Source organism: Schistocerca serialis, chromosome 3 (genome assembly GCF_023864345.2).
Source record: "Schistocerca serialis cubense isolate TAMUIC-IGC-003099 chromosome 3, iqSchSeri2.2, whole genome shotgun sequence".
Classification (NCBI taxonomy): Eukaryota; Metazoa; Arthropoda; class Insecta; order Orthoptera; family Acrididae; genus Schistocerca; species Schistocerca serialis.
The window spans coordinates 559,005,043-559,293,400 of record NC_064640.1 but is presented as its reverse complement, the minus strand read 5'-3'; the positions used below and the strand labels follow the sequence as shown (position 1 = coordinate 559,293,400).

The following is a 288,358-nucleotide window of genomic DNA, read 5'->3' as shown; positions in this document are numbered from 1 at the left end:
CGCGTGTCGCCACTATCAGTGATTGCAGACCGAGCGCCTCCACACGGCAGGTCTAGAGAGACTTCCTATCACCCGCCCCAGTTGTACAACCGACTTTGCTAGCGATGGTTCACTGACAAAATACGCTCTCATTTGCCGAGACGATAGTTAGCATAGCCTTCAGCTACGTCATTTGCTACGACCTAGCAAGGCGCCATTACCAGTTACTATTGATATTGAATCATGTACCGTCAAGAGCGACGCTCATCATTAATGGATTAAAGTTAAGTATTCCACCAGCTACGTCCGTTTTTCTAAATTCTAATTTCCTTGTCCTGTTCCAGACCTCACGTCAGCCTGCATGAGCTAAAACGCGTGCCTTTCGACTTCCTCTAGTAACACGGTGTTGGCTCTCCTGACAACCACAACAGGGACAATGTAAGAGAATTCAGGTATTGCTTAAGGAGCATTAACAATGACTTGTCTATCCTACACTATGGTAGTAAAGAATCCATATTCGGTATTTTGGAGGAGATTGAAATTTACGTGAGCTAGCAGGAGGATATATAGCTTTTTATAAATGAGCAGGTAGCGTACTGTGTTCAAAGGTGTTTCGATTTCTTCCACGATGTAATAGTGAATAAAAAACGGCTTTCTTAACTATATGTTTACCTTCAACTGCTTTGTTATAAACTGCTTTTTATTAAGACTGCTATCTAAATATTGTGGAATTCCGTATAAGTTAAGTTTAGACTGTGCATTCAAAGCTATAGTCAATCAAGACGTCCTCTAGTGGGAGAAATGTAAGTTTCCACTGACAACTGTGACTGATTTGCTTCAAGAGAAAGTAGAACGTTTCAGAAGTTTCATAATGTTAATGAAAAATAACAAACCATAAAATTTGTTTTTATTGATTTTATTTCTTAAGCTTACGGTGCATCATACGATGTAGACGGCGCTCAGCTGATGTACTCTATGCTTTCATTATGGATCTGTAGTGAGTCAGTCTCACTTCCATATTTTGGTTGCGACGGAACTATGTCACTTACTGTGTTCATCAAAAAATGTTAATTTTCAGTTCTATATCGACGTCACTATGCGTCCACTTTAACTTCTTTTGTAAGAATGGTATGTATTTCCTTACGTTCAGTTGCTCTGCTCGTTTTCAACAAGTTCAAATCCTATGTCACTGTTTGTATTATTATTTGTATTGTTTTTCTTGTGTTCTACAAGGCACTCTGATGATCAGCTTTGCAGGAAACGTGTCGGCGCAATAGGGGATTTACTACCATCTGGACCTCCTTCATTTCAGCAACATGTCAGCCGTTTTAGAGACATATTTATATTAATTGTGATTATGGCTTCATACTTCCATCAAAACTTTAAGTCTTTTCTACGAATTAGGTTTTAGCTTAAAAAGGTTGTAAGGGATCCTAGCTAATATCCGACGCCCAGGTCGATAGTAGACTGGGGTCGATTGTCGAGCGCTGCAGGAGGCAGTGTGACGAGTGTTGAGTGCGAGGTAGTACTAGAAAGTGTCGAGTGAGCTGTAGTGCTGGAGAGACAGGCAAGAATGGTGGTCGAGTGAGTTGTGAACGGTAAAATTCACCGGAGTATGATGAGTGAGCACGTCCCCCTCATCGTTGTGGGGTTGACACTCACTAATACCGATTCGCGAGTGATATGAAACAAAAGTGACAAGTGCCGAATCTCGTGTTTCGCGTCAACCGCGTCGGCCAGCAAGAACCATGGACTGCAGTGAGGATTGTTGTGGATGTTAACCATCATCATTGCGTGTGACGAAATACCTAAAATCAGCAACCAATAAGAGATATAATCGTAATCACATGTGTAAGGCGAAGGTAGCAACTGCCTCAGTATTTGTGTGTTAGTAGGAAATATATATTAGTTTGTACATCGCAACCTTTGTGGTCCTTAATAATAGACAAACTTCCACTATTCCACTATTCAGTTGCAAAACAGCCGCACTCGGTTGAAATATCCCCGAAACCACAGCAGAAAACACGATAGCCTTTCATCCATTAAGCACACGGTGATATAATCGTAATAATTAACTGTTTGGCGGCTACGATAAATTACACAAAATCCAGTGAAAGAATTTAAACGGGGGTATTTCATCTTGGCTCCCGTGAAAAGGACAGTTGCAGTCTTCGGATCCGAGCAATGATTTATTAAGCACCATCTATAGTCTCAGTGGGATGACATTTGCATTTATCGGCCACTTTTAGTGCAAGAGCAATCCAGTATTGTCGTTACCGTGACTAAAATCAGTGTTTCAACTAGAAACATTGTAATATAACATATATGGCGAAATTAGAAATCGCGGGAAAGAAGCACATTATTTAGGCAATTAAGTGCAAAAGTGACTGAGAAACAGTAAACAATTTGTTTTTTATGAGTTCAAATGACAAAAGCAGTGTTAATAAACAATATATTGAAGTATGGACACGAGAACCTCCGTGAATTATTGGAAAATTCATATTCTATGAAAAGGCGCGTTTGTGCGTAACCGCGAATGAACCAGCCAAAATTCCGTTACGAAAGTATCAGGAACATGTTTTCAAGTGACTTTGTATCTGAAATTGTCTTTTGAACGGTGTAAATCACTCAATTTGATGTTGACCCATAAACTGTTACCGCATTTGCGAGTGTTTAGTTGACTGTGGCGCAATTGTTGGATGACGTCACTAAGAGTCTGTGAGTGGCTAGCCAAAGCATCTGAAGCAGTGAAGCAGTTCCACACGCCGTTACATCAAGGATTTAGACAGCGGAGATGTACCACACTGACCAGTGACTACAGCGGAGCCAAATGGCTGAAGTAGAGAGACGACGATGACGCGGAGTTAGACATCTAGTGGCGTACCCCCGAAGTAAGCGACGCCTGCGCCACCTACTCGCCGATCAACGAAATACGTGATGGCAGCTCCATCCCGTCGCCAACCACCGAACTACGAGACTGCGTCAGCGTGAATCGTCACGGACGTGAGCAGTGCACACGGCAGCACACCAGCTACAACGACGCTTTGCCTGACAGCCGCCGCGCCGGAGGAGTCAACGCCAACACGACTAGCAGCGCGACTTCAAACGTCAAAACAACGCGACTTCGACGAGCGTCGAGGGGTGAGTGAAGGCGATTTGCTGGCGCGAGGCTAATTAATATTGCCCTATCTTCACAGTGCGGAAGGAACTTCAAATTAAATTTGTCAAATGCAGAAATTATAAAAACAATATATTTTTTAACATTTCTTTGCGAATTTGCTCTGAAACATAGTATGCTAATTTGCGCGTGTTTTCATGCTGTACAGCACAAAATAGTATCTCATTTGCGTTATTTATTGTAAACTACATGTTTATATGTCTTTTAAGTTGTGTGTTTGTTACTTTGAGATTTTGTGTACAAATGCAGTCATTGATGTTTATTGTGGATAGGCTTCTGTAATTTATGGTGTGCAATGGAGCGGTCTATTTTGCCAGTCTGGGTTAACCGAATACAGTGAAGTATTATTTCGTTATTAGTTAATTAGTGAGTGTTTGGATTACTAGGAGGTTTTCTTTTTCTTGTTTGTGCATAGTGAATAGTTAGAGTGGATCCTGAATTGAAAGAAAAGGTTGTAGAGGAGGTAATTAGAAAAAAAAGAGATAGGGCAGGAGGACAAGGATGAGTCAGGAATTGGTTCTAGTGGAATGTCAGTGGACAGCCCATTGGGTCATTCAACCAGTTACCCTGAGACACTGGTAAAACCAATTGGAAAGGAAATGAGTCTAGAGGATGGAGAATCACAGTCAACAATATTTAAAATACGCCAAGAAATCAACAAGCTTTTTGAAGTGATGTCCAAAGGAAAGAAAGAAATCATCATGCATTTAGAAGAGATGTCCAAAGGAAAGAAAGAAATCAACAAGCATTCAGAAGAGACGTCCGAAGGAAATGAAGAAATCAACAAGTGTGTAGAAGATATGTCGAAAGGAAATAAAGAAATCAAGGAAGAAAACAAAGAAATGCTAGATAGACATCAGATAGAACCAATTGCAGTCTCAAGATATAGACTGGCCTCCAATCCAGCCAAACAGTCAATGAATGAATTAAATCGTTTATATAGGACATACTGTCACAGGAAGCATGCGTCATGGAAGGAGTACCTGGGAGAGTTTGAACGAGTCTCCCACATGACTCGATGGGATTTGCACCATGTGAGATCTTACTTAACCAAGAACCTGATAGTGTGTTTCGTGAGATATTGGATTATCCACCTGGAAATGATGTAACATGGGAGAAAAAATTAGAATTAGTGGAACTGCATATGAAAGAGAAAGCAGTTAGGAGACAGGAGAGACATGATAATTTGGTAAAGCCAATAACGTATCGAGTGGAGGATCAAGTGCTAGTAAAAGTGCACGCCAAATCGAACAAAATAAATTCTGAGGTGCATAAATTTAACCATGGTATTAAAGGAGCATATAATATCACAAGAATTGATCACCCGAACACAGTTGAATTGGAATATGTGCAAACAAAAAGAGCTCATGGTAAAGAACACGTTGAGAATATAAAAAGATACTATCCACATAAAGATAAGGGCAACCCAGGTGATAGAGTAGAGTCAGAGAAGGTGTAGGGAGCCAGCAACTCTTTTGCTGGTATACCAAGTGGCGACTGGTACACTCCCAGCTCGATGAGACTTTATTTCAAGTTTCACTCCTCTACCATCTTTCTCTATCAGTAGGTTAAGAAAGTTAGTGTATAGTAGTTAGAATAGGTAGTGGTTATCCAAATAATTCAATCAGGAACCATGTAGCAAATTTATAACTGACCTAAAATAAGGATAAGTAGTTACACTTGATGTATAATGTGAGAGGTCAAAGAATCAATAAGGTAAAAATCAGTTTAGTGTGAGTACATTACAAAATTATTAGTGCCAGAAGTAATAAAATGAACCACATCAGAAATTTAATGTTTATAAAATGTGGTGGGAAGCTAATTGGTCAAACAAGAGTTTGTGCAATCTTATAGAGTTGTTTTATGAGGCATGTAAACGTCAAGCAATTGTAAGAGAATCGAAGTAATGTATCAGCTTGTAATTAGGATGGCATGTAAAGAAACAAATACATGAGGAGATAGTTGTTTGAATAAATGATGTGAAATATGATGAACTGAGAGGCCAAGGAGCCTGGAGTAGTATTTTTATGTAGTTATTGCAGCGAATATGGGGGATTGATGTAGGTTGAAGATATATATTTATTTGCAGTTGAAGTTGCTGTTAAGTTGAGGGAGTTGTGTGTAATGAAGTGTATTGAGTATGAGATGTTTGAAGTATTGAAGTATATGAAGGATTGATGTAGGTTGAAGATAGATACACATTTATTTGCAGTTGAAGTTGCTGTTAAATTGAGGGACTTATGTGTAGTGAAGTGTATTGAGTATGAGACGTTTTAAGTATTGAAGTATGTTATTTAGCACATGAGCAACATCTGTTGGCAAGTTATTTGTAGGTATACATGTTGATCTAAAGTATGCTGATAAAACAGAAAGTGTGTAATGAGTTATTCATGTATCCAGTTAGCTATCAAAGTCAAGTATGGTTGTACTTACATCAAGCTTTAGAAGCAGAATTCTGGCACTGTGTAATGAATAATAAATATCCATATAGCAGATTTGGATTAATGTCAGTATAATAGGAAATATTATATTTTTCATCTGAGCATTAACGATGGCAGTAAATGTTTGGCAAAATGAAATGGTCAGTACTTTAAAATTTTTCATTGAGTGACCACATTAGTTATGGCGATGCAAATAGTTATGTAAGACATATTTAGTGGTATAATGGAGCATTTAATGTTTTGAATCAGTCTGTAGAGGTATGAGGAATTGTAAAATAATTGCGTAAGTCAAGGTGTAAATGCTATATTTGCTTGTGTTAAAGACTCAAATGAATAAGTTGTGAATTCCTTCCTTAACTTTGATGTGTTTTGGCCAATGAGTTATAAGTTAGAGTGATAGTAGTATGGACAGCAGGAAACCCGCTGAAAGGACGGCATACCAAAGTGGTAGCTGGCATTCAACTGGTTGTTTTCTTGTGTTTGCTGTGGCTAGTTATAAAAGATTAACCAGTAACAAATATGTAGTTAATGACCCAGACAAACCTTTGAAAGTGTAGATTTTTGGTAATTGAATGTAAGATAAGTTTATAAAAATATTTACCGTGATATGTTAATTAATTAACCCCCCCATGAACCATGGACCTTGCCGTTGGTGGGGAGGCTTGCGTGCCTCAGCGATACAGATAGCCGTACCATAGATGCAACCACAACGGAGGGGTATCTGTTGAGAGGCCAGACAAACGTGTGGTTCCTGAAGAGGGGCAGCAGCCTTTTCAGTAGTTGCAAGGGCAACAGTCTGGATGATTGACTGATCTGGCCTTGTATCAATAACCAAAACGGCCTTGCTGTGCTGGTACTGTGAACGGCTGAAAGCAAGGGGAAACTACAGCCGTAATTTTTCCCGAGGGCATGCAGCTTTACTGTATGATTACATGATGATGGCGTCCTCTTGGGTAAAATATTCCGGAGGTAAAATAGTCCCCCATTCGGATCTCCGGGCGGGGACTACTCAAGAGGATGTCATTATCAGGAGAAAGAAAACTGCCGTTCTACGGATCGGAGCGTGGAATGTCAGATCCCTTAATCAGGCAGGTAGGTTAGAAAATTTAAAAAGGGAAATGGATAGGTTGAAGTTAGATATAGTGGGAATTAGTGAAGTTCGGTGGCAGGAGGAACAAGACTTCGGGTCAGGTGACTACAGGGTTATAAACACAAAATCAAATAGGGGTAATGCAGGAGTAGGTTTAATAATGAATAGGAAAATAGGCATGCGGGTAAGCTACTACAAACAGCATAGTGAACGCATTATTGTGGCCAAGATAGATACGAAGCCCACACCTACTACAGTAGTACAAGTTTATATGCCAACTAGCTCTGCAGATGACGAAGAAATTGAAGAAATGTATGATGAAATAAAAGAAATTATTCAGATTGTGAAGGGAGACGAAAATTTAATAGTCATGGGTGACTGGAATTCGAGTGTAGGAAAAGGGAGAGAAGGAAACATAGTAGGTGAATATGGATTGGGGGACAGAAATGAAAGAGGAAGCCGCCTGGTAGAATTTTGCACAGAGCACAACATAATCATAACTAACACCTGGTTTAAGAATCATGAAAGAAGGTTGTATACATGGAAGAACCCTGGAGATACTAAAAGGTATCAGATAGATTATATAATGGTAAGACAGAGATTTAGGAACCAGGTTTTAAATTGTAAGACATTTCCAGGGGCAGATGTGGATTCTGACCACAATCTCTTGGTTATGAGCTGCAGATTGAAACTGAAGAAACTGCAAAAAGGTGGGAATTTAAGGAGATGGGACTTGGATAAACTAAAAGAACCAGAGGTTGTACAGAGATTCAGGGAGAGCATAAGGGAGCAATTGACAGGAATGGGGGAAATAAATACAGTAGAAGAAGAATGGGTAGCTTTGAGGGATGAAGTAGTGAAGACAGCAGAGGATCAAGTAGGTAAAAAGACGAGGGCCAGTAGAAATCCTTGGGTAACAGAAGAAATATTGAATTTAATTGATGAAAGGAGAAAATATCAAAATGCAGTAAGTGAAACAGGCAAAAAGGAATACAAACGTCTCAAAAATGAGATCGACAGGAAGTGCAAAATGGCTAAGCAGGGATGGCTAGAGGACAAATGTAAGGATGTAGAGGCCTATCTCACTAGGGGTAAGATAGATACCGCCTACAGGAAAATTAAAGAGATCTTTGGAGATAAGAGAACGACTTGTATGAATATCAAGAGCTCAGATGGAAACCCAGTTCTAAGCAAAGAAGGGAAAGCAGAAAGGTGGAAGGAGTATACTGTATAGAGGGTCTATACAAGGGCGATGTACTTGAGGACAATATTATGGAAATGGAAGAGGATGTAGATGAAGATGAAATGGGAGATATGATACTGCATGAAGAGTTTGACAGAGCACTGAAAGACCTGAGTCGAAACAAGGCCCCCGGAGTAGACAATATTCCATTGGAACTACTGACGGCCGTGGGAGAGCCAGTCCTGACAAAACTCTACCATCTGGTGAGCAAGATGTATGAAACAGGCGAAATACCCTCAGACTTCAAGAAGAATGTAATAATTCCAATCCCAAAGAAAGCAGGTGTTGACATATGTGAAAATTACCGAACTATCAGCTTAATAAGTCACAGCTGCAAAATACTAACACGAATTCTTTACAGACGAATGGAAAAACTAGTAGAAGCCAAACTCGGGGAAGATCAGTTTGGATTCCGTGGAAACACTGGAACACGTGAGGCAATACTGACCATACGACTTATCTTAGAAGAAAGATTAAGGAAAGGCAAACCTACGTTTCTAGCATTTGTAGACTTGGAGAAAGCTTTTGACAATGTTGACTGGAATACTCTCTTTCAAATTCTAAAGGTGGCAGGGGTAAAATACAGGGAGCGAAAGGCTATTTACAATTTGTACAGAAACCAGATGGCAGTTATAAGAGTCGAGGGACATGAAAGGGAAGCAGTGGTTGGGAAGGGAGTAAGACAGGGTTGTAGCCTCTCCCCAATGTTGTTCAATCTGTATATTGAGCAAGCAGTAAAGGAAACAAAAGAAAAATTCGGAGTAGGTATTAAAATCCATGGAGAAGAAATAAAAACTTTGAGGTTCGCCAATGACATTGTAATTCTGTCAGAGACAGCAAAGGACTTGGAAGAGCAGTTGAATGGAATGGACAGTGTCTTGAAAGGAGGATATAAGATGAACATCAACAAAAGCAAAACAAGGATAATGGAATGTAGTCTAATTAAGTCGGGTGATGCTGAAGGAATTAGATTAGGAAATGAGGCACTTAAAGTAGTAAAGGAGTTTTGCTATTTGGGGAGCAAAATAACTGATGATGGTCGAAGTAGAGAGGATATAAAATGTAGGCTGGCAATGGCAAGGAAAGCGTTTCTCAAGAAGAGAAATTTGTTAACATCCAGTATTGATTTAAGTGTCAGGAAGTCATTTCTGAAAGTATTCGTATGGAGTGTAGCCATGTATGGAAGTGAAACATGGACGATAAATAGTTTGGACAAGAAGAGAATAGAAGCTTTCGAAATGTGGTGCTACAGAAGAATGCTGAAGATTAGATGGGTAGATCACATAACTAATGAGGAAGTATTGAATAGGATTGGGGAGAAGAGAAGTTTGTGGCACAACTTGACCAGAAGAAGGGATCGGTTGGTAGGACATGTTCTGAGGCATCAAGGGATCACCAATTTAGTATTGGAGGGCAGCGTGGAGGGTAAAATTCGTAGAGGGAGACCAAGAGATGAATACACTAAGCAGATTCAGAAGGATGTAGGTTGCAGTAGGTACTGGGAGATGAAAAAGCTTGCACAGGATAGGGTAGCATGGAGAGCTGCATCAAACCAGTCTCAGGACTGAAGACCACAACAACAACAACATGTTAATTAAGATAAATTGATGCTGTATGGTGTTTCTGTAGGGGCAGTTTGCTACCAGAGTCAGTAGGATATTATCTGTGATACGATGTAATTTTCAGTATTTGAACCAGAACTTATGTTCCTCATTTTCATTTATATGCTATGTGATAATTTTTTCCTATTATTCTTTTTCGCCTGTGGCTACAAAGAAGATTTTTAGGACGGGGATGTAAGGGATCCGTGATCCCACGAACATAGATGCTAGTATCCGACACCCAGGTTGATAGTAGACTGGAGTCGATTGTCGAGCGCTACAAGAGGCAGTGACACGAGTGTTGAGTGTGAGGTAGTACTAGAAAGTGTCGAGTGAGCTGTAGTGCTGGAGAGACAGGCAAGAATGGTGGTCGAGTGAGTTGTAAACGGTAAAATTCACCGGAGTATGAAGAGTGAGCACGTCCCCCTGATCGTCGTGTGGTTGACACTCACTAATATCGATTCGCGAGTGATATGAAACAAAAGTGACAAGTGCCGAATCTCGTGATTCGCGTCAACTGCGTCGGCCAGCAACAACCATGGATTGCAGTGAGGATTGTTGTGGATGTTAGCCATCATCATTGCGTGTGACGAAATACCTAAAATCAGCAACCAATAAGAGATATAATCGTAATCAGATGTGTAAGGCGAAGGTAGCAACTGCCTCAGTATTTGTGTGTTACTAGGAAATATATATTAGTTTGTACATCGCAACCTTTGTGGTCCTTAATAATAGACAAACTTCCACTATTCCACTACTCAGTTGCAAAACAGCCGCACTCGGTTGAAATATCCCCAAAACCACAGCAGAAAACCTGATAGCCTTTCGTCCATTAAGCACACGGTGATATAATCCTAATAATTAACTGTTTGGCGGCTACGATAAATTACACAAAATCCAGTGAAGGAACTTAATCGGGGCTGTTTCTAGGTGAGTACTGGGTTGAAATGTGTGGCTCAGAAGTACCTATCATAAGCTTGGGTATCCATCAGAATGTGTATAATCACAGCCACATGCTACACTGACAATATGCGGTAGGCAGATAATGTAAGGGGCCACAAAGAGCAACAAAAAGATCTAATTTCATTGTTTTTTGTCTTCAACGCAAGGAGAGTCAGACCACTGGGTAAACAATACAAAATGACAACGCTAACTGCTTTTTTGATATGTTTAAAAGGAAAAGTTCATCCCATGTGGCAGAACTTTAGGTATTGAACTTGTTGAAAGCGGTCAGAAGGGGAACATTATGCCTCAGTGATTGAACAGTGGAGAGATGAGATAGTGAAGCAGTACTGCCACAAGGGTTCAGCTTGAGTTTCAATGCTTCAGCAGAAGAAGAGACACAGACCAGTGTGTGCCAAAGCAGGACGGTAAGGGATAAAAAGGGGAGGGCAGAAATAATTAGCTAGTATCATCTGACGCCAGTCACCGACTGAGATAAAATTAAAAAAGCATATTTACTGAAGAGATGACTGTAGTCATGCCTCTTCAGCAGCAAAAGAAACTATGTCACCAGAGGACTGTCCAAACTAGTCCCAGCCTGCCATTTGTGCAAGCCATTCCCCTCACAATGCTTAAACAGCAAAAGAACAACACTGAATATGAGTTTGAATGAACCCATAATAAGAATATAAGCTAACCACACCATCTGATAAAATTTCGCTGCCTCAACTTGGGTACATTCACATGGGGGGACAAAATAACCATATCTAAAAAATGGCAAGGTAGCATTCCTTCAAGTTAAATTATAAGCTACTGGCACCCCTTCTGACTACGAAACACACATAACGAATAGTGAATGGTACACCATCAAAGTAAATACAATAATGAAAGTTCCTAGCAGGCATAAACTGTGTGCGGGACCAAGACTCGATCTCGGGACCTTTGCCTTTCTTGGGTATATATTCAACCGACTAAGCTACCCAAGCACGCCTCATGACCCATCCTCACAGCTTTACTTCCGCCAATGCTTCATCTCGTCCCTTCCAAACTTAACAAAAGCATTTCTGCGAGATTCGCAGGAGAGCTTCTCTGACGTTTGGAAGAAAGCAAATGAAGTACTGGATGAAGCAAAAAGCTGTGATGATGGGTCGCTAGTCATGCTTGGGTAGCCCAGTCAGTTGTGATTTGCAGGCCCAGTGGAAGGAAGAGAAAAATCAAATTGCTCTATCCGAGTAAGAGGATGAATCCATTTGACTTCTTTCTCAACACCTGGAATTTACCCGCTGACAGGAAATGATTTTAATCGAAACCAGATGTCAGTCCATGGTTCACAAATTAGTGAATAAACTGTCTCTTACTCTGTTGAGTCATTTTATTCTCATATTAAGATTCATTTTTCTAGTTCACCTCCTTGACCTAGATTTCATGCATATGACTTCTACTATAGCAATAACTTTTAGAAAGATCTTCATATATCTTCTCTTCCTGAACTAACTCTCCCGTTTTCCAACTAATTTCCATCTGTCCTTTGTTGAATCTCAACAGTGATTTTCCTTCTCAAAACCCTTTTACAGAATCGTGTAACATGGTGGAATCATCTGACATCTGTTCCCGTAACTGACTGAAAGCCTCCTGCCTCGGGACAGCATCTAACTTTTCTGACAAATTTATCTTTTTTTACATAATCTTCCCTTAATATTTTAAAATCCACTTGAAATTACTCATGTAGCTAATCCACAACCTCTTTCAATTCAACCTGACCGTCCTGTAGAAAACAAGTTTGTCCTCTGCAACAGAGATCCACCCATCAAAATCAAAATGCAGCTTTCCCCTCAACTGATGATTCAGTGCATCTAGTATAGCTGAAAGTACTTCCCTAATGAATTTAGATCTGTATGTATGTTTTTATTGCACTAATATTATCCTACTGTTCCTTAGAATTATCTTATACTTCTTCCCTCAGTTTATTTGTACCGTCCGTCGGTTCACGGGCATTATTTTTTGTTGCTAGCATCAACTCGCTTTCCCACGGATTTTACCGACTTACTGAACCACCTTTTTTTCAAAAGCAAATTTTGGAACTGAAACAACATTATTGATTTGCAGTGACTTCTCCAATTTGTAATGATTGTTATAAAAACAAAATAGTGATTAAGACCCCTCAAAATGTTACACTGAATCACATGAATGCTATAAACACAAAACAAACGGTGAAAAAATTGAAATAAAAAAATTTTACAGCACTGTAAGATGGACAAGATAAGACGATAGCTATTTCCCGCTCTTCATTTGTCTATGATGTGCCACAGTCTCCTCCTTTTGTAAAGAATAAAAAAAATCAGGGAAGGTGATCAACTCCCTCTGGATAATACATCAAGTGATAGTGATGCAGTGTCGCAGCCCGAACATCTCAGATTGAGGAAATCAAAGAATTCCACTACAAATCGCCAAAATTTCTGTGTATCATGACACGATCAATAACACAAGAGAGCCGTGCTCAAAATATCTCTTGAATAACCAACAGAATACCGAAAATCAAACAACAGTGAATGAGAGTCTGCACACAGTTAAATGTTTAAACTTCCTCATATAGGAAAAAAAGGAACAACACAACTTACTGCTAATATTGATCCCCTATAATCAAGAAACAATTCTCGAACTCGACAGTGCTACACCATACATAAGGAATATATTCACAAAAACTCATCTCAACTCTTCTGTCTTAGACTGGGCAGTAGCGTCACTGTAAATGCTAATAAACGCCCCTCAAATCCCATATTCAGATGTTTCACACTTACATAATTATTCACTGACACTGTGTAAGTATCCTCAAGCAATATTGGACCCAACATGATAAAGGAAATCCAACAAACCCAAAATACGCACTTCACCATGACGCAGGACATGGTGGCAGTATTACGCTATGGGGGACATCCACCATGCTTCCAAGTGACACGCAGCTTTATTCGAAAAAATGACAGCCATTGAATACGTGAATTTTATTGCAAATCCCCTGCGTTCTTTTAGGCTTGATTCTTCTCCGACAGCGATGACATATCCAAGCAAGATACCTGTATGTATTATAATACTAAAACCGCGCTTTGATGAGCATGATGGTAAACTGATATTGACGTCTTGTTCACCAGTTTCGCATGATCTGAACCAAATAGAAAACGCCGGGCGCCAGCGCCGCAACCGAAGATCATCGGCCCATAATTTACGTGATTTGTGCAATCTGTGGGTTGGCATCTGGTGCCGCAAATTACTGGACACCTCCCAAAGCTTTTTCGAATCCATGGCACGCTGATTCGTTGCTGTATTTCTTTCCAAGAGGAGAGCCAACATAATATTAAGCAGGTTTTCATAACGTTTCGGCTCGTCAACGGAAGTTAGGATATGAACAAAGTGCAGAATATACATTTAAAAAAATAAAATATCGTGGTGATTATAACCTGGCACTCGCATGTATGTAGACTGATGTACATGATTAAGGAAAACGGTATTTCTACATTTGCATCTACATTCATACTTCACAAGCCTCAGTGTGATGTATAGCAGAAGATACCTTGTACCTTTCCGGCTGCTCCGCAGATGGAGCGAGCAAAAAACTGTCTACATGCCTCGTTACAAGAGAAGGTTGAGATCTTAAAAATGAGGTAACACACAAAACTATACGCACGAATAAATGGGAGTTTCCTGCGGTGGATACTTCTGGGGTATTAATGCATGAAACCTACGTCACAGAGAACTACAGACATTTCTTTATTTCTTTTTCCCATGTTTAATACTATAAAGTCGATTTGCAAGGGGTAGGAACAGTTTATAATTATTCTTAATACATATGGATATTAATACAAAAATACGAGATACGCAAAGGAGAATCTTTGTCTCACAATTGTTCATGAACATCCACATGACCGTTAAACACAGAGCAGATTTCTCATTTGGTATTTGCCTCCCTAGTCGCTACATGAGGAATTGGCAATTACCCTATTACATTACCCTTATTAATAAGAGAGGTCCATTATTCATTTAAATGAAAAGCTGTTTCCTTCTTGTGCACAGAATTTGAGAAATAATTTCTAGGTCATTTCCTAGTATTTTTTTGCGTGTTGCAGACGTATCTGTGGCTGTATGATTTTCTCTTTCCTCCTCGAAATTTAGCCAAGGTATAATCTCTATCACCTCCATGTGCTTGGTCTGTCATTACAACAGGATTTAGTGTGGATTCTCGAAACGGACCAATGTCATCCATGCTGTATACACTCTTCATAGAGTTTTTTGAATCAGGATCGGTCTCCTCAGCTTCATTTCTCTTTTTGGGTGCTTGCCACGGTTTAGTCAAATGCATAGCTTTTTGTCACTCCTGCTTATGCCCTACTCTCCTTTTCTTTTTCAGTGAGTTAACTGCTGGAGGCGTCGTTTCCATTGGTTTTGTTGCTGGCGTGTGGGAAGGGTATCAACCCAAGGTACACGGCTGTGTGGCTTGCGGCACGGTCTTAGGCAGCAGTGTATCAGTCTTGGTAACTAACTGTCTCATATTTTGGATTAGAGTGTAGCAGAATTAAGGATTATGTTGACTGCTTGTTAATTATCTCCATATAAGTCAGTGTCGTCGTAACTGCCGTCTGCTTCATATCTGCTGTGAAGTGAGCTACTTTAAGTATTAACCGTATTTTCCTTACTTGTCACTTCTTCTTCCGTGTGTTTTTGCTATTAGGAAGATTTAATTTTCGAGTACTAGTAATAGTGTTCCATAGATTTCGTGTCTGTTTTGCATACAGTCAGAGAGAGTCCCTTTAGTCAGCTGTAGTGCCAGTATTGCTAGCGTTTGTTTTGAATACAGTCGAGAGACAGGTAGTGCTTATTTTCATTGTTTTCAACAAGAAGTGTCTAGTAACCACAGTTTAGTCAGCTATCAGCCGCCGTTAGTGAATTAGCAGTCTAGTTAAAAGTTGATTAACTCTGTACAGTAAATTCATTTCTTAGGACGGATAGCATGTGAGACTGCTTTGTACGGACGCAGGAGGAGCTGGCCACTGTTTGCGAACAGCTGAATGTGTTGATGACCATGGTCAGCCGTCTTCAGGCTGCTGCCTCGGAGTGTAGAGGCAGTGGGGAGTCTGGTGCGTCGCATGGTACACCCCAGGTGTTACATGCTTCGCCCACGGTCCCTGCTGTCGAGACATCTTCGCGCGTACCGGGCGTGCTTGGTCCACCCTCTCCCTAAGGGGAATGGCGGGTTCAGCGGCGTTGGCAGCGCACGAGGCAGAGGGTCAATGTGGAGGCTGGCCATGTGGCATCGCCGGCCCAGCTTGTGGGTGGACATGTGGCCGCTCCTTCAGCAACGTCCGAGCAGGCACATGGGGGAGGGGTTTATTAGTGATTGGGAGCTTCAACGTTAGGCGGGTGATGGAGCCCCTTAGGGAGATAGCGGAAAGGTCGGGGAAGAAGGCCAGTGTTCACTCTGTCTGTTTGCCGGGGGATCTCATCCGAGATGTGGAGGAGGCCCTGCCGGCGGCGATAGAGAGAGCACTGAGTGCACCCGACTGCAAATTGTTGCTCTTGTCGGCACCAATGACTCCTGCCATTTGGGTTCAGAGGTCATCTTCAGTTCATACAGGTGGTTGGTGGAGCTGATGAAGGCGGAAGGCCTCGCTCGCGGGGTGGAATCTGAGATAACTATTTGCAGTATCGTTCCCAGAACCGATCGCGGTCCTCTGGTTTGGAGCCGAGTGGAAGGCTTAAACCAGAGCCTCAGACGATTCTGCGGAGATCTGGGGTGCAAATTTCTCGACCTCCGCTATCGGGTGGAGAAATGTAGGGTCCCCCTGAATAGGTCAGGCAAGAACGTTCTCAACAAATCCAAGTCTTCTGTTCACTTTCTCTACAACTGAATTTGCGTCTTTGACCCCTTCCTTAAGGATTCAAACAATGACTGCACTTGATAAATGATTTAAAATGATAACATTAAAGTGTTTGTCACGGTTGTTGGAGACATCCGATGCTACTTTCGTTTCTGTATAAATACGCCATCCATTGTCACTGACTAGGTACTCGTAGTCTCAAATTCATCCAGCTACGGCCAATTTTTTTTTTGTTGTTGTTAGTCAACAATGTGTTACAGTGTCCAATAACATTTCAGTACCTACAAAGACAGACCCTCCCCGTGCACTTACTATGTGTAAGATCTCGAGTGCGAATAAAGCAAACGAACACACTAATGGTTTGTCGTGAGGCCCTGGTGAATACTATTTGACAAAACTTTATTTTCCTCAATTAATGGTGCAAAACTGGAGGTTAAAATATGATTTAGGATCGCGCAGCAAACTGTCATTAGTGTAGTTGATCTGTGATTCTGCATATCTGTTCTTTCATACGATTTATAAGAAGTGATCTGTACTCTTTTGCAATCGTCTGGACAACATGTTTCTAGGTATTCTCGAAAGACGAGTTAAGGAAGGACTAATTCCGCAGGTTACTCAATTTAGAATATAGAAAGTATTCCGACATGTTTTATTGCTTCTTTCGCTTCGAGTGGTCTTAATTCTTGTTCATCATCACAGGTTGCCTTTTCGATATCACTAATTTGTGGTTTTGTTGAACTGTCAGACATTGGTATGATAATATACATAAAGCAATTTTTAATTTTTAAATGATACACTTCGACTGAAAAAAATTTCAGCTAACTACAGAAACTGATATGTGTCTGTTACTGTAAAGTCTACTCCACAGCATGTGAAGTAATGACAGCTTTTGATCAGACAGTTAATGAGTGAGGCCTGGAGCAACTCCCGCTGTACAGTACCTCGTAGAAACTGTATTTAGCAACATTCAATGAAGTAGTCACGAAGAAAAGGGAGAAGAAACGGCAGTAAAATTTTACTACAATCACGAGTGCTTATAAAGTATTTATTCGGGCGCTCTGGAATGTTTTTCCAGGTCGCACTGAACTGGTACAGACAATAGAAGACAGTTAAACTGCAGGTTTGATTGATTCGTTTCAGAGTATAACAGAAAGGTTAAAAATTTTAAACCTATTAACAGTTGAGTAAAGGTGGCTAACATCTTGTGAGAAACTACTTAGAAACTTGTAGGTACTAGTTCTCGCGGTGGAATCAACGATCAGACGAGGGCAGCGGCCGTAAACATTTGAAGTGACAGCTTGCAGAGAGGTTTATAACCTATCATTTTTCCTCCACTTCATCATGAATATATGTGGAAGAAATCGTTGTACTTACGAAAGCGCAATACCCACTGAGAGGTGAAAGATATTACATGAATTTTCTAAATGTAGGTGTGGATTTATATGTACAAAGGTGACGCCGTGGTTATGGCCTCTATTTGTGTTTGGGAATAGAGGCTGTGGTGACCACTGACAGTGCGTCTTGAGGCAGTTTTCCGTGGTTTCTCTAAATGAACCTTGACTAACACGGCGTTCGTTTCTTCAGTAGAGAAACTAGTGATTGTTGAACCATTCTTATCCGTCTGAATTGGTGTCTCGCCTTTAAAAACCACGTTTTGGAGAATATGAGTTCTAATGTCCGGCCGGCCGGGGTGGCCGAGCGGTTCTAGGCGCTACAGTCTGGAACCGCGGGACCGCTACTGTCGCAGGTTCTAATCCTGCCTCGGGAATGGATGTGTGTTATGTCCTTAGGTTTAAGTAGTTTTAAGTTCTAGGGGACTGATGACCTCAAAAGTTAAGTCCCATGGTGCTCACAGCCATTTGAACCATTTCTAACGTCCGTCCGACCATAATGATTTACATTTTAATGACTTCCATAAATCGATCAATCGTATCCCAAGTCGTTTCTATGGAAACCACAGAGTCGGATTCCACTCTCTGACTTGTCCTTTCCGGGCTTGTGCTCTGAAAGGAAGTTAAAACCTAATCTCCCTTTTTTCTAACGTAATTTAAACGATGGCAGTGTGACGACATATTTCCAACACTCAGACTTCATAACATTTTCGTCGTTATTTCTGCTTGCTGTATGCCCCCCATTGAATTTTAAATTTGCTACTGATCTTGAGTAGTAGCTAGATAGCTCAGTTGGTGAAAGCATTCTAGGTGGAAGGCCGGTTTCGAAAATCGATTCCAGTCCGCTCCAGCAGACAGTTTAATTATTCCGGGAAATGTCAAGGAATTATTTGTTGGTCTGTAATAACATCCTTCGCAACCATTACTAAGCATAGTCTCTATTTCACTTTTGCACTTAATGCTGGTACTATTCATCTCTCCACATAGAGATCCTCCAGCGTTATTCGCAAGAATGCCTGCCGTCCACGGAAAAGCGTCACTCCCTGCAGCCAATATTCTTTGATGTCTCGACCTCTGCACGTAGTGCTCCTGCATATGGCCCTCTACGATTCGTTTTGCCGCCAAGCGTTCTTGGAATCTGAAGCACCGGACATTCTCTCCCTGGTGGGATGCTTTCACATAGTGAAAAATCTTTCATGCGGGAATCATGAATCTCGTAGCTCCTATTCCCATGTGGCTTCATGTATTGCAGATTGTCCGCGCTTCTCAGGAACACCTTTTCCATGGTCCTGCGAAGCGACCTTAACCACAGCTCCTTAGCCTTTACCGAAATCTTTGCTATCTAAATAGTTCGTGAATTATTTCGACATGGAAAATAAGTTTTTAGCTATTACCGTTGACTGACTGTCGTACTGCCATACTACTCTTTCATTTCGTCGACAAAAATTAACTTCAACCACAATATCAGTGTCGCTCTTGCTTTGTTTGAAATTCTGCAATAACTTTCACATGGTAAACCTGTCACCCCTCCTCTCCCCGCTCTACAACTAAATGGTTCAGATAACTGTGAGCACTATGGGACTTAACATCTGAGGTCATCAGTCCCCTAGAACTTAGAACTACTTAAACCTAACTAACCTAAGGACATCACACACATCCATGCCCGAGGCAGGATTCGAACCGGCGATCGTAGCAGTCGCGCGGTTCCGGAGTGAAGCGCCTAGAGCTCGCATCTCGTGGTCGTGCGGTAGCGTTCTCGCTTCCCACGCCCGGGTTCCCGGGTTCGATTCCCGGCGGGGTCAGGGATTTTCTCTGCCTCGTGATGGCTGGGTGTTGTGTGCTGTCCTTAGGTTAGTTAGGTTCCAGTAGTTCTAAGTTCTAGGGGACTGATGACCATAGATGTTAAGTCCCATAGTGCTCAGAGCCATTTGAACCATTTTTTGAAGCGCCTAGAACCGTTCGGCCACCGTGGCCGGCTTCTGCAACGAACCATAGACGTTGCCCCAGTAGGGTGGCCTGGGTGTATAGGAAGAGCGCCTACATCCAAGGGGTATTTCTGGAGAGGCCTATTCATTAGTAGCACGGAAAATCGACTGGATGATGACTGATTTGTCATTGTGATACTAACCCTCTTGGGTAAAATATTCTTCAGGTAAAATACTCTCCCCACTCGAATACTAAGGCTGATGATGTCAAGAAAATGAAATTTGGCGCTCAGCTAGTCGAAGTGAGTAATGTTATCCCTCTGACGGCTGTTGACGAGTTTACTAGTCATGCTGCCTGCAGCTCCCTGGGTGCTGATGAGTATAGTCACAGTCGCCGGTTTTCCCACGAGCGCTGTTGACGAGTTAAGTCGCACCCGTTTGCCGGCCCCTGAGCGCTGATGACGAGTATAGACGCGCCGCTACCTGAGTGATGATGACGAGATAACTCACACAGCGGACTTCCCGACCCATGCCTCAGTTGCCCTTTGCAGTTCTGGCCGCTCGCTAGCTTGTCGTCCGGTTCTCTATCTGTTGTGTGCCTAGGCTTCGCACTACAGTTCACTGTTCATCAGAATTTACGTCAGTGTTCTTCGCGTCCTGTATTTTACAAAGGAAATGGCGAGACGTCGTGGTTGCACTGAAGGAGATATCATGGAGATTATTATGAGGAGCGACAGTGAGGATGAACTACTTTCTCTTGACGAAAGTGACAGCTCTTCCACAGAGTCGGAAAGCTGTAGCCATAAAACGCCCAAGTCAGCAGGGGTGTCAATGCAGTCTCGTGTTTCAACAAAAGATGTTAGTTGTTCTGAAGACTCAGGAAGTAATAGTGAAAGGCCTAAGAAGAGATCACGTCTTAGCGATAAATTTGACTTGAAAGAAAATGATTTTCGGACAGTTAATCACGCATTTGATGATATGCTATCGGGTCTTGTGTGTCAAATAGGGAATGAGGGAAGTTTTCTTTCAGTTTTAATTTTATTCTTTACAGAAGAATTGATGAAATATATAGCTGACGAAACGAATCGGTTTTCTTTTAATTCACGAAGGAGAATCAGTGCATTCTCGAATATCAAACTGGAACGATACTGGATTTGAAGAAATGTATTGTTTCATAGCTGTTTGTCTTCTGATGGCTCGAGTGAATAAAATGAAAATTAGCGAACACTGAACGAGAGATGTTCTTCTAAATACTCCTATTTTCAGTGAAGTGATGTCAATAGGACGCTTTTTGTTACTTGTGAGAATGTTACGTTTCAGTGACAACTCTACCAATACTGGAGGAGACAGATTATTCAAAATTAGGAACAGTGTGGATAAAGTTCGTACAGCCTTCCGTTGTGCATTTAATCCACAGCAGAAACTCTGCGTTGATATAAGTTTCTTATTATTCAAAGGACGCTTATCTTTCAGACAGTTCGTTCCATCGAAACGGAGTAGATTCGTAATAAAAATATTTGTTTTATGTGATTGTAAGGTTGGCTATGTCCTACATTTTATTGTTTATAAAGGGGTATCAACAGAAACTGAGTTCTACAATTTGGGGAAAAGTGGAAACGTAGTGGCTACACTAATAAGGTCCTATTTGGAACGTGGATATACCCTCTACCTCGATAATTGGTACTCAAGCCCAGACTTATTTTCCTGGCTTCACAGTTATGGGACCATCGCATGTCGTACTGTCCGTAAGATCAGACGCAACATGCCGAAACTACAGAATAAACTGGAACGAGGAGATATTCAATTTATGTGCAAAAATAGAATGCTTGCTATAAAGTAGTATGACAAAAGGGAAGTGTGGGTGTTGACCACATTTAACACCACGGAAATGGTTGACACAGCAAAGACTGACAGGGATACTGGAGAGGAAATAAAGAAATCACAAAGCGTTGTAGATTATAAATTGAATATGGGAGCAGTTGACCGTTCTGATATGCTACTTAGCTCTGTCGGGTGTATACCAAAAACAATGAAATGGTATAAGATCTTTTTTCACGTTCTAGATCTGTGTGTTTTAAACGCTCATGTCTACACAGGTCACCAACAGGTCGTAAAATGTCGATAGCAGATTTTATTCTGTCGCTGGTAAGGGAACTTACGGAAACGCATGCATCAGAGCGCAGAAAAACTGGCAGGGGAAGGTGTTCTGATGATAATCCTCTAAGTTCTGTGGGAGGGCATTTTCCAAACATTATAACAACGCTAACGCCTAGATGCATTTTTTGCTGGAAGTAAAGAGTGCGTCGAGAAAGCAGGTATGAATGTAAAACTTGCAAGATACCATTGTTTGTCGTACCCTGTTTTGAAAATTACCACACGAAAACGAATTACTAATTGCAGCACAGAACGAATAAAACAGTTGTATCAGGAAAAACTTCTTAAACGAAAAAAATTACAAAAAAGCAAAATAACAAAATAAAAATATATTTTTAACTTCGCCAATGCCAGTTCAAAGCCCGGATAAAAAAGAAGGATGAAAAATATATTCACAAAGTGTAAAAGTAACGCTTAAATTTACAGCTCACGACTTTGAATCTTCTCTATAAGTGAATTTAATGTGCTAACAAAAAAACCGAGATTTCACACATTTAAAATGTTGGAAAATCTGTTGAGTACTTGTGTACAACAATTGAAAGTACAGCACAAGAAAAAAATCTGTGACAGACAACCAGTCATTTCCGGCGATTCCAAATTATAACAGCACTGCTCACCATCTGCAAAGGATGGCTGTATCTGTGCCTGGATGGAACACTTTACACAGTGTAAAGTGACGGCGGATGACTAAGCACTCAGGTTTTTTGTATTCTGAGAAACAAATAGCAGGCTATGTGGAACTTCCAAACACGTCACAAAACAAACTTACCGAAGTGAAGTATAATTGTTCTCACCGCTGCTCGCAGTAAATTACGATCTTGTAGTGCGATATGGATGATGAACTGTATGTCGCTTTCTCCTAGAAACGACGTAATACGACGTTTTGATCTACAAAAACATCATACAGTTATCTGTAATCTATAGCTTATTTTATTCGTTCTTGATTTAGTTCAGTGAGGAATTCAGGTGTTATAAACGGGTATGCAAGACAGAACGGTAAACTATTGAGGTAAATCTAACGAATCACGCCGCTTTCGGCATAAGCTACAAAAATCGTGTAAAGAAACTACAAGCAAGATACAATTTTTAGTGATGGAAAATAGTTTTAACGATTTAGTGTGATTCTGCAGTAACACGTCTGCAGAGAAACTATCTAGTGAGAGCATTTATTCTGCATCAGCCGTGAGAGGGCTCAGTGCTTCGCTTTAAGTCGTAGTCACTCCAGAAATATTCAGCACAGGGGGGGATGAGGCAGCGCGGGCCGCTCCAGCCCCGGCGGTGGCTCGAGGAACAGGCACTTCGTGCAGATTATGCCGCGGGCCGCAGTGTCTCAGTTCGCGAAGCAGGTGGTGCGTCTCCAACAGTCCAATGGTTAGTTCCGTTCATTAGGAAGGTTGGTTAGAGTCTTCAAAAAAGCAAAAAAGATATTCTGAAACCATAGTGGCAATTAGTAACGTGCAGTGACAAGGAAAACAAGACTTCGGGACCGGTGAGTACAAAGTTATCAACACAAAGTCAAATAGGGGCGATGCTGGAGTAAGTCTAATACCGAATACAAACAGAGGAGTGAGAGTTACCTACTGTGAACAGCATAGTGAACACATTTTCGTAGCGAACATAGAAACCTATCAAACTCCCATCACAATATTACTAGTTTACTTGCCTACTAGCTGCGCAGATGACGAATAAACCGAAAGAATGCATGATGTGCTAAGGAATGTGGCTGGTTCAAATGGCTCAGAGCACTATGGGACTTAACATCTATGGTCATCAGTCCCCTAGAACTTAGAACTACTTAAACCTAACTAACCTAAGGACATCACACAACACCCAGCCATCACGAGGCAGAGAAAATCCCTGACCCTGCCGGGAATCGAACCCGGGAACCCGGGTGTGGGAAGCGAGAACGCTACCGCACGACCACGAGATGCGGGCACTAAGGAATGTACTCATTAAATTAAGGAAGACAAAAATTTAATTGTAATTGAGCACTAGAATTCAATAGTACTAGAAGGAAGAGAAGCTAAAGTAGTAGGAGAACATGGACTGCTGGGAACGAATTCGTAGGAAAAACGGCCTTGTAAATTTTTGTGCAGGGCCCGATGTTACCATTACTAACATTGGTTTAAACATCATAAAAGACGAGTGTATAAATGGAAGAGACATTGAGATATCAGAGATTTTAGACTTCAAAACATTTCCAAAAACAGATGTTAGTGATGACCACCATTCTTTGGTTATCATTTACAGACGTAAACTGAAGAAACAACGGAAAGTTATAAATTTAAGGAGCCGGAACAACATAAATTAGAGGACCATCGAATATTGACAGTTTCAAGCGAGGCATTAGGCAATTATTGAAATAGAGGAGAGGTGGTGATATAGTGAAAGCAGAAGGATATCAAACTGGCAAAAAGACGATGCCCAGGGGAATCCATTGGCTAACAAAATGGTATAGAACTAAACTGACGACAGAAAAAAATATAAAACGGCAAATGAATGAGGGAAGAGGGTGTTCATACACCTATAAATGGGATTCACGGGAAGTGCAAAACGATGATGCACAAATAGCTAAAGGATATATATAAATCCATGGAAGCGTACCTGACTACAGGAAAGATAAATGACATGTACAGTAAAATTAAGGCAACCTTTCTAAACAAGAGAAACAATCATATGAATATAAGATTCTCAAATGGTTAACAAGTACTAATCACAGGTGGAAAGGCTGAAAGATGTAAAGAGTATATAGAAGTGCTGTACAACTGAACGAATGTGAAAACAAAATTGTGGGAAAAGAAGAGGAAGTAGACGAAGACGATGTAGGAGATGTGATACTGCGAGAAGAATTTGACAGAGCAACCAAGGACGAAAATCAAAACAAGGGTCTTGGAGTAGAAGATATTCCCTGAGAATTATTAAGACTTTTGGGAGAGCATATCACGCTAAAACAATTAAGTTTAGTATGCAAGATACATGAGTCATCCTGAATACCCTCAGACTCCAAGAAAAAGAAAATACCAATTCCATAGGCAGTTGCCGACAGCTCTGAATATTAGAAACCAATAATTTATTTATTAAGTAATGGAAGCGAAATACTGACAAGCATTATTTACAGAACAATTGAAAGATTGATTGCGGAAAACGTTATTCGGGTTCTGGAGAAACGAGGGGACGTGAGAGGTAAACTGACTCTACAACTTGTCTTAGATGATTAGTAAGAAAGGCACAAACCTACGTATATAGCTTTTATTCATTTAGACCAAACTTTCGACAACGCTGACTCGAGTATTCTCCTTGAAATTTTGATAGCAGCAGGAGTTCAAATGGTTCTGACCACTATGGGACTTAACTGCTGTGGTCATCAGTCCCCTAGAACTTAGAACTACTTGAACCTAACTAACCTAAGGACATCACACACATCCATCCATGCCCGAGGCAGGATTCGAACCTGCGACCGTAGCGGTCACGCGGTTCCAGACTGTAGCGCCTAGAAACGCACGGCCACTCCGGCCGGCAGCAGCAGAAGTAAAACATAGGGTGTGACAGGTTATCCACAACCTGTACAGAAACCAGACTCCAGTTATAAGAGTCCAATGACAGTAAAGTAAACGAGTAGTAGCGAAGCTTGTGATATAGTGTAATAGCCTGTCCCTCATTTCATGCATTCTGTACACTGAGCAAGCAGTAATGGAAACTAAAGAAATATTTCGAAATGGGACTAGTTTCAAGAAGAGACGAAAAGTTAAGGATTTGCCGATGAAATTGTAGTTCATCCACAGTCTCCATGCAAATTGGATGAACAGTACTTTCACTGACGCGTTTGTGTCCATCTAGGGCATTAGACAATCTACACGAAAATGAAAACAATGTTAATCAGGGTAAGGTCCTATCCCTTAGAGCTATTCTGGAGATTAAAGCATTAACTGAAAAACTTACGTTAATATAATGCAAAATTTGCGTTCGTCAAATCATTGGGGATTGCTGGGTTACCTATACTACAAAGCAAAGGATGGCATGATTAAGTTACCGAGATCCAAACTACAAAAAATTTACTCTAGCTGCAAACCTTACCTTAAACACGATGAAATCATTTGAAAAGCAATAGAGGTATATGACTTCACTTACAGGTTTTGAAACCACGCTATAACTCGTTCTAATCAAACTTAGAAGTCCGCACGCAAAACACATACTGCTCGTGCTGTCGGTTGACTATGTAACCTTCTCCTCAAGATTACTTCAAACGTACTGTGATAAACTGATACAATTCCCCATACTTACTGGATTTAAGTAATAAAATTAACGTACATATGGCGCTTTCCGTAAGTATCTACTATTTAGGGCAGGCAATGCTGAACTTCTTTGCTGGACAAACGGGTGGCGCATGTACTAATGTGAATTACGCGCTAAATAGCACCGCTACAAAAACAGATTAAGAGTGTTTACCTGCAATAGTGTTGCCACTAAGCTGATTAAAATAAAACTGTGGAGTACTAAAATCAAATATGTGGTACCTACTTCAACATTAAGGTATTAACGCTACCTTGCGTAAAATTCTTTCAAGGTACAACACGTAAGGCGAGCTGTCACTCAGAAGTAAAAACATTACTAAAACATTTATAAAGATTGGTTGTGCGTGCTTCCTAAGTTGTGTTTATAGTGCTTACTACGTTTACCTCAAATAAGGCGCTACTCAGATTAACATTTAAAAAACAGATAGCATCCCCATGGATATAAGGAACACAAATTTTGCAGTATATTGAAGTAACTTTTTCAGTAGATACCTGAATATCTAGTATGTCTCTACAGAAAAAAACCATACTCAGTTGAATACTGTTTTATTTCTCCTGTAGATTTTGATGATGCTCCAGAAAGGCCAAACGCATCAATAAAAGCATTGTTTCCCCTGCAACAGAAACTGTTTATCTTTCGTTATACTACCGTGAGTCACTCTATGAGATACTCCGTGGAGTGGGAAGAATTGCACAAAATAAGTGTGGCAGGAAGTGTTTCCTGAAGGCATTTCTCTGCAGTGTACCCTTTTACGGAAGTGAAACGCGGATGGCAAATAGTTCAGCAAGAAGACAAAAGAAGCTTCAGAAGTGTGGTAGTACAGAATTTATAGTACTACATGACTAAAAGAAGCCATCGGTTGATAGCACAAATCCCGGGGTATCAAGTAGTCGTCAGCTCTGTTATATAGGCAAGTGCAGGAGTGCAAATTGTAGAGGGACACTAAGATATTACTACAGTATCTAGGTTCAAATGAATGTAGGTTCTGGTATTTATGGAGAGATGATAAGACTCACTCAGAATTTCCATACGTGAAGAGCTACATCAAAACAGTCTTCGGACTAATGATCACACCAACAAAAGTAACTCACATCATTATGTGTCATTTGTTTTGACTGGGTAGAAACCAAAGATTCTATTTGTCGTTGCGCCAGTCAATAATGCGTCTACTCTTGCCATGTGAATAATACCCTGTCTTGCTTTGTTTATTGGGCCCTTATTTTTGTATTTTTTTAAAAAAATTCTTCAGTTTTTGTCATTTTTTGTGTCATTCTTCATAATCGCCAATTCTAGTACATAAAACCCTGCGAGGGCTTATCGGAAAGTGAGGTCCGAGAGGTCACGAAATGGAAATGACACTGAAAATCTGAGAAAGCGTTGCACAGATGTGTTGGACAGTGACTGTAGCGCACCTGCCCATTGCGTCACGCAGCTGTTTTCATTTCTGAGCACGTAAAGGTACCTACAACAGTAGTGTTTCTCGCCACGAATGTATCCCTGCTGAGAAGTTTCGCCTGATTTCATGCAACTCCACATAACGTACCTATCATGCATTTCCTGGCATGACAATTCTCGACCGTACACAGCAGGTTTGTTTGTTTGTTTGTGTGTGGTAAGTTCTTATGGAACGAAACTGCTGAGGTCATCGGTCCCTAGGCTTACACAGTACTGAATATAACTTAAACTAACTTACGCTAAGGACAACGTACACACCCATGCCCGAGGGAGGTTCGAACCTCCGACGGGGAAGCCGCGCGAACCGTGGCAAGTTGCCCATTGACCACGCAGCCGCCCCGCGCTAATACACAGCAGGTGCGTTGTGGGAAGTATTTTATCACCCACCATTCAGTCTGGACTTGGCTCCCTTTGATGTTTATCTCTTGTCTCATGAACTGCTAACTATGAAGATAACATTTTGTCACAGACAACGAACAGCAGACTAGGGTAGAGAAGGAAACCACAGGCGGCTGCCTTCTATGACGAGGGTATTGGAAAGTTGGTACAATGATACGACAAATGTCTAAGTCAGAACGGCGACTATATAGAGAAGTAGCTGGAAGGCATAGAAAACTGTTTCAAATGAAACGCTTTTGATTTTCAATGAGTTTATCATTTCGCTACCGATCGGACGTTAGTTTCCGAATTAGTCTCCCAAGTGCTGTATAGTGGTAACACACATGTCAAATGCGCAGTAACGAATCTCGTGTGTCGTAGTCGCAAGACAACAGACATCCTTGTCTCTGAATGGAGTACAATTTTTGAGGATTTTACAATTTGCAAAATAATCAATACATTGCCTAATATTAAAACTTAATTTAGTACAATGAATAAAATAAAAAATTTTAATACAGCAGGTATTGGCCATTGATTGAATCTACTCGTACAGGTAGGATCGAGAAACACAGACAATATTCGCACTTAGGAATACATGATTGCAATAGACTCTTTGAGAGGTAGGGTAACAATGACTGTAGTTACTGCTGAAATAGTATGAAGCAAAAACATTCAACGTTACTCTGATGCTTTCGGACAGCAGTGATCCGTTTAGAGATGGCAAACGGTGGATATGTTGATGCTGTTCGTCAGTAAGTAGACTGCACTGACTGCACCGTAACACTTGACTCAAGGTGGATGTTGGTCAGACATTTCACCCACCAAGGGAAAATGTGCCGAAAACTAAGAGCAGCTGAAATGACCGATCTCTGTATCAGATGACTTTATACACTCCAAAGAGAATACGTATGCACGACAACGGTTTTGTTTCAACCTATGTACTTGTAGCTACACGCGCGCTATATATCCTGATATCTTTGCAATAATAAGGTTTCGATATGTTTCAGTTGTGCAAATGGACTGTCAAGTGGCTTAGGTCTTCTTATCATTAACTGGTGCTTTCTGACTGATATGTGACGTATTTGAGGTATGGTTTTGTTTCTGATCAATCAGGAAAGCGAAACCCTTGATTGTAGGCTGTCTTAAGTTATTTATTTAGAGCTTTCTATTTAGTCGCTACTATTGCCGTGGCCCCAACTACAGTCGTCATTTGCGAAGAATCGTTACGCTAAAAGTTCTACACAATCGATGGGTTTGCAATTACAACCGTGCATTTCTTGTAGAGTAAGGTGTCCTAAAACTGATACAGGCAAAACTTCCCCCAAAAAATGATACAGCCAGTCCATTAATAGCAAAACCCTACCTATCACAAATGTTCCTACTCTTAGCTATGCTGCCATTGTTTAGGAATAGTTAGTCATAACCTTTATTTCCATTAGGAACATCACTTTGGTGTTAAAAATGATTTTGCGAAACAGGACTAAAAACAACTGTGCATACGGTTGTAGAACATTTACCACACTTCTGTGAGTATTGCCTATGTACCCAGTAAATTTGTAATACACCCATAGAAAACTTTGAGCTATCTGTTGAATTATTCATTATTGTCACATTTTTGATAGGACGATAATTATGAAGCAGTGAATATAATCCTTAAATATGATACACTCCATTACAAAGTATGATACGGTTGGTTCCCAAAAGTGATATACTATCGCCTATGTCTCAGCAACCAGGCAAACAGCGGTGTATCGCGGGTTGCCGCCCTTCCCATACTCCAGCAATGCAGCCACTACAGCGCTGGAGACCACACATTCAGCTGTAAGCTCGTGGCTGAAAAAGAAAAACCTTCAAAGAAAAAATGAGTAGGGCATAAGCAGGAGTGCTGAAAGCTATCCCTCTTACCAAAACTGTGGCAAATACACAAAAAAGAAACAAAACTGATTCTGATCCCGAAATGTCTGAAGAGTGACAACAGAATGGATGATATCAGTAGCTTTGGAGAATCCACAATAGATCCTATCATGACTACATATCCAGCAATACTAGAAAATGACCTAGAAGTTCCGTATTTATGGTTTGTGCACAAGTGCAAAACAGTTTTTCAATTAAATGGGTAAGGCATTTCTCTTACTAAAAGAATGATGTGATAGGAGGAATTTCCAATTCCTCATGGTGCTACAAGGGTGAGAAATATCACACGAGTGATATGATTTGTGTTTAACACTAGATCCGCTGGTATTTTTACATGCCTATAACCGCATCTGGGTCATTAATGACTCGTATATCATCCCCTTTTATTATCCTGTGTCAGTGGGATACTTAGCTACTAATGAATCTGTTGTTTGAAGTGCTGGAAATTTTATTATGAAATCAACAAACATAAAGTAGCTTTCCACAAATTATCACTTATTATTTTTTAAAAATTATATTTACTGGGTGCCTTTACTGGCAACCATCACATAATGGGCACAAATAACGGTCTTTTGATGTAAATTGGTTGCAGACAGTTTTCTTGCACATAAGACACTTTACAAGTAATTTGTTTCCTTCACCGTTAGACTTTACAAGGCAACGTTTTCGCTTTTCTTGTCTCTCAGGCACGTATCGGAGGTACTAGTCTTCCTGGTTGATGCGTACGTCTCAGAAAGCGCCTCTCCCACCTGCAGTATGATGTCTCAGCGTTTCAACTTTTCCTCGTTTAAAGCATTGTGCAATACCCAGGCATTCCTCCCAGCCAAATTCAGCAAGTTGTAAAATATGTGAAAAGGCCAACGCCTCGATGGTGCTTTGACAGAGTATTTGCGAGCCATTGATCGACAACGTCCACTTCGTATCTACAGCCGTTATAAAATGTCTCTGTATCTGGTTTTTTCAAACAATCTTCAGCTTTAACATAAGGATGCATAGTACTGAGCATCACCACATTTTTTGCTCGTTCTCTGGTAAAGTGTCAGTGTGGTATCATTCTTCTTCAAAAATACTGTGATGTATAACATTTATTTTGCCTTCTTGACACAGACTGGAATTTCCATGCGAGATAGAGTTATGGTGCCAACTAGATAGGTAGCATTTGCTTTCAAGGTTTCAGAGAGACCCAAGGAGGTGAAAAAATTGTCACATGTCATATTTCTTCCTGTACTGAGGTGAGGTTGCATCAGCTTTTTACAACAAAATCGCCAAGACGCACATCATTCGGCCTGGTGTCATCCTTTCCTAGACAAGGGAAAGCATTCACAATATATTTGGAGTCTTTATCTACTGGCTTCCAATACTTTTGACAATATTTGTCCGGTTCTGAGACCATGAACTTTGTGAATCTGCAACGGTATTTTAAGGAAAATGCTATTCGTCGATTCTTATAAATAGACCCGGTATGTGGCTACATTATGCGTTCGCAATGAACTCAGATCAGATTTCTCATACCAAAGCAAACTTCTCTTCTTTCAGTCGTTCTGATTTTGTGGATCTAATGTCACATCTGAGATAACGCACTATCTTTCTGATCTGTCACGAGCCATTGTTGACTTCACGAAATTATTTCCCCACTTCATTGACCATAATGTGTGTAGCTCTAACAAGGGGAGCCCACGACATGGGAGTCATTGATTTACTTCAAACTTTGTACAGCTTTAGTAGGCCAACAAAACAACATAATGTGCAAGTACTAAGGTTCACTACTCTGGCAATTCCGAGAAAATTGCAACAGCAGTCTTTCGCGCCTATTGTGTAACTGATGAATCTGTTGGAAGGTGCTGCCTGTAAGCGGACAGTCGGCTCTGAGTCTTGTTGCGAAGCGGACGTGTAGGGCTCTGTACGGTGTTCCACGCGCGGGCCGTTGTTTACTCGTACAAGTAGTCGTAGTGTAGTGTAGTATAGACAGATCACCTCGAACGACGATGACGCTTTCGTACGGAAGGTTCACGATTACATACGTTGTGGCACCGGGGAACAAGACGGACGGGGACATTGTTCCGTTCCAGTTGCCGACACCCGCGGGCCCAGTTTCCGAACCCATGCCGATGCGGTCTGCTTCGGAACCGTCGGCGTGCTCGACAGCAGCGACCACGTCTGCACTCCAGCCGTCTGAGGAAGGTGAGCACCAGAAGATCGATTCCAGTTCGGAAACGGAGATGCGGGAGGGGCTAAATGTTTGTCGTGATCCACAGGTCGCGGAGGCGCGTACCCGCAAGCAGAAGTTCCCGAAACGCCGAAAGAAGAGGAGGCTGTCCGCAGGAAATGCTTCGCTAGATGGTGACACGTTGCACGAGGATGAGAAAAATCCTTCTGCGGCCCGAGCTGTGGAACTCACTCCTGGTTCGCTGCCGCCCCTCAGGCTCCACTACACTTCTTCCTTCCTGATATGGTTTTATCATGTGTCATGTTTGCCTTCTTAGTTTTTTCAGCACTTCAATCAGTACCCACCGACCAGCCCCCTGGCGATTTTGCGGCTAAGACACCAGATGAACGTCATCCGTCGCCTAACGTAACACACCTCCAGCTTGGTAATTGTGCGCCCGAGATGGAAATGGAAAGACCTTCAATCTTCGTGGCACATACCAATGTCATATGTGTATCATATTCTGAATGAGCCATGTCATAATTAAAAAATTCGGTCCAAAATATGATACACTGTTTTCATGTTTTATCATTTACGTGTGTAACTTTAATAAAATAGTTATAGTGTCATTTTAAAGCATCTTGTACTCTGTAGCTGTTGCAATTCTTTCGCAACAATTAACCTTTTTCTTTCAGAAATGAAGACTAATTCTGTGATTTTGTATCTTATTCAGGTCGCTTTTCCCTGGTGGGAAACTTTGTTCAATATTATACTTTTTTCTGTTCCCTGTTGACAGTTCATTTACATTCCCCATTGCTAAGAGATTCTTTGTAAAAATTTTCGCTGGTTTACTGTTTCACTTGAAGTAAATGTCATTTCGTTTTTGTATTTTTTACTTTTCCCTCACCAGTATTTCCAGTGTCGCCCCTCAGGCTCCACTACACTTGTTCCTTCCTGACATGGTTTTATCATGTGTCATGTTTGCCTTCTTAGTTTTTTCAGCACTTCAATCAGTACTTCTCGTCAACACTGACAGTTCAACAACGAAAGTAAGAGAGTGACTGCTACAGTGTCTCCGTCTGTCAAAGTGGTTAACTAAGTGTATGATCGATTTCTGAAGTTTGTTGGCTTGGTGTGCGTGTAGGGGATACCTACAAACCTCTCGCATTACCCTGTCAGTTTTCTGTTAACTTCCTATAATTTGATTAAATTTCAGGAAGAAGTAAGGTTGTTGAAATGGACAAATTTCCTTAACACAAGTTGGATACCGTATTCTAATGAAAATGTTTATTCTGTGAGTGCAACCACAGATTAATTCGTGAAATCGATCAAGAATGCACTACATGTGGCACACCACGTTGCTTCCAAAGTTGTATGACTTTTCAAAGTCCAAAAGCCTATTCTGAAATTTCTTAAGCCTCTAAACACGAGGCTGAAGTTCAGAGTAAAACTCCTGCGGAAGGTCTAAAAGGCCCTAAACACGTCACCCGAAATATTTTATACACCGCTGTCACGAATGACATGCCGCTCACCAGCGCACGTCCTTATGTTCTGACCTGTCAAAGTGAACTGTCCTGGTCACATAGGAGCTGCCCTTACATAGACTCGATCTGTCGTTGCAAAACCTAAAACATTTACATATACTGTAAATGTTACTACGAAAACTATACATTTAAACAGTCTACACGACTTGCACTTCAGCACTGATCTATTAAAAGTACTAGTTTCATTGATTTTTATCGAAAAATCTCGCATAACGTCTCTCGTTGGGTGCACATGTGTATTCTAACAAATAAAATCCATAATTAATTTATTGCTACCACAGGTACTACATATGAATTAAGGCTAGAATTCTACCGGGTTTTCGATGGTGACATTAGTTTTATGCTGGTGTCCCTGATTTTTGCGTTATTTATATGTTATACAGTGTAATGGTTAGCTTCAGCATTATTTACTGTTATCTGTACTAAACGTAATGAGAATCAATCGTCTACAGATAATTATTCTAGCTTATTATCCGATACTGACTCTACATTCTTTGTTGTGCAATTTCATTTTCACTAAAATATGATTTTAGCACTAGGAATCAAATTCCGTCTCACAGCTCGAAGTTTATTGACGTAATATAAATTCTGGATCTGTTTCCAGATAACACTGTTCAAACGTTTTGAGTTGACGCATATTTCGTTAATATCACTTATGGCATTTTGACGTTATGAATTTTCAAAGGTAATAGAAACATTCATATTTTCATTGTCAATATTTAAAGTACAGTGGGCGGAATGAAAAGTGTAAACGCCGAAAATACAATACATATCCATTCCTAAAACTACGTAGGAAAACTATTGGCATTTAAAACAGTTTCCGGTCGTCTCAGAATAGATAATTACAGGACGTGCTTGATTTTCACCGGGGCCCTACACCAATCTTCCTGCAAAATAGTAGCAATTCAGGTAACGAAGATGGTTGGTAGCAATCAAGTACCCTTCTCTCCAAAGTAGATCTGGAAGGCTGAATAATATTGAGATCTGGTGACGGTCGTAGTTAGGGGAGATGCGACAATCCATTTTCGTGCTCAAAAAACCAGCCCTGGACGTTGCAAGCTGTGTGAACAGGGGCTCTATCGTCACGGAACACAGTATCATCACTAGGGAACAAATACTGTGCCATAGGATGTACCTGTATGTAAATAAATGTCGTGTGACTAGGGCCTCCCGTCGGGCAGACCGGTCGTCGGGTGCAAGTCTTTCCGTTTGAAGCCACTTCGGCGACTTGCGTGTCGATGGGGATGAAATGATGATGATTAGGACAACACAACACCCACTTCCTGAGCGAAGAAAATCTCCGACCCAGCCGGGAGTCGAGCCCGGGCCCTAAGGATTGACATTCTGTCACGCTGATAATTTTTTTTCTTTTTTCTTTTCATTTTCTTCATTTTTATTTTTTTCTTCATTTTGTTCGGTATTATTCTTTGCGTTTGGTCTGGGCAGACGTCACAAGACATCCGTTCAGGTTGATCGTTGATTTCCTTACTCAGTTTTTTATTACAGAGTGTGAGCAGCCCTCTGGCCGAACACGCTGAGCTACCGTGCCGGCTAAATAATCTCATTTTGTTCGTTTCGTTCCCTGTATTTGTTCGAGGCGGACTCCCATGACATCCGTTCAAGTTCATCGTTGATCCATTTACTCAGTTTTTTTATTACAGAAGGTAGCTAACCCTCTGACCGAACACGCTGAGCTACCGTGCCGTCTATATTTTTCCAAATAAGGTCACTGACAAACAGAATAAACCGTCGTCATCAGTATCCCCTAATACAATGTGTGGTTTTGGAAGCCGTCAACATCTCTTCGGATTTTGGTAGCACTGATAAACTATCATTAATGATAAGCTGTTTGATTCAGCAGTTTGTTAATCGCGGTAGATATCTGCATCACTGCAATGCGACTTAAAATGGATTCAGAAACTTCTCCATTGATATTCTGGGGACTCACTGGCCACCGATTCCAGTAATATATTTTAGCGTATCGTATACCGACGAAATACAGCGGGAACGAGGATTGTATCCATAGAAAGACTACGGTTAATTTTTGTTTCTCCTCGTCTTAGTGATTCGTCTGGCAGGATCGCAATAATATTCTGAGATGGTAAGTGTAAAAACAAAAAAACGAAAAAATGGTAAGGCGATCGTTGGCGATAAGAGGGAAATCCCGATTCGAGTGCCGGTAAGGCATGAATTTCCATTCTAATTTCATTATGCAGCTGATTGTTCTTCATATTCGCAACTGTGAATACATTTCATGCAACACAAACAATAGAGATTGCGCTTTATACTTTTAAAGTACTTTAAGTCTGGAAAAGATACCAACAGGCCATTTTCTGACATTTTTACATCTCGTCTCCTTTCATCCCACCCCATCTTTACGGTTAGTAGCAGTATCTCTCTACCACACCATATATAAATTGCTCCAGGTATTTCTGTGTTATGGTTTTACACCAGCCTTTCTGTTCCCAACCCTCACCCATAGAGGTGTATTACTAGCACAGTAACTTTTTTCATGCAACAAGCGGTAAGTGTGTCGAATTTCGCAGAAAATTCTTGAGGCACTACAGAGATTCGTTGATAAGTCAGTGTCTAGCGACCTCGAAAAAATGGATTCGATAAATCTAATGAGTTGTCACAGATGCTTTCTGCAGCACGTAATGTTCACGCATTGCTGCTGCAGAGAATGTACAGAGGCAGATGTAAGAAATAAATGTTAAATAATCGCCGTAGCTGTTAATACATCTAGCCCAATGAGACAAGACACTCAACGCCTATATGGAAAAATGTTTTCGGTTGCCTGCAGAAGCATGAATGCAACCAGATAGGCACCTCCTCTCCCGAATCCAATCGACGGCCAGGAATGACTTTCTTTACGGCTTCAAAAACATTAACCTCATAAGGAGTGCTCGGGACCCTATGGAGGATGTGTAAGGGCTTCCCAGTGAAACTTTTGCAGCATAGTAGATAGAACCTTGGCAACATATGAGTGGAATGATGCCGTCTGTCAACATTCCTGGGCGTTTGGATTACACTGCAAAATATATTTTGAGTTTACGCATATAATTTGCAATTAAGCTGAACCAGTATTTTCGTTGTGACAAAGAACATTTGATAGACGTGAATACATATTTTCTTTAGGAGAAAAATGCGTCACACCTGCCCGCATAACAGGTGGTAGCCAGCAGTTATTTCCCATTTGTGGCACTCCTTACAATTCTTTTTTACATAATACGAAATCTGTCGAAATAACAGGTAACCGAGTAATACAACTGCTTCTGTAATAAATTCTCTCTGTATTTCTATGAGAATCACTTAGCACTATTTGAAATATGTTTTTGGTACAGGCAAAATTAAAAATGTAGACATGAATTGTCACTGTTTGGTAACATTCCACAAACACAAACACTTGCACAAATTCCAGTTATGCCGATGGAAAAGAAAAATAATTTCTGATAAAACAACTAAGTTGTTGCAAGAATCCAACGAACGTCAATACTTCTATGATTTTGTGATATGTGCGTCGTATTATAGACATCAGTTTTACATGTGTTCTTCTGAGACAAACCAGACAACTCTCTCCTTCATAAACGTGGCACATAGTTCAGAACCGCTTATCTTATTGTCTATGTAAATATCACGAGCTGATTACCGGCGTCCAATTGCATCTCGAAAAGTGGAGACGGCTATAGTCGCAGAGTTCGGGAAATAATTACTGTGAGTACAGTGCAACGACCTTCCCGTAGCACTGCCAGGTAGCTGAGTGCTTAGGAGATTCAGCTTGATTTGTCACTCCCTCCTTAGCATACCTTAAACACAGTTCGTTAGCGGGCCACCAATTTACTGTCACACAATGAATAAAACATCTACTTTTTCTTGGCTTAACGTCCTATCGACAGGGTGGTCACACGCTTAATAAACCGCCCTATTATTCCACGGGAGCTACGTATGCGAATCACAGAAAACTTCACTGGTCTGCGTAGTATGTTGTAAACGCTAACATCCATGACCGCGAGAAGTCAATATACCAGTCATCTCTCTTAACATGAATACTCCTCCATTCACAAAAGTCGCTCATATGTCAAAATACGGATTCGGTATGGATAAGTTGCTAAACGCAAAGCATAATATTTATAACTGAAGTATTGTTGTCGATTATAGGCACCTGAAATGTAATATTCAGCCTCAAAATCATTAAGGAATCATTTATGACATGTCAGTACTGTAACTGCAACCAGTCGTGTTTCTGTGCAAACCGAGTTATTGATCTCAATCTGGGAGTAAAATGTCGTGTACGATTTATAAAAAATATTTTGGTGGTTTCGTTATACCATTCCTGGAAAATGAGAAAGGACGTAGCACTTCGACAACTATAACAATAATTGCTACTAATGCTTACATATTATCGAGTTACTTCCGAATGAGTGATCGTTGGTCATGGGGATCTGTTTTTCTCCGTCTTACTACGTCTGTTTCTGGAAATACACTAATTAAGCTAATTCAGCTTGTTTTACAGACGCATACGTTAATTGAGTGAACACCTGACGTCCCTTCTTTTACATGACCAGCATCCGAACAGGCTGCGTTGATGACTGGCTCTAATGTTCAAAATCATTAAGAGCTGGGCTGAGGAGGTTGTGATTATAGCTTTATTGAGGTCAATGAACCATTACTTACGAGTGTCACCAAATTCTACGATCCTTGGCAGGCTGTTATACCATAGGTAGGATTATCTGAGGATGTACTACCACGGAGAACTATCTGGGACATATTCCTGCTCGCTCGAAGGAACATCAAGACTAGTGTACTTACGGAAATCAACCAACAGCTTTAGACCTTGGGATCATATAAACCCAGATGCTTCTGTTACTTTAAATTCAGGGAAAGTAAATTACAGAACTTTAGGAGCTGATGGCACGATACTAATGTTAGAAAAGGAGGTGAATATATTACAGTAGCAGAAACATTGCAAAAACGAAGTAAATGAAATTAAAATCGAGGCGAACATTTTCTATACAGGAATTGCATTGAGAGTAAATGATTGTACAAATGTAATTATAAACAAGACAATTAAGGACAAAAATTCAGAAACTGATCTCGTCTCCGATATAATGACATGGCTTGTGCTAGAAATAAACAGAATATATTCCTCGAAGTCTGTTTCTGTAACCAAATGATCAGTACAACAGATCATCATGGGAGGGACTGGAGTTCGATTCCCGGTACTGCAGGGGAATTGTCGTCGACCGGAGGAATGGACCGGGGTGCACTCATCTTTGTGATGCCTGCTGAGGAGCTACCTGATTAAGAGATAACGGCACCAAAGTCGAAATTTCGACCGGGATTGCGGTGTGCTGACCCCTTGCCCCTCTCTACCGCATCCGATTATGAATTACTAAGGGTGACACAGCGATCGATTGACTATCGCGCGGTCTTCAGGACCAGATTGTGGGGTTTCCTTTCGTTATATTCTTTGGAAATCATTAAAGTCGATGCACCAACGTGTCCACATTCACGTGACAATGTTAGTGGCTTTCACAAAGATTAACAAAGATTATGAAAGACAAAAATCTTACAACAGGATAACAGTAAAGGATTGTAATCCATCTTTCAGAAGACAACTTACTGCAAATGGTCTTAGCTCGGAAACCGACCGCTGTGGCCGAGCGGTTCTAGGGGCTTCAGTGTGGAATCGCGCGACCTCCAAGGTCGCAGGTTCGAATCCTGCCTCGGGCATGGATGTGTGTGCGTCCTTAGGTTAGTTAGGTTTAAGTAGTTCTAAGTTCTAGGGGACTGATGACCTCAGCAGTTAAGTCCCATAGTGCTCACAGCCATTTGAACCATTTTTTCTTAGCTCGGAGCTAATTAAACTGTTACTATTTATGAAGCAATACAGAAATTACATAGCATGTGGCGGTCCTAATCAACTTTCGAATTCTCTGTGATCATAAACTCATAATATGCAACGTAAAACTTCGTACGAGGCTCAAAGTAAAATACTCATTAGGCAGGAATGTAGAAATTTAAATTATCTGGATTTACTTAAGAATGGGGAGGTAAACAGAATTAAATTAAACAAAAAGTTCTAAATCTAAAAAAATTAATGTTATATAGACATAAACAAAAGGCGTTATTATTTAGAATGAAAACCATGCAATCGGCAACAGAAGTTGTAGTTATGAATTAAGTAAAACAGAAGATAATATCCAATGGACTACGGCTCCTAATGACAGGACACATTAAATCGGGACTGGGCACGTAAGCTACCCGCGGGCACTGTGGGCGTTGTGCGTCGCCGTGTGGGCACGATGCGCGCGCAGCATGCATTCTTTTACTCGCAAACAGGACTGAAGACCGCCGATAATGCACGATCGACAGCTCACGCTCGACTTTGAAATCAAGTTAGTACTGTTAACACTGTCGTAATTATTACGGACGACAATACAATGAATACTTGCGACGCAAAATAACATGTGCATAGTATCTGCGGAAGTGTAGCCATAAAGACCAATCTTGTCTTACACAAAAGTGACATCGAATGAAAAAGTGATACTAGTGAACTTATAATAATTCTGTCGTGAAGAATGGCAAATGAATTTACTCTAGCGTGCATGATTTTATGCGCCATCTCGTCACATAAGGCTGTGCGTATCATTTATTAGACTGAATCTCCCTGGAAGATTAAAACTGCGTGCCGGACGGGAACTCTAACTCGGAACCTTTGCCTTTAGCGGGTAAGTGCTCTACCAACTGAACTACCCAAGCACGACTTACAACCCGTCGTTCCAGGCTTACCTCCGCCAGTACCTCGTCCCCTGCCTTCCAAACTTCGCAGAAGCTCTCCCAGCCGGCGCGATATCTCAGCGTGTTCGGTGAGAGGGTTAGCAGCCCTCTGTAATAAAAAACTGAGTCAACGGGTAAGTGCTCTACCAACTGAACTACCCAAGCACGACTTACAACCCGTCGTTCCAGGCTTACCTCCGCCAGTACCTCGTCCCTTGCCTTCCAAACTTCGCAGAAGCTCTCCCAGCCGGCGCGATATCTCAGCGTGTTCGGTGAGAGGGTTAGCAGCCCTCTGTAATAAAAAACTGAGTCAACGGATCAATGATGAACATGAACAATCGTCATGGGGCGTCCGCACCGAACAAACAGAACGAACAATAACGAACAAAAAGAGAAAAAAGGAAAAGTTGGTAGAGCACTTGCCCGCGATAGGCAAAGGTCCCGAGTTCGAGTCTCAGTCCGCCACGCAGTTTTAATCTACCAGGAAGTTTCATATCGGCGCACACTCCGTTGCAGAGTGCAAGTTTAATTCTGGAAATTACTAGGTTATTGAACAGCCGTGTGTTTCCTATGTTTGTCTGTGAACGAAATTTTGTTTCAAATTTTTTTTTTTTTTTTTCCTGTGCGACCACCTCGTACTTCCTGTCCCACTTTCTTCTGCGTATGAATGAATCGTTCCAGCTTCGTTCGGAAAAAGGACGGGTGGAGAGGCACGTGAATACGTTCCGGCAGCACCAGCAGACGAAAGAAAAGTGGTTGACTGCCTGCTCTCCCATAGAACATAACACAATGGCAAAGAAAGAAATAAAGACTATACTCTATTCACTGCGTTACGCTTTAATGAGTACTGCACCGCCACAAAGCAATACATTGCGTATGTTGACAGCAATTAGAGGCAGCACGAAACGTTCCAAATTCTGTAGTTCAGGTCAGTAGAGAACGGAGAGTGGGGGTATAGGGATCAAAAAAGAGAATAAAACATTACTCTCGTCTACTATGTCCTGGTCACAAATACAACGCAGACAAAGTAATAAGCTAAGAAAGCGTGTTTTTTTTTTTAATTAAACATCTCTTAACGTAATACATGTCATCCAACCGAGATTTGTTACGTTCGGAGGTGGCCTGTTACTAAAAAACAAAGAACCAGCTATTTTCACCACTCTACTGTTGTCCTTAAATATTCTCCACGAGCAACTCGATGCTTGGAGTGAGATGGCTCGTCATCAGAAGCATTGCTCCAGTCAGATGAACGCCAATAAGACTACTCCTGAGACGCGCTTTTGCTAATTTCATTGTTGAAAAAAACTTTCACACAAATATGTGGTCCCCGGTCATACCGCAGACTTCAGCAGTATTTGAAACAACTACGGAAACTGTTGTCGAGGGAAGTTCTTGTAAACACTGCAATATTTTCTTTAGTACGAAACCTCTACGTAAGCACATGAGTGGACTGAAAGTCAGTGAGCTCCGATTGAATTCCAGGAGGCGTACTTTCATCTTCCTCTGCAAAAGAGTTGCAAAAAAATAAACTAAAATGAAGTTCAAATCGATTTCAGTTACTAATTCTACGGTTAAACTTTTGTAACAAAGCCTTAGCACCGTAACAAATTCATCGAAATGTTCGCTCTTTGTCTCCTTTTCAGTATTTATTTCATTCGTAATTGGTGCAACATTCAAATAATACGCAAATAACCTTTCTAGAAGTCGCTTTATCTACAATAGCAAATTTCCTTCAAAGCCCAAAGCCGGTGTCGTAAACATCGGTAATTAGTTTATGTCTACCCTGCAAAGTTGTACTCACAACATGTATGTGGTTTGTAAGGTCAGTTAGAAATGCAAGATGTAATACACACTCCTTGAATTACACTGTCTCTTTACGAAAAAGAAAGTTCTAAAACAACACTTCGACACAGCCACCATAACTCCGCCAGGAAGGATTGAAACTGCCGATGTCCCAAACTGTGAGATGTCAGTTTATTAACTGTTTTTACGAAGAGTTTCATGACGGCAGATATTCTGGCACGTTTTGCCAGCAGATTGACGTTATGTAGGACGCAGTGTATTGCTGGTGTTCCCTGCTGGATAGTAACTTCTTTCACCCTTTTCCTTATCAAAACAGACCTTTGATCAATAATTACAGGAATTAAAGTCAATGAAAGTTTTCCCCAATAAAGGTCATATACGTCAACAATGTTTCCTAAGCAAGAAAATATATCGTCGGCCGTAGCTGTATCGTGCATTGTTTCTTAACCGAAGAGTCCCTCCATCAAGTTCAACTCAGCGTCAACACATCAAAATACAGCAAAAAGCTCAGTAACATTCGTTACATCCTTGCTTTCTTCAAACGCCAAAGAGACAATAACCAAATCTTTACCCTTATCCTTCAGTTGTGTTTCCACGTCGTTTGCCATTTCTGCAATGCAACTCCAAACTGTTCTCCGCGAAAGAAGAACTGTTTCGAAAATTAGATAGATCCACTGGACACAAGATTGTTACGGCAGCAAAACAAATCTTCCGCCGCAGAAGGAACGAGCCGTTTTGGCTATTTTAAGAGCTATGTGATAGGTCACTCTCAGTGCACCACCATTGCGGATGGCATGGTTCTCCTACTATAAATACATTACAAAGGAGAAGTAAAATATAGTGCAGAACCATATAATGCGTTCTAAATAGTAGTAACATATTCAAGATATCACTGACCTCACTCTTCTATTTTAGCTCGAGGAGTTTGCCGTTTTTTCCCTCAGTATCCAAAGTAAACACGAATTTCTCTTGAAGGATCCGAAAATGTCTCTTCGTAACTTACTTCTTCCACGCCGATAAAATAGCATATAGGGCCGGTTTGTGTTTTAATAAAAAAGGTATTCTTCTTCCCACTGTGGGTTAAAGCGTAGGGATTCGATAGATTTTCCTTTTGCGCATCTTCGTCAGCCATTTCCCTCTCACTAATTTTGTCCTACCACGAATGCCACTTAGAATATCAACGACACGAAATGAAAGAGGCCCGCCTTGCAGCGCGATCACGCGCACCCGAAAAAAATCGCTTGATGTTAGGAGGGAGGTGGAGGCATGTGGCTGCTGGCTGAGAGCGCCCGAGGGCAAACTGTGTGGGCACTCACAGGCGCCCGCGCCCCCGAGAGTGCATTTCCCAACCCCTACTCCAAACTGAACAAAACCATTTGGAATTGCCTCCGAGAGAATATAATGTCTAATGAAACTCTGCTATGAGAAACGACTGAAAACAATTATTACAGTATGATGGAAGCTAAATAGAAATACTAGTTTCTCAGACATCACGTTTTATAAGTTAAGACAGCAGACGGTACAGGAACTACCAACAAAGATAAAATTTTTTAAGCATTTCACGATCTCTATAAATTTTAGTATCCCTCAAGGGATGACAGGGAACACAGATAGTTCATAATTATACAAGGAACTAAATAAAGTTACGACCTACCAAACAGAAAAGTATAGGATTTTAATCACAAAGTAAGAAGATGGATTTAGAAGATAATGTGCATAGCAAAACTGATCATTTTATGGGAAATTTTACAAAGAAGATTCATAGAGAAAGCTTATGATTCAATTATCGGGTGCAGAAAATATGTGATGACAGCTCTTGAGAAACAAGGCACTGATGTGACCAGTGTTAGTACACTGAAGAATATGTCTGTGCTATAGCATCTATTAGACAATATCGAGGAAGTGAGAAATACAAAATTTAAAGGTAAGTCATAAAAGAAGAGTCCATGCCCGAAAAACTATACTGATAAGCCACGAAAGAAGTTCCGAGGCTCTTAAACGGCGAAAAATGAAAAGTAACTAGAGTTAACGGAACGTCTCTGGAAAACATCCGTTTTGTTGTGCTTCAGACAGTCATGTCGATTAAATATCTAGTTGTGACAACGCAGAGAGAAATGAAATATAACGGACATTTAAGGTCGGTTGTAGAGAAGGTGTTTCTTCTGTTTCTTCAAAGAGACTCCGTACAGAACATTTGCACAACCCATTCTCGAGTACTGCTCGAATGTTTGGGATCCCCACTAAGTCAGATTAAAGAAAGAGATTGAAGTAATTCAGAGGCGTGCTGCTAGATTTGTTACCAGTAGATTTGATGATGACACGAATACTTAGGAAATTCTTAGCGAGCTCAAATGGGTGTCCCTGGAGATCAGAAGGCGTTCTTTTCGGGAAGCACTGTTGAGAAAGTTAAGACATTTGCGACAGACTACAGCAAGATCCTACAGCCAACAACGCGCATCTCATGTAAGGTCTGCGATAACAAGAGAAATCAGGGTCTGTAGCGAACATATAGACAGATGTTCATCCCTCACTTCATACACTAGTGGAACACGATCGTGAATGACTAGCAGTAGTACAAAATGCCCTGTGCCATGTACCAAATGGTAGCTTCTGGACCATATATGTAGATGCACATGTAGATAAAAGGTTATACTCATACTCCTTGCTTCTAGTGCAGATAAAATGCTATAGTGAAAAGAAACAACAATTTTGGAAAAAGATCTGAAATACGGTTACTGTGAGATTAAAGTTATTTATTAACAATAAACCTACAAATTTCAGGATTTATTTTTGGTAAATCAAATAGGTTTATCACAAGAACAGTTGCAATCACGGCGCGTTGTCATTTCTGGCTTGTGGCACCGAGACATCGACTTTTAATGAGAAAACCATTCAAAAGGTGAGAGTTCTGCAACAAGTATTGCTGAGATGCATATTGGGAATTACCGGTAGATGTAGGAACTCAAACAAGCAGACCATGTGACTTATGTGAACGACGTAATTATGGTACGAAATAAAAATTAGGTTGCATTGGGCGGGACTTCAAGCAAGGCGAAGAGACAGTAGTTAGACTATTCGCAAAAGTGTTATGAAAATAACTGGAAACATCAGTTTACAGGCAACGTGTACGTGATTTGTTTTTGAGTGTGGTTGCATGCTGGCAATTTACATGTGACTAAAGTACACGCTGCCTATAAAATAATTAAATACATTAGTCTTTAATATCAATCATGTAACTAACTATACAGTTAAATATAGTTTTTTCCAGCTCTACATGTGTTAGTTTTTAATTAAAAATTCGTCTGAGATTGAAGAAGTTGTCCTGAAGGAATGATTTTAAGCTTAATTTAATATATCTTTTACTACCTGTGAGACATTTCATGTTATTGAGCATATTATCAAAATTTTGTGGCTCCATAGAATTTACTGTTTCCTTGTCAGTCTCGGTCTGAAATGACGTCGGTATTAATGAAATTTCTTTTTTTGTCCTATCACGTTCAGCAGCAATGTCAGTCACTTGGGAACTACCTCTTCAAAACTGCATACTATTTATATTTTTAAAATAGCGCTATTCGCGTTTCGTTCAAATGACTCGAATGGCGTACTGTTCAGTAACAAAATTATTATAGGATCGTTACTGCCAACGAAAATTCACCCAACATTGATTTCGGTTTATAAAGAGTCTGTTCTTCATTTCCAATAGATAAGAAACGAGTGACGTATCTCACTTGAAGATGTTGCATTCGAAGGATATAAGATCAAAGATTAAAGATGTATGGAACCAGGACATCAGAAGCGAGAGTGCGGCCCAATTCATGAGAAGAATTAACTAGGATAGTGTTTAATGCAAAACTGGTGCCACATTTGTTCAGTACATGCGAACACAAAGGTTTACTCACTGCTAGAGAGAGTTCAAATAACTTTATATATATAACTGCGCATGCGACGTTGGGTTCGGACTTCACGCAGAAACGAAGAAGCATTCAAATCAACGCGAAGTTGATATTATCTCCCGACTATAATGGCCATCATTTTCTGGGACTCAAACAGAATTCTTATTGATCGCCGTGCAGAGTATAACATGATAGTTCCCGAATACTATGGAATGTTCTGAAACATTCTGAATCGAAAAATTCTCTGAACATGGCTAAACTGCAAAAGAAAAATAATACTTTGAAAATGCAATTGGAAGTACTATTTCTTTGAACATTCACAGTGGCAAAACCGGAACCAGTCATTTGCACCTGCTACGAACAATGTCATTTTGATGGCGTGCGGCGACTAGAACCACAGAGCAAGGGCTGGTGATAAATGGTACACGATATGACGTATGAGTATCTACATTCTGGTTACCCCACACCATCACTAGAACGAGAATGCTAAACATAACCTACTCGTTCATCTAACTACTGGATATACCCTTTAAGATCCTGACCGCGGATAAACTAACTTAGTTAAATGACACGCTAGACGCATCCCTTCTTGCCTCCCGGGATCAGATTAAAGTCTCACAAAATGAACAGCTAACTATGGAACACCTGCACGACCATGTGACAAAATATCAGACGGAACATTGTCACCAACGTACCACCATAGGGAAAACCAATTCATCTGCCAGTGTAATTCTGGTACCGCGCGCCGCGGAATTTGAATCCCCGCCAGACGTCATGGACGTCGAAGACCCCTACAGGTCTCTGCACCATCACGCCGTAAGCTGTGGCGGCGCGCACGTCCTGACCCGCATTTAGTGTGGAACCCGTGGTTCCAGCGGCCAATAGCCCGATAGAGTATTTAAGAGCCTGCCTCTCGCTCAGCCAGCGAGTCTAATCGCTGCGTGAGTCTCGACACATCGTTCTTTGTTTTCATTATTAGTGGACGTCTTGGATTCGTTTGGTTGTCTCTGTCACTCCGTTGCTTATTGCGTGGCGCTTTCTCGACCACCCTGCAGGCGTTCCGGTCGCGGTCACAACAGGTTACAACAGTAATACTGATGATGAGAAATATTGTATACTTTCATCTTACCGCTGAATTGCCCACATCCTATCCTTACCATTCTCTAACTTGCAGGTCCATTGGATAGTCGAGCATACACCAGAGAGGGATAGGGGGGAGAGAGAGGGGCGGGGAGAGAGATAGGCGGGGAGAGGGGGAGAATCGCAAGAATTACACAGGATGTTTCACATTTCAAGTTAAACACTTCTAGAGGTAGTTGCGTGGACTCAGTAGATCAAGGCAGATGGAGAAGACGACAATGAAGGCAGCCAATTTTTGTGTGTTTGCAATTGGCAAAAGGCGGGCGGCGAGTGATAAACCTCGGATCCGAATGTGCGGGCACCGACGCGCCAGAGCAGACGATCCTCATGAATAGTAGCGCACAGTGTTGCTACCTCAACTTAAGCGTGAGAAGTTGTTGCTAAAGCAAGATGGCGCTGGAGCGGCGCGTTGTCCAGTAGCTGGGACTAGGCTGGCTCGCCCTAAGCGACTGCTATCGTGATGGACGTAGAACTGCAGGCTGTAGAGTGGAAGCGAGTTGCTGGCTGCCACGGGCCTGGGAGATTTCTATGTTTTTGTTTTCGGGCGCAGAAACAACTAGGGTCATACGCCCGCATGTCAATACTGTAGAACAGGAAGACAAAGAGAGGAGTTATAAACGACTACACGTCAATTCCACTCGACGAAAGATAACACAGCTAAAACCAGGGACGTGGAGAAAGGTCTACAAAATACGCCACAGAGAAATGGAGATCCAGAACTAAGAATTAAATGGCCTTCGCTATATTGCTACGACGGATAAAAAGTAAAAAGTGGTCGACTGCCTGCTCGTCGTTAGCTAAAACGGTCGATACCTCTGGCGGCAAATACAAACGGGAACGTAAGCTGTTAAAAACAATGGGCATTCCGTCAGGCAATGGTAGACAGTTAAAAGTTGGGCGCAATGTGCACATAGTGTTGGAGGAATAAGCCTCAACAAATTGTGATGGCTAAAAGGGCAGTGCCCAGTACGCAACCTAGTTAAAACGACCTTCTCGCGTCGACAGGGCCGAGAGGATGTCGTCCAAGCCGTTGGGAGAGGCGTCGTCGACGCTACAGAGCATCAAAGTTATGAGTTCCACTGTCTGTAAATGTATCAATCTGAAGTAAGCTTCCCTCTACTGGAAACGAACAAGTCGAAAGTTATAACCGAAAACCTTTCTGATAACTCACAGTGGGATACTTGTGCATCGTATTGGTACTGTTATTGCTTGGACGGTACTGAACGCAGCTTTCAGAGGTGGTAGTATGTATCAACATAAGAAAAAAATGTCCATTAAACATGGGCTCTAAAATGCATACCTTAAGAGCGATGAGCACTTTTCCAGTAGAGGAGATGTGTTCCACAGTAGCGAAGATGAAGTGCTCATAGCTCCTCAGGTTTGCATTTTAGAACCTAGGTTTACTGGAAATTTTTTTTCTATGGACTGGTCCATACTGCCAACTCTGAAAGTTCCCCTCCCCCCTCCCCCTACAACCTTAGCAAATACAGTATCAGTAGATGTATTCCACTGTTTTTCAGAGGCTGAATCTCCTTATTTGGCGGGAAAATCTCACATCCAGTAATTACATGTCCTAGTTACGTAATTACACTATTACAGGTTGGAAGTGTTGCCTTGTTGGAAAATTTCTCGGTCTGTGTGCACATCTTAGACATGCAGGGACCGACTGACCTAGTGAACAATGCTAACAATGCAACTACCAGAGAACGCCACAGCCAGGACTTGTCCCCACTGCCACAAACAAGAGCCAACAGGTCGGTGAATTCTTAGTAACTACGCTGAGACTTCTGGTCGAAAAGTGGGGGAGAGGGAGAGCGGAGAGAGTTTGGGGGGGGGGGATGTGGAGGAAAGGGAGAAAGGGACATGTGGAGAGGGGGAAGGGGTTGGAAAGGGGTAAGAGGGGGGAAATAATGTAAGAAGGGACGGGGGAGGAAGGGGAGGTGGTAACAGGAAGAGGGGGAGGGGAGTGGGGAGCTCGGGGAGAGAGAGGGGGAGGGGGAGAGGGCAGACTGTGCTGTCAACGAATGCTCTGACACCACTGAGCTGCTGTATTTCTAATGTAGTAGTCATAGGAATACATTAAAGGAGATCATGACATGTATATGCTGATATTTATAGACCGTCCTTGGATTCTGATGAACTGTAGGTGTTATGCTTCTTAATTTCTCTGTACAGTCCTCCAGTACGTTAATGTGTTATTTTTCTCGTTATGATACCTCTCTGTCTAGTCAGGACGGGTAGAGGGCTGTACAGCCTTCTAAATAATGGAACAGTGCTGTCAGAACGTGGTTGGATTTCGAGAGAATTAGCAGGGGTCTGTGACTTCGCGGGGGACATTTCTTACTCGTGAAAATCGTGTACATTCAAATGCTATATATCGAAGACTGGAAGATTCATGAGAATGCGGCAGGTAAACGATACTGTGACGAAAGAGGAGTTGACGGTTGAGTTCTATGTCGCTTCTTCTAAGTACTGTGGGCAAACATTACTACCTCTCACATACGTCTCGTGAAGTGACAGCACTAACAAAATTAGAAGCCAATACGAAGATTTTTTACCGAGAGACAGTTAGCAGTTTTTTCTCGATAAATAAGAGACAACAGTCTTCCTTGAGTTTTGTGTGCCTATAAATGGATGGAGTGACATCTTAATAGGTAGATTAAATTTACGTCCAAACCGGTATGCTTCCCTCGCAAGCCATAGTATGGTGTGAGGATGAGAGTACCCTATACCACTACTAGTCATTCCCTTTCCTATTCCGTTCGCAAATAGAGCAAGGGAAAAAGACTGATTATGTTGTAACTGACAATTCGAAGGTTTTTACAATACAACTTTTATTTACGTGTGTCTTCATGGAAATGACTGAATAACAACGTAAAGTCACAATCACAAAGCCAATAAGAATTTCCTACTACAGGCAGCAAAAGATAACTTCTAATTTTCCCACAAGAGTCCGTTGTAACACACATACATTTAATTCCAAGTCGTATTCCGATGGCGAAGACGTAGTCTTCGGTGGAGACGTCCTTGAGGTCGGTATTCGGCGTGAACTGACGTCCGGTGCTGGTTCTAGCCTTTAAATAGTATTGGTCAGCCAATCAGATGCTGGTGTAGTAATACTTCCTGCAAGCCATCTCGAACTCCCTCTGCAGGAAGTAGTACGTGAAATGTCTGTTTCCAAAACAGCCGATGTTTACCATTGCTTACGCCTTTGGGCATAGGCAATCTCGGTCCTGTATCGTTTTCGATGTGTTGCCGGCCCGCATGGGCTACCTTGGCGACGGCGTAACAGATTATATGCCTCCTTATCAGCGCGAATATCTCGTGTCTTACGTTCGTGGTCCTTATGCGAATGTATATTGGCGGCGATAGATTCCTTCTGTGGTCAGCTTCAAATGTCGGTTCGCAATAGTGTCCCTCGAAAGGAAGGTCGCCTTCCTTCCAGGGAGTCCCATTTGAGTTCCTGAACCATCTCCGTAACAGCTGAGTGTTCGAACCTACCGGCAACAAATCTAGCAGCCCACTTCTGAACTGCTTCGACGTCTTCCTTCAATCCGACGTGGTATGGATCTCAAGCACTCGAGCAGTACTCAAGAATACGTACACCAGCGTCCTATATGTGGTCTCCTTTACATATGAGCCACATTTTCCTAAAATTCACCACATAAATCGAAGTCCACTATTTGCCTTACCTACCACGGGTCTCATATGCTCGTTCCATGTCATATCGCTTTGCAAAGTTACGCCCAGATATTTAAACTACTTTACTGCGTCAAGCAGGACACTACCAACAATGTATCCAAACATTACAGACTTGTTCTTCCTTCCCATCCGCATTAACTTACATTTTTCCTCATTTATAGCTAGCTGCCATTCACCACGCTAGTTGGAAGTTTTGTCTAAGTCGTATCTTTCTAAAGTCATTCAATTTCGACACCTTACCGTACACCACAGTATCTTCAGCAAACAATCGCAGATTGCTGCTGACACTGTCCGCCAAATCATTTACATATAAAGAGTACAACAGCGGTCCTATCACACTTCCCTGAGGCAAGCCTGACGATACCCTTGTGTCTGATGAACACTCGCCGTCGAGGACAACATACTGGGTTCCATTATGTAAGAAATCTTCGAGCCACTGTTATATCTGTGAACTTACTCCTTATGTTCGTATCTTCGTTAACAGCCTCCTGTGGGGCTCCGTGTTAAATGCTTTCAGGTAATCTACATATAAGGAATCATCCTACTAATCTTCAACCATGGTTCGTAATATATCATGTGAGACAAGCGTAAACTGAGTTTCGCACGAGCGATGCTTTCTAAAACCGTGATGATTCATAGACATAAGGTTCTAAGACTCAAGAAGGTATATCATATTCGGACTGAGAATACGTTCAAGGATTCCACAGCAAGCCAAGTTAGGGAAATATGTTTGTAATTTTGTGGGTCCGTTCTTATACCCTTCTTATATACAGGAGTCACTTGCGCTTGTTTCTAGTTGCTTGGAACTTTGTGCTGAGAGAGAGAGAGATTCACGATAAATCCGAGAATAGATAAGGGGCCAGTGCCGTAGAGTATTCTTTCAAAAACAGATTTGGGATACCAACCGGACCTGGTGATATATTCGCTTTCAAATCCTTCAGTGTTTCCTCTACGCCAGGGACACTATTACTATGTCGTCCATGCGGGAAACCGTCCGATGGTCAAATGACTGTATGTTTGTATAATTGTCCTGCGTGAACGATTTCTTGAAGATGAAATTTAAAACTTCGGCTTTCCTTTCGCTATCTTCAACTGCCTTGCAGCCTGGTCAACAAGTGACTGCATGGAAGCCATAGACCCGTTCGGCGATTTTCTCGGGTTCTCTCCCACATATTTTGCTAAGGTATGACGGTGTTAGTAGTTGTATGCTTCGCGTGTAGATATTTTCGCAGACGCACGAAACTCTGCTAACCTTTTTCTTGTCGTTTTTCGTGCGTTCTCGTTAGAACCGAGAGTGCAACAGCCTCTGCTTCCTCAGCATGTTGCTATTGTCGTTATTAAATCATGGCCGGTCTTTTCCGTCCTTAATCCTCCTACGAGCCACATAATTTTCCAGAGCACGATTTACAATCTGCTTAAACGTTGCCCACAATTCCTCTATACCCATCTTACTGGTACTAGGTTATGGCAATTCACTGACTAAGCAAGATATTAGTAACTTCTTATCTGTTCTGCCTAGCAGAAACACTCTGATTTATTGACAGCTCTACCTAAATGGGGCAGCCCTGTCTCCAACAACCTTATTAAATAAAGAACTAGCATCAGTAAGTTCCCACAGTCCATGCTTCACTTCCATACAATGCTGTGCTCCAAACGTACATTCTCAGAAATTTCTTCCTGAAATTAAGGTGTTTGTTTGATATTAGTAGACATCTCTTGGCCAGGAATGCCCTTTTGCCACTACTAATCTGATTTTGATGTCCTCCTTGCTCCACCCATCACTGATCATTTTGCTGCTTAGGTATTAGAATTCCTTAACTTCATCTAGTTCGTGACCATCAATCCTGTTGTTACGTTTCTCGCTGTTCCCATTTCTACTACTTCTCATTAGTTTAGTCTTCCTTCGATTTACTCTCAGTCCATATTATGTACTCATTAGACTGTTCATTCCATTATGCAAATCATCTAATTCTTCACTTTCACTGAGGATAGCAATTTCATCAGCAAATCATATCGTTGATATCCTTTCACCATGAATTTGTAATTCCACTCCTGAACCTTTCTTTTGTTTCCATCATTGCTACTTCGATGTATAGATTGAATGCAAGGGGCGAAAGACTACATCTCTGTCTTACACCCTTTTTAATCCGATCACTTCGTTCTTGATCTTCTACTCGTATTACTCCCTCGTGGATCTTGCATATGTTGTATATTACCCGTCTCTCCCCATAGCGTACCCCCATTTTCGTCGAAATTTCAAAATCATAACCTGGAACATAGCTCCAGGCGTAGGTCCTGTGTGTCCGTCAAGCAGGCAGATAGGTTGAAAGTACTCAACTGCCCTCCTAACAAAAAAGCGGCCATCAACTGCACCGAGGCAGAACCAGCTTTCATCAGAAAACACAACAGACCTCAACCCTGTCCTCCAATGAGCTCTCGCTTGACACTACTGAAGTCGTTAACGGCGGTGGTTTGGGGTCAGTGAAATTCACGCTACAGGGCGACTGTCTCGGAGCTGTCCTTCAAGTAACCGATTTGTAACAGTTCGTTGTGTCACTGTGGTGCCAACTACTGCTCAAATTTCTGATGCAGATGCAGTACGATGCGCCAGAACCATACGCCGTACACGATAGTCTACCCTCTCGGTAGTGCCACGTGGCCGTTTGGAGTCCGGTGTTCCTCCGACCATAGATTCCCGTAACCACCCCTGCCAGCAATCATATACAGTGGCAACATTCCTGCCAAGCTTTTCTGCAGTATCGTAGAAGCAATATCCAGCTTCTCGTAGCCCCATTATAGGACCTCGTTCAAACTCAGTGAGGTGTTGATAATGGCGTCTTTGTCACCTAAAAGGTGACTAACATAAACTCACCTCATCCAGTCTAAAAGGTAACTAACGCTCACGCCTGTTACAGCGTATATTTAAAGCAAACCTAATTTCCATCCTCTTAGTGGCGCAACTAGCATCATTTTTATGCGACTGGTAAGAAATGTGAATAGACATCGTCTTTCAGATGTAGAAACAAGTCTCCAAACTTTATTTCTTTCATTTATGTCACACAACTCCTTCTTGACGCTAGTATTTTCTGTTCGTCACTGTATTTTGACACTAGAGACGAATTCCTTAAAATTTAAAGTAATTTTGAAATACTGAAATCAAAATATTACGGAAAAGTCCCGTAACAGTGCAGATAAAGAATTAGTAAAGTTGGAGCTTAAGAAAAATTTTTGTTGGTGGTATGTCACGCACATGCTATATCTCCACCTACATTCATTACACTTTTATTCCTACGTTTTAATAATCACCGTAGGAAGACTGATGTCACTGTAAGATAACGAGAACCGTACACGTCATACGACGCGTTATATGGTCCCAAAGCAAGAGAACGGTGGGGTGGGTGAAAGAATGATGGAACCTTTACTATCGGCAGGCATTCAGTTGCAAAGCTTCCCATGAAGCATCCTCATTCACGCTGAGGTGACAAGTCGTGGTATAGCGGTATGCACATACACTCCTGGAAATTGAAATAAGAACACCGTGAATTCATTGTCCCAGGAAGGGGAAACTTTATTGACACATTCCTGGGGTCAGATACATCACATGATCACACTGACAGAACCACAGGCACATAGACACAGGCAACAGAGCATGCACAATGTCGGCACTAGTACAGTGTATATCCACCTTTCGCAGCAATGCAGGCTGCTATTCTCCCATGGAGACGATCGTAGAGATGCTGGATGTAGTCCTGTGGAACGGCTTGCCATGCCATTTCCACCTGGCGCCTCAGTTGGACCAGCGTTCGTGCTGGATGTGCAGACCGCGTGAGACGACGCTTCATCCAGTCCCAAACATGCTCAATGGGGGACAGATCCGGAGATCTTGCTGGCCAGGGTAGTTGACTTACACCTTCTAGAGCACGTTGGGTGGCACGGGATACATGCGGACGTGCATTGTCCTGTTGGAACAGCAAGTTCCCTTGCCGGTCTAGGAATGGTAGAACGATGGGTTCGATGACGGTTTGGATGTACCGTGCACTATTCAGTGTCCCCTCGACGATCACCAGTGGTGTACGGCCAGTGTAGGAGATCGCTCCCCACACCATGATGCCGGGTGTTGGCCCTGTGTGCCTCGGTCGTATGCAGTCCTGATTGTGGCGCTCACCTGCACGGCGCCAAACACGCATACGACCATCATTGGCACCAAGGCAGAAGCGACTCTCATCGCTGAAGACGACACGTCTCCATTCGTCCCTCCATTCACGCCTGTCGCGACACCACTGGAGGCGGGCTGCACGATGTTGGGGCGTGAGCGGAAGACGGCCTAACAGTGTGCGGGACCGTAGCCCAGCTTCATGGAGACGGTTGCGAATTGTCCTCGCCGATACCCCAGGAGCAACAGTGTCCCTAATTTGCTGGGAAGTGGCGGTGCGGTCCCCTACGGCACTGCGTAGGATCCTACGGTTTGGCGTGCATCCGTGCGTCGCTGCGGTCCGGTCCCAGGTCGACGGGCACGTGCACCTTCCGCCGACCACTGGCGACAACATCGATGTACTGTGGAGACCTGACGCCCCACGTGTTGAGCAATTCGGCGGTACGTCCACCCGGCCTCCCGCATGCCCACTATACGCCCTCGCTCAAAGTCCGTCAACTGCACATACGGTTCACGTCCACGCTGTCGCGGCGTGCTACCAGTGTTAAAGACTGCGATGGAGCTCCGTATGCCACGACAAACTGGCTGACACTGACGGCGGCGGTGCACAAATGCTGCGCAGCTAGCGCCATTCGACGGCCAACACCGCGGTTCCTGGTGTGTCCGCTGTGCCGTGCGTGTGATCATTGCTTGTACAGCCCTCTCGCAGTGTCTGGAGCAAGTATGGTGGGTCTGACACACCGGTGTCAATGTGTTCTTTTTTCCATTTCCAGGAGTGTATAACGATGGCGGCAGTATTGCGTACAACAGACATAAAAGGGCAGTGCATTGGCGGATCTGTCATTTGTACTCATGTGATTTACGTGAAAAGGCTTGTGACTTGATTAGGGCCGCACGACAGGAATTAACAGACTTTGAACATGGAATGATAGTTGGAGATAGACATATGGAACATTCCATTTCGGAAATCGTTAGGGAATTCAATATTCCGAGATCCACAGTGTCAAGAATGTGCCGAAAATACCACGCTTCAGGTAGTAACCCTCCAAGGAAACGCCGTGGTCGACGACCTTCACTTAACAACCGTGAGCAGCGGCCTTTGCGTAGAGATGTCAGTGCTAACAGACAAACAGCATTGCGTGAAGAAACCGCAGAAATCAATGGGAAATGTACTACGAACGTATCCGTTAGGACAGTGCGGCGAAATCTGACGTTAATGAACTATGGCAGCAGACGACCGACGCGAGTGCTTTTGCTAAGAGCACGACGCCGACTGTAGCGCTTCTCCTGGGCTCGTGACCTTATCAGTTGGACCCTAGATTATTGGAAAACCTTGACCTGGTCAGATGAGATCCGATTTCAGCTGCTAAGACCTGATGATACTATTCAATTTTGACGCAGACCCCATGAAGCAACGTTGTAAAGAAGGCAATGTGTAAGTTGATGTGGATCCATAATGGTGTGGGCTGTGTTTACACGGATCATTTGCTGGAAATGGTTATGTTCAGATACTTGAAAACCATTTGCTGCTATTCATGGACTTCATGTTCCCAAAATTGATGAAATTTTGAAGGATGACAATGTGCCATATCATCGGGCCACAATTGGTTGCATTAGGCTCGGCGAACATTCTGGGCAATTTGAGCGAGTGATTTGGCAACCCAGGTCACCCGACGTATATCCCATTTGACATTAATGCTTCATAAGCGAGACATCAGATTGTGCACAAAATCCTGCACTTGCAACACTTTCGCCATTATGGACGGCTATAGAGGCGATATGGCTTAATATTTCTACAGGGAACTTCCAACGACTTGTTCAGACAATGCCACGTCCAGTTGCTGCACTACGCAGGCAAAAGAAGGTCCGACACGATGTAAGGCGTTATCCCATGACTTGTGACTTCAGTGCACATTTACTGTTTAAATATTAATATACATCTCCAGCCGCGCTTATGACGTTGCTTACAATGATAGCTTGTCACTAATAACTTCATAGAGCTTCAACCCACTCACAAAAATCTAAATACAAATCTCAGTTAACGTTGATAGTCATTGGCGTAAACTACGGACCGATAACAGGGGCACCCTGAGAGGACACGTGCCAAACTGTTCTGATAGCACACTACAAATCTGTGATCATTTTCGGCTGAGGCAATACTTGAATTGGTGTGTAAAATGTAATTTCGCTTTAAGACAGAATAATTTACTGAAATTGCCTTGGGCGACTTTCTTCTGAGAGATGTGGATTTTGTGTGATTTTTAAGTTCCTGTGAAGCTGTCTTATTGTTAAGTTTTGGGGTGCTCTAGAAATAGTTAGAATACGGAAACTTTACCATGAATGATGATAGCAGACTAGCTTCTAGAATCGTCCTCTTGATTTTTTGATTCTGTAAAGAGAAATAAAAATCAGGTGGCATCCCAACATTCTGTAATGTAATTTTTAATAGCACTAAATTCTTATCCATCTGCCACTTCGTCATGCGTTCTTTACTGCATGCAGGTTAGAGCCTACAGCCAGTGGAGAAGAAACCAAACGGGATTACGGCTACGAGACATCTTTACAACACGAGGCGCAAGGAACTTTATTTACAGAAATCCACCGTGTTTGCTGATCGTGGCATATCTTTTTGGTGGGAAGTGTTATACTCAGAAACTTACCACGTCGTGGTAATACGGTACATCTACCTGCATTTAAACATTAAACACAGTCGTAACAGCTTTTGCAATATGTGATCATTTTTGGAACATAGTCTGCGACCAGGTTAGAGAAAAAAACTGGCGAATTTCCTGCATGACTCGCTCAATAGTTTGCAGGGCAATACTAGGGCGCATATGACGCATGTTTTGACTAATTGGTCGATGGGACTGGGCAGTGCTGTACCACCCACGGCACTCCCCGGACTTAAGCCCTTGTGACTTGAACTTGATTCCTAAGACGAAATAAGCACATCATGGCAATCGTTTCAGAACTGTTACAGCGATCCGTCGGGCAATAAACTGCTCCACTCAAACTATCAACATAACTGGCGCTGCTAAGGCCCGTTACACACTTAAGGAGATGGTCCGAGCTCCGCGTTCCGCGCACGGCTGGCGGACCTGCGTCAATGGTTGTCCCTGTCGGGCTTGTGCGCGTGATTTTGTGCATACGAGCGAGTGCGCTGTTCTGTGCTCTGTGATCTGTGCTGTAGCACATCGTGCTGTTTGATCGCAAGTACAGAGATGAGCTCGCTGCAATTAAAAGCCAATTCAACTTATCTTATATACAAAAAGAGAAATTCCACATGCGGGGGAAGATTCTCTGTGTATCCTATCGTGAAACAAAGATGCACGAAGGAATCGTTCGTCACACTGTATTCCAAATTGCGTAATAACGAAGATAAATTTTATAACTGTTTTCGTATGTCTATTCCTTCTTTTGATGAGGTTTCTGCTAGAATACAAGACAGTCTGACACCTAAATATCAGTAAAGGATATCTAATACTCCGACTTACCACAACCTGTTTTTAAGGCGTATGGTGAATAAATTTGAACCGACAAAAAAGATTTGTAATTACTGACTTACTCGAGTACAGAAGTTTAGTGATTGCACTTTCAGTTTCTCAGGTCACAGGTGGAAAGTTTTGCACCCACCCCTGAATGTCAATGTTGATCTAGCAATGTTTATTGTCAAATCGTGTTGCATTTGAATAATTTTCTTAGAAAAGAAATGGATAAATATCTGAAGTCACCCAATATGTTATTCTTTTGGTAGATACGGAAGAATCTGCATCTGTCAGTAGGTCGAGTAATACTCTACGAGATAAATTCGCAGAATATTTTGATGGTACAGTAGCTGTGCGCTCACAGATATCACATAGTCACCAAACGTCTCACGGACAGAAATATTCATTAGTGCAAAATTGTTTTGTATTAGTATCCATTCTGCTGTGCAGAGACTGAATTTTGAATTTCTGAAATTCTTTAACTGTACGTAATTATGAATTTCTTAGATAAAGAATATAAAAATACAAAGAAAATCTGAGTTTACCATCCATCTTTCTTTTCATCTGCCTCTTCCAAACTATTAAAACCCAGTATTATATTTTCACTGATCTTCTGTCATGCCTTCAAACGCAATTCCCAGTTCTTATGGTCTTTATGCGATGATCTGCCATACGTGTGTTCTTCTCCCAACATTACTGTTTAAAGCATCAGTATCTAACTTTCCAGACGTTGTAGAAAATTTTTGAAATACTCTGCATAGCAATCTTCTTACGACGTTAGTGAAATACTTTTGCTGAAACAAAGTTTTTCTGCACGCACCAATTTGTTTCTTTTTATTTAAGTGACGCGGACGGTCTGCGGCGCGGAAGAGGCGGGTGGGCTCCAACGCTTGCAGACCGTCCAGACAACTATGCAGTTCCCCGTAATGGCTTTGGCACGCAGGAAGCGGTCTGCCGCGTCCGGCAGCGACTGCTGTTCGCAGCTATCGGGGATATAGTTGTATGATGAAACACACGCCTCAGGTGATACGTTTGTACAAAATCACAAAATTATCGCGTGATCCAGGTAACCCGTATTAGTTCGTTGAGAAAATTTTTTTAGTATGGGAGAAGAAACTGAATTGTTGACATAATACGTGAGAAAGTACGTGTATCTTTACGACACGTCACACCACTTCTACAAAAATGAGGGTAAAAATGGCAGAAACATGGGTCGTGATTGCCGAAGAGCTGAACATTACTAGTAAGAACGAATAAGTTCCTATTTCAGAAGATTATTTTATTAGGTAGTTATTATTTATTATTAGGTAGCTCAAAAAAGTAGTAACGTCAGTTCCAAGGAACATTCAGAGGCTCACTTTGTAAGTCGGTACACCATAATGCAGTAACACTGTAGCTTCGACATATTACAATGATTGTTCAAAATAATTCCCGCAAAAAAATAATCTCAGTTTCAGTTTAACAAAGGTTTCACAGCGTATCAGCAAATGTAACGAGAATTCTCTTTGTTCACCTCGCAAGCGTTTACAAGACACGCACAAACTGCCTGTTTTTCAAGGCTGTGGGTAACTTCAAATGTACTCACTCAGTTACATCCCCCCAAAACCAATGAACTATTGTGATATGGCATACGAGCTCTGAAAATCCGACTGAGGCAGGCGGCAGACATGAAAATAAATCCTCTTACGCAGAACAATTAGTGAGTTATTCTTCCGTTTAGCACTCTTCACCGAGCAAATCAAGTACAAACACAAGGTTACCATATCTTAAATAAATACAAAGGCAAAATATTATTACTCAGGCTATAAGAGAGAACTAAAATTTTATCAAAGAACACTCCGAGGTGTATCTCGGATAGAACAATTTGGGATAATGTTTATACGTTATTCTGAGCCAACAAATGTATCAAGTCAAGAGGCATCGAATAATGTAGTCTCGTTTAACTTGTCTCCGTAAATAAATTAATTACAATACATATGCATCATTTCGGCCAAAGGGAACTTCAGTCATGTCGGTCACATGTGACCACACAAATAATTTGACGTGAACCACTCCCTTTTCTGCGCAACTAGTATTTTCAAGGAATTCGGAAATGAAAATAACCAAACAACTGCTCTAACTATGTAGATACACTTAACTGAAGTTTGTTTTTCTTTTTAAAAAAAAAACATGTGTGTGATTTCCTAAGGGATCAAACTACATAGGTCATCGGTCCCTAGACTCACACTACTTAAACTCGAACCTTCGGCGGGAGATTTCTTTTTAAACACGCACCTAGACGCGCCCAAAAGTCAACAGCGTTTCAAATGGTTTCAAGTACCATAAAGTTAAAGCTACGCTGGATGGCTGTAGGGCGCTTATAAGCAAAAAAATAAGCTCATTAGGCATGTGAGTAAACTAAAGGGCGCTGGCCACCGAGTAATATTAAAGGATAGATAGCATACACAGATATCTTCGTTATGATTTAAACAGAGAGTCAGTGTCGCTGAGGGGGGGGGGGGGGGGGAGCGTTATCTCAATAGTACAATTTTGAACTTAGCCAGACTCCACTTTAGAACAAGTAAACATCTTGATCACTACTACTGGCTTAGATATGCAACGCATATATATATACAGGGTGTTTAGGATGTAACTGCAGATATTTTTATTGATGACTGCGGGCACTGTACTGAACAACATTACATCAGTGTTCACTTCATTTGGTGACCAATAATTAGAGCTAATAGGAGTAGTATGTTTTCTGACTAGGTAGTACCTCCAAATACATGTGGCAGCACCAATCCATTAAAGGTTATTTTTCCCTAGACAGCAGGTGAAATGTTGAAGTGTAGACACTTGAGCACAAAATGGCTAGTCTACATTGACATGTGTAGTCCACTTAACAGCGGAGTTACTATCGTGCAGAAAACATCTGGTAGAAAATTATGTTACGTGTTTTCGGGAAGACTGGTAGATTGGAAGAAAAAACAACCAACACAATGACCTGGAAACATATTAAGGTATCAATGATCAAAATATCTGCACTTGCACCCCTAACACCTGGTATATAAAATTAATTACTCACATTTATAACAGAACTTAATTCACTGGCTGGAATAGTGGAAATTAGTACACAACAACAAACAATAAATAACAACTGACCAAAGCAATACTTTTCTCAGTTATTCACGTACAACGACCCATCGATTGCTCACACTACAACAAGTCAATACATCAGAGCTTATGACTCTAACACAGAAACGGCATATTAGCACATATAAATCACAACTGACCAAATCAGCGGTTTGCACAAAACAGCTATTATCCTAATATCACGGCCCACAGATTGGGCACTTTAAGATGTATTAAAGGAATCACCGTCACGTGCAAGAGGCAACAGTGTGAATACCAATAAGGAAAGAGTTAAAATTTATGCAAGTTCCCCAGGCACAAGCGTCTGCAAAATCACAAAGGATACCTTTGACTTAACAAACATACACACGGAACCAGAATGCGTTGGGTGAGTCTCGTGCGAAACCAGTACTTCACTAGGCATCAGCCTCACCATCAGCTAAAGGAATCACAATATCCGGCAGTCTAAATGAGCGTCTTGCGTTCATTGCCTGACGTGTTAATCAAAGAGCTCCACCGGGCGCCAACAGTCAAAGAGACTTCACAGCGCGTCATCCATGTTCACAATAATGATCAATCCCACTCGATATCGACACGTCACTAGGACCTCGGAGCTCTCCTGTCTGTAGGACAGTAAACAACTTCCACCAGCGTCATGCAAGTGCCTCAACAGGTATATACACTGCTCTCGGATACTCACTGCCCTCTCGCAGGGCCAGGAGTACCCCGGCCCCGCGGGAAGCAGAAAGCACGAGTGAGCTGTCGATACGGACTGGCGCCAAGAAAATAGAACACGCGCACGGCACACTACGGCTCTGAAATATATATGCCAAACGTATTTTCTACCACACGACGTGTTCGTGACAGCTGTGAACTGAAACGTATTTTTCTTGGATCGCAGAACATTCCGGATTTTGGATTCGGTGTCATTAGGTACGTCCTAAGAGCAAAGTCTTCGTCACCAACGATAGCATGAGAGAGGGGGTATGTCTGCCTGGTAGTTGGTTGGTTTGTGGTGGGTTAAAGGGACCAGACTGCGACGGTCATCGGTCCCTGCCTGGTAGTTGCTTTGTAGGTAGAACTGTTTTCCCATCATTGTACTGTCGATAGAAAGCTGAACGCTGAGGAACTGCACCGTCGATATGTTGTTTATGTGTTCCTACACCAACTACCATAAACTTGTAGAGTGGGCCCACCACGGTTAAAAGAACGAATGAGAAAAAAATGGTTCAAATGGCTCTGAGCACTATGGGACTTAACATCTATGGTCATCAGTCCCCTAGAACTTAGAACTACTTAAACCTAACTAACCTAAGGACAGCACACAACACCCAGCCATCACGAGGCAGACAAAATCCCTGACCCCGCCGGGAATCGAACCCGGGAACCCGGGCGTGGGAAGCGAGAACGCTACCGCACGACCACGAGATGCGGGCAAGAACGAATGAGAAATGATTTTTGTAACAACAGCATTCAGATCTTAACAACAGCATTCAGAACTATTACTCGTGGGACATTTTAATTTGATGCATTTCTCATCTATACTTCCAATACACTTAGGAAAACGTCACAGCACTGAAAAGCCTTCATCAGCCTCTTTCCACACCTGTTTCGTGGGATGAGGCAAACAGATTGGCCATAAAACATTCCATATTTCTCGACAAACTGCTCTCACTTTCTTGGAAACAGTTGAACGTCCCAGCCGTAAAGAAAAAGAGATGGTTTGCTGACTATCGGGTATAGCCAAATATCTGGAGATAGGGAAAATTACAATCTATTATAGAAATAAAAGAAAAAGGAAGAAATGCTTGAACAAGAAAGCTACATACGTAGGTACATATCTAAATATAAAACGTCTTTATTTGTGAAACTTCCTGGTAGATTAAAACTTCAACTCAGGACCTTTGCCTTCGCATGCCAGTGCTCTACCAACTGAGCTACCCAAGTACTACTCACGACCGCCACCCCCTTCCTTCACCCCCCCTCCTCGCCGCCCCACACACACCTTAACTTCCCAAACTTCACAGAAGTTCTCCTACGAAACTTGCGGAACCAGCACTCCTGCATGAAAGGATATTTCGGAGACGCAGATTAGCCAAAAAGTACATACGTATATGACTTACATCTCCCTATATTACTTATATTTATCCATATTACTTAACATTATGTTTGTAATGTTGCCTGACACATTCAAATAAATAATTGCGCGTGTAACTTGGGTGCGAGTACACAGAGTGTAAAACGTATAAGCTGCCATAATTATACAGACGACCTCGGTGTGCTTTGCAAAAAATTCTAATGAAATGTCATTGTATCACATTGTTATTTACATTTTCAGGTGACGGCCCATGACCTTACATGTGTATTACCGACATCGACGCGGCGGTCAGAGAAAGGTAACAGACGAACCAGAGCAGTGTAAGCATTGGACGTATACAACGACGCGGAACAAGCAATGTAAACAGCCACTGGGTTGTCAAGAACGTGTAATTCGTTTTACATAAACAACGAATTAAGTATAACCAGACGTTCTCTCTTTTACAACATTACCATAACGAAGGGCGCTGTAGTAAAAAAATGCTGACATTAAATAAAATGTGTTTCCATTAGCACAAAAACAACCATTACCACGTAATTTGTTGTACGTTAATTACCATCAACTGTTTCCTCTTTTTACAACAATTCCATGACAAAAATTAAATTCAGATTGTTTTCCTTTTCTACAGCAGTGTCGTAACGAACATGAAATCCACATTACTTTGTTTCCTGTTGGAGCAGTATTACAATAAGTGTTGAAAATTCCCACCATTCGATTAGACTCACCCTTCATTAAGGCTAACCGAGTTTAGTCGAGCTCGCTCACACACACGCACATTTTCCTTTATAGTATTGGCAGCACTGAAAATCTCTGCGTAAGTTCGTCCACATTTTTTACTTGCATAAATAAGTCCATTCATATAGCCCCAAAAGTAAAAATCCACTTCATTTCAATCAGGACTACGTGCTGGCCATCGACGTGGACCAAAACATCCTGTCCACTGTCCCAGAAATTCTCTATTCATAAAGCTTCTTGCTCTGTGACGAAACTTGAGTGGAACACCATCGTGGAGGAACCACGTGATATGACATACAGCTAACAGAATACTTACTGTATTACTTTCTGTCAGCCATTGTCCCGCTCCAACGCAGGGTCGTCCGTGTTATTACGGGTTTGGCAGTGTTAGTTGCAGAGGGTGGGCGGATGTCCTTCCTGACGCCACCCTGAACCCCTGGAACTTAGGAGGTTTACCCCAGCCGTCTGAGTCTACTGTGAGCCATGAAATAGTGTAAATGTTTTTCAATGTCTGCGTATCGTCTAACTGAGGCGGCACGTGGGAGTCAGCCTGGCATTTACTTAGCGGAATGTGGAAATCCGCCTAAAAACCACATCCAGGCTGGCCAGCTTACCAGCCTTCGTCGGTAATTCGCTGGAGGGATTCGATCCGGGTCTGGCGAGCCTACCCATGTCCAGCAAGCAGCGCATCTAGCGCTCTTGGCCACCCTGGTCGGTATACGGCTAAAAGAATATTTTCTAATAAAGTTGGTAACAATAATTCCTCCTCAAAGGTTCGGTAATTGTCACTGGTCAATCGTGAAGGTAAAATGTAGGGCTTAGTACTGTAATAATAGATTATACCCGCCCACACATTTACAGAAAATCTTCGCTGAAAATGTGTTGCTATACTTGGGGCGGATTGTACATGTTATGGAAATTGGTTATTCCGTCGCGAGTGAAACACGCTTCATCTGTGACGAGTATTTTCTTTACAGAATCGAGCTGCGCACTTTGTAACAAAAACCACTGTGAGAATTCTCGTCACGGAGGGAAATATTGCTCTTCCAACGCATGTACGGATTGAATGTGGTAAGGCTCCCCTTTCAAAGCGCTGTGAACGACAGTGTACGATACAACCACATGGCGGGCGATGCTTCTCGTGCTCTGAGAAGGATCTTCGTAGATGCGGTCCAGAATTTGTTCCTCAGCTTCCAACGTACTTTCTTCGCTGGATAAAATCCTCTCGGTTTTCAAGCCACGTCAGTTCCAATAAAATTCTCGAGATTTCGGTGGCTAACTCACCCATCGTCGTCAGGAGTAAAACTACTGACTGCCATGTCTATTTTTTTCTCTTTGCTGTCGTTTCATTCCCCGTCACCATAGGGGAAGGGGTAGGCTGGCAGCAGCACATTTCGCCGCTCTTCAGCCAAGAGATGACATAAAATACCACAGAAGAGAATTACATATATGAAATACGGGGATAAAAGATGAAAACATGTAGATTGGCGATGCACTTTTACATAAAATCCATACACATTTAAAATGGCACTCCGTAACGACGTAGCACATAAACACTAACAGCACGAATAGCACAATTAAAAACGGCGTTAACCGTATGGGACGACGAAACTGACTGCACACTGCACTGATGTTACACGGCGAGTACCAAACCATGAAAGAGTAGCTGCATTAAAATTTGAAGGGCCTGCCAAGGGAGGAGAGGTTGAAGAGGAGGGAGAGAAGAAAGAGAGATGGGGAAGAGGGGTAGCAGGAAAAGGTGAAGGGGTGTATTCGGTACCACACCAAGGAGCAGGAGATGGGGAGGTAGCGCAAGGACTGGGAAAGGAAAAATGAGAAGGACAGGGGGGAAGGGAGGAAACAGCAGAGGGGGGAGGGGAAGGAGAGAGAGCTCAAGGAAGGAGTGGAGAGGAAGAGGACGGTCAGAGGTGGAAGGAAAGGTAAATATCAGAGCGAAGCACATCATCTGAGATGGGAAGACACTGGAAGTTTCTTTGCGAGAGGGGGGGGAGGGTGTGGAGATGGAAAGAAAGGGAGACACATTGGTAAAGGCGCGGCAGCAGGTGGGGAGTGGAGAAGAATGGAGGCACCAGGCGCTGAGAGGGGTCGAGACAGTGGTCGGTGTAGAAGATACAGATATGTTCAAGGAGAAGGAGTAGATGTCAGAAGGATATGAGGTCATAGAGGATTCTCATGGGGAATGGAAGACAGTTACATTTAAGGAGGGGTGGTGTAACAAAGGAAGTGATGGATCAATAATTTGTACATTTGAAGGACGGTGGAAGGGTCCAGTCACCAGTTCCAGCCAGACAGCAGTTTCAGGAGGCAGAGTCTACTGTGGGCTTTGCATTGGATGGTAAGGAGTGCAGGTGAGGTGACAGCCAGTGGTGAGGCCAAGGTATTTCAAAGTGGGGGTAAGTTGGATAGAGCAGTCATAGATGGTGAGGTAGAAATCATGGAGCCAAAAGGAGGAGGTGGTACATTCTATAATGACTCCACAGGTCTTGGAAGGATTGATTCGAAGGAGCCACTGGTGGCATCAAGAGGTAAACTGGTTTAGGTGGGTTTGGAGGGAGCGCTGGGACTGTTGAAGGGTAGGATACAGGGCATGTCAGGCAATGTCATCAGCATATCCTTCAGGGAGATGGACAGATTGGTGATATCATCAGGGTACAGGAGATATAGTAGAAGAGGAGGGATGCAGCCATGGAGCAAACCTGTGGTATGGTAGAAGGTACAGGAATTGGTATTATGAATGCTGACATAGGTTGGATGGCAGAAGAGGAAGGAGGCAGTGAGACATGAAGGTAATAGGAAGGGTGCAGGTCTGGGGCTTGAAAAGCAGCCAAGAATGCAATATACAGTCATGGGAGTTCTGGATGTCAATGGAAATAAAAATAGAAGAGCAACAGGAGTAAAGTTGGAGGGAGAGGAGATGGTTGAGGTTAAGGAGCTGGTCGTTGATGGAGTAGGAGGGCTGGAAACTACACTGGGTAATAGGGAGGAAGTAGGAGGAAGTGGTGTTGAGTTAGGTGGTGATGGATGTGGCAGGAGAGGATGGACTCAATGACCTTAATGAACACAGGGGTGAGGCAGATGGGGCGATAGGAGGAGGTTTCGGAAGGGGTTTCTTATATTTAAGGAACAACAGGTTGATGGAAGTCTTCCACAGGTTGGGATAGAAGCCAGTGGAGAGGATGGTGTTGCACAGAGTGGCCAGAGCGGCGAGGAAGGAGAGAGGGCATTCCTTGACGTGGCATCAGGTAACGCAATCGTGGCCAGTGGTGGTGTTGCATTTGGAGAGGAGGATGAGTTTAACGTCATGTGCTGCGATAGGAGTGTTCAAGTCTGAGACCAGTAACTGGTCCAAGTACCAGAAGCTGGGAGCAACCAGTGAGACAGTGGTATCGGTGCAATCAAGGTCATCACGAAAGAAGGAGTAATCAAAGTGAGGGTCATCGGGTATGGAGGAGACTTCAGAGAGGTGGGAAGCAAAATGGTTAGCATTACTGAGGTTGTCAGGAAAGGCGTGGTTGTCATGGAAGAGTGGGTAATACGGGGAAGTATTGCTACCAGTAAGGCGGTGGAAAGCAGACCTGTACTTGAAAGAGTTGACATGAGGGGTGGCGTTGAGTCGTGTGCATGTATGTCGCCATTCCGGTCATTTGTTTGCTGTCAGAAGGTCTTGAACGTGTCTTTTTAATTTCCAGTGGCGGAGAAGAGTGTCCTGGCAACAAGTGCAGAGGAAGAGACGGTAGAGCCGGCGGGATTCACGGACAAGGAGTATGGCCTGTGGAGGAACGGGAGGACGGTCGGGGTGGATAAGTTTGGTGGGAATGTGGGCCAACACAGCGTATGAGACGGTCTTTTGGAGGAAGTACGAGGCATGAGCGATGTCATCGGGATTGTAGAAGGGGAGGGGGTGTCATCCTACCTAGATATTGATGGATTACCGGTAGGCATTCTAGTCTGCATGGCGGTAGTCGTGAACAACTTCTGGAGGGCTGACAGGGCTGGGAGCTGGGGAAGGGCGAAGGTCAAAGCAGATGGTGAGAAGGACTGGTAGGCGGTCACTGCAAATGGGATCGAGGACTTCCGCAGTGATACGTCGAAGGAGGTTGGGGGAAGCGAGGACGCCATCTACAGCTACATGGATACTCTTCAAATCACATTTAAGATCCTGGCAGAGGGTTCATCGAACCATCTTCACAATTCTCTATTATTCCAATCTCGTGTAGCGCGCGGGAAGAATGAACACCTATATATTTCCGTACGAGCTCTGATTTCCCTTATTTTATCATGGTGATCGTTCCTCCCTATGTAAGGTGGTGTCAAAAAAATATTTTCGCATTTGGAGGAGAAAGTTGGTGATTGGAATTTCGTGAGAAGATTCCGTCGCAACGAAGAACGCCTTTCTTCTAATGATGTCCATCCCAAATCCTGTATCATTTCTGTGACACTCTCTCCCATATTTCGCGATAATTCAAAACGTGCTGCCTTTCTTCGAACTTTTTCGATGTACCTATCTGGTAAGGATCCCACACCGCGCAACAGTATTCTAAAAGTGGACGGACAAGTGTAGAGTAGGCAGTCTCCTTAGTAGGTCTGTTACATTTTTTAAGTGTCCTGCCAATAAAACGCAGTCTTTGGTCAGCCTTCCCCACAACATTTTCTGCGTGTTCCTTCCAATTTAAATTGTTCGTAATTGTAATATCTAGGTATTTAGTTGAATTTACGGCTTTTAGACTGATTTATCGTGTAACTGAAGTTTAACGCGTTCCTTTTAGCACTCATGTGGATGACCTAACACTTTTCGTTATTTAAGGTTAACTTCCACTTTTCGCACCATTCTGATATTTCTTCTAAATCTTTTTGCGGTTTGTTTTGAGTTTCTGATGACTTTATTAGTCAATACAAGACTTGATTTTATTAAGTGATTTTAGTTGCTTCACTACTCCGAGGATATTTACTTCTACGTTACTCATGTTGGCATTCGAATTCTGGAATATTTACTTCGTCCTCTTTTGTGAAGGCATTTCGGAAGGCTGTGTTTAGTAACTCTGCTTTGGCAACACTGTCTCCGATGGTATCTCCATTGCTATCGTGCAGAGAAGGCATTGATTGTTTCTTGCCGCTAACGTACTTCACATACGACCAGAATCTCTTTGGATTTTCTGCCAGGTTTCGAGACAAAGTTTCGTTGTGGAAACTGTTATAAGAATCTCGCATTGAATCCGAACTAAATTTCGAGCTTCTGTAAAAGATCACCAATCTTGGGGATTTTGTGTCTGTTTAAATTTGGCATGTTTGTTTCGTTGTTTCTGCAACAGTCTTCTAACCCGTTTTGTGTACCAAGGAGGATCAGCTCCGTCGTTTGTTAATTTATTTGGTATAAATCTCTCAATTGCTGCCGATACTATTTCTTTGAATCTAAGCCACATCTGGTCTATACTTATATTAGTAATTTGGAATGAGTGGAGATTGTTTCTTAGGAAGGCGTCAGGTGAATTTTTATCTGCTTTTTTGAATAGGTATATTTTTCGCTTATTTTTCGAGGATTTGGGGATTACAAATTCAGTCTTGCTACGACAGCCCTGTGTTCACTAATCCCTGAATCGGTTTTCATGCTCGTTATTAACTCAGGATTATTTGTTGCTAAGAGGTCAAATGTGTTTTCACAACCGTTTACAATTCGCGTGGGCTCATGAACTAACTGCTCGAAATAATTTTCAGAGAACGCGTTTAGCACAATTCAGGGTGATATTTTATGCGTACCTCCGGAATTAAACATGTATTTTCGTTAACATATCGAGGGTAATTTAAAGACACCACCAACTATTATAGTATAATTCGGGTACGTGTTTGAAATCAAACTCAAGTTTTCTTTGAACCTTTCAGCAACTGTATCATCTGAATTGGGAGGTCGGTAAAAGGATCCAATTATTATTTTATTTCGGTTGCCAGCAATGACCTCTGTCCATACTAACTCACAGGAAGTATCTGCTTCAATTTCGCGACAAGTTAAACTACTTCTGACAGCAACTAACACGCCTCCGCCAACCATGTTTAGCCTATCCTTTCGGAACACCGTTAGGTTCTTCGCAATAATTTCGGCTGAACTTATATCCGGCTTTAGCAAGCTTTCAGTGCCTATAACGATTTGAGCATCAGTGCTTTCTATTAGCGCTTGGAGCTCTGGTACTTTCCCCACACAGCTACAACAATTTACAACTATTATACCAATGGTTCCTGTATCTACGTTTTTCCTGTGTTCAGGCTGCACCCTTTGTGACTGAAGCCCTTCTTATGTTTTCCCGAGACCCTCTAACCTAAAAAACCGCCCAGTCCACGCCACACAGCCCCTGCTACACTTGTAGTCGCCTCCTGCGTATAGCGGACACCTGACCTATTCAGCGGAACCCGAAACCCAACCACCCTTTGGCGCAAGTCGAGGAATCTGCAGCCTATACGGTCGCAGAACCGTCTGAGCCTCTGATTCAGACCCTCCACTCGGCTCTGTACCAGAAGTCCACAATCGGTCCTGTCGACTACGCTGCAAATGGTCAGCTCTGCGTTCATCTTGAAAGCAAGACTGGCAGCCTTTACCACTTCTGTTATCCGCTCGAAACCAGAGAGAATCTCTTCTGATCCAGAGTGACACATATCATTGGTACCGACGTGAGCTACCACCTGCAGTTGGCTGCAAAAAAATGGTTCAAATGGCTCTGAGCACTATGGGACTCAACTGCTGTGGTCATAAGTCCCCTAGAACTTAGAACTACTTAAACCTAACTAACCTAAGGACATCACACAACACCCAGCCATCACGAGGCAGAGAAAATCCCTGACCCCGCCGGGAATCGAACCCGGGAACCCGGGCGTGGGAAGCGAGAACGCTACCGCACGACCACGAGATGCGGGCAGTTGGCTGCACCCTGTGCTCTTCATGGCATCCGGGAGGACCCTTTCCACATCTGGAATGACTCCACCCGGTATGCACACGGAGTGCACATTGGATTTCTTACCCTTCTTGTCAGTCAAGTGCCTAAGGGGCCCCATAACGCGCCTAACGTTGGAGCTCCCAACTACCAATAATTCCACCCTCTGCGATTGCCCGGATCTTGCAGGCTGAGTGGTTTCCTCTGAAACAGGACAGGCGACAGCATCTGGCTCAGCGACAGTGTCAGCCACAGACAGCACCTGGAACCTGTTTCGCAGACAAACTGGGGAGGCCCTACGTGCGGCCGCCTGGGAAGTACACTCCTGGAAATTGAAATAAGAACACCGTGAATTCATTGTCCCAGGAAGGGGAAACTTTATTGACACATTCCTGGGGTCAGATACATCACATGATCACACTGACAGAACCACAGGCACATAGACACAGGCAACAGAGCATGCACAATGTCGGCACTAGTACAGTGTATATCCACCTTTCGCAGCAATGCAGGCTGCTATTCTCCCATGGAGACGATCGTAGAGATGCTGGATGTAGTCCTGTGGAACGGCTTGCCATGCCATTTCCACCTGGCGCCTCAGTTGGACCAGCGTTCGTGCTGGACGTGCAGACCGCGTGAGACGCCGCTTCATCCAGTCCCAAACATGCTCAATGGGGGACAGATCCGGAGATCTTGCTGGCCAGGGTAGTTGACTTACACTTTCTAGAGCACGTCGGGTGGCACGGGATACATGCGGACATGCATTGTCCTGTTGAAACTGCAAGTTCCCTTGCCGGTCTAGGAATGGTAGAACGATGGGTTCGATGACGGTTTGGATGTACCGTGCACTATTCAGTGTCCCCTCGACGATCACCAGTGGTGTACGGCCAGTGTAGGAGATCGCTCCCCACACCATGATGCCGGGTGTTGGCCCTGTGTGCCTCGGTCGTATGCAGTCCTGATTGTGGCGCTCACCTGCACGGCGCCAAACACGCATACGACCATCATTGGCACCAAGGCAGAAGCGACTCTCATCGCTGAAGACGACACGTCTCCATTCGTGCCTCCATTCACGCCTGTCGCGACACCACTGGAGGCGCGCTGCACGATGTTGGGGCGTGAGCGGAAGACGGCCTAACGGTGTGCGGGACCGTAGCCCAGCTTCATGGAGACGGTTGCGAATGGTCCTCGCCGATACCCCAGGAGCAACAGTGTCCCTAATTTGCTGGGAAGTGGCGGTGTGGTCCCCTACGGCACTGCATAGGATCCTACGGTCTTGGCGTGCATCCGTGCGTCGCTGCGGTCCGGTCCCAGGTCGACGGGCACGTGCACCTTCCGCCGACCACTGGCGACAACATCGATGTACTGTGGAGACCTCACGCCCCACGTGTTGAGAAATTCGGCGGTACGTCCACCTGGCCTCCCGCATGCCCACTATACGCCCTCGCTCAAAGTCCGTCAACTGAACATGCGGTTCACGTCCACGCTGTCGCGGCATGCTACCAGTGTTAAAGACTGCGATGGAGCTCCGTATGTCACGGCAAACTGGCTGATACTGATGGTGGCGGTGCACAAATGCTGCGCAGCTAGCGCCATTCGACGGCCAACACCGCGGTTCCTGGTGTGTCCGCTGTGCCGTGCGTGTGATCATTGCTTGTACAGCCCTCTCGCAGTGTCTGGAGCAAGTATGGTGGGTCTGACACACCAGTGTCAATGTGTTCTTTTTTCCATTTCCTGGAGTGTATATCGCCACCTGCTTCGCCCCAGGGCGACCTCCCACTCGACCACAGGTGAGGGGTCAGCCCAAGTGCGAGCAGTAACTGGGTTGGCCACTGGTGAGGACCGATCAGAGGACTCTGACGCGCTGGACGTCCGTTGGATCCCCATGGCCGGCCCACAACAGTGGTGCCCATCCACTGCAGCCTCCAGCTGTGTAACCGAAGCCATCACAGCCTGAAGCTGAGAGCAAAGTATCACCAACTCGGCTCGCATCCGAACACAACAATCGCAGTCCCTGTCGATACTAAAGACCGTGGAAAACTAAACAATGCAGATAAACGGACTATCAGCACCTGCGCAATTCTGCTGTAGAACCTGCCGAAAACGCACAAACTGTGTCTAGTAATACACAGATATTCAAAATCCTAACTACCGAAGCACTCAGGTGAAACTAAATAATTTGACCCTGATTTTGAACTTGTAATATATCACAAAATCGGTTTACCTTTTGACGCAAACGAAAATGGGAGAACTGTGGCTATTAGATGTTATATTTACACGCATAAACTCAAGAAACTAAACTATTAAAGCACACAGACGATATAATAAAATTCGCTCCTGGTTAGGAACTCGTAAATGACAAATGCGGTTACTTATCTGTTCCTACGTCTGTCGCGATCGGCTACTGCTGCCTGACTCAGGGGTTGTGTTACTGGGCTGGCACTATTTCCCGCTTATATACCCCGATCACAGCCACTGGCACCAGTCAGAGAGGGCAGAAACAATGTGCGCGCGGAAGGCGAGCTGGGCAGCTCATAGCAGCTTCTGCCCGCCACGGTACCGAGTGAACTGCACTTTCAAACGTGGCGCCGGCCCCTCGCACCCCCTGACGTAAGTCGGTCCCGCGGCGGGCTGATGCTGCTATGAGCTGCCATACTCGCATTCCCCTCACGCGTCGTTTCGGCCCTCTCTGATTGATGGCAGTGGCCGTAATCGTAGGTATATAAGCGGGAAGTAGTGTCAGCCCCGGCATTCAGTAGTTTTACTCCTGAAGACGATGGCGGAGCTAGCCAATGACAGGTCGAGAAATTTATTGGAATTGACATGACTTGAAAACCGAGAAGATTGTATCCAGTCATGCCCTCGCAACAACTTTCGCCCTCGCCATAAATTAAATGAATGTCGCATAGTTTAGTGATAGTAAATCTCCCTTCCATTGCAACTTTTCTTGGGGTTGCAATAAAGTCTGCACAGGTAACTGCCAACGACCAGCGTACTACAGTGACTCAATCACGCGGGCTGTTGTGGCATGTGTGTTTGCCACTCTCTCCTGCCGTATCGATACTGTAGGGAAGCAGCCTACTCACGCTGTATAAAATTCACATCAGTCTTTACATTGTGTGCCAGCCTAGTCCGCTGTAACTAGCTCTGACGTCATAAATGTTGCGCAATACTTTAAAAATCAAGTAAATAACCTGAAACGTTTCTAGCATGTCAGGAGTAATACTAAATCAATATGTGTTGAATATCAGTTCAATAACTTTAACCAGTTTCGAAATTTGGACGTTTTTCTGTAAAAATCATTGGCGCAACAGAAAAGAGCTAGAGACTTAAAAATTTATATTTAGATTCCTTTTTCATAATAATTTAATAGAAACAGTACTTTGGATCTCACAAATTAAAATTTTAGTGGAAATTCACGATTTTCTGGTTTTTGTCTTAAAAATTAAGAAAGCAAGATAGATTAAGTAGACTAATAAATAAGGCTAGGATATTTATATTTAAGTAGAATGGAGATCCGCTATAACCATAAAGATGTGAGAAGTTTCATTTGAATAACTATAAAACTATAGCGACAGCGTATCTCCAAAGGGCAAGTTCAGAGCTCGTCTACTGCGTGCAGTGTAATTAAATTAATTCTCTCGCCCAAAATATTTTACTTAGCCACGTCAGACTTTTATTATGATTACTTACCTGTGTGCTGATTGCACATTTAAATTGAGAGCTTCATCGGACATCAGCAAAGGAAGCGATGATTTATTCAATAACTTAATGTGGTGCATTACTAGCCCAGCGGCTAGTCGGGAGAGCCGATTTGATTTGGCGTTCCCTTAGCCGTCCGCACCGCGGTTTTATATATAAGAACGCTGCGCGAGGAAGCAAGGCCCCAGTTCTCCTCCAGACGCTGAATAGCACACCATCTGTGTCGGGAGTCGCGTCGCGTCGGTATCATTGCTATAAACAGCCTCGGATGCCGTATTAAGTTACTCGGGATACACGTATCCATGAAGTCATTCTCGAGTGAAGTGTTAATTCTGGGATGACTTTAATGATCTATCTTCAGTTTGCGTATGTCGTAGTTTCACGTGCCGTCGCGGGACAAACATTCTACCATTATTTAGCGTGGCGTTTGATGAACATTATCAGCAAATTATGGCGAGCATTCACTTAAACATTTAATTTGGACAGTTATAGTTGCATCAGCGGATTAGACTCTGAACTGCTCTGTTAGTCAGATTGTGTGGATTCTTTTTTTTCATCAGTGACTTTCAGAATATAGCGAACGTTTCTTCACGATCGTTTTTGATTATGAATCCCAAACAATCTCCTAATTCCTCAGAGCTATAAGCTGTAGCTATAAGTGTATTTCTCAGATGAAGTGGGCACTAGGAATTCTGATTACACGCTTCGCGTTTTGCTAATCACTTTCTGGTTGCCAATATTGTAGTTAGAGAGCCAGTGTTGAGAACGGCAAAAGACAGCATAAATAATAGGAACATTTAAATATAAAACAATTCATTCCACCCCCCGCCCCACATATGCTTAATCTGCCTGGAAATGCATCTTTTCTACATTACAAACCAAACATTAAATAATAAACAGCATAATTCCACACGCCGCCCCACAATACGCACAACGGTAATGTCTACTTTTCCAAAAATATTGTCCCAAGATGAACTGTTTTTGTTTCTGGGATATCTGTACAAAATGGAGAAACATGTTACTAGACGTTTTAAATCGGTACTTGTGATTTTTTTGCCGGCTTATACCATTTACACCATGTATTTCAGATTATCTTACCTCAGACAAACGGCTAATTTTCCCTGGTTTCAATAGGCCTCTCCAGTCCGTATTTATCTTCTCAACGCTCTGTTGCTGTGGATCTTGTCCTTCCTTGAAACTTTATCTTGAGGCCCGGAAATATGCAAAAAATCTATCTTAATGTGACTGCAGTTCCCTAGAGAGACGGAGTTATTCACCAAATTCTTCTCTTTTTGCTTTAAGTGGGTGCACCAGATATCGTCTTTTTCTTCTGCTACACTGTAGTGCTAAAAGAATCAGGAGTTGTTGCTGCACAGAAATACTCATTTTCCAAGAAAAACCCGCAAAACAATTTAACCAGCGCAAAATTTAAGGAAGCTGCTCTGCAGAAAACTATCAAAACACTGGATCGCTAGCACAGATATCGTGACCTAGCCGCATTGCCGACCGTCTGGAAGAAGATTATTCGAAGTCCTGCTCATGGAGTAGCATGATTCCACCCGTTGCTCGGGCTCCGTCGGAGCTCTGCAAACGGTAGAGCCGATCACCGGACTGTTCACTTGACAGTGACAGACAAGCAGCACTGCGCAAACCTGGGTTATTCTCCGTTTGTGGAAGATTGTGGTGTCGTAAACAGAAGACAGCTTTTTAAATTGTTTAGTCACTACCAAATCAGTTCTCTGGTGGGCAGTTGGGGATATTTATACTAAATAAAACATAAAAATGAACCACAATTCTAATTAAACATGCTGAACATCTAATGAAGACGCATATTCCAGCAGTCTTAATGCCAAACAGATTTTCGAATTCAAGAAAACATTTCCAGTAAATAAAGAAGGATAAAATGAATGTAAATATGTACTAAATAAGAAATAGATGATGGCAAGCTGGAAGGCAAAACTAGGAAACTGAACAACAAAGAAAATATACTAAATTAATCCAACTCAGATTTCTATTGCTGCTTTCTACATTTACTTACTTTCCCTTGTGTAAGAGCTTCAATGTTGGGTATGACTGATTCAGTACACCTCATTCTCAAATCACATTTCAGATGATAATATGAAAATGTAGAATCTTAGTCGTGTTTTACACTGTCTCATTAGAAAAAAGAACTGCTCACAATTCTCAGTTGGTCTGAATAAACACAGCATCATTGCTACATGTCTATGAAGTTTCCGGTATCGCTTCTGTGACTAATTCACTAATCCATCTATCATCCGACAGTTAAGGGACACTTTCTCCTTTCATATTCATGAATAACGGTATTTGTTGGCGCAGTTACATTAAGCGCTCCAGAACTTTAGCATTACTGAGCAAGCGAAGCTCACAGTGATAAGGTAAAACTCCTTGTTCATCACCGACATCGTTCAGAAAAGCCTTGCGGAAGCGATGATTGAGTCCTTTTGTTCTAATAGAATTAGTGATTTTCACAGCCAAGCTCATTACATTAATCAATTTTACGCTTCTGGAACACAAGTACTGTTGATGAATCAGACAATGTATGGGGATAACCAGAAGATCATGACTTCATTTTTCTCAGGACGCGCCCTACTAAGCCACTGATTTCGCCAGTCACAGCTGGAACACCGCCTGTTGCTATGGAGGTTAGTAATTCCCCAGAAGACCAAACTTCTCCATCACTGCTTCACGCGCATCGAATATGTCTCGACCTGCTGTTGTGTCCTTCACCAGGAAGAGATCTATCATCTCCTCGCGAACTTCCAGCACTTTGTTTACTGTCCTAACGAAAATTGCTAGCTGTGCTGTGTCTGGCAAGTCAAGAGAGTCATCCAAAGACAAAGAAAATGCAACACGGTCTTTAATATTCATTGTCGGCTGAGCATCCAAATCTTCTGCTAATTCTTCGATTCGGCTATTACAGTGGCTCGAGAAACTGACATGGACTGTAGCTGCGGAACCAGTTGTGGGCACAGCTCTCCCGCCGCTATTACAAGGCATTCGTTAATAAATTCACTTTCAGCAAATGGCTTCAGCTGCACAGCTATCTGACGAGAAATTCTGTAGCTCACTCTCACAGAAGAATCTCTTCCAGAATGATTAACGTCCTGCAAATAATATGAAATATTGTTATCAAATAATATGGGCAACACAAACTCTCAAAACTGTTGTGGTAATTGTTGAAACGATGCAGTTTTGTCTTATTCCTCCCATGGTCACCATATAACTAACAAAACTTATTATTAAGCGGTAACTTACGTTCTTTGAAAAGCAGGCTTTCAGTTCCAGGACTACTGCCTTTCGTTCGTCATCGAGATATTTGTCGTGTTCTACCGCGTGATTTACTGCATAGTGACGTCTTAAATTGAATTTCTTTATATGGTTCAATACTTTGACACACTAAACATGTTACACAACCATCGTGTTCGGTAAAAAGGTATAGACCCTCCTACGCGGCATTAAAAAAGTGGTGCTGAAGGGCTGCAGGTTCGGCCATGTCTAAATGCAGTGACAGCTGTGACTGGGGATCGACCCCGCCCGCGCTCTTTCCGTTGCTCTCGCCTGTCGCTCCGTTCATTTCTCGTGGCTCTTTTTCAAATCTTCTCCAGCCTAATTTTGAGTTTAGATTGTTATTAAAATTTAAAAAAAATTAAAGTAGGGGTTCAGGAATATTGTTCCGTACTATACATTACTGGCCCTGTTCAGGTGTCAATGATTATTTTTGTCGTAATTATACACTCCTGGAAATGGAAAAAAGAACACATTGATACCGGTGTGTCAGACCCACCATACTTGCTCCGGACACTGCGAGAGGGCTGTACAAGCAATGATCACAAGCACGGCACAGCGGACACACCAGGAACCGCGGTGTTGGCCGTCGAATGGCGCTAGCTGCGCAGCATTTGTGCACCGCCGCCGTCAGTGTCAGCCAGTTTGCCGTCGCATACGGAGCTCCATCGCAGTCTTTAGCACTGGTAGCATGCCGCGACAGCGTGGACGTGAACCGTATGTGCAGTTGACGGACTTTGAGCGAGGGCGTATAGTGGGCATGCGGGAGGCCAGGTGGACGTACCGTCGAATTTCTCAACACGTGGGGCGTGAGGTCTCCACAGTACATCGATGTTGTCGCCAGTGGTCGGCGGAAGGTGCACGTGCCCGTCGACCTGGGACCGGACCGCAGCGACGCACGGATGCACGCCAAGACCGTAGGATCCTATGCAGTGCCGTAGGGGACCGCACCGCCACTTCCCAGCAAATTAGGGACACTGTTGCTCCTGGGGTATCGGCGAGGACCATTCGCAACCGTCTCCATGAAGCTGGGCTACGGTCCCGCACACCGTTAGGCCGTCTTCCGCTCACGCCCCAACATCGTGCAGCGCGCCTCCAGTGGTGTCGCGACAGGCGTGAATGGAGGCACGAATGGAGACGTGTCGTCTTCAGCGATGAGAGTCGCTTCTGCCTTGGTGCCAATGATGGTCGTATGCGTGTTTGGCGCCGTGCAGGTGAGCGCCACAATCAGGACTGCATACGACCGAGGCACACAGGGCCAACACCCGGCATCATGGTGTGGGGAGCGATCTCCTACACTGGCCGTACACCACTGGTGATCGTCGAGGGGACACTGAATAGTGCACGGTACATCCAAACCGTCATCGAACCCATCGTTCTACCATTCCTAGACCGGCAAGGGAACTTGCTGTTCCAACAGGACAATGCACGTCCGCATGTATCCCGTGCCACCCAACGTGCTCTAGAAGGTGTAAGTCAACTACCCTGGCCAGCAAGATCTCCGGATCTGTCCCCCATTGAGCATGTTTGGGACTGGATGAAGCGTCGTCTCACGCGGTCTGCACGTCCAGCACGAACGCTGGTCCAACTGAGGCGCCAGGTGGAAATGGCATGGCAAGCCGTTCCACAGGACTACATCCAGCATCTCTACGATCGTCTCCATGGGAGAATAGCAGCCTGCATTGCTGCGAAAGGTGGATATACACTGTACTAGTGCCGACATTGTGCATGCTCTGTTGCCTGTGTCTATGTGCCTGTGGTTCTGTCAGTGTGATCATGTGATGTATCTGACCCCAGGAATGTGTCAATAAAGTTTCCCCTTCCTGGGACAATGAATTCACGGTGTTCTAATTTCAATTTCCAGGAGTGTAATTTCATTGTCGATTCGCTGCCCACATACTTTTTTGTCTCCCCACTCCCCTCCTCAGGCAATTCCTACCGCTTGAGATGTTTAGGGAGCACGAGGGTGTGCCGTTATGGATACAGTACCGCTTCGTTGGTGCCCGCAGGGCATTTGAATTTCGTAGCCGCTGCGTCGAAGGACTCCGCCGAGTCACATAGAAGGCGCGGCTGTGCCTCCTCGACCGAAGGCAGCAGGGCAGGCGCGGCGTTTCTCAGATTCAAAATGGTTCAAATGGCTCTGAGCACTATGGGGATTAACTTCTGAGGTCATCAGTCCCCTAGACTTAGAACTACTTAAACCTAACTAACCTAAGGACATCACACACATCCATGCCCGAGACAGGATTCGAAGCTGCAACCGTAGCGGACACGCGGTTCCAGACTGAAGCGCCTAGAACCGCACGGCCACACAGGCCGGCAAATGTGCTGAGATTTCAGGGCTCTGATAGGGAAGTTTCCCGCGTTCTGATAATCAGACGCCTGACCGCGTGGCTTGTATCTTTTCGTGGATGCGTCAGACAATTACAGTTGCCACAGCGACAGCTCCTCGCTCACAGTGCGCCATTTTCTGCTGCTAACCTGAATCAAGGTGAAAGGGAGAAGTACTGATACACCGACATGTGGTTGTTGAATGATATTCACGGCTGCCTGTTCTCAGTTGAACCATTGTTTCTGGTAATGTTAATCGTAGTTGATTCAGTTTGAATGGAGTTGGGCCTCATAGTGGATTCATGTAAACAAAGACAGACTGCGTTGTAAAAGGCATTAATTCAGGAGAAAATTTGTATAGCTTCTACCCCAATGTTTCTTTGCCTATCTGACACCATTCCTTAACTGATTTGTGTTTGTCATTTTCGTGTAAGGTTTATCAACTGGATCTCCACGAAGCTGTAGCTACTAAAGATTTAATAAAACTTGTCATTTTTTTGTAAACTTCAATACGCTACTGTTCTCATTCATTCTCCCGCTACTATTCACTGTTTTTATTTCATTCTGATTGCATGTGAGTACATTAGCAATTTATGGTTCAGTATCATTAAATTAGATAATCCGTTTATTAATTCGACTTCTTAAAGTGATTACAAGCATAGAGCAACAAAAAGCGCCTTGAATTAATTCGCTAAATCACTCAGAAGATTCATGTGAGTAGCACATGATTTGAAGGTAATTGACAAGAGCCGGCCGCGGTGGCCGAAGTGTTCTAGGCGCTTCAGTTCGGAACCGCGCGACTGCTACGGTCGCAGGTTCGAATCCTGCCCCGGGCCTGGATGTGTGTGTTGTCCTTAGGTTGGTTAGGTTTAAGTAGTTCTAAGTTCTAGGGGACTGATGACCACAGAAGTTAAGTCCCATAGTGCTCACAGCCATTGGAACCATTTTTTTTATTTATGTTTGTCATTTTGTGTAAGATTTATCAGCTGGCTCTCCAGAAATTTGTTATGACAAAAGTGTTAATAAAGCTTGTCATTATGTTGTAGACTTAAATACGCCAATGTTGTCATTCATTCTCCCTCTACTATTCACTGTTTTTATTTTATGGAGGTGGTAGATGCGTGTACCATCCATTTTAGGTTCAATATTCTTAAAGTAGTTTATCTGATTATTAATTTGACTTCTGAAAGGCATAGGGCAACAAAGGCGTCACGAGTGAATTCCCTAATTCGTACAGAAGAATCATGTGAGCAGCGCATGATTTGAAGGTTATTGATAAGATAATATTTTTCTTTATGTTAAGATAATATCCGTTATCTTCACTCAGACATACATTTATGATTAAAGCAAGCAAAGTCTTGCAAGGTTCCATACGCCCCTCGCTAGGCGCCATTTCTGTAGTGTCGGATTTAGTCAAAACCGGATGCTGGGAAGCTAACTATGTTAATTAGATCTATAAATTATAAATTTTATTGCTCATGAATCGGTTATTTACAATTGCAAACTAATAAAAGGATTAGGAGTGCGCATGTAGATGTGTAAATATATTAGGTTACAAGCATTTCGTTCCTACAAAATATATCTGTTATGGAACACAGCTAGATTGATTGCAGTTACAAAATTTTTAACATTTTTATGCAGCAACAGCAACTGATATTGTTTATATAAGAATATACAGCCTACAGTTGCAGGTTAACTTTATCGTTTACCTAGGTTTCAACGTTATTAATAACGTCTTCTTCAGAACCTGCAACATGTTAATATTATAATGCGCTAGTAAATTATATTAGACATGGTCATCCTACAGGATGCAACGTATAGTACTTACATAAATTATTATTTAAATGTTTGCCTAAAACAGACCATGTCCTAAGTCAACTTCATAAAACTTGATGCATAACCACAAGGTTTTGTCACTTGTATTAAACCAACTGTAGAAATTCATTTTAAGCCCGTTGTATGGGCCTCGTCGTGTGACTAGAGACTGCGGACCGCGAGGGCTTCGCGGTCTGGCTCACAGAGGGCGGCGCGCATGCGCGAGACGTATAGAGTCAAACTCTTATTACGCACGCGTCAGATAACCGTTTTGCTATGAATTAATTTTATATTTTACTATTGTAAGTTAATTACAGTATCCAGCATGACTACGTTTTACATTCTACTACAGAGCTTTCTAAACTGACCAACAAATCTCGTATGAACTTCTATAGGAAAGGATCTATTATTACAGAAACTGTGAGGTCACTTGCATTATGAATTATTGTAAACCCAATATGGGTTGTAAGCCTTCGAAGTATGCCCTATTTTTTAAATACAGTTGATAGTTCAGTAAATTGCTTCTATCTGTAATTAGGTGTGCCTAAATTTGTAGTTCCTCAAGCGTGTCGAGACTATATCCCTTCACTCCATGATGTAGTAGCTCTATGTCACGTAAAGGTTTAGGTGTATGAGCCATTTGCACCAGATGTTCCGCAAAAGCTGACCCCCGTGTTCCTAAGCCCTTTATTGGAAGATGTTCTTTAAACCTTACCGCTATAGCTCTGCCTGTTTGACCTATGTAATAACATGGGCAATCATCACACATAATCTTATATACGCCTGATTTCGCTGACTTGTCACAGTCTTTCTCAAGGGAATGAACCAAATTTTGCTTTAAACTATTACTCGTCGAGTAGGAAATTTTAAAACCTGAATTTTTCAACAGGAGCCCTATCTTGGAGGAGACATTACCTATATAAGGAACCGACAACCATTTCTTGGTCTGATCTTCGGTTTGAGTATTTGTGTTTACTAAAGTCGTTGTCCTTTTTCGGGTTTTCTTATGATATAACTGCCACACTATCTTTGGATCATAGCCATTATTCTGTTCAATACTCTCGAGAATTTTTAATTCTTTTTCGAGGTTGACATCTGACAACGGAATAGAAATCGCCCGATGGATACTAGAATAGAAAAACGCCATTTTATGCGCTTGGGGGTGGGTTGAATAAGTTGCCTTCCAGAATATGTTGAACTCTATTTTACCATCTTTAACAGTCAACGTTAAATCAAGATAATTTAGTGATCTGTCAGCTGATTCCAATTCTTGTGTGAATTTTATTTTTTCATGTAGACTGTTAAACGTTGCGAATAATTCTCCAGAAGGAATAGAGCAAATTTTCGCAACGTTTAACAGTCTACATGAAAAAATAAAATTCACACAAGAATTGGAATCAACTGACAGATCACTAAATTATCTCCGAAAGAACAGATACCATCTTAGTATATATATAGTTACGGCTCACCGACCACTTGACCATCTTCTTCTTCTGTGCGAATGCACAAACAGTGCCCGAACTCTTACGGGAATCGGCAACGCGCCGCGAGTAATGAGTATAATGGGCGGGAACAATACGAATGTAGTGCGGGACAATTCGCGGGAGGCATGCCAGAGATAAATCCCTGCAGTGTCCTCGGTGGCTCAGAAGGATAGACCGTGTGCCAAGTAAGCAGGAGATCCCGGGTTCGGGTACCGGTCGGGGCACACATTTTCATCTGCCTGTAAGCAGCTAAGGGTGTTCATTTCGTTGTAAGTTCATTCTAACGAGCTGCTTGGTCACCGATGGTATCTGTACGAAAGAACAGATACCATTTTAGTATATATAAGTAGTGGCAGTGTCGTCGTAACTGCCGTCTGCTTGACATCTACTGTGCAGCGAGCTACGATAATTTAAGTATTAACTGTATTTTTCTTACTTGTCACTTCTTCTTCCGTGTGTTTTTGATTTTAGGAAGCTTTAATTTTCGAGTACTAGTAATAGTGTTCCATAGATTTCGTGTTTGTTTTGAATACAATCTGAGAGAGTCCCTTATATCAGTGGTAGTGCCAGTAGTGCTAGTGTTTGTTTTGAATACAGTCCAGAGACAGGTATTGCTTATTTTCATTGTTTTCAACAAGAAGTGTCCAGTAACCACAGTTTAGTAAGCTATCAGCCGCCTTTAGTGAATTTGCAGTCTAGTTAAAAGTTGATTAACTAAAATTGTTGATTTCTTAGGATGGACAGGATGTGTGACTGCTGTGTACGGACGCAGCAGCTGCTCCTGTTCGCGAACAGCTGAGCTTGTTGATGGCCGCGGTCAGCCGTCTTCAGGCTGCTGCCTCGGAGTGTAGCGGCAGGGGGGAGTCTGTTGCGTCGCATGGTGCACCCCAGGTGTTACATGCTTCACACACGGTCCCTGCTGTCGAGACATCTTCGAGGGTACCGCGCGCGGTTGGGCCACTCTCTCCCCAAGGGAAGTGGCGGGTTCAGCGGCGTTCGCGGCGCACGAGGCGGAGGGTAAATGTGGAGGCTGGCCGTGTGGCATCGCCCGCTCTGCCTGTGAGTGGACATAGCAAGGTCCGAGCAGGCACACGGAGGGAGGGGTTTATTAGTGATTAGGAGCTCCAACGTTAGGAGGGTGATGGAGCTCCTTAGGAAAATAACGGCAAGGTCGGGGAAGAAGGCCAGTGTTCACTCTGTCTGCTTTCCGGAAGGGTCTCATCCGACATGTGGAGGAGGCCCTGCTGGCGGCGATAGAGAACACTGGGTGCACCCAACTGCAAATTGTTGCTCATGTCGGCACCAATGACTCCTGCCGTCTGGGGTCAGAGGTCATCCTCAGTTCATAGAGGCGGTTGGCGAAGTTGGTGAAGGCGGAAAGCCTCGCTCACGGGGTGGAATCTGAGCTAACTATTTGTTGTATCGTTCCCAGGGCAGATCGCGGTCCTCTGGCTTGGAGCCGAGTGGAAGGCTTAAACCAGAGGCTCAGACGATTCTGTGGAGATCTGGGGTGCAAATTTCTCGACCTCCGCTATCGGGTGGAGAAACGTAGTGTCCCCCTGAATAGTTAGGCGCGCACTACACGCAGGAAGCGCCTACAAGGGTAGCTGAGTACGTGTGGAGTGCACATGTGGGACTTTTAGGTTAGAGAATTCCCTCCCTAGTCCCGACAAGACGCCTCCTGAGACACAACAAGGTATTAGTAGGCAAAACGCAACAGGGAATAACAATATTAATGTGGTAATAGTAAACTGCAGGAGCGTCTATAGAAAGGTCCCAGAACTGCTCTCATTAATAAACGGTCACAATGCACACATATTACTAGGGACAGAAACTTGGCTGAAACCAGATGTAAACCGTAATGAAATTCTAAACTCAGATTGGAATGTACACCGCAAAGCCAGGCTGGACAGGAAGCGGGAGGCGTGTTTATAGCGATAAAAGGTGCAATAGTATCGAAGGAAATTGACAGAGATCCGAAATGTGAAATAATTTGGGTGAAGGTCACGGTTAAAGCAGGCTCAAACATGGTAATTGGATGTCTCTATAGGCCCCCTGGCTGAGCAGCTGTTGTGACAGAGCACCTGAAGGACAATTTGGAAAATATTTCGAGTAGATTTCCCGACCATTTTATAGTTCTGGGTGGAGATATTAATTTGCCGGACATAGACTGGGAGACTCAAACATTTATAACGGGTGGCAGGGACAAAGAGTCTAGTGAAGTTTATTTAAGTGAATTATCTCAAAACTACCTTGAGCAGTTAAACAGAGAACCGACTCGTGGCGATAACATATTAGACCTTCTTCTGACAAACAGACCCGAACTATTTGAAACAGTTAACGCAGAACAGGGAATCAGCGATCATAAAGCGGTTACTGCATCGATGATTTCAGCCGTAAATAGAAATATTAAAAAAACGTAAGAAGATTTTTCTGTTTAGCAAAAGTGACAAAAAGCAGATTTCAGAGGACTTGACGGATCAACACAAAAGTTTTGTCTCAAGTACAGATAGTGTTGAGGATGAGTTGACAAAGTTCCAAACCGTCGTACAATATGCATTAGAAGAGTAATGTGCCAAGGAAGATCGTAAGAGATGGAAAAGAGCCACCGTGGTACAACAACCGAGTTAGAAAACTGCTGCGGAAGCAAAGGGAACTTCACAGGAAACATAAAAATAGCCAAAGCCTTGCAGACAAACAAAAATTACAAGAAGCGGAACGTAGTGTGAGGAGGGCTATGTGAGAGGCGTTCAGTGAATTCGAAAGTAAAGTTCTGTGTACTGACTTGGCAGAAAATCTTAAGAAATTTTGGTCTTATGTCAAAGCGGTAGGTGGATCAAAACAAAATGTCCAGACACTCTGTGACCAAAATGGTACTGAAACAGAGGATGACAGACTAAAGGCCGAAATACTAAATGTCTTTTTCCAAAGCTGTTTCACAGAGGAAGACTGCACTGTAGTTCCTTCTCTAGATTGTCGCACAGATGACAAAATGGTAGATATCGAAATAGATGACAGAAGGATACAAAAACAATTAAAATCGCTTAAAATAGGAAAGGCCGCTGGACCTGATGGGATACCAGTTCGATTTTACGCAGAGTACGCGAAGGAACTTGACCCCCTTCTTGCAGCGGTGTACCGTAGGTCTCTAGAAGAGCGTAGCGTTTCAAAAGATTGGAAAAAGGCACAGATCATCCCCGTTTTCAAGAAGGGACGTCGAACAGATGTGCAGAACTATAGACCTATAGCTCTAACGTCGATCAGTTGTAGAATTTTGGAATACGTATTATGTTCGAGTATAATGACTTTTCTGGAGACTAGAAATCTACTCTGTAGGAATCAGCACGGGTTTCGAAAAAGACGATCGTGTGAAACCCAGCTCGCGCTATTCGTCCACGAGACTCAGAGGGCCATTGACACGGGTTCACAGGTAGATGCCGTGTTTCTTGACTTCCGCAAGGCGTTCGATACAGTTCCCCACAGACGTTTAATGAACAAAGTAAGAGCGTATGGACTATCAGACCAATTGCGTGATTGGATTGAAGAGTTCCTAGATAGCAGAAGGCAGCATGTCATTCTCAATGGAGAGGAGTCTTCCGAAGTAAGAGTGATTTCAGGTGAGCCGCAGGGAAGTGTCGTAGGATCGTTGCTATTCACAATATACATAAATGACCTTGTGGAAAAAATCGGAAGTTCACTGAGTCTTTTTGCAGATGATGCTTTGGTATATCGAGAGGCTGTAACAATGGAAAATTGTACTGAAATGCAGGAGGATCTGCAACGAATTGACGCATGGTGCAGGAAATGGCGATTAAATCTCAATATAGACAAGTGTAATGTGCTGCGAATACATATAAAGAAAGATCCGTTATCATTTAGTTACAATATAGCAGGTCAGCAACAGGAGGCAGTTAATTCCATAAATTATCTGGGAGTAGGCATTAGGAGTGATTTAAAATGGAATGATCATATAAAGTTGATCGTCGGTAAAGCAGATGCCAGACTGAGATTCATTGGAAGAATTCTAAGGAAATGCAATCCAAAAACAAAGGAAATAGGTTTCAGCACACTTGTCCGCCCACTGCTTGAATATTGCTCACCATTGTGGGATCCGTACCAGATAGGATTGATAGAAGAGATAGAGAAGATCCAACGGTGAGCAGCGCGCTTCGTTACAGGATCATTTAGCAATCGCGAAAGCGTTACGGAGATGATAGATAAACTCCAGTGGAAGACTCTGCAGGAGAGACGCTCAGTAGCTCGGTAAGGGCTTTTGTTGAAGTTTCGAGAACATACCGTCACCGAGGAGTCAAGCAGTATATTGCTCCCTCCTACGTATATCTCGCGAAGAAACCATGAGGATAAAATCAGAGAGATGAGAGCCCAGACAGAGGCATACCGACAATCTTTCTTTCCACGAACAATACGAGACTGGAATAGAAAGGAGAACCGATAGAGGTACTCAAAGTACCCTCCGCGACACACCTTCATGTGGCTTGCGGAGTATGGATGTAGATGTAGATGTAGAAGTCCTGACCACTTGACCTCGTTTAGATTGTCGTCATAGTGGGATACAAGTTCCTCCTGTACCCATACTTGTACTTTTGTGTGTGAAGCGATACGTTCCCACCTTTCGGTCCATAGGGCGGCCGTGTAATTTTGGTTCATGTTTGATGTGTGGTCGGCCAGTATTCGCCGTTGTTATTCCGTCTTCGCAATTTCCCAGGCTCCGGGGACGAGGTAGTCTGCTGTCGGCCCAGCAGGGCTGCCAAAAGTCCACTTGCAGCAAGAAAAGACACGTGAAAACTGAGATGAGGCGTTCAGCACACCGGTGCCATTTCACGATCGCAGCCAGTCTAACTTTCCGAGTCACCGCACTCTAACTCTCAGCCGGGCGCCATGGCTTCACTGCCCCTGCCGCTGCCTCCACCCACCAGCAACATGTCGCCCACCTGCGTCGCCCACTGACGTCTCCCGTCCGCTGAGTGCAACGTGGTAGGCCACGCTGCTTACCGTCCGAGATGTGCGCGTCGCCGGATATGCTGTTGCTACTGATTACCTGCGCAGACCACCTGCCGCCGTGCCGCACACAGGTGCCGCCCGCGCTCGCTGCCAGACAGACGCCCGCTGCTGTCTTCCTTAGAGCACGGGCCTCAACGCCCGGGGCGCCTACTTTTACCGCTGTGCAGCCAGCCGCCTCCGCAGCTATGCCGCCGCTACGCGGGCACCGAGTGCGTACTGCCATCAACTGCTACTCTGCTGACGCCGTCGTCGCAGCCCCCGCGCTTTCCACGCACCGCGACGCGACGAGTGTACTGTTAAGTTCTACTACGTACTGAGGCACTGCAGGAGAACGTAGAAGGGGAATAGGGATTCTCAGATCAGTAAATTACAGTTTAAAATGAACTGAGATTTTTACAGCTCAGTTTTTGTATCATTCAAATATGCTTAGCAAGAAAATTTTCCTTGATTTTTCGATATTAGGCTATGGTTTTATGCCTCATTAGTGTTGCTGCTCGTATGGGTTCTGCCTCTCAGTACTTAGAAGTACAATGTGTAGGGTTCAATTTTGCTTCTTATGCAGTTACTGCCTGTTGTTTGGAGGCGCCTTTACTTAAAAGAACGATTTGAACTTTGGAATTTTGTAAGTATGATTACTGTGAGTTATATTGAATGTGTAACTGTTCCTAGATAAGCACTTCAGATACTTGCTTGGATAGTTAATGCCTGTGTAATTTAGACACATACTATCGTTGGATCTGTGAACTACAGTGGGTTTCTTATCCTTGATTTAAACTCTTTGATTGTTGCTGCATTTCATTCTTAGTTGTTGCGATGAGAAGTTCTTGCAGGTGTATTTTTGAAATTTACAGGGATTTACAGAGAGCTAAATGTGTCTCACAAGCAGAGAGTCTCCCAGCCGTTCATGCCATTTTCTTCCTTTTCGGTTTCGTGTCATGACCTATTCTTATTTCTTTCAGCTTTCCTATAAGCATCATCTCTGTGTACTCTTGTGAAAACAGGTTCCTACTCCTTGCTCCACAGACTACACGATTAGCATTTGTGTTGCCCAATTCATTGGGTCGCTTTGCCACATGTCGGATTGGGGAACGAAAGGACTTCAGTTTCCCTTTCTTCTCTTTTTCTTCTTTCAGCGTCTCTCTACATTTTATCTCCCCATCATGGTATCTTTCAATGCCCATGCCTCATGTTCTTTAGATAAGTGATAGTTGCTTGTAACTGGTTAACTCAGTGAACGAAGATACGATATATTAAGTGATGTAAAGTTCTAAGAGCTATAGTGGTTGATGAAGGAGAATTGGGCTGTTGTTCCAAAGAATGCATAATGTTTACCTTACTGAAGTTTTTCTGCAATGCTTCTCTTGACAAGTCCGTTCCCTCAGTTCAAATGGCTCTGAACACTATGGGACTTAACAGCTCAGGTCATCAGTCCTCTAGAACTTACAACTACTTAAACCTAACTAACCTAAGGGCATCACACACATCCATGCCCGAGGAAGGATTCGAACCTGCGACCGTAGCGGTCTTGCCGCGCTGTTCCAGACTAAAGCGCCTAGAACCGCTCGGCCACCCCGGCCGGCAGTGTTTAGTTTTCTCATCAGGTACAGAATGTGCAACCTCTTTTTACTATGGCTACTCTGTTTGTGTTTCATTGTTCAATGGATCGTTATACTTCGAATTTCCATCAAATTTTTGTAACTAACATTCCACGAGCAAATTCCATTGTCGGTTTAGAAGCATTTACTTCCGTATTTCTTTTGAGGTACCACTCATAAGAGTTAAAAATTATTGCGCATTTTTAATTCTTATGTCCGCTGAACTGTATGTTTCCCTTCAGCCTCTCTTTATAAAATTTTCCTGACCGGTGTCCATGAACTTAATATGAACTCTTTCCTTAGCGACGTCTACCTTAATTCCGAAATCTAGTACTCTATCTCACTGTGATCCTTGCGTACGGGAATTTTCATCGTCTTCAGGTGACTGTATAGTGGTTTTTATGCGGGCAACAAATTCTTAAAACTACTGCACAGCAATTTTTGAATTTTCTGTTTGTTGACATTCGACACAGAAATGCACTCTGTTTCAAATTTAAAACAAGTACCGTACCAACGATTGTACTAAGCCTTCTTAAACCCTGTTTTTATCGTATAAGGGTTAAGATCCTTTCATGTAAAAATTTTGTGTCTCTCTGTGCTGATTTTTATTGGTGTTTAACCTGTTGTCAGACAGCATTGTCTTACTCTGTTTTTCCGTGTACTTTACGTCACACCACTGGCACCTATCACCAGCTGTGGTTTAAAAACATACGCTTACTTCAAGTTCGCTTTAGCAGCATCGCTGCATTTCCTCTCTTCTCCAGCATTGCCGCGTCTTCACTCCCTTCCACCTGCGCTATGTGGACCCTGCTACCGCTCCGCTTCCCCTTCACAACTTCAGTAACATCACGCCGTTTCTCCTTCTCACCCCGCATAGTCCTCTTCTTAGCGATACCACGTTCTCCCTCCTTTGCCAACCATCACACTTGTGCCGCGCAGTGCTGTGCCATTCCTTTCCCTTACTCGTCTGGGCCACTATCATGTTCAGTGACGTCACATAGGCCTATAGCCTTCCCTGCCTCGCTACCCACGTGGAAGCGACGCGTCTGCCACTCTGAAGTTTGGTTACATGCATGCGCTTCTATCGCGCCGAACCTCATTCTAGCCGTGAATTCTTTTGTATATTGTGAAATGAATGAAGACTCAAAGCATTCTTTGTCTTCTTTTGTGTGAAATTTTATGAATAAGGCGAGGATACTCATAGCAGTTTTGTGGCTGCGGACACTTTTATTTAATTTACCATCTCCAGTGTTTTGCCTTATGGTTTCTCCATGCTAATAACTTTATATTTTGTATATTTGTGTTGTATTTTCACATTTTTATCTCTTTTGGATTAATAGGAATTAGTAATTTTTTTATGTTTTCCTGCCAAGGGACTTAGAGTGGTATTGAATTTGTGGACCATGGTTTTCCCTAATCTTGACAGATAAGGTAATGAGCAGTATTGTTAGATAAGATAATGGGTATTAACGAGCTGGCACAGGTATGTTACATCAAGTACTTCTGCTTCATGTTCTTACCGTAACTATGATGTAATGAGATGGCACATACTGATGATTTTATTTTGTGGTCCTGGGATTCCGATAAGCATTCTAAGGAGTGTGTTTTGTACAATTAATGAGTACTTTAAGTTGAAGTGGTATGATGTGTAGAAAGACCTTACAGTAGGTACATTCGCCCTATAAATATTTAAGAGCAGATTACATCCACATTTTGCAGTTTGATAATATTGTGGTATGTCGAAACTTGACCAGTAATTTATGGGAGATATTGATTACGGTTACCCACTGTATTATTTGTCGTGCCAACCAGTAACAATTCCGACCACAGCTTGGTCACAATTCAACCTTGTTAATTACTGAAAATTCCTGATAGATTAAAACTGTGTGCCATACCGAGATTCGAACTCGGGACATTGCTTTCTGCGGGCAAGTGCTCTATCGAATGAGCTACCGGCCGGCCGAAGTGGCCGTGCGGTTAAAGGCGCTGCAGTCTGGAACCGCAAGACCGCTACGGTCGCAGGTTCGAATCCTGCCTCGGGCATGGATGTTTGTGATGTCCTTAGGTTAGTTAGGTTTAACTAGTTCTAAGTTCTAGGGGACTAATGACCTCAGTAGTTGAGTCCCATAGTGCTCAGAGCCATTTTGAATGAGCTACCCAAGCACGACTCATGACCCGTCCTCATAGCTTTACTTCCACCAGTATCTCATCACCTTCCTTCCAAACTTCACACAAGTCCTCCTGCGAAACGTGCAAGGCTTGCACTTCTGGAAGAAAGAACATTGTGGAAACATGTCTTAACCACAGCCCGGGGCGTTTCCAGAATGAAATTTTCAGTCTCATTTTGGAAATGTCCTCTGGGCTGTGACTAAGCCATGGCGCCGCAATATCTTTTCTTCCAGGAGTGCTAACTGTGCAAGTATCGCAGGAGAACTTGTGTGAAATTTGGAAGATAGGAGATGAGATACTAGCAAAAGTAAGTCTGTGAGTAGAGCTTGTGTAGTTCAGTCGTTGGGATGTTGACCCTGCCTTAACCATCGTCCCGCTCCCGCAGTGGTTCCTTAGATAAAAAAAGAAGGTATGTTAAATGCTGTTGTATGTATAGTGATACAGGTGCTGTGTTCAATCCTACTATCTGATCCTACCGAAAAACTGATGTTCTTTCATTAAGCGAAAATGCCGTGTATACGAGGGTCACTCCAAAAGAAATGCACATTATTTTTTTTAAATTCATCTTTTATTCTACATGTTTGAAAGTTTTACGGTGTGTAGATACATCCTTTAGGAACAATATTTTCATTTCTCCACATAATTTCCATCCCTCTCAACTGCCTTATGCCATCTTGGAACCAGCGCCTGTATACCCGCACGGTAAAATTCTGGACCAACCAGTTTGAGCCACTGTTTGGCAGCGTGCACAAGTAAGTCATAATCTTCAAACCTTGTTCCACGAAGAGAGTCTTTCAGTTACCCAAAGATATGATAGTCTCATGGAGCCAGGTCAGGACTGTAAGGCGGGTGTTCTAGTGTTGTCCATCCGAGTTTTGTGATGGCTTCCATGGTTTTTTGACTGACATGTAGCCGTGAATTGTCGTGCAACAGCAAAACATCCTGCTTTTGCCGATGTGGTCGAACACGACTCAGTCGAGCTTGAAGTTTCTTCAGTGTCACCACATATGCATCAGAATTTATGGTGGTTCCACTTGGCATGATGTCCACAAGCAAGAGACTTCCGGAATCGAAAAACACCGTATCCATAACTTTCCAGCAGAAGGTGTGGTTTTGAATTTAAATTTCTTGGGTGAATTTGCATGATGCCACTCCACTGATTGCCTCTTCGTCTCTGCTGAAAAATGATGGAGCCATGTTTCATCAGCTGTCACAAATCTTCCAAGAAATTCATCTCCACCATTCTCATACTGTTCCAAAAGTTTGCTGCATACCGTTTTTCTTGTTTCTTTGTGAGCCACTGTCAACATCCTGGGAACCCACCTGGGACAGACCTTTTTTAACGCCAACACATTCAGTATTCTGCAAACACTTCCTTCCCCTTCCCCAATGTAGCGTGACAATTCGTTCACTGTGATGTGTCTGTCAGCAGTCACCAATTCGTTAACTCTCTGCACATTGTCTGGAGTGTGTGCAGTACGAGGCCTGCTGCTGCGAGGACAATCCTCAATATTGCCGTGCCCGCTTTCATCACGTAACCTGCTTGCCCACCGACTAACTGTACTGAGATCGACAGCAGCATCTCCATACACCTTTTTCAACCTCTTGTGGATGTTTCCCACTGTCTCGTTTTCACAGCACAGGAATTCTACGACTTCACGTTGCTTCTGACGAACGTTAAGTGTAGCAGCCAGCCTGAAGACATGCTGTGACGGCACCACTCACGGGAACAGGTTGAACTAAGTTTGAAAACAAGCGGGAAGGATTTATTACGCACTGTAAAACTTTCACACATACAGAACGAAAACTGTATTTTTACAAAAATAGTGTGCTTTTCTTTTGGAGTGATCCTCGTATATAAAGGCAAAAGGCAAAACTCCCGAGTTCGAGTCTCGGTCCGGCATACAGTTTTAGTTTGTCAGGAAGTTTTATATCAGCACACACTCCGCTGCAGAGTGAAAATTCCACTCCTGTTAGTTTTCATTTGCCTCAATTATGAATAATTAATTTACATGAAAGGCAAAGTTATGTGCATGAGGCAATTTCAGGTATTTTTATGTGAATGGATGTATCTTTTCTTTTGTCTTTTCTGAGATTTTCACTGTTATTTAGCCGCATTGGCCTTTTCCGAATTATGTACTCAAGTTAAGACAGTGATGGTTTATCAGATGCTCTGTCTAGTTCATGCTATCATTTACCAGCTGAAATTACTGCATAACTTTGATTTAGGTGTATTGTTTCACTGTCTTTCTCACAGTGTATTCCTAAGTGTGATACGTTTTGAAGGGCTGTTATTTTATGGATTAATTTAAGGTGTCTTAAAGGTGAGCAGGTAAAATTTTAATATTAGAAATTTGTGGATTTCTTGTGTAGCCTATGCTATCCCCTAATTGTATCCGTAATTCCAATATTCTGTGAGTATAAGATGAGGTTTTGTATTTTGTGTTTTAAGATGGGTTAATGAAGGTAAGTTTTTCATGTGATTTATAGTACAGCATCTCTTCAGCTTACTAACTGCAGTCTAGATTTTACTGAAACTGTGTTAATATTTTGTAGCCTGTGGAACTTTGTGCAATTATTACCTGTAACTAATACATGGAGGATGTAGCAAGATTTTCCCTTCGTTACTGCTCTTTTCAAACGTTCTTAATCCTGTTCTAATCCAAGCCTAGTATTAATATTTTGCACTTAGCAGGTTTATTATGTCTGTCGCCCAAATTCATTTATTTTAGAGAATTAAGTATTCTGTCATAATTATGATACATTTATATTTTGGTATTAGTTCCATTATGTAGCAACGAGATTAATAATTATCATACAACACAAACAACAACACATTTCTAGGTGTGCCTGTAAATCATTGTGAGATCAGTGCTCATTCCGTTCGGAAAGCATCTACTTTGTATGACACTGAGTATAGTATTGCAACATTAAATTAATAATTGATTTTTCCCCAACCTAACAGAAACCATAATATCTCATTCCACTTTTGGAAAGATCTCTGGCACGATTTTAACTTCGTTTATTTTAAGATCTGATTGTTTGTACAATGATGATTTCAATTATTACAGAAGCTATTGTATTTCTGCACAAAACCTGAATATTTAATGCTTTACTATTTTCTAAACTCATGAAATTTGATAAACGTGACTACATGTCAGTGTCCTCCTCTTACACTAAATGAATTATTGTAACAGATCCCTTCCTTGGCATAAAGACCCCTATTATGGTAAACCATCCTTTTGGAGAGTGACTAATACCCTTTTGTAAGCAATGTGAGTTACCACTCTTCCGGAAAGATGAATGAATATACAGGGTGGCAGCCAGTCGAGGAGTATTTTACGGAATTGGTTCAAAAATTTTATTTCAAAGGTCTCAGTCAAATCTGTATAAGTTTTCTCCCAGTGTAACTTCGGCTGTGCCTACGTGACACAAGTTACCTGCCTTTCAGAACCGAGGCAGTTCTGTCGGGCTAAAGCTGCTGACAAGGGACCCCCTCAGCCCACTGTTGAAATTGTTACTAAATTTAGGTCATCGGTTTTCGCCAATAGCGTGTGTGGGATACAAATGGTTCAAATGGCTCTGAGCACTATGGGACTCAACTGCTGTGGTCATCAGTCTCCTAGAACTTAGAACTACTTAAACCTAACTAACCTAAGGACATCACACACACCCATGCCCGAGGCAGGATTCGAACCTGCGACCGTAGTAGCATCGCGGCTCCGGACTGGAGCGCCTAGAACCGCACGGCCACCGCGGCCGGCTGTGTGGGATACAGATCACGTGTGTGGACCCTGGAGGGTTCTGCAGAGTATAAAACAGTTTCTTCTCTCTCTTGGGATCCAGACCTCGAGCAGGACAGACGTCTTTCATGGAAGGTAAAGCCTGTGGCTCTGCACCAACAGAACTTAACAAGAACCGCCTCCCCTCCCCTCCCGTTGACCATTTTATTTAGTTGTTCGACCTCTTATATTGGCCTACACCTGGTTGCTTCCCCCATATGTGCGCCCTTATATCCAGTACCCTGAAATATATTTTCTTTATTTGACCGTGTTTCCTGTTTTATCATTTAACGTCAACCCTGGACGCCCACTCGTAAGTCTTCACAGCTCAACCTCCTGTACATTGTCGTCATAAGCGGGATACAACAACCTCCTCCTATCCCCACACATGTACATATCATGTTCAGATATGTTTACTGTGTTCTGACGTTGTATTGAATACTTACCGTTTCTTTCACTTACTTAATTACCTATATCAACACGGAATTACTGGTTACAGTCAGAAACAGCACACATCTACCAGTACCGTTCACAGTGCCTTACGTATAGTACACCCTGCAGTCTTCAAGAGATACGCTCCTCAACTCATGCATTGTATAGCGTTAGATAGCAGCTTCAGGAACACCGCTAAAAATGATTCTTTCCGGATCGGCAAGCGGGCGCCCCTGTAAATTACTGTCATTACCTCTGTGCGTATGTTTAGGTGGCAGTCCTTCGTTCTTCGTTGCAATTCTTTGGTGGTTTTAACACTGCCAAAAATGAATATTTCCTGATAGGCCGGCAGTCACCCCTATAAAATATTGTCATTATTCCTTGATACTCTGAGCATATATACACGTTGCAGTTCTTCTTTCTGAGCGAGTTTAGTTAGCATTTCTGCACTCATGAATACGGTACCTAGGTCAGAAACGGAAACAATTAAGGAAATCAGGAATTGCATAGCTGAACAGATGGAAACTGGTGCTTAAGCATTCAGGAAAAAGTAAGTCAGGTGAACATGACATATGGAAGTCGAAGGAAGAGATTTTTGACAGCTAATGATATTGTTACAGAATACCAGAGAGAAGATTACAACAGCTTCTAGCTTCATAGTTTGAAGCACCTGAGGACGACTAATAATTCCGTTTATATTCGTTCTTTCTTACAAAACGACACTGGACGTGAATTTAATTGGTGATTGATTGACTTAAATTGCAAAGGCTCCAATTCACTTCTCATTTCAGGTATTTCCTGTGATGCAAGATCTATTCAGTTCGCAGTGACTTTTTGCTTTTGGGAAATCAGATTATTTCTGGAGCTTATCAGCGCTGAATTTCTTGGGGATGTCGGCTAATTTTCTTGCAAAGAATCCGTTTGCCCCGCAATCATATTGAGCCAGGTGACTGACCTAGCACCCTAGCCCTGGGCAGGAGGTGCACAGTAAATTCGCGTGCCTGTTTTAGCACTGTCTAAGTGATCCAGGCCATCAGTCGTAGCTGGTAGTAGCTGGCGTTGCCTCGTCGCCGAAGCGGAAAGGGCTCAGGCTGCTACACATTTGACTTAACGTACGCACGTCATTACAGTGAATCATAATCTTCATTACAATGTTGAAATTAGAGCAATATGCGGGATTCAAACTTGACGTAGTGTCCAGTAATTCAATGTCTACACGGTGTATTACAGGTAAACTGACGCGGATGACAGTATACGACAACAGAAGGAAAATTTTTCCACTGAACAAGGATCCACAAACAAGCCGTTTGTGAGATTATAGCGAATGTGTGATTATGAGCCACAATTTACTTCAGTATAAAATATTGTACGACTTAGTACAAATGTATTACAAATATAAACGTGTCGCTCAAGTTTCCATTTAATTGGACTCAAATTTCATCCTTGTCCTATGTAAATAAAAAATCACATTCGCCGAACCTTTTAGAGAATCATTTCCGGATCTTCTCGTAAAGACTCAATTCGACGTCAACATTCTTCAACTCTATCAACGGGAGTGCTGTATACTTCACTTCTGTGATGACTTGGGACAGAAAACTCCAGAGGATTTAGGTCAGATCATCGTGAACGTCGGGCCCTACTAGTCCTATGCATCTTGGACAATATTGGCGAATTAAATGTCGTCTTATATCAGCATCTCAATGCGCCAGTGCCCGATAGTGGATCTACTATATTTCACACCGTTGCTAAAGGAAAACGTACACAAGCTATTGTGTAAGACCGCACTGCAAAAGTGAAGATATCCTTGTCCATAAAGTTTTATTGGAAGAATTTTGACTCAGTGAGACGATAACCTCGTAGAAGAATATGAGGGCGAATGATACGATAACCTAGTACCCGTAACCAAACAGTCAGTCAGTAAGGTTCTTGATACGGTGACTCACAGACAGTATGTTCGTTTACGACAAATTTGAGCACACTTATTTCCCGAATTAATCGAAGCGTAAATTTCAAATAAATTTGTACAGACTAGAGCAATATTTCATGGTGAAGTCTGTGGCAGGTAGTAAACACGTATTCGTAATTATCTCGCCTTCGTCGCGTTTGCGGATCCATGTCGACTGGAAAAATTTTGCTTATACTATCATATACTTGAGCCTACAACAGTCTTCGCTATCAGTTTTGATACATTCCGTATCATCACGTGACATCATGGAGAGACACTACAGTAGTGTGCGTTTACGGTGCCAAGCTATCAGTAGCATCCCAAGAATCCTGTCACAGCTCAACAAAATCGTATGCGTTCGCGGTAGCAAATTTCCCATTGTACTTGTAGATACATCGACGAAGTTTTGCAACACAAAAACGTAATTAATGTTGAGTAATTAAATTTAATAAAACATTTGCTAGGCAACATATTTAAGTGATTAGCACTGCAGAACCACAGGCCAATGTAAGCGCGAGATAAGCCATTGCTAAATGTGAAATGCTGCTACATTAATATCTAGTGTAACAGCCAGAATGTTGAATGTAAGCATGCAAGCGTGCATGCATTGTGTTGCACAGGTGCCAGAAGTAAGTTTGTGCGATGAACTTCGATGCCTGTTGCACTTAGTCTGTCAGTATAATGACTGTTAGTGCTGGGTGAGGATGATGTTGGAGTTGGCGTTCGATGATGTCCTATATGTGCTCTATTGGAGACAGATTTGGTGATCGAGCAGGCCAAGCCAACACGTAGATGCTCTGTAGAGCATGTTGAGTTACAACACCGATATGTGGGAGAGCGTTATCCTGTTGGAAAAGATCCCTAGGACACTGTTCATGAATGACACCACAACAAGACAAATCATCAGATTGACATACAGATTTGAAGTCAGGGTGCGTGGGATAACCCTGAGAGTTCTCCTGCTGTCATACGAAATCGCACCCTAGACCATAAGTCCAGGTGTAGGTGCAGTGTGTCTAGCACGAAAACAAGTTGGTTGCAGGTCCTCAACTGTTGAAATGTGCGTAAGTTCCTAAGGGACCAAAGTGCTGGGTCATCGGTCCCTAGACTTACACACTACTTAAACTAACGTATGCTAAGAACAGCATACACACCCATGCCCGAGGGAGAACTCGAACCTCATGCGAGAGGGGCTACGCAATCCGTCACAAGGCGCCCGAGACTGCGCGGCCACTCCGCGCGGCGGTCCTCAACTGGCCTCCTTCTAACCCCGGGACTAATCATTGGCGCTGAGGGAGAACCAACTTTCATCAGAACGCACAGCAGACCTCCACCCTGTCCTCCAATGAGCTCTGACTTGACACCAGTGAAGTCGCAAATGGTGGTGGTTTGAGTTCAATGGAATGCACGCTTCAGGGCGTATGGCTCGAAAATGCTCTTGAAATAAATGATCTGCAACAGTTCGTTGTGTCCCTGTGGTGCCAACTCCTGCTCAAATTGCTGCTGCAGATACAGTACGATGCGCCAGAGCCATACGCTGAACAAGATGGTCTCCCCTCTCGGTAGCACCAGTGGCCGGCCAGAGACCGGTCTTCTTGCGACCGTACATTCTCCTGACCACTGATGCCGACAATCATGTACAGTGGCTACATTCCTGCCAAATCTTTCTGCAGTGTCGCAGAAGGAACAGCCAGCTGCTCGCAGCCCTACTATACGACCTTGTAGAAACTCAGTGAGGTGTTGATAGTGGCATCTTTGTCGCGTTAATGGCATTCTTGACTAAAACCAGTTCACCACGTCCGACCTCAAGGTAACAAACGCTCACGACCATTACAGCTTGTATTTAAAGCAATCCTGATTTGCATCCATATAGTGATGCAACTAGCGTCACACTTAGGCGACTGACGCGAACATTGAACCGACATCCTCTTTCAGATGTGGAAACACGCCTACCAACTTTCGTTTATGTCACACAACTCCTTCTTTATGTTGCGATTATTTTTTCCGTCGGAGTAATTTGAAACCTTAGTTTTAGTGTAGGATACAGCTCCTTTAGAAGGGATACTAAACTGTGCTGACGCTCTGCTTTACAATGACGAAGTTTTGACTCTGAAGTCTTGTAGTAACATACCTGTTTTGATGCAGCTGTCTACGCTATTCTATCTTCTGCAAGAGCCGTCATTTCTACGTAATTGCTGCAGTGCAAATCTATTTGAAACTTTTTGGTCAACATCTACAATTTTTGCTGTCCCCTAGCCCCAACCTCCGTAATACTCTCCATTACTACATTGACGATTCCCTGTTGCCACAAGACGTGCCCTATCAACCGATCCTTTCTTCCTTTCAGGTTAAATCATACATTTCTTTCCTCCTCAGTTAAATTTAGTTCCTCTTCATTAGTTGTCCGATGTATCTTAATAATCATTCAGTAGACTTCTGTAGAACCACAGCTCCAAATGGCTCTATTCTTTTCTTGTCAGAACAGCTTACCGACCATGTGTAATTTCTTGTGAAAGACACACATCTCTAAAATTTGAGAAGTACACGTGTCACACTCTTGCTTTACGAACTATAATGGCAATGGACTCTCAAAATTTTGGTAATTTCGTAATTCACGCACTGTAAAATCGAAGTATGCATTCACTATTACTACTTTACTAAGCACTGGTCTCCAAATTATGACCAAAGGAGTGTGTAAATGATGTTCTTTTGTTTCCGCCCAGTTTCTGGAAATCAGCTACCTTTTCTTTAGTTAAGTGGAGGGTCTTTCCTCTTCTGTTTTACTTTGCTCACCTTCCTGTGGTTTATCGGTTCTATGTCTGTAATCACGAACTGTGTTGGACGTTTAGTTGACAGCAGGTATGCCAGCTTGTACAGATTGGCTGATATCTGCCTAGAACGTTATCGGTCGGACTATATGTCCATCCCTCTGGACTCGCTCTCACCCAAGCAAATGCAATTTATCTGCTACACGTAGCTTGTAAGTCGTAGACACCTTTGCCATTTTTGAGACACTTATTTTTGCTGCTACTTTATTCTCCCAAAATTTGCTGTGAAATTTTGCGATTGATATATGTGACAATATGTATGCTTCTACTACAAATATTTTGGAGGGCAGGTCATGACCCCCTTGACAACCCCTTCCCCCGGCTCTTCTTTGAATCCAAACCTGCATGATACACACCTATTTAATTACCTAAGAGGCACATTACACACGGCGTAGAGGATAGTCGCTACCGTCAGTCATTTGTATGTTACTAATTTTACCAGGTCCACTGTTAACTTCTGCCTTTATTTTCAGACACAGCATTTCAGTTTACTTTTGTTCTTAAACTGTGTAAGTGCATTGAACCTGAGAGTGAAGTTTTTATGTATGCTTATTTTTATACCACATTCAGTGTGATAGATATATTTCCGGTACCATGTAAATCGTATTTGTTGTTTACGTATTAGTTAACATTAACAATATACGACAGTGTTTTTTCCGTGGCAAGACTTTGAGAACTGTAGAAAGCAGAAAAACCCCACAATTCTTATGCAGCCGGCAGCCAACAAATTGGTTGCCGCTTCGGGACCTCTCTGAGATTCAGAAAAGAATCAGCCACAGAAGCGAACTCGTTTAATCAGTTTGTCCGCAGAACTTGTAATTGGACTGCGGTCGCTTACCTGAAGTCGTGGTCTCCAAGGACATCTGTGTGTCTTCAAAGTTTCCTTACCGTTAAACAGCAAACCATTGGAATATTTTTATAGTATGTATCTCAGGAACTGGAACTAATAAATATTTTTCCTTTAATAGTATGATTCATGTACATTTTGAGAACCAAATTCTCTCTCTTCATATATAACTATCACATTCTTTTCCGTTCTAGCTTGCGTACTGTAAATATAATATCATCCATGAAATTAGGTTTTATGCTTTTCTTTTATTTGTTACCAAATGTTGCATCTGTTAGCGTGGGGTACAATTTGCTAATGAATTAACCACAAATTTTCAAAGTGGGGAAGGGGTTTGGAAAATACAGGAATTTCTTAAAATGTTTACAGTTATTGTGAACAACTTTTTTTTACATATTTTCAACATTTACAATTTTTAGATCCGTGAAACAACAACTTTCTCCATTTGTCAATTAACTCATTTTATACTTTAACAGCATAGTATACTGCTTTCTGGGGTTGTATGGTATCTATGAAACGTCATTATATAATTATATCAGTGTAATAATTTGTTAATAAATTATAATTGAATATGTCATTCCAAAAAGGTACCTAAGTCACTTTTGAGGGGGGGGGGGGGAGGGGGGACTGAGATACAGCCATTTTCGGTAACCTCGCACATACACAAATTTAAACAGAAAGATGTCTATGTCATTGACATAGTAAGAGTGACAAATTCTGTACGAAAACAATCTGCACTGCATAAAGGTTCCTAAGTCACTGACTTGGGTATTTTTCTGCTTTCCCACACGTGATCACTAGTATCGCCAAAACATTGCAATTTTCTGCGTTTCAACGCATGAGCGTCAGTACCGCCAAAATATCCACAAAACTGTAAATTGACGGAAAACGAGACTACGCTTTACGTTTCTCCTAAGAAAAGGGAGGCAGTTGTTGATAGAAGTGAGAAATGTAAAAGCAATCCTATTAAGAATGCTCGTGTAAGTGGTGAAGTACATATTTCCTATAGTGGAAAGATAATACCTTACCGATAAATAGGCTGAAAATGCAGGTATATATCAAGGGGTGTATCACTTTCAACTGTAGGCGCAACAATTAGTACATTTCGGAAAGAATATATGTTGTTTGTTATCTCTCAAAGTAAATAATATAAAATTCTGTAATAGATAGTTGCGAGACGCTGTTCAAAGACCGACTTTTCAGATTGTTATAAGGCTAGACATATTTGTATGCCTCCGTTTGTACAACATTGTTTAATTGTCCATATTAGTGTTGGTTGTGGTGGCAGCATTCAGAACTTAAACGAACAATGAGAATAAACAACTTACAATTAGAATCATACTGCATTTGACTTCTTTCCCCCAAGTAATAACATGATGCTACAACTTCTTAGTTTTAGTAGTTTTAGTATGAAAAGCTATATATAACATCAGATTTTATAAGACTGTGTTTAGTTTCTAAACTTACAGCTGCGATAAGAAATGTTTTGAAATTATCACTGAAGAGGAACAGGAAGAAATATTCTTAACTCACTATAGGAGGAACACAAAGGATGAACAGGATCTTCATTAGCAATAGATGATTGAAGTGGTCGCTCCACCACAACATAGACCACACAGAGAAAACCCAACTCTGACAGACAAAGCATTTAAACACAAACATTGCTGCACATGAGAAAAAAAGTGCAGACCTCGCATATTGCTACTTCTGGGAAAGTCAAAACATGACGCAGGGGAGAGAGATCCAGTGGAAACGCTATAAAGGTAAAAAAGCTGAAGCTTATCTGAGCACATATTGAAATGTTTCCGGTGAAGCAAAGTCATTATTTTGGTAAAAATAAATCACTGTTGAGACTCGTCCTTGTCTACAAGTAAGATGTATTCACAACTTAAAGAGGCACATCCAAGTATTAAGATAAACTTCAACGAAAACTTTGCACTGTGCATTGGATGCCCACAAGTACATGTGTGCTATGTTTGTGAGGAATTAAACAATAAAATTAAAAACCTCAATCTGAATGAAACAGCCAAAAGGGTAACAGCAGCTGAACCAATAATTCACTAAAGTAGAAATAATAAATTTTATAGTGCTTTAAAGAAAAGCACAGAAAAATGTATTAATAATGAAAAAACTGTGGCCATAGTGTTTGACTTCATGCAAAACCTATACATGCCAGCAATACTAGTTCAAAATGTCCTCTATTGGAGGCAGTTATCCATTAACATGTTTTCCATTCACAATTTGAAGATGCAGAAAAAAAATACCCATTGCTAAATGTGCAAGGAGGGATAGGAGAGAAAAGGAAGATGAAGTAGTGTCATTTCTTAATGATTATATTGACGAATTTGTAGCAAATGACATATCAGAATTACACTTACTTAGCGACAACGATAGTGGACAAAACAAGAATAACACTATTGTAAAGTTTTACTTAGCTTTAACAGATATCATTCGGTTTGATACTATTATCTACTAAGAGGACATTCATTCTCTCCGTGTGGTCGGAAGTTTCGGATGATATAATGTGCTCTTAAGAAAATAGACAGTAGTTACGCAACCCCATAAATATTGACAGCTTATTGTACCATCTTCAAGAACCATCGCATTTTCTTTGAAAATGGTTGAAACAAGTGAAACTGCTTACAGCCAAATGGTATCCGCAATTTTACAAGAAGATTACAGTGTGCCTAGGAACATTACGTTCTTCTAGAGAGAGGGAACAGCACTTCAATATATCCTAGTTCAGTTGCGTTAAGTATTTGCCGAAATATAAAGGGTGTGTTGTAAAAAGTATCTGGCTTCGTGGATTGATCGAACACGCCTTTCGTCTGTCTCAGTCAGGAAAAGCTGTTCCACACACGTTTCCCACTAATGCATTATATCAAGACGATAAGGTTTATACAATACTGAGTGAGAGAGAAGATGTTCATAAAGACCTACGAGATATCCATGAAGATCGTATGAACTTTCATGAACAGATTTTATCCCGGTCACTTTCTGACACTTAAGCATTTGTAAATGAGAAAGCAGAGCTATTAGATTCAGTATATCCAAAACTTTATCAAGTAAATGCAAAACCAACTTACCTAATGTTTTGATTTTGCCTGTATAGCGAATTGAAATAATATTAATAAGCTGAATACAACATCTTAATGTTCCACAATAATATTTATTAGTTCGTTATGAACTGGCTTTTGGCTTCTTAGGCCATCATTACATAACTTAATTTTTCACAGATACTCCACACAGCTTCAGCGAGAATTCACTGCTGTACAAAGAGTTCTGTACAAAGATATGTGACATTTTATGACTATATCGATACAAAACACAACCATGATCTAATATCTAGAGACACTGAACAAATAAATCTTACATTACAGTACACTCTAATATTAAAATCATGTGAGTATATAAAACAGAAATGTTCTACAAGTGATTAATGGCACGAGGCTACTATCTCATATAGACAAACTGGTGAATGTGATGAACAGACTATATAAAGGAAGGGGAAGAAGGAATTCTATGGAAGGTGGGTGTGGAACAGTTATTACCTAATGGTGACAGGAATACTAACTGGCTGCTACTTTAATAAGGGTGAGTAATGAAATTGTGTTTGTCATTAAGGATCAGTTCAGGATTCTTGGACTGGTGTTTACTAATGGCCAAAATTTTAAGTAATATTAATTGTCTCCCTTTACTCCCTTTATGAAGAATATCACATTTCATATCATATGAATGACATTCATTCAGAGCATGTTCAGCAAAAGTGGGATCCTTCTTTCTCAGTCTCCAACTCCTTTCATGCTCAGTCAGTCTAGCGGTTATAACCCCACCTGATTGACCTACAAAGATACGTCTGAAAAGTTCAGTGAATGGTTTCAGAAAATAAATATAACAAGTTATAAACAAAACACCTTTACTGGCCTTTAAAGTAATCACCATTCGCTACAAGTAACGTCTGGCATTGATGTAAGACTGTTGGAAACCATCAACAAAAGCATCTTGTGGAATTGTTCAAAGCCCACGGTCAGGCATTGTTGGTTACCTGCTCCATTACAGGAGCTGAGGCTTGCTCATACCAGTACGATGCAGAGGCCAAGCGACAGACAGTGGCATGGTGAGTATAGCCTCCCCACCTGCCAAAAGATGTTGGCTCTCAGAAATCCAAGATTAAGACCATGTGGATAGCCGTTTTCAACAGCAAGTACTTGGTCCATCATGAATTTCTACCTGCGGGAAACGCGGGAGAGGATGAACACCATGCCACTGACTGTTGCTCGGTGACTGTACTGCGGCACCAGGTCTCATCTCCTGTAACGATGAGGATATCCAATAGTGTGTGTCCACTGTGCTTCGAGCGATTCGACAAGATGCATTAAATCACTGTTCCCAACAGATTTACAGTCGATGTCAGAAGTATGTTGTAGCTAATGATGATTACTTTGAAGGCCAGTTAAGGTATTTCATTTATAACCCTTGTTTCCTTCATTTTCTGAGACCATTCCCCGAACTTTTCAGAGGCACCTTGTATAATTTGCCACACAGATTGCAGGAAATTCTACCAATTCACACTCTGTTCTAAAGATGAAATCTTATCTTAACTGTTGAACAGAAGGTGGGAAACAGTGTTCCTAGTGCAAAAATCTAGAGTATATTACCCGGACTTTATTGTCCTGGCTAAAACCTGTGAAGTCCTACCCATAGATAGCACTGGGGCATTCATTTTAAATATTTTTATACAATAACATTATTTTTTGATACCCAACTATTATTAGAATTATCAAAACCAAGCTATTTGGCAAAAACTTCATCCTCTTTCCTTTTTGTTTTCTTAAAAGTATATAAATCTGGAAATTGTGCTTTTGTAACACTTGCTCATAAAAATTGGCTTTTATACCTTTTAACTTATGTTATTCGATCTGAGCATACAATACTTCAATTTCAAAATTTTATGTTCACCAATTTGTAGCACATCCTTTTTCCAAAATTCCTTTTTGTTTACTGATTCGAACTTTATCACATATTTTATATTTTTGTTATTATTATTTCCAGCAAATACTTTTAATAACTTTTTCAATGATATCTGTTGGCTACATTTTTATTGTTGAATATATTGTATTATTATATTCACCAACTGTTTTAATTAAATTAACCAATTAATAATTATCAAAGTTTTTCACATGTTTTTTATTTAATGTTTCAATAGATCTACAACAACTAATGACTTTAATTCAGGAAAATTTGAGTAGTAATTAATACTATTTTTTAAAGATTTTCTTGAAAATCTTTTTTATAAAATTCTTCACAATTATCTGTTTGTAAGTTTCTTGGGTATCTTACTTTTAAAATGTTTTCAAAAGATTCTGAAATATTTTTAACAGTTTTTTATTTATCTGGGAACGCCCAAGCACATATTGAACAAATATCAATTATATATTATTAAGTAATTCATCAATTATGAATATTCCTCTAAAATGTTTAATTTTTAATAGCTTAGCAACATATCTGTACCTAAATTTTATAATGGCTCACTGTATTTTTAATTATTTCTAGGAAATATTTTTGTTACCAATTATTGCACTCCAGCGTCTTTCTTCTTTATAGTTGAAATATATCTTTTTTTCCTGTAATCCTTTACCAGCTTTTTTCTTGCTCACAGCAGCCGCTCCATCAGTTAATGAACCAGCAGCAGCTAAATACGGTAATTCAGCCAATAGCAAATGAATACATTCTCCTTCATGTTTCTTTTGTGAAATGTTCAATAATTAATTCACAACTGGCTTTACCTAATGTTGTAAGTAAATTTCCACCAATGCTTATATTTCTCTTCCTTTTTTTGAGCATCAATTAGAAGTTATCAGCACCAATCAATTGTTCATTATGAAGTTTAATTTTAATTGCCATAGGCTTCACCATATGGCAGCAAAGAATATTCATTTTTATAGATTACAATTTTATAAAGGTATAATAAAATGAATTTTGTTTAATAAATGTAACATTAAAATATACAGATATCTTATTTAAAATAATATAATTTCCAACCATTTTAATTGAGGTTCATATTTAATTTTCCTTTATCAAAAAAAGACTGTAACATGCTGAGGAAATTTATGTGAAATGTATTCCAGATTTTCTCTCAGTTGTTCTGCCACTAATGCTGCTGAGTTGGGAGGTCGGTAAAAGGAGCCAGTTATAAACCCAGCTCGGTTGTTGAGTATAACCTCCACCCATAATAAATTCACAAGAACTATCCACTTCTATTTCACTACTGGATAAATTACTACTAACAGTGACAAACACGCCACCACCGGTTGCATGCAATCTATCCTTTCTAAACACCGTCTGTGCCTTTGTAAAAATTCCGGCAGAATTTATCTCTGGCTTCAGCCAGCTTTCCGTACTTATAACGATTTCAGCTTCGGTGCTTTCTGTCAGTGCTTGAAGTTCTGGTACTTTACCAACGCAGCTTCGATAGTTTACAATTACAATACCAATTGCTGCTTGTTCCCCGCATGTCCTGACTTTGCCCCGCACCCTTTGAGGCTGTTGCCCTTTCTGTACTTGCCCGACGCCATCTAACCTAAAAAACCTCCCAGCCCACGTCACACAACTCCTGCTACCCCTGTGTGTAGTTGACTCCTGACCTATCCAGCGGAACCCGAAACCCCATCACCCTACGGCGCAAGTCAAGGAATTTGCAGTCCACACAGTCGCAGAACCGTCTCAGCCTCTGATTCAGACCCTCCACTCAGCTCTGTACCAAAGGTCCGCAGTCAGTCCTGTCGACGATGCTGCAAATGGTGAGCTCTGCTTTCATCCTGCTAGCGAGATTGGTAGTCTTCACCAAATCAGATAGCCGCCGGAAGCCAGAGAGGATTTCCTCCCATCCATAGCGACACACATCATTGATGCCGACATGAACGACCACCTGCAGATGGGTGCACCCTGTACCCTTCATTGCAACTGGAAGGACCCTTTCCACATCTGGAATGACTCCCCCCGGTATGCACACGTAGTGCACATTGGTCTTCTTCCCCTACCTTGCAGCCATATCCCTAAGGGGCCCCATAATGCGCTTGATGTTGGAGCTCCCACCCTCTGGGACCGCCCGGATCTTGCCGACTGAGGAGCAACCTCTGGAACAGGACAAGCAGCCATGTCCGGCCGAAGATCAGTATCAGCCAGAGACAGAGCCAGAAACCGGTTCGTCAGACAATCTGGAGAGACCTTCCTATCAGCTCTCTGGAATGTCTTTCGCCCCCTGCCACACTTCGAAACGACCTCCCACTCTACCACAGGTGAGGGGTCAGCCTCAATGTGGGCAATATCCCGGGCAGCCACAGCCATAGTCTGATCGGGGGATGCGTAGGACGAGCTGGCCGTCCCCGACAAACCCCTGTCCGGACCCTCACAGTGATGCCCATTGGTTACAGCCTCACGCTGTGTGAGGGATGCCAATTCAGCCCGCACCCGAACACAGCAGTCGCAGTCCCTATCCATGCTAAATACTATTTTGTAAAGAACGTCTGAACTAATCTACAGAGAGCACAAACAATTCGACACGAAATGTAAACAGTTATTAAGACACAAGACTGCCTAGTAAATGCAGTAATGCTGCTACTTGTGTACTGCTGACACACTGCTCGGCGGCAGAAGGCTATCTGTACTGTCAGTAACGTACAAAGACTATTTGAAAGAAATAAACAAATGATAGACGACTACGCGACTTTACACGTCACAGATATTAAAATACAAATCTGCCCCTGCTAAATACGAAACTACACCATGATTTGGCGGATTTAACTAAACAAGTGCGCTAAGAACACTCAAACAAATTTTCAACTTGGCTACAACACTTACATGAACGCTAAATAAGCCACTTGCTGCTACTTGCGCACTGCTGACGCACTGCTCGGCGACAGAAGGCTAACTGCTGTGGGTCGCCGTGCCGCACCTAAGTCCGAATGTTACTGACCTGATGCCTTCCAGCCGGAACGCCACCTGCCGACTGACTTCCATCCACTGCAAGCCGCCTACTTGGGGGTCCGCAGCTCAATCCTGGGCTATCTAGCTCCCAGGTTCATCAGCCAGTGTGGACAATCTTTGCTGCTGCTGGGCACTCAATGCAGGCTCACTCTTCGGCTATCAGCACTGTGACACCAGATCCAACCTACTAACTGGTCAGGTCCTCACCGCCATCCTGCTGATGGGGAACGCTGCCACTACAGCCTCTTTACGCCAGGGCTGTCAGTTTTGTCGAGGCTGCTCTGTGGAATCAGCAACCACGACACTCTCCGCAGCCTACACACGACCCTTGCCACCAGTCTTGATATCATTATTGTTGTAAGCTTGCGAATAAACTTTTGTCAGTATTATGCTCTTGATTTATCCAAGGGCATCCATTTAATTCCTACCAACTGCTTTCCTCTATAACGTGAATATTTTAATGAGGGATGTATTGATAACGGCTGTAAGGTAACATAAAAATTAATTTCTTAGGTCGATTTATTTGATCTTCTGTTGCAATCACGTTTTACCATCGTACTATGCTAAACATGGCTGAATAGTTCACCTAATACAAGGTGTTCCAGGAGGAATGGTCAGTATTCAGGGAGATGGCAAGAACGCTCGTTGTAGCAAAAAGCTTCCTATGGTCTTATGATCTATTACGAATGGCTTCCGATAGGTAGAACACATCTGGTGCAGTGTCATAATCAACATGTTGATATGTCCAGTCATATCAGAAGAGCGGATGATGGGACATAATTATTTGCATTCTCTCAAAAATTCGTTTATTGAACACCTTGAGAACTTTCCTTTTGGCCGAGCAGTTCTAGGTGCTACAGTCTGGAACCGCGCGACCGCTACGGTCGCAGGTTTGAATCCTGCCTCGGGCATGGATGTGTGTGATGTCCTTAGGTTAGTTAGGTTTAAGTAGTTCTAAGTTCTCGGGGACTGATGACCACTGCAGTTAAGTCCCATAGTGCTCAGAGCCATTTGAACCATTTTTTAAGTTTCCGTTGTTCAAATGGACTGCAGTGTACTTCCAACATGAAGAAGACGGGGACCCTCAACAATTCTCCGGACGTGTGAGGGAACATCTCAACCACACTTGCCTTAATCACTGAATTGGTCACTGTGTTGCAATTAACTGGCCACAAAGATCGCCAGATCTTAGGCCGTTAGAATTTTGTGTATGAAGTTGCATGAAGCCTGAGGTGTACAAAGGAAAAGTGAGTACGCAAGATGAACTGCTTAGACGAGTCACGGACGTTGCTGTCCTCATTAGGGAGCTTGCAGAAGCATTCGCACAAGAAACACAACATGTTCTCCCAAGAGCGCACAATAGCACTGAAGTTGATAATGGGATATTCGAATTAATGAATTAATAGCTCTGAGCACTATGGGACTCAACTGCTGAGGTCATTAGTCCCATAGAACTTAGAACTAGTTAAACCTAACTAACCTAAGGACATCACAAACATCCATGCCCGAAGCAGGATTCGAACCTGCGACCGTAGTGGTCTTGCGGTTCCAGACTGCAGCGCCTTTAACCGCACGGCCACTTCGGCCGGCGGGATATTCGAACATTTATTGTGAACTCTACAACAGTTGCAATGTGACGTGCTCGATAATGCGTAGAAGTGAATATGTTAGAAATATGTATTTTTCAGTTGATACTTTGTGGAACATATGTTGTAATGTTGCACATGTGTACATGCCTAAACCTGACAGTGTATTGCATAATACAGAAAATAAATAACAATGTACATTAAATGTGTTCTATCTCGAAAACCAGTCGGAATAGGGCATATGTCCATTTTTCAGTTGATACTTTGTGGAACATATGTTGTAATGTTGCATATGTGTACATGCCTAAACCTGACAGTGTATTGCATAATACAGAAAATAAATAACAATGTACATTAAATGTGTTCTATCTCGAAAACCACTCGGAATAGGGCATATGTCCATATGAAATTTTTGCTTCAAAGGATGGCTCTTGTCATATCTCTGAACATTGCCCCATTCCTCCTGGGACACTTATACCGTGGGCACGTACACAGGGTGTTAACAATGCTTTAGCTAATTTAGTTGTTGCGTGCAGAACTGATGCTGTTAATAGTACGTTAAACGTGACAGATCTGGTGGTGACTTACTGTAGGAACGTTAGACAGAAGCACTGCGACGCAATAGGTGGCGGAGATGTAGATAGGTGCCGTGCTAGTAACACAGTCAGCGGGTGCACAAGTGAAGTTCCTTGTCACACGGAGTAATATTTGCTGTAATTTTACCTGACTACTGTCAAGCAGGAACTGGTGACTGTCCTTTGTGTTTGCAGGGAGAACGGCATGTTTTCGGGTGATAACTCCGTGCCGTTTTTCTTGGTGTAACCTATATGACGGAGCTCCGCCACAAATCCAGTCAAAGTAGAATCGCGCTCTATTGGATTTCACCTATTGCTTTTAATTACCGTGGATGGTTCCACAATGGAGCAAAGATAGCCTCTTCTTCTTCTTCTTCTTCTTACTAGTGTTGCTCTGTTTGTCGATCTTATTCCGTGGATGTACTGAATCAACTGCCGTCCCATCTCTTGGGTGATCGCCCAGGTAGTCGTTTCCCTTGCAGTCATCCATGTTTACAGTCTTTAGCTAGTCTTGTGGGGTCTGTCCTTTCCGTATTATCTTTTAATTTCTTTTTCTTGTCTTAGCCTATTTCCTTATATTTTTTAACCCATACTGTTCCCATATCGACACATTTGTTCTTTTGTCTAACGCTATTACTCCTTGCTCCGCAGATCATGGTCTTGCAATAGCGTTCTCGCTTCCCGCGCACTGGGTCCCGGGTTTGATTCCCGGCGGGGTCAGGGACTTTTCTCTGCCTCGAGATGACTGGATGGTGTTGTGTCGTGTTCGTCATCATCATTCATCCCCATTACGGTCGGAGGAAGGCAATGGCAAACCACCTCCGCAAGGACCTTGCCTAGTACGGCGGTGCGGGTCTCCCGCATCGTCCCCTACGCTCCTCGGAGTATGGGGCCTCATCATCATCATTACTCCTTGGATCTGTCTTATTACCTTCAATCCCATCGCCGTTAACTTTTGTTATACCTTTTACGTTTATGCTCTAGTTTCTGATACATTTGTCAAAACAGGCCCACCGAGCGAAGTGCCGTAGTGGCTGGCACACTAGACTCGCATTCGGGAGGGCGACGGTTCAATCCCTCGTCCGGCCATCCTGATTTAGGTTTTCCGTGATTTCCCTAAATCACTTCAGGCAAATGCCGGGATGGTTCCTTTAACAGGGCACGGCCGACTCTCTTCCCCGTCCTTCCCCAATCCGATGAGAGCGATGACATCGGTGTCTGGTCTCCTCCCCCAAACAACCTAACCCCAAAACAGGCCTCACCATTGTTTCATATACATTTATTTTCGCCTGAGTTGTTATAAATTTGTTTCTCTATATAATATTTTTCAGTCTTCCAGCTACCCTTACTGTCTTTGTCACTTGATTTTACACTTCAACGCTTAAGTCTTTGTAACTGGTGATAACAGTCCCTAGATAATTACAGTTCACCACTTATTTGATTGATACCCCATCTGCTTCTCATTTACATAGTAAATTATCCCCGTTATTTGTTATCAGTACAGCATCATGAGTATAACATAAAATACTTACCACCTTATTTCACATTCTGTAGTCCGGTTTCTTTCTTACGTCATCAGTGATGTACCCCACTATCGAGTTGAACAGAAGTGGGCTTAATCAGTCTCCTTTTCTAATTTCTTTATCCAGTATAATTACATTTGTGAATCCATTGTGTGACTTAATTCTCGTTTTATTGCCTGTACATACATCCTCTATGATTTTCGATAAACTCATTGGCACTCGATTAAGGTTTGAATTATATCCTTTTTTCTAATCCTATCAAAGGTTTTTGACAAGTCCCAGAATCACACGCAGACTGGCTTTCTCCAAAATCTATCTTAAAGTGATTCGATTCCCGGCGGGGTTAGGGACTTTCTCTGCCTCGTGATGACTGGGGGTTGTGTGATGTCCTTAGGTTAGTTAGGTTTGAGTAGTTCTAAGTTATAGGGGACTGATGACCATAGATGTTATGTCCCATAGTGCTCAGAGCCATTTGAACCATTTTTATCTTAAAGTGAAAAATCATCTTTTGTGCTCCTGTTTTTCTTGAATCCTTGCTGTTCTTCTGTTATTTCCTTATAATTGTGCATTCTGTGTCTATTTACTGATGTTGATAGTTTTAAGGTGGTATCAAGCACAGTAATTCTCCGGTAATTATTTAATACTCGTATATCTCATTTTTTTTTTTATATACTGTAATTGTAATCCTTTCTTTCCATTCTCTTGATATTCTATCTTCCTTAATGATACTGTTTAAAAAAGTATAAAGCTGTTGATATAATACCTGCCTCCCTATTTTATTTAAGCCATAGAGCCATATTTCATTAATTTCTGCATTTTAGGAAATGTCTTTTTTGTGTGTGTTAGACAATCCCTCTTCCGGCCATCCTGATTTAGGTTTTCCGTGATTTCCCTAAATCGCTCCAGGCAAAGGGCGACCTTCAATGTTTAAGTGTGTAACATCGTGAAACTGTTGCCACAGAACGTGTGGTACAAGTATGTTTTCAATAGTAATTGCCATATACCTTCATATTACTTGAAAATAAATCAATGATGTAAAAAAAAGATATAAATTAATAGATAAAAAAGGAGGTAGCTTATTCATTTACTATATTATAATGTCAAATCTTTTCCCATATTCTTATTGATCCTTCTACTATAAAATAATATAGGAGTCGTCACACTTTTGGGTCTTCTGTCGCTAAGCAATGCCAGAGGACATAACACGTTGCAATAGTATCCTCGTTTCTTCAGATCTTCTGTTGCAGCCAAAGAAAATGTGTTTAACATCTTCCTCACTGCCACATTCACAAGCTCAAGATAGGATCACCTTAATACGATAGAAACGCTACCGGAATATCCTGTGATTTGATAGAAAGCGTGCCATTGTCACTATGATGCTTCTGTTGTATTTACAGTTTTGATACCAAGGACGTCATGGAAGATAAGATATCACTGCGGCATAGTGTTACCCTTCAATTATGTAAGATTGACGCAGTTTCCGTTTCAGCAAACCTTGATTATAGTCCTTATGGTATGAAGAAGATCGTCCGCTGGAGAAGTCGTTCTTATATTCTGAGAAAATTCCCAATTATTACAACAAGCATCTGCATTCGAGACGGACATTTTGCAAGTACCCAGGTTTCCGCAGGCCTAACGCCTTGTGACAACTTCGGCAGGCAGGTGCGCCATCCCCGCTGACCGCTAACCGGCACACACGTATGCCGTCAAGCAATTTAGGGTGAAACTTTATCAATGTAGCATGAGCAAGCGTTGCAACTACGCGCCGATTCCGTTGGATTTCAGAGCATGCGTGACATAAACTGAGAGTGTTAATAGCGGACAGAATTGGTAGCTGACTCGTCTTAAGAGACAGGAAATAGTGTTACCCGTGAAATTTTAGCGGTGATGAAAAAAGTTTCACTGTTATTAATATACTGAATACGTTGACGCACGATAGCAATAATATCAGGTTTCCCTGGTGTGCCAGCAACTGTTTTATATCCATCTGGGTTTATAGAAAAAACGGTTATTCACGTAGCGGACGGACCCCAAATCCAGAGCCGCTACTACAAGAGCTTCAAAATCAAATGTGAAATAATATTAATATAAGAGTTTAATCAAAGGCGAGGCAGCAAAGAGCAGCACAGTCCACTCTTTAGCGAACAACCCTGCATAAAGGCGCACTACTGTCCAGTTGCATCAGCAAATCCTTTCAAGAAGTGAATTACAGAGGAACCGAGCGGATGACGCCTCTGCACGATGTCAGGAATCGTCTAGAAGCGCTCGTGGCGCTAAAAAAACGTGATTATTCAGTTAATTGTTTATTGTGGCAACTTTACTAGGGGTGGTGCACTATAGGCCGTAGTTGCCTCCTGTCCTGGTCATGGACAGACTATCGGTGTCGGACGCTGCGGCAATCCTTGCGCCTGCGTCCTAGCGAGACGTCGTTCCTCTTGTGTCGATACGGATGTGTAGACTAGCCTGGTACAGCATGGATAGCTGCTATCGGCTAAGTGAGTGTACTCGATCCCACTTCTTGTCTCTTCTTCCCTGGCCCACTCAATTCGCGGTGTGGTGTAAGAGGCAGGCGTTGATCCCAGTACTGCCGGCCTGGTCGTTGTCTTCCGTCCCACACTCAGAGAGTACAGCACCTGATACTGCACTGTTGCTGGTAGTTCATCAGCTCTCTCATCAGTAGTGGTTGGTGTTACACAGCATGAAGTTCGTCAATGGAGTTCAGCTCTGTGGCACTCCACGGCTGGCTGGTTCTGCGCTGGTTGGGCCGAGACAAGACTTACTGAAACAATATGGTCACGGAACGGAATGTCGTAGACACGGACTCAATCGTCCCCATTGACCTGAACCGTTCTCCTACTTGGAGCTGGGTCCCCGGTATTTAAAGATCTCTCCGTAGTTATGTGACGTGCGGTTTACTAGTGATGATCGCATGTGGCCTCGTTATTCTGCTACCCTTCCTTTAATTATCTCTTAGCAGCTAGTTAAATTGGTCTAGGAGTGTTTTCCCTAGCCGTGTCTATTGCTTCTTGCGGCATTCCGCCGCGCAAACAAGAGTATGCGTTATTTCGCTTAGTCGCTGTCCTCTGTTTTCCCGCTGCGTACACTCTCTCTCACTCAGCTACTGCAGAGTTGCAGGCTGTGCTGCCCGTCTGTCTTGTATCACCGTACTTCCTGGTCCTCCGCTAATCGTGGCGTGACCAGCCTATCTTACGTCAAAGTGGTTTAACTCCGTTAAAAATTTTATAACTTTGAACCCGTATTACTCTGTGCCGTAACAGAATATTGAAGCTATTACATACCGCAGACAGATGTCAAAGTACCACATAGTTTGAAGGCTTTCACGACCGGATGACATACCTTCTGGTAAACCTTCCGGGATGTAAGGTCGTGGTCCATGAAACTCTTCAGCTCCTAACGTTTTGTCCAGAGCTGCGCTGGACATCTTCAGAGGGGTGTTTCTCCTCCGGTGAGTCGGCAACACTCACCGGAGGAGAAACACCCCTCTGAAGATGTCCAGCGCAGCTCTGGACGAAACGTTAGGAGCTGAAGAGTTTCATGGACCACGACCTTACATCCCGGAAAGTTTACCAGAAGATACCACATAGTTTGTAGTTGTGGAACCAGTCTTATGAAACAAAATCAAGTGGATTAACAGAAATTTAAAGTCGACTAGTGTGAGACGAAAAAGTGAGAAAACCTGTGAGCCCATATCATCAACATGATGCCCATTTTGGAAGATGCCTTCCTGGATGTAGCTAGCATTTTTTAAATTGATAGGGAGTTATGAGACATATCAAATAGATAGAGAATTACACCACAAAAACAATCTTGCCTTTCATTTGAGCATAGCTTTATGCATTCTCTAATAGTAACTGATGTTTCATCCTTATAGGTTACGTGAAAGTTGATGGTGTTAACACAAGCTGGAAGCATTGAGATCGTCCAGTTATCAGGAGAGAGAACTCCGCTGTTTAGTTAATGGAGCCCAGAAAGGTCACCCAATACCACAGCTCGGTTTAGAAACTTCTCGCGATATTCCGTGAAACTGTTTCTGTCGCACATAAACCGAATGCTGTGCTATCGGAAACGACTACGGACGAACCAACATCAGCCGCTGTTGTGTCATCGTTCAGTAAGAGTCCACAACACAATACTCCCCGCCTCTCGCGGAAAATTGGTCATCCGTACATCAATACCTCAGAGCGGATTAATGATGCTTCCAGTACATGTGTTGGTTAAAGTCAATCAGGAATGGGTGAAGCGAATATCAACAAACATACAACGTTCTGGACACCATGTAGAGTAGCCGCTGTGGCCTTTATGTATCACCAGCATCTGCCTTGTTGTGTGAAAATTGCGATTTACCTCGAGAACGAATAAAGCTGTGCTCAAATGAAACAAACCATTGTTCTTCTCGTGTAATTCTCTATATGTGTCTTATGTTACGCAATCTCCATTCTGTTCTAATATTAAAAGGCACAACCAAGATGGCATTATCCAAAATGTCCAACACAAGTTTTCCACCTCTTCAACTTCATAACACTTGGCCCTGACTTCCGTTTATGCATATGCTTCATTTTTTTCTAAGAGTTGTTGCACACGTGTGGAGCACCCTGTACTTTATAAACTGCTCCGATTCCCCTAATCGGTTTAACATATATATCCAGCAGATGTAACACCTCAGGTAATTAATGACTCCCTTATTTAGGTGGACAGTGAAAGTAAGCAGCACCACGCACTTCGAGATTCGTAGAAGCGATGAAGTCGATATTGCAGCCAAGGAAGCTTGTGAGGGACACACCGTAGAAATATGTTTGTCTCTCTGAAATCAGTTTCCTAACTGCTGAGCCGGATATTCTTCACCAGGGAAGACGAATGGAATATTCCAGAATTTGGAACACGAACAGCTGCTAGCATGAGTTTCTTAGAAGTAGATACCTTAGGGGTTGCGAAGCAACTCAGATCGCTTGATACGGGCAAGTCTTCAGGTCAAGATTGTATACCGATTAGGTTCCTTTCAGATTACGCTGATAAAATAGCTCCCTACTTACCAATCATATACAACCGCTCGCTCACCGATTGATCTGTACCTACAGATTGGAAAATTGCGCAGGTCGCACCAGTGTTTAAGAAGGGTAGTAGGAGTAATCCATCGAACTACTGACCTAAATCATTGACGTCGGTTTGCAATAGGGTTTTAGAGCATACACTGTATTCAAACATTATGAATCACCTCGAAGGGAACGATCTATTGATACGCAATCAGCATAGTTTCAGAAAACATCGTTCTTGTGCAACGCAGCTAGCTCTTTATTCGCACGAAGTAATGGCCGCTATCGAGAGGGGATTTCAAGTTGATTCCGTATTTCTAGATTTCCGGAAAGCTTTTCTCACCGTTCCTCACAAGCGACTTCTAATCAAGCTGAGGGCCCATGGGGTATCCTCTCAGTTGTGCGACTGTCAGGAAGGTCGCAGTTCGTAGTAATAGACGGCAAATCATCGAGTAAATCTGAAGTGATATCGGGTGTTCCCCAGGGAAGCGTCCTGGGACCTCTGCTGTTCCTGATCTATATAAATGACCTGGGTGACAATCTGAGCAGTTCTCTTAGCTTTTTCGCAGATGATGCTGTAATTTACCGTCTAGTAAGGTCATCCGAAGACCAGTATCAGTTGCAAAGCGATTTAGAAAAGATTGCTGTATGGTGTGACAGGTGGCAGTTGACGCTAAATAACGAAACGTGTGAGGTGATCCACATGAGTTCCAGAAGAAATCCGTTGGAATTCGATTACTCGATAAATAGCACAATTCTCAAGGCTGTCAATTCAACTAAAGATGCAACAAGTCCACTAAAGAGACAGCTTACACTACACTCGTTCGTCCTCTGTTAGAATATTGCTGCGCGGTGTGGGATCCTTACCAGGTGGGATTGACGGAGGACATCGAAAGGGTGCTAAAAAGGGCAGCTCGTTTTGTATTATCACGTAATAGGGGAGAGAGTGTGGCAGATATGATACGCGAGTTGGGATGGAAGTCATTAAAGCGATGACGTTTTTCGTCGCGGCGAGATCTATTTACGAAATTTCAGTCACCAACTTTCTCTTCCGAATGCGAACATATTTTGTTGAGCCCAACCTACATAGGTAGGAATGATCATCAAAATATAATAAGAGAAATCAGAGCTCGAACAGAAAGGTTTAGGTGTTCGTTTTTCCCGCGCGCTGTTCGGGAGTGGAATGGTAGAGAGATAGTATGATTGTGGTTCGATGAACCCTCTGCCAAGCACTTAAATGTGAATTGCAGAGTAATCATGTAGATGTAGATGTAGATATAGATGTAGGTTATCGGTCCCTAAGCTTTCCCCCTATTTACTCGAACTTAAACTAACTTACGTTAAGGACGACACACACACACACATGCCCGAGGACTCAAACTTCCGACGGGGGGAGCCACGCGGACCGTGAAAAAACGCCTCAGACCTCGCGGCTATCCCGCGTGGCTCTCTTCTTGTCATGCGTACACGGGAAACAAGTAGGCGTAAGGGCCCTGTTGAGTTACTTTTGAATCTCACCAGTTAAATATATAGGCTTTTTTAAATATACCGTTTTCATCAGAAAATTACAGTGTTTAACTGACGTATCCGTCTTTAACGATCAATAAAGCAACCCCTTTTCTGGCTTAATAGCAATAGCTTTCCCATTGGTTAATTTCTTGTTAATGTATTTAATTTGCTTTCAGTCCATATTACATTCATGATATTTCCTACCATTTCACCTTTTACTTAATTCAACTTCTATGGCCTCACGCAAACTGGGTCCTACATGACCAACATCGTTGCGGTCATGTTTCGCTAAGTCAGTCGCCATTTTAGCAGCAATGACTCTCTCCTTCGTTACTTTCATACTCTTTTATTTACTTATTTACGCGTCTAGCTCCGTAGGACTAAATTCAGGAGCAAATCTCCAAGGCCATGGAACGTGTCAGTACATGAAATTACAACGTAAAAGTAGTAACAGATAAAATGAAATGTTTATGAACCAAAGAAAGTCAAGCAATAAGTTTAAGTAAACGCAATCAACAGTATAACGTAAAAATCAGCTTAATTTTTCAAGGAAATCTTGAGCAGAATATAAGGAGTGACCCACGAGGAAACTCTTCAGTTTCGATTTGAAAGTGCGTGAATTACTACCAAGATTTTTGAATTCTTGTGCTAGCTTATTGAAAATGGATGCAGCAGCATACTGCACACATTTTTCACAAGAGTTGAGGAAGTCGGATCCAAATGCAGGATTGAGTTCTGCCGAGAATTAACTGAGTGAAAGCTGCTAATTCTTGGGAACAAAGTGATATTGTTAACAAGAAAGGACTGTAAAGAATACATATATATATATTGAGAGGGCAATGCTAAAATACCCAGACTAGTGAACAGGGGTCGACAAGAGGTTCGCGAACTTTCTGAGCCAAAAACATCCATTTAGAATGGGAAGAATTACCCCAAAATATAATACCACACGACATAGACGAATGAAAATAAGCAAAGTAGGCTAATTTTCGTGTCGAACGATCACTTACTGTAGGTACCCATCTAATAGTAACAATGGCAGCATTAAGCTTCAGAACAAGATTCTGAATATGGGCTTTCCACGACAGTTTACTATTTGCCTGAACACCTAGAAATTTGAACTGTTCAGTTTCACTAGTCATGTGCACATTCCATGAAATTAAAACCTCAGGTGATGTTGAATTGTGTGTTAGAAACTGTAAAAGCTGAGTATTACTATGACTTAGCGTCAGTTTATTTTCTACAAGCCATGAACTTATTTCATGAACTGCTCTATCTGAAACAGACCCAGTGTTGCACACAACATCCTTTACTACCAAGCTGACGCAATCATCAAACAGAAATAGTTTAGAATTACCTGTAATACTAGAGGGCATATAATTTCTATAAATAAGGAACAGGAGTGGCCCCATCACCAATCCCTGAGGAACCCCTCATTTGACCATACCCCTCTCAAACCCTACATCACAGCCGTCCTCAACACTGTGAATAATGAACTTTTGCTGTCTGTTCTTGAAGTAAGAGGTGAACCAATTGTGAGCTACTCCCTGTATTGCGTAATGGTCCTATTTCTGGAGCAATATTTTGTGATCAACACAATCGAACATCTTAGTTAAATAAAAAGAATATGCCTAGCGCTCGAAATCTTTTGTTTAATCCATACAGTACCTTACACAGAAAAGAGAATATAGCATTTTCAGTCGTTAAACGACTTCTAAAGACAAACTGTACATTTGACAGCAAATTAAGTGATATAAAATGATCAATTATCCTTGTATACACACCCTTTTCAATAACTTTATCAAACAATGATGGCATAGAAATAGGTCTAAAATTGTATACATTATCTCTTTCTCCCTTTTTATGAAGCGGCTTTACTACTGAGTATTTTAATCGTCCAGGAAATCGGCCATTCTTAAAGAAAAATTACAAATATGGCTACATACAGTGCTAAGATGTGCAGCACCGTACTTTAATAATCTGCTAGCCACTCCATCATATCCATGAAAGTCCTCAGTCATCAGTGATTTAATTATTGACTCAATCTTCCCCGTGTCTGTATCACAGCGGAGTATTTTAGACATCAGTCTTGGAGAGGCATTTTCCAAGGGAGTTATATGATTCCCTGAAGACATAAAATCTTTATTTAATTCACCAACAATGTTCAGAAAATGATTGTTAAATAATGTACATATATCTGACTGAGAGAGGACAAGATACTCCCTCATATATTTTTCGTATACGGAAAATTATTAAAGATTTTGTTACAACCTTACGCACCTTGAGCGAGACTCTAGGAAGTTAACAGCCTGAGCAGACGTTGATGGAGACTGGTAGGGCGGTAAAGGCATGAGGTATTTTTATGGTTCTTAGCTCACGGAAACGGGATATTGAAAGTTCAGAGCAATTGGCGGCGAGCCCATCTCTTAGTAAATCTTGCGGAAGAGGCCCACAGCCATACAGGGCAGACAGAGCAGCCCCTACTCGAGACAGATCTCAAGCAGAAGAGTGCCGAGCTATACCTGCATTGAGCTGGGGGCGACGGACCGAAGGTACACGTCTACACAGTGGAGTTGTAAACCGAACATTGTGTGCAGAGCCAATCGTAGTAAAAATTCACAAGTTTTCGTGTTCACTGATCCTGCAAATAGGCCTGTGACACACTTCCATTGGCCACTTTGGTTATATAAGAAACTCTAACTTCTGAGAAACGTTTAGAGATAGAACCTTTATTACACATCATAGCTATGACTAACATGCTCCAAGGCACAGGCGATTTAGATAAAGATCTTTAAGAATGTATATGTCCGCTTGTTGCCACGGGAAGCAACACGACTTCGGGGAAAACCATCTTCCCCCTCCGCGAGAACTTAAAAAAGCCTGGAAATTATAATCACAACAACAACAACAACTACCGAAGAAACGGATACGGGAGAGGGCAACAGAACTAATCAGGAGCAACAGGATTCTAGCAACAATCAGCAAAGCAATAGCAGGACATACAACGGTCAAGGTCAATGGCATGACCAACATATCGAATATGTGAAATTGAGGTCACCTAACCCATCGCAGGGGTCACGCAGAGAAAATTCAAACAGGAATTGACACACAGCTGCTACGGACTCAGCCAGAAACAATGCCAAAGAAACTATCAGAACGCGCGATATTAACTTGTTAGAGTACGATGATACAAGAGAACTGCCAAGTGAATAGAAGGTGCACTATGTAAATAGTCCCCATGGAGGAAATGTTTAAGGTAATTTAATGTAGATATTGCGATGCATAGTATAATTTTCCATTTGTTCTATTTCGGTGCTATTTTGTTTGTTTCTCATTTCCATTAGTTTTCAGCATGAGTCCTTGTTGAACGTGGTCAAATGAGTTGCGCATTTTTGTGACATCTTCACGCCAACATTCACTGGCAGGTAGGAGATTGAATTAAAATTCCGTTGCCAGTTATATTTAATCACCAGTTGGCACTTTTTGTGGCATTCCAAACCATACAAGCTGCAACACTCAGTAATCTAAACAACTGAATACTGCTATTATTTCTTTGGACCTCACAACTATTATCCGATTTCCGCAATTGAGCGACGTACTCTGTCGCAGCATTCTCGTAGAAGAGCCTTCGCGATTATCACCATGGTCGATGAAATTGTTTCTGTTTACTTTCCGTGGTTTCTTGTACGCTGTCCAAGGGACGGATGTACGTCACTTTATATTTTTCTTGGTGTCGAGATGGTAAATCGTGCCACAGAGCATGTGCGTCTCGATTTTCAGATGTGTTTCGTATGGTATTAGTAGTCCACGCTTTGGGCGCGTGTCGACGCTAAGACTCGGTTTGATATAAGCCATCTCCTGTCGTGTGATGTAGCCTGTCTCATGGTGGACTTATGCCAGCGCCATGTAAGCGCCGTCGGCGAAATATTGTGCATGAGGAACTAGCACGGACAAGTGCAAGTCATGGTAGAGTGGCGACTTAGAAAAATATTTATGTATAGATGTAAATAATGCATAATCCTTGCGTTTCATTTCAGCAGCAGTGATCCTGACAGAGGAGACAGGAGCCTTCCTTGTACTACGTACAATCATGAAATGCCACTTCAAAATTTTTCAGGCAAATCACCAGCACCTGAGTGAGTAAACGCACTTCCTGGCCACTTCAGCGTCAGCAGAGAAAACAGCCAGACATTGAAAAATAAAACAGGAGTATACAAGGAATAAAATGCATGAAAATTCATTTCGGTATGTAACGCAACTGGCGTTGCGTGCTACCTGTTTCCTATAACCGAACTTCTAGTCCTGTCACAGGAAAGCCAAGTGTAAGCTACCGCGGAATGTTAAATGTGCCAAATGTGACCTTAACCTGCAGTAAGCTGTTTGACCGTGCTTTAACCTAACGAACAGAGGGTATCGAAACTGAATTTCGTACTACAGCAATTAGTGGAAAGTAGAAAGACTTTTATTATGTAAGAAATTAAAGCAATAAAGTTCCCTTGAATGAAATATTAAACGGTCTCCAGCCTAATTAGGCATAACAAGGTGAAAACCTTATACTCAATGGATTTATATATACTCTTGCAAAAGGGACTTTCATAAATTCTTTCTTAGAAAAGTGCATTGAACACCTGCAACAATCTGACGAACTACACAGTGGGTAGCAGTAATTATTAACAGCGTAGGTTAGCATCCACAGAAATGTAAAAGAGACTTTACCCCTGTTAACTACTATCATCACCTCAACCTTCCACTAATTCAGCACAAAAAATGTTCCCAAAGACAACACGAGACTAAGTGGCACCTGACAAGGGTTCAAGTTTGACTAACACACATATACCCATCACAAATGCAACAGTATGACACTGAAATAACACATAGGTTATTTCCTTCCTAGTGAATACCGTCAAACAGCTTACTGCGGGTTAAGATCATATTTGGCACATTTAACATTCTGCGGTAGCATTATACTTGGCTTTCCTGTGATAAGACTAGGAGTTCGGTTATTAGGAAACAGGTAGCGCGCAACGCGAGTTGCGTTATATATCAAAACGAATTTTCATGCATTTTATTCCTTGTATTCCACAGTGGTGATGTTTCAGATACATGAGCACAAACCAGATTCAAATTAACTTTCTCCTGCTGGCAAAATTTAAAGTGGGGGCCCTTAAACTGTTCCTTCCTTTATCATCAACTATGCACATCTTACAGAAACACTTTTCATTACAATAATACTGATTCCCCATCCCACTTGATATTAATTATCTTGCAATGCCTTATAACCCTTTGCACTGACAATATGGTTAATTAACTTCAAAATGATTTCAAGCTAGAATTAAATTTCAAATAGGATCACAATTAAATGCCTTATAGCACCACTAGTGAAGCAAGTGATTTTAACTAATCACAGTTACGTTCATTAGTACTAGAACTTTGGTCTTTTCAAAGTAAAAGCAGTTGATAGCAAATTAAAGCTTTTCATAAGTTTAATATTATGTGCCTCTTTTACTGCATGTGAAACAAGTAGTTTTAACTAACAACATTTATGCTCTTTAGCACTCAAACTTAGGCACATTTAAATTAAAAATAAATTATTAGTTCTTCACAAACAGGATACTCTGTCTTACCACATTTAGGATAGGACCCTACTTGGTATCATGAAGTGGACAATTTCATTGGTCAAACACAAATTTTGCAACACTTGAATTATTATTGCAAAAACACACACAAGCACACTGGTTCATACTGCTATAAATATATGTTTTCCAAAGTAGTTGAAGCGGTGACGCAACTGTGGTGACAAGCACATGGCAGCTATCTGGTCTCTTCTCTGGCGGTTTAATGGTCTATTTCTTTTCTTCTTGGCGGCGAGTTAATCATTTTAGAGGAATTTCAAATATGAGAGCACCATTTTACATCCGGAACCACATCCGAGACCATTCCATCATAGATTTGGTTTCAGAATGCCTCACTTGACACCTGAGGTGTTAACTATGCGACTGCTGGCCCTGACTGCCTAATGTTCTCTCTCTCTTGGCCCCCAGACAGACCGCCACTTCCATCTTTTTTTGCATGCCAAACCCCTTCCGTAGTGGAGGAGGTTCCCTACACCTTTTAAGTTACATCATCTAATTTCTCTAAGTATGAACCAGATATTTACATACAATTTTGTGTATTCAAACAGGCACATTTAATAAAGTTTCATTATTTAAGCACACTGTTAAGTTAAACAAAAATACACATCATAAATTTCCATTTCCCTCCAACAATTCAAAGAACTTAATGTGTAAAGAATAAACATTTTATAATTACATAGACTGTACCAATTACTCACAATCGATAACGGTGTTACATGTAGTATTAGCAAAGGCGTTGGGTGGCACAATATGTTAGTATTTAGTATTGGCAGAAGTCTGCATGTTTGGTGGAGGTATAGAGGTAGCGCCAGATTAAAATTAGAATGTATAACAGGAATAGAACTTACCAAAAGCTGACAAAAACACATGCACACACAAACAAAGACATCGCATACCACATAATTTACATCCATACAACGTTAACAGGGCCCAGGAGTCATTAAATTTTTGTATTTGCATCCTTAGTAATAACGTAAATAAATAATTAAATACATGAAGTAAGGAAAAAAATTTGTATTCAATATTATATTCTTTTTATGTAAATGGATTATATTGATGTAATGACATTTGTGAGAGAATATGACGCTTCACCACACTTGAGGATTGTGCAGACTCTGGAACGACCAACACAGCAGACTGGATATCACAGGCCATTCCAGCCAGTGAGGGTGAAGGGCGCGGGCAACCGTAATGACTCTCAGCCAGCTGTGGCAGCCCAGGTGTGGGGGACCCCCCTTGCGACAGAACCGGGCTGCAGCCAGGTGACGCGCCTATGTCATGCACCCTGCCATCTACCAGGTGGGGGCGATATGTCTCAAGCCAGCACAGACAGTGGGATGCCACCATGTGTTGGCAGCAACCCCTAGCGGCCGACGCCCCACCAGGCCACTAAAGAAGGGACAAGAGAGTCTTGTGGCATCACAGTTGATGCGCCTGTCAGGCCTACCTAACTCAGTGGGGTGCCGAGAGGGACGTGTTCCATCGACAAAAGGCGAGCTAGTCCGATGTCCCACGCCGGCAGGTGCATTCCGATGCCGAAGTGAATGGGAAGAGCAGGGCTGCCCCACGTCCCACTAACACAGAATGAATTTCTACACCAGATGGTGGGTTGCACGTCAAATGCAATGCTGTCACACCAGTCGCTGACAGCTATCTGCTGCCTGACCAGGATGATGCCAAGGGTCCAGCTGTGGTCCGTAAGCTGCCAAAGATGCCGGTTGCTGCCCAGTCGCCAAATGCTGCCTTCAGACGAGAGGGAACGCCAGAGACGTCTGCCGCCACTTCTGCCACGTCATGCACTGAGTGAGAGGCTATTCCACTCTGCCGCAAATTTCTGTTCTTCAGTCCTACCAGTCACAGTTTGTGCGAGTGCATTAGTGCCATGCTTTCAATTCATGTGACATTTTCAATTGTAAATTTTGTCTCCCCACGGACTCTTGTGGAGGGTGCGATAGGATACCTTTCTGTAACATAATTACGTAATAACTTTTTGTGTTTTTGTATGTATCAATTGAACTGTCTTGATTGTGATGTATATGTTGCTCTGCACATTTATTATTGCTCTTGTTATTTGCCTGTATTTGTTTTCATGTCATAGAAAATAATACACAAATTATGCAACTTAGGTAATAAGACAAACAGATTACACATGTGATTTCCTTGTTCATTGAGAATTTGAGAATGTATGTGTTTCATGAGTGTGAGCAAATGAGTGATAGAGCAGGGGTAACTCAGTGAGCAGCTAACACTTCATACTCCAGGACACTGTAAATTATTAGGGGCATTAGACATCTCTGACCTCAGGATATGGTGTGAATGGGTATACTTCTTTGCTGCAAGGCCTTTTAACTGCCTATCAAATGTTTATTGCAAGTCTGTGATGTTGCAGTGACCCCTGGGTCTAACATAGTTCATACTACTCAAGCAAACTTTTCATGTACTCTTGCTGGCTTGCAGCTTCATGTAAGTGAATGACTCCTGTTATGAATGAGGTCAAGCTAGGATGTCCTTTACCCACGAGCAATCCTGATTGACAATGTTACCTTTTTTCACACATATATATCGGTTATAAGGATGAGATTCTCCTACTATTTTCAATGATTTCCTCTGGTTCGTGTCACACTGATCAATATTGAAATGAGACACTACCCATGTAGGAATCAATGGCAAGTAGAGGGCAGTGAGAAAGGGAAGCTACTCTCCCACCTATTTTCCGTATAAAATTATTAAAGATTTTGTTACAACCTTACACACCTTGAGCAATAGATAGTTAACGGCCTGGGCAGACGTTGATGGAGCCTGGTAGGGTGGTAAAAGCATGAGGTATTTTTTTGGTTCTTAGCTCACAGAAACAGTATGTTGGAAGTTGAAAGCAACTGGCGGTGAGCCCATCCCTCAGTAAATCTTGCCGGACAGGCCCACAGCCGTGCAGGGCAGACAGAGCAGCCCCTAGTTGATACAGGTCTCAAGCCGAACAGTGCCGAGCTGTACCTGCATTGGCACCAGCCGAAGGCTGGGCTGGAGGCGACAGACTGAAGGGACGCATCTACACAGAGACACGCGTAATAAAAATTCACAAGTTTTCGTGTTCACCAATACTGCAAAAAAAAAGGTTCTAATGACTCTGAGCACTATGGGACTCAACTGCTGTGGTCATAAGTCCCCTAGAACATAGAACTACTTAAACCTAACTAACCTAAGGACATCACACACATCCATGCCCGAGGCAGGATTCAAACCTGCAATCGTAGCGGTAGTGCGGTTCCAGACTGTAGCGCCTTTAACCGCTCGGCCACTCCGGCCGGCCCAATACTGCAAATAGGCCTGTGACCCACTCCCATTGGCCGCTTCAGTTGTATAAGAAACTCCGGTGCCTGAGTAACATTTAGAGGTAGAATCTTTATTACACCTCAAAGCTAGGACTAACATTCTCCAAGACACTGGCGATATAGATAAAGATATTTAAGAATGTATCTTTTCGCTTATTACCACAGGAAGCAATGCGAAATGGGGAAAACCATCTTCCCCCTCCACGAAAATTTAAAAAAGCCAGTAATTGGCGGTTTATTTTTTTTTTCAGAGACGCAGGTTTCTTAACTCTTGCGCTTGTTCAACATGAGTTTTTGCTGGCGTGTAGGAGGGGAGATTTAGCGCCTCTACAGCCCGGTGAATGGCTCAATACAGGGTGAAGGCGGTGTCGTTCTTGCACTTTGCGGAAAAACGGATTTTTTTTATCTGGCGAGGTGCGAGGCACTTGGGTTCTGGACTTTGGTCTGGAAGTGATCTTTTGGTCGATTATCTGGCATGTGTGGTTGGTGCTTGGGACCTGTCCTGAGACTGACTTCACTTAAAAGTAGTTAGACTGGATGATGATAATGATGATGATTAGTGTTTTAGGGCGCACAAAGTTAGACTGGAGAGCCTGTGATTAAGTTGTTACTGTTCCGACGGTGTGACTTCAAACGTTTCGGACTACTCGTTTGCCGAGGGTACACTTATTCGTTTTTGGTTTACCAGTCTTGACGTTTGGTATCCTTGTGCACTCTGTCGTATAAGTGAGCCAAATTGTCCTTGGTACGACTAGCAAACGGGTGTGTCACACACTGAAATCTACCGTGATTTCAGGGCTCTGGTAGAGAGTAAATTGCGATCTGTCTGCCTGATCACCAGACCGTCAGATTTTGCATTTCTTTCGTGGCCGCGATCGATTCACAGGTGCTACCTTACGCTTTGCCTCCACTGTACAGATCTCGCCAGCTGCAAGTTACATCGCTGCACAAAGCAGACAGCGTAACGTACTGCTGCTCCAGTCTTGTCAGGGCATACAGATCTCAATCGCCACTTGCTCTCAGCTGCACCTATATAGACTTCCGTAAATTATCAATCAAAGTCTGCTCAGCGTCAGATCAACTCAGATTGCGTTATCCACGTTTTTCGGGACAGAGTACTTGATTCACTTCTGCCACACAGGATCCTTGTCCATTGTTCTCTTAACCCAAGTGTTAGTTGTTTACTGTATACAATCAATAACTATTATTTATGTCTATTTTTAAGAAGTAAATGTCGTTAGTAAATATTATTACATTCTCAGTCATTTAATATAGTCAAAACCACGGGTTAACTTTCATGACTTATCAGTAACAGAAACATTTTTACTGTGAACTGACTTTATATCGTGGACCTTGTGCTGCTGAGCAGATGCTTCCTTTATAACTGTCCATACGGTTTTAATTTTACCGTGTGAATGAGGTGTTCTATTTGCGTACCACATACTCTTTGCCTTCCTAGTAACATTTTTAAGCACCTTACAGTACTGTTTGTAATGAGCTACTGTAGCTTGATTGTGACTACTTCTGACATTTTGATATAATTCCCACCACGTTCTACATGATATCCTTGTACCACTAGTCATCCAGCCAGGCTGCCTTTTACTGCTAGTACCACGTTTAGAACGTTCTAATGGAAAGCAACTCTAAAAGAGCACGAAAAATGTGTTAAGGAAAGTATTATATTTGTCATCTATGTTATCGGCTCTATAAACGTCCTGCCACTCCTGTTCTTTGATGAGTTTTAAAAAACTCTCTACAGCAATTGGATTAACTTTTCTACATAGTTTGTAATTATATCTGACATTTGTTTCAGTACATATGCCTTTTAGCGTTAAAATTTGTGCATCATGGTCTGAAAGGCCATTCACACTTTTACTAACAGAATGGACATCTTTTAATCAAGAAAGAATAAAAATATTGTCTGTGGCTGTGCTACTGTTCCCCTGCTCACTAATTGAAAAAAAACACGCTCTTCAGCAGATCATATGAATTTAGGAGACCTACCAACATACTTTTTACTGCTCAATCATATACAAAATTAATATTGAAGTCACCACATATAATTAATTTGTGGTACTTTCTACTGTAAGATGGCAAGAACTATGCCCCTTACATGAAATCATTAAAGAGCACCTAACTCACATTGAGCGAACAGTAGGGCTGAACAAAGAAATTACTGACAAGGCACAATGCATCTTGTAGAGGGTATAGTATGGACGTAGTGGAATAATTAATTTCAGGCGATGGTTTTAAAGTAATTCACATGACATGAAAACTTTGTGGAAATGAGTCACTTTACTGGACGCTAGCTTACCCCAGGGAAGTATCTAACCGTGGCCGGCCGGGGGAGCGGCTAAGGGAAGCGACAATAGGCAGCTTAGGGCGACTCAAGCTCTGAGAAAGCGGTAACGGTGCGCGGCCTCAAGCCGCCTTAAGATGAGTGACAGTGAGTGGGTGGTTGCCTGCGACTCCATGCTCGTGTACTGGGAAACAGACAGAGAACTTGTATGCCTGTTGATAAACGTCTGTCTTACCATTTTCTGTGAAACATGTGACAAAGCCGCGCAAAGCTATGGTGGAGCGGTCAACAGAGGTCAAAATATGCATGTTCGTGACTATAGCAAATTCACGCTGAATTCACGGTCCGCAGAGCCTGAAGTAAATCAGGTGTAGAGCGACAGCATGAAATACACCGGCCTCTGATGGGAACGTAGGACCAAGGAATTTGAAGTACTCTCCTGGGAGTCAGAATTCCGGAAAACTTGGTGTTTGTGCAGACGCTAACCTTGATGGGTGGCCTGGGGGGAGCTAAATAGAAGAAGTTGAGAGGAAGGGAAATTTTGTGGGAATTTGTTCACTTCCCAGAGCAGGCATTGGTCAGCATTGGGAAGCGACGCATAATTAACACAACTTGCGCTGCAATTCGCGTAAGTGATTTTGCTGGAGGGGAAACTGAGGCAAAGAGCGGACTGGCAGAAGCCTCAGTAGAGGTCTTCCGTTCCTAGCTTGCCTAGAGTGCGGACGTGGCGTTCTTGACTCAGCTTGCCTGAGAAAGAGTGAGCATCTCTGCAGTTTAGGACTTAGCCAAGGGAAAGATTGAGCTTGGAGATAGGAAGTTTTGGTTCAGCTATGTACTGAGCAAGATAGCTAGGAGTGAATAGACGAGCGCAGCCTTGCAGCACCACGAGGTCGGCCGACGTCCACACAACGATGCCGCTCCGCCATGCTGAATTCGGTGATATTGCGCCCGCTCCGGACACTGATTAATTTGTTGGATCACGTTGGCAGAGGGTTTCATGGGCCATGTACCATAGAATTCTTCTCGCACTTCGCATTACGCCTGGGTCAGTCGATAGGAATTACTTTTGAGTTATCGAGCTTCACTCCATGCAAACGCAATTTATTACCACTGCCTGGTAGAAGAGTCATGTAATGTGATGATTGAAGGTCGTGAGTTAAAATAAATTTGTGGTAATGGACTGTATCTGTTTTCAATCAAGTAGTGGAAATCTCAAGTCAAGTTCTTAATTAATTTTATGTTCAACATTTGCATCTGATGTTCAGTAGCTGCATATAACATCAATGTGCACCCCTTTTTAATTAAAAGTGATCAATTCAGAATCAGTTAATGTCAACACTGCCACCGCAGTTCAATCAGGAGTCACAGGGCCTTATTACTTTCTTTGCATTATCCGATATTGCGGCAGTTTTTCACCCTCTGTTGATCTGTTAGTCAATTAGCTGGGGTGAACACACGCCAAAACCAGATAAGTGATGGGTGGGGTGTTACACTACAAAGTGAATCAAGAACCCTCTCTAGCTTGAGCAGAAATGCCCTGAAGTCAGAGTTAGGGGACTGTAAACAACAAAAATTAGAAGTTTAGTTTCACTAAATTCAATTGCCCTGCACAACATTCAAATTATTCAGTGCAGTGCCGTAATACGTCTATGGACTCAAGTGTTTCTTACGCACATGGCCACTCCCCCACACCACAAGGAACTCCTTTAAAACAACCAGCTAATCTGTATCTTGGTAATGGAAGCCTCTGAATTGGCAAATTATTTAAGTGGTGCTTTGACATACCAATAATGTCAGAGTCAACATCTGTAAGCAGTTCACTAACTTTATCTCTGATACCTGTTACATTCTGATGAAATATGCTAATTTCTTCTCTACTCAGAGCCCTGACCTACTCTGAAGGTGATTCCTTAGTTAGAGGAACTTCTTTTAAGCAATTATACCTATCAGCTGAATTCCATCTAAAATGAGTGCAGCTGTAACACCAACTACTGCAGGAATTTTTCCATGAGTAGTTCCACCAGCACCCACTACACCGTACCTATAAGCTTTGCCAGCCTCCCCTTCCCACCCCTACAGAGGTGCAGGCCATGTCTAGTGAAACCCGATCTATTGATAGACTCATCTGGCACCACCGCTGTGTTACCCATGCCCTCTGCCATCAGTACGATCTACAGCCCCGTGTTAACACGCCTAACAGCTGCATCAAGATGAGGCCGCTCATGATGCTGAAACAGTTGCTCGAAGTGCACATTAGTGCCACCAGTTTGAGTAGCTATCTTTATCAGATCACCAACTATATCATATTCCCCGTCCCTATCAAGACTATTTCCTGCTACACCCACTATCATTACCTGATTCCATTTCGTAAAATTCCTACATATCTCCACTATGCTGTCAGTCATCAGAACCAACCCTGCACTGGGCTTCACAATGCTGGTGACCTGGTACTCACTCCTCAACACTTCGTGCAACTGCTGGCCCACACCTCTACCGTGCGAACTGCCTAGCAGCAGGACCTTCTTCTTCCCGTTACACTTTGCAACTGGCTTAAGCTTCCTAACTGCTTACGACTGTTGCATGTTTCCTACACCTACAGTTACAAGAGGCTCCACTCAACTCTGACAGTTGGTCAAATCTACTGCGTATACACAAAGTAAAACTGGTTGAATACCTCCTCCTAGCTACCTTCTTGCTAACTGCCAATTCCCATTTCCCAGCACCCTTCACGCTCCTCAACCTATCTAGTTCCTCCTTAGTGTATTGTAAATGCTCCTAAAGGTCACAGATCTTACGCTCCTGCTCCTCTATCAACTTAATTCTATTACAGATTATGCATTCCCAGGAGAGGATCTCATTAGAATGCCGACTGGCTTCCTCACTGCATTCCCCCCAAAGAAAATACTTGGAACGTATCCCACTACTCACAAACCTACAACAAACATCTGTTCATTATTTAGATTCAAGCCTTTATTTAGAAGTATATTGTCATCTCCCACAAACACAATGTCCGTTTAATTCACCATTCTTGCGTACAAACTAAAGTTACGCAGTTGTTTTGCCCTCCTTGTTTTACATGTGACTCTGCTGAGCTTAAGCAACTTGTTATCCTGTCTCAGTTTCTCATTTACGGATTCCCTACGCAATATATCATCAATCTGACTTTTTAATCTTTTCCAAGTGTTTTCGTTCTGTGTATCTCTAATTTTATACAGTACTGCATCTATTTCTCTACTTATCTTTTTAGCATGAATAATTTCAGTAAGTAGCCTCAGTTTTTTTCCTTTTAACACTGCTAATTACTCCGCTCTAGATTTGTGATCACCTATTTTCAATTATATATAATTCGGGTTAAGACCATTATTAGGGTATCCTTTCTTGAACATAACACTGCCGACACTTTTAAATAATTTATATGTGAAGTTCCTATATTTATATAAAAACCTCAATGCCTTGCTTGCAGAAGCATACTAACATTGCCCATCTTAAGGACCGGAGGGAGCAGTTGTGAAAATTATAGTTATAAATACTTAAGTATACAGCCACCGATGTTAGGAACATAATCCTCAGAAACATGTTTTGGGAATCTGTATCCCATCACCTGACTGACTAAGTTAAACTTTCATAAGCATGCACTTCAAAAGCACACAAGGTCAAAGTATAACAACAAAATTGTATGGATATGAAGTCCTCGTCTAAGTTTAAAATGACAACACCATGATGTGACTGATGTTTACTGCTTTATGGAAAAAACGCTTTGGTCGATCAGGAGTAACAAGGATTAGCGAAGCAGAGAATCTGGTGTTTCCATTTTAAAGTAAGATGAGGACTTCACATCCACATAATTTTATTTGCTTTTATGTTTTGACCTTGTCTGCTTTTAAAGGACATGTTTATGTAGGATTACTTAGATAGTCAGATGATATCTTGACTCCAGGAAAGCATTTCTGAGGATTATGTTCCTACTATTAGTGTTTACAAGCTGAAGTATTTATATTGAGTGTGGTTTGTATTCTAGCGAGAGGGCAGCAGTAATTTCAGGTGATGACCTGACCTCTATGTTTGCTGATAACTAGACGAGAGTGTTACGATTTTTAAAATGTTGTAAATTCTTCAAATCTTATCTTATTATGTTGGAAATTTCAGAGTGTCACAGAGTGACTGGCGCATCAATTTTTAGTTTATCTGTCGGCCATCCCATTTAGTTTAGCGATCAGCGAGACACGTGTACGGAGTATTTTCTCTTTGAGCTCTGTGTTTCCTCTAACATATTTACAATTCTATCATCATTGATGAAAATGTGGGTGTTATCTGATAAGGACATATGAAACACCAGGGACGCTATACCAAAATACCCACACATCGTAATGGCATCTGTGACTATAAGCTTGGAGTTACATTAGAACAGGTGTAACTTTTATGTGATTAATTTTCTCACATAAATTTCCCACTATTCGCTTTTCAATATAATTTTTTATTAAGTGACTTCTGCTTTTAATTTTTGCTTTGAATACTTGGTTAACTGGTATACATGTTACAAATTTACTGTGTTTGGTAGAGAATTACTATATATAAATATAGCATTCGTTGAGGCCTTTTCAACACACACACATAATTTGCAGTTTACAGAGACAGTTTTAGGCCAGCTAGATGTGAAGCCTGAACATGATTAACATGATTCACAACAAGAGAATCACAGCGGTTTGCTCTTGACTTACTGGTACACATCTCCTTGTTCCAGTGTTTTTGAAACCAAGAATACATCAGTGTCTTATGTCAGAAATTGTCTTCGACAACCTACATCGGAAGTTTTGTCTGACGCTCTTCGCTAAGAGCTCCTAATCAGGAGAAAAAACAATCAGTTATAAAATTGCATCATTTTATTATCACTGCATGTACACAACAGAAACCTCAAACATTTAATACATACATTCTAAAACTGCATGTACACAATAGACGCCTGCAAACATTTGCTACACACATTATAACAATGCATGTACACAACAGACACCTGTAAACATTTACTATACACTTTATGTGCCAGTATCACAGAGGGTGACGAACAACACCAATTTAAAAATTGATTTACCTCACATTCACAAAAGACTCATGGGTATTTATTAATGGTCAGTACTGAATTATTTGTGGTAAAACAAAATTGTAGGTGGCTCATCCATCAGCAGTATTTTGGTAACTTGGCGATTGTTTTTTCAGGAAAGGTGAATGTACCGATTTTTCCTTATTTGGTCGCATTTTCTGGTATTAGCAATGAGAACTACCCTTCCAAGACTGCACACAATGAAAAGTCTTCATACGGTATCCCCTGTATTCTGCTTCAGTTTGGCAGAAAGCCAGAAATATACATACCTTTAATCAAATTTTCAACAAACCATTTTGTTACAGCATAATGTCAAACCATATATGCTGAACTTCAAACATGCGAGGGAACTACAAACAGTGAGGTAACATGTCGTCCCAAGCTAAGACCGTTGCACACCAAAAGTGGCGCATTGTCAGAAGAAAGTGCTCTGCGTGTGGGAGGGTGTATGTGTGGGTAGAAGGATGTTGGTGTTACTCATTAGAAATTTTAGGAAATATTTTATTTTTTATTCTAGTATATAAACTTTTTTAATTATTATTTTTAACAACATTTATCTCATCAGATTTTAATATGATGTCGTGCAACCATACAGTTCTATCATCACTGACGTAAAAGTGGGTGTTATCTGCTCAAGATACATGAAACTCCAGGAAGGCTATACCAAGATAGCCACACCGGAATGACATCTGTGATTCTTTTTAAGGATGGAATTACGTTAGAGCAGAGATTAAGTTTTTATGTGATTGTCACATAAATTTCCCACTATTCGGTTTTCAAATTAATTTTTTATTAAGTGACTTCTGTTTTTAATTTTTACTTTATGTACTTGGTAAACATGTTACAAATTTACTATCTTTTGTAGCGAATTACTGTACATAAATATAGCATTATGTGAGATATCTTCAGCACACAGATATAATTTTCAGGCTACAGAGACTGTTTTTGGCCAGCAAATAACTAAAAGTGAAGACCGAGTATCATTCACAACAAGCAAATTACAGTGCTTAGCTCACGACTATTGGTATATACGCACTCGTTCCAATGTTTCTGAAACTAAGAATACACTAATATCTTATTTCAGTTATTGTCTTCGACAGTTTACGTTGATAGAAAGAAATTCCTTCCAACACTTATCATTACGAACGGCTAATCAGGGCACAAAACAATCAGTTAGAAAATTGTATCATTTTATTAACACTGCATGTATACAATAGACACCCGTGTACATTTGCTACAGATATAACACTGCATGTGCACAATAGACACCTGTAAACATTTACTACATGCATTGTATACCAGTATGACAGAGGATGAAGAACAGCACCTATTTAAAAATTGGTTTACCTTCAATTCACAAAAAAGTTCATGGGTATTTGTTAGTGGTCTGTATCGTATTATTTATGATTAAACAAAATTGTTCACGGATCACCCTCATCGATCTTTTTCGTAACTGGGCGACTGTTGTTCAGAAAAATTGAATTTATCGATTTTTCCTCATTTGGTCGCATTTTATTCTATTATCAATGGGAACTACCCTTCCAAGGCTACACACATTGGAAAGCGTTCATACTATATCCTCTGTATTTTGCTTCAGTTTGGCAGAAAACCAGAAATACACATATCTTTAATCGAATTTTGACTAAATCATTTCTTACTGCACAATGTCAAACCACATGCGCTGAACTTTATACATACGAGGATATTACAAACGGTAACGTAACATGTTGCCCCATACTAAGACCATTGCGCAACCAGAGTGGCACATTGTTAAAAGAGCCCCTTGGGATCACCAGATGGTGCCCGTCCTCGGGTACGATGCTGAAAACGACTTTTCTCACACTTACCTCCCGCCCTCTCATAGTTTCAAAGAAACTAATGTTGAGTTCGGACCGAGAATTCTAGAATCTCTTTTTGAAGCCCCGAATGTCCTTGTGACAGCATTGAAATCGGGTAAACTAACATTGGACAACCGCGAAGATATATACCTTTAATCTAATTTTGACTAAACCGTTTTCTTACAGCATAATGTCAAACCACATACTCTGAATTTCATATATGCAAGGGACCTACAAATAGTAAGCTAACATGCCGCCCCGCGCTAAGACCATAGCCCAAGCAGAGTGGCACACTGTCGGAAGAGCACTTTGGGATCACCAGATGTTTCCTGTCCTCGGGTACAACACTAAAAACGGTTTTTCTCAAACTTACCTTCCGCCTTCTCATAGTTTTACAAGAAACTAATGGTGTGTTCGGACCGAGAATTAGAGCATCTCTTTTTGAAAACACGAATCTCCTCGTGACAGCATTTAAATCAAGTAATCAAACATCTGATAGGGTCAAAAGATATCTGAGAGATGTTTTCTTTCCCATTGAGGGAGAAATATCTGTATTATTGTTAGATTATTGTGGTGGCCAGAGTGAAAGAACCGTTTAGTGCACCATACCCGACGACAAGGAATTAGTTCACCTGGTGATCCAAAGGGCTCGACGGGACAGGTACAGTTGTGGGACGTATACAGCTTTCGATGTTGGAAGAACTTTGTGAGAAGATTTTCATATCTAGTGCTGCTGAATGATTATGTGGTCAGTCTCCACTTGGGAAAAAATATAATCAAGCTGCAGTCACCATTAAACAATCAGTTCTCTTCGTCAACGTTTACCAATGAACGGAAATATGCCTGAAACAAATCAGCATATATAGAGGATCACCCCTGACTATTTAAAATCCTGGTGATTTTTGTTTCATATTGTCTTCTCTGTAGTGAATATCACATGAAGAAATTACGTTCATTTTATGTGTATGGTGTAAAAAAATATTCTGTTTTAAACATTTCTTATAGAGTGTTATTATTGGAATTATTTACTGTCATAATAATGAGTTATTTATCTTTCCAATTAAGAAATATGCGTATGTGAAACAGTAAACTAATAAACAAATAAAAAAGAAACATGAACGTCAAACGTAAATTAACAGTTTGAAACATTAAACAAGCATAAGTAAAATAAGTAATCAGAACAGTAACGAATGTTTCAAAATCAAATCGCTCTGAGCACTATGGGACTCAACATCTTAGGTCATAAGTCCCCTAGAACTTAGAACTACTTAAACCTAACTAACCTAAGGACATCACACACACCCATGCCCGAGGCAGGATTCGAACCTGTGACCGTGGCAGTCCCGCGGTTCCGGACTGCAGCGCCAGAACCGCTAGACCACCGCGGCCGGCAACGAATGTTTCGCTATTTTAATTAGGTATGTTGAAAATACTCCGACAGCACGTTGTGTAGTGTCTGTTTTCCAAAAATGGTATTTCAGCAACCAGATTTATTACACAGGGATGTATGTGACTTGAAAGCTTCTGTAGCTTATGCCGTGACAGAAGTTTTAATTTTTCAAAGTTAATTAATGGTGAAGGGGTATTTTGAAAAATTTTAAATTATTACAAAAACTGATCATATAGTTTTCAAGAACATTCATTACATATAATCTTTTACATGAAAATCATTTTATGTATAGTGATTGTTCTGACGACATTCCCTCTAAACACAAAATGCCAAACTGTCTTTTGGGCTCTATTTTACCCCACAAAAATAAAATTGGGCACAAGCTATAAACTACATATTGCATTATTTTGCCCCCTCTGCACACCTGCCAAGTTTCATCAAAATCGTTTATTGGCAGTTACGAATGTTCCCCTGTTAGTTATTTTAATTTCTTCCACGTGCTACAAAATGTCTTCCTGCGTTACATATCATCTTAGGGATTTACCTTAAGCAACCATTTTTTTTAAGTATAATAAGGTAGTATAAGATGAAATTCAGAAATGTGAAAAATCAAACATTTTTGGCAAAGATCCTAATAAAAATAATAGTTTCTCACTGTGCTTGTGTAATTTTTCATGTGCTCTGCTGATTTGTAAATGGGTATCAACATGTTGAAACTCATTGTTCAGCGAGGCAGAACAGCTATTATTACACCAGAAAATATTTGTCGCTGTCTAGCGACGCTCTCGCTACACTGGAGAATTCTCTTCCCTCATTACCTCTGGATACGACGTATGTCTGCCTCTTAACGTTCCACTGCGCAAGTACCGTTGTAGGAAACATTCTTAAACATCTGTCGTCCATTAAGAAATGAAAGGAGTTTCTACCTAGTCTGACAGCGCATGGAGCGCTGTACCTTTTTTCTAAGCGTTAGGTTTCACACTGGAAAACGCTGCCAAAAACTGCTGGATATATACCTGTACGTCACATTTCAGCTTATGCACCTACCTCTACCTTCGAGTAAATATTAATTTTGTAATTATTATTATTATTATTATTATATTATTATTATTACTATCATTTGCCTTGCAGAGTGATGATTAAAAAGACTTGAAAATAGCAAGGTCACAAAGCGATCCAGTGCTAAACAAAAATGTAAGTAAGCGTGTAAAAATTGAAAAATAGAAGATGTTACTATTCGTTGTTCAAGGAAATAAGGCATTATTTGAAGACTGATGTATTGTGATTATAGTAGAAAACTGTAATATTTAATAAGAAAGATACCCAGATCTCCGAAATCACAACTGTTTCTGAAGAATGTTCCTATTATTACCGTGCTCTTTCCGAAATCATAGTTTTCTAGATTTTTATATAAGAACAACAACCCAGAAATCTGTATGGAACGAAATAACAGAATGCCCATAAAAAGGTAAATACATTTTTTTAGAATTATGAATATTATTCCTGAAAGATATGATGTTTCTTTAAATACTTACAAAGTATAATTTTAGCAGTTATCTCCTTTTTGGGCTATAATGATTATGTTTAGTGAAGCAAATCAGTATTTCTAGTATAAATAGATGGACAGTTATTTTGTCCTATTGAGGGGACAATGCAAGCGTCTGTTTCAGTAGTCTGTAAAGCACACTTGTGCAGTGGCACGGGACTTCAAAGTAGCTGGTTCTAACCCCATTGGTGGCAGTCATTGTAGTCGTCAGTATGTTGCCAGAAAGTGGAGAAGAGGTAGTTGTGTAAGCTTTCCGATCCTCAGGCTTTGTGTCAAGGACGTGGTCTATATTCCGAACCTCTCAGAATTTTGTAATAAAGTGAGGAAACGTGACACTGTTGATGACGGTATTTTTGGAGCTGCGTGAGAGGAGAGAGGGGCAAGGTTGCTACCTCTCTCTGGCTCCGCTGGTGTTTTCTGAAAGAAGTAGACCACATGCCGGCATAGCGACAAAAGACAACACACTACGCTGTACAGCCACTCGTCAGAGATATCCACACGATGTTTAGGTTGCCATTGTCTAAGGCATGTTTCTGAGTCTAACGCTTTACCTTCTAATGCTGGATACATCCTCAGAGGTTATAAAGACTTATATAGTCGCTTTCTGCAATCAAACAAGCTCAGAAAGACGAACTAAACAGTTAGGCTCTCTAATCTTGTGCAACCGTGAAACGGTCGGCAAGTGATGTCATCCGCGATGGATCTTGCAGTCTTTCCGTCATGTTTGCATGTAGTTCCTATGTACACCTGATTAAGGGTGAAAGGAATATTGTACAGTCCTACCGTGACAAGCAGTGTGCGTTGGTCCATTGCAGTATTCAAACATTCACACATAGAAATATGCCTTAGACGATGGCGTAATACCATTGCAATTAAAATCACCAAGAATGTAAATACTACCCATTAAAGACTACATTGTACGAACACACACGACACGCCATAACAGGTCGGAGAAGAACTAGTCACTGTACGCCTTCCACATGAAGTGGTGTATCACAACCACTACGACATTTTACAGATCGTCCTACGATGAGTAAGTGGACATCATCAGCTGTAGCGTCACCAGTGAGTAGCTTGAAGAAAACTAACATGTAAGAGTAAATGATTGAGTAGATCAAATGACAATACCCAACAAAGAAGCTCTATTGAAACTACACGAGATGCAGAAGTTAGCAACGTAGTCTGCCTAAAGTGGACATTCTAACATGCTACTGGCAGTGAGCATTGGTTGATGACCTTAGTCATTTACTATAGTAGTGTGCAAATTATAAGACGAGCGGTGGTGCGAGGCTCAGTATCAAGGAGCAGAGTACCACGTGATTCTGCAGCCAATAGTATCATTCTGCCCGATTCGTCTGTAACGTTCACAATCCACGAGCGTAGAACGTTTAGCGTTCAATTTCATGTTAGAATACGTATGGTGAAGGTACTTAACCACTGTAGTGTTCACTATGTGCAATCCAAAGCAAATTCGACAAGCATTACGTTAGAAGCGACAGCGGAAGTTTTCCGATAGTATAAATTTATCTAGGAAGAGTCGCAATGAGAAACAGAGGTGCTATGTGACGCTTATCCCAGTGTTGCCAGTTACCAGGGTAAGCAACGGCTGAAGTGTGCACACCACCCTGACTGCCAGGCTTTCCAATAACAGATTTATCACCTTCAACGGTTAAAGAAAATGTTTTTCCGGGAAGGAAATCTAAAACGAATTTCTTTTTTCAGCTAATGGCAGAGGAAATGAAGATAGTGAATACAACTTCTTCTTTCTCCCCAGATTTAGTGATATTCCACATACACGAGGTTTGTCCAGAAAGTAAATTCCAATCGGGCGCGAAATGGAAACCACTGGGAAAATCCGGTAAAGCTTTGCACAGATGTGTTGGGCAGTATTTCTAGTATGTCTGTCGATTGTATCGCGTCGCTCCTTTCAGTTTTGAGTGAACAGTGAATACGTAAAGATGCGTATCGAATAGCGTCTCGGGCCAAGTATGAGGGCCTGGTTAGAGATTTCGCCTGTGTCGTGCAGCCCACATAACACAACTGTCGAGCAGTTCCTTCTTCATGCCAATTCTCGACCGCAGTCTGCAGGGGCAATGAAGAAGCTCCTGCAGCGTTTCCGATGAGAAGTCCGTAATTGGCTCCCTGGCCTGTGAGTCTCATCTCTGCTCACAAGAACCGCTATGAAGACAAAATTTTTCCACAGACAACGAACTGCAGACCAGTGCAGATAACTGGCCGAAAGCACAGGCGGTTGCTTTCTATGACGAGGATATTGGAAAGTTGATACAACACTACGACAAAATAAGAAGCTGGAGCGGCGACTATGCAGAGAAGTTGGTGGAAAGTGTAGCTAACTGTTGCAAATAAAACGTTTCTGGTTTTCACTGTAGTTTCCATTTCGCGACCGATCGGAACTTACTTTCTGGACAACCCTCGTTGATCGTACGTCTGTTCCGCTTCATTACCTCCGCTCTAGCCCGCTACGGAATGCGAAAAGTATGGAAACAGTGTTGTAGCGTGGACTGGGGAATCCAGCAGGCCGTGATCGCGTGACAGCTACACAGGCCGGCTGCTGCAGCGCGACACGGCCGCTGGACAGGCAACAACGCGTACTGCCGTCACGATGCATCCGCGCTGTCCATGTGCTGCTGCTGCTCCTGCTGCTGCGTCAGCTGCGATTCCTGTGTCAGCTGTCGCAATTGGGCAGCAGCGTTGCCTGTGATAGAATGCAATTATGAATCATTCCCTCATGTTCGTATGTGGAAAATATAAGTCACTAGGCTAAGCGTGTGGCGCGACCCATACGAGGACATCATTGAGACATTCTTTAGATTTGTTAACATCGCTATGAACATCTATATGTTATAGAAAACTAACAAAAAGTTGACATTGAAGTCCATTCAAAAATGAGTATTTCTATTAAAACTTAAAACTTACTTATCTGTAATTCAAATATAATAATTTTCAAAACAAGCAGTCTTAAAATGAACATTTCAGATAATCTTACTAACTGTTTTGCAACTACATGTCACGCTACAGAAATTATCTATAATCTCGTTATTACTTATTGTTTTCAGAATAACAGTTCCAGTACTGACAGAATCAGTATTTCCTGCTCTCGGTACTCACATTACTCTACTGTAACTCCATTAGTCATTAAGCTATCATTCAGACGATATAGATCTTATGACATTTTGTACTTTCCCAGTAATACATTGATGGAAAAAAAATTAGTACACCTGGAAAGACGAGGTAGATTTTGATCCGGTGACGCCATATGCCACTTGGGCAGATAGTAGATATACTGATAATGGTTTCAAAGTTGCCGACCAACAGATATAGTGTCATTATTGCCAGAGCACCATGTGTGTCTACTCTTTAACAGTGACTGCTCACAGCCAGAAGGCTAAGTGTGGGGCAAACGTGTGAAGCAAGCAGACAATCATGGCATGGAGACGTACTCATTCTTCCTACAGCCAAATGAGCGAATTTGGGGGTTAATTTGTGGCCTTCCCAGAACTGGCACAAAAGCTGGACGTGCTACATCAGCTGTGCAGTGATGCTGGTGTCAGTGGTCACGTGAACATTCTCACACCTGTAGAAGAGGTTCTGGACGTCCACGCAGCACAGAGGCCTGCCAGGATTGTCGTATTGTAAGGGCAGCAGTGGCAGGTCGTACAGCTACCACAGAAGAAATAAGAGCGGAGCACTTGTGAGCCTAGAAAAGTCCACACGGACTGTTGCGAACCGTTTATTAGCAGTGGGAATACGGGCACGCACACCTCTAGCACGGCTTCCACTCACACTACAGCATCGACGTACACGACTCGATTGGTGTCTTCACAGGATTGAATGGAGCACTGTGGCCTTCAGTGATGAAAGCAGATTCTGCCTGCACGCTTCTGATGGTCCATTGTGCGTACGACGTTAATCTGGTGACCGCTGTCTCACGGAGTGCATTCTCCCAAGCCACACTGGCCCCACCCCAGGACTTATGGCCTATGGTGCGTTAAACTACAGCTCACGTTCACCTTTGCTGCTTTTGGAAGGGACGCTGACCAGCGTTGGTACGTGCAAAATTTTGTTAGACCCGGATTGTGATGTGTTATTCCAGCAGGATAATGCTCGCCCAGAGACTGCCCGTGAAACTCAACGTGCTCAGCAAGACGTGCAGCAACTCCCCTGGCAAGCACGATATCCGAACTTGTCCCTAATCGGACACGTGCAGGATATCATGGGACGAGAGGTGACTCGTGCGCCTCGTCAGCCAACAGCTCTTACCGAACTACGTGAACAGGTCGAGCAGGCGTGGAATAACGTATCCCAGGACAATATTCGCCAGCTGCACGATCGACTGGATGTCAGAGTCTGCTCCTGCATTGCCGTCTGTGGTAGCTACACCACGTACTAAGAATGGATCGATACCTGATACCTCAGAACAGTTTATCCTATTGAGCTGTAAATGTAATCATATCATATAGTCCTCATACAATGTTGCAACAATAACTCTTGAGTGAATTGTAAACTTTTAAAGGGGTGTACTGATTTTTTTGTCTTTCAAGAATAAAGTTATCTGAAAATACTTTGCCCAGCTTCGAGAGTTCAAAAATTCGCACCTGGCGACAGGAAGCAAAACAATTTATGGGTCCTGGTTGAAGGAGATAAGTATGGAAGAAATCGGCTTTTCACGAATTCGAATTCACTTCAAATGGTCAAAATTCTGTTAATCATTCTTTCTAAGGTTTTGCTGATTTTGTAAACTGAAATTCACGCATTTCATCTGGTGCCACTGGAAATTTGTCGCGAAAGAGCGTGGGGTTTGATAGGTGAATTGTGACTTCATTCATGTGATCTGCTATATAGAAATATTCAGCCGAATAACCTTGTACAAGATAATCACATCATCTTTTATGGCTATTAAAGGACGCAAATCATAATATTAAAAGCATGATCTTTCTTTATTTTAATTTTTTGTGGACTTGCGAAGTTGCCTCTATGCTATGCGTAGTGTATGTCAGGGAGAATATGGGTCGCTCCATAACTATCATGAACGACTGGTAGAGTTTTTTTAGTGTCATCACACGTGTAACTGAAGGTTAAAGCTATAATTATCCCAGAAACATATCTTTCTCTTCATAAAAGTATCATAATGACGTGACATTATATAATACTTTTAAACACCCATCCATTGTTTCTTTAATTGTTATGTAGTATATACTTCTTAATATTGGAGGAAATTACCAGTGCAGGAGAGGAAATTAGAGGAAAACTGTAAATGCACATACTAAATTTCACGCAAACTATCAAGCAATACGAACTGTTTACAGTCTTTAAAAACAGTAAATATATAAGATTCAATCTGTAAAGCAACCATTCAAAGATTTTTATAACAAAAGATTTTTCAAAGAAGATACATCGTATTTCACAACACCACACCTTCCACTAGAATGAACATAGAAATTAGGGCTGCATCTTAAGCTACGCATTGGAAATAAAAGTTTATTTTCGCAGTAGTTGCAAGTTGCCAGTTCATGTGGTTCACGGTTCGGTTCTTCTTGGTGCAGAAAACTCGTTCGCCCGCTTGTTCATTGTCCAGTGTGTGTCGACTCGAGATAGTGATAACACGGCAACAACAGTTTCTCTACGTCCTCCACTTCAAGAGGCGCAATTCTTTTTGAATTGTGTGACATAATGTTCGTCAAGAGTATGTATGGTCTCAATGTTAGATCGTCCGTAAGGGGTGTAGAAATCTCACACCATACTACTGGCTTCCAGCATCACCTATTCCCACGGTGTGTGATTATTTGCTTGTGGATGTTTGTGAAAGACCCATACATGTTTCTACTCTTCCAACAAATTTGGTTGAACTGCGACACCGCGTAGCAATTAGCAGGGAATGTGGTACCTACAAACATCGTCCCTAAAATTTGGACGAAGGTAACTATCGTCAGAATATTTGTCGTGCATCGAGTGGAGGGAACACTGAAAATTTGGGAAAAGTAGATGAAAACATTCGTACTAAAACCAATTCTAAATAGTATCCCATGGTTGTATGTAGATGTAAGTGAGTGATACACACTCGTAAAATAGGATGGTTCTCTAGAAAATAAAAAGTTTGTGGTCCTACGAGTAAGTTCAAGTTGACTCCAAGTTTCTGTGTTAATTCATATCGAATGTACGTAGGGCTTTCAATACGCAATACAACACATTTCCTTTCTCTGTCAGTTTAGGTTGAAAAAATGCGGAATTTGTTATGGGATATAATGGAATATTCCTCCCCTGTAGATTCATGAAGTTGCGATAGGTGGCGGCGCTATACGTGGCCTTAAAAATTGGATCTGTAACGGAGGTGGAGCTCCAAGGAGAGAGCTCTCATTGTGTTTCCCTTAGCAGAAAACCAGAGCATCGCAGATATTCATAGCTGCTTCAAGAATGTTTACAGAGACCTGGTAGCGAACAAAGACGCGGTGAGTCGCTGGGCAAGGCGTCTGTCATTATTCCAACAAAGTTGTGCAAAGCTGTACGGTCCCCCCCCCCCTCCCCCCCCCCCCCTTGCTGGCCAGCTGCTCACAGCTGTGACTCCTGCAGTGTTGGAACGTGCGGACACACTCAGTTATAGATGATCGACGGATCACAAACACGTCGCTGCTCAAATGGACGTCTCTGTTGATAGTGCTGACACACTGTCCACCAGTTGGGGTAGTCAAAGGTGTGTGACCGCTAGGTTCCTAGAAGAATATCATCAAGAGCAACGAAAGACAATTTGTGCGGAATTGCTTGCACGTAAGAGGCTGGTCGTGACAATTTTTTGTCGGGCATCGCCACAGGCGTTAACACGGAGTTCATCACTTAGAACCGGTGAAAGTAGCAATCCACGGAGTGGCGCCACACCACGTCTCCTCTGAAAAAAAAAAAAAAAAAGATACTGACACACTCATCCACCAGTTAGGGTACTCAAAGGTGTGTGACCGCTGGGTTCCTAGCAGAATATCATAAAGAGCAACGAACAACAATTTGTGCGGAATTGCCTGCGCGTAAGAGGCTGATCGATAAAAAATAAAAATAAAAAAAGCTCAATGCCACACCCTCAGCCGGTGAAGTCATGGCGACAGTCTTCTGGGATTCTGGACGGGCTATTCTGTTTGATTTCCTCCCTCATGGTGCAACAATTAACTCTGAAATGTATTGTACTACACTCAGGAAATTGAAAAATCGACTTCGGCGTGTTCGCCGTCACAAAAATGAGAACGAACGTCTCCTTCTGCATGACAACTCAAGGCCTCACATAAGTCTGCGCACCCGAGAGGAGCTCACAAAACATCATTCGACTATTCTTCCTCATCCACCCTACAGCCCGCTTCTCTCACTATTCAGCTTCCATTTGTTTGGCCCAATGAAGGACGCACTCCACGGGAAATAGAAAATGGATGATGGTGAGGTTACTCATGCAGGAATACGTTGGCTCCGACGTCGACCTGTGGAGTGGTACCACAAGGGCATACAGGCCCTCCCAGTAAGCTGGGGTAAGGCCGTCGCATTGAAAGGATGTTATATTGAAAAATAGGATTTTGTGCCAAAATAGTCGAGAATAATATGGTGTATTGGAGTCCTGTATAAAACCAACCTGATTTCAGGAAAAGGGTGCTGCATTACTTATGGATCGCCCACGTATAGTCTTATGAAATCAGACGACTCTTTTTGAAATACGTTGCATAATTTCAGGGCATTACTGATGCTCTTGTGAATAAAATATGAAACGAGTCATGCGAAAACCCACCGATGTTTTCATTTGCACTAGTGACTGTACCAAAAACTCAACGATTTATTAAATACACAACTGTTGAACCAACGAGTAAAAAAAAAGAAGGAAACCTGGAAATCTTCTCTACCTTAATTTCAATGACAGTAAGGTACATTTCTGTGTTCTTTCAAGGTAAAAAAGCTAAGTGTGCCACAAACAAAAAACCACTCTGTCATTTCCCGGTGGCTAGATGACCAGCACGGGGTCTCATTTACCAGCGAATAGAAGACAGAAGAAATAAATAGAAAAGTCTGTATGAGCAAGGCTTTGAATTAACTCTTCAGGTTTTCAGGATGTTCTCCCTTGTTGTAAGGGAAATGAACTAGATGTAGCCCTCAAATATTTCCAGTTACGATCCGCTCTACTCCACTACCAGATTGCCGAGTATTTCGATCAAATGATCTTGAGCAGCTCGATATACCGTTCACGGTGAAGAATGAAACGGACATTAAATAAATTAATGGTATAATGAGTTACGGCTCTATTTCTTCTGTTGTTCCTCTCCAGTTTTTACCACAGTAAAATAATTTCACAATTGTTACTTGTCGCTTGAGTACCGACGCAGTTATAATCTACAGGAATTTCATATAATTCTAGTAAGCACCGGAATAAAATCCTGAACTAAACTCTACTAACTTATATCTTCTGCTGGTCCTATTGTAGGGACTGGAAATTTCCTGCTCTCCATTCGTCATACATTTATTTAAGCAGCCCTTATTTCATTTTCAGAATGGCATGAGATCACCCTATGATTAAGACTACGAAATCTTCAGGATTGTGGTTCAAATCGTAGTTTAGTTGTCTTCCTTAAGGATTTCTGTGGTTTCTGTAAATCTTGTAAGGTGAATTTTAGGATGGTTTCACTGGCTAGATAACAGCCAGTTTCCTCACCCATTCATCTGTGACTGATTTAGATTTTCAGCCCTAACGATGCCCTCCCTTTTTCATCAGTACATACAACAAGGCTGCAAAAACTTTCAAGCAGTAACAGGTCAAGTAGCTGGTGACTACAAATTAATCAGTATGGCTGAGTAGCTCGGAGGAGAGTAATGCTTGTAAGCTAGGACCGAACACGTTATCACAAATCAAATTACTGAGATATGTAGCACAATGGTTAATTTCTTATAAATCTAAGTTTGTTTTGAGATGCAAAGATCATGTCTTCCAGTCAGCTGCTACAGAAACAGGGAGTAAGAATCACGATGATTACCAACAACAGTGATACAATCGATAAATTATAAATTAGTGAGCTAAATCCTAAGATGCAACAGGACACTGACCTGCCAGGCATAAACTGTTATGTATTCCCCGAAGATGTGAGCTACATTACGGCCACCCCCCTCCCTCTCCCTCTGAACAAGACCCAGACCCTTGGGTCAACCTTATACTCACTTTCGTACTACCCTACATGCTCGTACAAAATAAAGAGAAAATTTATAACCAAAATTACATGGATTAGATACTGTATCCAACCATTCTCACTATATTGCTTATTCCTGTTTTGCTTATTAGTCTATTTATCACACTGGTTTTGCGTATTTGGCTATTTTAACCTTCGCGGCTTGGAGCGTTGCCTAGTTTCTCTTAAGATCAAATTTACATCTTATACTCTAAGGGTCCTATCTGCTAGAATCTGAACTATCGCTGGTTTATGCTAACGGTCGACTCTGCGTCTCAGTAGAATAAAAACTACGTACAGCACAGCCAGACCCACTATTGCACTTGGCACAGTGGCACTCAAACTCATTGTCATGCGTCATTGTCCTCTGTATTGCTCTACACCGATCACCAAGAAAATTATGACCACCGCCCATCAATCGACTTAAGCCCGTCAATGCGACAGCAGCGTTACCTCGCGAGGAATGACTGCTACGCAGACACACGCACGGTGCATGTAGTATCAGTGAGCCTGCCGTCCGTGTGTAGAACAGCGAAGGCTCGCCATCTATATGAGTCTGATCGAGGGCGTATTGTGATGACTTGGAGGCTCGGCACGACCATTTCGAGAACTGCACAACTTGACGGGTGGTGTAGGAGTGCTAGGGTGAGTGTCTTCACCACCTGACGAAACCGAGATGAAACCACGTCCAGACGTTGTGATGTTGAGCAGCCACCCCTCATTACAGATGTCGGACGTCGTAGGTTGCACAGACGGGTGAAACCGGACAGGCGGCAAACTAACATCAGATACTAATGCTGGGCAGAGTACAAGTGTATCTGAACACGCAGTGCACCGAACACCCCCAACCATGGGCCTCCGCAATCGACTACCCATGCATGTGCAAATGATAACACCACGACATCAGCAACCACGACTGAAATGGGCACATGACCGTCAGCACTGGACGTTGACACATTGGCAGAGCGTTGCATGATACGACGGATCCCGATACCTTCTTTATCATACCAATGGAATGGTGCGAATCCGTCGTCTTCCAGGGCAACTGCTCCTTGATACCTGTAACGCAGGACGCAGACAAGCTAGCGGCGGCTCCATTATGCTCTGGAGAACATTCATGTGAGCATCCATGGATCGAGCTGGACTCGTGCAAGGCACCATGACGGCCAAGGAGTATCGTACACTGGTTGCATGCCACGTACATCCCTTCATGATGATCATATTTCCCGGCGGCAGTGGCATTTTTTAACAACATAATGCACCATGTCACAAGGCCAGGAGTGTGATGGAGTGGTTACAAGAACACAGTGGCAAGTTTCAATTGATGTTCTGCCCCCCCCCCCCCCCCCAACTCACCAGATCTGAATCCCATCGGACACATCTTGGATGTGATTGAACATGGCGTCAGAGCTCATAGTCCCGCTCCCCGAAAGTTACTGGAATTAGATGACTAATGTGTGCAGATGTGGTGCCAACTCCCTCCAGCGACCTACCAAGGCCTCATTGCTTCCAAGCCACGACGCGTTGCCACTGTTACCCGTACCAACGGTGGACATACGGCTATTAGGTAGGTGGAATAATGTTCTGGCTGATCAGTTTACATTGTGAATTAACTGTTTGGCTGAAATGCGCCCTTCCATGCGACAATGAATTGATACATTGAATGGATCAGGTTCTAAAGTATGATTTAATACTGTTATATTCTACGTTGGCAATAATTCCAAAGGAATTCCAAAGGTATGTTTGGCCAATACAGTTGCAGCTGTGATACTTTCAGTTGCGTGATCGTGGTTGTCAGACGGAAGATTTGTCCTGTTATGTCGCATGTAGCCCCTTGATTAATAACCCACTTCCCTTCAGTCTGTCTGTCATCTGTGGGCTTCCCCTACACCTAACATCTCGCCGCTACTACCTTGTCACCAGAAGTGTTGCAAATCCAATGAAAACCTGCTTACTGAAAATGCAGTCTGGATTCCACGATTTACCTCAAACAGTGTAGTCCCTTCTGTCTGCCTAGGTACAACTGCACTGCACAAGTGCTCGCGCTGGTTTATGTGACCCTCGTCAGACACACCACGACTTACCCACTTCGATTATTTTATAACTGCTCCTCTCTCATTAATACATGTCTGCTACCATTTTCCTAAATTAATAACATCTCGCAGGTCGTTATCCAGACGAACTTTCCAGGAACTGCTCAAATTCACTGCGTACGTTTGAATGGCACAACACTCAAAAATTTGCATGGCTTCCTGTTACTAGGAATCGAATTAGAATATACAACCTTGCTTGGTCATTTTTCATTTCTAATGTTTGAATGTGGTAGTAGAGAGGTTTCGTCTGTTGAGTCCTATAATCAGGCTTAACTAAGTAGGCAGTTTTCTCCATGCTTGCTGTAACCCTAACAAGTACTTTCAGGTGACAGGAGATTACCACTCAGTTGTCCACGCAATCCGTGATGTACGGATGCTTGAAAGTTTGACACTACCATTCATGTGTCCCATACAATATTCGCTAATGCTTGCAACAGCCTCGTCACTACAATTCTCTTGTCCAGTACTTCTACCCGTGCTTGCAGCACTCCCAAATTCCGATTCATCGCGGCCTCTAATGCCTTAGCGAAGTCCATTACCCTATCCATCAATTCCCGTAACTACCGTGAATTGTTAAGCACTTCACTCTCCATATTCGCTATCTGTGTAGCTTGTCACTCTTCTGCTGACTTTCTTATCTCTGCCGAGTATTTTATTGCTTCCACAGTTTCTTCAGATATGACTGATGTTACATGATGACAGATGATATATGACGAAATTCGCAATCAGTTCGTTTAATTGTCTGATATCAACTTGAGCTGCCCTCGGTAATAATGTCTTTGAAATTTTATCCCCAGCACCATACCATTCTTTTTTTCGTTGTGTATGTGGCACAACCACGACTACCTCTCTCATCTGTTCTCGTAGCTCCTCGTAGGATCTATGCAGTTTATCACGCTGTCTTGAAACTTTCTTGAGCATCCTCTTGCTCTTGACACCTTGCCAAAGTCTGTCGAATAGTTCTTCGAATCTCCTCACCTCATTCCACATTTCCCACGCTTTAAAACTCCGGCACCCACAGATGGCTGGTAACTATCTCATACTCTTCACTCAAGAACGTACTCCTTCCAGGTTCTGGTTCTTCAACGCCCTCGCCGTGATCCACGCAACAAAATGCAATGCTGCTATCACTCACATTCCTTCCATTCTTGCTCGTCACGAATTACAGCCTGAGGACAAATGCTAATGTCAATCTTACTCCCTCCCCCCCCCCCCCCCCCCCGAAGATTGTAGCCACTTGCAAACCATTCACACGCAACAAAAGTAACAGAAAAAATCTTTGTACTAACGTAACTTATTCACTACAATCCTATACATAAGCAAATATATAAAAAAAGAATACCTGGACAAACGCCTCTCATATTTTTTATCTTTATGCTTACGGTACTTCTTGCAAAGGCTACAGCTTGTCTCTTACTCTGAATCCTTCTCCTCGTGTTCTTCTCCAGCTTTGCCCTCGAAACTCCTGGAATCGACTTTGGACCACCTGGAAGTTGTTGTAGATGTCCAACATGCACTATTGTCATTCTTTTTGGCAGCTGAAGCTTCACGTTGATTGGCGAAGTAGTCTTCACCACCTGAAAGGGTCCCTGATATCTTTGATGAATTTTTCGTCTTACTTTTTGGCGTGTAAGAATTGGATAACATCACCCATTGTCCTGCTTTATAATGCTGTAGAGTAGTTGTACCATTTACTGATTCCTCCTGCTTCTATAAGGGTTTCATATTCACGATCTATACTTGCTTTCATATTTCTTGTACTGTTTTTGTAAACTCATGTACCAAATCCCAAACTTTACCTTTCTTTGCGTTTATCAGATCGAACGGTGACTATATTTTCTGACCATACACCACCTTGTCCAGTGACAACACACAGGAGAAACCTCCCATCGCACCACTCCTTAGATTTAGTGCTAAGATGGCCCAGTGGATAGCCGCCAAAAACTGAACACAGATCAAGCGTGAAAATAGGAAGAATGTGTACTGAAATGTGAAAAGAGAAAAAGCAAAATAGAACAGTGAACGGTCCAAGCTTAACAAGTGAAACATCGAGCGATGTGGGAGAGACACGGCGTCGCGGGAAAGTGGTCGTGGTGTTCAAAACTCACTCGTGCGACCTATTTTTATTTTTACTTTTTTCGCAATAATATGAACTGCCTCCATCCGGTCACTGAAGTTTTTTTCTCTTTCTGTAGTTTTGGCAGCTGTCATTCTATACACTGGTTATATAGTATGTGTCATGTGGTAAGAATACGTTACCGTCGCCAGTAAATGTGATGAATAGTGAGAGCAGGCGAGATACCACAGAGACGTCTCGCAGAAATGGAAACAACAAATGAACGGGTGTGAACTATGTTCAGACAAAGGAATTAAAGAGTCAAAACTTCCAAAACGGAACGAAACATCAAAAACATTAAAAACATTTTGACGGAGCACAGAGTGATTGTGAAACTGTTGCGTTCATTTGTTGCAGCTTTTGTGACAAAACATCTGTTGCAGCTTTTGTGACAAACTATTACGTTTTCATCATTTCCTTGGAGTGATCACATACACATTCATACGAACACCTAAATCAGGCAAGGAGTCATATCTCACTCACTAACCAGGCGTACAAATTAGGTGGGTCGATAAGAGATTCCTATCATATGACACACGTACTGTCACAAATGTCGTGTGTGACACACCAGACGTGTTTTCCGGTGGAGGATTCGGTTCACTTGTCGCCTTGTCATCAAACGTTTGCGGTTCCCATTCTAAAGCCACTTCCTTTCGCCTGCTAATAGAGTAGTTGTGCAGAATCAACTTTCATTATATGTCTTTTCCTCACACCTCGCTGTTGCAAATGGACGATACACTACGACCACAGACATAAATTTGAATACAGTGAACAGGGAAATAAAACAAATATTGCCACTTTAGAGTGGAACACCATGACCACTTAACTACGACGCCGTACCTGTCCCACACTGCTCTATATTGCACTTCTTTTTTTGGAGCGCTCACTGTTTCTATTTTTGCTTGCTTTTCGCAGTCCAGTACAGCTTCTTCAAGTTTTCGTGCTTGATCGGTGTTCATTTTTTGACGGACTGTCCACTGGGCTCTCTTACCACTAAATCTGAAGGAAGTGCGATGGGGAGTTTCCCTTGTCAGTATTTGTTCACATTTTTTATTTATTTGTTAAGACATACCTAAGATACGTATCTCAGTGACTGAGATATGGATTTACGCAGTAACAGCATTCTACCATTGGCTTGCATGTGAAGAGGATAACTTCTTAACTTCTTCACATACAACAACTGACGTAGCTCCTTGAATAAGTCCGACATGAAATTCGTACTCTGGTCTGTAATTATCGCACTTGGCACTCCAAACGTCAACATTTAGTTGTTAACCATTGCTTGTGCAACTGTCACTGCCTGCTGGTTCAGCATACCAACCATGTCCAAGTACCAAGAAACGTGATCTATCATTGTGAGACCTGAGTTTCTCCTGGCGTATACAACGTTCAAATAACTTCCGGGAATTCAGCCAGGTAACACTTTCAGCGACCGCCGATATTTCGGCGGGAGAACACCCCGCCATTTTCAAGGCAAACTGCAACGGACAGGCGACGTACATGCAAATTTAATACCTCGGTTCTCGGACCCAAGCAGGAAAGATAACACACACACACTGAACACTAGTGCCACCAAAGATGGCCAAAGTCAGAGCTATCGATAGTGAGACTATGAATTCGCAGGTGAGGTAGCATTGAGTCTGTCCCTCTGTTTCTTGACAAGGGAGAGAGCCGGATTCCAAACAGAGTTTAAACAGAAACCTCCATCCCTGTTAACAAGGTTGCTCGCTAATTTAATCTCAACTGCCTCCCGAATCACACTGTCCCAATAGCTGGACGTGCATGCCAATATCTCGGTGTTATTATATAACATGGAGTGACCAGTATCCAAGCAATGTTCGGCAATAGCAGATCTATTTGGCTGCTGTAATCGTGTGTGCCGTTTATGCTCAGTACATCTGTCCTCCACGGTCCTGATAGTTTGACCAATATATGCCATGCCGCAGCTACAAGGGACACGATATACACCCGCCTTACGCAGTCCAAGATCATCCTTAACGGAACTCAAAAGTGCTCTAATTTTAGATGGAGGTCGGAAAACACATTTCACATCGTATTTCCGTAAAATACGACCGATCTTATTGGACGTGTTTCCTACGTAAGGCAAGAAGGCAGTAGACTTAGGTGTTGACTCAGAATTATCATCAATCACCTGATGTACAGTTGGTCGATAGCGCAACGCACGTTCAATCTGTCTATCACTGTAACCATTTTGACGAAATGTAACTTCAAGATGGGACAGCTCAGCTGGCAAAGTCTCAGCGTCAGAAACGATATGTGCCCTGTGTACCAAGGTACGAAGTACCCCTTCACGCTGAGCCGAATGGTGACAACTATTAGCTTGTAAGTACAAGTCGGTGTGAGTACGTTTCCTGTAGACTGCATGTCCCAATGATCCATCATCCTTCCTCCTAACCAACACGTCGAGAAAGGGAAGGCAACCATCCTTTTCCACCTCCATCGTAAAACGAATGTTCGGGTGGATCGAGTTCAGATGTTCTAGAAAGACATTCAAATTCTCCCTACCGTGAGGCCAAACAACGAAGGTATCGTCAACGTATCTATAGAAACAGGCGGGTTTTAAAGGCGCCTTTAAAACCCGCCTGTTTCTATAGATACGTTGACGATACCTTCGTTGTTTGGCCTCACGGTAGGGAGAATTTGAATGTCTTTCTAGAACATCTGAACTCGATCCACCCGAACATTCGTTTTACGATGGAGGTGGAAAAGGATGGTTGCCTTCCCTTTCTCGACGTGTTGGTTAGGAGGAAGGATGATGGATCATTGGGACATGCAGTCTACAGGAAACGTACTCACACCGACTTGTACTTACAAGCTAATAGTTGTCACCATTCGGCTCAGCGTGAAGGGGTACTTCGTACCTTGGTACACAGGGCACATATCGTTTCTGACGCTGAGACTTTGCCAGCTGAGCTGTCCCATCTTGAAGTTACATTTCGTCAAAATGGTTACAGTGATAGACAGATTGAACGTGCGTTGCGCTATCGACCAACTGTACATCAGGTGATTGATGATAATTCTGAGTCAACACCTAAGTCTACTGCCTTCTTGCCTTACGTAGGAAACACGTCCAATAAGATCGGTCGTATTTTACGGAAATACGATGTGAAATGTGTTTTCCGACCTCCATCTAAAATTAGAGCACTTTTGAGTTCCGTTAAGGATGATCTTGGACTGCGTAAGGCGGGTGTATATCGTGTCCCTTGTAGCTGCGGCATGGCATATATTGGTCAAACTATCAGGACCGTGGAGGACAGATGTACTGAGCATAAACGGCACACACGATTACAGCAGCCAAATAGATCTGCTATTGCCGAACATTGCTTGGATACTGGTCACTCCATGTTATATAATAACACCGAGATATTGGCATGCACGTCCAGCTATTGGGACAGTGTGATTCGGGAGGCAGTTGAGATTAAATTAGCGAGCAACCTTGTTAACAGGGATGGAGGTTTCTGTTTAAACTCTGTTTGGAATCCGGCTCTCTCCCTTGTCAAGAAACAGAGGGACAGACTCAATGCTACCTCACCTGCGAATTCATAGTCTCACTATCGATAGCTCTGACTTTGGCCATCTTTGGTGGCACTAGTGTTCAGTGTGTGTGTGTTATCTTTCCTGCTTGGGTCCGAGAACCGAGGTATTAAATTTGCATGTACGTCGCCTGTCCGTTGCAGTTTGCCTTGAAAATGGCGGGGTGTTCTCCCGCCGAAATATCGGCGGTCGCTGAAAGTGTTACCTGGCTGAATTCCCGGAAGTTATTTGAAAGTGATCTATCATTGTTAATACTAATCAGTTTCCTGCTGGCATACAATTTAACGGTCCCAATACATCGATTCCAAGTTCATCAAATGGTTCTTATGCTTCCAATAGCCTCTGCAATGGTAACTGCTTATGATTCACATCTGATCACTGTGCACCCTGCATGCAGTTCCTCACATATTGATCCACATCCGCTTTCCTTCCTCTCCACCAATATCATTCAGCCGTTCTACATTTTGTTGTCCTGCACCCTTCATGATATCCTAATACATGTTCATGCGCTTCCACAGCCGTGGTCAGAAAGAACCGATGTTGTCCCAAGTTACTGATGGCTCAGTAGTGTTGAGGATAGGGTACGTTTCCGTTATAGTCTTGCTGCTCAGGTGACGGTAATCACAGCACGACCATCCATAGATTTCTTTGGTAAAACCACAATCCCTGCGCCATATGGACTGTTACTCTTCCATTATCATGTTAGCTAACTGTTGGTTAATAAAGTCTCCCATAACCAGTTGCAAATATCTAGTAACTGATGTGGTTTCCGATACACTCGTTGTGGCAAAGGATCCTGTGAAAAATGTCCTCAAATACCAACAGCAGTTCTTCCATCTGCTCTCTCTCTCTCTCTCTCTCTCTCTCTCTCTCTCTCTCTCTCTCTCTCCCTCTCTCCATTCCATTTAGATGCTCCACTTTCCCAAGTAATGCAGTCTTAACAGCAGCACTTGGTTGCTTGTGGCTGACCCAGAATCTCCAAATTCGCTATCAAGATCCCCTTCCCTAACTTCACTTCTCTATTTAACTGTGGTCGGCGACACAGCCTCTATAAATGTCCCATTCATCCACAGCTATAACTCCTAATGTGTACAGAAAATATTCCATGTCCATACTTTCCCCCTATTGATATGTCAATTTCTTCGTATTCCATTGCTAGCCTCATAGCAGAATGCTATCATTTGGTGCAGCCGTACACACTCTTCTTGACATACCCAACGGCAACGCCCTTAGAAAAGCATCAGGCACCCTCTACTTAGCTTCTTGCAAAAAAACGGCATTTTTTCATCACTCTGCTTCAACTGGTACAAGTATACATTAATTTTCCTCATCGTGTCCACAAAATCATCCACAGTTTCCCCATGCATTTTCTAGACAGTGCACAACAGCTCCTGAAACTACCCTGCACTGTTATGTTTCTTTTTTTAAATATATTTACAAAATCCCCTTCTCCTACTGCTCAAATTTTGCCACAGTCTGCACACCTTACGCAAGTTTTCGCTTCTCCTACTAGTCGCAGGTTTGCTATCTGCAGTAACAGACTGTGGGTCCAGTCACCCATCTCTGCTAAGACCCTAAGTTCATCTAAGAAAGTTGGCAGTTTCTCATATGATTTTCCAGAAAATGGAGCAATTAATTGTGTGGCAGCTGCATCCACCTCTTGCTGCGATACCTGAAGCAGTGCTAACTATTTGACCCTAGCTGTCAACTTCCCATGTAACTGTGCATTATCTGTTGTCAGTTATTAGACTTTTTCTAACAATGGTTCAAATGGCTCTGAGCACTATGGAACTTAACTTCTAAGGTCATCAGTCCCCTAGAACTTAGAACTTCTTAAACCTAACTAACCTAAGGATATCACACACGTCCATGCCCCAGGCAGGATTCGAACCTGCGACCGTAGCGGTCACGCGTTTCCAGACTAAAGCGCCTAGAATCGTTCGACCACCCTGGCCGGCTCTAACAATGCTTGCACTGCTTCCAGCTCCTGCAAACCTTGCATCCCTGACTCTGCCAGCCTTCACTCTTACTCTTCAACACACACAACAATACATACAGAAATCACAACTCCAGAAACTAACTCCAAATTAGTCTTTACATCATATCATGAGCCACTTAGACTTTCTACACTGCCTTCCAATATGAACATACACATATAATAGAACCACTGACTCCGTGCATAGCACAGTATGCCCAAGCAAGCACGCAAGTTACATTGGGTACATCTTACATAAACCAACTACCGCTCTCTACAATTACCCCGAAACCCATTTGCCTCAGTCGGCTCTTCCAGCGTAAGAAAGCAACCTTCAAGTTAAGATCACAGTCACGCCTCCCTTTCATGTTTACTAACACCTCCCACAAACAACCGAATGATCCGTCACTCACCACCCCATGTTGACATTATAGGTCATGGTCTAGAAGCCATGATGGGTGACGACGATGCTGCTAATTTTAACACTAAACTTCTCCATCCCCAGTGAAGGGAGGGGCAGCAATGAGCCTGGCTGATGCAAGCAGGTGGTGGAGGCGAGGATAGAGCCCAGGAGGCTCCAGATAGAGGTGGCTGCGAACTTAAAAACTTGTTTATTGAAGCATCTGTGTTTTATAGTTCACCAGGTCAGATGCTGAGCAGCTGGCTGGTGGCTGAATGCTGCTGGGCTCGCTGCTTACATGACCCGCAGTGCTGACATACAGTTTACACGCTGCAGTCCCAGGCTGCACTTTGGCTGCGTCACAACTAGGGAAGCATACTCAGTTGTGATGCTCATCCTGCGTTGGCAGACGATCGTTGCTGTGCATGGGGAGTGACTGGGTCCAGCGGGGATGGAGTTGTATGGATTGCTGGGGTGGACCCGTGGAAGGCACCATGGTTGTAATTCCAGGAGGGGCTAAGCGCATACAACTGTTGCCCCATCGTGGACTCACACCAGTGAATTTTACTTGCAGTTCTATGTGGAGAACTCGTCTGGCACAACCCCTTTGCCCTCGCAGAGCGGCAGGCCTGAGAATAATATTGATATAAAATATCCAGTACTTATAATCGGCTGTGGCATGCTTCTTATGCATATGTTCCGCTACCATTCATGTATCCTAAAACATCACTGCCAATACCAGTGTGACGATCTGCCTGCCCCTTGCTGCACGAATTTGTGTAGTACTCCAGAGTCCGCTGTTTCAGCAAGCTAACCTGTCTTGCAACACTTGTTTGGACTTGTTGAATTATTGCCATAACAACATCACACATCACCTGCTGTCAGTGCTGCTGCAATACACCACTAAGACTCACACTAATATGCCCATATATAGTCGGTGTGCTAAAATAGTGTCAAAGCATTTATTTGATATAGTCATACATTTCTCAACAACATGTTTCTCATTCTCCATCATCGCTATATTATTCGTCCCGATTAGTTACCATATTCCCATATTCATTTGTAAATCCTTGATAATAGAAAAAAATGAGAAAAATAACTTATAGTACGTATTCACATTTTTAAACTTCTACTCTCTGTTTCATAGCAAAATAACTTTTGCAGCTTATGAGACGAAATAAAATATGTTTATTTTACTTTTTCTTGCAGTAAAAGCATACTAAACAGATTATTTTAAAATATTTTAGTTAATTTATTAGTAATTTGCGAATATAATAATTAGGCCCAATAAAAGTTGGTAATTACAGTTCCTCAGTATAGTTTATCTTATCAGTATTATTTATTTATTTATTTACGTAGTTTACGCCCACATTGGAGCACTAAAACAAACATAATACAACAAAGTCTACAATGATTAAGTTTAGGTCTTAGCAATCAGCAATTTCTTCGTTTCCCAAAACTTCATTCGCTGTGATCTGACTGCTCGTTCTTCTGCAGATATGACATACTTCTTCCGTTCTGATTGTTTGAATGTCAGCCGTGTGTATTTGTTCTTCAGAAGCAGTTTCTCTTCTCTGTGTTGAATTTGGTGTGTGGTGATGTTCAGTTCATCCAGATCACTTTGTACGTCTTTAAACCAGATGTTTTTGGTTTTACTGTCCCAGAAGTAGCCAAAAAGTTGCTTCAGTATTCTAGTATTTGGTAGGCGAGATATGTGGCCGAAAAATGCAATCCTTCTTTTCCGCATTGTATCAATAAAGGCTTCACTTTCTTTATACACTATTGAATTGGGCAAAAGTCTCCACTGCCCATTAACTTGATGTTTCACACTGTTAATTGTTCTGAGTATTCTTCTATCAACTTTCTGCAGTTTGTCAGTTGTTGCTTGAATATTTTGACTGAATAGTGTTACACTTGCATATGTTGCCTCCGGTTTAACGATGGAGGAGTAATGTCGAAATTTATCATTTATTGAGAGAGATCGTTTTTTGTAAGTTGGCCACGTGGTTCTCTGCGCTCGGTGAAGTTTTAATGTTCTACTATCTATTGATGCTCTTTCATTAACATTCCAAGTAATAATCTCACCAAGACATTTAAACATTTTTTACTATTTTAACTTTTCGATCACTATGGAGTATCATATGGGATGTGTCAACTGGGAAGCTGGGCATCATTTCTGTTTTCTCAAACGAAATTTGCAGTCCGACCTTTGCAGCTAATCGTTCTGTTTGTTCTATCTGAACCTTTGCTTCATAAATATTGTTTGCTAACAGCGCCAAATCGGCTGCAAATGCAAAGCAGTGAAGCCGAATCTTTCTTCCAATCTTAACAGACGGCGGGCATATCTTCTTCCATTCACGCATGATTTTCTGCAGCACACAACTGAACGATAATGGAGACAATCCATCGCCTTGTCCATTGCCCGTATGAATCTCAGAAGGTTCAGAGAATTCATTTCTGAACATTACTCTGGCTTTAGTATTTCGAAGGGTGACTGCAACGTGGTTGACAAGTTTCTGATGTAAACCAAATTCTTTAAGAATAGACATTAGAGTTTCGCGATGGATACTATCGTAGGCTTTTTAAAAATCGACAAGCATGATCACTAGTTTCTTGTCCCTGACCCACTGATGTTTCATTCTCCATTTTAGACTAATAATTTGATTCGTCCTGGACGAAAGCTTCCTTGATATTCGCCTAGTTCACAATCAAGCTGTTCATGAATTCTGAAATACAGAACGCTGGAAAAAGTTTTATAAGTAATATCCATGAGGGATATACCCCTATAATTATTTGGATCCAATCTATTTCCTTTTTTGTGCAGTGGATGGATTATTGCAACATTCCATTCCTCTGGTAACTTCTCAGTTCCAAATGTCAGTAAGATGTTTGTGTAGGTTCAGAATAATTTGTACATTTGCATATTTCCAAAGTTCTGCCACTAGTTGGTTCTCACCTGCTGCTTTGTAATCTCGAAGTGAGTTAATCACTGCTTGTAGTTCATCTGGATGTGATGGTATAACTCTTTCTAAATGCGTTTTGTTTCTTGGATAGGGGTCATATCCCAAATTATGTTCACGTTCCGCGCTATTTAGTAACTGTTTGAAATATTTAGCCAATATCATTGAACTGTCATAATTGTTATGTGCTACCTTTCCGTTTGTATCCTTCAGCATAAGAGTAGGTGGTGTGTATTTGCCGGCCGGTGTGGCCGAGCGGTTCTAGGCGCTTCAGTCTGGAACTGCGCGACCGCCACGGTCGGAGGTTCAAATCCTGCCTCGGGCATGGATGTGTGTGATGTCCTTAGGTTAGTTACGTTTAGGTAGTTCTAAGTTCTAGGGGACTGATGACCTTAGATGCTTGAGTCCCATAGTGCTCCGAGCCATTTGAACCATTTGGAGTGTATTTCGACTGGTACTGTTTGAAGGTCTCATAGTAATCTCTTGTCTTGTGGTGACTGAAAGCATCCTCAGTAGATTTTAGCGAGTCATGAAATTCCCTTTTGACCCTTCTAATTTCTTTGGTGGTTGATCGTTTAGAATTTATTTATTCCTCCCTGGAGCTTTCAGTTCTCTTTTGTTGGTCATTTAACTAGGCCTTATATCTACGTTGAATCGCTACATCGCATTCCTCATTCCAGCAAGCATGTTTCTTACGTTTCCATACAGGAGCTACTTCTTCAGCCAAGACTTTTAATCGATTGACATTGGCTTCTAGTTTGTGACTTAAAGGTATTCTTGATCTTTGTAATATATCTCATTATTAATAATATAACTAGGGACATATGTTATCTTTGTTTCCAACTTTTGAAGTCTGCTTTTTCTTTTAGGTGTCAGTTTCATTTTAATTTTTTAAATGTAGTGGTCCGAATCAACATCGACGCCAAACAGCACCTTAACATTATAGATTTCCTTATGGAATTTCTGACCCATGGCCTCATGATCTATCTGGAACTATCCTAGCTTGACATTAGGACATTTCCATACCATTAACTTATGTGGTCTTCTCTTAAACCTTGTTGTCTTCAAAACCAACCTTATCAATATATATACATCAATACCTACATTCAAATAAGTAAGAAATATTTAGTTATTACTCTAATTTTGTTGAATTTGCATTTGCATTCTGAATTAATGTTAAGTCAGCTTCACATGGATTTGTAAGTCACTAAATCTGTATTATATTACTCTCTCAATGTTTTAATATTATGTATTATACAAATTCTATATACTACGCAAATAATTACTTATCTCTCTTTTGCACCATAAAAAGATCTGTATGTTAACTTTCTTGGGAGATCTAGCTACAATAAATCTATTAACAGGATGTTTTTATTAACCTTTCAACAGTATTCATCTCTCTGTTGTAAGTCTGTTTAAATGCTTTTTCCTGATACTCTAATATCCTGCTGAACATTTACGTCTCACAATTCTTGTAAAATTTTTATTCAGTTCTCCTAAATAGCTGCACCACCACTTGACTGACGTGTAAAAGTTGGCATTTTATTTTTATTGGGTAGCTTCAAATCGCAAAACATCATGGCAAGTTTCTTAAGTTTTATGAAAAATGAGAATCATATTGCACTATTGAGAGCAAAGTTTTAACTCTCCAGCGTTAATTTCTACTCTGATATTTACATTTAAAATAGCCTTTATTGTGATTGAAACATAGCATCGATTAGATTTTTATTTTAAGATCAGTAAGATTAAAAGGTATATGATTTGGACTGTGGTAAATCCACACAAAGGATGCGGAACTGGTACCACTTCTCCCAATTTCCTCAGATGGGAACATTTATTACGTAACTCTTGAAATATGTGAGATAAAACAATGTACATCATGTTAAGGTGGAAAGCTTAAAACTGAATCTATAATTCTTTTCTTAATTAGACTTTAATTGCATGATGGCTATAAACCTTCAGATGTTATCTAGGCACAGAAAAACAAAATTTAACAACTATGTGTTACCTAAAGACTATAGAGAAGGAAAGCTAACATATAATTACTCCACTTATGAAAATTTATGTATGATTGATGGCTGTCTTGCACACATAAATTCAGTAATACTACGTATTGCTGAATGAGTTTGTAAAAACATACCATTAACATAGAAATGGTGATTATGCAATGTTCAAGATGTTTTGTTATGAGGTTACTCAGTAGTTGAATATACATCATATTTTATGGTCAGTCTTAACATGAGCTTAAATTTTCTTTCATGAATATGTTACAGAAGACAGACTCGTGTATGTCCCATTTATCTGTCATGAATGGAAAGAGTGAAGAAATCATCAGTTAAAAGAAACTGACAGTAGGACAGTGCAAATATTTTATAAATGCACAGAATATTAGACAAACTGATAAAAATGGTTCTTGATAATATTTGCATTTCCTGGTAGGTAACATTTTAGTCAACTCACTACATTGTGTAGCCTACTTATACCCTTCAAAATGCAGATGTGATTAAAAATGTTTTATGTAATCTCCATGAGCTATGGAAAGAGCAGGCCAGACTAGGTCCCAATAGTTTGCATCCCAATGAAAGGCGTTTCGTCTGTGTGTGACACGATGAAGACTTGCTTCATTTAACTTGCCCACTGGTGTTTGCTGCCTCACATGTGACTTGATCCGCAGCCAAAATCATAAAAAAGGCCAAAGTCCATTACCTAGCACCTGTTGTACACACGTCATGGATACCGGAATATTTCAGGTGAAAACTTATTTGAAAATTATAGTAAAAATACAAGCAACAATTAACACCATGAGTTACATATTTATATCAAAACACATAATCTCTCATATATAATTCTTTTAAGTATAATAAATTAAACAGCAGCTTAAGGTGTTACGTTATGTCATTTCTACAATTTAACAGAGCTGTGTTACACAGAAAACTAAAAATATTTTTAAATCATAGGTCATAAGATTTTGAAATCTCGAATGCCACTGCAGTGGGAAAATCTAATTGAATATATTACTGTTGTTAAATTCAAATCATAATGTTTGCTTGACAAAACTTATGTATTGCAGGGGGCTCCACCTTACGCGAATGTTGAATTACAAAACTCTTGTATGCCTATAGAAGCGGGTTCAGCTATGTTAAAAAGTACTGAATACTGTTCAGTTGTGACAAAACAGGCTAAAACGTTGAACAACGGGCATCCACAAGTGAAAAAGGAAGAAACAAAGAGGTAGTGAACTTGGACTACGCTATCATTATTGGAAACTGCAAAGGGTTTTCCACAGTTGAGTTTTAGGCCACTTGTGTCCAGATTATATAGCAGTAACAATATATAGTTCCAATAAGTTTCCAAAAGCATTGCACTATTTTAAATTTGTAGAAAACTACATTTGCTAATTCTTAACTCCTCTCGCAATTAGTTAAATTCCGTTTCTGTCCTGTCTCCTGATTCTACGTACACTTTCAAAAAAAACTGCAACTATACATGTTTCGGCACCGCTCTCATTGGCGAGCAAGGCATTATTCGTTTTCTGTTTTCAGTACCTCGTACTGAACGAAAAGTGAGCGCAGAGCTACACTTACATATTTTGACAGTATCGCTTCATTAAAGAAAACATGACTAACGTTGACTGAACGTTACATTAAACAGAAATATCTTAATGAATAAATTTTAACTTCCGTATTCACTACAGTTGGAATTTACGTCCCTCATAACACACTGATTCATCAGTACTCGAATTCAGCCCATGTTTAAACAGCGATAGTGAGCTCTCACTTTTCTAGCGTTTACGCCGTCGTATGGGCTCTGCTGTTTTCGTTATTTGGGAAACATTTTAATTTAACTTAGTGGTGGGCTGGCCTTGCTGCCACCACAGTCGTCAATTAACCTAAGGGAGGGAAGTCGTGTACACGATCTGTCTGTTAATTGTGTGAACTTTGTTCTGTTTGTTATCGTATTTTAACTGTCTGTGTATCGTCTTTTATGAGCTGAACGTTGGGGATCAGCCCAGGACTTGCGTAACCGACGTGAAAAACCTTTTAAAAACCATATTAACAGTTGATAGTTGTACCAGACAAACGGTCGCTAATGCACTACATGGATTCGATCCACGTCTGGCTCACTTCCCTGTCTCGCAAACCAGCGCATTACGCTTTAAGCTCTACGACCAGATCATCCAGTGATTGTGAGCAATCCATATAAAATAACCACGCACAGAAGCTCTCTGAGGACGTTATGCCATCCAAATGTTCGCAAAATGTATGCATTCGAGAAATAAATTCTTTCACTATTTAAAAGGTCTCAAGTCTCATGTACATTTCCGTGAAAATCTCGTACAGTGTTGTGGGCAATAATTTTCAAATGATAAACTTTTCGTATTTCTGTTACTTCCTACTCTTAGACATTGCTCTTAGCAGCGAATATCACTTCAAATTAAGTTCTTTAGTTGTGTTGTAGCTGAAATGGCAACACAGACGTTCAAGTATTCTAGTTCATCAAAACGTTGTAGAAAAACGAAAACGAGCATATGTCTTGGCAGTGAGATTGGGGGTCACAGATCGTAAATGATGTTAATACAAATACAACAGCACAGAAAACTAATCTCTGCTGACGGAAAAAGATCGCAATATCAAGAAGAAGTTTTGCGACATAAACGAAAGTTGGTAGGCGTTTTCCTACATCTGAAAGATGACGCCTGTTCAAATTTCGCGCCTATACCATAAGAGTGATGCTAGTAGCGTTACTATGTGGGCGCAAATCAGATCTGCTTTAAATACACGCTGCAACGGTCGTGAGATTTAGTTATCTTTGAGACTGGACGACGGGAGCTGATGTTACTCAAGTATGCCTTTAAAGCAATATAGAGTCTATTATCAACACTTCACTGAGTTTGAGGGTGAACAAGGTCGTGTAATTTGGCTAAGAGAAGCTGGATATTGCTTCTGCGATACTGCAAGAAGACTTGGCAGGAATGTAGCCACCGTACATGATTGTTGACCGCAGTGGTAACGAGAATGTAAGGTCGCAAGATGACAAGGCTCGGACGACCACGTGGCACTACCGAGAGGGAAGACTGTCGTGTTCGGCATATGGCTCTGGTGCATCGTTCTGCATCGGCAGCAGCAATTTGAGCAGCAGTTGACATCATAGCGACGCAACGAATTGTTACAAACCGGTTACTTCAAGTACAACTCCAAGCCAGCTGTAGCGTGCATTCCACTGACCCCAAATCACCGCGATTAGCGACTTAAGTGGTGTCAAACAACAGCTTATTGGAGAGCAGGTTAGTCTTTTGTGTTTTCTGATGACATCTGGTTCTGCCTCGGTACCAGTGACGTCCGTAAGTTGGTTTGAAGGAGGCCAGTTGAGGGCCTGCAAACCACATGTCTGCGTGCTAGACGCACTGGACCTACACCTGGAGATGTGTTCAGAGGTGCTATTTTGTATGACAGCAGGAGGACTCTCGTGGTTATCCCACGTGCCCTGACTGCAAATTGGTTCGTCAGTCTAGTTGATCGACGTGTTGCGCTGCCATTCATGAACAGCAGTCCTGGGGAGTGTTTTCCAACAGAATAACATTCGACCACATACCGCTGTTGTAGCAAAACATTATCTACAAGGTGTCGACATGTTCCCTTGGCGTGCTCGTTCACCACATGTGTTTCAAATAGAACGAATATGGGGTACCATCGGACGACAGCCTCAGCGTCATTCACAAACAGCATTAACGGTCCCTGTATTGAGGGCCAAGTGCAACAGCATTGGACTCCAACCCACAAACTGACATCCGGCACCTGTACAATACAGTGCATGCACGTTTGCATGCTTGCATTCAATATTTAGGCTGTTACACCGGTCATTAGTGTAGCACGACTCACATTTGCAAAGGCTTATCTCGCGCTTACATTAACCTGTGAGCTTTATATTTTAATCACTTAAATATCTAGACAAATGAATTCCCGAAATATCATTACTCTACATTAATTATTTTTTGGTGGTGCGATTTTTTTCCGTCAGTTTAGTTTGTATAGACATTAGGTTAGTAGACAGCACGATATTACCAATCAATGACACTAAAGCATATCAAGAAGTCTTACACAATAATCGTGAAGCGAATGAAAGGGTAACTTACTTGCCCTGAGTCTGGCTCTCGTGCTCTCGGAGTTGCAGCGGGTTTGGTTCGTTTGGTTCCTGAAGTAGGCCAACCCAAGCATCGCATCACGGTGCTTGCGCATGGCCAGGCAGCAGAATATACGGCAGAGAACGCGCTGGAAATACATTCTGAACCTGCAGACGAAAGAGTATTTCAGTTTCGTCTTTTACATGGTTCATCTGGTAAGTTGCAGAGTGAATGTTATGGAATTTTGAGAAAAACTGTGTACTAGGCAACACCATCAGCCCCAGATGACAAGAAGGAACGCACTGTTCAAGCTTGGAACTGCATTCAAGAAGAAACATTTCTGTTCTTCGCTTTCTACATACTCGTTTATAGATGTGCATCCATGTCTATAAAAATTATATTGAGTCTTTAATCTGACAGTATTTCATTTGGGCTGCTTTAAAATGTTGTTAATGTTTATGCAAAGGCTTGTTTATCTGTATTATTAATTACTTGTTATTGCTGTTTGTGTCTTGTACTTCATGAGAACTGAAATAATTCCAAAAAATAGGTTGCTATTATGAAAAAGAAAGAAACATATTTGGTAAGTGTGGAGGAATTGTAGTGAAAGTCGCTGGTCCTCTTTGCATAAGCTGAAGGAATCAGTTCGTTTATTAAAATAACATGTAACGTTTTATTTCTTATAATAACCCACAACATCCTGTTGTTTTTGTGGTCTTCATTTCTTAAGACTGGTCTGTTGCAGCTACCCATGCCAGTCAGTCCTCTTCAAGTCTCTTCATCTCTGCATAGCTGCTGCAAACTACATAGATTTTAAACTGCTTTTTTAATTCAATTTTTGGTCTTCGTCTACAATTTTTACTGCCCACGCTTCTCTCCTGTACCAAACTGACGATTCCTTGACACTTAAGGATGTGTACCATCAATCATCCCCTTCATTTAGGTAATTTGTACCATAAATTTATTTTCTCCCAGTTTGATTTAATACCCTTCATTTGTTATTTGATGTAACATTCGGCATTCTTCTTCATAAGCACATTTTAAAAGCTTCTATTCTATTCTTGTGTGAACTTAGGCTTTCCCGACGAATCAACTGTTTGTATTGTTGTCGGGTGTCCGGCTGGGTGCAGTCGTTTTCGTAATACGATGTTTCGGCGGCGTACCTTGCGGTTATCTTCAGGCGATACATGTAGAATGAGTGTCTTTTCCACATCCCACTTCTTCTGTGCTCCTATCTCCCCCCACCCCTTCCTCCACTGCTGGTTGGACGCCGCTATGGGTTGGATGGTGAGGAGGATAGCGCCGCCGGAAGCTGGGACCAAACTCTGGTTTCTAATCACTCCTGTGGCCTGCGACTGCTCTTGTCTGAACTATATATTTTCCACATTTCACTTATGTATTAGGCAACATTCCAAACAAATGTCTTCAGAAAATAATTCCTCACACGTAAATTTATATTCGATATCAAAAAATTTTTCTTTTCAGGAATATTTTTCTTGCTATAGCTAATCTGCATCTTGTGTCCTCTCTGCTTCAGCCATCATTAGTTACTTAGTTGCTCAAATAGCAAAGTTTATCGACTGTATCTGGTGTAACATTTCCTCATATAATTCCCTCAACGCAGCCTAATTTAATTCCTCTGCCTTCCGTTACTCAGCTTTTACTTTTCCTGATGTTCATCTTGTAACCTGTTTTCAAGTCACTAGCTGTTCAGTTTAACTGCTTTTGTAAGTCTTTTGCCGTCTCTGACAGAATTACAGTGTCATCGGCAGACCTAAAAGTTTTAATTATTTTTCCCTGAACTTGCCAAATTTCTTCTTGATTTTCGATACTGCTTGCTCAGCGTGTCGTTTGAATAACATTGGTGATATACTAGAAACCTGTCTCACTCTTTTCTCAACTACTGCTTCTCGTTCATATTCTTACACTCTTACAACTCCTGTTTCAGTTCTGTACAAGTTGTAGGCTAGATACCCTTTCGCTCCGTGTGTTTTATCGCTGCTTCCTTAAGAATTACGAAGAGTGTATTCCGATCAAGATTGTCAAAAGCTTACTTTACGTCTACAAATGCTATAAACGAAAATTTTCGCTTCTTCAACCCATCTTCCACATTTCTCCGGGACCTAAACTGAACTTCCCCGAGTTCAGCTTCTACAAGTTTTCCTCTTCTTCTGTAAATAATTCGTGTTACTCTTCTGAAACCATGTCGTAGTGAACTAATGGTTCAATGATACTTATAACTGTCGGGGCCTGACTTCTTTGCTATGGAAGTATTACATTCTCCCTGAAGTCGGAGGGTGTTTCACCTGTCTCATCGATTTAGCAGGTCAATTGGAATATTTTTGTCATGCACAGCTCGCACAAGAATCTCAATAATTTTGAGGTAGTACTGTCAACTCAGGGTGCCTTGTTTTTACTTGGGTCTTTCAGTGTTTATTTGACTTAAAAATTTAAAAAATCCTCTAAAAGCTTCATTTTCTCTATGTGAGAGAAAAGTGTCTCACATCATTAAGGCATTGCAACCTTCTTTGTTCGTCATGTAGCTGAAACACACCATTACATGTAACATCTGCAAGCAGAAAAGTTCATACATGTAGTAGCACAGCTGGAAGCGTTAAACAGCCCTGAAAAAGGCAAAGAAATGATATGGTTTCAGCGACCTATAGATTTATAGCAAAATTGTACCATCACCTTGAAAGAAACACAAGAAGTGGTCTATCAGATGTCTATTCACACTACGACGTGGTTTTATACAGGGTGTAAATTTTAAGTTGACAAACCAGAATAACTCGAAAAATAAGCTTCACACGAAAAAATGTGTAGACTCCAAAGTTGATTATTTCTGAGGGGGACATCTGCTGGTGCTAAAATTAGCCCGCCATCCCAACCCCATGAGGCGAGGCGGGAGGCAACTTTCAAATTTCAATTGTGAACCCCCACTTTTTATTGCAAAGTCAGATTCTACATAAAAAACTACGTACATTTTGTCTTAAACATTTGTTTTCATTCTTGGTAGTTGGCGGTGTAATTCAAGAAAATCCATGTTCTCATTTCTGAGTGGAAAATGGTTACAGATAAATAAAAAATACTTATTTACTTTGTAAATTTTGATTCGCTGAAACTAAAACTCTCCCTTCTCCCCGTAGGGTGGGGTTTGAGAGAGAGAAATTAGAGTTTTACAAATGTTAACCCAAATATTAATTTTATGTGCAGATTCGTATAAGTTTTGTTTGTTTCGTGGTCATGAGGCCACATAACTTTTAATTATCAAACAAATCATCTGGGTAGCTAACTAACTAGTTTTAGCGGATCAAAATTTACGAAGTAAATAAGTATTTTTCATTGATTCGTAACCATTTCACACGCAAGAATGAGAACATGGATTTTCTTGACTTTCAGCGCCAACTACCAAGAATCAAAACAAATTTTTAAGACAAAATTACGTAGTTTTTTATGTAGAATCTGATTCTGCAATAAAAAATGGGGGTTCCCATTTGAAATTTTAAAGTTGCCTCCCACCCCACCCTCAGGGGGCTGGGGCGGCGGGCTAATTTTAGCACCAGCAGATGTCCGCCTTGAAAATAATCGACTTTGGATTATACAAATTTTTTCGTGTGAAGCTTATTTTTTGAGTTATTCTGGTTTGTCAACTTAAAATTTACACCCTGTATATGCAAACTAATACCAGCGTGAAATGTCGATGCGATATGCCCTCTAAAAGATTTTTTTTATATACGAAGGCGTGGTGAAAAGTAATGACTCGGGATTTTTTTTATGTTCTCAATATCGGATGAGGTATTAAAGGTCATGCATATTATCGTCTTTCCCGCTTCTACGACACAAGTTGCTAGTCGCTGTTTTCAGAGAGCTCCGAATTGCAGCGTTTGACATTGCGGGGTGTTAGGTAATTACACTACGCTGTCACATTAATGTGACCACCTGTCAAAAACTTGAATAACCACCTACTGATGCACTGAATGCTGCGAGACGTGCAGGAAGAGAGTCAATGAGCTCCTGGGAGGTAGCCGTGGACAGCTGCGCTAGGTTTCTCGATTGAGAATTCATATCACGAACATCACTCGCTCACCTTCTTGGTTCAAACTACCAAAAACCAAATCACAATCAGTTTTATTTTAGTAAGTTCTAATTTAATTGTTTTCTGTGGGAATTTCGTAATTATTAAACCTATTTTTCTCTGCCTTGTAAATCATCCTCCCCTCTCTTCCCACCCTAATCTGTACAATATAGTAATCACATTTCATCATTTAATACAGAGTGTTAATTGTACTCATAGTCGTCACTATATCAGAAACATTCACTCGCAGCGAAGACTCTACATCTCACTCCTCTGTAACCTCAGAAAATCTTAACCTTGCGATTTCCGCAGCTTCAGCGCCGAGTGCAAGAACCGCTGTGGTGTGCAAAAATTTTGGCAGCCAGTGGCCGAGGTATGCCTCTTCCCGGAAATGCAGGTCACTGCTCAACGGCGCAGGGTGGCTCTTAATCAATGACGCACCTGTCAGACAGCCTCCTCCAAATAGCTCAGCGGAAAGCGGCAGAGCTGTTACTAGCCCATTTCAACATCCTGAAGGTTTCATGTAATTCTCCTTCCCGAAATACGGCTAAAACCACACATATCCCCTGTATGTGTTCATCTCCCTGGATATATATTTTTTTAGGACGGACAGGTCAAACAAATGAAGTGGGGGTTTCGGGGAGTGTACACGGTGTACGGAAATCCCGTTACAAACTTCTATGACTTGTAGAGCGTAGTGAGTACATTGTATTTTGAATAGGAACCCATGTCCGGTCTGGAAACATGTTTCCTAGGTAAATATGCAACAGGGTAGTCACAGGATCGGCGGGTACCATTTGACGCGTATCCTACCTCTCTGACCCTGCTCGAGTCTCATTCCCGTGTCTGTGAGTGTTACAGCAACATGGGTGAGTACACGTTTGCAGAATACACCGACATCGTCCTTCTGAATGGTGAATCTGGCGGTAATGGAAGAGCTGCTCGTTACCTCTATCAAAGTCGTTCTCCTCAACGATCGACTACATCGCATACAGTTTTCACCACAATTAAGCAACGACATCGAGAAAGGCTACCTTCAGCTTCAGCAGGCGTGACTGTGGTGCTCCAAGGAGACGCCGCACGCCTGAATTGGAAGACGCCATACTGCATCACGTTCCCTTTTTGTTTATTTCGTTATTAATGAGTGTAATTGTGAAACAAATGATGTGCTGGGTCACGCCTAATCAATTACTTGTAAAAATGTTCGCGTTACCCACATATTTTCAAACACGTGTTCCAACCCAAAATATTATCTACTCACCCATCTCTACATGTCCTAGAAGTCTTTAACGGGAATTTCCTAATACCCTGTATACTATCTGATCTCAGACACGAAGCCTCAAGCACAGTAAACACTACAGAAGAAAGACAGGCTAAATTCATGTTCATTGAAATAAATGTACAGAGACAGAGTGCTTAACTCGCATCGTCAACAAGCTGCCAAAAAACAGTTCAATGACTTCCTTCATCCACTACAGTGTCCGTACAAAGATGTCATCATAATGGAAAACCTGAACATGGACTCGTTGTGAGACACTCCCTCCACAATTAACCTAAGAAGATTATTTAGTTGCTCGGATACTTCATCACATCACTTAAGCAGAAAGTCCTTAATTGATGGTGAAATCCATGAATTTACTAGTAAACTCACTGTTCTGAAGACAAACATGCCTCAGTACCTCAGTCCGTGTAAGAAAACATCCTGCTCCGTGACTGAAAACAGAACTACGTCGAATGGTGAATGATATGTATAGTAAACGATGTGAGTCTCATATACTATCCAAGGAAAATTCTAAACCTGGACGTTACGAAGAATACAGAAAGATACGAAACAGTGTAAACCAATGTGTTCGCAATGCCAAAATCAGGCATGATCATTCCTGTGAATGCAATAATACGATCCCCGTGACCCCGAGGAAGGATCTCCATAGCTTAGGTGTTGGAAAGGCAAAACCAGAAAGTGATTTTCGGGTCTCAGCAAATGAACTGAATGAATTTTTCTCTGCAACAATCAACATTACTGCGGCAGAGAACTATCATCCACGAGCAACCCCTAATTATATAACTACCCACGATGCTTTCCATTTAAAACACGTACCAGTAAATACAACAAGAAAAGCAATAATAATAATCTCTTCTGAAGCGACAGGCAACGATGGTACTAGCATAACCATTTTCAAGAATGTGGCCGATAGCTTAATACTTCTATTAACAGACATATTTAATTTTTCACTCATGAATGGAATATATCACACTTCATGGAAAAGAGGCGTGGATCGACCTATCCCTATGATCGAAAATTTGTGTTCGCCTTGTGATTACCTGCCAATCAGTATACTACCAGCAGTTTCCAAGTCCCTGGAATATAGCGTTTATAACGAATACTTGTGTGAATCCAGCTTACTTGATAAATATCAGTACGGCTTCCGCAAAAACCATAGCACAAACACTGCACTAATTAAGGTAACTGATGACTTGAAATACGCCATGGACAACCGTGAGGCCACAACAGTATCACTACTAGACATAGCAAAGTCTTTGATATTATCAGCTTTGTCATACAGCTAAGGAAAACGCGACAGATAAATTTCTCAGTTAGCGTGCTGAAGTGCTGTCAAAGCTATGTGAATAACAGACAGGTAAGTGTTATGTGTGGAAATGAAAAATCATTCCGGAAACATGTGCTTTCAGGAGCTCACAAGGGTTAGTCTTAGGCTCACTTTTGTTTCCTTTGCATATCAACGCTGTTTCATCGGATTTGTTTTCCTGTAAATATCATTTGTGTTCCAACGATCTTCAGCTCTACCTAAGTGCCACTCCCGAAAATATAAATACAACGATTTCCCAAGTATATTATGATATGTTTTCAGTGGTAACATGGGCAAAAATCTGAGACTTAAGCCAAATGGAGAAAAGTTGCAAGTAAACTTAGTATTCCACCAGAAATTAATAAGTTAAAAATTTTGCCTTCAGTTGCTTCCCATTCAACTGGATGGCGTCCCAATACCATACCACGAAGCAGTAAAGAACTTGCGTGTAACTTCGGATGAGCATTTAAACTGAACGGAGAGTACTATCGCCATGTGCCAGAAGACTTCTGCTTGCCTCTATACCATCAAAAGTTTCGGAACCTATTTTCACAGGATGTGAAACGCAAATTCGTGCAATCACTTGTTCTGCCTAACGTCTACTATTGTGCTATAATTCAACATGGTTCAAATAGTGAAAACAAAAGACAGAGTTAACCATGAATGCTTATGTTCACTGCATGTACAATGATCGTCGATATGACTATGTCAGTGCTTCATATGCACAGATAGGGTGGTTACGGCCAGACAAGCTACGGGACTACAACACTATGTCTACTTCACTAGCTCCTCAGTGCGCACGTACCCCAGTACCTCGCTTCAGAGTTTAAATACATTTCATGCATCATAATATAAACACAAGGTCATAACCACTAGTATCCTAGCTGAGCTCATTTATAAAACAAAACCATTAGGAAGCTCGTTTTCTGTCAGTGCCATCCACCTCTAGAACAAGCTACACTGCACTCTTCGTGCAGTTCAGTGCCCTGTAACCTTTAAGAAAACTTAAAGCACTTGTTTCTGTCGTCTTCACAGTACTTCCCCAAAAATCGCGTATATGACCAACTTCCCCTCCATCAAACAGAAAAACCATTGCTCCTAACTTCTCCCAGTTATGCTTGTTTCTCTTTTCCTTTCTCTATGAGTCACGCCACCTTCTCTTCCCCTATATTCTTCAACTATGTGTTATCGCCTTCATCTTTTTCTCTCTCATACATCCCTTTCTCCATGCCCATTGTCTCTAGCACTCATAATTAGAAAGTTACCTTACTGTAATCTTTAATTGTTGTTAAATTTACCAAAAAATGTACTGTGTGTATGTTTCTTTATCCGTAGTACTGTAAATTTTATTTTCCTAAATTTAATATAACGCGTTTACTATAATATACGCAATGAAAAATATGGAGAACACTCGGTTAAATGTAAGAGAGTGCCTGATAGCCATAATCTTGCAATTATAAATAAAAATCAATAAATACAAATAAAATAAAACAAAAACTGGACGTCTGACTCTAGTATTGACATTCATCCAGCTGTATTAACGGATAAATGACGCGTTGGGTTTGCTCATATTGACTCAGACACTGAAATATGCAATTCACATGTTACACCAGCAACAAAACTACAGAAACAGGATGCGGCACGATGGAACCTCAAATCAAATATTTCCAGACCTAAAACGTCTATATTATGTGTCAAAAATGTGTGAGCACGCACAATGGCTATTATCACTCATAAAAAGTAATATTTGACAATTCTTCCTGGGCTTAAATGAGACAATGTTACAGCTAATGCAAACGAAATGTGTTACTTATTAAAAATATGTAATCACACGCACACAATGGTTATGTCAATGTTATTAACACGTCAGAAATGTAGGTCAAAAGTATGTAAAAGGTGTGACTTACATTACTTGCATGCATAAAAGTCTGCAAGAACACCTAAGCGTCATTAGAAACACAATGTTTATGTAAAGTATCACAATGTTACTTCTCAAGTAAAATATGTCAAAATATGTAAAGGGGTATATTTATTACTTTTATACAAGTACATTATGTATATATAAGTACATTTTGGTTCACTTCAGGTACCTGTACTTATAGTTGCATATTACAGTCAACACCCTACATGGGTTCTGAAGTAACTTCATTTTGATGCAAGTATCATATTTCCAAGATATTGGACTTTTCTCTCCATGTGGAACTTTATCCATTATTGCATTTGACCATGTTGTATTGTGTTTAACAATTTGTGTATGGTGCAGTTAAACTTGTGTGTTCCGAAAATATACAGCTTAAGTGAGGCAACACATCAGCGACCTCCTCAAAATACATCATCTTTGTACAGTCTATTGCGCTATGGTGCTGGAAAATGTAACGCCATTGGCTACAAATGCTACCACAAGTATGTCCAGGATAAAAAGGAATAGAAATAAAGCTAAACTTCAGCTAGTCAATGACGTTACTTATATATTTTTAATGCATTACCTTTTCCGTCCACTAAAAAGGTGATTGGTCAGTTTTGAGTTTTTGTGCATAGCGTCATTTAAGTCTAGGATGGAATGTCAACTGCCTGCTTAGCATGCTGTTTTAGTCAAATGTGTTCTGTACTGTTATATAACAATTTAGAAGCAGATATACTGTAAGTTACACCCTTTATGCATTTTGACAGACATTTTAGATATGAAAATAAATAAACATTATGTTGCTGACGAGGCTTACATACATTTTCAGACATTTTACATGTGGTAATACTGTAAGTTACCCTTTTAATGCAGTTTTGACATATATTTTATATGTTGGGTCAACTGTATGGTGTGTCACATAGAGGTTGTGTGTTTCACTGACGTATTTTTTGACACACATTTTAAGTGTGGAAATATTTTGACATTCGCAGCTTTACGTAATTTAACAGACATTTTGGCCATGAAAATAACATTTTAACACTTGATATGAACATTGTATTGCTGAAGAAACTTACGTATTTTTGCAGATTTTTAGATGTGGTGGTAATGCATATATTATTTTTTCCATGTACAGGTTTCATAACTATTCATTTAATTAATGAAATACTACTGAGTTACTGTTGACAAATTTACTGAGTCCATTACTACTCCTATACTGCTCCTAATATGGTAGTGACTATGGAAATCTCCGAATGGATCAGAGGAATTCGATAACGCACCAGACCAATTACTTAACAGACTATCTGGAAAAGTATCAGCACATATTCAGGATCTGTATTTGGCTAGATAAGATCCAGTCACTGGAACATTCCAGGCACCACAGTTAGCACAAGTGAGACGGTCTCCGAACTAATCTACGATGGGATTAAGAACATCTATGATAATTGGGAGCGACTGAAGCACCGTCAAAGAGGAGAATTAAGAATGAAACATCTAAAATTGAAGACATTGCTTCTGTGCTACATTTCACGGCAGGAGAAATAAGTTACGTAATATAATAAAGAAATGAGTCAAACCTGCTATTTTAGTTAATCAAGGAATGGTATTTTCTGTATAATTCTCCAGTTTTAATCCATTTAACTATATGAATTGTAGGTAATAAGGAGCACATTCTAAGTCAAAATATCTTTCAAAATTGTATGTAATTTCGAATTCTTTCTTTGTTCGTGTTAGAAGTAAGAAACCGAACTGATGCTGAATATAAAGAACATGAAATACACGTGGACAAATTAATCAGCTGACTATTTCTGCATCTACATCCATATGCATACACCACAAACCACCATACTGTGCATGGCGGAAGGTAGCTTGTATCGCTACTAGTCATTTACTTCCTGTGCTACTCGCAAACAGAGCAAGGGAAAAATGATTGTCTATATACCTCCGTTTGGATCTTAATTTCTCTTACATTATTTTCGTGTCTTTATGCAAAATGTTCGTTAGTGGCAGTAGAATCGTTCTGCAGTCAGCTTCAAATTTTCTCAGTAGTGCGTCCTCAATGGAGTGTCGTCTTCTCTTCATGGATCCTCACTTTTGAGTTCACAAAATTTTTCTGTTATAGACGTACGTTGACCGAATCTACCTGTAATAAATCTTATAGGTCGCCCCAGAATTTCGTCGATGTCCTCCTTGAATCTGACCTGCTGGAGTTCTCAAACACTCTAGCAATACTCAAGAAAGGGTCGAACCAGTGATGTATGAGTATATGCGGTCTCCTTTATCGATGAACTTCAGTATCTTAAAGTTCTTCAAATACGCCAAAGTCGACCATTCGCTTTTCCTATTCGTTCTATTTCAAATATCAGTTTAGATTGTTACACCTGCATATTTAATCGACATGACTGTGTCAAGTAGCAAACTAATAATGCTGTATTCGAATATTATGGGACTGCTTTCCCCACTCACATTTTTCCACATTTAGAAAAAGATGCCATTCATCGCACCAACTATAAATGTTATCAAAGTAATCATGTAATTTCCTACAGTCACACAACGACGACACCTTCCTACAAACCACAGCATCATCAGCAAACAGCCGCAGATTGCTAGTCATCCTGTCCGTCAGATCCTTTATGTTTATTGAGAACAAGCGTAATCCGATCACACTTAAAGCATCATGTATCACACTTAAAGTATCATGTATCTTTCTACAGTCACTGAACGACGACACCTTCTTACAAACCACAGCATCATCAGCAAACAGCCGCAAATTGCTAGTCATCCTGTCCGTCAGATCATTTATGTTTATAGAGAACAAGCGCAATCCAATCACACTTAAATGGGGCACTCCTGACGAAAATATTGTCTCTGATGACTACTCGTCATCGATCACAACTTAGGACATTTTATCACCTATGAAGTCTTCATGCCAATCCCATATCTGGGAACGTAATCATTATGTCTGGACCTTCGTTAACAAGCTTTAATTTGGCATCAAGTCAAAGGCTTTCCTGAAATCTACGAATATGGAATCTGCCTCATGCCCTTCTATGGTTCGCAGGAAAAGGTAAATCTGAGTTTTGCATTAGCGATGCTTTCTAAACCCGCACTGATTTTTTGACATAAGCTCTTCCGTCTAAATAAATTTATCATATTCGAACTCAGAACAAATTCAAGAATTCTGCAGCAAAGCGATCTTAGCGATGCAGCTCTATAATTTCGCAGCTCCGTTGTTTTACCCTTCTTATATACAAGGGTACATTATAAACAAAGAAGTTAAAACAGAAGGATATAAAGTAGAACGCAGAATATAAATTAACATATCAGATATTTACATTATCTTCGACAGATGTTCAATAAGTAATGCAATGACTTTTTTTCTGAAAGAAGGTTGGTCTTATTCAGAATTCCAATAGACCACATTATTCCTCACTCTTTTGGCTACAAAACCCTGTTTTTCAACATAACCTCCGTTATGCCAATAATCTTCGTTACGCCAACTCACTGGGAGGGCCTGTAAGCCCGCATAGTACCACTCTGCTGGTCGATGTCGAAGCCAAAGTCTTGCTGCATCAATAACCTCCCCATCATTCACGTACTGCTTCCCGTGAAGTGCATCCTATATAGGATGAAACAGTTGGAAGTGGGAAGGTGGGAGATCAAGTTGCAAAGTATATGAGGATGAACAGTCCAATCAAGTTCTGTGATGTCCTCTCGGGTGTGCAGACTTGTGTGAGACCTTGCAGTATCATGGAGAAGGAGAAACTCGTTTGCATTCTTGTGGCGACGAAAACGATGATGTCGATTCTCCAGTTTCCTGAAGATGGCACAGTACACTTCAGAGTTGACCGTTGCACCATGATGGAGGACATCAAAGAGAATAATCTGTTCAGAGTGTCGGAAGAGTCTCCATTACCAGCTGAGGGTGCTGCTTTCAACATTTTCTTCGGAGGGAAGGTAGTGTGGCGCCACTCCATGGATTACCGTTTGGTTTGACGTGATGAAGTCGTGTTTCACCTCCTGTGACGATCTTCGATAAAAAATTGTCACGATCAGCTTCGTAGCGCTCAAGCAGTTCCGCACATATGGTCTTTAGTTGCTCTGTACGGTTTTCTGTTATGCAACAAGGAACTCAGTGGGCACTCACCTTTGAGTACCCCAACTGGTGGACAACTATGTCAGCACTATCAATAGTGATATCCAGTTGTGCAGCGAGCTGTTTTATTGTGATCCACCGATCACCTTGAATGAGAGTGTCCATATGTTCCAACACCACAGGAGGCACGCGGGAGATCGGACAGGTTTACGAGCCCTTGCTGCAACGTCCGCAGCTCGTGGTCGTGCAGTAGCCTTCTCGCTTTCCGCGCCCGGGTTCCCGGGTTCGATTCCTGGCGGGGTCAGGGATTTTCTCTGCCTCGTGATGACTGGGTGTTGTGTGATGTCCTTAGGTTAGTTACGTTTAAGTAGTTCTAAGTTCTAGGGGACTGATGACCATAGATGTTAAGTCCCATAGTGCTCAGAGCCATTTGAACCTTGCTGCAACGGTGACAGATGCCCCACCAGAAGACTCACCGTGCTTTTGTTCACTACCAGGTCTCCGCAGACATTCTGCATGTGCCTATGAATATCTGCAGTGCTCTGGTTTTCCGCCAAAAGAAACGCAATGACATATTTCTTCTTGGAACGCACCACCGTTACAGACGCCATTTTGAAGGCTACACACAGTGCCGCCACCTGTTAGAACTTCATGGAACTATAGGGGCTGAAGTCGGAAAATTCCACAATTTTTAAACCAAAACTTGTAGAAAAAAATTGTTGCATTACTTATTGAGCACGCTCGTAGAATACAGCAAATTGTAAGTAATAAGTTGCAAAACAGCAGTTTGTAAAATAGAGAGTATAATATTCGAACCATGTATAAATGGGGAATCTATTGCACTCCATGTTGCCATTTCTTACATACACTACTGGCCATTAAAATCGCTACACCACGAAGATGATGTCCTACAGACGCAAAATTTAACCGACAGGAAGAAGATGCAGTGATATGCAAATGATTAGCTTTTCAGAGCATTCACATAAGGTTGGCGCCGGTGGCGACACCTACAACGTGCTGACGTGAGGAAAGTTTCCAACCGATTTCTCATTTACAAACAGCAGTTGACAGGCGTTGCCTGGTGAAACGTTGTTGTGATGCCTCGTGTACGGAGGAGACGTGCGTACCATCACGTTTCCGACTTTGATAAAGTTCGGATTGTAGCCTATTGCGACTGCGGTTTATCGTATCGCGACATTGCCGCTCGCGTTGGTCGAGATCCGATGACTGTTAGCATAATATGGAACCGGTGGGTTCAGGAGGGTAATACGAAACGCCGTGCTGGATCCCAACAACCTCGTATCCTAGTAGTCCAGATGACAGGCATCTTATCCGCATGGCTGTAACGGATCGTGCAGCCACGTCTCGGTCCCTGAGTTAACAGATGGGGACGTTTGCAAGACCACAACCATCTGCACGAACAGTTCGACGACGTTTGCAGCAGCATGGACTATCAACTCGGAGACCATGGCTGCGGTTACCCTTGACGCTGCATCACAGACAGAAGCGCCTGCGATGGTGTACTCAACGACGAACATGGGTGCACTAATGGCAAAACGTCATTTTTTCGGATGAATCCAGGTTCTGTTTACAGCATCATGATGGTCGCATCAGTGTTTGGCGACATCGCGGTGAATGCACATTGGAAGCGTGTATTCGTCATCGCCATACTGGCGTATCACCCGGCGTGATGGTATGGGGTGCCATTGGTTACACGTCTCGGTCACCTCTTGTTCGCATTGACGGCACTTTGAACATTGGACGTTACATTTCGGATGTGTTACGACCCGTGGCTCTACCCTTCGTTCGATCCATGCGAAACACTACATTTCAGCAGGATAATGCACGACTGCATGTTGCAGGTACCGTACAGGTCTTTCTGGATACAGAAAATGTTCGACTGCTGGCCTGGCCAGCACATTCTCCAGATCTCTCACCAACTGACAACGTCTGGTCAATGGTGGCCGAGCAACTGGCTCGTCACAATTCGCCAGTCACTACTCTTGATAAACGGTGGTATCGTGTTGAAGCTGCATGGGCTGCCATACCTGTACATGCCACTCAAACACTGTTTGACTCAATGCCCAGGCGCACCAAGGCCGTTATTACGGCCATTAGTGGTTGTTCTGGGTACTGTTTTCTCAGGATCTATTTACCCAAATTGCGTGAAAATGTAATCACATGTCAGTTCTAGTATAATATATTTGTTTAATGAATACCCGTTTATCATCTGCATTTCTTCTTGGTGTAGCAATATTAATGGCCAGTAGTGTATCTGCAATATAAGAGGGGAAGTAGCCAGCAAGAGACCCCCTCCCAGATGATGCCCTCTCTCCCTCCATTTATCCCTCCTATCAACTCTGATCCTCACTTCCCCTGCCTTTCTACTGTCCTTTCCCGGGGCTCCCTCTTCCCCCCCTTCCATCCTGTTTTTTCCCCGCCTACCCACTCTCTGCCTCCCTTCTCTGCCCCGAATCCTTTTGCGTTTCCCTCCTCTGCCTTTCCCCATTCCCTCTTGTGTCTGCCCTGCAGCCCCCCTCCTCTTATGAGTCCACTCCCTCCATATCGTTTCCCCCCCCCCCTTTCGATTTTCCTCTCCTTCCCCGTTTTTCCCCCCTCATCTGTCCACGCCCCCCCCCCCCCCCACATCTGCCTTGGCTGTGGTTTGTCATCTTCGTGCTGACTTTTCAGTGCAGTGTTTCCAGTGATTGTTAAGTGTTGTACATCTTTTCTGAAGTGTTGCGAACGGACGTCATACTGTCGCTGGGTGTGATTTTTATATCTCTTGCAAACAGAGACAAGACTGTCGCCGTGTTTTTTAATTGACTGTCTACTATTTTACCTGTCTGTTTTTTTTTTATTTTATTAGCATCGCCCACCCTTTGTTTTATGTTTTAACTTTCCACAATTTCCCTCCGTTTTACAATTTACATCACCGTTTGATCGCCTGCTTTTATTGTTTCTTATCTTCTTTTGTTTTAAAAATTCTGTAAGCCGAAGAGCAGCGTACTAAGCTGCTGTCAGCCCGCCCCCTTCGAGGGGGATCGAAATTCAGTACAGAAAAAGAAGACTGCAAGAGATACAGGATACAGAGGGACCTGTGAAAGCACCTCTAGGTGGACGAAACTCTGAATTGATGACAAGAGGTGATAGTCTATGTATTATGTAACACAGCTACTGTGATATATGTTTTACTACTGTAACTAAAGAGAAGAATGTCATTGTTATACTGCAAGATGATATGTGTTTTACAATGACAGGTAGCATGTGTCACAGAGAACCAGAGCGTGAGACTATGCTTTCGTAAAAAGAACATACTACGAGTTGGTACCCGAATTCAGATGACAGTTTTCATTTAAAATTACATTCAGTTTCATTGCTAGAATTTACTTAATAATTATGTCGTTGTATAAATGTTATTTAACTTTTATCTTTTATATGATCATACAACCAGTTGTACAGTTGACTTTTGTTTCTTTGTAACAAATCATAGATATGGTCACAAATAAATAAAGACAGTGATTGTGTAGGTACCGAAATAAATATTTCTTACTTATTGGTGTTTTGTCTCCTTTACCGTATTGGGGACTCCCGTTTGTATTTGACACTCCTGTACTCGACCACGCACAAGACCAATTTCCGTCAGTTATAGCTTACTCATTTTGGAATTACTTGGTCGAAAATAAGGAATACACACCTGTTGTTCATCCAGTAGTAGATTGCAGGGTTTACGCCGGCATTTGCCATGGCGAGCCAGTAGAAGCAGAGGTAGAGGTGCTGCGCGTACGAACTGGATGCCATTGCTGGGTCATGGTACGCGTACACGAAGTAGGCGTGGTATGGCAGCCAGCAGCTCGCGAAGATCGATACCACCAGCACCAGCATACGCACCACCTGCATCATACACAGTCAGCCTTCTGTATGGTTTCTTGAGATATCTCGCCGTATCCTCCCTCCCTCTTTGACTAACTGAAAATGGATTAAGTGACGACACAGTCAGTTAGCAAAGTCGAAGGTGATCCATGCAGCGCAAGAAAAGAAACATCTAATTTATACTCTGCGCAAAAATGTATCACTTTTTAGAAACTCCGTAATAGTCTCCTATTGCGACGTATAAGTCTGAAATTTGGCTTCAATGTGACTACAAACTTCCTCTGTAATAGTGTAAAAGCATCGCGCCCTGCAACGTCGCTCCCGGGGTCGGCGACACTTCTAACAGCAAGGTGTCGACCATGAGCGAAAACTGCCATAGCGCAGAGGGTCATGTAGGTTGTAAGATGGGTTAAGGATGCGACAGTGCCACCACATTTAACCACAATTCTGCGCAACACAATAGTGAACGTATCACATGATGAAAAGGCCTTCACACGACCTCTTACCCACATATCACCCATCTTTTGACGCCTCTGCGATGGAGGTCAGAAGCGCGACATCCAGCGTTGAACTCGCGTAATTTTTAGAGGTGACAGAGGAAAACAATTCAGACACATCGTCGCTCAAAGTCGACACGAAAAGCCCTCAGGAGATGGCATCAAAGGTATCAATGAAAACAACACTTCTTTTGGGGCACTGATTCGGTCTAAAACGACAGTTAGCCGTGCGATGAGCAACAGGCCGACGTTCTTGGTAACGTTCCACACCGATGACACCCTCTGAGCGATTTAACGCTACTCTAAGGACATCGTGGGGCTGCAACCCCACTGCATCATAGGATCCCTTTAGAGTATAGCGCGACCGCAATGTTTGCTCTGGTTCATGTAGTGGAGCCAACAGGGACCGTTCAAAACCAATCGACGAAATCTAAACGTCAGCGGAAGTAGCAAAAAGTATTTATGTTTTTTCATCCCTCCTTTTTCACTCCTCCCTGTCTCATGCTCATGGGGAAGAGGGATGGGGGGGGGGGGCTGGGGGGTATGCAAGATAGACATGTCCCCGAATAAAACGACAAGGGCCCCTGGTCGGCCACACCTTCGGTGTCATCCACGACCCTTTGCTGAACACGTTAAAAATGTACCCGTCAGGGACTTGAACACGCATACAGCTCAGTAGTGCCTGGCGGCTGCTCTACCACATGACGTAATGAAACCCCCTCAAAACGGGTGTCGCATTCCAAGGGATTGCCCGCCCTTAGGCGCTAGGTCAGGCACGAAGCACCACTTAGTTGAATGGGCGTTGAAGTCTCTGACAGATACATTTTGAACATACTCAAGAAAGGTGCATGGATGACACAGAGGATGTTGCGGATGTGGGGAGCCTTCGCCGTTTTATTGACGCACATGTCACTCTTCTTGGACCCTCCTCCTTACCCTCCGCCCCCCACCCCTTCTCCTCCATAGTCACGCCACATGAAGCTCGAAACAGGAGGGGTGAAAACGCATGAACATCTGTTGCTGCTTCGAATGACGTTCATTTTTCGTCGAGTGGTTTTTAACGGTTCTTAGTGGTTCCACCCTGTATACCAGAGCAAAACTTGTGCTCTCATTACACTCCAAAATAGTCGGATCACGTTCATTGGGTTGCAGCCCCACTATGTCCTTAGATTAGGTCTGAATCGTCCTTGGGGTGTCAGCTGTGTCGGACGTTGACAATAACGTCGCCCTGTTGCTGATCGCACTGCCAACTGTCCTATTCGACCGCGAAATGTTTAGGAATCAATGTCCCAAAGGAAGTGGTGTTTTCATTGACACCCTTTATGCCACCTCCTGAGGGCTTTTCGAGTCGATTCTGAGTGGCGGTGTGTCTCAAATGTTTTCCTCTGTCACCCATAAGAAAACGCGTGATTTCAGCACTGGGTAACGCGCTTCTGACCTCCATCGCAGAGGCATCAAAAGACGGGGTGAAATGTTGGTAAGAGGGCGTGTGAAGACCTTCCCATCAAGTGACACGTCCACGATGGCGTGGCGCAGAACTGTGGTGCCAATTTGATATCATTAACCTACCTTATACCTCACAATCATTAACCCATCTTATACCTCTCATGAACTTCTGAGATGAGGCCTTCTTTTTCTCATATGTGGACACGAGAAAAGAAAGGCCTCAGCCCAGAAGGTGGTGTTTGATGCGTCACAAAGCCTTTTTTTCGTAGTATAGAGATTTCATTGCTGTTACGGAAATTTGTGTATGATATATATCGATTTTATGCCTCAAACAGCTCGTTTTTTACACGCTGTCAGTGTATTTACTTGTTGTCTTCGATAGTGGACTCATATGCAAAATATTCCAACAAATTTTATGAGAGAAATGTGAAATATGACATGGACGATACAAATACACGTGACCTAAAAAATTTCCTCCAGTTGCACATGTCATCAGAGGTAAAATCTTAGCTATGAGGGACCTTGCAACAGGAACCATTCTCCGTTTCCGTGTTTAGTAGAAAAACTGTAGGATACAACATATAGGACAATAACTGAAAAACAACAGAACGAGAAAATATTGCTATGATACTTCTGTTAAGATATTTTAGTCACGCTTTTTTGTGATGTTGCGTTTTGTTACTCTTTCTGGCTCCTGAAGATAAGTTATGTCAATTACATTTGTTATTTACAAAGAGTGAACTTAAGTGTGGTCATTTACAGTCATGGTAAGTTAAGTAGCGTACTTGTGTATAACAACTTTCAATCATTAAAGTAAACGTTACACCAGCTACAGAAATGTAATTAAAGTACACATGAAAAATCCGCTTATCATTGCGACTAAATTGCTGCTAGTTACCCTCTGCAGAATTACTTTGATCCTTACAGTGAACTACGTAAACTAAAATAAGAACCTCCTTTCTTCGACGCACTTAGATTTAAAAACAATAATACACCCAGTCTGTTTAGTTACCATCGGAGAACAGTCTGTCTTTAATAATTAATAGTGTTTCAGTTTCAGTTCTAAAGAAGTCGTCAGACATAATAGTGTTAGTGTTATATAATGCGAATATAAATTATTCTTTTGCTCTGTATGTACATACTTCACACACTACTAAGCTCAGAGAAGAACTGCATTTCTTAGTGATTTTTTTACCTGAAGATGACTCTCAGACTCAAAATCAGGTTTCAACAACAGCTGTATAATGACACAGAGAGACTGTTATGGTGTAAAAGATATATATTTACATCTGCATGCACTTACATACTCCGCTCAGAGTGACGTGGCGCAGTAGTTATCACACTGGAGTCGCGTTCGGGAGGACGCCGGTACAAACCCATGTCCGTCCATTGTGATTTTGACTTTTCGTGAATTCACTTTGAAAGGAAACGTCCGATTTCCTCCCCTATCATTGAAACACTCTGAGCTTGTGCTCCGTCTCTAATGACCTCGATGTCGACAGGACGTTAAAACCTAATCTTCTTTTTACACACTCCTGCACCACTATTCCACCCGCGAATGGACTGATGGAAAAACGACTATCTGTACGCGTTCGTACGAGCACTGGTTACTTTTATCTTGTCTTTGTGTTCCTTACGCGAGCTGTATGTAGTTGGCATTCTGATCGTTCTGCAGTGTGTCGCAAATATTGGTTCTAATAAACTTTCGCAATAGTTTTTCGCGAAAAGCACGTCTTTTTCCCTACAAGAATTCCCATTTGAGTTCAGGGAACATTTCCGTAAAACTGGCGTGTTGGACAAACCAACCGGTAACAGATCTTGGAGCACGTCTCTCAATTGCTTCGATGTCGTCATTTAATCTGATCTGGAGGGGATCCCAAAACCTCGAACAGTACTCAAGAATGCTCACAGAAGTATTCAGTGCTCGTTCGCTTGTACGTACGAACTAAACTTCCAGAGAATTATCCCAACCATTTGCCTTTCCTACAAGCGACCTTATGTGCGTGTGCTATTTCATGTCGTTTTGCATCGTTACGTCTAGATATTTATTAGATATGGCATGCGAAGCAATACATCATTAATACTATGTTATTACTATGTCCTACTTCTCTTCATTACTGAAATTTTCACACATTTAGAGCAAACTGCCATTGTCGTACTTAATAGATATTCTATCTAGGTCATGTTCTATCCTCATGCTGTCACTTCAAGATCACATTTTTTCCGTGCGCTACAGCGTCATTGCCGGCCGAGTTGGCCGAGCTGTCCTAGGCGCTACAGTCTGGAACCGCGACCTCGGCATTCTGCAAACTTAGCTCTGCGTATGGCCTTGTTTCTAACTGGTCAGTTTGGGTTTTGAGTTCCACCACATCAATTATTTGTTACCAACTTTCACTACCCTCTATGGTAATTAGTAGACATCTTTAACAGAAACACCAGGTTTGAAGAAACAGAAGAGAGACAAGTGAAATAAAAGGTTTATTTGATGACTATAATTACTGTGGTAATATTTTATAAGAGGCATTACGCAAGTCTTGCAAACGATGGATAGCAACCTATTGTTTTTTTTTTATTCCTATGCATAAACGGTTTCCACAAATGTACACCTTTATGACTTATAAGACTTTGGTTTGTTCAAAACATTCATATGTCACTGCGGAGACTATGTCTGCATTCTGAGACCATTTGGAAAATATCGCTGTTTTATTCAGTCACCCCTAGTCTCCAAATCTGCCCAAGTGCAAAAGTCGTCTCAGTTCCATGCCATAATTCCCATCAAACAGTTTTCATCTAAACCACATAGCACAACTGGTGCTCATTTTCTGGTAGAAAACGCAAGAATTTGCAGGCTTTAAAGTTCAAATTTTACTATCCAAGACTAATATCATGTTTGAGGAAAAGTGGAGGTGGTGGATTGTGGAACCACTTTCAAGTACTACCCAAGTACTCGGCAATATCGTATTAACTGTTGCGTTGATCTACTTGTTTTGAACAGCCACCAGTTTATGGGAAGACACCAACCGATAAGTAAATTTCCACGGCTCTTATTTTGTCCTCTAAGAATGTAACAAGTAAACAAATGTAGTTGGCAATATTGTCCAAGCTGGGCGTGATAAAAGAACCTTCTACACTAATCTTATTCAGTAACGTCAAATTCCAATATTAAAACGCGTTTATGAATTCTAGTATAAGCATGAACCCTTTTGAAATAAACACCCTTAGACAAGTTTCTCAGAAATATTTGTAGCGTTCGTAAAAAGACAAAACGTGGGTATTCCATGATTGACACGCTAAGAACAGCGTAGCTATGGTCGATGTAGATGTATAGAACAAGCGATATTCATGCAAAAAGATAAACTGATGATTTTTAGACAAATTTATTACAGAAGTTTATGATGACGAACGGTAACCATCCCACGCATAACTACAGCAAATATTGGTGGAAAAAGTGCTGTAGTGTTGGACTATAGCTCTGAAGGAACAAGAATTCCAAGTGTCATCCGTTTATTTTGTTTACTTAATCCATGATTTTTGTAAACCACCTCATGATTGCCACAACAAATACAGTACATCACTAGTAGTAGCAGTAGTAGTTCGTACAAGATTGTGCAAAAGTTGTATCCGTGCACGCTTTAGAATTTAACGAATCGTGCAATTTGTTGAATGAGCATTTCTCCCGCCAAACGGTTACTGAGGCAAAGAGAGAACAGATCATCCAACGCAGGGAGCTTAGTGATCAGTCTCATGCGTCCGGGATAGCGAATTTGCAAGAGCTCGCCCGGAAACGCAAATTCGAACCTACTAATTGCGGTGTCTCGTACGATGAGTCTTCAATGAAGGACGTAATTGTAAGACTAGCACAGGGTACGAAGGTCCAGATTACAGCTTTAGACTTATCCGACCCCGAGTTAAACACAATCGCACATATTGCCAAAACGTTTGAGATACTTGCAGCAGCTCAAAATGCGTTTTCAGGTATTCGGCAAATAACTAAGCTCTCCGCCACGCGTCAACAACTTAATCTCCAAGATGAAAATCAGGATGTGACTCATGAGCAAGGAGCGTTTGTTGGTCCCAAGTAGATTTCAGCAGACTTTTAAAACAGACACAACATAGCCAGGAATCTAGAAGTAGCTTAAGTTTCTTAGAGAATAAGAAAAAGTTCCCCCACAGAGTGGGAGATTTCACCTAGAAACAGGCGTAGAGATACCATTTCCCTTCTGTATCTGCGGCAGATCACAGTGGCTGCCCTCCTCAGCAAAGAATTCGCTCCCATTGATGTTTAAGTCTTGTTCAGGCCGTTGAAGGCACCACGAATATTGTCAGCGTGACATTTTTTTTCTACGTATGTCTTAAGCGAGGACACTTGGCGGTAGTGTGCCTGGGCGGAGAAAAATACGGCGGGCCACTGCGGCCGTGTTCGTCAATACACTATGGGCGAGACCCGGCCAAGAGCATAGTAAGCTCCTGATTGAACTGAATATCAATAATATTACCATTAAATTCAATTTTGATGACAGCAGTTTATTTCACTAACTAGGAAACCTAGCAGTGTTTGGGCTCCCCCTGCCTGCAATCACCGCGGCGGTAGGTTATCTCATAAAGCCGGCAAAAGATTCCTTTGAGAGGGAAATTATTGCACGGGAAAAATGGCGGAACGTGTACGGGCAAATCATTTTGATGGTCTATGTTCACCATCAGCTGTCAACAGTTTTGGTTTAGATATGTTCATCGTCTTTGGTTTCAAATCATTGAATGAAATGACCTTCGCATCAAGCTTAGTACTATTCGAGGATTTAGAAACATTATTAGAGAATTATCATTAGTTATTCCTGTTATGATGCTCTATCTTTCGAAGAGCCAAATATTATATCCTTGTTGCCAATGATTAACTGTTGGAAAAGACAAATGCGTGGAAGGTTGCCAAAGGATCTGTCACCGTAGGAATCTGGACAGGGAAGCAAAAGATTAGTTGATACAAGTGAACTTTAAATAAACATATTCTACTCAACTTGTGGGGGAAGAAATGCTACACCGTTGACAATTTGTGGCAGACGCGGCTACCTACGAGCAGAAGCCCGACACGGGCGTGCGTCTAAATACACTGAATGTTTCCTGGTAGAGCTATCAAGAACTCGCAGTAACGTTCGGCACCAGTTAGTGACTGGAAGTAATCTTAAACTAGATGACTGGTGCCCAGGGCCCGCCGCTTATAACACAATCCTGTCTTCAATGGTCGGCGGCCTGTGGGTTCATCGTTGGTGGCGATGTTCACAGCGCCGCTCACTGCGCCCGCAGGCACCTTCGAGGTACTGGCTCCGACAGTATCGAAAAGCTACGGTACTACAATTTCAATAAATGCTGAATGAGGCCAAAAACTTTGAAGGTCAAATTCCACTTAAACAGTTCGTTGTGTCTAACCTTTGTCGTCTAAGGTAGTCCGTTCACAATGCTGAAGCATTAAAGGCCATATTAGACAGACTACAAAAACTGGGAGTAATTGCGCCAGGATCGTCGTAAACAAAGCTACTGGGTCCATTAGAAATTGCTGGGATTTTAAGGCTACGATTGACGCACGAAGTGAGATCCACATTTACCCAGTTTCTAGGCCACAGGGGCTTTTAGCAAAGTTAGCAGACGGCAATATTTATCAAAGAGGGACTTGAAGGACGCATATTTGCAGCTACCTCTTGATACAGACACCTAGAAAATCTTGGTAATAAACGGACATTTTTGAATGCATTAGTACAAGAGAGACTATTTAGTGTACTCTCAACAGTAGTAATTTTCAAAAAATATGCAGAGGAACTACCTCAAGGTATTCCAAAGCGCGTAAACTATTTGGATGACATTTGGTTGGCAGGTGTTAGCAGGGAAGTGCACATACAAAAACTTGCAAACACTAATTTTGATAGAGAGCAGGCTGAATTTTAACCTGGAGAAATGCAATTATTTGCACCGTCCGCGCAGTATTTGCGGAATATGTCAAGGTGCAACGTAATCACGACGAGGGCACGGCACGTTGACACTATACAGATACTGGTGGCTCCAATAAACTTAAAGGAACTGTAGTTTTTCGTGATGAAACCGAAATACTATCCAAAGTGCATTCCTCAGCTCACATATCCATTGAACTATTTGTGGAAGTAAGTCATTCCATTTGGCCTCAAGAGTGTCACAAAGCATTTTTGCAGTGAAAAAACACCTGAGGTCGGCCCCATGTTTAACAATGTTCACACCAGGCAAGCTTACGACTCTTGCAACTGACGTATCACAGTAGGCATAGAAGCCGTCTTCTCGCAAAGAATGCTGATAATACAAAACATACAAAAGCTTTTACGCTCAAGACACTCTTGCAAGCACAGCAAAATTATTCACAAATAGGTAAGAAAGCACTAGCAGTTGTGTACGGCGTTAAAACAAATTCCACATTTTACTATATGCGAATAAGTTCCAGTTATTAGCAGACCACAAGCACCTCAGTTCTCATTTTGGTCTAGGTTATCACCTTCCAGACAAAACCGGGCAGCGTTTGTGACGTTGAGCACTGCTCTTAAGTAGTTTTCACTATGACATTCATTTACGTCCCACTACACGACATGCAAACGCCGATGCATTATAATGGTTCCTCACTTATCCCGGTGTTGAGTTAGACAGCCAGGAACCAGTGTGTTTTGCCCTAGATGAGACTACAAAAATGGCTCTGAGCACTATGGGACTTAACATCTGAGGTCATCAGTCCCCTAGAACTTAGAACTACTTAAACCTAACTAACCTAAGGACATCACACACATCCATGCCCGAGGCAGGATTCGAACCTGCGACCGTAGCGGTCGCGCGGTTCCAGACTGTAGCGCCTAGAAACGCTCGGCCACTTCGGCCGGCAGATGAGACTACGCGTCACATCTTTCAAGATTTTCGCAATCACCACTAGAGAAACAGTAATAGTCATGACGACTTCCTGTGAAAAGTAGCGTCGGCAGTGCAATGTGGTTGGCCAGAGTGTGTCCCAAAAGGATCACACCTGGCGTAGGAGGTTATTTTTCTATGAAAATTGTATCGAGAGTCGTTTTGTTCCACCTTCACTCCATGCCACATCACATTTGGGGTATCGAGGATGAAAGCTTTAGCTTGACGCCACGTTTATCGTTCAGGTATGAAAAGTGTAATAGTACACGCAGTGCGCTCGCAGCCTGTACTCTTCGGACAAGGTGCACATAGAATTCACTGGTCTTTTTCAGGGTGCAATGTGTTTGCTGGTGGTGGATGCGTTCTCTAATTTTCGTTAGTTATGTGACGTATTCTCTTCTACAACCACTCACACTTCAATCAGAGCCCCAGATACGATTTTCGCCGTAAAAGGAGCTCCCCAGAGCTTAGTATCTGGCAACGGATGCCAGATTGTTTTGGTAGAATTTGAAGCATTCTGTCAACGTACTGCGCAGGAGGGCGTGCTGAAAAGTAATGTCTCAGATTTTTTTACGTAAAAACTCTTCAGGTTTTTTAAATAAAACAAATTTTATTAACATACCCTTCAGGTCTACATATTTATTTCTCAACATGACCACACTGGCGTCGAACAAATTTCTCCCAACGACAGACCGGGTTGTGATACTGTCACTGTAGAATGTTTGACTTGTTCACGGAGCCACAACACCGCGCCTGCTTGCACCATTTCACCACTATCAAAGCGAAGTCCTCGGAGGTATTATTTATGTTTTGGAAGCAGATGAAAATCAGATGGGACCACTTTGGGACAGTATGGAGGATGGTGGATGACAGTAAACCCAAGGCGCTGGATTGTTACGGATGGGCCGGCCGGTGTGGTGTGGCCGAGCGGATCTAGGCGCTTCCGTCTGGAACCGCGCGATCGCTACGGTCGCAGGTTCGAATCCTGCCTCGGGCATGGCTGTGTGTGATGTTCTTAGGTTAGTTGGGTTTAAGTAGTTCTGAATTGTAGGGGACTGAGGACCTCAGATGATAAGTCCCATAGTGCTCAGAGCCATTTGAACCATATTTTTGTAACGGATGTCGGAGCGCTCATGTGTGTTCTGGCATTCTCAGGCTGAAGGAGACTGTGCTCCATGTGTGGACGAAGTTTCCCGCTGTTAGAAACTTTTTACAGCACGCTGTTTCTCACTCACAGACATAGTTATGTTACAAGCCGCCATGTTACACGCAACAACAAGGAGCCCTCCAGCGGAAGAGGACTGCAACTTGTGTCAGCGAAGCGAGAAAGTTAGCCACGTAATATGCACGACATTTAATACCTCAATTGATATTGTGAACAGAGTAATAAATTCGGAGACATTACTTTCCAGCACTTCCACATAATATGGCACCTGACCACTACCCCTTTCCACCTGGCGTCGATCTCGAAAGCTGAGTGAATGGTCAGAAATTTCAGGGCACAAATGAGGAAATCAGTGGCGTCGATGCCGGCAGAACATGCACGACAATGTTTCTTGCAACATACCGAACAACCCTAACCAACGAGTGAAGCATGGCCAAGGTACTACACGGGCGCAAGCTGTGCACACTCCTGGACCTGCTGTAACCTGCATCGCAAGCCCCGAGCCTAAGTAACACACCCCGTAACCAGCAAGGTGTTCCGTGTGGGCTCACAGTCCTACATCTATATCTACATCTACATCATACTCGGCAATTCACATAATGGTGTACGGCGGAAGGTGCTTCAGGTACCACTAAACCATTTCCCTCTTCCCACTTCCACTCGCGAATAACAAGTGGGAAGCACAATTGTAGGAAATTCTGTGTATTAGTTCTAGGGTCTCGAGTTTTCTCGTCGTAGTCATTTCGCGAGATTTATGTTGGAGAGAATAGTAAATTGTCCGATTCTTCCCGGAACGTTCTCTCTCGAAATTTCGGTAGTAAAAATCTCATGATGCATGCTTGCCACTGTAGCTTGTTCAGAATTTCTGCAACGCTCTCTCGAGAAATAAAGATCCTGAGCCGACACGCGGCGCATTTCGTTGGATCTTTTCAGTCTCTTCTATCAGTACTATCTGGTAAGGATACCGGACTGATGAACAACACTCAAGAATCGGTCGAATAAGCGCCCTCTGAGTCACTTCCTTCACGGACGAGCTACATTTCTAAGAAACAAAGGAATTAAAGACATTAGCTGCCAGTGGTAATTGATTTACATCAATGTGCCAAGCTGAAAATTTATGCTGTACCAGGATTCGAACCTGGGTCTCCTACTGACTAGGCAGCTGCACCGACCATTACGCCATCCAGACACAGTGGTCAGCACAACCGCATGAACTACCTTAGCACGCCTCCCGTCAGACCCAAATTCTCAACTTATACGACACGTTACGGATGTAGTGTCTCTGCCCATTAACCTCATTATTCGCGGCATCTCACCGATCCCTTAAGATTCTTCCCATGAATCTCGCTCTGACATCTAATGTTCTTGCTGTTTGTTTTATGTGGTCATACAACATAAAGTGGCTCTGGATAGTTATCCAATAATTTTACGGTCCATACTGCTTCCAGCAATTTGTCATCGATAGTGTAGTTGTACAGCAGTGGATTTCTTTTCCTATGTATGCGCAGCATATTACATTTATTTCAGTTCAGAGTCAACTGCTAGAGCCTGCAACATTCATCAATCCCTTATAGGTCATTCTACAAAAAGACACTGTCTTCTGGCGTTGGTGCTTTCTTATAAACAACCATATCATCTACGAACACTCTGAAAGAGGTTCCGACACTTTGTACTGCATCATTTACATACATTGTAAACACTAATGATCCTGTCACACTTCCTTAGAGAACTACCGAAACTACCTTTACAGCGATCGATTTTGTTCCGTTAAGGGCGACTTGTTTAGTTCTGACCGTAAGGAAGTCTTCAGTCCAGTAGCAAGTTGGGTCTGATAATCGGTAAGCTGACCTTTTTTTCTTTCACTAAACGATTCTGCGTTACTGTGTCAAATGCGTTCCTGAGGTCAAGAAACACTGCATCAACCTTGGCGTCGTTGTCTAAAGCGGTATGTTCTTATGGAGAAACAGAGTGATCTGAGTTTCGCAAGATCTCTTTCTGCAGAACCCATTTTCATTTTTATAGAGGAGATTTTCGTTCTCCGAAAACGTTATAATTCTTTAGCATAAAACATGCCCCATAATTCTACAACAGATTGACGTCAACGATATACGGCTGTAATTATTTGCATATGTACTACGACCCTTTTTGAAAACAGGAATAATCTGCGGTTTTTTCCAGTCGCTACGTACTTTTCGTTCCTGCAGCGATCTACGACGAACTGCTGCTGGAAGGGAGACAAGTTTTCCAGCATTATCTTTGTAGACTCTCACACGTAGCTCATCAGATCCTGATGTCTTTCCACTACCGACCGATTGTAGGTTTATTTCTATTTCGCGATCGGTCATCTCAGTATCTACCACTACAACGTTCGTATGATGATTGCATGGAGGAACGGTATTACAATCTTCCGCGGTGAAAATTTTCGGAAGACCTAATTCTGTATTTGAGCCTTCTCTTCGTTATGTTTAGTTTCAGCATCAATAAGGTCAATGAGTGACTGAGAAGAATTTCAAACCGCTTACTGATTTTACGCAAAAGCAAAACTACTTAGGGATTTTAGTCAGATCGGTTGACAACCAAATCGCAAAGAGCGTCGACATCAGCATCAGCTTTCCTGGAACTGATAACATCAAATCAGATTTCGCGGAATCGTTGACGCCAGCATCCGACTCCTGAGGCAGTGACATAATTCCCTGAATTACCTCCCCCTCTGCCTTCCCCTGCGGCCAATGGTGTTAACGCCAACAGGCTCCGGGGCACCAATGGCGTGCATGCTTAGTGCCCCCCACGCTTTGAGCAATTTTAATTTTTATAGTTCAACTTCACGAGCGACGTCATTTCTTTGCTGTCTGTACGTACGTCCAGGTTTCATGTTTTCAATTAATGAGACATTTGCGTTGAGAAAAGAAGAACTGAACAGCTCTATTTGTTGTAAACGTGTATCAGAGAAATGTGCTCACCTCTCTCCCTCAATAACGGAAAGGCATGATAACGGAGGAGTGTATGACTGCAGACAGGAGGTATATTGTTCAGCAAATAGTGGGAATGCAACGGAATGGTAGTAACATGCATTTACCTGATTAAGTCCACCAACACAACGTGCTGCATTTGCTGAAATTGCACACCTTTTTTAAAATGTATTTGCAGTCTCCTACCACACAAGAAGCGTCTGTGAGCTGCGCTGGAGGTGCCTATCAGTAAGTATTTCAACCATCTATTTATTTTCTTCCCTATCAACACACACACACACACACACACACACACACAAACGCGCGCGCACACACACACACACACACATATACACACACACACGCATTTCTACCAAGCGGGTGATTGCTAAAAGGTATTGAATATTATAAGACATGCCAAGATGGTGAAATACGAATTTCCATACATAGGAAAGACAGCGTCGCTAGAATAACATTGTTTGTGGTTCAAGTGGCCCTGGGGAGTAGGGGACTTAACTTCTGAGGTCATCAGTCCCCTAAAACTTAGAACTACTTACAACTAACTAACCTAAGGACATCACACACACCCATGCCCGAGGCAGGATTCGAACCTGCGACCGTAGCGGTCGCGCGGTTCCAAACTGTAGCACCTAGAACCGCTCGGCTACCCCGGCCGGCCATTGTTTGTGGGTCTGCAGTAAAAACGTTTAATACTGCACATCTGTGTCGTATTTGTTGGAGTCAGTGTAGTTTATTAAAGCCGCATGTAGACAGAATATAATTAATAATAGTAATGACATTAACATGACCATACACTGACATGACGAAAGTCATGGGATAGTGACATGCCCATATACAGATGGGGGTGGTATCATTGTCACAAGATATAAAAGGGCAGTTTATTTGTGGAGCTGTCAAGACTTCCAACTACTTTTTGAGTCCATGCCAAGTCGAGTTGCTGCGGTACGGCGGGCAAAAGCAGGGCCGACACGACATTAGGAGGTGTCTCACGATTTTTGTCATCTCAGTTTATGTCATTCTTGTCAAGTATAAACAGCAGTTAAAAAGTGGTGGAATAGACTAAAATTGACGTGTAAGATAATTGGTAGCATTAGCTGCCTGACACTAAGATAACACGATTACGGTTCTTACGACAATTATCTGTAACTGTTAGGTTTTGGCACCCATCTGAAATACATTCACGTAGAACACTGCAAATAGGAAACTTCATAGGAGATTTTAGGTGGGTTAGGATGTCTACCAGTTTACCCCATAACAGAATCTTGTAGCTGCGAACAGACCGAATTGTTTGTTTGACCCTATGCAAGACAGTTTAAGTGTATTGGACACCAATAAACAGTAATTACTATGTGCTCCACTGGACTCTATGCCAATGACTTTTGTGTAGTATTAACTAATGAATAACTTACTGAAGTCTCGTTATGTGATGGGAACTCGCCAAATGTCCCCATGTTGATTCTTTAGAGTATAAAACCGATCAGTCTTCTGTTGTAGCGGAAAGTTTCAAAATAGATTACTCCAAAGTACTTAACATTTCTCAGCTCTTATGGAGGAAGACGAGACCAAGCAACGAACGTTTCGGTTTGTGGTTATTACTGGAGAACCTGGACAATGTTGTTACTGATATTGGCAACATCAATTATCCCGAAAATGATATTCTCCTTAGCAAGATGACATTACGATAGTTAAAATGTATGATCAAGTGGACTGTCAGTGGCGATTAGATAAGGGACGGTCAGTAACGTTAAAGAAGGAGATGGTTGGTTCATTTAGTTGTTATCTACATAGTAAATTCTCCAAGTTCGTCCCTTACATGTTAACGACAGTGTGACAGCAAGAAGAATATCGGAAAAAATCGATAAGGAAGCACTGGAAATCAATTCCAAGAAATAGAGAAATACTGTTACTGTACCATACAAAGTGGAATTAACGGATGTTAAAATGGACGTTCTAATGGAAGAGGTTCCTGGAATATTGTAGCAGATTCGTGTAGATGGGTATTAGCTTTTGTATTTCGTCATAACGCAAGATTTTGTCACTTTTAATAAAACAGATATGAGTGACTACGAAATATCAAACCATCGCTTCTGCATGGAAGGATATTGCCAGGGAAACAGCAACTTGCTTATGGACAACAATATGGCAGTTGGGATTGTCTGTCTAGCGTGGTTGAGCTCCAACTGTACAGTAAATATATACAAAAAATTTATATGTGCAATCACATACCTAGGAGTCAACAAGGTTATCGGTAACCATCTTATCGGTTATATAATACGTCCATACATGCAGCTGCAAGAAACTTTTAGGTATTCCTTGACTAAAGAACGTGGTATTACCAGGCAGGAGGCTACAAGATATAGCTCCAGAATGAGTCGCGTGTTTGACAATCTGCAAGACTGTTTAAGTGTGTTAAACTCCGACAAACGATATTTACAGTGTCCTCAACTCTACTCTGTGCCCACTGCATTCATGTGGCATCAGTTAACGAACATCTTCAGAAAAGTTGCTGTGTGGTTTTAAACAACGTTCTGCAGTTTTTCTGCTGGGGTAATTAGGAGACACAAAAATTGACAGGCGAACAAGTAAGTCTTCAAGATACTCAAGACCGAAAAAAGCTTAGAAGATAAATTGAGCCTGCATAAAGTTTTAATTACCTACCTTTAAACTACACGGAGATTCTTAACACTGACTCCAACAGAGACAAAAAGTGTTATACAGAAGTGCTATATCAAAGCAGGACAAACATATTCCAATCTTGGACACTGTTCTCCACAATCCCATCAAATATAGATATTGCCCAATTAGCACTGATTGCTGTCAACAGTGGTATTCCACAAGACTTAAGAGATAGAGTAAATGTATCCTACGGACTTAAGCCACTACAGTATTAAAGAAATTACACCTTCAAGTGCAGTTAATGCGTTATGTGCACAAAAAATAAATCTGGAAATGGAGTACATCAACATCAAACTTTAAAACTGGATTATGTGGCTAAAACAACTGACATACACAAGAATACAAAGTGCAATTGGAAAAAGAAGAAGCTACTGCCAACGTGCAAACAAGTTTTGCGTATAGCCTTAAACACAATGTACGGAGAATTCTGGCTATGGCCGGCCGGTGTGGCCGTGCGGTTCTAGGCGCTTCAATTTGGAACCGCGTGACCGCTACGGTCGCAGGTTCGAATCCAGCCTCAGGCATGGATGTGTGTGATGTCCTTAGGTTAGTTAGGTTTAAGTAGTTCTAGAGGACTGATGACCTCAGAAGTTAAGTGCTCAGAGCCATTTGAGTCAATTCTGGCTATGACTGGGGAATACAAGATATTAGCATTTACTGTAAACAGCAATTGTAAGTGGCCATATGTTGGAGTCCTGGACGAAAATCATGGATTTGAGCACGCATACTACATTAAAGGACGTACGAAATTTCTGTTTACAAAATCCAAGCACCATGGGACTTAACATCTGAAGCCATCATTCCCCTAGACTTAGAACTACTTAAACCTAAATAACCTACAGACATCACACACATCCATGCCCGAGGCAGCATTCGAAGGATTCGAACCTGTGACCGTAGCAGCAGCGCGGTTCCGGACTGAAGCTCCTAGAACCGCTCGGCCACAGCGGCCGGCAATCCATTCCCACATGGATCTGCTAAAAAGCAATCATTACATTACATCTAAATCCGGTGAACTAGATGCTATGCACCTAATAACAAAATAACCCTTTTCAGAGCTAAAAACCAATGAAATAACAACATTAGATGACCACTCGTCGAAAAATTTGTAAATTTAAGTTTCTACACGGAAATTCCACAAAAATGAGCAGCAGAATAGCTGGCAGCAAATACCTAGACAGATGTGGAGTTTTATAACAATAGTGTTACGCAGGATATAAGAAAGAAAATTAAAATCCGTGAATACTCGCAGCTAGAAGATTTCAAGAAGGGACTGTTAAAGTAATAAAAAAAGATACTTCACAGGTGTAAATACTGATGAACATACTGCCACATTACAGGCTGGAGGAAAAAGTATATGATCCAGATGCACATTTCAATTATAAATTAAAAATTACGCTGGATCTTACTAAGATTATAAGAAACAATCATGACGAAAGGGTCGTTTTATGTGTGTAAATGTATATGCAGAAATTAATAAAGATTTTGTACTAGATTATTTACTTGTCTTATTCGCTAAACCATCAAAAATCCTAAGATGTTTTATACATAAAAAATCTAAAACATGTGTGCAGAATTATCCAGCACTCATTGACTCCCTTAGGCATATATCTCTCAGCCAGCCAGACAGTCGGGTCTCTGGAGATGTGCAGCTTTACTTTGCATTCCTGTAGTTACTGTCATGGATGCCAGTGGGAAAGCTGATCTTGATATTATTAAATCCAGGAATGCTGATACTGATGCCAGCGATATTTGGACTCGTCTTCTTCTTGATCCTCTACTCAGGCGACCTGAAGTTTCGCCATTCCCAACGACCATGTTTTCAGGCTTTTCCCGCAGACTGTCAGGGCTTCTTGTACAATCTGAGCCCATGTCACCGCTACCAGCGGCGGCAGCTGACGATCTAACCGGTGCAGGACGGTCGACACACCGAGGCTGAGTCACTTTCTACAACACTGCAATCACCGATAGTCTCAACGTCGCATCAGGATCAGCAGCAAGAAGTGGACCAGTCAGGGTATGAACAGGACGCTACGGTGATGGCAAACCATGGGAATTTGAGATTCTCCTGGAGCCACTAGCAGGCTACCAGCATATCACTCCCCCTTGCCCCGGCGGGAAAACATAGGTTTAACCATTTTCGTCCCTACACCTCTAGTAAACCGTGGACGGATTTACTATCCTCGCCGGAATCAGACATCGAGAACAAGATACGCACCACCGTTGCCACACATATTTATTTGGTTTCACTTCGTTTCGGATTTGTGTAGTGTTTTCGCCGTCAACCACTCGGTCCCTATAGCTACTCGGTATCTCTCAGAAACCGACTCTGTGATCTCTCACACCTGCTAGTGCATTACTAAACATACACATTAGATACATAATGTGATATATAATCTTCACTTTCTTTTGAAGTGTCCTTTTATAAGGCAACTGTTTGAAATGAGCCCAAATATATACAAAAAATTTAAAATTTATCTGTAACCGCAGAAGTCGATACAGAAATATCGCCCAAACAGGCAACTTCCAGTTGTCTGATATCATTGTGCTCCGTATTACTCACAATTTCACAGTTTGTATCCGTCTTGTCTCTAAGTAAAAATCAATATGATAAAAGACGATCAACTTCATTTCAGTAATAGTAACGTTATTCCTGAAACGTTAAGGTTAAATTGCTTCCTTCAGAGCTAGCAACAGAAATCTTCATAGAAATTTTTTTTTTTTTTTTTTTTTACAGATATGTTGCCATGCGCTAAGGGAACACCAGTTTTCTACTATTCTTCAAACAAATACTGCTGTGATGTGGATAAAACTAAGTTGTAAGAAATACCACTCAGTTAGGCAGCGAAGTGAAGTGTCATATATATGTGTGTCAAAATCATAAACTGAACACCATTTCTTCACCGCGCTTCGGAAAGGAATTAGTAATAGTTTTTGATTGCCTTAACAATAAAGTAAATTCCACTTATCTTGAATAACCGCTTGGCTGCGCTTGTGAATAACTTTTTATCGATTGGTTTCCTATCGCAGAAGCCGTATCATCAGAGTAAATATGGTGACTCATTACATTAAAGTTGCAAAGTGGACAGGACTGAACATTCCTCGTCTACTTTCCTCTTACCTGACGATGCGCTAGTCACGTCATTCATTAAAAAACAAGAATTTACCGAGTGAGGTGGCTCAGTGGTTAGCACACTGACCTCACATTCGGGAGGAAGACGGTTTAAACCCACGTTAGGCCATCCTGATTTAGGTTTTCCGTAATTTCTCCAAATCGCTTCAGGCAAATGCCGGGATGGTTTCTTTGAAAAGGCACAGCCGACTTCCTTCCTCATCCTTCCTTAATCCGATGGGACCGATGACCTCGTTCTTTGGTCCCCTCCCCCAAACCAAGCAACCAACGAACAAAAAATGTTCGGTCCCGTCCACGTTGCAACTTTAATGCCATGATTCACCATTTCTAACCTGACGATGTGGCTTCTAGGCTATGAAACCGGTCAGAAGTATACTATTTACAAGAGCAGCCAAGCGTTTATCACTCAAGATGTCTGCTTAGGCTGCGGTTGTCCTACATACAAGACAGTGTGCAATAAATCCTAGTTAGGTTCCACATGGTCAGAAGAAATTAAAAGTGTCTGAAATGCATTAATTGAAGAGGTTGCGAAGTGCAGAATGAAACCAATATTCAAGTGTGTGAGCAAAAGTGTATATGTTCCTGGAAACACGGAAACAGTGTGTGTATGTGTGTGTGTGTTTGTGTGTGTGTGTGTGTGTGTGTGTGTGTGTGTGTGTGCGCGCGCATCATGAACGGTAGGTTTTGTAGCCACACAAGCGCAGTCACGCCACAGGCCGCCTGAGCACAAAAACGGATACGGATGGCCCAGCGGCCAGATAGTACGCAACAGCGAGCAACCTCGACAGTAGTTTCTCTTAATGTTAACAGTTTCATTCTATTTAGTATTTAAACACTGTTACAAGTAAAAATATTTAATATAAATCAGCTTACACTTTTTATTTTTGTAATTAAAAAGTATACTGGCAATTACTTAAAATGTATACGTTGAATTCCACACGATCTATTCCGTAAGAATTTAGGGGTCGGTCATACGGAAAATCGGCGGGTTCTGTTATACCTTCTTCACATCATACAGTTAAACCGTTCCATTGATCTCAAGATGGTCTGGGATTCTTGCAATCGCTGTTGGTGTTCCCCATTCAATTATTATCAAACGTCGTCGAAATGTACTCCTTAGTCTCCGTTTTAGAACAGCATTTCACTATCCACTTCATTTGCTAAGAGCGTAACTATGGCTTCGCCATGTTTGTTTACGGTCCTGTAACAAAAACTCTATACATTACTATGTTTCAGAGAGTTCACATATTTTCCTGAGACAGAAACTGTTTATCAATGTGTTAATTTAAAGGTATGTAGCATGTTAGGCACCCTGTATAACAAATGTCCCTACTAAAATACAAGTACTAGTGTATCTGTGAATAATTTCTTAGACAGAACCCAATAAGACGAAGACTGAGATGCACATTCTTGACTCCAAAGCTGATCTTATGCTCCTTCGGAAATCTGTGACGGGCGGGTCATATACACTGCGCAACACAATTAAAGGATCACTATTTCGAAACACTGTCATTCTCAGCCACTGCGACGCACAAGTTTGAAATTTAGCTCAAAGGTGCCTACGATCTTCCCCCGTAATAGTGTCATGCGGCGTCACCCGTGGACTCGGCGACGGTTCTCACAGTAAGTGTCACCACGTGCAAATAAAGAACAGAGCTCAAAAGTTCATGTGGGGTTTAACGTGGGTTAATGATGTCACATTGGCACCAAATTTCACAATAATTCTGGGAAACGCCATCGTGGAAGTGTCGCATGATGGGAAGGTCGTCATATGCCCTCTTACCCACATTTCACACCTTCTTTTCAACCGTCTGCGATGGAGATCAGAAGCGCGAGACCCAGCGTTGAAATCACGAGATTTTCATATGGGTGGTAGTCGAAAACATTTCAGACAAACCGCTGCTCAGAATCGACACAAAAAGACCTCAGGAGGTGGCATAAAGGGCATCAATGAAACCACCCCATCCCTTTGTGCGTTGATTGGCACACCTTTAGCGCCGCGCATAATAGCCGTGCGGTCTGAGGCGTCTTGCAACGGTTCGCGCCCCCCCCCCCCCTTCCCGGAGTTTCCAATCGTCCCTCGGGCATGGGTGTGTGTGTTGTCCTTACTATATGTTAGATTAAGTAGTGCGTAAGCCTAGGGACCGATGACCTCAGCAGTTTGGTCCCATAGTCCTTACCACAAATTTCCACACGTTTCGCAGTCAGAAACGACAATTTGCGGTTCAATGAGCAACAGGATTACTTTCCTGACAACGTCCGACACACAACCCGGACGATTCAGCCCTACTCTAAGGACATAGTAGGTCTGCAACCTTACTGAACGTAATCCAACCCCTTTGGAGTGTACTGCGACAGCAATTTTTGCTCTAGTATATAGAGTGTAACCTCTAGGTACCGTTAAAAGCGATTCGACGGAATTTGAACGAGATCCGAAGCAGCAAAGTGTGCTTATGCTTTACTGAGCCCTCTTGTTTCGGGTTCTCCTGTGGCGTGATCACTGATGGATGCGACATTGAAATATGTGTAAACAAAAGGGTCCGTCTACGGAATATGTAGGAATCAACACCCTAAGGAATGGAGTGGTTTCATTGACGCCTTTTAAGCCACACCAGGCCGTTTCGTGTCGATTATGAGCGGCGGTATGGCTTAAATGTTTCCCTCTGTAACCTAAAATGAAACTAACAACGTGATTTCAACGGAGAGCGGCGCACGTCTGACTTCCATCGCAGAGGCGCTAATAGAATGGGTATATGTGGTCATGTGGGTAAGAGGGGGCCTGAGACACATCCATGGTGGCGCTGGACAGAATTGTGGTGGACTTTTGTGCCATTGTGACATCAGTAACTCACTCACTCATCACGTTAATTTCTGAGCTCTGGCCTTTTTTTCGCATGTGTCGACACTTTGCTGTGTAACAGACGCCGAGCCCGAGGGTGATGCTGTAGGTCTCCATGCATTTGAATTATTACAGAGGAAGTTTGTAAGCACCTTTGAATCAGATTTCAAACTTCTACGTCGCAGTGGGAGACAATTACGAGGTCTCGGAAAAGCGGTCCTTTAATTTTGTTGCGCATTGTAGTTTTAATTATCAGTTCGAAGTAATATGTAATTTTTTTTCCTCGACTTAATAATTAAAACTATATGACTACTCCTTGTACTTTCCACATAGCTGAGTGTTTTCTATTTCACATGCCTTTTGTTGTGGACTGGCAAGACAGCCAATCCACAAGGACGGGAGGCCGAAGGGCACGCATTTAAGCTCACGCAGGCTGGCGTGAGGTCTGGAACAGGTAAAGTAATTATACTAGCAAAAAAGGTACGTAGCTTCTGGAATTCTTAACTTTAATCCATAATTGGTGAACATCGGTCTGACGGTACATGCACCACAAGATAAATAGCAGTTGATAATGGCGGCTTGCTAGGTCGTAGCAAATGACGTAGCTGAAGGCTATGCTAACTATCGTCTCGGCAAATGAGAGCGTAATTTGTCAGTGAACCATCGCTAGCAAAGTCGGCTGTACAACTGGGGCGAGTGCTAGGAAGTCTCTCTAGACCTGCCGTGTGGCAGCGCACGGTCTGCAATCACTGACAGTGGCGACACGCGGGTCCGACGTATACTAACGGACCGCGGCCGATTTAAAGGCTACCACCTAGCAAGTGTGGTGTCTGGCGGTGACACCACATCTTTCAATTACACTGAACCTCTCTGACACCATGCTGGTTATCTGGTTTCGCTCACATGACACCAGATATTCTCAGTCCAAGTTCGTCTTCCACTCGACGAAGAATTTCTTTAATTTACAACAACGTCATGATTTCCCGTTCGGGGACACCCTTATAGTTTTCGTGCCATGTAGATTTAGTTGTTTGGGCCTGTCGAGCTCCTTCTCGACTAGTATTAGCAATGTCTCACGAAATGTTTTTCTTTGCCAGACAACGCAACAGAGCCGTTCAATGCGGACTTTCGTATGCTAGTTCAAAGTTCGTAGCACAGCGCACTTACCGTTCGGTAGTTCTAAAATTTTACATGGCACACTCACTTTGAAACAATAAGAGTTGTATATCACTTATATGTTATCTTGGCGGTGTAGCATCTTTTCACAAACTTTTATCTAGTTTTCTTCATGTCGCTAAGCACACAGGAAGAAGTATGATACTTTTGACGAATTTATTTGCTACACGCATCTCCTAAAGTACACCGCACAATATTGGATACACTTAGCGATGAGTTGTCCTTTCCCTAAGAACATCCGAATTAAAAGGTGAATCACTTATTGGTGGCAACAAGTGGAGCTGGAGATACTTTTTATCGGCATAATCCGCACATATTTACAAGAAGACTGTTCCGATATCACGTAACTCTATGGTTTCCGGAAATTGCTTCTGGCTAATAACAAGTCAGTTCCTTGAAGAATGAATCACACGATTCCTTTCTCCGTCCGCTTCCAATCGAGCTTGCCTCCTGTGATATTATTGGATTTCAGACATTTTGCATGTGAGAAAAGGACAGCCATCGAGATGTAGTTTGTAATGATACTAAGCATGACAACGCGAGAGTAAGGAAACGAAATCTGTTTATAACGTGCGCCTATACCAAGACGCGCGGCCAGCGTTTAAAAGGTACTTTTAAACACTATGACTCGCTGGGCGCAGATATTTAACATCATTGCCGCAGCGCTTTATAGCAAGAAGCTGCGAAACAGAAGAAAGAACAATTTATCTTTTCTTAGGAAAATTCTAGAGTCTGTATAGTTAGTTGTACTTCTGGTCGCCGATATGTTAACATGTACTTCTTACCTTTGATGTTTAGTCGCCAACTTGTTAAGACGTGTTGTGTAGCACCGCTACAAGTTATATTTCATTTAGTGTGAAAAACCACGTTATCATCAAGAAAGAAAACGCTTTTGTAAACCTTGTGACGATAAAAAATCCACTCCTGGAAATGGAAAAAAGAACACATTGACACCGGTGTGTCAGACCCACCATACTTGCTCCGGACACTGCGAGAGGGCTGTACAAGCAATGATCACACGCACGGCACAGCGGACACACCAGGAACCGCGGTGTTGGCCGTCGAATGGCGCTAGCTGCGCAGCATTTGTGCACCGCCGCCGTCAGTGTCAGCCAGTTTGCCGTGGCATACGGAGCTCCATCGCAGTCTTTAACACTGGTAGCATGCCGCGACAGCGTGGACCTGAACCGTATGTGCAGTTGACGGACTTTGAGCGAGGGCGTATAGTGGGCATGCGGGAGGCCGGGTGGAAGTACCGCCGAATTGCTCAACACGTGGGGCGTGAGGTCTCCACAGTACATCGATGTTGTCGCCAGTGGTCGGCGGAAGGTGCACGTGCCCGTCGACCTGGGACCGGACCGCAGCGACGCACGGATGCACGCCAAGACCGTAGGATCCTACGCAGTGCCGTAGGGGACCGCACCGCCACTTCCCAGCAAATTAGGGACACTGTTGCTCCTGGGGTATCGGCGAGGACCATTCGCAACCGTCTCCATGAAGCTGGGCTACGGTCCTGCACACCGTTAGGCCGTCTTCCGCTCACGCCCCAACATCGTGCAGCCCGCCTCCAGTGGTGTCGCGACAGGCGTGAATGGAGGGACGAATGGAGACGTGTCGTCTTCAGCGATGAGAGTCGCTTCTGCCTTGGTGCCAATGATGGTCGTATGCGTGTTTGGCGCCGTGCAGGTGAGCGCCACAATCAGGACTGCATACGACCGAGGCACACAGGGCCAACACCCGGCATCATGGTGTGGGGAGTGATCCCCTACACTGGCCGTACACCACTGGTGATCGTCGCGGGGACACTGGGGATACTGAATAGTGCACGGTACATCCAAACCGTCATCGAACCCATCGTTCTACCATTCCTAGACCGGCAAGGGAACTTGCTGTTCCAACAGGACAATGCACGTCCGCATGCATCCCGTGCCACCCAACGTGCTCTAGAAGGTGTAAGTCAACTACCCTGGCCAGCAAGATCTCCGGATCTGTCCCCCATTGAGCATGTTTGGGACTGGATGAAGCGTCGTCTCACGCGGTCTGCACGTCCAGCACGAACGCTGGTCCAACTGAGGCGCCAGGTGGAAATGGCATGGCAAGCCGTTCCACAGGACTACATCCAGCATCTCTACGATCGTCTCCATGGGAGAATAGCAGCCTGCATTGCTGCGAAAGGTGGATATACACTGTACTAGTGCCGACATTGTGCATGCTCTGTTGCCTGTGTCTATGTGCCTGTGGTTCTGTCAGTGTGATCATGTGATGTATCTGACCCCAGGAATGTGTCAATAAAGTTTCCCCTTCCTGGGACAATGAATTCACGGTGTTCTTATTTCAATTTCCAGGAGTGTACTTACGCGCACGCCAGGACATTTAATTTTTACAAAATATCACACATACAAAAGCAGCGATTGGTGGACTGCTCCATGTGTGAGAAAAAATTAAAAAAATAAGTTTTGTATTCATTGTAAATTTGTTAATGTTTATAGTTTAACGCCTTTGTTCTTTGAGAATATATTGATGCTTCACTGTACAGAAAATCTATGCTTATTCTTTTCTTTAAATTAACCACAAATAATGTTTATGTTTAAATGAACTTTGTTACAGGTTCGCTCTTTATCGCGGTGTCTCGATTGTATTTGGGAGACCATTAATGTGTTCAGTTTCCGATCTGACAACTTTTTTTTACAAAATTTCACTGTTTTGCATTTATATTTTTTTTTTATTCTTCAAATAGGTCCCTTAGGTAATTTCATTGAAGAGTCTGATTGCGTGAAAGCAATCCGGGTTAAGAGGTCATTTGAGAAACTATTTTCACGCAATCAATCTGTACGTCTCCTGAACACAATCGAGAACCGACGCATCGTCGATCATTCATTAATTTTTCTCTCTTTCCAAGTCGTACCAAAAAAAAAAAAAAAACGGCCAAGGAGAACTGCCGTGACTACGCAATCTAGTGTTAAAAGGTTGCATTCTTTATCTTGTCGGCAAACATTGCCATAAATTATCATCATCAATGTTATATTTGGTTAAATACGAAAAGCAAAAAACCTTTTAACGCTAGATGTGGCGCCCGAACAGGGACCTAACTAAAGAACTCATTTGTTCTTTTTATTTTCATGCTAACATTTGGAGAAAATTGGAAGCCAAAACCAGTGATTAAAAAAAAAGGACGCATATGCAGAAAATCGCAGTAAGAATCCACAACAGCAATAAATAGCAGCGCGCAAGACAACTAATGTGCGTACGATTTTTCATTACGTTTGAAGCTTTGCGTACCGAGCTTTCGGTCGGCTCGTGACATTCACTCTCTACGCTCTTTTCCTTTTCCTCACGCAATTTAATTTCCAAATTTCTGTTTCCTTTTGCTATTAGATCCGCCTCTATCTCGTCATTTCGCTTACAATAGTTAGAAATAGTTAGCAAGAATTTCCATTGTTGTGCATTTTAGTGAATCACAATGGCCGCTATCTGTGCCAGTTTCAGTGCTCTATAAGTGTTTTTCATTTATTTTATCAATCCCGTTGCCATATTGGCATTTTCGTGTGTGAGAGTTTCAATTGTTTATAACGCGCAAGCAATATCTGTGAAATCAGGACGCGAAATCCTTGGCGCACCTGACAAGTGAAAATCATAATTAAAAAAAAAAATTATCTTTTCTAGCTCGTGCAGTGTAACTACTTTAAATTTACGATGGCTGATGAACAACCAAGGCAACTTAGACCGCGCGCGGGTGTAAACAAACCTGAATCTCGTAGTGAGGGAACAACAGACGACGAAGCGACACGTGAGCTGTCGGCGCCACAGACCGCGTCGCAGTCACGTGAATACTCGCTGTCAGATATACTAAAATTGTTTGCTGATATGAAAACCAGTTTTGAAGCAAACATGGCACAGTTAACAAACCAAAGTGACAATATTGAAACGCTAATCAGTCAGTTAACAAACCAAACTGACAATATTGAAACGCAAATCAGTCAGTTAGCAAATCAAAGTGACAGCAGGTTCAACAGTTTAGAATCAAGGATAGAGGACACTCAAGTGCGAATGAACAATATAAATTCTATTATTACCGACATCCAAGCACAAATCAAAAATTCGAATGACACCATGGAGGAAAAAATTAAAGCCATTACCACTGCTTACGCAAGCGAGCTAAACGCAAGCGTACACGCAAAAATTGATAGTGTTCTTTCGATGGTGGAATCCGCCGAGACCAATATTGGTAGCAAGTTCATAGATATGCAGGCCCAAATAGATGTGTGTAAATCAACTGCGAGTGACTCTTTGAATTGACAGAAAGTGTCAACCACGTTGGCGAGCGAGTCGAAGACCTTGCTCAGCAAATATCCGATGTCAATGTTGACAAAAAGATCGCAGATGGCAACACCGGTACAAGCAATACACTTAATAGGGAATTTGAAGAGTGGATGCAATCCAAAGAACAGTACATTATCAGCAAGGTACACGCTGAACTAAAGGGTACGGTTAAATCTGCCACAGCAGAAATCTTAACCGCTCCCGGTACTTATGGTGACACTTTAACCAGTGAATTAGGTGAAATCAGACGAGCATTTAGCCACGATCTTCCGGAATAGAAACGTCAGTTAAGCAATGATATAGATCAACTGAAACGACAATTTACGGAATTGCAAGGTGACAATCAAAGTGAGTATTCGCTACCGCCAGAACACGATAATCGTCAATATCCCGAGTGTCAGGTACAATTCTCACCAACAGTAATTAACACGCCTGGCGAAACTTCCACGTCACGTAGTATTGCCGATCAACTAACACTCGTTGAACTAATGCGAGACGAGAGTGTGCTAAAACACAGAGTTTTTCAGCCTTTTATACCAGAAAAACGAAATATACATCCAATGGTATTTGTAAAATCATTCACAGGCGCTTTTCCAGAATCATGGAACGATAGGCAGCGGATACAGTTCATCTTAGGCTAGGTACACGGTGAAGGATCAATTTGGGGTACAGAAATAATAGACAAATGTCACACCTATGCAGATTTTGAAAAGCATTTCTTGAATAAATTCTGGAGTTCAGGTATACAACAAAGACTCCGAAAGGAGGTTTACAACGCCGAATCTTTCAACACCAAAGGAGGAGGTTTGAGACGTTATTTTGAAAAATATATACGTAAAATTCAGTATTGGGACACGCCCATTTCAACCAAAGATGTAATCATGATCTTAAAGTCAAAACTTCCTGTGTCAATAAGAGAAAAACTAGTTAATGTGAGTGAAGAAGACCTAGAAGCCTTTCTTTCTGTTCTTGACAATTTGGATATGATCTATGAGGATGTGCCTGCGAGCGCGCGGAATAATTATAATAATGGATCGCCCGCTCCGCAGCAGCACATAACAAATTGCGTCAATGGAATGTCGTACCATCATAACACGGGACAACCAAACGCTCAGCCTTACGGCAATCATAACAGTTTCAACCGCCGTAATGGAAAACAATATAACAAATATCCACACCAGAATAGATACAATCCGATTTATCAAAACACACAGCAACAATATGGTAATTCACCGATAAATCACAACGGTAATTACCAGTACCAGAACAACAAGACGAATAATGGAAATCGTCACAAGGGAAAGATGGAACAATTTTAACGGACCACAACAGTACAGTCAGCCGAGTCACTTCACTCCCTCTCACCAAATGAATTTTTCACAGCCGAAAAATGTGACATTTTCTCACCAACCCAACCAACAGTTCAGGAACAATAGTCAGGGCAATTCGTCGCATGCTTTTCCTGACACCGCCAGTCATAATAGCCAAGGAAATCCGACCATTTTCTACACACAGGCGAACCAAGCACCAAACGCGATGTCAAATAACACGCAATCAAGAGATGCACAAGTCGTATGGGATACGAACGCAAATTTTCGACCTGGTATGTCGCAAAATACTAGTCAAGTAAAAATAACTGACATTTCAGCTCCACCCCAGCCGGAAAACCATTAGCGGCTTCTTTAGGCCTCCACGGGGAAGCTGCGGAACCAATAAGCTCTCATATCTTTAACCACTCATGCCAACCTAACAATAAGAAAAAAGGCGCATGACAAACACATTAGCAAAGTCTTATCGTATCGTATAAATGAACGAGTGCTATTAAAGACCCACTTCAAACCATCTTTGATTCATCATAAGAATCGCAAGTGGCAGCACTTGTATGAAGGACCATATATTATCTTAAGAAAGCCGCACATTGGTTGCTATCTATTAGCTGACCCTGTATCTGGACGAATAAAAGGATTGTTTCATCACGCAGACTTGAAGAAATACAGAGTCAGCCATTGAAAATATCTGTTAAGTTAAGCTGCTAAAATAAAATATACACACACTAGAAGTTGTCATACTATGTGTGAAGTACCAACGTATGTAAGAGTAATGCACAGGACTAACACCCTGTTGACCTGCCACAGCAAGATAAGTAATTTATATGAGCACCTTAAGTAAAACACATTTATTGTAGGAGAGCAAGATTTGTCTTAGATGTAAGTTAGTTTTAAGTTAATTGAGCCATGAACGGCCACAGCCGAAAGAGCTGACAAATATTATAGTAGGGACGTACTAAGTGCCACCTGCTATCACTAGTTTTAAGTATAGCAAAGCTCTCTCCTCTTGAATGAAATAAATTAAAATGATCATTCAGACCAGAATGATCGCTCGTAGGTAAAAAAAAAAAAAAAAAAAAAAAAAAAAAAAAAAAATTATTAAGGTCGCTTACTCTAATGAGGTAAATGTTATGTTATGCATAAGGAGTGTGTGACAACAAATTTTATGAGACCACCTATGAAACGCAGCAGGCAAAAAGCAGCAGCTTAGCATATAAGAATCAAGTAAGTCAATAACGATCCAGGTAGCAGGAAAGAAGTGCGCAACTCAATTATTTTATTATAATACGGAGAAAAACGTATACGCTCATAACAATTTTACGTTACAGTGCAGCTGAAATACCTACAAAGATCATTTATAAATAAACTAATTTAGTACTAGAAATATCTATTTCAGGTCCTCGAGATACGACGATTTTTTTTTTTTTTTTTTTAGGAAACCAATTTTACGATACATGGAACAGAAGATAGTTAACAGACACAGTTCACTGCTAATGCATGGTTTAAGTAATTTTAGATATGCATAGAAAATTGTTTAGAGAGCTGGATCAGACGACACTGAAACTACTGTATCGATTTAATTATACTATTTGTCATGAAAAACTAAGGTGATAATAATTTATGTTAAGCTCATCATATCATACGTCATTAACACTGTGTCTTCAAATCTCTTCACTCCATAAAAGTCTTTTGTGTTTTCCTCTAACCAGTATCCTTACCATCCTACCTTATCCAGTAGAGAAGTGAATTTTGCGAGCTGGTTCCATGATTGATACATACAGGCTATTCGAATGGATAGTCGTGACACATTGGTTGTCGACGGGCTATGCTTATTCTCCGCAAATTGCGAGTTCAGTTAAGATTTGTTATGTGCAATTGCACGACAGGGAACACCAAGCTTCCCAATTTCCCTAATGGGAGTTTGAACACGAACTGTTCATCACGTAAACGAAGCCACATTGACTATGTCTTCAAACTAACGACGTAATAGAGAGAAAATAAAAGAGCTGAACTTGAGAAAAGAGTAACTATTCTAAAAAGAAAAGAATAACAAGATTTCGAACAAAGTGTAAACCTAAAGTGCCTAGGAAGCACAAACTACGAACAAAAGACGCGCTTTTCGTCAGGCCTTGGAGTCACAGAGACTAAATATTTCTATGTAAATAATTTTTAGACATGATATATATACTAAATGTTAACTGTACTTTGTAGTAATAATGCAGTCAGTAATAAATGGACACGTATATGCTGCTGCGTGTGAACCGACTATAGACAAGTAATTAATGGACACGTATAAAAGTGGTGCGTGTGAACCTTAGCATGACGACCAAATAAATGTGAACACGAATTAATAATAACGTGTGAACTGAAAAGGTGATAACTCCAAGGACACGTGTGAAATACCGTGTGTGAAGTAATGTTATAAGTACTTGTACCTCGAAACCACGATGTAGAAAGCCGAAGAGTGAAAGTGAATAAGTGTTGTACTTACCACAAACGGTATTGTACGCCTTTCCACAGACACATTCTTCGAAACAGCTGCGGGAGTCGCCGCATCTGGCTGCTTCCGTAATCCAGAGTCGATGAAAAACTGTGTAAAAACTCACACCACGGCTGGTAGACACCAAACGCTCTGCTTCTCGCAGAATCCTGCTGCTAGCGTTGTGGAACTGTCAAGTTATTATCACGTGATTGTTACCAACGGACGTAACACTGCGTACGCTGAGCGCTCAACAATCAATTTTTCTTTGCACAACGAGCGCGGATGCCAACTGTGTTTGAAAGGCATTCAAAATAAAATTTGATAAAGCAATGAATTAAGCACTCATGTACCCTGTGAAATTATAAAGACACTAATCGGAAGAGTCTTAAGCTCGATTTTGACAATTGCTACCGAATTTACTGACCAGGCCGAGTAATGACGAAAACGTGTCGAACCAAATAAAACCAGAAAAATAGATAAATATGAGAACTAAGCATTCCTAAGAGAATGAGACCTTATGTACATGAACAATTGCTATCCTTACCTAATCCAATTTTCTTTTAGACTAAGTTATTAGTAAGTAAGCACATTCTAATACAGATTTTTTTCTATATTTTTCATGTATGAAAACATAAATGGAAGCACGGACATGTGTCAAATGAAATAGAGACCGCCATCATATGGCTCAGCATGTTGCAGAACCAATCTTTCAGTTCCTGACCCACGACGTATTTCCAACGCAACATCACACCCCGACAACTACTCCAACTTCCACAGTGAAAGTGATGCCCTACTTTTCCTCCACTGTGAAAGTGTAATCAATTTCCCCACTCAAGTGCAGTGCTATCATTTATACCCGAAGTTCTACCACTCCCAGTGCAACTCATACCTACCCAAGTGTAGTGAAACATTTTTTTTTTCAGGTCATGAAAGCCACAAATAAGTAAAGCACTACGTATCTACTGCAAGAAATCTTCAACGAAACAACGACAAAGATATTCCTGCACTATGTCATTGTAAAACAAGAATGTCAATTTTTTGTAACACATTTTTTTCCACGAGTGCACACAGCATCCAGACTTCCTGCGAAGTCAAGTAATTTATTTCTTTGTTATTTTTTAATATTTATTATGCCATGTATTATGTATCTATGTATGTGTATCTTTATCTTAATTTCATTATCTTTTACCGAGAAATGAACATTTGTTATCCTTGTACAATACATTAGAAAGAGCACAGTTCAATTGTCATGTAGTTACCATATGGACAAACTACTATCAATTTCAGACGTACGAATATACTTACCTGATACTCTGTATGTTAACCACTTTGCCTGATGTAGTGTGTAAAATCTATTGTAAAGAATTTTTGCAAGTAATACTAACTTGTTTCACGAAAGCAATAATATCACGACTACGCGTGAGTCGCGATGATCCTGTCGGAGTCACGCGGGAAGCAATGTGATATTATTGGATTTCAGACATTTTGCATGTGAGAATAGGACAGCCATCGAGATGTAGTTTGTAATGATACTAAGCATGACAACGCGAGAGTAAAGAAACGAAATCGGTTTATAACGTGCGCCTATACCAAGACGCGCGGCCAGCGTTTAAAAGGTACTTTTAAACACTATGACTCGCTGGGCGCAGATATTTAACATCATTGCCGCAGCGCTTTATAGCAAGAAGCTGCGAAACAGAAGAAAGAACAATTTATCTTTTCTTAGGAAAATTCTAGAGTCTATATAGTTAGTTGTACTTCTGGTCGCCGATATGTTAACATGTACTTCTTACCTTTGATGTTTAGTCGCCGACTTGTTAAGACGTGTTGTGTAGCACCGCTACAAGTTATATTTCATTTAGTGTGAAAACCACGTTATCATCAAGAAAGAAAACGCTTTTGTAAACCTTGTGACGATAAAAAATACTTACGCGCACGCCAGGACATTTAATTTTTACAAAATATCACACATACAAAAGCAGCGATTGTTGGACTGCTCCATGTATGAGAAAAACATAAAAAAGTAAGTTTTGTATTCATTGTAAACTTGTTAATGTTTATAGTTTAACGCCTTTGTTCTTTGAGAATATATTGATGCTTCACTGTACAGAAAATCTATGCTTATTCTTTTCTTTAAATTAATCACAAATAATGTTTATGTTTAAATGAACTTTGTTACAGGTTCGCTCTTTATCGCGGTGTCTCGATTGTATTTGGGAGACCATTAATGTGTTCAGTTTCCGATCTGATAACTTTTTTTACAAAATTTCACTGTTTTGCATTTTTTTTTTATTCTTCAAATAGGTCCCTTAGGTAATTTCATTGAAGAGTCTGATTGCGTGAAAGCAATCCGGGTTATTAGGTCATTTGAGAAACTATTTTCACGCAATCAATCTGTACGTCTCCTGAACACAATCGAGAACCGACGCATCGTCGATCATTCATTAATTTTTCTCTCTTTCCAAGTCGTACCAAAAAAAAAAAAAAAACGGCCAAGGAGAACTGCCGTGACTCTGCAATCTAGTGTTAAAAGGTTGCATTCTTTATCTTGTCGGCAAACATTGCCATAAATTATCATCATCAGTGTTATATACGAAAAGCAAAAAACCTTTTAACGCTAGACTCCGCCTCTGACGACTTTCATGTTTGAAGAGACTTTAAACTCAAACCTCCCTTCCTTCCTTTCTACTGGCTCCGTAACACGGCGGAAGTAGGAATCCGGCATAATGAAGTAACACGTGCAGCCTCATGACCTGTAATACTTTCGGGGGAACCGAAAAAAGAAATTGGATAACGAGGGGTCTCCGCTCACCAGGCGCCAGTTTTCGCACGTGCCACTGATCGAACAACGACTGGCATCTGCCGACAGTGATAAGTAGCTATAACTATTGCTCGTTAAATACTACGGCTCGGTTCCTACCATGAATACACGATTCGGTATGGAAAACCCTAACAAACGGCTTGTTATTGAAAATGCAGGTGGCAGTACTGTTCCTGTCATCGTGTCACTGGCTGCCACCTGGAAAGCGTTCACTTCCATGCATGAAGCAAGGCGGTGGAGTGGTTCCAGCACTGGACTCGTATTCTAGAGGAGTGGGGTTCAGATCCCCTTACTTTTTAAAATATTTAGCATTTCTTGCTTTGCTTTCGTAGCAGCTTTCTAGCACGGCTGTCGAACCCAGGCCGTTCTTTCACGTCCCTCATAACTTTGCTCGGCTCATACCTGTCTAAAGTGAGAGATTTCCATTTTCTAAATATCAATTAATTAGCAATTCGGTTAGTTAATTGGTAACTAACGAAAAAATAATAATTTGTGTTTTCATTTCTACTAATATTCCTTTATTTTGCACAGGTTGTCGTCCTGCTTTGATATATGCAGCAGAAACTAGAACAAAATCGAAAAACATAAAACAAAAATTAACAGCAGTGGAACTGAAGGTACTAAGACAGATCCAAAGACTAACCATGTGGGACAAAAGAATAAATGTGTCGATAATGGAACACTGTGGAATACAAAATATAAACAAATGGATGAAGCCAAGAAAAAGGACTTGGAAAGATGATGTGGAAAGGATGGACTCCACAAGACTAGCTAAAACTTGTAAAGATGGACGTCCGCAAGAGAAACGACTACCCAGACGCCCACCTAAGAGATGGGACAGCAGTTGGTCCAGCTCATCCACGGAATGAGGCAGACCAACAGGGGCAACCCCAGTCAGCAGCAGTATCAGCAGCGGCAGAAGAAGAAGAAGAAGAAGAAGAAGAAGAAAAAGTTTTCGGATTATTGTATCATCGTCGGGAAAAAACTGAATAGCGTCCATAAGCGACACTATTGCGTAGTATATTAAACATCAGATGCCAAGATACTATCGACGCACATATAATCTTTCCTCATGACGTAAGGAGAGAAATGTCAAATCGAGCACTCATCATTCGTATTATACACTAAACATGTTACATTTAAGTTTACAAGATGTACATTACAAGCAAAATACATAAAGAAAATACGGAATATTAAACTGTAATGGAAAATATTAAAATATACAAGTTGCATGTGTGTAATACTAATGACTGTACTGGAAAACAAAGTAAAGTATATCAAGTGGTAAAAGTTTGTTGAGGTGAATGAGATCGTTGGTACTGAGGTCTGTGATTATGTGGCTCGTTGATTGCGTCATGTTAAGCTTATGAATGGATATGTGTTCAGAGTAACTCATCATTCAGAACCAGGTGGGAGCTTTGAGCAAACGCTTATTTGCCTCAAGTGCTTGTAGTAGGTAAAGGTATTTTTTCCTTTTGTTGGTTGTATGTAGAGCTTACGTTCTGATTCAGTAGCTATGACCTCCCTTCAGCGTATTTTCAGCAAAAGAGGAGTCTTGATCAATAAACAACCCGCCGGCTGCTGTGGTCGAGCGGTTTTAGGCGCTTCAGTCCGGAACCGCGCGACTGCTACGGTCGCAGATTCAATTCCTGCCTCGGGCATAGATGTGTGTAATATCCTTAGGTTCGTTATGTTTACGTAGTTCTACGTTCATGGGGACTGATGACCTCAGATGTTAAGTCCCATTGTGTTCAGAGCCATTTGAACCATTTGAGTAAACAACCAGTTGCAGTCAACGAAATTTATTTTATGAACACCATTATTACTTAATGAATCAGTTTTATCCTTATTGTTGAATGATATATGAGCTGTGATGCCTTTTATATCGAATGAAGTTTTATGGTTGCAGGATTTGAGAGTTTTCGATAATTTCGTGGATGACTTTTCTAAATATGAGACAATACACCAGATGGTTTTAGTTACAGCTGTTACCACAGAGGAGGCATAAGTGTAGGGCACGGTCTTCCTTCTTTGGTTCTTGTGTAGAAAGTTATCAACTAGTTCAGGGCTGTAGCTGATCCTAGATACAATAAATTTAATTGTGTCTAGTTCTGTTTGCAAATCTTGTTTTGACATTAACATGGAAGTGAGCTGATGCACCATGGAATAGAACGTAGCAGGTTTGTGTGTTATTGGATGTCATGAACAAATAGGTATTAGAGCGTCTGTTGTTACAGGTTTTCTGTAAATTTTGAAACACTGTGTTTCTGACTGGTGTCTATGCTAATCCCCAAGAAGTTAATGGACTTCTGTATGTTTTTCTACCGCAAATTTGAATGTTCCAGGAATGCGTAGAGCTGTCTGTGGTTACCATTTCGTGGAAACAACATAAGGCCATAGACGGGCAAATCGGGCCCGACCGACCACCGTATCACCCGCAGCTAATCGCGTCATTAAATGCGGTATGGTGGGGCACGTGATCGCACTTCTCTCTCACGCTCATTGTCTGTTTTGTTGACCCTGGAACCACAATGACCACTCAGCTACGGAGACGGACATTGTCTACAAGCCTAAACCAATTTTTAATTTTGTTACTACTAAGTTCCTTGCCTAAGAACACCTTTTCAAAATGATCCTTGAAAGTATCACCTAAGAGAGGACTTTGGTAATTTTTTATGTTTATCTGTTAACCTTGTATATTAAAGTGCTTTACCGTACATACCATTGAAATACTGCAACTGTTTACGTTGCTCGATGTCGCCTTTCCAATATTATCAAACTCCTGACCTACAAGTCATATAGATGACTTATAGTGAGTGGAAGGACTTTTTTCCTGGGGTTGTGAAGCAGCTGAATGGGTTGAAAATAAATAAATCGCCAGGTCCTGATGGGATTCCAATTCGGTTTTACAGAGAGCACTCTACTGCATTGGCTCCTTACTTAGCTTGCATTTATCGCGAATCTCTTGCCCAACGTAAAGTCCCGAGCGGCTGGAAAAAAGCGAAGGTGACGCCTGTATATAAGAAGGGTAGATGAACGAATCCTCAAAATTACAGACCAATATCCTTAACATCGGTTTGTTACAGGGTTCTCGAACATATTCTCAGTTCGAATATAATGAATTTCCTTGAGACAGAGAAGTTGCTGTCCATGCATCAGCACGGCTTTAGAAAGCATCGCTCCTGCGAAACGCAACTCGCCCTTTTTTCACATGATATCTTGCGAACCATGGATGAATGGTATCGGACGGATTCCATATTCCTTGACTTCCGGAAAGCGTTTGACTCGGTGCCCCACTGCAGACTCCTAATTAAGGTACGAGAATATGGGATTGGTTCCCAAATATGTGAGTGGGTCGAAGACTTCTTAAGTAATAGAACCCAGTACGTTGTCCTCTATGGTGAGTGTTCATCGGAGGTGAGGGTATCATCTGGAGTGCCCCAGGGAAGTGTGGTAGCTCCGCTGTTGTTTCCTATCTACATAAATGATCTTTTGGATAGGGTGGATAGCAATGTGCGGCTGTTTGCTGATGATGCTGTGGTGTACGGGAAGGTGTCGTCGTTGAGTGACTGTAGGAGGATACAAGATGACTTGGACAGAATTTGTGATTAGTGTAAAGAATGGCAGCTAACTCTAAATATAGATAAACGTAAATTAATGCAGATGAATAGGAAAAAGAATCCCGTAATGTTTGAATACTCCATTAGTAGTGTAGCACTTGACACAGTCACGTCGATTAAATATTTGGGCGTAACACTGCAGAGCGATATGAAGTGGGACAAGCATGTAATGGCAGTTGTGGAGAAGGCGGATAGTCGTCTTCGGTTCATTGGTAGAATTTTGGGAAGATGTGGTTCATCTGTAAAGGAGAACACTTATAAAACACTAATACAACATATTCTTGAGTACTGCTCGAGAATTTGGGATCCCTATCAGGTCGGATTGAGGGAGGACGTAGAAGCAATTCAGAGGCGGGCTGCTAGATTTGTTACTGGTACGTTTGATCATCACGAGAGTGTTACGGAAATGCTTCAGGAAATCGGGTGGGAGTCTCTGGAGGAAAGGAGGCGTTCTTTTCGTGAATTTAGAGAACCAGCATTTGAGGCTGACTGCAGTAAAATTTTACAGCCACCAACTTATATTTCGCGGAAAGACCACAAAGATAAGATAAGAGAGATTAGGGCTCGTACAGAGGCACATAGGCAGTCACTTTTCCCTCGTTCTGTTTGGGAGTGGAACAGAGAGAGAAGATGGTAGTTTGGTACGAGGTATCCTCCGCCACGCACCGTATGCTGGATTGCGGAGTATGTATGTAGATGTAGATGTAGATTCTTCGACAGTACAGATAACAGGCGAAGACAAACCTCTAACCCATGCTTAGTTTTATCCTTCTCTGAAGTCCATTTAGTGTGTATCTTAAGCTGATAAAAAGATATTACTCCCTTTTCGTTCCAAGAAATTTCCCAGCTACACGACGTGTACAAAGTGAAGTAACTAATAAATTCAGTAAAAACCACAATGAAATTTTTATTGTTCCACTCGTGCATTACAAACTAAATTTCAGCATCGATTTGTTATAATTTTAGAGATTTTTGTCTCTGTTACTTTCCACATTGTCAGGAGAAGCGGAATTCTAAAGCCGTAAAAAGAAAATTTATTTTGCAAGTAGACTAAACATGAGCCAGAAGAAGATATCGTGCCGCATCTGAAGAAGCTATCTCTTCCTAATCTATGCCAGGTGCCATATGACGTAACAATATGTTTGCCATATCTACAACATAATAAATATCAAAACAGTGAGGTTCCCAATAAACTTTCAATACAGCTTCTCCGAAAGTTTCTCCTTTGTGGAAACTTCAACTCACATGACGTGCTATCAAAAGCCCCCGGGTTAGAGTTTTCAAGCACCTGGTACATTCTACAGGCTTATGTCTTCCGAACACGAAGGAGGGGATGTACTGCAACACTGCCATGAGGCCATTATCCGCAATTCATCTCTCAATATGTTCTCTAACCATATTTATAATGTTAAGCGTGTAGTGATCGATGAATTTCATTCCATTGGCCACTTCCCGATTGGACTATATTACCAGCATACTCCCAGATAGATGCCCACAAAGACGCAGTGCTCACATTTCGACCACGGTTTCCCAAGACACTTATAAATCCATTCCAGACTTTCAAGCCATCTACGAAGAGAGACTATCCTCAGTCTAAAAGGGTTGTGACACCCTATAATTAGCTTACAGAGCCAACGATCTGTGGATAATTTACAGCCTTTCGGGTTGTAAGGGAAAAATACCACCAATCTATTGAGAAGCACAAGAAAAAGCATGACGTAACTGACATTCCACATAAATCGTTCCATAAACGCCACAGTATTAACACACATCATTATAATGATTGCTGAGCAAGGTGAGAGATGCCCATCAACTGTTGTGAAGAAGAACAGATAATCACAACAACGACAGAGACCTAGCCCAGTCGTGTATCTTCACTCTGAAATGACCTCCAGCTCGAACGCATTATTCTGTCACCACAACAAAGGTTTCAAAAATAATAAATACTAAAATTGACCTTTGTGAGTGTGGGAATTGTATCTCGTGAACCATCGCCTTGTCTGTGTGTTCTTCATTCCAGGCAGCTATACAGACGTTTCCTTGGTGGAATGTAGCATATACAATTCCATCACTGATAGCCTGACGTTGCTGGAGATGAATATGTAACACCTTTACAATGCAAATAACACGCGTAGGAGTGATTTTCGATACTTAGAGGGTCTATAATACAGCCTATATGCGTAACATCTTCTCATCTTTCCACCAAGATAGGTTCCAGGACGTCTTGCCATCTTTACTCTTCATGCAATGGAGACATTTCATGTATCGAGTCGGGAAACCTCTTTTAGTTCAGTCTGAGCAGGGAGCAAGGAAGCGTACTTAGCGTTGTCACATTTGCTGTCGAAGTCACTAGTGTAAATCCGAGATAAGGCGACCAGTACACTGCTGCCTTTTCATGGATTTTGCAGCTCTTCCAATCTTTCAACAGCAACATGTCAGCTGCCTCTGATGTGAAATATTTTGGAGAAAGCGATGCTAAGCACTTACTTTAGATTTTATAGTTGCTACGTTCACATTTCGCAATTACCTGCATTGAACATGAAGGGCATCATTCTCGATATGAAAATTTCTGTGAGCACTCTTGAGCTTCATTTTCAACAACAAATTTACTAGATTATCACTCCTCTGAAATTTTGAATCAGTGATCCTCAAAATGCTTAACGTATTAAATTGCGTTATCGAGAGGTCTTTGAGAGCTGCCAGAGTGGGTCGGACACAGTTTTGTAAGTACTTAGTACGAAATAGTTTTTAGAGTGCGTTCCAGATGTACTGATCAGCAAGACTTTCACATTTAAGGATCATTGATGAAATCGACCGTGAGAGGCTTCCTCTGGCCACGGGTGACTCTAAGGCTAGCTGCGTATTCAATCTCCATGCTGAGACTGGTGAGCCACCGTTGAACATTATGGAGGCAGCTTACGGTGCTGTAGATATACTGATCATTGTCTGATTCCCATTTATCGGTGTTCCACCTAACTGCAGATCATCCCAGTAACTAACATTTGTATACTGCTCACTAGTGACAATGCCTTTCGAATTTCCGTGAAACCTGACAGTCTATGATTTGGTATGAACCAAATATCAGTCCTTAACCATGTCTGGATCCAGTTTTCACCCCGAATTTTAAAATGCCGCCAATTATATTGTGTAAGGGACAGGCAAATGAAAACGTGACATATGGAAAAAAGTAAGTAAACTGTTTGTTGTTTCAAATCAATCGCCATAACATTTAATACATTTAGCCCACTGTGAGACAAGACGGACAGTGACTTCATGGGAAAATGTTTGCGACTGCCCACGGGACCATGATTGTGCCTAGGCGTGCACTTCTCCGTCCGAAGCCAATCGACGGCCACGAACGTCTTTCTTCAGGGAACCAAAAATATTGCAAACGCATGGGGAGAAATAGGGACTGTATGGTGGATGTTTAAGAGATTCTGCAGTGTACTCTAGACAACCTTGCCAATATGTGAATATTCGTGGCTGTCGATTTGCTTCGGGAGAAAAGGTGCACGCCTGTGTACTATCATGGTTCGTAGGAAACCGTAAACATTTTTCCATGAAGATATTGACCGTCTTGTCTCGTAGTTACACATATGTGTTAATAGTTATGGCGATTGCTTTTGAAATATTAAGAAGTTTGCTTGCTTTTTCCATTTGTCTTGTTTTCATTGGACTGCCCCTTGTGTGTAATCAAGTACACGAGGGACTGTATTCCAAATTAGATTTGTAAAACATTATTTTACCACATCTTTCATTATCATCGCACACGTATATGTTAGCCTGCACTTATGGATTGTTCAGATGTCGAAGTGATCCTGGCCCAGCATGTTCTAAAGCAGAAGAGGAAAAATTTTATGTTTCACGAGGAGATTAGTTTTATTCCCTCTTCGGGATACAACTGGGCGCGCCCAGCACTATTTGCAAAGGACGTCAGTCAGTCTTGGCGGGGACGAGAGGTTGTCTCCCTATATAAAATGATTTCATTACATTTCTAAGTCCGCAAAAGAGTGAAGAAAGACATGTCCTTAATAGCTGGGAGCCAGTCCCAAACACGTAACTCCTTTGCAAAGTTTTCCTTTGATTACTACAGAAGATGCGTTTGGAAGCAATCATCGTCAGTAGTTTTGAAGAGCAAACAACGTCTACTGAAGTGGCAGTTCAACTAGACGCTAAGGACAGACTGAAACAGCTTTCAACAGTACAAGAACAAAAAAAAATATTTTTAACGAAAAACTATAGGAGGCAACATGTGCATGGTATAATTATGGGCAGTCTTAGCTGCTCTGTGATAGTCTTACGAAGATCATCGAACCAAATGAATTTACGACTGTGATGCGAAGATACATGTGAACTTGAAGCCATTGTAGCACATGAAATATATTTCATTTGTTATTGTTGTTGTGGTCTTCAGTCCAAAGACTGCTTTGATGCAGCTCTTCATACTCCTCTAGCCTGCGCAAGCCTCTTCATCTCCGAGTACCTACTGCAATCTACATCCTTCTGAATATGCTTACTGTATTCATCTCTTGGTCTCTCTTTACGAGTTTTATCCCTCACGCTTGTCTCCAGTACTAAACTGGTGATCTCTTGATGCCTCAGAGTGTGTCCTACTAACCGATCCCTTCTTCTAGTCAGGTTGTGCCACAAATTTCTCTTCTCCCCATTCCTATTCAGTACTTCCTCATTATTTGCGTTCTCTACCCATCTAAACTTAAGCATTCATCTGTAGCACCACATTTCAAGAGCCTCTATTCTTTTCTTGTCCAAACTGTTTGTCGTCCAAGTTTCACTTTCATACATGGGTACACATCATACAAATACTTTCAGAAAAGACTTCCTGACATTTAAATCTGTACTAGATCCTAACAAATCTTTCTTCTCCAGAAACGCCTTACATGACAGTGCCAGTCTACATTTTATATTCTCTCTACTTCGAACATCATCAATTATTTTGCTTCCAAAATAGTAATACTCATTAACTACTTTGAGTGTCTGATTTCCTAATCTAATACTCTGAGCATCATCTGATTTAATTCGACTGCATTCCATTATCCTAGTTTTGTTTTTGTTGATGTTCATCTTATATTCTCCTTTCAAGACACTGTCCATTACTTTCAACTGCTCTTCCAAGTCCTTTGCTGTCTCTGACAGAACTACAATGTCATCGGAAAACCTCAAAGTTTTTATTTCTTCTCTCTGGACATTAATTCCTACTCCAAATTTTTCTTTTGTTTCCTTTACAGCTTGCTCAATATACATATTGAATAACATAGGGGACAGGCTACAACCTTATCTCACTCCCTTCTCAACTACTGCTTCCCTTTCGTGCCCCTCGACTCTTACAACTGCTATCTGGCTTCAGTACAAATTGTAAATAGACTTTCGCTCGCTGTCATATTTAGAATTTGAAAGACAGTATTCCAGTCAAAATTGTCAAAAGCGTTTTCTAAGTCTACAAATGCTATAAACGTAGGTTTGCCTTTCCTTAACCTATCTTCTATGAGAAGTCGTAGGGTCTGTACTACCACGCGTGTTCCTACATTTCTCCAGAATCCAAACTGATCTTCACCGAGGACGGCTTCTACCAGTTTTTCCATTCTTCTGCAAAGAATTCGTGTTAGTATTTTGCAACCGTGACTTATTAAACTAATAGTTCGGTAATTTTCGCACCTATCAGCACCTGTTCTCTTTGGAATTTGAATTATTATCTTCTTCTTGGAATCTGAGGGTATTTCGCCTGCCTCATACCTCTCACTCACCAGATGAAAAAGTTTCGTCATGGCTGGCTCTCCCAAGGCTATTAGTAGCTCTGAAGGAATATTGTCTACTCATGGGGCCTTGTTTCGGCTTTGGTGTTTCAGTGCTCTGTCAAATTCTTCACGCAGTAACATATTCCTGCCTCATCTTAATCTAAATCCTCTTCCATTTCCATAACACTGACCTCAAGTACTTCTCCCTTGTATGGACCCTTTACATAAACTTTTCACCTTACTTCTTTCCCTTCTTTGCTTAGGACTGGTTTTCTCTCTGAGTTCTTGATATTCATACAGGTGGTTCTCTTTTCTCCAAACGTCTCTTTAATTTTTCTGTACGCGGCCTCTATCTTACCGCTAGTGATATATGCATCTACGTCGTTACTTTGCTCTTCAGCCATTCCTGCTTAGTCGTTTTGCACTTCTTGTCGATCTCGGTCTTTAGGAGTTTGTATTCCTTTTCGCCTGCTTCATTTACTGCATTTTCATATTTTCTTCTTCGATCAGTTCAGTTCAATATCTCTTGCGTTACTCAATGATTCCTTCTAGCCCTCGTCTTTTTACCTACTTGATGCTGTGTTGTCTCCACTAGTTCATATCTCCTGTTCTTGTCAATCCTCCCCTAATGCTCCCTCCGAAATTCTCTACAAACTCTGGTCCTTTCAGTTTATCAGGGTCTCATCTCCTTAAATTCTTAGCTTTTTGCAGGTTCTTCAGTTTAATCTACGGTTGATTACCAATAAATTATGGTCCGAGTCCACATCTGCCTCTGGAAGTGTCTTACAGTTTAAAACCTGGTTCCGAAATCTCTGTGTTACCATTATATAATCAATCTGAAACCTCCCGGTGTCACTAGGTCTCTTACACTTATACAACCCTCTTTCATGATCTTAAACCAAGTGTTAGCTATGATTACATTCTGTTCTTTGCAAAATTCTAGCAGGCGGCTTACTCTTTCATTCCTTTCCCCAAGTCTATATTCACCTATTACTTTTCCTTTTCTTCCTTTTCCTACTATCCAATTCCAGACCCCCATGATTATTAAATTTTCGTCTCCCTTAATTATCTAAATATTTTCTTTTATCTCATCATACATTTCCTCAGTCTCTTCCTCATCTGCGGAGCTAGTTGGCATATAAACGTGTACTACTGTGGTGCGTGTGGGCTTAGTGTGTATCTCGGTTGCAATAATGTGTTCACTATGCTGTTCATAATAGCTAATAGAGTTCATATTTTTAATTCATTATTAAACCTACTCCTGCATTACCCCTATCTGATTTTTTTGTTTATAACAGTGTATTCACCTGGTCAGAGGTCCTGTTCGTCGTGTCACCAAACTTCATTAAGTTCCACGGTATTTAACTTTAACCCATCCGTTTCCCTTTTTAAATTTCTAACCTACAGGATCAATTAAGGGACTTGACATTCCAGCCTCCAACCTGTAGGACGCCAGTTTCGTTTCTCCTGATAGCGACGTCCTTCTGAGTAGTCCCCTCCCGGTAAACCGAATGGGGGACTATTTTACCTACGGAACTTTTTACCCAAAAGGATGCCATTATCATTTAACCATAGAATAGAGCTACATGCCCTCGGAAAAAATTACGGCTGCAGTTTCCTCTTCCTATCAGCCGTGTTGGTTGATATTACAAGGCCAGCTCAGTCAATCATCCAGACTGTTTCCCCTGAAGCTACCGAAAAGTCTGCCGCCCTCTTCAGGAACCACACGATTGTCTGGTCTGTCAACAGATACCCCTCCGTTGTGGTTGCACCTACGGTACGGCTACCTGTATCGCTGCGGAACGCACCAGCGGCAAGGTCCATGGTTCATGGAGGGTGGTATAATATTCCAATTATGAATAAGACATATACTCCGACTCCAGAGTATCACGGAGTCTACTCGTCATAAAAACCAGTCGACAACATATAGGAAATATTTGTAGAGTGCAACATCTAGGGAAGAAGGTGATAATCAACTAGGCACAAGGACACGTGGAAATTCGGAGCAATGGCCTGATGCATGTAATGGTCACGGATTTCCGCAGAAAACCTATTTCACCACAGTATAAAATATTCCATTATGCGCCACGTCGCTCTTGATGTAAAATAAAAATTCATGTGCCACTGTGAGAGGAAGGAGGGCTGAAAATGGAGAGGGAGCTGAAAATGTGGCGTCTGTTCTAAAATTCCATATGAAACTAACTACTAGTCTTACAAAACGAAGACTAAAATAAGGACTTTGGAAAGAGAGAATGTCACATCGCTTGGGATGAGCCAACCACACCAACAGTGCGTTCAGAATCTTCTTCCTGAAAATATAGGACATTGTTCATACTGGTCATAAAGCTTGTTAAGCTGTGCCATATTCGTCTCGTTGTCTTTTGAAATAAAGATCGTATCAGCCCCCTAAATATGAAATGAGGTCTACTGATATCTGTATACAACACACGCAGCACTGGAACGAATTCTCTACCTGCGGAAAGAAACAATGCTTCAGGAGATGGTGTCCTATCCGGAGGTGTGCTCATAGGACCCTGTTGCAGCTCAGAGGCTGCAAAGAGCTCAGCTTCAATAGGAAAAGCTGATGTTCCTCACTGGAAGGTGAATCAGAGTGGAAATGGCAGAGGATCGATGGGACTTTAACATTACTTGTAAGCTCCCCGGAGAAAATGTTAGTCACTCCCATAAAACATGGGCCTGGTCGCTTTGGAGTACTTTAGATGATGTACAATTGGTAGCAGGAGGTCATGTGCCCCTCCATCGCTGAAGTAAGTCTTGACGTGGTGTACTGTGCGTGAACTATTCAGCTGTATGGAGTTAATGCAGCAGTTGGATCGACGTGGAGACGTATCTGAAAGGACATATCGTGTTTCGACGGGCTCATGACCACAACGCGAATAAAGTTACCCGATTTGTTAGTGTGTGAACTCGGACTTTACAACGTGTCTACATAGGTCAGTATACGACACGCACTCATGTAACGCAGCGTAAAAATGGTGCTTGTAAAAGTTCCCGAACGGCAGGGGCCAGTCATGGATGTCACGCGTCGAGAATGACAACCGGCTTCAAACTCGTCAGGAACTGCAAGTGTCAGTGAACGCTGGTCCATCTCAACCAGTTTCAAAACGAATACGTGAAGGAACGGCATGCAGTGGACAACTGAAATCGGGTGGCACAGAAGCAGCATTTCTTCAGTGGCCCATAAACCATAGAAACTGGACAGCGGCTGACCGGATGAGTGTAGCGTGCTATGAAATGTCACAATTTTCCCTCTTTTCAAATGATACAAGGCGACGAGTGCACCACGACCCACTGAGCTGGTCACGCAGCGATGTATGGATGGCGTAACTATGGCCAAAACTGGTTCTCTTACGTTTTGGTGGTATTTTGCATACCATGACTTGCGCCTATTCATTCAGGGTACCATCAGTAAGGATGGATATATCAGTCTTCCCAGTGACCAAGTTTTTCCCTTTCTCCTAGATCTTTATTATGAATAGACTGAGGTGACAAATGTCATGGGAAAGCGGTATCCTGATGTACAAGTGGCGGCAGCATCGCGTATACAACGTAAAAGGGTAGTGCAATGGCGGAGCTTTTGTACTTAGGTGATTGCTTTGGATAGGTTCCCGACGTGATTATGGCCGCACGACGGGAATTAACAAACTATGAATGCGGAACAGCAGTTGGAGCTATATGCGTGGAACATTCTGTTTCGGAAATCGTTAGGGAATTCAACATTCCGCCACCCACAGCATCAAGAGTGTGCCCAGAATACTACATTATATAATCAAAAGTAACCGGACACCCCAAAAAACATACGTTTTTCATATTAGGTGCATTGTGCTGCCACCTACTGCCAGGTACTCCATATCAGCGACCTCAGTAGTCATTAGACATCGTGAGAGAGCAGAATGGGGGGCTCTGCGGAACTCGCGGGCTTCGAACGTGGTCAGGTGATTGGGTGTTATTTGTGTCATATGTCTGTTCGTGAGATTTCCACACTCCTAAACATCCCTAGGTTCACTGTTTCCGATATGATAGTGAAGTGGAAACGTGAAGGGACACGTACAGCACCAAAGCGTACAGGCTGACCTCGTCTGTTGACTGATACAGACCGAAGACAGCTGAACAGGGTAGTAATGTATAACAGGCAGACATCTGTCCAGACCATCACACAGGAATTCCAAACTGCATCAGGATCCACGTCAAATACTATGACATATTAGGCGGGAGGTGAGAAAACTTGGATTTCATGGTCGAGCGGCAGCTCCTAAGCCACACATCACGCTGGTAAATGCCAAACGACGCCTCGCTTGGTGTAGGGAGCGTAAATATTGGACGATTGAACAGTATAAAGACATTGTGCGTAGTGACGAATCACGGTATATAACCTGGCAATCCGATGGCAGGGTGTGGGTAGGGCGATGGGCCGGTGTACGTCATCTGCCACTGTGTGTAGTGCCAACAGTAAAATTCGGAGGTTATGGTGTGGTCACGCTTTTTATGGAGGGGTTTGCACCCCTTGTTGTTTTGCGTGGCACTATCGCAGCACAGGCCTACATTGATGTTTTAAGCACCTTCTTGCTTCCCTCTGTTGAATAGAAATTCGGTGATGGTGACTGCATCTTTCAACACGATGGAGCACCTGTTCATAATGCACGGCCTGTGGCGGAGTGGTTACACGACAGTAACATACCTGTAATGGACTGGCCTGCTCAGAGTCCTGACCTGGATCCTATAGAACACCTCTGGGATGTTTTGAAACGCCGACTTGGTGCCAGACATCACCGACCGACACCCATACCTCTCCTCAGTGCAGCACTCCTTGAAGAATGGCCTGCCATTCCCCAAGAAACCTTCCAGCATCTGATTGAACGTATGCCTGCGAGAGCGGAAGCTGTCATCAAGGCTAGGGGTGGGTCAACACCATATTGAACTCCAGCATTACTGATGGAGGGCGCCACGAACTTGCAAGTCATTTTCAGCCAGATGTCCAGATACTTTTCATCACATCGTGTACATTGAGGTGCGACCTCTCAGCTTAGACAACGTAGTGGCTCACAACCTTCATTTAACGAGCGAGAGTAGCAGCGTTTGCACAGAGCTGTCAGTGCTACCAGACAAGACAGACTGCGTCAAACAACCAACAATAATTAGTGTGGGTGGTACGACGAACGTATCCTCTAGGACAATGCGGCGAAATCTAGCGTTAATGGGTTACGGCAGGTTCGAATCCTGCCTCGGTCATGGATGTTTGTGATGTCCTTAGGTTAGTTAGGTTTAAGTAGTTCTAAGTTCTAGAGGACTGATGACCTCAGAAGTTAAGTCCCATAGTGCTCAGAGCCATTTGAGCCATTTTTGGTTATGGCAGCAGGCGACCGACTCGAGTGCCTTTGCTAACAGCACAACATCGCCTGCAGCACCTCTCCTGGGCTCATGACCATAGCGGTTGTGCCCAAGATGACTGAAAAACCGTGGTCTGGTCTGATGAGTACCGATTTCCGTTGGTAAGAGCTGATCGTAGTGTTCGAGTATGGTGCAGAATTCACGAAGCTATGGACCCAAGTTGTTAAGAAAGCACCGTGCAAGCTGGTGGTAGTTGCATAGTAGTGTGGGCTGTGTTTACATGGAATGGACAGTGTCATCTGGATGTTCGGCTACTCGGAGACCATTTGCAGCCATTCATGGATTTCATGTTCCCAAATGTTATGGATGACAATGCGCCACGTCACCGGGACACTGTTGTTCGCGATTGGTTTGAAGAACATTCTGGATAATTCGAGCGAATGAATTGGCCAACCAGATTGCACGGCATGAATCCCATTGAACATTTATGGGACATAATGGAGCAATCAGTTCACGCACAAAATCTTTCATCGGCAACACTTTCGCATGTATGGACGGTTGTTGCCTCAACATTTCTCCAGGAGCATCCAACGACTTTTTAATTCCTTACCACGTGGAGTTGCTGCACTACGCCGGACAAAAGGAGGTCCGACACTACATTACGAGGTGTCCCATAAATTTTGACACCTCAGTGTAGACTGTAGACGCTCCTGCCCGTATATACTATCGGTTTGTTACACACTTAGGCACGAAATCACACTTGGAGTGGCTCGCTAAATCACCCTATTCGAATCCTGTAGAAATTACTGCGACTAATTTGAACAAAGGGTATATGTTGCTCGATCAATAGCTACGAGATTTAAACAGCAGTGAGTGCTTCAGCTAGATACGAGGGGTGTTTGAAAAGTCCGAGAGATGGCACCTCCAACACGTATCAAAGGTCATGTTTAGTTAGTAGCATCTTTGTAAAGAACGCACACCAAGTTTCAGCCAAATTGGTCTTTTTTGTGATTGGCATAAATTTTCGGTGTGGCCAGAAGGGTACAAGTGATGCTGAAGGTTCTGGACGCCCTGTTGAGGTTACGACCCTGAAATCATTGATAAAATCCATGATATGGTGATGGATGACAGAAGAGAAGAGTTAATGTGCTTCAAATTGCTAGTGCTGTGGGCATCTCGAATGAACGGGTACATAATATTTTGCACAAACATTTGGGCATGAGAAAGCTATCCGCAGGATGGGTTCCGCGATTACTCACGCTTGACCAAAAACGAAATCGTGTGAAGTGTTGCAAGGATGGTTTTCAGCTGTTCAGGAAGAATTCGCAGGACTTTAAGCGTCGATCCCTCACTGTGTATGAAACATGGATAGATTACTATACTCCTGAGACGAACGAACAATCTAATCAAGGGGTTACCAAGGGAGGATCTGCACTAAAAAAATGCGAAGACCATTCCTTCCGCCGGAAAGGTTATGGCGACTGTCTTTTGGGATTCGCAAGGGATAATCCTCATCGACTATCTGGAAAAGGGTAAAACTATTATAGGTGCGTATTATTCATCGTTATTGGACCGTTTGAAAACAGAGCTGCAAGAAAAACACTGGCGATTGGAACGCAAAAAAGTCCTTTTCCATCACGACAGTGCACCAGCACACACCTCAGCAGTTTTGGTCGCAAAATTAATGGAAATGGAAATGGAAATAGGATTCCAACTCGTTTCACATCTCCCCTATTCTCCAGTCTTGGCTCTCTCGGACTACTGTTTGTTCCCCAATTTGAAGAAATAGTTGGCGGGACAAAGATTTTATTTAAACGAGGAGGTGATTGCAGCAACTAATAGCTATTTTGCAGACTTTGACAATTCCTATTATTCGGAAGGGATCAACAAATTAGAACAGCGTTGGATGAAGTGTATAAGTCTAAAAGGAGATTATGTCGAAAAATAGAAAAGGGTTAAACCAAACACGTAAGTAGTTTTATTTTTTCACTGACCTTTCAAACGCTCCTCGTACGTTAAACCTGGAGAAATTTGTAGCCATTATGAAAGTTGGAGGCAGTTACACAATATTAGCGAGATGTCTACTGGAGATGAGAAATTTTTTGTCCGATATGCTTGTCTAGTTCAAATTTTAACCGTATTCACCTTAGGAAATGCTAACAAGGGCATTTTTAAGCACAGCGGTAGAGGTGAGTACCTTCCTCTTGGAGCGGACGGCTTCCTGCTGGCGGTCGGTGCTCTCGCCGATGGCGCGGTCTCCCCACAGTTGCCTGCCCATCAGCCCGTAGCACACCGCCATCGCCGTCACCGGCACCAGGTACGTCACGCACAGGAACACCACGTTGTATCTGCGCCAACACGAAGTAGGTGCAGTCAATCTGCGTCAAATAAGTTTTATGTTGATCTGGATGAAAATAATGTGCTGCCTAATACTATACTACTGCATGTCTCCAGAATAATTAACTTGCTAAGAGGTTTGTCTCACAATGACGTTCAGGCCTGGGTTTAGTATCTGTGGACCTCTAGGCTGATCCTGTACTGAGGCCAAACCAGGGTCAATTTTACAATAACTAATCCTAAAAAATATATCATTATAGAGCAATTTTCGAATTAAAAGTCAATAATGCAGCATTTAAGGTTTATTATATAACTATAGAAATATTGCTTTACAATTTCTCACTTAATGAATTGAAGAGATACAAACATGTAAAAGAATTGGAATTTTAAAGTATTCGCTATATTCGTTAACATCGCTGGGAACAAGTACATTCTCCCGGGTTCGATTCCCGGCGGGGTCAGGGATTTTCTCTGCCTCGTGATGGCTGGGTGTTGTGTGCTGTCCTTAGGTTAGTTAGGTTTAAGTAGTTCTAAGTTCTAGGGGACTGATGACCATAGATGTTAAGTCCCATAGTGCTCAGAGCCATTTGAACCATTTTTTTGAACAAGTACATTCACGGAAAAAGAATCGCAGTACCAAAAAATAATTAATGTAGGGTAATGAAATTTCGTGATTGAACATGTTAATGTAAATGCAAGATAATCTACTGCAAATGTGAAATGCTGTTACACTAATAGCCGATCTAAGCTCCAGAATGTTGAATGCAAGCACGGAAACGTTGTACAGGTGCCACATGCCTGCCGCACTTGTCCGCTCAATACATGGACAGTTACTAATGTCTGTTGATGACGCTGGAGTATTCGTCCAGTTATGTCCTATATATGCTTGATCGGAGGCAGATTTGGTGATCAAGCAGGCCAAGGCAACATGTCGGACTTTCCAGATTTCCAGGAGACTTTTTACACTGTGCCTCACAAGCGGCTTATAATCAAATTGTGTGCTTATGGAACATTGTCTCAGGTATTCATCTCGATTCGTTATTTCCTGTCAGGAAGGTCACAGTTCGTAGTAGTTGACTGAAAGTCATCGAGTAAAAAAAAAGTGATTTCTGGCGTTACCCAAGGTAGTGTTATAGGCCCTCTGCTGTTCCTTATCTATTTAAGCGATTTAGGCGACGATCTGAACAGCCGTCTTAAGTTGTCTGCAGATGATGCTGTCGTTTATCGTCTATTAATGCCATCAGAAGATAAAAAACAATTGCAAAAGATTTAGATAAGATATCTGCGTGATGCGAAAACAGGCAATTCAATATAAATAATGAAAAGCGTAAAGTCATCCACATGAATGCTACAAGGAATCCATTAAACTTAGATTACACGATAAATTAATCAAATCTAAAGGCCGTTGATTCAACTAAATACCTAGGAATTACAATAACGAAAAACTTAAATTGCAAAGAACACATAGAAAATTTTCTGGTGAAGAAGAACAGTTGGAAAATGCAACCTATCTGCTAAAGTGACTTCTTACATTGTGCTTATCCGTCCTTTTTTGGAGTACTGCTGCGCGGTATTGGAATCCTTACCAGATAGGATTAACTGAATACGCCGAGAAAGTACAAAGAAGGGTAGCACGTTTTGTGTTATAGCGGAATAGGGGAGTGTGTATCACTGTTATGATGCAGGATGTGGGGAGGACATCATTAAAACAAAGGCTTTTTTCGTTCTGGCGGAATCTTCTCATGAAACTTCAATCACCAACTTTCTCCTCCGAAGGTAAAAATATTTTCTTGACGCGGTACTACATAGTTAGAAATGATCATCATAATAAAATGAAGGAAATCAGAACTCGCACGGAAAGATATAAGTGTTCGTTTTTTTCCGCACGCTCTTCTAGATTGGAATAATGGAGAATTAATGAGAAGGTGGTTTGATGAACTCTGTGACAGGCACTAATGTTTGATTCGCGGATCAACCAAGTGGATATAGATGCAGACATAGATGTAGATATAAATCATTTTGTGTTACAATAGTGGCATGTGGGCCATCGTTATCGTGTTGAAAAATACCCCCTGGAATGCTGTTCATGAATGACAGCACAACAGATCTAACGACCAGATTGACGCACGGTTTTGCAGTCGGGGTGCGTGGGATAACCATGAAAGTACACCTACTGTCAAATGAAATCGCATCCCAGCATCCCAGACCATAGCTTTAGGTGTGGGTCTGGTGTGTGTGGCATGTAGGTAAGTTGGTTGCAGCCCCTCAACTCGTCTCTTTATAATCAACACACGGCCATCACTGGCACCGAGGCAGAACCAGCTAACATGAGAAAAAACAACAGATCACCCTGCCCTCCAACGAGCTCCCTCTGACACCATTGCAATTGCAAGTGGCGGTGGTTTGGGGTAATGGAATGCACGTTGCAGGGCGTCTGGCTCGAAGCTGTCCAAGAAGTAACCGATTTGTAATAGTTCGTTGTGTCACTGTGGTGCCAAATGCGGCTCAAATTGCTGCTGCATATGCAGTACAATGTGTCAGAGCCACACGCCGAAGTCGATGGTTTTCCCTCTCGGTAGTGCCACGTGACCGTCCAGAGCACTGTCTTCTTAAGGCCGCTCATTCCCGTGACCACCACTGCCAGGGATAAGGTACAGTGGCTACATTCCTGCTAAGTCTTTCTGCGATACCATAGAAAGGACATCCAGTTTCTCGTAGCTCTATTATACGAGCTCATTCAAACTGAGTGAGGTATAATAATGTCGTCTTTGTCCCCTTAAAGGCATTCTTGATTAACATGAACTCACCACGTCCAATCTCAAAGGTAACTAACGCTCACGACCGTTACAGATGTATTTAAAGGAAATTTGACTTGCAGCCACACCGCCACTCTCATGCAAGTGGCGCGAAATCTGAACAGACATCATTTTTCAGTTTTAGAAACATGCCCACCAACTTTAGTTTATGTCCCACAACTCCTTGGTGTTGGGATTTTTCCCATTAGTGAACAAGTCATGGAAAATGAACGAAAATCTGAAATTCATGTCCACTTAAAAATGATATTTAGATAAAAACACATATTGCCAATACAATTAAACACGTATGTTGGTCAAGGTACCAAAAGGAATGTAAACATCGAGCAACTTATATTTAATACAATAATTTTCCAAACTGTCGGCCTCAAATGAAAATTTCAGATATTCTTATTGGCTAACTGGAAAGCACCTACACTTCATACTACTGAAGTTCTTTATAAAATCTTCATAACCTAATTGCTACATTAGTTTCAATACAGTGTTTCTCTCTATAGTGCGCGCTTGATCTTGATATGAGGCCACGAGTTAGTAATCAGTCTGTCAGATGCTGTGAATCTTAAGATATTTTGTATTTAATAGATCTCAAGGATCCGCATCTGATGACAGGAAGTAAATAACTTTGTGCATCCTGGTTTTTACGACATTAGGTATGGAAGAAAACGGCTTTCTGCGAAATCGATGTCACTTGAGACTTGCAAAATTCCATTACACATTTTTCTAAAAATATTAGTCATTTTGTAAACTGAAGGTCACCTGGCGCCACTGGGAATTTCATGCGAGGGTTGTGGGGTCTGAGAGGTGAATATTCACTTAATTCATATGATTCTCTTCTTCTGGGTGCGCCCCACAGTCTCAATAAATTTGAAAACTGACATCATTGATTCTGGTGTATTCACAGATAATTTATATGAGCTGTACGCGGGAAAATTCACCAGAATAAGCTCGTACAAAATAATCACGTTGTCTTTTTCGATCGTAATGAGGGGCGCACCACAGCACTAAACCAATGTTTCTATTACTATTTTAAATTTTGGAAATGTGGACGGCTTTGTGGCGTGGACACCTAGACTACAGCTAGTATAACATGCTTCTAAACGCGGACAGCCACTTTAATGTGTGAAATAATTCAGGTGTGTACATGAGTGGGACAGCACCACAATAATAGATATCTTCAGCCACTCTTTACCCACAAATGTTTGCCCTGAGGCTTGGAAACAAGAACTAGTTAAGCCACTACCTAGAAAGGACCTGGCCACAGTACCCTCTGATTACCGACCTGTTTACATTCTTCCTCCACTTTCCAAGGGCTTAGAATATATATCCACGACCAGCTAACAAACTACCTAACCACAAACAATCTACTAGATGGAGACCAATTAGGTTTCTGTGAACATAGTAGCACAACTTCTACCTTAACAAAGGTAACAGGTGATCTGAAGGTTTGCCATGGATGCACTAAATGCGACTATCATGTGCATAGACTCCAGCAAAACCTTTGAATCGTCTAATTTGACATGTTACTTGCAAAACTTATCATCCAACGTTTCTCGCCAAGCGCAGTGCAATGGTTTCGCTCATAGCTGATGTCTCGCTAGCAATGCGTCATTTCTGTAGTATCAGGCGTTCTCCAGGGTTCAGTATTAGGTCCTATACTCTTTTCATTGCATTTCAATGATGAGTCATCAGTTTTGTCCAACTGCAATATCGGATTTATGCCGATGACCTCCATTTGTATCTAAGTCCAACACCAGCTATCGACAATCTCAGTACTAATCCGTATGAACTACGAAAATGTTTGCAGGATATAGGGATAAATCTCAATCCATACAAAACCAAAGTGCTAGTGGTTGGTCATTCTAGGATCATTAACACGAACCATCTTTGAGCCTAAATGGGACAAATATCAACTTCTCTCCTTCAGCGAAGAGTCTAGGAGTAACAATAGATGAAAATCTAAATTGTAATGAGCATGTAATTGCAAAGAACAAGAAGTCATCAGAATCTCTCCATGCCTACAAAAATATAAAAAGTTCTACTCTCATGACCTAAAATAATTGTAAAAACACTTATACTTCCAATTATTGATTACAGTGGTGTTATCATGCAAGGTCTTTCTCAGGAAAGCTCATGGCGCCTGGAACTGGTTATGAATACCTGTGTTCATTGCAGCTGTGATGTTAGATGCTTTGATCACGTTTCAACATCATATACACTGCTATCCTGACTGCGTCCAGACACATGCAAAGATTTCCATACGCTCTGTATTCTTTACTGTCTTGTCAACGTACACTGTCCCCCATATCCCTTCTCGACCTTAACGCTCTTGTCTCAACATCATGGCAAAAACAACCATTTCCATCTGATCACAATCATTTCTGTCCATTCCGTCGTTCAGCCACTTTCTCTAAGTCGTTCTCAGTTGCAGAAACCCGACTCTGCAGTATATTAGAGAACTGAATGACATCTCCAGCTTAAGAAGACAGTTAATGTCATATCTAGTAAAGCAATAATAATGATTGATATTGTGCCTGTACGCATTCCTAACTCTTATACAGCCTTCTTTCCATTCTAATCTTCCTTATTTCCCCGTATTCTTAGCTGGTGCAGTCTCCTTAAATTTCCTTCCCCCAAAACTAGTTGTGTTGTTTTTGTTGTTGTTGTTGTGGTTTTCAGTCCAGAGACTGGTTTGATGCAGCACTCCATGCTATTCTATCCTGTGCAAGCTTCTTCATCTCCCAGTACCTACTGCAACCTACATCCTTCTGAATCTGTTTAGTGTATTCATCTCTTGGTCTCCCTCTACGACTTTTACCCTCCACGCTGCCCTCAAATACTAAACTGGTGATCCCTTGATGTCTCAGAATATGCACTATCAACCGATCCCTTCTTCTAGTCAAGTTGTACCACAAATTTCTCTTCTCTCCAATTCTATTCAATACCTCCTCATTAGTTATGTGATCTACCCATCTAATCTTCAGCATTCTTCTGTACAAAACTAGTTATATCATAAAATATTTACTTTGTACATCTATAAACTCTTTTTATATCTGCCGCTATTATTATTGTTTTATTTACATTGTTATTATTATCATCACTATTAATGACAGCAGCAGCAGTTAGTACAAGCATTGCCAGTGTTAACTTTATTACTTACGTTGTCACTATAGGAACTCAAATCATTTTAATATAATTTGTAATATTAAAGTTATTTCTTAGACAACTGTGATGTAAAAAGGTATTGGCTGTGTGAAAACTTGGTCCCTAATCAGATCAGGTTAAATAAATAAATGAAAATAAATTAATGAAAAACGTAAATAGTCGCCCAATTGCAAGGAAACGGAATGCACACACAAGGTGACCCAGACGGAAGAACCGAGTAGGCTGGTGCAGTGGGTAGCATACTGAACCCGTATTACTGAGGACGACGGTTCAAACGCCCGTGCGGCCAACAATATCTATGTTTTCAATTATTTCCCTAGATAGTTTGTGCTGGGACGGAAAAGGAACATGTAAAAATTTCTAACTTTCTGTATGTAATGTATGTCTTATGTATTTGTGCAGATAGTGGAGTACATTGTACAGCACGTTCAGGATGTGGCAGCAAAGATCATCCGTCAGCCCAGAGGTAACCACAGAGTACTACAGCCAGGACCAACGTGCACCAGCTAGCCTCTAGAAGAACTACCGACGGCTACTTATTGCTCACTAATAACTGTTAAGATATAATGGTGGCGCCGTACATTTGTCAACTAAATGGTTCAGCTATGGTTTTATACCCAAGGAAAGGCTGTTACTATCGAGGAGCAGTGATAAACACTTAAGAGGAGCTAAGTGTGTGTGTAGAGGGCTTCCACAATTTTAAACGTATGACTGAGAGTGTCTGTATCTTGGAGATAGATTACAGTAACGGGTATGGGCTGGAAATAATTTTATTTTATTTTGCTCCCCGATTTATTTTGAAGAATTATTGCAGTGTCGCATTCTTCATTTAGCAGAGTGTGGGTTTAAGTTTTGTACTTGTAACGTGGCTACGAGCTTTTTGAGGACCGTGAACCGTGAATCGAAAGAGTATTGTTTGTTTTCAGCGATGGGACTGAAGCTATTCGAGTCGGGTTTCCGGCTATGGTGTATCTGTAGCACGCCTATAATGTGGGTGCTGTGATTAATTGTAAAATTTGACGAAGATTTCCATTTAAATTTGATAAAGTTCACCGCACTCAGAGCTGCGATAGTAACGTTTCGTGTTGATCAATACCCTAGTGGCACCATATTTAAGCGGAATTCCTCTGAAACCATTATTCCTGTAGTTAATAATGACGAGCAACACATTTTCATTGTCGTTTTGTGAGTGGTATCAGTAATAGCTAACACCTGAAAGGGCTGAGAATTTTGCAATTTGTGTTTTCAATTGAGTTAAAATTTGTGGTATTGTTTTTTTATTACTTCATTCAGTTTAGAGTGGGGATTTCGTTTTATTTGTCACTCGATCACTCGCTGGCGTTTGTCTCTGTACGTAGTTAGTAAAGAGAAGGATATAAACTAATATTTTGTTGAAAAGTCAAAACCTAGGCCCCCATTCTTATTTATCCCCAAGTTACTAAATAATTGCTATTTGCGAGAAATCATTCCTTATGACAGAAACAAATGAGATCTTAAAATGTGGAATATTAACCAGTAGAAGAGAGCTGTCAAATTCAGAGATTCGTTGGGGACAAATGAACGCAAGACAGGTAATCCGAAGTCTTTATCAGCTAAAGAATTTTCACTTTAAGATCATTTAATTGAGAAAATCATAATAAAACAATTAGGAGTATAGTTTGTGTTTAAAAGGATGCTATATTGAGTTATCTATTTGAAAGTACAGTAAATACGAAGGACTGATTCCCGAACGTAGATTCCTAATGTAAAGACAGAGACAGTGTTTACATTATTGACGTGCGATGCCGTAGCAACAAAACAGATCGCTGGCTGTATCTGTCCAAATACGCACATTTAAAGCATTTTGGATTTTTGGTGACGGTATTACGCGTAAGGAAGAGGGTAGCAAAATATATCAACTTTTACTGTGATTTTACCAAAAGCTCAAAAGGAAAGTGAATATGACTTACATTAAAGAGCGGTCTGACGTGTGTATTGCTGGCAGAGATTTTTGGCTACTCTATAAGGTTACGATTAAAAAAATTAAGTTTTTTTCTGTTATGGAAACAGCTATAGAGCGCTACCTCTTACATACGTGTTTAGACAAAAAGTTTCAGATTAATTTCGATCAGTTTATGGTATTTAATCTTTGGTATTACAGTGTACGGCGCGCAATTGCATTTTTTCATTAGTGTGTTGACGTCAATGTGGGAGGAACAACCTATTAAAAGTCACTGGTATTGACCGTAAGATAATAACACATAACAAAAAGGTAGTTAAAAACCATATCGATAACAATCCACGCAAATAGCTGCAATTTGTATGCTCCACTGCAATTCCATAGAACTTTAAATTGTGTGTAGCGAGAGTGTTACCACTGCGTTCCTTCACATTATAGATCACAATTCGTAAGACTATTTTAAAAAAAATTCTTCTCTTGTTGGGAATGGGTTGTGTCTGCTAACAACAGGGTTAGTTACGTGAAGTTATAGAGGGCAATTCCGGTACAGTGCACGCTCCAGGCAAATGCCGGGGTGGTTCCTTTGAAAAAGGGCACCGCCTATTTTCCTGCCCCATCGTTTCGTAATCCGAGCTTCCGCTCCGTCTCTAATGACCTCGCTGTCGACGGGACGTTAAGCTCTGTTCTTCTCTCCTTCTTCCTTTCTTTCCTTCCAGACAGAAGAGCCCATAATGAGCACCAGAGATGGACACCAAATAGGAATCCAGATACTCCTATGGCAGGAACATTAGAAAGACACCGGAAATGAAGACAAACCTAACTTATTCACAAACTTCAAATGAACGCTTGAATTACAACACCTGAAGCTGTCAAGAGGGCTGACCTGCTTTCTGAGGGCCATGATTTGTATGTCACGTATTTACTCCGAATTAGAAGGAGAGACACAAACGAATATGCCCGAGGATGAGAAGAATTTTCATAACACACTTTCAGGGAATGACATTTGTATGTGAACGTGGGTAGTGCTGGGCGGTAATATGTTACTCTAGAGAGATTCTGCACTATGAGACAACCTGGCAGATACTCGACAATATTGATGATGCATTATTCAAAGCGGGATGAGAGGTACATTATTTCAATCAACCTACTGCCTCTTTACCAATGGAATAGCATCGCCATTGAAGTACAGGTCTATGAACCCATGGCAACCAAGAGACTGGGATGACGTGGGTCGTCATGAGGCGACGATCGACATTGGATATAACAATGTGCCCTAGGACCAGAGAACTATCTCCAGCAGCCAGGGGATATAGAAAAAAAGTGTGGAGACAACGAGGCTATCGAAATTGATACTGGTGAAGAATTCAGAGTCCTTTACAACGTCGTCTGCAATACAGACAGAGCAGGCAGTGAATCGACAGACTGGGCACAGAGTATAGCACTGAGTAACTATGAGGAATCTCTGATGCAAAAAAAAAAAACTGTTGAACAGATATACAGTTTTCTGTGGTTATGCATCATAATAATAGTAGAAATAATTATATAAGAGGTGGACATAGCCTATGTTGAATGTGACATTACTGTCACATATCGGGAAGTGATACCGTATCATTTTCTACCACTACTTGGTGGTTATTTGGTTGAAAGCACTGGATAAGCTGGCTTGGGAGGAAGACCTTACGTTTTTCCTGCTGGGAAGGTGAACTCTTGGTGTGGCCTCAGGATCCGGTTCTAGACAGAAAACAGTCAGTGAATCTCATTAGCAGAGGCAAACCTCCCCAAGGGGAGGGACGGCTTTCACAGAAGTGAAGCTGGAGCCTGATTCAGGCTTTTGTGAGCAGAGCCGGCGCTTGACCTAGCTGAGGACAGGGAGTGCCATCCAGCCGCTGCCGCTCCGAGACAATAATTGAGTTTGACATTTCTTCCTTTTCTGCACGAACATCAAATGTCGAGTTGCCACAGGGCCAGAGTGAGAAAAACGGTTGCTTTCACCAAACCACAGTGCTTGGCACGAAGAAGTTAAGCAATCGAGAAGAAACTATTACAGCCCAGTACCAACCTTTTGCTTGTTAATGTGCATCTTTTCTGTGAACAATGGGAACTTTCTACTGTATTCCCCTGTTTTTTCATGAAATTAGCTATATGCTCTGCATCACAATGAGAACAGCAATGAGTCGTTTCCTCCATACGGAATTTTTCAAAAGGTGAACCAGCTGAACTGACTTCTGGGATATTCAGCTCCGTGCCGCCATGCTAGGTACTTTCTCTACGGGTTCCCATATGGCGCTGGCCGGCGCACTCGAGCTGTTCTTGGGGAAATGTAAGTTTCGCAGTCGCAGTAGCATCATCAATATTCTAAGCAGTTCATTACTTGCTTGCTTTCAATGCAACGTCTGTTGCTTGGTTTGCTTGTAATTTGTGATTTCTTGTTGTATCGTTAACTTTGATTTCGCGAGCTTCCCAAATAAGCAGATTTTGTCTCGCTTTCTCCACACAAGTCTCATACTTTTTAGCACTTCCTCATAGTGTTAGCGTCATTTTCTTATTTGATTTAAGTTTAGGGAACCTCGTTCTCTGGTAATTTTGTTGTGATTTATATCATTCATTAGCGCAAGTAAATATTTGTTAATGCCAGTCGTGACTTAGATTCATACATGCATTAAATTGTTCTGCACCGTTTCTACGGTTAGACGACCCACTAATAATAAATGTAATGTAACCTGGTGCACATCTAAACTTGTTGTTCTCACTGTGACGGGGTTACCGTTGCGCAGTCACCAAACTCACCGATCATTCACATATTATTCAGTGAAGGTAACGAGCATTGCACTTGTTCGTCTGGTTTGATTATAAATGTGTTTATTGACTAGAGAGAGCTGTGACTTTTTCCTCCAGGATAAGTTTCCTGAGTGTTCTTTTATGACTATTTGACTAACAACCGTTCAGTATTCAAACGTAATGCATACTACATACCAACGTCAGTCATTAAGAAACGTTTAGGGTGTAATAGTAGTAATACCCATGGTGATGATGTTAGTATTAGCAGTAGTAACAGTGATAGTAATAGCAACGTCTTCTCTATTTTTAAAGGCAGCATCGTTGTTACTTAACTTAAAATGAATTTATAACTATGTATAATTATGCAACCAGAAGTCGCTGATTGTTGAAAACTTAGTCTTCTCAGTGCTGATAAATTACGGTAGTCGACCCGTAAAAAGGAAACAAAAGTTGGGACCCATTTGTTGAGGTAGTGTCGGTTTGAAAAACTGTGACCTTTAATGTCTTGTATACAGATAGTGCTCTGCTAGTCTGTTGTTGTATTGGCATCGTCTCAGTATTGATTATTTGCAGGAATCAGTCAGTGGAACTTGAGTCCCCGGCCAGTGAGACCAGGATACCCTAGATGAAGCCGCTGCCGCCGCCACACGCTATCGCAACCTATAACCAGAATCTGTAGACGTGCAGACCTTATTCTAAGTTTGTCATCTGACACATGGCATACCGTAAAAGCGCTACCAACGTCGAAGCAGCAACAATTTGTTCTGGCGAACCATGAACGGTTCACAAACATGAGTATCATACAAATTGCTCATTCAAGGCCTCATAATCATTTACAACGCAGAACTGATTAACTGAGGCCACAGATGAGAACGACATTACTGATTCTGTAAGAAATTAGATTCGTAAAGCGGTCGAAAGTGAAGGACGAAGAAGACGAGGAAGAAGAAGAGCGCCAGAAAATGTTCCCAGTGCACTTGTAATACTAAATACTGTGGTGTCACCGCCAGACACCACACTTGCTAGGTGGTAGCCTTTAAATCGGCCACGGTCCGGTAGTATACGTCGGACCCGCGTGTCGCCACTATCAGTGATCGCAGACCGAGCGCCGCCACACGGCAGGTCTAGAGAGACTTTCTAGCACTCGCCCCGGTTGTACAGCCGACTTTGCTAGCAATGGTTCACTGACAAATTACGTTCTCATTTACCGAGACGATAGTTTAGCCTACCCTTCAGCTACGTCATTTGCTACGACCTAGCAAGGCGCCATTATCAGTTACTATTGATATTATGAATCATGTACCGTCAAGACCGACGTTCATCATTAATGGATTAAAGTTAAGTATTCCACCAGCTACGTCCGTTTTTCTAAATTCTAATTTCCTTGTCCTGTTCCAAACCTCACGCCAGCCTGCGTGAGCTAATACGCGTGCATTTCGGCCTCCTCTAGTAACACGGTGTTGGCTCTCCTGCCAACCACAACAAATACATTGTGAGAAAAATAAAAAAACAGACACACCACGGAGGTATTATCCGAAAGGGATGGAAATCGGTAGCTATGATGTACGTGCACAAACAAACAAATGATTACAGTTTCAGAAAAATTGGATGATTTATTCAAGAGAAAGACCTTCACAAATTGAGCAAGCCAGTAATGCGTTGGTCTACTTCTGGCCATTATGCAAGCAGTTATTCGGCTTCACACTGATTAGTACAGTTGTTTGATGTCCTCCTCAGAGATATCGTGCCAAATACTGTTCAATTGGCGCGTTAGATTTTCTAAACCCCTAGCTGGTTTGAGACCCCGAGCCATAACGCTCTAAACTTTCTCAGTTAGGGAGAGACCTGGTGACCTTGCTGGCCAAGGTAGGGTTTGCCAAGTACGAAAACAAGAAGTAGAAACTCTTGCCGTGTGCGGACGGACATTACCTTGCTGAAATGTAAGCACAGGATGGCTTGTCACGAAGGATAACAAAACAGGGCGTAGCATATCGTCGATAATCGCTGTGCTTTAGGACGCTGCTCTGCTATAAGCGTCCTGCCATGAAATTAAATGGCACCCCAGACCGTCACTCTTCGTTGTCTGCCGTATGGCGAACGACGGTCAGGTTGGTATCTTACTGCTGTCCGGGATCTCTCCAGACCTCTTAAGACAGACTCGGGCTCTTTACGAAGCGGGACTCATCGCTGGAAACAATTTTACTACAATCAATGAAATTCCAGGCAGAATGTGCCCGATAACACTGCATACTTACTTGTTGGTATACAGAGGTCAACGGTACTCGGTGTAAGGGACGCCGTCAGCTTAGCCCCTTTCCTGTGAGCCGCCTATTAATGGTCTTTTTCGCCACTGAAGTACCAGTTGCACGTCAGATCGATGAGGATCGATGATAACGATGAATCCAGATCTCTGAGAGCCTTCTGACTATTGCTCGGTCCTCAAGTTCTTTCATCTCTCTAGGTCGACAGCTTCCTTCTTGACGCTGTGTTCGGCCATGGTTCATAAAATGCTGCCAACATCATCGAATGCTAGCATAGCTCCCATTCAGATGCCGAGCGATTCTCCGATTACTCAAAGGGGCTTCTTTGAACCCAACTACACGTCTTCTTTCAAATGCTGACTCTGCGTACATTGCTCACGCGTCTGCCTGCGAGGCATAGTTGCTGTCCAACTGGGTACACAAAATGAAATTCACAAAGACATTATGTCCTGACTTCAGCCAAAGGCTTCGTCGACTGTGACGGTCTTGGCTGCAGCTTTCTGGATCTGTGTTATCGGGTCGGGCATTGTATGACTCCCCTTGATAGGTAAGGGATGCACTACACAAAGGAAGCGGCTGCTCAAATAACAGTACTTGTGAATACATATGGTTTTTTTAGGCTAGGCAATAGGTTGATGAAGACTTGTCAGACGACTCGTAGCTGTAACAAAGTTCTTGAATTTACAGTTCTCCAACAAACGTCTCGAGCTCAAATTATGTTTGGGACCGAGAGCTGGATGAAACCCTAAGCAGAAAGTTCTAAGTTATTTAGCGATTTATGGAAAGTATATCGAAAAGACAGATTAGACACGTGTTCATTGCAGTTAAAAAAGTACTCTGGTCGAATTTGAGTGACGGAAGTCATCTGGTCACATATTCCAGGTCTAGGTGAAATCAAGTTAATTGCTGGATGTTTTTTTCCGGCCGTCCGATTCTATGATGGTTTTACAGTCATTGTAGGGAAGTCTACGGGTATTAGTGTTCAGATACTCACATCACGCAATATTAGTTGCAAGTGACTTTAATCTACCGCCTATAGATTGGGACGCCTATGAATTATTGCAGGGGGAACAGGCTGACAATCTTGCGAAGTTCTTTGGATCACGTTTTCCGAAAAGTGTCTGCAGCAGCTAGTTCGACAGCCGACACACAATGGAAATATAACTTAGTAACTATAAACAGACTTGACCTAATCGACGGCGTCAGTATAGAGAAAGGGATTAATGACCATCATGTCATCAAAGTGACTTTGGTTACCAAAGTTGATAAATCAATCAAGAAGACTATGGGGGTATTTCTTCTAGAAAGAGCAGATAGGCAGTTGTTAGTATCGCATCTAGACTATGAATTGACATCATTTAGTTCCAACACGATGGAAGTAGAGAAATTATGGCCAACGTGTAAACGGATCGTAAATCATACGCTAGAGAAATATGTGGCGAGTAAGTGGATTAAGGATGCAAAAGACCCATTGAAGACCCATTGTGATTTAACAACGAAATTCGGAAAATGCTGAGGAAGCTAATGCTGATGTGACTGCGGTGCAAAAGAGAACTAAAAACAAAAAGATGCGTGTAGCTTACAACTGCTACTGTCATACCGTCATACCTTAGCAATAGATTTTGCCGAGAACCCGAGAAAATTTTGGCCCAACGTAAAATCGTAGCGTGCCTGAGATCTCGTTACGCACATTCCCAATGCATCTAAAGAAATAATATTAATTTTCATTCCATCTTTTTCATATGCCATATACAGATCTGTATTAACAATACAACTGTAATGTAAAAATCACAATTCAATATCTTCAATACTTTTCTGGATATAAAATAGCTTCTAAAACGCATAATAACTTTTCTGCTGTCATAAAACTGCTCTAGGGATTATAAAGTCTTCCTTTATAATATCAGTTGAAACTCTAACTAAAAAGATTCAATTCATAGAAGTGTTTTTTCTAGACTTTTCTTTGTTTTCATTACAGTAGCTTGCTGACTTAATAGTAACTACTTCCAAATTTATTATTTAATTGTACTTTGTTGTGTGAGTGTTGTGGAGGAGGTGAGAGAGTGTATGTAGGGCATACGTAAAGTGTGACTGTTTTAGTTTATCAAGAATTATGTAAAATTTATGCGTGGGAAAATTCTTGTGCAGTCAGTAATCGTGTGACGTATGTAACGTGTGTCCTTTGTATACAAGCAGCCAGAAGAGATGTTAGGTGTTAAATCAATGAATACTTCAATTCTGAGGATAAGTCACACTTTGTTTCATTAAAATTAAATTTGGTTTCGTAAATAAATGATGTATTTCATAAATTGCTTTCTGTGAGTCCGTTGGATGACTCAGGAATTACTACGAGTATTTGAGGGTTGGAGCTGTTCTAATTGGCTGCCTAAATCATTGTACTGTAGTATTTGTGATACAGTTCGGTGTCGGTAGGAGTCGCTCAGGAACCTTCTTACGGTATACATCAGTGTTAAACTGCGTTATACAAATTTGTGCCATGATGAAGGCAGTGTTATATTTTGTTGGTTTCCGCTTTTCAGTTATAAAACGAGTACAGCATTTAACATTTTAGTGAAAGTATAGCCATTTTAAGTGGTTTTGTTTGGAAGTCACTTGCGTGTGAACTTTCTTGTTGTACTACAAACGCCACGCGGAGCATTTCGTGAACATCACCAGATATTATGGCGAGAACTTAGTTCTAAGAAGCCCACTGAACGACTTGATGTGGTAACTCGCTCATAGTTGTGGGTCAGTGATTGTATGGAACGTTAAAATCGTTCAGGTCGAACGGGTGAACTTCCGGCTGTTTATGTGTGAATCTTTGTAGTTAAAACAGTAGCCAACTTGCACCAATATAGTTTTTACAGTAAATACGGACGTGATAGCCATTTACGTCTTGTTTTTGGAGCAATAAAGCCTTATTAGTCGAACTATTTTTACGAGCCTACAAATTCTGCCTCCAAGCTCGAATTTTGTGCCCTTTGTTTGGCAGGTATTTAGTCAGCGTTTCTTCAGCGCTACATTTTATCGGCTGAGTATCTACCAGCACAGAGTGAAAGGGACGGCAGCAAGAAGTGATGAGAAGTTATAACCCGCTCCACCGCAATTTCATCTCCAACCCACTGTATTTTGGCGCCTAACATGGGGCATCACGCTGTAGCGCTACGTTTTGGTATCAACACTGGATCGCTTTGGAGACGAAGATGACAGTAGAATATAAGTAGAGATTGAACTAGGACAGTCACAGACGGGAAAAGCATCGGAGACTTTATTTTCGCTAGTGAGGTTTTTGTGTTCTGGTACCTTCGCATCATATGTCTCTTGTATGCTTGCAGTCTTCTTGTTTACATTGTCGATTTCTAACCTAGGTGTAGTGTAGTGTAGAGGCCACTTTGCACTAAACCTTATGATGTAACTTGTTGGATATACTGACGGAAAGGGCATTATGCGAGCCAGTGCTGAGAGTGCGCCTGGATTTGACGAGGGAAACTGTAAGTGCAGAGGGAACTTAGGAACAGACCAAAATACCAGTAAATATGAAGTTTGTAAATCAGAGTGAGTATTGTAAATATTGAGGTTCAGGTAACAGATTAGAGTAGCTTTTAGATTAGACTTGTGTTGTATAAAATATGCGATTTAACGTGTTCAGTCTAGTAGGACACATTGGTAATTCGAATAATTAGTAAAGTGTGTGTTAGGAACTAGGATAGTCTGGTAGTGAATGTGATTTAATTTCAAGTTGTAAAGTAAATAATAAGGTAGTTGTAGACAGTGATAGCTCAGCACTTACCAAGTAGAGCATGGTCTAGGAGCTGGAACAGACGGGTGATTCAGATTTCCTGTCCTTACATTATATGTGACTGACCCAAAGCAACAATATTCTGAGGCACCACACGGATGCAGGATGATCGTTAGACGAGACGACATCAGTTAAAGTGCTCCGTGTGGACCAGCATACAGTGCACATGATAGCAGTTAATCTGCTAATGATGTCTGCAGATATCTGACATTATGAGAGAACGTATCAGGTTCTAAAGATAGTTTTGTGACGTTTTCCAAATGTGTATTACGCGCACAGGAGGGAAGCTGAAATGTGACTTTCAGCCAAGAAGTAATTCCTTGCTATCAGAGAACTCAGTAAAATAGTACCAGTAGAATAACTGAATTCTCTTCGAATGAGATGCAGCTGTGAGTTCAAATATCAAATATGGTTCATTATGAAGTGTAGTGTGGAATACAATGATTAAGCATTAAGTGCGTCTGTTGATATATTGTGAGGATGAAGTGTGTGTTAGGAAGACGTAGTGAATTGTGTTCATGGAGTCATAGAGTTCTTGCCAGTCAGTAAGACTGAGAATTCGACATTAGTAATTCTCCCAAGGACTTCTTTCCTTCTGCAGATAGTTTTCATTACTAGCTAGGTCATAGTGATAAAGTAACAGGACAGTATACACAAAGATTAACAAAAAGAGACCTGGTTTTCTAATGTTAGCATCAGAGAGCATGCAATATTGTTTCTGTAAATGTAGAGTACGACTTAACGTTATATACGAGATCTGTCTAAAAAGTATCTGACCTTTGATTCTCCCACGCGAAATAGAGACGATAGCGCGGCGCCACTGTACACCGTAAAGGAAGAGACCTTTATGTGCATGCGCGAATTTTGTCCCCGCCTTCCAGCGCGTCAGTCGCTGCCTGTCAGTCGCTGAGTGAGGTGCTACACAACGTGTTCGTCGGATTACAGATTCTCTCAAGATCACTGAACGTGTTGAACAAAGATACAGAATCAAATTTTGTCAAAAGCTTGGTGATTCTCAAAGCGAAACAATTCGTAAGATTCAGCAGGTGTTTGGAGAAGATTAGATGCGTGTAACACCAATTAAGGAGTGGTTCAACCGATTCAAAAATGGCCGTACATTAGCGGAGAGTGACCAGCGTTCTGGCAGGCCACAAAGTGCTCGGAGTACAGCTGTTGTTGAGAGGGTGCAAAATTTGGTGATGGCAGACCGTCACTTGACCGTGCGCGAGATTGCCCAAGAGGTTGGAGTGAGTAAAGAGTCTGCATATGCAGTTTTGCCTGATGATTTTAACATGCACCGAGTGGCTGCGAAATTCGTGGCGAAGTTGTTGTAGCCGGAACAAAAAGACATCCGTTTTGAAGTTGCACAGGACCTTCTGGACTCCACCAACACTGAATCTGGGTTTCGGAACACTGTGATAACTGGAGATGAGTTATGGGTGTACGGGTAAGACCCAGAAACAAAACGAGAGTCGTCGCAATAGAAGCATCCCGAGTCTCCAAGGTCGAAGAAAGTGCTGCAGGTGCGAAGCAAAACCAAGGTGATGCTGACTGTCTTTTTCGATGTCCGTGGAATTGTGCATCATGAATACGCACCAGAAGGACAAACAGTGACAAAGGAGTACTATCAAGATGTTCTCCGTCGACTCCGTGACGCAGTTCGGCGCAAATGACCAGGCATGTGGACGGTGAAAAACTGGTAACTGCATCACGACAACACCCCCGCACATTCATCCCACTTGATCCAAAATTTCTTGGCCAAACATGGACTACCGCCGTTCACCAACATCCCTACTCTCCAGACATGGCTCCTTGCAACTTCTGGTTGTTTCCAAAATTGAAGACGCCACTGAAAGGATCTCGTTTTGAGTGTAGAGGAGAGATAATGCGGAACACGACGACGGAGCTGAACAGCATTCCAAAAGAAGACTTCCAGAGGTGTTTCAAGTAGCGGAAGGATCGGTGGGCTAAGTGCGTGCAAGCACAAGGGGCCTACTTTGAAGGGGATTAGGGTCCCAACCCCGTCAGGTATTCGAAATATTTTTTCCGGCCAAAGGTCGAATTCTTTTTAGACAGGCCTCCTATGATACTTTTATTCGAGATATTAGAGCACTGGGATGTAAGTAATACGAGAATGTTGGAGATGCGAATTTTAGCATGCACATAGTGAGTGATTTAGAGTGCTCTCCTGATTCCCATTTCCTTCCCACAATGTGAAATGACAGGGCTAAAGTTGCAGACAGTTTTCAAGAAATTCGGGGGCAGAATTTTTCATAGGTAGAAGTTATTGTAATGGAATAAACACTGCCAGACCCATGGTCAGAGTACTGCGACCCAGGCACTGATCTGGGCCAGACAACGTCCCTGTCAATACAGAACCTAAGCAGAAGCCACCGCTTCCGCGCCACCGCTTCAGTGTGCCAATGACCCGAGACATTTGCCAGCCTCCAGCAACTTTCTGCATTTCTGCAGCTCGGTCCACTGCCGCCTGATAACAGACGGATATCAATCACCGATCCTCTTCCAGACCTTTCCATGGCGATAAAGTGCAGTCATTTCCGGAAAGTCAGTTGGAAGCAGCGGTATTTAAACCCCTCCCAGGCCAACTATCATTGTGTACCAGCTGGGCAGCGCAGCAGCAAAAGCAGGTGTCACACTATAGCCTTGAACTTTTCACCGTAGTTATATTACCGCCGACGCTGGAACGTGATCAAAAGACCACATTCTTAGCTCGCCATCATTGGAGTGTGTCAGCCGCATGACACTTCTCCCCAGGCTTCGGCTTCGGTACACAGATTAGGGGCAGCACAGTGAACTATCGAAAGTGAGAAGACGCTACTGCCCTGCCTTGTGTCCATTACGGAGCGGCATATTTCCTGGCCCCCGCTGTGGACTCAGCTCAGCATGCCTATAATGCCGCCTCAGCACTTTGCCTTCTCGGCTTTGCGTGCTGACTCTGCTCTGCGAGCTACATAGCCTGCTGTTACAAGTGGCAATGTCACAGGCTGACACGACACAACACCAGAAATACTATCCAAGTTGAATGAATTAATAAAGAACTGTTTATGTTTACCGTCTGTACCCATGCCATGACCCCCCTCTCAAAAATCATCCATGAACCCACAATGACCAGGTGGGAGAGCCATCGCGGTCGTGATCACCAGAGGAACCGCCCTTCCACACCTCCACAGCCGTCACTGTGCTCCTGACTAACTAAAAATAATTGACCGTGCTGTAGATAGATACGTACCCTGTAGTACAGTGTATGATTGAAGGGTTCCTCCATGGCACAACAGCCAATATAAAGAAAGAGACAACTGCATAATTCATGTAAAATAAAGCAGAGAGCTGTACAGTAAATTGATGTTGAATGAAACACGTTTAGCTGTCAATAGAGCATTACGTGAAATTTCCAATGACTACCATAGCATTTGTTTCAACAAAATCCAAAGAAATTCTGGTCGTATGTAAAGGCTTTTACTAGCACCAAAGTTAAGTGTCCAGTTAAAGATTTTAAATTGAGGGTAGCAAAGCAAAAGCAGAAATGCCTAATTTCGTTTTTAAATGTATCTTTACACACGAAAACTCAGGAGTATTTCTGAAGTTTAATTGTCATACCACTGGAAAGGTGAGTGAAATAAACATTAGTCCTACCAGCGCTAAGAAACAACTGAAATCGTTAAAACTGGATAAACTCCAGGTCCTGAAGGAATCCCTATCAGATTCTATACCGAATTAGCGACTTCGTTAGCCGTTCTTTTAACTATAGTCTACCGTAGATCCTTCACACAAAGAGCTATGTAAAGCTGTTGGAAGAAACCACAAGTTACTCCCATCATCAACAAGGGTAGTAGATGTGATACACATTGTCATCTAGCGTCCTTTACATCTATTTATTGTAGAATCTCAGAACGTATGCTGAGCTCAAACCTAATGAGGTATGTTGAACAGGACGATTTCTCCGCGCGTACAATTATAGATTTCGAAAACATAGATCATGTGAAACACAACTCACATTCATTAGTTAAAACTTCCGGGGGGAGAGGCCGTGGTCGATCTGTGAAACTACTTCTTCCTGACGTTTCGTTACCAACTGCGGGCAACATCTTCCGAGGTGAGTCGACGTCTGGCTGCCAGGCCGTGGCGGTCCCGTTTATATACAGCGCAAAGAGGGCACCACCATACGTCAGAAAGAAGAAGTTTCACAGAACGACCACGGCCTCTCAGCCAGGAAGTTTTAACTAATGAAGACGCTGGCCGTGAAAGCCTACACGTTATGATTAGCCAACTCACATTTTTCTCACATGAGATACTGAAACCCATTGATCAAAGCAGTCAAGTAGATGCAGTATTCCTCGATTCCCAAGGAGGACTTGTTTCAGTGCTACATCAACGCTTATTAAAAGAAGTACGATCGTATAGAGTATCAACAGAAATTTATGACTAGATCGAGGATTATTTGGTAGAGAGGACGCAGCAAGTTACGTGGATGCAGAGTCATCGACAGACGTAGAAGTAAGTTCAACTGTGGCAAGGGAAGTGTTTTATCACTCTTCCTGTCCATGTTGTGTGTTAATGACCTTGCGGATAATCAGTATGCATGCGACAGACGGGAATTTCCAGTGCTCATATCTCAGTTTCTGTTGGTGATAAAAAGGAAAAGTCAAGTGTTTTGGATACTCCTTGGGCAAGGGACCATTTGTATCTCCAACAAAGGATCGCCTTTATGTCATTATCCTACAGTACATGGTCAAAGTGCAGAGTGACAATTTATTGAACTATATTGAAAAAACGTAAATTAGTTACAAACTACAGTGTGCGCACACTTTATTCAACATGTAAACGTCATTACTGATTTCAGAATCAGGTTATGACATGTTCTATATGCCTGCCATCACTGGCGATGATGTGGCACAAGCGAATAGCGAAATTCTGCGCGAACCGCTGAAGTGTCGGAACATCGATGCTTTCGATGACCTCCTGAATGACTTTTTTCAGCTCAGCAATGGTTTTGCGGTTATCGCTGTGATCCTTGTCTTTAATATAGCCCCACAAAAAAGAGTCGCATGTATTCAGATCCTGAGAATGTGGCGGCCAATCGAGGCCCATGCCATTGGCCTTTGGGTACCCCAAAGTGCTCCTCCAGGATATCAAACACTCTCCTGCTTCGATGGGGTCGAGCTCCGTCTTGTATGAACAATATTTTGTCGAAATCATGGTCACTTAGGATAATGGGGATGACATCATCTTTCAAAACTGTCACGTACAGCTCGGTAGTCACCGTGCCAGAAAGGAATATCGCACCGATTATTCCGTGAAGGGACATTGCACACCACACTATCACTCGTTGAGAGTGAAGACACTTCTCGATCGCGAAATACGGATTCTCAGTCTCCCAAATGCGCCAATTTTGCTTATTGACGAACCCATCCAAACCATGCGTGAGCATACTAATTCCCATCATGCCCTGCTGCCAACCGTGCAGTTTGAATGTCCTAACGCAAACTATTCAATAGTTATGACGATTTTATTTCGTATAGTTCAAGAATCGTCACCCTGTATGAATATCACACACTTCCCCGGTTAGGCAAATAGAGCGAATCGGTTGGTACTTTTTGCATTTGACGTGGTCTACGGCGGGCTTAATGGGATTTACGAAGGAACAGTTAGTTCATGGGCGGTTCCTCGGAAACCCTTCAAAAAGGGGTTTTTCCTGTATGTTTGCCGTCACCAGCAGACCGAAACCCAGTCGAGATTTCCAAGATGGCTACGCATTGCAAATGGCTGAAATTTTTACCGTATGTTCCTAAGATACCCGTCTCAAACAACCTTGAACATTTTCTTCATATCTTTATCCATTTCTGAGGTACAGTGTTTCAAAATTACCGTACTTGTACACGAAAAATCCGGTATGAGGTGAAATATAAACAATAAATAACCGCACCAAACTGCTCAAAATTTTAACAGTATATTCTTTAGGCATTTATGTAGAAGAGCCACCTCCTAGTATTTGAAAACCTTTTTCTGTTATCGAGAAACACCCAAAAAACTTGTTTCTTGATCACCAAAACCCAGCCGCGGATGAGACGGCTATGCAAAAGAAATGGCTATAATTTTTACGATTTATTTCTAAGGTCCCAATCTGAAACCACCTTCAACATTTTCTTCATATCTTTATCTGTTTCTGAGATACAGAGTTTCAAAATTACCGTTCTTGTACACGAAAAATCCGGTATGAGGTGAAATCTAAATAATAAATAACCGCACCAAACTGCTCAAAATTTTAACAGCATATTCTTTAGGCACTTACGTAGAAGAGACATCTCCTAGTATTCGAAAATCTTTTCCGTTATCGAGAAACATGCAAAAAACTTGTTTCTTGAGTACCAAAACAGAGCCGCGGATGAGACGGCTATGCAAAACAAATGGCTATAATTTTTACGATTTATTTCTAAGGTCCCAATCTCGAAAAACCTTGAAAATTTTCTTCATACCTTTACCCGTTTCCGAGATAGGTTCAATATTACCCTACTTGCGCATGTAAAATACGAACGTAAAATCCGGTGTGAGGCGAAAACGTAGTTTATATAGTGACGTAGAATGGAGAAATATTATGTAAGACGTCTCCGGTATCAAAAATGGCTCTGAGCACTATGGGACTTAACATCTGGGGTCATCAGTCCCCTAGAACTTAGAACCACTTAAACCGAACTAACCTAAGGACATCACACACATCCATGCCCGATGCAGGATTCGAACCACCAGCGGCCGGCTCTCCGGTATCATCTGGGAAGCTCATATTGTAGTAATGAAGCACATGCAAAATATTTTTTTGCACGTAAAATCCAGTCTGAGGTATAAAATTAGTTTTCCGTTATTTCAGTTTCACACAAGTGAATAACCTCAATTTGACTGAGCAATACAGTTCTTTTCATTTGAGTTACATGTCCTGCTGCAGCTGGAAAAAGGAGGCAACCAGCGGAAAAAGGCTCCTAACGGAGAACAAAAAATGCGAATATGTTCCTGTTTATTTAAAAGACTCATTCGACCTGCCTCAGCACCTTAGAAAATTTCCCCAACATTTTTGTGATACAAACATTTTCACGCTTTTTTATGCTGTGAGTCAAGAAAACAGTGGCAGTGGCAAAGAGGCGCAAAAATAATAAATACTGGAAGATAATAGACAACGATTGTGTTATAGAAAGAGCGGAGGAGATAATGGCATTGTGAGTGCAAAGTTCGGGAGTTTGATTTAAATTTTCTGAAATGTAAAACTATTTACTTCACGAAACGAAGAAAACCTAGTATCGTACGACTATGATATCAATGATTTTCAATTGGAATCGGTTAACTCATATAAATACCTGGGTGTAACAGTTTGTAGGGATATGAAAAGGAACGATCACATAGTTTAAGTTCTAGGCATTGCAGGTGGCATACTGCCATTCATTGGTAGAATACAAGGGAAACGCAATCAGTTTACAAGGAAGCCAAAACACTCTTGCGACCCATCATAGAATATTGCTCAAGTGTGTGGGACTCGTACGAAATAGGACTGACAGGGGCTACTGATTGCATACGCAGAAGGGCACTGTGAATGGTCACACAATTTTTCGACACATGTAACAATGTCACATAATGGTGTAAGAACTGAACTAGCAGATACTGGAAGATGGACGCATTCTGTCACATGAAAGCCGTCTTAGAAAGTTTCTAGAACCAGCTTTTAGCGCAGGTTGCCTACATGCAAGGGAAATAATGCGTCAGTCAAATAAGACAGAAATCCCAGCCTTCTTCTCAATAGTCATCATCATGCGACAAGATATGTCTCCACCCCTTCACCTCCCTCCCCCTTCCCCCACCCCTTCCTCAGTGAGTCTCAGTGTAGTATTAAAATGAGATATTCACGCGCAGACACACACACACACACACACACACACACACACATCTCCCCCTGCTGGTTCAAATGGCTCTGAGCACTATGGGACTTAACTTCTGAGGTCATCAGTCCCCTAGAACTTAGAACTACTTAAACCTAACTAACGTAAGGACATCACACACTTCCATGCCCGAGGCAGGATTCGAACCTGCGACCGTAGCGGTCGCGCGGTTCCAGACTGTAGCGCCTAGAACCGCTCGGCCACTCCGGCCGGCTCCCCCTGCTGGTCTGGGGTTAGAATAGGCCCGATGTATTTCTGCCTTTCTTAAGAGGGGACTAAAAGGAGTCTCACACTTCTCGGCCCTATCAGTTCAGGTCCCATTCTATGGTTTGACATGTCACTTGCAAAATTCTACAGAACTGCGGGCCATATGGGGAAGGATGCCTTACGTGGTGCAGGAGTGCCCTTAGATTCGATCTCCTGAATCTCTTGTCATGGCTTTGCATCTCCACCTGAATTCAACTATTTGGGCGAGGACACATTTCGGGGTATGTCATCTTCTTCCGTTGTCTCTTGTCCTCTTTCGCCCCCATGACAATAATGGATTTCTCTGTACCCAATATCCAGCAGTCTCTAAGAAGGGCAAGATATAATACAATGCCGACAGGTATGACCCTCAATCGTTTCCCTCTCTCGCTACACCATGGGACGAACGTAGAGCTACAAAACGGAGAGAGCCATATACGCCTCGGTTTTTAGTCTGTAGCAGAACCGATGGCGACTCTTTTCTACCTACGAAGCCTCAATTTTTCGTTGAACACCTTGAGCATAAGTTTGGAGAAGTGACAGCGCTGTCCAAGATGCGAAACGGCGCAGTTTTGATCCAGACAGCATCCCCAGCCCAATCCCGAGCGTTACTCGCCTGTGACAAGCTGGGTGATATTCCTGTTTCCGTCACTCCCCATAGTAGCCTCTACATGGTTCAGAGGATTATTTTACATCGTGACCTCCTCTTGAAGTCTGACGACGAGCTCTGCGCCAACTAAGAACGGCGCGGTGCTCATTTCATCCGCCGCGTTCACAGGGGGTCCCAAAGACAACATGGTTGCTACCGGTGCCTTCATCTTGGCCTTTGAGGGTGATTCATTGCCCTAAAAGGTCAAGGTGATGGTTTAACGCTGTGACGTTAAACTATACGTCCCTCCCTCTGTGCGATGCTTTAAGTACTGGAAGTTCGGGCACATGTCTCCCCGCTACAATTCCAGTGCCACATGTCGAGACTGTACCCAGATACTCCATGTGCGCCACCTCCCACTTGCATCAACCGTGGAGAGCACTACTCCCCCTGCTCGCCAGACTGCCCAGTACTCCAAAAGGAGCGGAAAATCATGGAGTACAAGACCCTGGACCGGTTGACTTACACAGAGGCTGAACGTAAATTCGAAGGATTACGCCCCATTCGGTTGACGTCGACATACGATGCAGCTACATCACCATCGCCATCCCAAGTGCCAGTGGTTCCTCACTCTGTGCCTCGAACAGTGGGCCCTCTGGGTCACCAGAATACGTCTGCCCCCTTGGTGGTAGGGGGAAATCTTCGTCCGTTGCTCCCAAAGCACCTACTTTGGGAGCAAGCCCCCCCCCCCCCAAACTCAGGGGACATAGGACTCCTCCCCCCTGCTGGGGAAGCAACAGCCTCCTCCAGCTCCTCTCATGCAGAAGGGGTTTCTTGGGGCCCTCTCTCCCAAGGTCTTCACTAATGCCACGGCAGACACTCTCCAGTGGCTCAAGAAGCCTACAGCTGCTGGACGGAGAGCTTCACAGTCTTCCTCCATGCCTGAAGCTGCTTCAGAGATTTCTTCCCAGCAAGCCCCTAAAGAGAAGTGAGAGATCAAGCAAACTAAGAAGAAGTCTGCTAAGAAACAGGACCCTCTGGTGGCCCCAACACCACCACTCCTTATCAATTCTGCACCTGAGGATGCAGTGGAGATCTTAGCTTCCCCTGCGGACCTGGATCTCACTGATGCCTCATGCACAACATAAATGGCTACAAACACTCCGTTGGAGGCAGCAAGTGACCTTGAGGCATAACCTGCGTCCTTGTGCACTTCATGCTTTCCCAGCCTCACGATTACGTCATCCTCCTGAGGAATTGCAGCGGTTTTTTTCCGCCACCTGGCTGAGCTATGGCAACTGTTAAGCTTTAGGCCTGCTTTCTGCATTGCCCTCCAGGAAACCTGGTTCCCGGCAGTGTGAACCCCTGCCCTCCATGGCTATAAGTGATATTACAGGAACCGTAGCAACTATAATAGTGTGTCAGGTGGAGTTTGCGACTATGTCCTGAACTCAGTATGCAGTGAACCTGTGCCCCTTCAAACTCCTCTTGAAACTGTGGCTGTCAGGATAAGGACGACGCAAGAAATAACTGTCTGCAACGTATATCTTCCTCCAGATGGTGCAGTACCGCTGAACGCATTGGCTGCACTGATTGATCAACTCCCTGAACATTTACTACTTTTGGGAGATTTTAACGCTCATAACCCCTTGTGGAGTGGCACAGTTCGTACTGTAAGAGGCAGAGATGTCCAAAATATTCTGTCACAACTCGAACTTTGCCTCTTAAATACTGGGGCCGCCATACATTTCAGTGTGGAACATGGCACATATTCGGCCATTGATCTCTGAGTTTGCAGTCCTAGCCTTCTCCCATCTATCCACTGGAGAGCACATGGCGACCTGTGTGGTAGTGACCACCTCCCCATCTTCCTGTCACTGCCCCGGCGTCTGGCCCATGGACGCCTGCCCATATGGACTTTAAACTAGGCAGACTGGGAAGCCTTCACCTCTGCTGTCACCGTTGAATCTCCCCCACGTGGAAACATCGATGTGGCGGTTGAGCAGGTAACTACAACGATCTTTTCTGCGACGGAAAACGCGATCCCTCGTTCTTTAGCGTGCCCCAGCGAAAGACAGTCCCTTAGTGGTCGCCGGAAGTCGCCGAGGCAATTAAGGAGCGTCGGCGAGCCCTACAGCGGCATAAGCGGCACCCTTCCCTGGAGCACCTCATAGCCTTTAAACAGCTCCGTGCCCGCGTTCGCCAGCTTATCAAAAGGTGGAAACAGGAGTGTTGGAAGAGGTACGTGTCGACCACTGGGTGTCATACGTCACCTTTTCAACTTTGGGCACAGATCAAACGAGTTTTTGGGTACCAGACCCCAACAGGTGTTCTTGGAGTTAACATAAATGGCGTGTTCTACCGACTGTAACGTAGCAAGTTGTTACGAAATAACATTCCATGCAGTAAGGCACGCAGCCGTGTAGGACGTTGGCTTCAAGATGGCTATGGGTTTTCTTCGCTCTGACTCACAGAGCAGCTAACGTTACCAGCCATGAGAACGGTCTCAAGTTACAAGCAGTCGGTGCGCAAATTCATACCCCTACGAATCTAAAGAAACCATAGTAATTATTATCCGATTTTGTTCAAACTTGATACACAATCTTTCGTTATTAAGGAAAGGAGGTCGTCAAAATTTCAGATGTTTATCTATTATAGTTCAGAAGATTATGAAAATTACCAAAATGTCCTAAAAGCGATACTTATGTTTTAAAACTCAATTAGGAACAATAACCAAATGACTTTCCTTATCAACAGAAGCCATTACAAAATTAACAGTTCATAAAAGCAATTTATTAGAATTTTTCTTTTCAAAACTTTAGTTACGTTGCATTTCATAGTGTAAAAAATTGCTCAAAATTATTATTTGCTTATAATTTTGTTGTGTGAATACAAGGGAATAAATGAGAGAGTGTATGTGGGACATACATTAAAACTTAATGTCATTTTATGTAAAACCTTACAAAATTGAACCTTGGGAAAATTATGTTGCAACCACTATACTGATGACGCATGTCGATGTGTGCTTGCTTTTGTAAGAGAGCAGTCTGAATAAAAGTCTGAAGCGGAAAAAGTTTCTAAATTAATTTAAAGAATATTTTGCATTTAGTTCTATTTTATTAAACAATGTATTAGAAATTGTAATTTTAATGACGTAAATGACTATCTGATCAGTGGTTGGCTAAGGCAAGTTTTGCCACGAGAATGTTCTGGAAGGATCATTGTGATTGGTCATTCAGATCAATAACCAATCAGAATTAAGCGATTCCCGCGTGCTGATAGTTAAATAGGCAGATAAGAGGGGAGCATCGAGAGAGTCGCTCGCTAACCTGCTCCCGAGTTACACCATGTTAGATGTCCTCGTGAAAATAACCTGTAAAATGAAGAACTAGTGAGTTCATTACGTTTAAAACGTGTCGTGACTAAGGCGGCTTAAGTTAAGAACATTTTGAGGAAAGTTTGATGTTTCTGAATAAATTAGTTGAAGTTTTATAAGCGTGTGATCTTTTGGTCGTAGAGACATTTCCGCGCGGCATATTCCGTGTTCTTTATGGAATACTTTGGTGAGCACTCCTAACATAGAACACCACTGAAACGACCGAATGTTCAACTCGCCAATAGAGGTGGGTCAGTGACTGTTAGATCGCAAAATTAATCGGGTCGGAGTTGCTCGAATTCTGGCTGCTTTTACGTGTGAAATATGTTGGATAAACAGTGAACTTGGAATGAAAGATCCTTTCCATTATTAAATACGGACTTGATAGCCATTTCATATGCTTCCTTAGGAATAAAAAGACATTCATAGAATTTTCAATTGCGTACTGCCATTAAACTGCATTCTCCTACCGCCCGAAATTTGTGAAAATGAACTTACAGGAACTGATTTGCAACTTGTGTTACGCGGCCTCTGTGTGGTAGGTACAATATAGTTGTTTCATCAACACTACTTTACACTGCCTAGCGTGTATCTACGACTGCAGAGTGAAGGGACGTCGGAAAGAAGAAATATAGAGGTAGCTGAACTGTTCGATGAAAGTGACTGAGAGAGAGTAAGGAGAACGAAAGAATGACCGACCGACCCCGCCCCGCCGCACGACGCAAACGCGATTGCCGAGCACTTTGCTGAGCATAATGCTCGCGCCTCTGCGTCGGAGAATTACCCCCAGCCTTTCGTACTCTCAAACGGCGGATGGAAGAGAAAGTCCTCTCGTTCACTACACGCCACAGTGAACCCTATAATGCCCCATTTACAGAGTGGGAGCTCCTCAGTGCCCATGAACATTGCCCTGACACAGCTCCTGGGCCCGATCGGATCCACAGTCAGATGATTAAACATCTCTCGTCTTACTACAAGTGACATCTCGTGATCTTCAACCGGATCTGGCGCGATGGCGTCTTTCCGTCGCACTGGCGGGAGAGCACCTTCATACCAGTGCTCAAACCCGGCAAAAACCCGCTTGATGTGGATAGCTATCGCCCCATCAGCCTCACAAACGTTATTTGTAAGCTGCTGGAAGGTATGGTGCGTCGACGGTCGGATTGGGTCCTGGAGTCACGTGGCCTACTGGCTCCGTGCCAGGGCGGCTTCCGCCTCTGTCGCTCTACCACTGATAATCTTGTGTCCCTCGAGTCTGCCATCCGAACAGCCTTTTCCAGACGCCAATACCTTGTTGCCGTTTTCTTTATTTACTAAAAGTGTATGACACCACCTGGCGACATTATATCCGTGACACATTATACGAGTGTGGTATCCGTGGCCTGCTCCCGATTTTTATCCAGAATTTCCTGTCGCTTCGTACTTTCCGTGTCCAAGTTGGTGCCTCCCATAGTATCCCCCATATCCAGGAGAATGGGGTCCCGCAGGGCTCTGTATTGAGTTTATCTCTATTTTTAGTGGCCATTAACGGTCTTCTGCATATTGTACTGCTCCACCAGTTCTGGTATTTCTGAGCGGCGCCTGCCGGGAGTCATCCACGAGGCGCAGTCACGGGCTCTAGTCCACGGCTTTCAGTTTTCGGTCGCAAAGTCGTGTGTTTTGCACTTCTGTCGGCGTCGTACCGTTCATCCGGAACCTGAACTTTACCTCACTGACGATCCCCTCACTGTAGTGGAGACGTATCGATTTTTAGGATTGGTTTTCGACGCCCGATTGACTTGGCTTCGTCACCCTCGTCAGCTTAAGCCGAAGTGCTGGCAGTACCTCAGTGCCCTCCGCTGCGTGAGCAACACTAACTGGGGTGCAGATCGCTTTACGCTGCTGCAGCTACACAGAGCCCTTGTTCAATACCGCCTTGACTATGGGAGTCTGGTTTATGGTTCGGCGCCGCCCTCATCGTTGCCTTTACTTGACCCAGTGCACCACTGTGGCGTTCGACTACCGCCGGGAACTTTTAGGACGAGTCCGGTGACCAGCGTCCTTGCGGAGGCTGGAGTCCCTCCATTGCAGGTCAGGCGTGCACAACTGATCGCCAGTTACGTTGCACACGTTCGTAGTTCTCCTGCGCATCCGTCTCCTTTTGTCACCCACGGTGGTTCATCTCCCGCATCGGCGGCCCAGGTCAGGGCTTACAACTGCAGTTCGCGTCCGATCCCTTCTATCTGAACTGGAGTCCTTGCCTTTACCACCTATACTCGAGGTCCAATCACGTACACCTCCATGGTGTACACCTAGGCCGCGGCTTCGCCTGTACCTTTCACATGGCCCAAAGGACTCAGTTCACCCCGTGGCTCTCCGCTGTCACTTCATCTCGATTCTTGACATGTACCGAGGCCATGAAGTGGTTTTACATCGACGGGTCGATTACTGCTTATCACATCGGCTTCGCGTATTTCCATGGATGACATATTGAACAACATTCCTTGCCCAATGGCTGCAGTGTTTTCACTGTAGAGCTGGTGGCTATATCTCATGCTCTTGAACACATCCGTTCATGTTCTGGGGAGTCGTTTCTTCTGTGTACTGACTCACTGAGCAGCCTGCAAGCTATCGACCAGTGCTACCCTTGTCATCCTTTAGTAGCGACCATCTATGCCCTGGGACGGTCCGGTCGTTCAGTGGTGTTTGTGTGGACACCAGGACACGTCGGAATCCCAGGCAACGAATTTGCTGACAGGCTGGCCAAACAGGCTACACGGAAACCCCATTCCAATAACTGACCTGCGTTCGTTTTTACGTCGTCAGGTTTTTCGGCTTTGGGAGACGGAATGGCATAACCTCAGTAAGCACAACAAACTGCGTGCCATTAAGGAGACTACTAATGTGTGGCAGTCCTACATGCGGGCCTCTCGCAGGGACTCTGTGGTTCACTGCCGGCTCCGCATTGGCCACGCTTGGGCGACCCACGGCTACCTCCTGCGCCGTGAGGACTCGCCTCAGTGTCGGTGCGGCGCCCGGCTGACAGTGGCCCATATTCTGGTGCACTTCCCACTTTGACTGCCCTGCGACGAAATCTTCCGTTACGGGAGTCGTTGCCTCTAATTTCATCTGATAACGCCTCATCGGCTGATTTAGTCTTACGTTTTATTCGTGATGGTGGGTTTTATCATTTGATCTAAATTTTAGCACATGTCCTGTGTCCCCGTGTCCTCCACCATAGTGTTTTTAGGATGGAGGTTTTAATGTGGTGCAGAGTGGCTGGCTTCTCCTTTTTATTCTCATGGTCAGCCAGCCATGGTAATCTGTTTTGTCGTTTTAATCTCTCCTACCTGTTTTTTCAGTTTCAGTGGTTTTTTTCTCCCCTTTTTTCCATTTAAGTGTTTGTTGCCCTTCCGTCGTTCGTGTGGTTTTTCCTTCTCTCCATTTTGCGTTGTCAGTCTTGCTTGTTTTTTTTATCACCCTTGTGGCATTGTTTTATTCGGAACAAGGGACCGATGACCTAGCAGTTTGGTCCCTTCCCCCCTCTTTTAAACCAACCAACCAGCACACACACACACACACACACACACACACACACACACACACACACACACACATCCTGAAAAAATTTCCACCTCTGCCTATAGCGTACTGCCACATCATTAAATTTCATCTCATATACGTGTGCATACTGAAACGTCACTGGACGCCCCAGGTTAAGGAAACAACTAAACGGGCATGGGTAAGATGCAGGCCATTTATCACAAGTCATTTGTTACTTCACAAAACTCCAGAAATCTTTTATTGCACAGATACCAAATCACTAATAAAGTTGCTCCAAAATATCTTCAATTAACCAATAATTAATTATTTAATTTAAATGAATAAAATACACCAATTAAGGAAGGACTAACAAACAAGTAGTACAATCAAATATAACTTAACCAAACGCCTAGCGCTGGGCAAACAATGACAGCAGATATGTTAAAGATTACCATTCCAACATCTGGCTGGCTAAACGGGGTGCTTGACATTAACAAACATAAATATAACTTACAAGAAGTGTAGTAACATAAAATTACACAAGTCTGGTATTTGATAAACTGAGGATGGTTAAATACTAGTATTTTATGGAACGAGCACAGAAACAATTCTCAACACAAATATCCAATATTTGATCAAACCCCTTGGGCATAATCAAGATATTGCTGTGGAAAAATAATAAAATATCATTTAACAAATTGAGCATAACCCAATATTAAAACTTTTACGTTAAAACCGAACTTCGAATGAGGAAAACCTGGAAGGGGTAGGTACGGTAGGCCTGGTCTGAATAAGTTGGTTTAGAATAACGCGTAATTCCGGTTAAATTAACGCCAGATTGCTACGGGATAGAAACTCAGCTTATGAGGGATGCCATAGCAAGAGCCGGCCGGAGTAACCGAGCGGTTCTAGGCGCTACAGTCTGGAACCGCGCGACCGCTACGGTCGCAGGTTCGAATCCTGCCTCGGGCGTGGATGTGTGTGATGTCCTTAGGTTAGCTAGGTTTAAGTAGTTCTAAGTTCTAGGGGACTGATGACCTCAGCAGTTAAGTCCCATAGTGCTCAGAGCCATTTGAACCATTTTGAACCATAGCAAGAGAGCGCGCCGCTCAGAGGCTACTGTGAGACGGGAAGCGGCGCGCCGTCCGCGCACAAATACACAGCCGACGCAGACAGGCTACGCCTCATGAACCGGTAGGTAAGGTACTCGTTACTTGACTGACAAATGCACTCCCATGCTGAAGTTGCTCTCGCTACGCTGGATTGCCTATGGTTCTCCATCACTCTGTCTCAAGTGTTAAATTTATCTTTTGGCGCCTCTCTTTGAAATTACGAACAACTCGGAAAGCCGAAAGCAAACAAGCTAATAGATAATTCATGCATAATAATCATAGAACATACGAAAGTGCTCAGACCAAGACAAGAAACTCAATGTGAGCGTGACCCCAAGCCCCAACGAAACCTTACGTATTACGACAAGAATATTAGGATAAGAATTACTACCAGCTAATCTTACAATAAAATATAACAACAAGTCAATGTAATAAGCACGAAATCACAGGCAACTCAAACGAATTAACTTTAGTGAGTTAAAAGGTAACAGGCAAATATAGAGGGCTGACACTCAAACAACTACAACAGTCACTATATTTAAAACAAACACAAATTTTCTTGAAAGGGGCAAAATCTCATAAGAGTTACGGAACTTAAGTATCCAAATGAGCCAAGATTCACTGGGCCACTAGCGTTTGCTTAAAACGGCCGTAGGCAATTTTTCAGCCGTTAAATCAGTCAGTGAAGCAATGAATTCTAGTACAAATAAGACTCAATTTCGATCTCAGTGGTCACTAATACGCGTGGAGGCCTAGAGCATGTGTCACAATCAATTTCATGTTCGAATGACAGGTTAAACAGACACTGAACAAGTTGCACTTATAAGAAATTTTAAAACACATTGAATATGGCATTCAGATAATTTCAAAGAGAGGCACCAAAAGGTAAATTTAACACTTGAGACAGACTGATGGAGAACCACAGGCAATACAGCGAAGCGCGAGCAACTTCAACACGGGAGCACATGTGTCAATCAAGTAACGAGTTCCTTAACCCCAAAGGGCAGAACACACGCCACCAGAAAATGGGCAGCACTCCAACACCCACATCAGCAACGATACCTCCTTGATCCAGGGTACCGGCACCGTCGACATTAGGACAAAGTATTGCTGACCAACACAACTGTACCGACCGCCGGCCGCTTAGAGAATCGTGTACCCTTAAGCTCCGTGAACACCTCACCGCACTTCATATGTGCATCTTGTCTGCGACCGACTGCCTGCCCATGCGGTCAACAACCAGCTGCAAGTAACTGCAACCAAAGAGTCAACTAACAGCCAACCGCAGTGCCACCCGGCGACTAGACAGAGACGGATCGGGCCAGTAGGCAAATGTGCAAAAACACGGAACGAGCAGACACGGCTCACGTACAACGTCAAAAATTATGTACAATATTTCCATGTCTACCTCATTATCACCACCATCTCTGTGATTCATGTACCACAGTAAATTTTCTCTGTCACTCTCTCTCTCTGTCCACTCTGCCACGTTATTAAATTTCATCTCATATGTGTGGCCGTACATCAGAATATCATGTGCAATATTCCCACATCTGCCTCATCATCATGAAACATAAGTGTTTATACTGAGCTTAAAATTTGTAAAAAAGTTTAATTTCTTTCTGTGAACGCAATATTCGATATATAAATATCGTCTTTAAAAGCAACTTTCAATTCTCTAATACCACCTGAATGAAAGCGCATAAATAATAATTTGTTAATCATCGTTATATGATTGTCTGAATTTTCAGTGAAGTAAATATGAGTGTAATATTCTTAGGGTCAATGATTAGTATTAACATTTTGGAACGAGATGAACGCAAGGCGGAGATCCACTATGGGTTTGACATTGGATTGTTTGGATCATCTTGGAGCGCTGAGTGGCACGCAGGCGTCGAAAAGGCGGGAGATGAAGAGATATTACTAGCGTGTGCGGATTTGGAACTGTGTTATGTCCGGGGAGATGAAATTAATAGAGCAAATAGTGTGTTAAAGGAAGTGAGATAATGAGATTTGGTGTGTTTGGTGGTATTTGTGGTGCTCAGTAGTCTCTTAAAATTGTGGGTCGCAAAATTCAAGATTTTCTGGTCATAAACTAGATGGAATTCTGAGCCATGGCCACTTCAAGAACACTGATATCTGCTGGAAACGTGGTTCGAAATATATTTTTCCGTCAGCTGTAATACGTGACGAGCTTAAGAAATTGCCAGCAACCAAAACTTTGAGATTGCACTACTACACCTTCAACATTTGAGGCAAGAACGTTTTCCTAACTTTAATTGTGCTTAGAGCTATGCAAGAATATTACAGTCAGTTATTATTGTATCATTTTTGAATAATATTAGATGTTGAAAAAACTTCGTAAATTCTTTCTCCGATGGTCACTTACTGAACACTGCTGCTAGTCACGAATTTCATAGAAAAAGTTTCTATGTAAATTCATACGATTTATAACATCGTATCTGAGTTAAAATTTTGCGACAGTGATTGTTGATCGAATGCTCTAGATAATTATATTCCAACTATTATTGGTTCATTTAAATATAGTTATCGCTTTGCTAACTTGCTGATATCTGATTTTACTTCAAAGTAATTTTACATTTTTTAAGTAATTAACTTCAATATTTATGTAATTTAAAATGGTAGCCGTTGTGCTACATAGTACTTTCACAGTTTGCATCCATCTTATCTCCAAATAGAAGTCAATTAGGAAAGATAATTAACTTTATTTCAGTAAAACCAAAATCATTTCTGAAGCATTAAAGTAGATTTTCTCCTTCAGAGTTGGCGGCCGAAATCTTGGTAGAATAATATTCTTTACAGGGTGATTGGCATACGGTAAGGTAATACCAGTTCTCTTAAAGTCTTCAAACTAAATGCTGCTGTGTTCAGGATAAACTAAGTTATGAAGAACACAACGCTGGTAGGAAGTGCAGCTGAAGTTTCATTTGAATGTGTTCCAAAGTTATAAATCGAATCCCTTATCCTCATCATGCTATGGTATAAAAAGTCAGTGATAATTTTGTTTTCTTTGCCCTGACAGTGAAGTAAATTCCAGTTAAGTTCCACATGGTCAATATTAGTTGAAAGTATTTAGGATAGAGCCAGTAAACTGTTTTTTATAGTGCAGAACAAACGCTAATACTCTACTGACTAAAAAAAAGCGTTAGCAGTGTTGGGAAAAGCGTTTTTCACAAACGGCGTTTTTTGTGACTGCACATGCACAGACGAGCTACGGTCCGCCCCGGCACAGAAACAGGTGGACGTGCACCCGATTTGCAAGCAACAGCCAGCAAGTAGGACTATGGTCTCCAGACGTTAAAAGTTTGATACTGTACACCATTGCTGCAAGTAAAAGTTAGTGACACTGTCAACTCATACTTGTCATTTTTGTAATTAATACAATTTCGTAAGAATTTAGCGGACAGATTAGATGGGTTCGACTTTACCGCGACAGAACTTTGCCAGATGTTCTGTTACATAGGTGAGCGTATGGCACATGATATCTGGAATATTAGTGTGAAAAAGAAAGGAACATTAGTGAGCCAAGAAAGCGAATAATACGTCTAATCCAAATCTGCCCGACAGCAAAGAACCAATAAAAATAATGATGGAGGCGAAAGATGTGAGCGATGACAACGCATTCACGAAAGGCGAGGACGCGAGGAGAGACAGTTCAAGCGATGGTCATCAGGTGCCACTAAAAGTAGGTTATGAGGGTGTGAACAGTTTTTCATGTCCCATAAGCGGATCTGTGGTATCAAACATCGATACCACCCTCACCAGCGTCTCACAATTGGCAACGGAAAAGCATGTTCCCGACAGACGCCGATAACAGTCACAGCGGTACCAAGTGGATCTAATCGTCGTCGTGTCTTGTGACTAGGGCCTCCCGTCGGGTAGGCCGTTCGCCGGGTGCATGTCTTTTGGTTTGACGCTACTTCAGCGACTTGCGCGTCGATGGGGATGAAATTATGATGAGTAGGACAACACCCAGTCCCTGAGCGGAGAAACTCTCCGACCGAGCCGGGAATCGAACCCGGGGCCTTAGGATTGATACTCTGTCGCACTGACCACTCAGCTACGGACAGCGGATCTAATGACGCGGGTCCACTGAATCACGCCTTTGGCGGGTCCTACTGCAAACACCCTCCGCCGCCGCTGTGTAGGATTGCCAGCGGCAGCTACACAGCCAAGTTCTGTCTACACGGCACAGTCTCAGTCGCATTCTTCGACAGTCTTCAGTCTTAGTCATCCTTCGACTGTTCGCTCGTGTATTAGTAGCGGGAGCCTCACACTGCACGATCCTCGTTCAAATGGTTCAAATGGCTCTGAGCACTATGGGACTCAACTGCTGAGGTCATTAGTCCCCTAGAACTTAGAACTAGTTAAACCTAACTAACCTAAGGACATCACACACATCCATGCCCGAGGCAGGATTCGAACCTGCGACCGTAGCGGTCTCGCGGTTCCAGACTGCAGCGCCTTTAACCGCACGGCCACTTCGGCCGGCGATCCTCGTTAATTTACCTCTTGTAACAGCTGCACTTTACTGCTGTTTGTTCTATTGTAAAGTTCCTTCGCAACACTTAAAGAAAGCTACAAGATAATTAAAACTTCTGTTTGCTGTATTTACGTGTTCGCTTATCATTCCTGCTCCTGTCCAGCCTCCCTACGACGACACCTGCTGTATCACTCTGTAGCCCACCACTTCTTACCGTTGCGGCCGGCCGCTGTGGACGAGTGGTTCTAGGCGCTGCTGCTACGGTCGAAGGTTCGAATGCTGCCTCGGGCATGGATGTGAGTGATGTCCTTAGATTAGTTAGGTTTAAGTAGTTCTAAGTCTAGGGGACTGATGACTTCAGATGTTAAGCCCCATAGTGCTTAGAGCCCTTTGAAACTTTTTTTCGTGCCGTTGCGTGCGGAGATGTGCACAACAAATCCCAATATTTTCAAGTCAAAACAATGAATGAAACACTAACGCATTAACAGGGAAATATAGATCAGTATCGAACGTGGGGCTTAGAGCAGTAATTATTATTACTGAAGTTTATAAAAACGTTCACAGTTAATTATAATTACTGTTGATGTTTACAATATGAAGGCTGATTTGATATAGCTCTCCAGAGCATTATGTCTTGTTTAAATGACTAGCCTTACAATAAAATTGTAGAAATTATTTATATGGAAGGTGAGATTCTTCTTCTTAGCTTCTCGACGTACTAACTGGTGTAAATGTATGTTACAAGCTTTTACTCAAGATTTGTGGCAACTGTAGTAAGTTATCCAACAGATTAGTGTATTACTACAATTGAGACCAGAACCTTGTGCGATATCGATGACACCATCGTTGACTGCGCTCACAGCTAAGCGAGATACGGCACTTTTAAGTCTCCTGCCAGCGCACCTCCGGACGATCTCGCTCTTCCATGGCTCGCGGTCTCCGATGGTGGCGCCATGCATACTCCACCAGAGGGCGCAGACTTGACATTACCTCACTGCGTCGATCTTGAATAGCCACCACATTTCCTTAAGCGGTCACAATTCAGAATTTCGTCCCATATTCATTGCATCTATAGACTTATCATCATTAGCACGGAAGACTGCATTCAGAGTCGGTTCGAAAACTTTTTTCCACAGAAGTAATTTATTATTTGGCGTCCTCTTCCCTCCCGTTTTTCCCTCGTTCACTTTCACACGTGTAAGTTTTCGCTGCTAACTGTGATATGAACTATATATAAAAGTTGTACATGGGTGGCTCCTCTCACTTTGCACCCCAAGCGGCCGCTACTAATTGCGATGCGCCCCGTATGGAAATCTCACAGTGATGGCGTCTCTGGTGCCGCTCTCAACTTGGCGGCCCAAGAGGCGGCTTGTGCCGCTTGGGCCTTCAGCCGCCCCTGACTGCACTGAGGACAATTCATCGACATAGTATCATGCTACCAAGCATTACTAATATTCAGAAATTTATCTAAGCGTATCAGCATCCAAGACTGTTTGCTTCGCTCATGAACGTAATGTTCCATTGTACACTCCTGGAAATGGAAAAAAGAACACATTGACACCGGTGTGTCAGACCCACCATACTTGCTCCGGACACTGCGAGAGGGCTGTACAAGCAATGATCACACGCACGGCACAGCGGACACACCAGGAACCGCGGTGTTGGCCGTCGAATGGCGCTAGCTGCGCAGCATTTGTGCACCGCCGCCGTCAGTGTCAGCCAGTTTGCCGTGGCATACGGAGCTCCATCGCAGTCTTTAACACTGGTAGCATGCCGCGACAGCGTGGACGTGAACCGTATGTGCAGTTGACGGACTTTGAGCGAGGGCGTATAGTGGGCATGCGGGAGGCCGGGTGGACGTACCGCCGAATTGCTCAACACGTGGGGCGTCAGGTCTCCACAGTACATCGATGTTGTCACCAGTGGTCGGCGGAAGGTGCACGTGCCCGTCGACCTGGGACCGGACCGCAGCGACTCACAGATGCACGCCAAGACCGTAGGATCCTACGCAGTGCCGTAGGGGACCGCACCGCCACTTCCCAGCAAATTAGGGACACTGTTGCTCCATTCGCAACCGTCTCCATGAAGCTGGGCTACGGTCCCGCACACCGTTAGGCCGTCTTCCGCTCACGCCCCAACATCGTGCAGCCCGCCTCCAGTGGTGTCGCGACAGGCGTGAATGGAGGGACGAATGGAGACGTGTCGTCTTCAGCGATGAGAGTCGCTTCTGCCTTGGTGCCAATGATGGTCGTATGCGTGTTTGGCGCCGTGCAGGTGAGCGCCACAATCAGGACTGTATACGACCGAGGCACACAGGGCCAACACCCGGCATCATGGTGTGGGGAGCGATCTCCTACACTGGCCGTACACCACTGGTGATCGTCGAGGGGACACTGAATAGTGCACGGTACATCCAAACCGTCATCGAACCCATCGTTCTACCATTCCTAGACCGGCAAGGGAACTTGGTGATCCAACAGGACAATGCACGTCCGCATGTATCCCGTGCCACCCAACGTGCTCTAGAAGGTGTAAGTCAACTACCCTGGCCAGCAAGATCTCCGGATCTGTCCCCCATTGAGCATGTTTGGGACTGGATGAAGCGGCGTCTCACGCGGTCTGCACGTCCAGCACGAACGCTGGTCCAACTGAGGCGCCAGGTGGAAATGGCATGGCAAGCCGTTCCACAGGACTACATCCAGCATCTCTACGATCGTCTCCATGGGAGAATAGCAGCCTGCATTGCTGCGAAAGGTGGATATACACTGTACTAGTGCCGACATTGTGCATGCTCTGTTGCCTGTGTCTATGTGCCTGTGGTTCTGTCAGTGTGATCATGTGATGTATCTGACCCCAGGAATGTGTCAATAAAGTTTCCCCTTCCTGGGACAATGAATTCACGGTGTTCTTATTTCAATTTCCAGGAGTGTATATAACTCAGCACCACAGATGAACCTACAGCTATAGAAAGTTATGTATGTCTCAGTTATTAAATGTAGTAGTGTAAATAAACTTATTAATGTATTATCTTTTTGTAGATGTCTGATTGTCTTTATTAGCTACCTCTTTTACGAGCATAAGACCACTATCAGCAAACCGACAGAGTCATGTTGATAACTGTTTAAATATTTCTTCTTGGGTGCCATTATTTACACCATAGCCGTTGCTTTCCATGCTAGTTTATTCAGTACAGGTCTAGTCATCTCTGTATAGTTGCCAGAAACTTCGTCCATTTATACCTGCTTGTTATTTTGAAGCCTTGGTCTCATTCCATTAGCAAATTTACAGTTTCTTGATTTCTCAGAGCTTATTCAGGCTGTGCAATGTTATGAAGAATTTTAGTTACTGTTCTCGCAATAAAATTGTAGAAGCTATTTTTATGGAAAGTGGTTGTCCTCTTATTACCCTCTCCACGAACTAATCAGTGTAAATGTAGATTACAAACTCTGAGCTTGCAGCAAGCACAGTAAGAAATTCAATGGATCAGTGTATTACGGCAATTTATAATAAAATCCTACCGGCGAATTTAGCCTTTCAATATTCATTTCTCCCTAAATGAGGAGGAAATACACTGTTGTGACTGAAAAGAGTGTGCAACTGTGCAGATGCAGCAATCTGAACAAAAACTTTTCCCATACTGGTGTTGGATGGCAGGTAGAAAAGATAATCACTATGAGTAAATCGCTACAGTGATGTTCATAACTGCTTAACTATTCTTCTTAGATTCCGTTACTAACAACTAAAGACGCTGCTTTCCATGCTAGTCCATCCGGCACACGTGTCATCATACTAGTACGATTACGGGAACCTTAGTCCCTTTATGTCCGCTTACTGTATTCAAGCCTCGATCTCCATCTATAATTTTTTACAATCCACACTTATTTCCATTATCAAATTTAAATTCCTGCTCTTTCAGCAACAAGCCACCGCTTAACACTTTCATTAGTTACTTGACGAACCTAACTAATCGCTATTCGTTTGGAATGCCACATTTCAAGAGCATCTGCCTTCTCTTTCCTGCAGGTAAATGCATTACCTCTTTTTTTTTCTTTTTTACAGGTATCGAAAGAGACAGAGAGAGAGGAGGAGGAGGGGGACGAGGAGGAGGAGGAGGAGGAGATGGAATATAGACGGTTGAAAACTTAGTGAAAGCTAATTGCAAAAGGTAAAGGAGTTCTGACAGTCACTGCTTCTCCTACCATCAGATTAAACTGACCTCGCCTGATAATCCTCTGCTCCCTGGACCGTGGAGGCATTGGCTCTTTTCTCTTACGGCATGGAATCCAACTGCCGAGGTACATAAATAAATTAACGTAGAAAACAGCTAAAAACTACAGACCAGTAACAGACGGACAATTGCAATTAAACCTGTTAACGAATTACGGAAATGTGAGGTAGTCTCAGTACATAAATTGGGGATTTTCAGACCACAGTTTTGGACTATAGTCAATCCGCAGGCTTGCTGTGGTTCAAATTAAATGTAAATGAAAAGACACAGAAATAAATTAGAAATAATGATCACTATCCCAGTCCCTAGAGAGGCTACTTATCCGAAAATCATAGAAGAACCTTGAGAATTTAGAATCAAGAACGAAATAATGAGCCATTAGTAAACATTAACTGTGATCACGTAGACGGGGGCAGCTCGACAAAGATTATCGCTCTAGCATTGTAGATACCGTGAACCTAACTCCTCGCAGTGCAAATTGCAAAATTGCATCTCAATCACGGATGGGTGTGCTACGAACATTCTATCGCGAACGACGTGGGTTAAGATGAACGACGATGTGCATGGTTGTTTCCAAGGTGGTGAACACCAATACATGTATCGCGAAAAAGGCAGCAACTGCCGCACTGATGCTAGTCACGCAGTGATGCCTGCCTTGAACAACGACGTACTGAGACCAAGAGGGCGCCTCTTAATAGTTTTGTTACCTCAGACGCCGCACAGCTATATGATTCCTCAGAGAGCAAAGGATTTCTGTAGGCAATGTAACTGGAGACGATCATGCTGATGGTTGTTTAGACTATCTACTGAGGGGCAGTTCCGTCCACCTACACACAGGCTGGTGGTTCTGGGGTGGCACCAACTCTCTTACTGCGGGATGTGCTAGTTTCCCGTTGCCTTGGCTTCAACGGCCACTGGAACTTTTGCTGATTTACGCCATCTTGAGTATTTTACGAATTAAATGATTTGTAATCATCACAATTCGTTAATCCTTTACTTAGGCTAGCCTACAGTGTCTTCAGCTGCATAGTGAAAACCACTTTAAATGTATAAATAAGCGCCGGCCGCGGTGGTCTCGCGGTTCTAGGCACGCAGTCCGGAACCGCGCGACTGCTACGGTCGCAGGTTCGAATCCTGCCTCAGGCATGGATGTGTGTGATGTCCTTAGGTTAGTTAGGTTTAAGTAGTTCTAAGTTCTAGGGAACTGATGACCACAGCTGTTAAGTCCCATAGTGCTCAGAGCCATTTGAGCCATTTTATAAATAAGCAGATCAAATTCGTCAACTTTTGAAGTAATTTGTGTACAGCTTCGTACTTCCTACCATTTAACTCGCACAGTTGCATAAGCAGTACAAATCTCTGATTGGAAACACAGTTATAATTTTATTTTACTCTCTCTCTCTTTGAATGGGACCTTAAAGGACAGCTGCTGAGGCTTAGAAACGTGTTCTAAACGTTTTCGCAAAGTTTCTGGGTTACAAGAGAGGGGTTATATGTATTTTTATGACAGCGGAAGTATCACAGGTTTTTTTTTAACTAAGCCGGTGACTGGAAAACGGACTATCCCATGATAGTTTTTTTCTCCACAGTTTTCGATCTTAATGCAAGATGACGATGTTGATTATGATCTGGACAAAGATAAAATTGCTGTAGGAATTGACGAAATTATTACACAGGCACTCTGTTATCAGGAAGAACGTTTCTTCTAGACTAATGTAATTTTTTTTATAATGAGCGATAATGAAATTGACGAATTTACTAATAAAACTATTAGACTAATTTATTCTCTTTTTATAATAAAAGTTTTATTTAAAGCATTTTTTTGCTTCGGAGCTTTTTTACCTCTGCACAAAACAGAATTTTAGGATTCTTCACTTTATGCAATTCAGAATGACAGTTTATTAGAACAAAACTCAAAAACTACACACAGATACTACGCCAATGAGTATAATGTAAATACAATCTTCATAACAGATTTGGTATTCATATCTTAATTGCGTATAGGGTGTCCCAGGAGTAATGGTCAGTATTCAGGGATATGACAACAACGACCATTCTAAACAAAAAAGTCTAGTAAACGTGGCCTCTAAAGCGCATACTTTAAGAGCTATGAGCACTTGTTCATCTTCGATAGTATGAAACAAATCGCTTCTACTGCAAGCTCTTCAGTTTCTGCATTTTGAGACGTGGTAATATGTATCAAAACATGAAAAACGTGCTGCAAACATGCGCTCTAAAGTGCTTACCGTAAGAGCTGTGAGCACTTGTTCATCTTCGTTATTGAGGAACATATCTGCTCTACAAACAAGTGCTCATATCTCTTAGGGTATTTATTTAGAGCCCATGCTTACCAGATATTGTATTATTGTTTTGGTCTATTCTACCTCCGCCCAAAATATGGAAGCAAAGAACTTGCAGTGGAAGATATTTGTTTCGCAGTATCGAAAAATGAGGAAGTGCTTATAGGCCTCAAGGTACGTGTTTTAGAGCCCGTGTTTACTAGAATTTTTGTTTCGAATGATCGTTCCTGTATATGCTGAATATTGACCATCCCTCTGGGACGGCCTGTATCGACTCTCAATTCTATATTCAAAGCTCGATCATTTGCAAATCGCTCCTGGACTAATGCACGCAAGTAAGCATGTGTGCGTGTGAGAGTGAGTGAATGAGAGAGAGAGATGACATTTGACATAACATTAGCGATGTTTGTATGTGGCATCTCTCTTAGCAGACATGGGACATGTTAGGCGTATTATCAGACACCTGCACTGCTGAGACATGGTGAGCTATCTCTTTCTCTCAGTCTAGCTCCCCCTCCCCCCCCCCCCCCCCAACTCCAACATGATCTCTCTCACTCTCTCTCTCTCTCTCTCTCTCTCTCTCTCTCTCTCTCTCTAGTCTATCCTGCAAGTGGTTGAACATGTGTAAGGGGTACAGTGATTAGCAGTGGTGGAAAGAGAGGGAGATAGGAAATTTACAATGGTTATAACCAGAGAGGTGATTATGAAATTGATGTTGAAATATTCTATACACACGTGTCAAATGAAATTAATGGCAAGGCAGAACAGTATGTACAAAGGTGGAACGTTATGCAGTTTGTATGTGTGTGTAAGAGGAAATAAAGCTTTCATAAGATCACCCGAATTCTGGATAACTTTGTAACAGTAATCCCATGTGCATGCAGCACAGTATTTGACATTTAAAGGCAGAGAGAGATGAAGTACAAAGATAAGCACATGTATGTGTGCGTGCATGGTGCCTGTGTGTGTGTGTGTGTGTGTGTGTGTGTGTGTGTGTGTTTTCGAGCAATTTCAACACTTCAGGGGTTACTATCTTTGATGATAGTCATTTTGCGCAAGTATTTTTGAACATGAGACCAATTCAAGTGAGGCTTACTAAGTTTTTCGGAAATACTGCATATCTTTGAACTTTGTGCCATTTTTGCGCAGTTCAAGTGACTGTCTGTCTTATTATAAAACTGCATTGAGATTGACTGGAGTGGGGGAGGGGGGAGGGAAGGGGAGAGATTGTGGCATGCCTTGCCACATGATAATGATGACGTCATTGATAACGGGGTGGGGCTTCCTGCTATCTTGGACTGTGACATGTAGGCAACCAGCACTAGCTCTTGTACTTGAATCCAGTGGTATCGCCACGTTCAGTACCGTATTTAATGCAAAGTGGGCCAGCGTCAATATATTATCTCCCGTAAACGAACGGAAGACATTGTACTTCCTACGACTGCACTGTTCCCTCAAAAGTGAAAGACTGTTGGGTTGGTCCAGGTTACTGTGCCCACTTTCTTCCTCTCTTGAAGTTCTGAAATGAGAAGCCATACATTTGAGATAAATGAAGTAAAGAATCTACCTATCTTAGGTAATCAATTACTTTATCATGTACATGTAATGCTTTGCGAAGCTGATGTTTAACTTTTTTCTGAATTTAGCGGTTACGAAGACCCAGGGTACCTTTCCCCCGTTGTCCTCCTGAATCCAAATATCACACAGGACATTTTTATATGGAATAGAAGAAAACTGAGAGTGTACCTCAAGAAAAAAGTTTAAGAAGTGCGACATAAAGCCAAACTGGTATTATTGCAACTAAAATTCAGTAAGCAAAAGCTTATAAAGCTGCACGAAACGAACGTCGATTGTATTAGCGTGTGAATGTAGTCACATTGTTACTGGTAGCTTTGCAGTAGTATGTCGACACTGTAGCGGCGAGCAGAATACAGCGGGAGAGGCTGCTAACAGGTGAGGCAGGAGGGAGCAGGTGGCGCTGCGCCCAAAGTTGCTAATCCCAGCCCTGGGCTGCCGACCAAGCGGCGGCTGCGGCAGCACGCACACTCGCATCTCTCTTTTGTTTACGAGGGACTGGCCTCAGGTTCGTGGCCCACCCCGCTTCCATTTGCATAATCAGGGCTGGGACGCCGTTAGGTTTCTCCCTTAGAGACAACTGTGCCTCGTACTGAATATGACAACACGTTGCAGGCAAAAGCAACAGTGTTAGTCTGAGGTACAGGACTTTACACTTCTTGATATGATGCCAGATCTCTGCCAAGCACGTGTTGCATATCAACTTCTAATTGGTTTGATCTGCGTCTACATCTGCACTATTCGATCAAAAATATCCTATATAATGTAGACTTGATCACTAAATGTTACGAGGCGCGAACCCGCCAGTATAAAAGGAGACGGGCAGTATTTTTATTGTCAGGAGAGAAGTAGTAACAACAGCGTGTATCTGTCAGGACGGGTCAGTGACTTCGAACGTGGACTAGTCATTGGATGTCAACTGAGTAGCAAATCCATCAGGGAGATTTCTGCCCTTCTAAAGGTAACGAAGGGGACTTCTATGATGTGACTGTGAATTGGAAGCGCGAAGGAATAACCGCAGCCAAACCAAGATTAGCCATACTTCATGTACTGATGGACAGAGACTGTCGGGATCTGCTGAGGGTGGTTGTAGAAAATCTCATCAGCGGATACAGTCAATCCTCAGTACTAAAGTATTACCAGCAGTCCAACTAGCACAATTATCGTGCGTAGGATTTTAAAAAGAATGTAGTACAATTATCGAGCAGCTCCTCATAAGCCAGCCAGTGCCAAGTGACATTTGAGGTGGTTAACGAGCGACGCCACTGGACAGTGGATGACTGAAAACGAGTGATTTGAAGTGATTAATCCCGCTATACGCTGTGGAAACCGATGTAAGGGTTTGGGTTTGGCGGGTGCCTGGAAAACGTTACCTGTCATCGTGTGAATTGTCAGCTGAGAAGTACGACAGGGGCGGTGCTACGGAATGGAGGCTGTTATTAGGTTGTTGTTCTCCTGTTAAATGCAGATGGATAAGAACACATTTTAGAACAGTAGAGGACAACAGTTTACAACAGTAGCGGAGCAGTTCGGATACGATGATGGTTTGTATCAGCATGACAATGCACCCTGTTGTAAATCATGATATGTGAGGAAATGGCTAGTGGACAATAAAATTCTAGAAATGTCCTGGCTTGCCCTGAGTGCCGACCAGAACGCAACGAAACACGTTTGAGTTGAATTAGAACGTCGGCTTCACTCCAGTCCTCATCCTACATCACTCTCTTCTCTGGTTTCGGTCCTTGAGGAAGAATAAGCTGCCATTCCTCCACAGGCGTTCAGATACCTTATTTAAAGTGTCCCCATCAGATTTCAAGCCATCATAAAGGCGAAAGGTGGACACACACCACATTACTGTTCACTAATAGGCATTCGAATACTTTGGATTAGATAGTGTACAACATTACTCTGCAGTTCACACCTAAGTTTTTTACAGCGGGCACAAAGATCCATTTTCAGACAACTTCTCTGCCGTTCCGCTCTCGAATAGCATATGGGCAAAATGTACATCTAAATCTTTCCGTCCGAGCTTCTCTTTTTTTTGTGGCGATGGTCATTTCTCCCTATATGATAAATGAAAAGCACCAGTTTGCTTTTGTTCCACAGTATACAGATGGCAGTCGATAAACTATTTTAGCGTTCGTAGGAGAAAGTTGGCGACTGAAACATAGAAGCAGATCAAGTGCAGCAAATATATTTTCATTTCTAGATTCTACTTTTCTTTTGAACGCTTATCTCTATGGTAACTTACTATAAATGATAGTCTGAAGATCTAATTTTTAAGTCATTTTATGACGCTGCCTACACCTGTATTAGTTTTAAGCCACTGTTGGTTCAATGTGCGTAGCTGGGAAGATTCTCAACATCGAACGTCTTTGTCTCAGCCATTTGGCTCCTTGGTAGTTGCTGTAAAAACCGCCAACTGACTGGCATTCAGCGATAGACAGTGGTTACTCACAATATTCATCTTTCCTACAATTATTATTGACTGCCATAGCCATGGTGATTAAATAACATGTCACACAACTTTATTTACGCAATACGAACAAGCAATGTACGTAGCTCCTTTCCTTATTAATTTTCTTTATAATAAAATTTTAATCTCTCTCAGCGGTTTCTTTAATTTTTGGTTGTACTGGATGAGGTTGCTTTGATATATTTGTACATCAAATGAGGCAAGGTGGGCGGAGCTTGACCATACATAATTCTCAGCTTTGTTGCTCATCTGTTAAAAGCTCCTTACTTTAGACAGCTGTCTGATATCTAAATTATGGTATTACTTCATCACTGCTACTTCAAGTGTGATAGTTTGGATGATTTTAAAAGTAATTTTTCATAATCATTAAGAGTAGAACCGTAAACGCTATGTCTAAATCTATGTATCACACTAATTCTGCAAGTGGTTGTCCCACTGAGATACTTAGCGAAATGAAGAGAGTTTGAACTCGCTTTTAAACCTACATATGGTCTACCATATATACCATATCCTACATTAACGAAGAACTTTATTCTTAATTACCTGAAGTCATTCCATTTTCAATTGTTTCTTAGCTACCCCTCATACTGTCGCCAACGAGTCAGCACATAAAATGAAATTTTCTCACTCTAGGCGTGACACATTTTTGTTCTGACCGACTGTTAGTTCCTCTTTTTCCAATCTGGTGATGCGACAAAGCATGCAACAACTACGACTGGCTTCAGGGAGCTCCAAGGGAAGTTTTGATTAAGAAGACACGAGAAACGTGAACATTCTGCAAAAGGGAGGAAACTGCGCACTGCAGACTCACAGAACTCATTAAATACTGGAAACATTAATTTTCTGTAGCAGCTCTTAATGGCCAGGAATTCACCTTCATTTACTTTCGGCCGTAGGTCTTGTCCTCGAGGATGTTGTAAAACAGCTACAACCGAGATACACCGAGCGTAAAGCTGGTCATTCGGGTGTTTATTTTCGTGAAGATGTATTCCTCACGCATTACGTGATGAGCAGTGATGAAACATTATGCGAAGGCCATTAAAAAAAAAAAAAAAAAAAAAAAAAACTCACATCTCATCCCTATTCATCAAAGTTGAACAAACTCTACAAAATTAATTTAATGATTTCTTTGTAGCTCTACGTTTTAATAGGAGTAATTTCATTCCATCATTATCGTATTTTAGTGTTGTTCTTCGTCGATTTTCTTCATTTATGCTACTTTTGTCTTCTATATGGTGTCATTATCCTAAACGGGGTACGTTTCATAACTCTTTTACTCTTCGGCTCTAGCTGGGCCTGCATGTCAGGCGAATTCAATGAGTCTAACTCTGAACTTAATGAAACATTAATTTATCGATAGTTGATCATATAACTTCTATTGGGCAAGTAATTAAAGTTCACTGTTTTTTGTTGCTTATTTGGGGCTCATTCTTAAACTGATGTGTGTACCCTCTCAGAACAGGGTCTGGTCAACAAGATTCACCGGATGTAAATACTGAGGACATCCAGCTAAATTGGAGAAAATCTTTTTCGTTATTTCGCACAGTCGGTCAACATTCAGAATTTCAATAAAGTCAGTGTAGTATTGAGAACTAAGTGCATGTCATGAATGACAAGTTATGTATACACGAAAAATAAATGCCTCCCATTTCCAAATTTTTCAACATGTCGTGTAGAGAATCCTGGGCTCAATTGTAACGAAATCAGTTTTTTTTTATTACAATCCACTTATTGCAGTAAAATTATGAAATTTATTGAATTAAATCCTTGCTTCTTTGTAGTTACGAATATCTATTCATTATTAATAGTTCGATAATATTTTATACAGCGTGAAACATATTTCGCTTGGTGTAATACACATGGGTGCCAATTGAAGTAGTGTAACATATTCATTTGGTGTCGATAATAGTTTTGTTATGGTATATCTTCTTCAAAACAAATTATAACATGATTGTTCATGACA

At 42.2% G+C, this 288,358-nt stretch overlaps 1 protein-coding gene across 1 annotated transcript; it reads right to left on the bottom strand.

Moving 5' to 3' along the window:
• Positions 1–144,618: 144,618 nt before the first annotated feature.
• LOC126471016 (tachykinin-like peptides receptor 86C) lies at positions 144,619–284,396 on the bottom strand. Its single transcript, XM_050099076.1, has 5 exons — positions 284,296–284,396; positions 237,636–237,786; positions 186,780–186,976; positions 170,433–170,587; positions 144,619–144,716 (listed from the first exon to the last, which is right to left on the bottom strand). The coding sequence occupies exons 1-5, from the start codon at positions 284,394–284,396 to the stop codon at positions 144,619–144,621; spliced, it is 702 nt and encodes a 233-aa protein (XP_049955033.1).
• Positions 284,397–288,358: the final 3,962 nt, after the last annotated feature.

Excerpts from the sequence above, each read along its gene's own strand:
- LOC126471016 (XM_050099076.1), bottom strand. The coding sequence starts at position 284,396 with ATGCGAGTGTGCGTGCTGCCGCAGCCGCCGCTTGGTCGGCAGCCCAGG. Across the intron at positions 186,977-237,635 it reads CCGTCCGCTCCAAGAGGAAG|GTGGTGCGTATGCTGGTGCT; the intron begins GTACTCACCTCT and ends TGTATGATGCAG. Across the intron at positions 170,588-186,779 it reads TACTACTGGATGAACAACAG|GTTCAGAATGTATTTCCAGC; the intron begins GTGTGTATTCCT and ends TTTCGTCTGCAG.